At 35.2% G+C, this 288358-nt stretch overlaps 1 protein-coding gene across 1 annotated transcript; it reads right to left on the bottom strand.

Moving 5' to 3' along the window:
- Positions 1–94435: 94435 nt before the first annotated feature.
- On the bottom strand, positions 94436–229963 carry TECRL (trans-2,3-enoyl-CoA reductase like). Its single transcript, XM_070458009.1, has 12 exons — positions 229709–229963; positions 187174–187225; positions 149581–149625; positions 144747–144850; positions 134218–134333; positions 129048–129153; positions 127741–127813; positions 121351–121394; positions 108242–108299; positions 97249–97334; positions 96658–96703; positions 94436–95592 (listed from the first exon to the last, which is right to left on the bottom strand). Exons 1-12 carry the CDS (start codon positions 229931–229933, stop codon positions 95465–95467), a joined length of 1083 nt encoding a protein of 360 aa, XP_070314110.1. The 5' UTR covers positions 229934–229963; the 3' UTR covers positions 94436–95464.
- Positions 229964–288358: the final 58395 nt, after the last annotated feature.

Below are 288358 nucleotides of genomic sequence, written 5' to 3'. Positions count from 1 at the left end.
AAACTAAGATCATGGCATCTGGTCCCATCACTTCATAGCCAATAGATGGGGATACAGTGGAAACAGTGGCTGACTATTTTTGTGGGCTCCACAATCACTGCAGATGGTGACTATAGCCATGAAATTGATCTGACATAAAATACCCTAACAACACTGATAAATTTGCCATAGTCAATCACAAAGTGTTTCTTTATTATTATGGATTCTTAGAGAGAAATTATGATCTGGATTTTTGTTCTGAGTACAAATGAATGATACAAATTTAAAGACTTGTTGGAATCTATGTTCCTTACATTGTGTATCACAGTAGCATAGGAATGATATTTATATATGGGAAAAGTAATAATTTCCAAGTAGCTCAGTGGTTAAGAACCCTCCTGCAATGCTGGAGAAACAGGTTCAATCCCTGGGTTGATAAGATCCCTTGGAGAAGGAAATGGCAACCCACTCTAGTATTATCGCTTGGAAAATGCCATGGACAAAGGAGCCTGGTGGGTTGCAGTCCATGGGGCCCCAAAGAGTTAGACATGACTGAGAACACATCATCCCATGGGGAAAGTAAAGAAACACATTTACAGAAAAGAACTGAAGAAATGGAAAGGTCCCCAGATCATGCAAGTTTTCATTTCTAGTTGTTAATGGGATCCAGCCACATATGTGTATTTTGTTGTGTAAGACATCTACATCATCATAATAATGGTTCCTTTCTCCTTATGTCAACATAAATTACATTTCAGATCCAAAGACATCTCAATTAAAAGAGAGCTACATAAATTGTATGCAGTGTAGTATTTTCAAAGGCACTTTTGAATTGTGCAGAGTCTTGAGTCATCATTAATCTATACTTTGAAATAGCATGTACTCAAAACATCCAGGTACTAAAACTTGTTAAAAAGCTTATTTTTTTCATAAATTTATTTTTCACATTTTACCATTTTATATTATACCACTTTCTTAGTACTGACACATAGGCTGTTCTGCAACTTTACATGCTCTCTTTCCATACTTTCCCCGTGTTTGCACTATGAGAACTTTTTAGTACATATATATGCACCACCACACACACCTCTGTATGGATATCTTATATACACACAGTAGGTTAGAAAAGGATAGGAAAAACTGTCATCACTACTCTTCAATGTTCTTGGTTTTCAAAGTGATGCATTATGTTTCTTTCATTCTCTTTTTTGATTTTTAATTTTTACAGTGTTGTGTTAGTTTCTACCTTATGACAATACATATCAGTTATAGTTATATATACATCCCCACCCTCCTAAGCTTCCTTCTCCTCACCCTATCCTGTCCCTCGAGATAATCATGGAGCACCAGACTGGGCTCCCTCTGCTATACAGCACCTTCTCACCAGCTATCCATCTTACCCCTGATAGTGTATATGTGCTGGTGTTACTTTCTTCATTTGTCCCACTCTCTCCCTTCGGCACTATGTCCACAAGTCTATTCTTTACATCTATATCTCTGTTCCTCTGCAAATAGGTTCATCAATATCACTTTCTGGATTCCATATATATGTCTTTTTGACATACTTCAATCTGTATAACAGGCTTTAGGCTATCCACCTCACTAGAACTAACTTAAATCCATCATTTTTTTTGTGGCTGAATAATATTCCATTGTATATATGTACCACATCTTCTTTATGCATTCATCTGTCAAAAGATATCTATGCTTCCATGTCCTTGCTATAGGAAATAGTGCTGCTGTGAACACTGGAGTGTAAGAGTGAATGTGTTAGTCACTCAGTTGTGTCCAACTCTCTGCAACCCCATGGACTGTAGCCCACTAGTCTCCTCCATCCATGGAGTTCTCTAGAGTGGGTAGCCACTCCCCTCTCCAGGGGATCTACCTGACCCAGGGATAAACCTGGGTCTCCTGCATTGCAAGCAGATTCTTTGATATCTAAGCCACCAGGGAGCCCAAAACACTAGGGTACATGTGTCTTTTTCAGTTTTGGTTTTCTCAGGGTATGTGCTTAGTAGTTGGGTTGTTAAGTCATACGATAATTGTATCACTAGTTTTTTTTTTTTAAGAAATTTCCATAATGTTTTCCATAATGATCATATCAGTTTACATTCCAACCAACAGTGTGTAAGGGTTCCCTTTACTCCACATCCTCTCCAGCATTTATTTATTTATTTTGTATATTTTGATGATGTCCATTCTGAATTATATGAGGTGATACCTCTCTGTAGTTTTGATTTGCATTTCTCTAATAATTAGTGATGTTGAACATCTTTTCTTTTTTTTTTTAATTTGCAATCTGTTTTATTTCTTTGGGAGGAATTACTTTACATCGTTGCCAATTTTGTTAATTGAACTGTGTGTTTTTTCCCCATAATACCTATCTTACACCCGATCCTTGTTCTTACATAGAAAATATTTTTGTGAAAATTTATTCAATATAAAGGGCTTAGAAATATTAAAAGTGATAAAATGTTTATAAAAATGCCAGAAAAAATCAAATGAGTTAAAACTATTGTTTTTCAATATGAACATGCTTGACACAGTTCAGTCTTCATAGAAACTCATTTTGTCCGAAAATCTTATTCATAAAGCTTGAAATATAAAAGGAACAAGCTGTATACATCAACAAAACTCCTGAAGTCAAAGTCATTATCCATTGAGTCATATATGATAACTCAGTTTTCACTCTTTGTGTTCCTTCTCCTTCTGCCATCAATCTTTACACATAGGCTTTACATATTAGAGTCAATTTTAATAATAAAGTATTATTTCACTTAAGCATCGTCTTTCTTAAGTAATGATTCAGATGTTACCTGAAAGGAGTTGGATGGTTGATTTTCAGTCAAGATCTCAAGATTTTCTCAGCACCACAGTTCAAATCATTTTTATTCTTTCTTGCTCAGTTCTTCATACTCCAGCTTCCAATCTTACATATAATTACTGGCACATCACCAATAGCCGTTCGACAATGATCCTTTAGTTGACAAAGCAATCGTCCTCAGTTTTCTTATTGCACTTTGCTAGGGGTTTTCAATGAGCTTTCTTCATCAAGGCAAGTAAATGGTTTTTTAATTTAAGGCTACAGATGCAGGTTGGGTCTTTGGAGGTGGCCCCCAAACAGTAAAATCACCAACTGTTGCTCAGCTTTTCATATCGCTCACCCATCTAATTTGCCATAGTTGATGGATTGTGCAACAATGTCTTAGTTTTTAATATTGTTGGAAACTTTTCAAGGAAAATTTTTTCACTACTCGTTTTTGCACCCTCAAATAAAGTAGGCTGTATTTTTAGTTTCTTCTTCAACTTTTTCTCTGCCGTTAAGAGGTTATGCTAGGTGGTGTCATCTGCACATCTGAGGTTATTGATATTTCTCCCAGCAATCTTGATTCCAGCTTGTGCTTCTTCCAGCCCAGGGTTTCTCATGATGTACTCTGCATATAAGTTAAATATGCAGAATCACAATATACATCCTTGACATACTCCTTTTCCTATTTGGAACCAGTCTGTTGTTCCATTTCCAGTTCTAACTGTTGCTTCCTGACCTGTATACAGGTTTCTTAAGAGGCAGGTCAGGTGGTCTGACATTCCCATCTCTAAGAATTTTGCACAGTTTGTGGTGATCCACACAGGCAAAGGCTTTGGCATAGTCAATAAAGCAGAAATAGATATTTTTCTGGAACTCTGTTGCTTTTTTGATGATCCAGCAGAGAGCAATTTGATCTCTGGTTCCTCTGCCTTTTCTAAAACCAGCTTGAACATCTGGAAGTTCACAGTTCACATACTGTTGAAGCCTGGCTTGGAGAATTTTGAGCATTACTTTACTAGTGTTTGAGATGAGTGCAATTGTGTGGTAGTTTGAGCATTGTTTGGCATTGCTTTTCTTTGGGATTGGAATGAAAACTGACCTTTTCCAGTATTCTTAACTATGGTGATTCATTAAAATCATTCAGAAATCTTTAAAAAAATGCTCACATCCAAGGCCAATTCCAGACCAATTGAACATTTATTTATTATTTAAAAGTCTTGCAAGTTTTTTCTAATGTTAAATAAGAGTCCCTAAAATCAATCCGTGAAAAACAATATGAGATGAGAAATGATGTTAACTGAAGAAGACTAAATTTTCCCCTTGCCATTGATATCTGTGAATATTTTTCAATATCCTCCTCCTTCTCCCTCCTCTCTTTTCCATTCTTCATGTGAAGTGTAGTTTAAAGACATAATAGCAGAAACTAAGCAATAGGTGAAGAAATGCAAAACCAGGATAAAATAACATAGTTTTCTTTGGTTTTAGTTGGCTTTCTCTCCTGTTGCATGTTTGCTTTTCAGCTGACTCTCATCCTAGAACTGAAGTGGAATCCAGCAAAGAAAGTCAATTCCATTTACTGAGTAAATGCTAATAGATGAAGGCTGAACAAAGAAATAAGAACACTGGAAGATTTCCAAGTAGACAGATGAGAAATGCTCGTTGAGTAATGTAGAGATTCACAGGCTATAGTCAATATTCATCATTCTAATTGATATAAAAGTGCAATTGAATTTTCTGGCATTCAAACTTCTTAGCATATCCTGTGCTACTATTTAACTTATTTGCAGAGTACATCATGTGAAATGCCAGGCTGGATGAAGCACAAGCTGGAATCAAGATTTCCAGGAAAAATATCAATAACCTCAGATAGACAGATGACACCACCCTTATGGCAGAAAGGAAAGAGGAGCTAAACAGCCTGTTGGTAAAAGTGAAATAGGAGAGTGAAAAAGTTGGCTTAAAACTCAGCTTTCAAAAAACTAAGATCATGGCATCCAGTCCCATCAGTTCATGGCAAATAGATGGGGAAACAATGGAAACAGTGACAGACTTTATTTTCTTGGGCTCCAAAATCACTCTAGATGGTGACTGCAGCCATGAAATCAAAAGACACTTGCTCTTTGGAAGAAAAGCTATGACCAACCTAGACAACATATTAAAAAGAAGAGCTATTACTTTCCTGGCAAAGGTCTGTCTAGTCAAAGCTCTGATTTTTTTCAGTAGTCATGTATAAATGTTAGATTTGGACTATAAAGAAACCTGAGCAAAGAATTGATGCTTTTAAACTGTGGTGTTGAAGAAGACTCTTGAGATCCATGGACTACAAGGAGATCCAACCAGACAATCCAAAAGGAAATCAGTCCTGATTATTCATTGGAAGGACTGATGCTGAAGCTCCAATACTTTGGTCACCTGATGTGAAGAACTGACTCATTGGCAAAGACTGATGCTGGGAAAGATGGAAGGCAGGAGAAGGGGATGACAGAGGATGAGATGGTTGGATAGCATCACTGACTCAGTGGACATGAGTTTGAGCAAGCTCCGGGCGTTGGTGATGGACAGGGAAATCTGGTGTGCTTCAGTCCATGAGGTTGCAGAGTCAGACAAGACTGAGTAACTGAACTGAACTGAATGCTTATTTCAATAACAAAAATTTAATATAAAAGTGTCACATCATTTTTGAATGAAACTGCTGATATCTAAACATTATGGTGATTTGATATCCACTGTCTTCCAAGTAAAAATAAAATTTATTAATAAGCCTTAATTTATTTCAATTAAACTTTGCTAATGGAAATAATAAGTATAATAATAGCACATTTAAAATATTGAATCATTTCACATTCTTAAATATTTACATTACTGCTGCTGCTAAGTCACTTCAGTCCTACTATATATATAAATTTTAATATATATGTTTAGAGCTTTTCATTTAATAAAATTTATCTTGGCTTAGCCTTATTATTAGCAGCAATTTAACCAAAACAATACAAAGATAGTTTAGGATGCTTATAAATATTTTAAAATAGCAATTTTCAATGAGATACATAAATCTTAATGGGATTTTGGTAACTCCTCTAAATTAGTTTCTGTGTTCAGGATTCAGTATCACTTATGCTTTTACAAAGAAGCAGAACTCATTTATATATATTTTTTTTTTGGTCTTCATTTTTATAGTCGTAATTAACTGTTGGTAAGTTTTTATATACATACTTAGGGATAGATTAAATGTTTAAAGCAAAAAAATTTCAGTTTTTAATTGCTTTAAAGTTATATGATCCAATATCATATCACTTTATGATGAAGATAAGAGCATGTATGCTCTGTTCTAGAAACGTGGTTATTCTCTGTATTATTTGGGTACAGGAGTTTAAAGGTAAAAGACTAGTACATAGAATTTTCCCCATCATAATATAAATATTTTTACGAAGATCCAAGTAGTAAATTTTTTAAGTACTTGATTTATCAGATATTTAATGAACAAATCTGACAAACTATTGTTTACTAAGTGCTCAGAGTCTATGGGTCAAGGATTTTGGTGGAAATAATTTGTCTTCTTCTGCCCTGGTGCCACTGAGCATGAATATAATGCCTGGAGGGTATAATCATCTAGCCATTTCTTCACAAATATGTGCCTGAGTTGTGATGAATCAAAAGCTGTACTCACCTGGAGCTGTCAACTAGCATGGCTGCACTTTGCCTCTTCATATATCAATGTGACTTGAGCTTCCTCATGCCATGGAAGCTTCAGAGTAACTGAACTTCTTGCATGGTGACTCAAGGGTTAAAGTGAACAAGACAAAACAGGACAGAAACTGCAGGGCCTTTTATGACTCAGTCTTAGAAGTCACAAAGTATTATTTTTACATTATTGGGGATAACAGTAAGGATAGGGTACACAGACCCCACTTTTCTATATGCAGCATGTCAAAGAATTGTTAGCTATGTATTTAACATTATGGTCACATATTTGAAGTGTTATATATGTAAACAAAAGCGTGCTAACTGAACAGCATATTTTAGAGTATAAATTCCATAAAATTCTGCACTTCAGCTTTGGAAAACTGCAGTGCTACATTATCCTAAATGTGAAGGAAAATCGTTAAGACCTGATATCTTATGTAGCTGACATTATTTGTCATGTTCAACAACCTTGCCTGTGTCTTTTTTTTTTTTTTTTTTGTATTGGCAAGGATCATGAAGTAGTTATAGTCATAGAACTTATGAATAAATTTCCTCCTAATTTAGGTGAGAATGAGTTCTTTCTCAATTTAGGTAAACATTTCTCAGTAGCTGAACACATTAATAACATTCTGGAGTATCAAAACTAAGACAATCTTATTAGATTGTAATGATCTTATTAGATAGTAATGATTATAAACTGATTTCTATTTCTATATTATGTAACTTTCATCAAGTCTAGTTTACATTATAGGGATGCTTTAATTTGAGATTACTAAAAAATGTCAAGGAAAGCTGCAATAATGTACTCAATTCAGAAATATCAATTTTGGAGTATATGTATGAAAATCATGGGCATTACTATTCTAACAATAATACATTGGGTTAAAAAAATATGAACTGTGTGTGACTTTAGATTGTTTCAATAATGAAATAGCATTATTGTTTTAATTTTGTTGATTGCAAAATTCCTCTTCCTGCAGGGGATATTGGAAAAATTTATAGTTTCAACCTTTAGTTTAGAATTAATGTTACTGCTGAGCTGTGGGATTACAAATAGCTGTCTATTCCCAATATAACACCAGACAACCTTTATAAAAGTCATTTAATAAATACTGCCTGTGTTTGGGGAAAAAAAAAAAAAGTTTATTGTGTGAGAGCTATTAGCAAAGAGCAGATAATGATATAAAGGAGAAATGTTATAAAATTAGCATAGAGAAAAAAAAGTACTTCTATTGATATGTTCTACTTGGCAAAATAAAATTTTGCAAAAATTTTCCAGCATAGACAATCTTTTAATACTTCTAAGCAATTATGGTAACCCACTCCAGTATTCTTGCCTGGATAATCCCATGGACAGAGGAGCCTGGCAGGCTACAGTCCATGGGGTTTCAAGAGTTGGACATGACTTAGTGACTAAACCACCACCACCAGACAATTATAGGCTCTTTATGCATTTTCTTCTGAAAGTTATAAATCATTTATATATTTAAAAATAGCAATAATTGCCAATGTCTATGTTAATTTGAGGCTTTTTTAAAAAAACTTCCCTATTAGTTATAGTATTTTGCATATGAAAACATTGCAATAATGTTAAGGAAATTTGTCTTCAGTGCTTTTAATGATATAGGTTGAAGTTTTGAAATGAGGCATGAAATTAGAATTTGGGATAAAAAATGTTATTCAGTCATTCATTATGCTATGCAGTTCTCTGATTAGTGTATTTTCTTTACTCTCAGATACATCTATAATGTGTACGTGTGCTCATCACTCAGTCCTGTCCAACTCTTTGTGACCCCGTGGACTGTAGTCCACCAGGTTCCATTCATGGGATTCTCCAGATAAGAATTCTGGAGTGGGTTGCCATTTGTTCCTCCAAGGGATCTTCCTGACCCAGGGATCAAACCCCACTGTCTCCTGCATTGGCAGGCAGGTTCTTTACCACCAGCACCACCTGGAAAGCCCACATCTATAATTAAAGCCTAAAGCCTGTTTGGGTGTTTATTTTAGAGGGCTAAAATACATGACAAAGTAACTGTTGTCTGTATATATGTAGTTTTCACCTTGTAACTGAATGCAAATTTTGTAAAATTAGATTAACAGGAAGTGCTTTGCATATTTCATTAGGCAGTCTCTTAACTTAATAGTGCACAAATAGTAGTGCCTGAGTTCAAGGATTAAGTATGTAGTCCTTAGTATAGAAACAATTAGCTCACTGATTGTGTGATTACTCAAGGTACAGTTTATGAAAAGTGACACCAGGGTTCTAAATATGAAGCAGGAGGCAGAGTGTGAATGTCCTTTAATAAGGCTGAGGTGATGTGTTTAAGGATGGCATGATTATCTGGGTTGTTTATTTATAATGAAAGGAAACTTGCAAATAATTCTATAAAATGTACTATTCACAACAAAGTACAGGAATGAGTATGTGGAAAAATGTCCTAGGGCTTTGTATTTGTCATGTTCTATTTTACAGAAAATTTTATTACTGTGTAAAGTAGCTCAGTGAGTGACAGTATTTCAAAATATATATTAAGACTATGATATATGATAAATATAGTAACAATGTTTTAAGAGCAAGAATTGCCATAAATAATCCTATAAAATAATTTACATTTAGAAGAATGATTTTTTAGGTAACTCTTAATTAATATAAACAAACTAAAATTAACATTCAACTTTACTTTTAATTGTGGTTGTTTCAGCATGAGCACAATCTGCTATCCTTTCTATTTGTTTAAGTGTATTATATCTATTAGTTTTAATTTTACTAAGAAAGACTATATACAAGAAAGAGTATACAGTCTCTGTCCCTCACTTATGTCTGCTAATTCAAATCCAGCAAATATGTGTATGATTAATACACTTGGTCCCATGCACAATCTAGAGAAATCTGAGCTACAGGGATTCTAGAGTCTAGATGTTCAGAGAAATTAAGTAAAACTAGAAGCATGTAATAGAAATAGTGACAAAAATAAGTGCCAACATAAAAAATAGGTGGCAAACTATTTCATTGCATTATAATTGGAATGTGTGTGTATACTTAGTCACTCAGTCATGTCCAACTCTTTGAGACCCCATGAACTGTAGCTCACCAGGCTCCTCTGTCCATGGAATTTTGCAGGCAAGATACTGGAGTGGGTTGCCATTTCCTCCTCCAGGGAATATTTTCTACCCAGTAATCGTAATTGCCAGTTACAATCATAATTGCTTAAATGATCAGAGTAAGGAGCGGAATTTCAAATAATTTTTGAAGACCTTAAGAATGGCAACACTTGAAATAGTTCTTAAGTATAAAATTATAATAATTTCAGAATGTGGAAATGTGTGCTGGGGAAACCCAAGGCCTAGGGAGGAGATAGAAATATATAAAGTATAAAGGAGCAGAGAGATCTAAAATTAAGAGTTTATGCAAATTCAGTTCTATAAACAACCCCTAAAGGGAGATTGGAAATGAAATTGAAATGGAAATGAGTATGAAACTCAGTTTAGGAGAGATTAAGTGATTTGTCAGAGAATACCATTAATAGGTGAAGTTAACAGGTCTAGAACCACATTCCAGAGGATGAGTAAAGAAAAGACTGAAAATGTAGTTTAGAGCCACACTGAAAGTGTAGTTTAGCATTTATTAAAGTATTTCTTAAGATGTGCTTGCAGAAATCCTTGATATACATTTCAAAAAGTAGTTTCTGGTGTATAGCAGTTTATATGTTTACATTTTTAAGCAACAGACAACTCAATCTAAATGGACTTAAGTTAAAACACTGTTAAGTGCAACCTGCAGAACAACCTTTTTTTTTTTTTTCACTAATCTAACCAATAAGCTCAAATGATATCATCTACATGGATAGACATTTCCAAATACCATTATCGACCCATGAGCATATGATTCCTTGTAAAACATTTACAGAATTTTATTAAAATCTTCTCTTGAAGCCTCTCACTTAGCATGCCTTAATATTGAAAATTCAGTTCAGTACAGTTCAGTTGCTCAGTTGTCTCTGACTCTTTAGGACCCTAAGAACTGCAGCAGGCCAGGCTTCCCTCTCCATCACCAACTCCTGGAGCTTACTGAAACTCATGTCCATCCAGCTGGTGATGCCATCCAATCATCTCATCTTCTGTCATCCACTTCTCCTCCTGACCTCAATCTTTCCCAGAATCAGGGTATTTACTAGTGAGTCAGTTCTTCCCATTGGATGGCCAAAGTATTGGAGTTTCAGCTTCAGATTCAGCCCTTCCAATGAATATTTATGACTTGTCGAGACCCACTGGAGAAGCAGGGTTTCTGAAAGTGCGATACAGTGGGAAAATGAGAAACAAGACACAAGAATTCAGAGAAAAGCGAGGATCAGGGGACCAACCCTGCTCCAAGGTGAAGGCCAGCTTTATTAACTTTTGCCCATGAAGGAAGAATATGTGGGGGGTTAAGGTATAACTCATGTGGCCTTCAGGGCCAAAGAACAAAGTGATCATTAACCATTGAGTAACTAAGGAATGGTAATCAGTACCAAATCAATAACTAAGACTAATATTCTTATCTATAGATTTTCCACCAGATACATAAAGCATGTGACTCTGAAACACCAGTCGGGAAACAGTCCAGGGGAAGTTTTCCGACCCCAGGATCATATCTTATTTTCAATATTATGAAATGTTCCCTCTGGACATGTTCCAAGAGTCTCATACCTTAGCGCATCCTGTTTATCAATAATAAAAATTTCTTTTGGGGCACTTGCCAGAGCCTGTTTTTCTTTTACTCTTCCTGTCTCCTACATTGACTGATTTCCTTAATATGGATTGGTTGTATCTCCTTTCAGTCCAAGGTACTCTCTTCTCCAACACCACAGTTCAAAAGCATCAATTGTTTGGAACTCAGCTTTCTTAATAGTCCACTCTCAAATCCGTGCATGACTACTGGAAAAACCATAACTTTGACTAGACAGACCTTTGTTGGCAAAATAATGTCTCTGCTTTTTAACTTGCTGTCTAGATTGGTCATGTTTTTTCCTCCAAGAAGAAACATCTTTTAATTTCACAGTTGGAGTAACCATCTATAGTGATTTTGGACCCAAGAAAATAAAGTAGGTCACTGCTTCCATTGTTTCCTCAACTATATGCCAAGAACTGATGGGACCAGATGCCATAATCTTTGTTTTCTGAATTCTGAGTTCTAAGCTAACTTCTCTCTCCTCTCCACTTTCATCAAGAGGCTCTTTAGTTCTTCCTCACTTTCTGCCAGTAGGGTGGTGTCATCTGCATATCTGAAGTTACTGATATTTTTCCCAGCAATCTTGATTCCAGCTTGTGCTTCATCCAGCCTGGCATTTCACATGATGTACTCTTCATATAAGTTAAATAAGCAGGGTGACAGTATACAGCCTTGACATACTCCATTCCCAATTTGGAAGCAGTCTGTTGTTCCATGTCCAGTTATAACTGTTGCTTCTTGACCTGTATATAGATTTCTCAGGAGGCAGGTCAGGTGCTCTGGTATTCCCATCTCTTTCAGAATTTTCCAGTTTGCTGTGATCCACATAGTCAAAGGCTTTGGCATAGTCAATAAATCAGTAATAGATATTTTTCTGGAACTCCCATGCTTTTTGGTTGATCAAACAGATGTTGGCAATTTGATCTCTGGTTCCTCTGCCTTTTCTAAAACTAGCTTGAACATCTGGGTGTTCACAATTTATGTACTGTTGAAGCCTGGCTTGGGGAATTTTGAGCATTACTTTGCTACTGTGTGATATGAGTGCAATTGTGTGGTATTTTGAACATTCTTTGTAATTGCCTTTCTTTGGGATTGGAATGGAAACTGACATTTTCCAGTTCTGTGGCCACTGCTGAGTTTCCCAAATTAGCTGGCATATTGAGTGAAGCACTTTCAAAAGAATCATCATCTTTTAGGGTTTGAAATAGCTCCACTGGAATTCCATCATCTCCACTAGCTTTGTTCATAGTGATGCTTCCTAAGGCTCACTTGACTTCCCATTCCAGGATGTCTGGCTCTAGGTAAGTGGTCACACCATCATGTTTATCTGGGTCATGAAGATCTTTTTTGTACATACCTTCTGTGTATTCTTGCCACCTCTTCTTAATATCTTCTGCTTCTGTTAGGTCCCTACCATTTCTGTCCTTTGTTGTGCCCATCTTTGTGTGAAATTTCAATAAGTTTCTTAAAGAGATCTCTGGTCATTCTCATTCTGTTGTTTTCCTCTATTTCTTTGCACTGATCACTGAGGAAGGCTTTCCTATCTCTCCTTGCTATTCTTTGGAACTCTGCATTTAAATGGATATATCTTCTTTTTTTCTTTGCCTTTAACTTTTCTTCTTTTCTCAGCTATTGTCAGGCATCTTCAAGCAACTATTTTGAATTTTTGCATTTCTTTTTCTTGGGGATGATCTTGATCACTGCTTATTGTACAATATCATGAACCTCTGTCCATAATGCTTAAGGCATCTTGTCTATCAGATCCAATTCCTTCAATATATTTGTCACTTTCACTGTATAGTCATAAGGGATTTGATTTTGGTCATACCTGAATGGTCTCATGGTTTTCCCTACTTTCTTCAATTTAAGCTTGAATTTGGCAATTAGGAGTTCATGACCTGACCCACAGTCAGCTCCTGGTCTTGCTTCTGCTGACTGTATAGAACTTCTCCATCTTTGGCTGAAAATAATGTAATTAGTCTGATTTCAGTATTGACACCTAGTGATGTCCATGTGTAGAGTCTTCTCTTGTGTTGTTGGAAGAGGGTGTTTGCTATGACTAGTGCCTTCTCTTGGCAAAACTCTATTAACCTTTGCCCTGCTTCAATCTGTACTCCAAGGCCAAATTTGCCACTCCAGGTATCTCTTGACTTCCTACTTTTGTATTCCAATCCCCTATAATGAAAAGGACATCTTTTTTGGGTGTTAATTCTAGAAAAATTTGTAGGTCTTCATAGAACCGTTCAGCTTCAGCTTCTAGAGCATTACTAGTCTGGGCATAGACTTCGATTACTCTGGTATTGAATGGTTTGCCTTGGAAATGAACAGAGATCATTCTGTTGTTTTTGAGATTGCATCCAAGCACTTCATTTAGGACTCTTTAGTTGACTATGATGGATACTTCATTTTGTCTAAGGGATTCTTGCCTATGGTAGTAGATACAATGGTTATCTGAGTTAAATTCACCCAATCCTGTCCATTTTAGTTCACTGATTCCTCAAATGTGGATGTTCACTCTTTCCATCTCCTGTTTGACCACTTCCAATTTGCCTTGATTCATGGACCTAACATTCCAGGTCCCAATGCAATATTGCTCTTTATAGCATTGGACTTTACTTCCATCATCAGTCACATCCACAACTGGGCATTGTTTTTGCTTTGGCCCTGTCTCTTCATTCTTTCTGGAGTTATTCCTTTAATGATCTCCTGCAACATATTGGACACCTACCGACATGGGGAGTTCATCTTTCAGTGTCCTATCTTTTGCCTTTTCATACTGTTCATGTTGTTCTCAAGGCAAGAATACTGAAGTGGTTTTCCATTCCCTTCTCAGGAGACCTTATTTTGTCAGAACTCTCCACCATGACCTGTCCATTTTGGGTGGCCCTACACAGCGTGGCTCGTAATTTCATTGAGTTAGAGAAGGCTGTGGTCCATGTGATCAGTTTGTTAGTGTTCTGTGATGGGCTTTTATTCTATCTGCTTTCTGATAGATAAGGATAAGGATAAGAGATTTATGAAAGCTTCCTGATGGGACAGACTGACTGAGGGGGAAACTGGGTATTGTTCTGATTGGCGGGGCCATGCTCAGTAAATCTATATTCCAATTTTCTGTTGATGGTGTTCCCTCCCTGTTTTTTGACCTGAGGCCAAACTATGGTGCAGGTAAGGAAGATAATAATGACCTTCACAAGGTGCCAGGCATGCATTGTGGCACTCAGTGCCCCTGACCCTTCAGCATGCCACTGTCAACTCATGCCTCCACCGGAGGCTCCCGGACATGCACGGTCAAGTCTGGGTTAGTCTCTTGTGGGGCCACTCCTCCTTTCTCCTGGGTCCTGGTGGGCACAATATTCTGTCTGTGCCCTCCAAGAGTCTGTTTTCCCAGTCCTGCATAAGTTCTGGTGGCTCTATGGTGGGTTTTCTGGCACTCTCCACCAAGAGGGCTTATGCCATACCCAGGTCTGCTGCACCCAGAGCCCCCATCCCTGTGGCAGGCCACTGCTGACCCATACTTTCACAGCAGACACTCAAACATTGAAGATTAATCACATCTAAGTGAAGTTTTGTAGAAGCTCCTTAGTTGCACAGTGGAATAGTTTTTGAAATACAGCCATTTCCTTTGGACTTGCATTGAGGTCTAAAACATGCTTCTAGAACAGTAGGGAGTTCACAAGGTAGACCTGCTCCAAATTAGTTGGGAGATGGGGAACTTGGTTTTTGTTTTAAATTGGAGAGCATGGAAAGTATATAAAGCAACTTGACTTTACCTCTGATTCTAGAAATGTGAGTTGTCCCGATGATTTTACTACAGTGTCAGTTTCACATGTGTGTGCTATTTTGCTTTGTAATATCAAATTGGCAGCAAAAGCATTTCCAAAGCAACTTAGTATACACCATTGATGGTTGAGGGTGGTTCTCTTTCAAGAAAAAGCAAAAACACTCTTAACACAAGTAAGATTACCTAGCTTTAGTTTTGGCAAAATAACCATGGAATTAATGAAGTGTGAGTCTATCAGAGCGGTTGAACTTTTTTCACTGACAGTCAATTTCACATGATAGATTCAAATATTTTTCACACAATATCTACTCCAGAATAATGAAGGAATAACTATAAGCAGATGCAGGTCTGATCCCTGGGTAAGGGATATTCCCTGGAGTAGGAAATGGCAACCCACTCCAATATTCTGCCTGGAAAATGACATGGAGAGAGAAGCCTGGAAGGTTTCAATCCATGGGTTATCAAAGAGTCAAACATAACTGAGTGACTGAGCATGCATGCCCACGTAAACTTTTACTTTACTTTTTGAAAAAGTTTGAGAATTTTTTCAAATATACTTTTTTTATACATATTTTCCCCACAATCAGCTGTAATGCATCGTAGCAGACTTCCCTTGAAGTTATCTTGCATTATACTTTTTTCAATATCTTTGAAAATATTCTCGCTTGTAGTGATTCCACATTTCTCTGACTTTTGCAATCAAATACCATTTAAATAACTAATCAGCAAGCATATTCCTTTAGCAGAAATGACCTGATCATAAAATTGCTTTGTTTTAGGCTTCATTTTCATTTTTTAAAATGTTCTGTGGATAAATTCAAATATGATGAAATATCTCATTGAATATTTAAAAATTTTTTCACACTACTGTTTTCCAGTGATCTGGAAATAATGTGAGGACTAGTATAGTGTCCAGTTTCATTATACAATAAGCACAATAGTTTGCCATCTAATTTTATGACAAAATAATCTACCATTCCCTGTTCTTAAAAGTGTGACATTCAAAGTCTGCTTTTATCTTCTTTTCTTATTTTGACATGATGAGTATGCTCTGGTAATATGAAGAAAGTAGATGTTCTGTTGAGTTACAACTTTGACATTGAACTTTGTATCCATCACAGGTACTGAGATCTACCATTATGGAACTCAGACAGTCATATAAAATAGTAAATGAGTGAAGATTACTGTGTTGCAGTAAAATATTCTGGAAATTGGAATTTTAATTTCTTATAATTCTCATTTCCATAATATATCATTCTTATTTTATTATTCTTATTCAGTCATTTAAACTTTTTCTTTTTTAATTTAGTACATTTGTCACACACAATTGGTAGCCAACTAGTTTTGGTCTCTAATCCATAGATTGCTGACCCTTCTCCAACAATATATACACAACATGCTTTAACACAAAAAGTTAACAAATCATTGATGTTTCCTATGTGGTTAAGATACATTTGCTTTTCTTTATTTATACAAACTATAAGACAATGAAAACCAAATGTATTAAAAAAATAAAATAAGTACAAATTATGAGGACACAAAGACAATAAAGTTAGAAAGTTTTCCAAAGTCCAATAAAGTAGTATAAGAAGAAAACCTTGAAATAAAGCCAAATAATCTTGGATTCCTATAAGTAAAAATAGAGCAAACAAATAAAGAAGAATGCACAATTACAATTTCAAATCCTATGATGCTTCCCAGGAAACAGTGATGACTAATGTTTGATCTGATGTCATGTTAGGTAATCATTGTATATATCAGCATAAATCATTTTCATTCAAGTTGCAATAAATATATTTTGCTTCTTTAGAAACTAACAAACCCAAGTTCAGTTCAATTCACTTGCTCAGTCGTGTCCCATTCTTTGTGACCCCAAGGACTGGAGCATATCAGACTTCCCTGCCCACCACCAACTTCTGGAGCTTGCTCAAACTCACATCCATTGAGTCAGTGATGTCATTCAGCAATCTCATCCTCTGTTGTTCCCTTCTCCTGGAGCCTGCAATCTTGCCCAGCATCAGGGTATTTTCCAAGGAGTCAGTTCTTTATATCTGGTGGCCAAAGTATTGGAGTTTCAGCTTCAACATCAGTCCTTCCAATGAATATTCCAGACCAACTTCCTTTAGGATGGACTGATTGGATCTCCTTGCAGTCCAAGGGACTCTCAAGAGTTTTCTCCAACACCACAGTTCAAAAGCATCAGTTCTTCAGTGCTCAGCTTTCTTGTGGTCCAAATCTCACATACATACATAACTACTAGAAAAACCATAGCTTTGACTAGATGAACCTTTTTCAGCAAAGTAATATCTCTGCTTTTTAATACGCTGTCTAGGTTGGTCATAGTTTTCTTCCAAGGAGTAAGTATCTTTTAATGTCATGGTTGCAATCAGCATCTGCAGTGATTTTGGAGCCCAAGAAAATAATCTTTTATTGTTTCCATTGTTTTCCCATCTATTTCCTTTGAAGTGATGGGACCAGATGCCATGAAGTTAGTTTTTTGAATGTTGAGTTTTAAGCCAATTTTTTTCACTCTCAATTTTCATTTTCATTAAGAGGCTCTTGAGTTCTCAGCTTTCTGCCATAAGTGTAGTGTCATCTGCATATCTGAGGTCATTGATATTTCTCCAAGCAGTCTCCATTCTAGCTTGTGTTTCATCCAGCCCAGCATTTTGCATGATGCACTATGCATATAAGTTAAATAAACAGGAAGACAATATACAGCCTTGACATACTCATTTCCCAATTTGGAGATAATTTAATTAGTCCCACAATAGTTTGGTCTCAGATCAAATGAGAGGAAAGGAATACAGCCCAACCCATCCACGCACACACACAAAAAAGGATTAAAGATTTACTGATCACTCACCTAGAGACACACATTCTGGAATGGGAAGCTGAGTGGGCCTTAGGGAGCATCACTACGAACAAAGCTAGTGGAGGTGATGGAACTCCAGTTGAGCTATTTCAAATCCTAAATAATGATGATTTGAAAGTGCTTCATTCAATACGCCGGCAAATTTGGAAGACTCAGCAGTGGCCACAGGCCTAGAAAAGGTCAGTTTTCATTCCAATCCCAAAGAAAGGCAGTGCCAAAGAATCCTCAAATTACCACACAATTGCACACATCTCACACGCCAGTAAAGTAATGCTCAAAATTCTCCAAGCTAGGCTTCAACAATATGTGAACTGTGAACTTACAGATGTTCAAGCTTGTTTTAGAAAAGGCAGAGGAACAAGAGATCAGATTACCAATATCTGCTGGATCATGGAAAAAGCAAGAGAGTTCCACAAAAACATCTATTTTGCTTTATTGACTATGCCAAAGCCTTTGATTGTGTGGATCACAAGAAACTGTGGAAAATTCTGAAAGAGATGGGAATTCCAGACCACCTGACCTGCCTCTTGAGAAACTTGTATGCAGGTCAGGAAGCAACAGTTAGAACTGGACATGGAACAATGGACTGGTTTCAAAGAGGGGGAAAAAAATAGTGTATGTCAGTGTTATATATCGCCACCCTGCTTATTTAACTTATATGCAGAGTACGTCATGAGAAACGCTGGGCTGGATGAAGCACAAGTTGGAATCAAGATTGCTGGGAGAAATATCAATAACCTCAGATATGCAGATGACACTACCTTTTATGGCAGAAATTGAAGAACTAAAGACCCTCTTGATGAAAGTGAAGGAGGAGAGTGAGAAAGTTGGCTTAAAGTTCCACATTCAGAAAACTAAGATCATGGCATCCAGTCTCATCACTTCATGAAAAATAAATGGAGAGACAGTGGAAACAGTGGCAGACTTTATTTTCTGGGCTCCATAATCACTGCAGATGGGGACTGCAGCCATGAAATTAAAAGATGCTTACTCCTTGGAAGGAAAGTTATGACCAACCTAGACAGCATATTAAAAAAACAGAGACATTACTTTGCCAACAAAAGTCCATCTCATCAAGTCTATGGTTTTTCCAGTAGTCATGTATGGATGTGAGAGTTGGACTATAAAGAAAGCTAAGCACTGAAGAATTGATGCTTTTGAACTATGGTGTTGGAGAAAACTCTTGACAGTATCTTGGACTGCAAGTAGACCCAACCAGCCCATCCTAAAGGAAATCAGTCCTGAGTGTTCAATGGAAGGACTGATGTTGAAGCTGTAACTCCAATACTTTGGCCACCGGATGTGAAGAGCTGACTCATTTAAAGACCCCGATGCTGGGAAACATTGAAGGCGGGAGGAGAAGGGGAAGGCAGAGGATGAGATGGTTGGGTGGTATCACCAACTCAATGGACATGAGTTTGGGTAAACTCCAGGGGTTAGTGATGGACAGGGAAGTCAGGCATGCTGCTTTCCACGGGGTTGCAAAGACTCGGACATGACTAAGTGATTGAACTGAACTGAATTGAGTATGGCCCCCACCCATCAGTACTAGACCCGGTTTCCCCCCCACAGTCAGTCTCTCCCATCAGGAAGCTTCGATAAGTTTCTTATGCTTATCCTTATCCCTCAGTGCACAAACAGAATGAAAACCATAATCACAAAAAACTAAACAAATTGATCACATGGACCACAGCCTTCTCTAACTCAATGAAACTATGAATCATGCAGTGTAGGGCACCCCAACATGGACGGGTCATGGTGGCGAGTTCTGACAAAATATGTTCCCCTGGAGAAGGGAATGGAAGACTGCTTCAGTATTCTTGCCTTGAGAACTTCATGAACTGTATTAAAAGGCACAAAGTAGGACACTGAAAGATGAACTCCCCATGCTGGTAGGTACCCAATATGCTATGGGAGATCAGTAAAGGAATACTCCAGAAAGAATGAAGAGATGGAGCCAAAGTGAAAACAACTCCCAGTTGTGGATGTGACTGGTGATAGAATAACCAGCCTATTTTTCACTTTTTAGTGCCAATTTATTTTTTCACATCTGTGAACTCCACAATATGTCATTAGAATTACACAATGTATCGTTAATTATTAATGAAGAGTGCAAGCTCTGCAATCAAGTGGTTTGACTTGTCTTCATTCATTAATATGTAAATTTAGTCAATAACTGTAATTTATCATGCTTATTTTCCTTTGGTCTGGTTCTCCAAAAGAATCAGATGAGAATTAGAATACAGGTAACTTATTAATAAAGTTTACCTAGGAGAATATGATAAGGAAATTAGGGAACTAAAGCAGGGAAATCGAATAAACCAAGTAAGGATGAATTTAAGACAAAGACTCAATCATAATGAGATTAATTTGGGAGCTGTGGAGTATGCCCAGAACCTGAAAGTTAGCCCCACTTAAAGAAAAGGTATCTGAGCTGTCCTACTTTTTCTATCACTTAGTCATTGGTCGTATCACCAGTGAAATGTAAACTCCTAGCACTCAGCCAGGATCTCCAGTAGCAGAGTTTCAATCAATATACAGCCTTGATGTACTCCTTTCCCAATTTGGAACCAGTCCTTCATTCCCTGTCCAGTTCTAGCTGTTGCTTCCTGACTTGTATACAGATTTCTCACGAGGCAGGTCAGGTGATCTGGTATTAGCATCCCTTTAAGAATTTTTCAGTTTGTTGTGATCCACACATTGAAAGGCTTTGGTGTAGTCAATAAAACAAACAGATATTTTCATGAAAAATATATATTGCTTTTTTGATGATTCAACAGATGTTGGCAATTTGATCTCTGGTTCTTCTGCCTTTTTTTAAATACAGCTTGAACATCTGGAAGTTCACAGTTCAAGTACTGTTGAAGCCTGGCTTGGAGAATTTTGAGCATTACTTTGCTAGCATGTGAGATGAGTGCAATTGTGCGGTATTTTGAATATTATTTGGCATTGTCTTTCTTTGGGATAGGAATGGAAACTGACCTTTTCCAGCCCTGTGGCCACTGTTGAGTTTTCCAAATTTGTGGCATATTGGGTGCAGCACGTTGGCAGAATCATCTTTTAGGATTTGAAGTAGCGCGATTGGAATTCCATCACCTCCAGTAGTTTTGTTTGTAGTGATGTTTCCTAAGGCCTACTTGACTTCCCATTCCAGGATACCTGTCTCTATGTGAGTGATCACACCACCATGGTTATCTGGGTTATGAAGATCCCTTTTATGTAATTATTATATACAGAAGAGATGGCAATTAATGTCTGTTTCATGTATTATTATAATTGAACTTGGAGGATCCCCATGACAATAGCAGTTAAATTCCTAGTAATTAAGTTGGAGAATAAACAGGTATCCTGTGTAGAGAATTCTATACAAGTTTGTCTCATTTTCCTTTTTGACTGTAGTATTTGCCATATATGTGGTATTTTTTTAACTCTACAAGGAAGAAACTAGGTGAGAATTACAGTAGTTGAAAATTCATTCTATCTGGCTTCCTGATGTCTTAAACTTCATGTCACAACTCTTTTTCTTTTAGTATATACACATTTTCCTTTCATTTTGTACTTCTGGGAATAGTATATTAAGTTATCAATTGTAAATGTAAATATATAGTGTGTGTGTATCAAAGATGTTTTCTTATTCTTAATAGAGTAACATTAAATAATGTGTCTCTAACTCTGGCATGTTTTATATAGCTGCTATATCACAGAAATTTTAGCTCAGTTTTTCCATTAAATTCATCTTATTATTTATACATATGATTGCCTCTATTCAAATGTGAAAAATTTAGTGATTGTACGTGTATATTTTGCTAATTAGAAGTTTACATATAAATATTTTAATGAGTTTAATTATATTTTCGTAACTATTACAACTTCTCTGCATAGTAACTACTATGCTGATTGATGTCTCTTCTCTCGCTTGACCTGTAGAAACTGACAAATATATGTTTAGATATTTTAATTAATTTGCCCTACATTGCTTTTAGCACATTAGCTTTCTCAAGCAGAAAAGGAAAATCTTGTTCTTCAACCTTTTCTTTTTAAACACAGAATGTCTGTTAAACATAAATATATAACTTCATGATTATGTAATTGCATCCTTTTTTTTTTTGCACAAAGATATGAGATACTGGGCATAATAATGGGGATAATCTATCCACTGAAACTAGCAGCATACAGAATTTAAATGGACAATATAACATTATTATAAAAATACATTATCTTATTTCTCTAAAATGATGATAATTTAAGAATTCTATATCTGTGGAATGACTAGAAATATTGGTGTATTTCTTAAATAGAGTGATTTTCTATTATTACACTGAAATGATAGTGTTAAATCATCTATTTGTTACTAAAATGATATCTTTTATTTGAATGGTGCTTTACAATTTTCAAACAACCCTTTCATACATCATTCCTTCTGTTCTTCAAAATAATTCTGTAAAGGAGGCAGATAACTCTATTCACTTTTAATATAAATGAAGAAATAATGTCTTAAAGAGTATTTCTAGTGTGGCTGCAGCAATTTAATAGCAGACCTGATCTTGAATCCATGTCACTTAACTCTCAGTACAATATTCTTGCCACTAAATTACATGGAAGTCAAATGTTATGAGAATTGCAAAATCATGTCAGCAAGCATCATAAATTATACTGTATTAGATGACAACAATTATCTTGATAAAAATGGGCAGATTTTGTTATAATTTGGATATTAACAAATATCTGATGTTTCAAATCATATGGTTCCAACTCAGTGTCATCCTTTAGGAAACTATCAGGATAATAAAGACAGTCCACATAATTAGAACCCAAATGTCATTTGCCTGAATTTAGTTTACAGTGAGTCAAATGTGACACATAATTATCTTTGATTCAGATGACCACGTTTCCAAAATAGAATTCACTAATGATTTAGTCTGTCTTCTGGAAAATCCATATTTTTCCTAATGATCCTTAGAGCTACTGTCTATATATACTGATTTTGCATCTCAAGTAACTTTCAAGGTAGAGGCAAAATTTTCAGGAAAATGGGACATGTTTCAGGCATGATGAATGTTTGTGCTGTCCTTAGTCACTCAGTTGCATCCGACTCTATGACGCTGGACTGTAGCCCGCCAGACTCCTCTGTCCATGAGGATTTTCGCAGCAAGAATACTGGAGTGGGTTGCCATGCCCTCCTCCAGCAATGAATGTTTAGGTGCAGTGAAAAAGTCCTGCTCCTGGTCGACGCTTTAGTAGGAGGAATCTCATGCCGTACCTACTCTATTTATTTTTTTTAAGAAAAGTCAGTCTTGTCTGGTCTCACTCATCTCTTGCTTTTTTGAAGATGCTTAGGAGTTTGTGTGTCATGAATGCATACTTGATTTGCCTTCTGTCTGGAACACTCTTCCCCTTTATATGTCCTCATAGCATATGTTCTTTTTTTCATTTAAATTAATTTCCTGCTCAAGTTTCACTTTTGTCAATAATATATGTTAAACAACTGTATTTAAAATAGAAGCCTCAGTTTATTGTGAAACCTTACCTTTTTTTTTTATTATCCCTATAAGCATTTATCCCATCTTGAAACCACATTATCTATGTAAATATTTGTTTTTTTTTTCCCCTTTCTGTCATGCCTGTATAACATATGCAGGGTAAAGCAGGGACTGGGCCTTTCTTGTTTATTTGTTTACCACAATATCAGCAACACTTAAAAGAGCAGCTTGCACATATCAGGAGATCCGAATGGTTGATTCATACTATTCTCACTTTGCTCATGGAGACTTAATATTCTGTTAATGCTACTTACTGCACCATTAAGATTCATGCTCTATGAAATCAAAGAATAAGTATTCTCAGATTCACTTGGTTAAATAAAGGCTACATCTTGTTGTTGTCATCTGCTCTGCAGTGTGCTAACTTTATCTTATCCTGAATTATTCAGATGAATTTAGTTGGTTAAAGTTATTTTAGAAAATGGTTGGTGGGAATTGAAAGAATCAAAGAAAGTTGAATTCAAGGATTTTTTCAAAAAAAAAAAAAGAGAGAGAGAAATTTTAATGCAATGCTAGTTTTAAACAATGAGATGTCAGTGATTAAAATAGACTTTAAAATTTTTTTACAATCTCCATTGAAGACAGCAACTGGCAGTTCTTTGGATTTATTCTAAATATTAATTTAAACATAAAAGTTTCCCCTGTGAATTAAGGTTATTTGGTTACTCCTAAGCAATATTCAGAAATATAAAAACTCCCTGTGGACTGACAGACTTTATGCAATTTGCTCTAATTTTTCAGTCTTGCTCCCTTCTATTTTTCTGTTTTTCTATTTAACTGTTAAATACAAATTATGTCCAATGCCCTGGGACCTCCTTTTGTTTGCACTGAATTTTTCATATTTGAATAAATCTGCTCAAGTTAAAATCACTAGGTTTCTTTGATCTCTGTTATTATTTTCCTCTCCACTGTTCAACATTTTATATTTCAACGATTTTCCCCTTCTCAATTACCATTTGCCCTCAATCTCCAACAAACAAAATTTTGTTATTTTAATATATTTCCTAATGTTTGTTATATCTGTATAGTTAACATTATGTACTTTTTTATTAAAAAATGATCTAAATCATATATTGATTACAATAAAAATACAAAAGAATGTATGACATGTATTTGTTATGAAGGCCAATTTCATTCTGCTTTCTGCACAACAGATGAATAAATCCAAGAGACAAGGTATTGAGGCAAAGAATACAACTTTATTCAGAGAGCCAGCTGGCCAAAAAAATGGCAGACTTCATTGGTATAAATCTCAAAATAACCATCTTGTCCAAGTCTGGAACTCAAATTCTTTCATGGATCAGAGATGGGGGCAGGTGAGGAAACAAAGTAAAAAATTCTTTAATTCTTGCAAATATCTCCTAAAACAGCAAGCGTCAGGTACTTCCTTACATTTATTTCCTCAGTAGTATGAAATGGAATATCTTCTTTCATATGAATAAACAAGGAAACCACATATATCTGTGATTACAGCCCACAGTATATGAATTTCTGAGCCACACCTGAGGGATACCTTTTCCCACACAAAGAACTCAAGAATGTAGCAGTCCTTCACAGGTAAGCAGGGTCAGGTTTTCTCCCTGTCAGCAAAACAAAAGCATCTTAAGTGTTAGACAGACGGGGACAGGCAAGGTTCCCTGAGATAGGCCATTATGTGTGCCTACAATAACAAAAGTGGCAAAACAAGTCACAGAAGCAGATCCAGTATGAAGTCAAAATTAATCCTTCCTGGTTATATATTTATATATGTATTTCTTTATGAATTGATTTATAAGAAACAAATTTTTAAAATAAGCACATCAAATAGCAAGTAATTAATATGTCTACAGTTACTTAACAGCAAAGCATATCATTGGTTGACAACATAAAAATATTTAAAAATAAATTATTTAAATTGCTCCATTAAACTAGTATCGGTTACAGTATAGTAACCTTCAGAAATTAGGATGGTATTATAAGTACTAAAAACTCCATTAAAATTTGGGATTATGTTAATTTAATGGCAGAAAGTGAAGATGACCTCAAGAGCTTATTGATGAAAGTGAAAGAGGAAAAAGCTTGCTTAAAACTCAACATTCAGAAAACAAAGATCATGGTATCCAGCCCCATCACTTCATGGCAAATAGATGGGGAAACAATGGAAACAGTGACAGGCTTTATTTTCTTGGGCTCCAAAATCACTGTAGATGGTGAGTGCACCATGAAATTAAAGGACACTTGCTCTTTGGAAGAAAAGCTATGACCAACTTAGACAGCAAGTTAAAAAGCAGAGACATTACTTTGCTGAGAAAGACCCATCTAGTCAAAGCTATGGTTTTTCCAGTAGTCATGTGTGGATATGAGAGTTGGACCATAAAGATAGCTGAAAGACAAAGAATTGATGCTTTTGAACTGAGGTGTTGGAGAAGACTGTTGAGAGTTGCTTGGACTGAAAGGAGATGCAACCAGTCATCCTAAAGGAAATCAGTCCTGAATATTCATTGGAAGGACTGAGGCTGAGGCTGAAGTTCCAATATTTTAGCTACCTGATGTGAAGAACTGACTCATTGGAAAAGACCCTGTTGCTAGAAAAGATTAAAAAGAAAGAAACAACAGAGGATGAGATGGTTGGATGGCATCACAGACTCAATAGACATGAGTTTGAGCAAGCTTCAGGAGGTGGTAATGAACAGGGAAGCCTGGCATACTGCAGTCCACGGGGTCAAAAAGATGACTGAGCAACTGAACTGAACTGAACTCACTTACCAATTCATCAATTGACTAAAATAAATATTTAGCAGGAGTATTCATCATTTTTTTTGATTTATTGACAAAGTTGGTCAAGTCAAGAATTATTTATATTAATAAAGAAGAAAAGGAAAGATATACCCATTTGAATGCAGAGTTCCAAAGAATAGCAAGAAGAGATAAGAAAGCCTTCCTCAGAGATCAATGGAAACAAATAGAAGAAAACAATATAATAGGAAAGACTAGAGATATCTTCAAGAAAATCAGGTATAATAATTTTGTAGTATCCAAAGTAATGCAAAATGAGCACAATAAAGGACAAAAGTGGTATGGACATAACAGAAGCAGAAGATATTAAGAAAAGGTGGCAAGAAAACACACAATACATGGAAGGACTATACAAAAAAGATCTTAATGACCCAAATAACGATGATAGTGTGATCACTCACCTAGAACCAGATATCCTGTAATGGGAAGCCAAGTGGGTCATAGTAACCATCACTACAAAAAAAGCTAGTGGATGTGATGGAATTCCTGTTGAGCTATTTCAAATCCTAAAAGATGATGCTATGAAAGTGCTGCACTGAAAATGCCAGCAAATCTGGAAAACTCAGCAGTGGCCACAGGACTGGAAAATGTCAGTTTTCATTCTAATCCCAAAGAAAGGCAATGCCATGGAATGTTCAAGATACCGCATAGTTGCACTTACATCACATGCTAGCAAAGTAATGCTCTAAATTCTCTAAGCCAAGCTTCAAGAGTATGTGAACCTTGAACTTACAGATGCTCAAGCTGGATTTAAAAAAGGAAGTGGAACCAGAGATCAAATTGCCAACAAACACTGAATCATCAAAAAAGCAAGGGAGTTCCAGGAAAACATCTACTTTTAATTTATTGACTAGCCAAAGACTTTGACTGTGTGGGTCAAAACAAACTGTGGAAAATTCTTAAACATATGGGAATACCAGACCACTTGACCTGCACCCTGAGAAATCTGTATGCAGGTCAAGAAGCAACAGTTAGAACTGGACATAGAACAACAGACTGGTTCCAAATTGGGAGAGGAGTACATCAAGGCTGTATATTTTCACCCTGCTTATTTAACTTATATGCAGAGTCAGCTCAGTCACACAGTCATGTTGGACACTTTGTGAGACCATGGTTGCAGCACACCAGTCCTCCCTGTCCAAGACAAATTCTCGAAGTTTACTCAAACTCATATCCATTGATGCCATTTAACCATCTCATCCTCTGTCACCCCCCTCTTCTCAAAAGAAGGATTCTTGTCAAAATTGAAGGAATGAATAAACTATTCAATGATAATAGCTGGAAAACTTCTTCTTCCCACTTACCATTCAGCTCTGTTCAGTCGCTCAGTCATGTCCCACTCTTTGCGAACCCATGAACGGCAGCACGCCAGGCCTCCCTGTCCATCACCAACTCCCAGAAAACACCCAAACCCATGTCCATTGAGACGGTGATGCATCCAACCATCTCATCCTCTGTCATCCCCTTATCCTCCTGCCAGCAATCTTTCCAGGCATCAGGGTTTTTTGTTTGTTTGTTTGTTTGTTTGTTTTTAATGAGTCAGCTCTTAGCGTCAGGTGGCCAAGTATTGGAGTTTCAACTTCAACATCAGTCCTTCCAGTGAACACCAAGGACTGAGCTTTAGGATGGACTAGTTGGATCTCCTTGCAGTCTATGGGACTCTCAGGAGTCTTCTCCAATACCACAGTTCAAAAGCATCAGCCCTTTGGCACTCAGAGTTCTTTATAGTCCAACTCTCACATCCATACATGACTACTGGAAAAAGCATAGCCTTGACTAGACAGACTTTGTTGACAAAGTAATGTCTCTGCTTTTTAATATGCTGTCTAGGTTGGTCATAACTTTCCTTCCAAGTAGTAAATGTCTTTTAATTTCATGGCTGCAGTCACCATCTGCAGTGATTTTAGAGTCCCCCAAATAAAGTCAGCCACTGTTTCCACTGTTTCCCCATCTATTTGCTGTGAAGTGATGGGACTGGATTCCATGATCTTAGTTTTCTAAATGTGGAACTTAAAGCCCACTTTTTCACTCTCTTTCACTTTCATCAAGAGTCTGCTTAGTTCTTCTTCAGTTTATGCCATAAGGGTGGTGTCATCTGCTTATCTGAGGTTACTGATATTTCTCCCAGTAAACTTGATTCCAGCTTGTGCTTCTTCCAGACCAGCATTTCTCACGAGGTATTCTGCATATAAGTTAACTAAGCAAGGTGACAATAGACAGCCTTGACATGCTCCTTTTCCTGTTTGGAACCAGTTTGTTGTTCCATGTCCAGTTCTAATTATTGCTTCCTGAACTGCATACAGGTTTCTCAAGAAGCAGGTCAGGTGGTCTGGTATTCCCATCTCTTTCAGAATTTTCCACAGTTTATTGTGATCCACACTGTCAAAGGATTTGGCATTGTCAAATAAGGAAAATAGATGTTTTTCTGAAACTCTCTTGCTTTTTCGATAATCCAGTGGATGTTGGCAATTTGATTTCTGGTTCCTCGCCTTTTTAAAACCAGCATGAACATCTGAACTTTCATGGTTCACATACTTCTGAAGCCTGACTTGGAGAATTTTGAGCATTATTTTGCTACCGTATGAAATGAGTGCAATTGTGTTCTAGTTTGCACATTCTTTGGCGTTACCTTTCTTTGAGGTTGCAATGAAAACTGATCTTTTCCAGTCCTGTGGCCACTGCTCAGTTTTCCTTATTTGCTGACACATTGAGTGCAGCCCTTTCACATCATTAACTTTTAGGATTTGAAATAGCTCAACTGGAATTTCATCACCTCCACTTGCTTTGTTTGTATTAATGCTTCCTAAGGCCCACTTGACTGCCCATTTCAGGATATCTGTCTTTACGTGAGTGATCACATCATCATGATGATCTGGGTGGTGAAGATCTTTTTTGTACAGTTCTGTGCATTCTTGCCACCTCACCTTAATGTATTCTGCTTCTGTTAGGTCCATACCATTTCTGTCCTTTATTGAGCCCATCTTTGCATTAAATTTTCCCTTGGTATCTCTAATTTTCTTGACACGATCTCTAGTCTTTCCCATTCTATTGTTTTCCTCTATTTCTTTGCATTGATCACTGAGCAAGGCTTTCTTATCTCTCCTTGCTATTCTTTGGAACTCTGCATTCAAATGGGTATATCTTTCCTTTTCTCCTTAGCTTTTCACTTGTTTTCTTTTCACAGATATTTGTAAGGCCTCCTCAGACAGCCATTTTGCTTTTTTCCCATTTCTTTTTATTGGGGATGGTCTTGATTCCTGTCTTCTGTACAATGTCATGGACCTCCATTCATAGTTCATCATGCACTCTGTCTATCAGATCTAGTCCCTTAAATCTTTTTCTCACTTCTACACTATAGTCATAAGGGATTTCATTTAGCTCAAATTTGATTTAGGTCATTTAGTTAATTTGTGATCACACGGACCACAGCCTTTTCTAACTCAATGAAACTAAGCCATGCAGTGTAGGGCCACCCAAGATGGATGGGTAATGTTGGAGAAGTCTGACAGAATGTGGTCTACTGGAGAACGGAATGGCAAATGACTCCAGTATTCTTAACTTGAGAACCCAATGAGCAGTATGAAAAGCCAAAAATAGAGGACACTGAAAGATGAACTCCACAGGTCAGTAGCTGCCCAATAAGTCACTGGATATCAGTGGAGAAATAACTCCAGAAAGAATGAAGGGATGGAGCAAAAGCAAAAACAACACTCAGTCGTGGATGGGACTGGTGATAGAAGCAAGGTCCAGTGCTATAGAAAGCAATATTGCATTGGAACCTGGAATGTTAGGTCCATGAATCAAGGCAAATTGGAAGTGGTCAAGTAGAAGATGGTAAGAGTGAACATCAACATTCTAGGAATCAGAGAACTAAGAGGGATTGGAATGGGTGAATTTGACTCAGATGGCCATTATATCTACTACTGTGGACAGGAATCCCTTGGAAGAAATGGAGTAGCCATCATAGTCATCAAAAAAGTCCGAAATGCAGTACTTGGATGTGATCTCATAAATGACAGAATGATCTCTGTTTGTTTCCAAGGCAAACCTTTCAATATAGTGGTAATATAAGTCTATGTCCCTACCAGTAATGCTGAAGAAGCTGAGGTTGAACGGTTCTATGAAGACCTACAAGACCTTCTAAAACTAACACCCCAGAAAGATGTCCTTTTCATTATAGGGGACTGGAATGCAAAAGTAGGAAGTCCGGAAACACCTGGAGTAACAGACAAATTTGGCCTTGGAGTACAGAATGAAGCAGAGCAAAGGCTAATAGAGTTCTCCCAAGAGAATGCAGTGGTCATAGCAAACACCCTCTTACATCAGCACAAGTGAAGACTCTACACATGGGCATTACCAGATAGTTGACACTGAAATCAGATTGATTATGTTCTTTGCAGCCAAAGATGGAGAAACTCTATAGAGTCAGAAAAAAACAAGATCGAGAGCTGACTGTGGCTCAGATCCTGAACTCCTTATTGCCAGATTCAGATGTAACTTGAAGAAAGTGGGGAAAACCCATTCAGGTATGACCTAAATCAAATCCTTTGTAAGTTGGGTATTTATTTTAAATATTTCTAATGAATTCCTTTTTATCACTCTTGTTTAATTTCTCTTTTGCCTAAATCAAGTGCTTATAAATGAAAATGAGTAAGATACACAAATATTAAATTTTTATTAACATAAATGCTAGATTTTTAGTGACAAAAAAAGTATTACATAGTTTATTTTATGCTGTGGACTTGTGGCATCCTCAAAGTTTAAATGTTTTATACTTTAAGATTTTATGTCTGTATCATCAAAAAAAAAGTGAGGATGGGGTAAATATATATCTCCATCAAATCCATAGATAATAGCAGCAATCATAAATACTGAATTTTGTACTCTGACTTTAAAAGCTGCCCAAATGCATAAGACAGTGGTTAAGGTTCCCTGTGTGACTTGCTATACTTTAGAAACTAATTTAAACTTCAAGATTCCATTTTTAACTTACCCTACTAGAATCCACTGCTTTATATATACTTCTTAAGAATAAGAAATATTACATGCTAGGTTATGCTTTACTTAAAAAAAATTCCTCCTATCAGCAATAAAGTAAAATAATCTAAATTCACAATTAGATATTTTATGATGATACCAATATTTTCAATTTTGTTCTCCTTGTTCTTTGTAAAATATTCAGTGGGTTCATATGAAATTCAATAAATTCAAAAAAATTTGAATTCATATTCAAATTCAATAATTCAAAAACTCAATAATAGAAGTATTTTAGAATTACCTAATCCATATAGGGAGATGGGAAACCAGAGCATCTCACCTGCCTCCTGAGAAATCTGTATACCCGTTAAGCAGCAACAGTTAGAACTGGACATGGAACATCAGACTTGTTCCAAATTGGGAAAGGAGTACATCAAGTCTAAATATCTTCACCCTGCTTATTTAAGTTATATGAAGTACATCATGTGAAATGCCAGGCTGGATGAAGCACTAACTGGAGTCAAGATGCTGGGAGAAATATCAGTAACCTCAGATATGCAGGTGATACCACCTTTATACCAGAAAGTGAAGAAGAACTAAAGAGCCTCTTGATGAGAGTGCAAAAGTTGGCTTAAAACTCAACATTCAGAAAAGGAAAATCATGGCATCTGGTCCCATCAGTTTAGTTCAGTTCAGTCGCTCAGTCCCGTGACGCCATGGAGTGCAGCACGCCAGACCTCCCTGTTCAACACCAACTCCCGGAGTTTACCCAAACTCATGTCCATTGATTCGGTGATGCCATCCCCTTTTCTTCCTGCCCTCAATGTTTCCCAGCATCAGGGTCTTTTTATTTATTTATTTTTTCCATTTATTTTTATTAGTTGGAGGCTAATTACTTTACAATATTGTAGTGTTTTTTGCCATACATTGACATAATCAGCCACGGATTTACATGTGTTCCCCAGCCTGATACCCCCTCCCACCTCCCTCTCCATCCCATCCCTCTGGGTCTTCCCAGTGCACCAGCCCTGAGCACTTGTCTCATGCATCCAACCTGGGCTGGTGATCAGTTTCACCTTTGATAGTACACTTGTTTCAATGTTATTCTCCCAGAACTTCCCATCCTCGCCTTCTCCCACAGAGTCTAAAAGTCTGTTCTGTACATCTGTGTCTCTTTTTCTGTTTTACATATAGAGTTATTGTTACCATCTTTTTAAATTCCATATGTGTGCGTTAGTATACTATATTGGAGATTACCACCAGCAGCTCTATGCCAATAAAATGGACAACTTGGAAGAAATGGACAAATTCTTAGAAGAGTATAACTTTCCAAAACTGAACCAGGAAGAAATAGAAGATCTTAACAGACCCATCACAAGCACAGAAATCAAAACTGTAATCAGAAATCTTCCAGCAAACAAAAGCCCAGGACCAGATGGCTTCACAGCTGAATTCTACCAAAAATTTAGAGAAGAGCTAACACCTATTTTACTCAAATTCTTCCAGAAAATTGCAGAAGGTAAACTTCCAAACTCATTCTATGAGGCCACCATCACTCTAATTCCAAAACCAGACAAAGATGCCACAAAAAAAGAAAACTACAGGCCAATATCACTGATGAACATAGATGCAAAAATCCTTAACAAAATTCTAGCAAACAGAATCCAACAACATATTAAAAAGACCATACATCATGACCAAGTGGGCTTTATCCCAGGAATGCAAGGATTCTTTAATATCTACAAATCAATCAATGTAATACACCACATTAACAAATTGAAAGATAAAAACCATAGGATTATCTCAATAGATTCAGAGAAAGGCTTTGACAAAATTCAACATCAATTTATGATAAAAACTCTACAGAAAGCAGGAATATAAGGAACATACCTCAACATAATAAAAGCTATATATGACAAACCCACAGCAAGCATTACCCTCAATGGTGAAAAATTGAAAGTGTTTCCCCTAAAATCAGGAACAAGACAAGGGTGCCCACTCTCACCACTACTATTCAACATAGTTTTGGAAGTTTTGGCCACAGCAATCAGAGAAGAAAAATAAATTAAAGAATCCAGATAGGAAAAGAAGATGTGGAACTCTCACTGTTTGCAGATGACATGATCTTCTACATAGAAAACCCTAAAGACTCTACCAGAAAATTACTAGAGCTAATCAATGAATATAGTAAAGTTGCAGGATATAAAATTAACACACAGAAATCCCTGGCATTCCTATACACTAACAATGGGGAAACAGAGAAATTAAGGAAACAATACCATTCACCATTGCAACAAAAAGAATAAAATACTTAGGAGTATATCTACCTAAAGAAACAAAAGACCTATACATAGAAAACTGTAAAACACTGATGAAAGAAATCAAAGAGGACACCAACAGATGGAGAAATATACCATGTTCATGGGTTGGAAGAATCAATACAGTGAAAATGCGTATACTACAGAGAGCAATCTATAGATTCAATACAATCCCTATCAAGCTACCAACGGGATTCTTCACAGAACTAGAACAAATAATTTCACAATTTGTATGGAAATACAAAAAACCTCAATAGCCAAAGCAATCTTAAGAAGGAAGAGTGGAACTGGAGGAATCAACCTGCCTGACTTCAGGCTCTACTACAAAGCCACAGTCATCAAGACAGTATGGTACTGGCACAAAGACAGAAATATAGATCAATGGAACAAAACAGAAAGCCTAGAGATAAATCCACATACCTACAGACACCTTATCTTCGACAAAGGAGGCAAGGATATACAATGGAAAAAAGACAACCTCTTTAACAAGTGGTGCTGGGAAAACTGGTCAACCACTTGTAAAGAATGAAACTAGAACACTTTCTAATACCATACACAAAAATCAGGGTCTTTTTAAATGAGTCAGCTCTTCGCATCAGGTGGCCAAAGTATTGGCTGCTTCTCCTGCTAAGTCATTTTAGTCATGTTTGACCCCATAGATGGCAGCCTTCCAGGCTCCCCATTCCCTGGGATTCTCAAGGCAAGAATACTGGAGTGGGTTGCCATTTCCTTCTTCAATGCATGAAAGTGAAAAGTAAAAGTGAAGTCACTCAGTCATGTCCAACTCTTAGAGACCCCATGGACTGCAGCCCACCAGGCTCCTCTGGCCATGAGATTTTCCAGGCAAGAGTACTGGAGTGGTTTGCCATTGCCTTCTCTGCAAAGTATTGGAGTTTCAGCTTTAACATCAGTCCTTCCAATGAACACACAGGACTGATCTCCTTTAGGATGGACTGGTTGGATCTCCTCTCAGTCCAAGGGACTCTCAAGAGTCTTCTCCAACACCACAGTTCAAAAGCATCCATTCTTTGAAACTCAGCTTTCTTTATAGTCCAACACTCACCATCACTTCATGGCAAATAGATGGGGAAACAATAAACAGTGAGAGACTTTATTTTCTTGGGCTCCAAAATCACTGCAAGTGGTGACTACAGCCATGAAATTAAAATATGCTTGCTCCTTTGAAGAAAGTCTATGACCAATATAGACAGCATATTAAAATGCAGAGACATTACTTTGCCAGCAAAGGTCCATCTAGTCAAAGCTATATTTTTTTTCTAGTAGTTGCATATGAATGTGAGAGTTGCACTATTAAGAAAGCTGAGAAGAATTGATGCTTTTGATCTATGGTGTTGGAGAAGACTCTTGAGAATCCCTTGGACTGCAGCGAGATCCAGCCAGTCAATCCTGAAAGGAAATCAGTGCTGAATCGTTCATTGGAAGGATTGATACTGAAGCTGAAACTCCAATGCTTTGGCTACCTGATGCAGAGAACTGATACATTGATTGGAAAAGACCCTGATGCTAGGAAAGATTGAAGTCAAGAGAAGGGGACGACAGAGGAAAAGATGGTTAGATGGCATCACCGACTCGAAGTACATGAGTTTAAATAAGCTCTGGATGTATGCCTGGCATGCTGCAGTCCATGGAGTCACAAAGAGTTGGACAAGACTGAGTAACTGAAATGAATCCATATAGACTATAAACAATAGGCAAATTGTATGGTAATGTGAGATTTCTCTACCTGCTTTTGATACCTTAAAGTATTTTTGAAGTTCCATAATATGTCATTTGTGAAAAAGTATCAAATGTGCACTTTGTATTCATAGCTATGGATTTGTTCCATTCCTATGTCTCAATAATAATGTATCCTCTGTGTAAGTAATTGTGTAGTAAAAATCAGTTTAGAATAAAAGCTGTAAATCATTAAGTTCTGTATCAATTTCATATCAATATTGAGAGAAACATTGGGTAGGATTTTTGCTTTAGATACACAGAATGCATTAATTAATAGTAGTCTATGCTTTCATGGATAATGTCTTCTTTCATAGATACATTTTTACTTTGATATTTGCTGATGATATTATAGATATGTTAACTACTTAACCTTTTGTCACTTGTATCACCTTTTCTTTCAGTCTAATACTTATATAGTTGTAAATGTGCAGTATGTCAAGTTGAATTCCATCATGGCACCTAGAATAATGCTAACTTCCTTGTTCAGTACAGGCTGTCCCCCCCTGCCCCAACCCAAAGAAAATGGTCAGCAAGAACAGACCAAAAAAGAAAAAGTTTAACCTTTTTCAGATATCATTTAATGTTTTCCCTCAGAAGAATTTTACTATATGTTTTACAAATTTTTTCCTAATCCAAATAAAAAACTTTTCCAATGAGTGATTTTTTAAAAAAATAACAATAATAGAATTATGAGAAGTTGATAGTGCTTATATGTCGATCACTGTTGTCTGATGTTACCTTCTGCTTGTGTGCTGCTCTTTACATTTTTGGCTGCTGCATGTTATTTAGTCCCTCCTTTCCTTGGTTTTTCATTACATTGAGGGGGGAGAAATGGGTATATCATTCATTTGCCTGTGTGGTAGTGTCAGTTATTGGCAAGACTGGAATCACACATCAGTAAATTATAACAATGAAGATGGTCATCTGCCTTCTCTTCACTGCTGCTTGTTAGCTGCAAACATCCATTTGTTTAGCACAGTGAGTTCTTTTTCTTCCATAACATTTTTTTAAGAAGAATTTCAATAACTATAGTACACATAATGTTCTCCAGGCAAAAGTGAAGTCTTTCAGTCACTCTGAGTCTGACTCTATATGACCACACGGACTATAGCCTGCCAGGCTCCTCCATCCATGGGATTTTCCAGGCAAGAGTACTGGAGTGTGTTGCCATTTCCTTCTCCAGGAGGTCTTCCCAATCCAGGGATCGAACCCAGGTCTCCCACACTGCAGGCAGACTCTTTATCATCTGAGCCATCAGGGAAACCCCAATAATTCAGGACAGTGAACCTGGTAATTCAAGACAGTGTCAAATGGGCTCATCCCAACATTTATTTTCAAATAGAGGTTTGCGTTTTTTTCTCGTTGAAAATTTCTAAATTAGAAAGTAAAATTTTAACCAGTTGTCAAGTTTTGCAATATAAGTTGCTGTTAATTTGGATTGAGTTACTATTTGCAGAAGCAGACTGGGGTTGAATAGTAGTTGATTAACTTAATGCATCCTTTAATCTATGTCTTATTGCTCATGATTAATTTATCAAGTAATATGTTAAGATCCTACTTTTTAATATAAATAAGTCATTTCAAACATGTGAAATTACTTTTCCTCTTTTATTCTAACAATAAGCATTATTATAGCATAGCTAATCACTCTAAGGCCTACAGTTTATTTATCTTTCCTGTTTTGATATTATGAAGATAAATTATTTTTTGTTATTTATATAACATGAGACAAATACCATAATTGTTTGCACAGCATTGGTTTATTTTTCTCTGCATTCAATCTTTGCTTATAAAGAAAGGCAAAGAGAGCTCCCAGGACCGGTCCTTAGGGAAGGGAAGTTGGAGACTGGGTGGGTCCCCACTGCAAAACGCCCCGGACCAGGGAGCAGCACAGACACGAATATGTATACCTAGGAGTGAAACTGCTGGATCATGAAGTCTTGTCCCATATATGTCTGAGGACATCCCTAGAAGTTCATGTGGGCATCATCCCCAGTGTGCAGGTGGGGACACCAACAGGCTTTGAGAGACAAGGACTCATGCAGGGTGGAGAACAGGCACCCACCTTCTAGCAACAGCACCACAGCCAGTTGGGGCTCACTTGGCTGGAGAGTCTTCATCCAGAAGGATGTTCTCCAGCTGTGTCTCGACTGGCCAGGGCTTCTGCTTCAGGAAACCCTGGAGGGAGAGGTTTTTCAGATGTTTCAGGTGGTTCAGCGCTCAACATGAATGCCTCTGGTCCTTTTCCAGGAGGTCACCTAAGCTCTAGCCACATCATGAGAAATGCTGGGCTGGATGAAACACAAGCTGGAATCAAGATTGCTGGGAGAAATATCAATAACCTCAGACATGCAGATGACACCATACCTATGGCGGAAAGAGAAGAACTAAAGAGCCTCTTGATGAAAGTAAAAGAGGAGAGTGAAAAAGTGGCTTAAAACTCAACATTCAGGAGACTAAGATCACGGCATCTGGTCCCATCACTTCATGGCAAATAGATGGGGAAACAGTGACACACTATATTTTGGGCACCAAAAATCCCTGCAGATGGTGACTGCAGCCATGAAATTAAAAGACGCTTGCTCCTTTGGAAAAGTTATGACCAACCTAGACAGCATATTAAAAAGCAGAGACATTACTTTGCCAACAAAGGTCCATCTAGTCAAAGCTGTGGTTTTTCCAGTAGTCATGTGTGGATGTGAGAGTTGGACTATAAAGAAAGCTGAGCACCAGAGAATTGATGCTTTTGAACTGTGGTGTTGAATACGACTTTTGAGAGTCCCTTGGACTGCAAGGAGATCCAACCAGTCCATCCTAAAGGCAATCAGTTCTGAATATTTGTTGGAAGGACTGATGCCGAAGCTGAAACTCCAATACTTTGGCCACCTGATGTGGAGAGCTGACTCATTTGAAAAGACCCTGATGCTGGGAAAGATTGAAGATGGGAGGAGAAGGGATCAACAGAGGGTGAGACGGTTAGATGGCATCACCAACTCAATGGACATGAGTTTGAGTAAACTCCGGGAGGTGGTGATGAACAGGAAGGCCTGGCATGCTGCAGTCCATGGAGTCGCAAAGAGTCGGACACGACTGAGTGACTGAGCTGAACTGAGCCTCATTCCTTGGCATGTCGATGTCAAGTTCTCCCAGCACCGTTTTGGGGAATACTGCCTTTCCCCCATTGAATGATCTTACCACTTTTGTCAAAAATCATTTGACCATATGTGTGAAGGATTTGCTGGGCTCTGAATTCCTTTCCATTGATTTATAATTTTATCTTTATGACAGTACCAGACTGTTGTGATTACTGTAACTTTGTGATAATGTTGAAATCAAGGAATGTGTGTCCTCCCACATTGTTTCTCTTGCTCAAAATTGGTTGGCAGCTTGGGCATTAATTAGGTATTATTTAGTGAATGTTAATTAGTTCAGTAGTGAATTTTAGGATAGGTTTTTTATTTTGGATGGGTTTTTTTATTTCTGTGGGGTTTTGATAGGGATTGAATTGCAATTGTATATTACAGAGGCTGATATGGAAATCTTAACAGTGGTAAATCTTCTAATCCATGAAAAAAAAAAAAGAAAGGCAAATCATGATTCATATTGTGTCAAATGTTAATGATATATAAATTGACTTAATGTCAAAATATAAAAAAAATATAGGAAAAAATTGCATTTTAGAACATATATGCTTAATGTGCAAAAATAATAAGAAAGAAATATTAAAGATGCACATATATGCAATATTAAAAATTCTAATAATTAATATAGTCAGTGAAGTAAATTATCATGCATGCATTAGCATTTTATTTAATATCATTTAGGCCATCAGAAATGTATTCCTATATTCACTTAGCAATTGATGTATCTTCATACACTCTATATAAAACAAGCACCATGGGGAACATAGCATTTGTACCTGAAGTTAAATATAAAGTAAATCATGAGCTATAAACTTAATTATGCTCACTTATTATTAAAAGAAGTCTCCTAACTAAGATCACATGTTTAACAGGTTTAGAATATAGATTGCCTGAGATGGATACAGAGAGGTTTCAAAAGATTTTTCCTTAAGCTTTATTTATATGCATGTGTGTGTATTCTCGATAGTTTTATCACATGTGCAGTTCCATGTACCCATCATCAGAGACAAGATCATGTCATCAGCATCAGTATTCAGGAACCTATCTATTGCTCTATTAGAAACACAACTTCCTCCTTTCCCCTAACTCTTATATACCCTTTTCTACAAAAATGTTATCTTTTAAAAGTAATAAACTAATTCATATAATATGTAACATTTTGGGATTTTTTTTTTTCTTTCTTTAACTCAGATAAATCCCTGGAGGTTCAACTTTTCATTTATATTGATAGTTTGTTCTTTTAATGGCTGAGTAATATTCCATGGTATATAAGTATAGCTCAGTTGGTAAAGAAATCACCTGCAATGTGGGAGACCTGGATTCCATCCCCGGGTAGGGAATATCCCCTGGAGAAGGGAAAGGCTACACACTCCAGTGTCCTGGCATGGAGAATTCTATGGACTGTATGGTCCGTGAGGTTACAAAGAGTCAGACTCAACTGAGCAACTTTCACTTTCACACTTCTTTAACTGTTTACCCATTTAAGGGTATCTGTGCATTTTCCAGTTTTGGGTAATGAGAAAATTTGTACAGGTTTTTATATGAACATAAGTTTCCACTTTTATGGAATAATGTTGAGTGCAGTTTCTGGGTCTTGTGCTTGTGTTTAGGTGTTTTAAAAAAAATTTCCAGTTTTTGAAATTGATAGTAATATTGGATATTCTCATCAGCAGTGCTTGCATGATCTAGTCTCTTTACATCCTCGCCAAGATTTTATAGTACCTTTATTCTTTAGCTATCTGATAGGACTGTAATGTCATCTCATTGTGGTATTAATTTTTATTTCTATAGTAATGAATTATTTTGGAAAATTTTCATTTGACTTTTTAAAAAACTACATTTATGCATTTTTCCATTTTTTAAAATGGAGTAATTTTTTTTTATTATTGACTTCCTATATTCTAGAAGTATAGTTTAAAACATAGTATAAAATTTGTGTTAAATCTTGGAATGTTTATTAGAATTATAATGTGTTTGAGATTTTAAGCTATAAAATTAAGCTATTTAATGGTAATTGAAATGGAGATAATCTATTTTATCTTAGTTGTGTTTTGTTTAACCTGGCATTCGGGAATTGTATCTAAGTTATTAAATTTGAGTGGAAAGTTTTGTAGTGTTTATTTCTTTAATGGCTGTAGCATTTTTAGTGATACACTGTCTTTCATTTCTGATATCAGTGATTTGTCTCTTCTTCCTTTTTATTTTCAACTCTTACTAGGAGTTTATCAATTTTATTGATAGTTTTAAGAGCCAGGTTTTATTCATTGATATTCTCTGTGTAACTATTTTTAATTTTGTTAATTTATGTCCTTATCTACTTTCATGCTTTGGTTTCATTTTTTCTTTTCTCATTCCTAGAGATAGAAACTTTGGTTATTTCTATGATACCTGTTATTTTCCCTATTTAAGTATTTTGTGCTATAAAATATTTTCAGTATTACTTCAGAAACATCCTATATATTTCAGATATTGTACTTGTCTTTTTATTTCTATATTATTTTCTTCCCTTTGAAAATCTCTATTGTATCTGTTATTTAGAAATAGAAAATTTCCAAGTGTTTTGAGATTTCCCTTTTGTCTTTCTTATGTTTTCACATTTAATTCTCATATACTTGATGTGAATTATATTATTTAAAATATGTGGATGTTTATTTTATGATTATGATTTAGATCCTGTTGTTTGGTTGGAATCAGCCAGTTCAATTCAGTCGCTCAGTCATGTATGACTTTTTGCGACCCCATGGACTGCAGCACGCCAGGTTTCCCTGTCCATCATCAACTCCTGGAGCTTGCTCAAACTCATATCCATTGAGTCGGTGATGCCATCCAACCATCTCATCCTGTCATCCCCTTCTCCTGCCTTCAATCTTTCCCAGCATCAGGGTCTTTTCAGATGAGTCACTTCTTTGTATCAGGTGGCCAAAGTATTGGATCTTCAGCTTCAGCATCAGTCCTTCCAATGAACACCCAGGACTGATCTCCTTTAGGATGGTCTGGTTGGATCTCCTTGCAGTCCAAGGGCCTCTCAAGAGTCTTCTCCAACACCACAGTTCAGAAGCATCAGTTCTTCAGAGCTCAGCTTTCTTCACAGTCCAACTCTCACATCTATACGTGACTACTAGAAAAACTGTAGCCCTAACTAGACAGACCTTTGTCAGCAAAGTAAAGTCTCTGTTTTTTAATATGCTGTCTAGGTTAGTCATATCTTCCAAGGAGCAAGTGTCTTAATTTCATGACTGCATTCACCATCTTCAGTGATCTTCGAGCCCAAGCTAATAAAGTCTGTCATTGTTTCCATTGTTTCCCCATCTAATTGCCATGAAGTGATGGGACCAGATGCCATATTCTTCATTTTTTGAATACTGAGTTTTAAGGCAGCTTTTTCACTCTCCTCTTTCACCTTCATCAAGAGGCTGTTTAGTTCTTCGCTTTCTGCCATAAGAGTGGTGTCATCTGCATATCTGAGATTATTGATATTTCTCCCGGCAATCTTGATTTCAGCTTGTTCATCATCCAGCCCTGCATTTCACATGATGTACTCTGTATGTAAGTTGGAGTGAGATATTGTATATTCTTGCTGATTTTTTATGTCTAATAGTTTTTTTTTTTTTTCAGTTGCTAAGAGGAAGGAGGGTGATGTAGTCCCTAACACCAGTTGAGAATAGTTTTATTTTTTCTTTCAATTCTATGTCTCGCTTCATGAATTTTGAGATTCTGTTGTTTGAAACATATCTATTTAAGATTATTATACTTTTTCTTGTGGAATGACCTCATCAGTATGAAATGTTCCTCTTTGTCTCTAGTCATTTCCTTTACCCTATAATCTAATTTATGGTTATGTTATTGTAAAGTAATGTTTGAATAGTAAATGATACTTTTTCCATTCTTTTACTTTGAACTTGCCTATATACTGAATTTGTGGTACATTTTTCTCATAGTTTCATATCATTAAAGAATTCTACTCTGCCAATATTTATCTTTTGGTATATTTTACCATTTATATTTTTACACTATGTCCTTACAAAGAAACAAACATACATGTATATATTTATAGAAGCTTTATCCATAATCACAAAAAAACTAGAATTAGTCAAAATCCCCTTCAGTATGTGAATGGATGAGGAAATGGTAGCACATGTATAAAATGCAATACCATTCAACCATTAAAAGGAAAAAGCTATCATGCAATCAAATGCATCAATGAGTTTTTAATGCATATTGCTAAGTATTATAAAAGGTGGTGATCTGATAAGGCAGCATAATTTATGATTCCATTTATATGATATTCTGAAGAGCCAAAATTACAGGAATTGTAAAAACAATCATTGCATGCTAGGGCTTGGGGATCAAGGTTTTGAATACATGAATCACTGGGAATCTTTAAAGCACTGAAAGTTTTGCATTGTATAGAATTCTTTAATGTCATTATGTGACACTATGATGTGGTAAAGCTGTACTTTACAACACAGAAAGTGGGACCCTAAGAATTAAAATTTTGAAAAAGTCATTAAAGAATGCAAAATGGTACAGCACTTTGCAAGATATAGTTTAGCAGTTTCTTACAAAATTAATCATACTCTACCATAAGATCTAGAAGTTGTACTTCTTGATATTTCTCAAATGAGCAACACTTCTGTCCATACAAAAACCTGAACACAGTTGTTCCTACCAGCTTTATTCATATTGCCAAAACTTGGAGACAACCAAGACATCCTTCTGTAAGTGAAGAGACAAATAACTGTGTTATATTTAAACAAATGAATATTATTCAGTGCTAAAGAACTGTTGAATATATGACATTATATAGTTGTCAAACATTCCATGTATAAGAATCTTAATGTAAACTTTGAATATTAAGTGATAATGACATGTGACTGTAAGTTCATTCTTTGAAATAAATGCACAGTTCTTGTGCTTACTGTTGACAGTGAGGATGACTGTGTATGTGTGAGGGCAAGGGGTGTTAGGAACACTGTGATTCTCCTCAGTCTTCCTGTGAATCTAAAACTGCTCTAATATCTCTTTAAAAATTCATCCAGAGGTTTAAGGAATGCCAGGTGAGAGTCAGCATGTGTCAACAAAATTTAACTGTATTACAAATATGTAAAACAACTTCCCTGAAGGGGATGGGGAAAGGTGCTGATCTAAGAAATTTGGCAAATGAGTAGAGTCTGAGAGACTAAATGCAAGAGGAACTACACAGAAGCTTTGTACCATGGTTAATAAACTTTTTGCCCCCTAGGATAGCAATTCTGATGTTGCTGTATGTGCATACCACAGTTAAACAATTAAGTAAAAAAAAAAAAAAAAAATGGCAGATGGTGGAAGGCAGAATTTTTACTCCTAGAGTGGGAGTTTATAAATAAGCTGGGGGGAAGGGCTAGAATTATCCACACGGCAATGAATTAACTTGGAAACATCAGTGTAAACTCATGTTTAGCTTAATACATATACAAATGGTTGCATATAGAAATACTTACAGATATGCAGCTACATACTGGTTCACATACTGGTTGTTAGTATTAGTTACTCAGTCATGTGCATTTCTTTGTGACCCCATGGACTGTAGCCTGCCAGGCTCCTCTGCCCATGAAATTCTCCAGACAAGAATACTGGAGTGGGTTGCCATTCCCTTCTCCAGGGTATCTTCCTGACCCATGGATTGAACTGTGTCTCCTGCATTGCAGGCAGATTCTTTACTGTCTGTCACCAGAGAAGCCACCATATACTAGTTGGTAATGGACATATATTTCAATATTTCCTTCCTCTCTCAGCTTAGAGGTCCTTGAAGCACTGGGAATGGAAGCAGCAAGGGAAACCCAGCAAGGAACACACCTGTTTTCCAAATCGTGTTTTTTAGTACATTCTCATAAAAGGAATCAGTTGGTAATAAACATCCTTGATATGCTGTGATGAAAACAACCCTCTTTCTTTGGTCTTCCTCCAATCACACACATACACTCAGTCTATGAGAAAAGTTTAGATAAACTCCAACTAAGAAACTCTACAAAATAGCTGACTAGTACTCCTAAAATCTATCAAGGCCATCAAAAACAAGAAAAGTTGAAAATCATCACAACTAAGGAGACATGATGAATAAATATATTTTGGTAACCAAAATGAAATCCTGGAAGAGAAAAACAACAATAAGCAACAAATAAGGAAACCAAAATAAACTATAGATTTTAGTTAAAAATAATGGATGAATAAATGTTAATAAATCACACAATAATAATTAAGATGCCTATACTTTGTGTAACTGAGTGATGAATATATGAGAACTTAGTATCATCTTCAAAATATTTCCATAAATATAAAAATATTTTGAAAACTACATATCCAAAAATTTGGAGAATGATTTAGAGTACAGATTGAAAAGAAACAGAAGTCAAGAGTCTGTTATAATAATCCATGTATCAGGTCATAGTGGTCTGTCTAGGAAAATAAAAATAAGGATGGAAAATTGTAAACATCTTCCAGAAGTATTCAGGAATTAGAGTAAAAGTGATTAGCTATTTACTGGGATATAGGATACAGTGTCAAGGAGTCAAAGACTGCATGCAGATTTTGGTGACTAAGTGAATATTAGCAAGTGAATCTTGAGCAATGATTTAAAACTAAATGCATTCAAATAGTTGCCTTAATGTTAAGTTAAATGAAATAGCAGATGAGCGTTTGGCCATGGTCTTTGGTTTTTGTGGTGGGTTTACATGTACTTACATCATCAACGTATGCACAAATGATAAGTAAATTTTTCAAAACTACTTACCCTCATTGAGATGGTTAACATATTTTGAAATTGTTTCCCCATTTAGATATTCATACATGGTTTCCCTGTTCATGTGTGAGTGCATGTGTTATTTGTTCAGTCATGTCCGACTCTTTGCGGCCCTATATACTGTAGCTCGCCAGACTCCTCTGTCCATGTAATTCTCTAGGGAAGAATATTGGAGTGGTTTACATTTCCTTCTCCAGGGGATCTTCCTGACCCAGGGATCAAACCTGGGTCTCCTGCATTGTAGGCAGGTTCTTTACCATCTGAGCTGCAAGGGAAGTCCTGTAGCTTCACTGTTTATAACTCTGAGATAAAAAGAAATAAAAATTTTTATCCTGCTCTTGTGTGAAAATTGTATAAACCTTAATTATGTTGAATTGATTCATAGTACTTTTTAGGTCTACTATGTCTTTCTCTTTTCCTGTCTATTCATTCTGTTAATTTTTGAGAGTTTGATATTGTAACTCCAACTAAAAATCTTAATTTATCTGCTTAAAAATAATAGTAGTATATAGTGGAACTATATATAACTATGTTCTGTATTTTCCAAATCTCCTGTAAAAGTGTTATCATACTTTTATTCTTTAAAAAAAAATTAAAAAAGAAAGAACAACAAAAAAATGATATTCAATGGAATATAAAAATTTTTAAATGAGTACTGGAAACTCTGAGTATTCTTTCTGAACTTTATATGAGAGTATATAATAAGTGATTGAAATGTTATGTGCATTTTACTTCTGCTCTAGTGTAAGTTGAGTTAAAACTATTTCCACTCTGCAAGGAAATGTGCCCTTTGCTACAGATTTAAGAGCAATTATTATTAGAGCAAAATATCTTGAATATTGTTCAATTTCATAGATGTAAGGTACATTTTCTGACCCAAACAAAAACATCAAAACCTAATGACTTTATTATAAAATAAATTATTCATGCAGTTCATCATTTGAATCTCAACCAATTCCTCTGAAGTAGATTTTGTCATTAGACATCTCTGGCACAGCTAGTGCCAGAACTATTGAAAATATACTAAGGTTATAATGGAAAAAATAAAGTGAAAGTATCTCAGTCACATCTGATTCTTTGTGAACCCATGGACTGTAGCCTGATAGGCTCTTCTGTCCATGGGATTTTCCTAGGCTAGAATACTGGAGTGGGCTGCCGTTTCCTTCTCCTGGGGATCATCCCTACCCTGGGATCAAATCCAGGTCTCCTGCCTCAGAGGCAGGTTCTTTACCATCTGAGCCACCAGGGAGGCCCCAGAAGAAAATAAAACTTCCCTTCAATTACAAAAAAAAAAAAAAAAGAAAAAAGCTATAAAGCTGACTATCATAAAAACATGGGTCTCATTCCTTGATTTTAAACTTTTTGGTTACCATTTTTAGTGAGACAGATGCATCAACAATATGACATAGATAATTTATATGACAAAATTCTCTGACAGTACCTGGACTTGCAGATGTTACTTGATAATACTTTTTTTTTTTTTTTTTTTGCTTTGGGGAGTGATAAGTTCTCAGTTGTAAAGCTGATGTCAGCAAACTCTATGACTTTGATCTTCATAAGGTTATGCCTTGAAAATTAATGGGACAGCTACATATGAAATCAAAATCAATGTACTATTTTCTACAGTGAGGCAAAAATGAATTATCAATATAAAAGTGTGGAACACTATAAAGGCTGCAGTCTCACCTCACTTTTCTTGTTTTCTTTTAATAAACTGTTCATGCCTTTTTCGTACAGTTTATGATATCAAAAGGACACTTCTGTAAAATTACAGCAATAAATTTCACCTTATGCTGGACAGATTTTATTTCTTTTCTATCTGGCATCCTGTTTTGCAAATAATCAAGACATGACAAAATTGATTAAAGATTTATCTTGCCTTCATGAAATCCAATAACTGCCTTGCTTAGTTAAAAAATGGCAGTGTAAAAGCAGAGCTAAGTTTAGATCATGTTGCTACTGTTTACTACCACCCAGAGATAAGTATATTAAGGTAAACCAAAATAGTTGCCTTTATTATCACTGAATATTTAATTCCTTGTATTTCAAGATAAAATGGATTTCTTTATTACTACTAGCATTTGGCAAAAGTTGTTAATCAGTTATAAAAAAAATGCATTATTTACTACCATCTGCCATCACATCTGTTTTACAAATCCATGGCTCCAAAGAGATTATATATAGTTTTTGAACACAGAACATATAGTTTTCAATGTATTTTGAAATGCTAATGATTTTTTTAATATGTAACACCTGAATTTTCAGGATTTTTGTTATAACACCAAAAATTACTGAACTATGTCTTACTTCTTGAATAAACTTTCTTATATATGTTCTGATTTTATTTTTTATAATTTGTTGACTTTGTACTCAGACCAAAATAACAAACCCTCATTTATCCCCCCCTAACTATTTGATCATTAAATACTATTACTAAACTTTGGTCATTAGTACCAGTAAAAGTCCATCCATTGTTGCTCATTGTTTCTTATTTTCGATAATACTGCTCCCATTTTTTTTGGAGTTTTACATGCCTCCTACCTGGTTTCTCTGTCTTTGGTTAATTCAGTAATTACCACAGTCATACTGATTTTACACTCTTCTGTTTCAAAACTCCCAATAAAAAACCTCAAACTTCTTATTTCATTGAAAGTTATTCATATTATTACTATACCATTTATTTACTCCCAATTCTCACTCTTTAACTATAATGACAAGATATAAACTCTGTACATAATTTCAATTTCTCTGTACTTCTTTCTTGTAAAAATATTTAATTCCTTATTCTGCAAGCATTCCATTCTCACCCTAACTGTTCACCACATAGACACTGCCTACTTCCCTTTCTTCTACACTCAGCATATTTTATACCTGTTATGCCCACTTTCCTGAAAAGCCTTGTTTTATGTATCATAGAATTCACCACTAAAGGGAGACTTATTAGGTACCCACACTCATCCATCACTCAGCATAGCTTACAATCCTTGCTTTACACATGTGAAAAATACACCAGCTTTTTTTAACCTTAACTGTTTTACCTGATATTATTTTCAATCAACACTCTATGTATCATAATGCTGAGACACAGAACTGTAGTTCTCTGTAATTTAGTCTGCCATGAAAAAGTATGATATTAAAGGCCATGGAATAACACATGAACTAGCAAAGAACTTGTTATGTTATGCATACTCACTAAGGAGATCTATTTCAAAACAAAACATTTTGTTTTATAAGTGGGATAAATTTCCCCCAGGATTTAAGTGAAGGCCACCCAGTTCTGAGATCTCTAGATAATGGTGCCTAATCTCCCACATTAAGGACACTTCCATCCATAATCTATAATGTTGGCCCACAAACTCTTATATTTTATAAAGATCCCAATTTTTCCCCCACTGTGTCCACAAACCACACCTTCTCTCAAAAACTTCTGACAAATTCATATCCCTGCTAAACTTGACTACTTTATCATTCAGATTCACCCAAGCATCCCCTCATAGCCTAAATCTCTTCTCTACATGTTCCCTTTACCGATTTTGCTCTTTGTCTCTGACTAGTTTCTCCTGGCTCAATACCTACCAGTAAGTCCCGAAGATTGAGTGTGGGCCTCTTTACTTCTCATTGCTATTTTCACGACCTTCGTTATAGGTGAAAAGATAAGAACTAAGGTTACAGTTGTCTAATATAGAATACTAACTATGTAGAAATTAATAATTGTGTCTCTGTGAATTAGTATTGCACAAAACTAGTGACAGAATAATTAAAACATTATCAAATACTAATATGTCCTTAAAAAGAAGTCTTAAATATAAAAACAGAGCTTTAATTGACTGTCTATGGAAGTTCTTTGCAATATCTCTGCCTGTCCGTCAAGTCTGCAGAATAAGAAATATTCATGTACTCTATTTGGAGCTTTCAGTGCCTTCAAGAATTGTTATTGAAATTAATCATTATGTAAAATAGTGAAGTTATTTTTTTCCCTTCCTAATTAAAATGTTTCAGTGAACCTGCTGCTTCAACAGAAATGGCAAAGGAATTTAAAACTATCTTTTTATAATCTAAATATTCACAACCCCTCAAATTAAGAACCAATTTAAGATATGTAGTTTTCTTCAGTATTTTAGTAGCAGACAAATTTGATAGAATATGGAATGTGAATTGAAAAAAAAAAAAAAAACAGATAAGAACTATGTGTCAGTAAAGCTTATTACAGAAATAGTCTCAGAGTGTTCCATTAAGAGGCAACACCTGCTTTTGTTTAAGTTCAGGTTTGCCAGTGTAAATTTAATATAGTGAGCAACTAATCCAGTAACATGCATTTATATAAAACATGATCCATGAAAACCAATTATGGAAAACGTTGAGTCTGAAATATGCATGTCTCTGTAAAGCTTTGTTTTTCATTTTGAAACTCATTTTTCTTGGCAAGACTGTTCTATGATTTTATTTAAAGGGAAAACCTTACAGATGTTATGTATCCTCATTTTCATCTTATTCTAAATTTTGGTTTTAAAATAAGATGATGACTTTCTAAAGAAAATTGCCATAATTGCATACCACTTTAAAAATGGATAGAAAAAAAAAAAAAAAAACTTAAAAGAAACTTGCATTTCTAGATCATTCCTGAATAATAGTTATTATTTCACTCCAAATAAAAATGAGCAAGTGTAGCTATTTTTAAACATAGCTCTGCTCTGTACATGAATCTGAGTCTTTAGAAAAAAGAAATATAATGATTAAATGAGACACCTTAAGCAATTTAGCACACACGAGGAGCATATTTAATACTTAAACATCCACTTTGACTTCATATGTGCTCTGCAGAGAGCTGCAGTTTTGATCCAGCCTGTTGTGTCGGGATCCTGCTCCCAGGATTCTGTAGGCCAAGGGCAGAGTCACTAGTGGCTTTAGGCAGACGTTAGCTGGCCTACAGGAAGGAAGTAAAGTGTGGCTCTCCTTTCGAAGCTAAGGAGGCAGTTCTGACAATCTTAGAGTTGCCTTTAGGGTTTGTTCTTTCTTTTGTCTAGAAGAATGATCTTTACAGCCAAGTAAACCTATGGTCCCATCTTGTAAAATCCAAAATGTCTGACAGCTTTCCTTTTTTCCTTCTGATCTTTTCATGCAATCAAACTAGCAGTTTTCCTGCTTTCTTTATCTGATAGTTAGTTGGCTGCATTCCTAATAGTCTCTTCTGAGTGTGCTTGCTCATTTTCTGCAATATGGATAGTCTGAGAATTTCTCAATTTTTGTTCTAGTTCCTTTTTTTGTTAACAATTTGGTCTTCAGGTTACTTCTCTTTTCTCACATTTTACTGTAAGCAGACAGGAGGAAACATGTTATTCCTTCAACGCTTTACTTTGAAATCTACTCAGCTAAATATCCAATTGAGTTTCTCACAAATGCTACCTTTCACAAAGTTCTATAACAGAAACACATTTCAGTGAATTTTTTTTTGTCACTTTATAATACGCATTGCCGTTCTTCCAGTTTTCAGTAACATACTCCTCATTTCCATCTAAGACCTCTGCAGAATCTCCTTAATATACATATTCACAACCATTCTGGGCATGATTATTTATGTATTCTCTAGGAAGGTGGAATCTTTAGAGCTTTCTCCTATGCTTTGAGTTCTAACCAGAATTGCTTTTCAAATTCCCTTCACAGCAGTATTAGCTTTTTGTAGCTTACATATCAGTATGCTTCCAGCTTCTCCACATTACCCAGTTCCAAAGTTGCTTCCAGATTTAGGGATATTTATTATAATAGCACTCTACTTCATGATATCAATTTCTATCTTAGTTCAGGATGCTATAATAAATTACCATAGACTGGCTTAAGAACAAACATTCATTTCTCACAGTTCTGGAGGCTGGCAAATCCAAGATCAAGGTACCAGCATATCTGATGTTTGAAATAGAAAGATCCCAATTTCTATTTTGACTGCCAATTCTCCTTCTAGCCTCATGGAAAGAATGGTTCTCTGTATTTTTATGTAACCACTAGTTTCATTCATGAAGACTCTATTCTCATGGTCTAATTACATCCCAAATTCTCACCTCCAGATACGATCACACTGGGGATCAAATTGTAACACATGGATTTGAAAGAGTCTAACAATCCCCAGATCTCACTCATAAGTCAATTTATATACTTTGACTATGTCCCAAGTGTTATTTATTATGTGAATAAGTACACTAAGGAATCCAATTTCTGTTTCATTTGTGAAGCAGAAGAAATGTGCATGGCATATATTCTCTCTACTAAAATAATTTCAGTATAAATATTTATGGACAATAGAGAGAAATGAAACATTCATCAGTACAGTTCAGTCAATCAGTCATGTACAACTCTTTGTAACCCTTTGGAATGCAGTACACCAGGCCTCACTGTCCATCATAAACACCTGGAGTTTACTCAAACTGATGTCCATTGAATTGGTGATTCCGTCCAACCATCTCATCCTCTGTTGTCCCCTTCTCCTCCTGCCCTCAATCTTTCCCATCATCAGGGTCTCTTCAAATGAGTCAGCTCTTCACATCATGTGGCCAAAGTATTGGAGTTTCAGCTTCAGCATCAATCCTTCCAATGAATATTCAGGGCTGATGTCCTTTAGGATGAACTGGATGGATCTCCTTGCAGTCCAAGAGACTCTCAAGAGACTTCTCAACACAACAGTTCAAAAGCATCAGTTCTTCGGTGCTCAGCTTTCTTTATAGTCCAACTCTCACATCCATATATGACTACTGGAAAAACCATAGCTTCGACTAGACAGAACTCTGTTGGCAAAGAAATGTCTCTGCTTTTTAACATGCTGTCTAGATTGGTCATAAGTTATCTTCCAAGGAGCCAGCATTATCTAATTTCATGGCTGCAGTCACTATCTGCAGTGATTTTGGAGTCCAAAATACAGAGTCTGTCACTTTTTCCACTGTTTCTGATCTAGTTGTCATGAAGTGATGGGACTGGATGCCATGATCTTAGTTTTCTGAATGTTGAGTTTAAGCCAGCTTTTTCACTCTCCTCTTTTATTTTCATCAAGAGCCTCTTTAGTTCTTCTTTCCTTTCTGCCATAAGAGTTGTGTCATCTGTATATCTGAGATTGTTGATATTTCTCCTGGCAGTCTTGATTCCAGCTTGTGTTCACCCAGCCCAGGTTTTCTCATGATGTACTCTGCATATAAGTTAAATAAGCAGGGTGACAATATACATCCTTGACATACTCCTTTTCCTATTTGGAACCAGTCTATTTTTCCATATCCAGTTCTAACCGTTGCTTCCTGACCTTCATACAGATTTTTCAAGAAACAGGTCAGGTGGTCAGGTATTCCCATCTCTTTAAGAATTTTCCAGAGTTATATCTATTACTGTGGGCAAGAATCCCTTAGAAGAAATGGAATAGCCATCATAATCAACAAAAGAGTCTGTAATACAGAACTTGAATGCAATCTCCATAATGACAGAATTATCTCTGTTCATTTCCAAGGCAAACCGTTCAATGTTACACTAATCCAAGTCTATACCCTGACCAGTAATGCTGAAGAAGCTGAATTTGAATTGTTTGATGAAGACCTACAAGACCTTCTAGAACTAGCACCCAAAAAAGATATCCTTTTCATTATAGGGGACCGGAATGCAAAATAGAAGTCAAGTAACACCTGGAATAACAGGAAAATTGGCCTTGGGGTACAGAATGAAGCAGGGCAAAGGTTAATAGAGTTTTGCCAAGAGAACACACTGGTCATAACAAACACTCTCTTCCAACAGCACAAGAGAAGACTCTACACATGGACAACACTAGAGGGTCAATACTGAAATCAGATTGATTATATTCTTTGCAGCCAAAGATGGAGAGCTCTATATTGTCACCAAAAACAAGACCGGGAGCTGACTGTGGCTCAGATCATGAACTCCTTATTTCCAAATTCAGATTTAAATTGAAGAAAGTAGGGAAAACCACTAGACCATTCAGGCATGACCTAAATCAAATCCCTTGAGATTATACAGTGGGAGTCACAAATAGATTCAAGGAATTATATCTATTATCCAAAGTTCCTGAAGAACTATGAACGGAGGTTCGTGACATCATACAGGAGGCAGGGATCAAAACCATCCCCAAGGGGGGAAAAATGCAAAAAGGCAAAATGGTTGTCTGAGGAGGCCTTACAAATAGTTGTGAATAGAAGAGAAGCAAAAGGTAAAGGAGAAAAGAAAAGATACACCCATTTGAATGCAGAGTACCAAAGAATAGCAATGAGAGATAAGAAAGCCTTCCTCAAAGATCAATGCAAAGAAATAGAGGAAAACAATAGAATGGGAAAGACTAGAGATCTCTTCAACAAAATAAGAGATACCAAAGGAACATTTCATGCAAAGATAGGCTCAATAAAGGGCAGGAATGGTATGAACCTAACAGAAGCAGAAGATATTTAAAAGAGGTGAAAATAATACAGAGAAGAACTGTACAAAAAAGATCTTCACGACCTGGATAATCATGATGGTGTGATCACTCACCTAGAACCAGAATGGAATGTGAAGTCAAGTGGGCCTTAGGAAGCATCACTACAAACAAAGCTAGTAGAGGTGATGGAATTCCAGCTGAACCATTTCAAATCCTAATAGTTGATGCTGTGAAAGTGCTGCACTCAATATTGTCAGCAAATTTGGAAAACTCAGCGGTGGCCACAGGACTGGAAAAGGTCAGCTTTCTTTCCAATCCCAAAGAAAGTCAATGCCAATGAATGTTCAAACTACAGCACAATTGCACTCACCTCACACGATAGCAAAGTAATGCTCAAAATTCTCCAAGTCAGGCTTCAGCAATACGTGAACCATGAACTTCCAGATGTTCAAGTTGGATTTAGAAAAGGCAGAGGAATCAGAGATCAAATTGCCAACATCCATTGGATCATCGAAAAAGCAAGTGAGTCAGAAAAACATCTACTTCTGCTTTATTCACTATGCCAAAGCATTCATATATATGTTTAAGTGACTTTAAAAGTTTAAGTCTTCAAATACTAGGAAAGGAAATGAAGAAATATAGTCTAAACTGTATAAACCAAGACATGAATAGAAACAATATTAAATATGCTATTTAGCATATTAAAATATTGTTTAGAAAAGACAGTGTGATAGTTCAAAGGTACTGAGGTGCACAGTCAAAGGTACTGAGGTGCACAATGGAACTGACAGGGTAATGAATGTTGGTGATGGTGGTAAGGGATTGCTGCTTTTAGACACTTGGGCACTACCTTGATAAAAAGAAAAAATACTTTAAAAAGGTTTGGGGCCAAATATAAACTATTACTATAACAGAACTAGTAACTAACAAAACAGAAAATATAGGTATTAATAGAAGAAAAATCACTAATCACCACAGAACCCAAAGACAAATAGTGTTCACATTTGCTGCAGGTTTTGTTTTTGGTTTTCCTGTCTTTTCTCTATGAAAATATTTTTGTTTCTTGTTTTTAAATAGCTGTGTTCTTACAAATGACTATTCTGAATTTATTTATGCATTATCATAGCAAAAATATTTCCCCATGATCATATTAAAATTTAAACATACTTTGAATGGAGTGCATTATAGCTGTATTGAGTAGCTATAACTTTTTAAAAATGAAATGCAGTTGATTTACAATATTAGTTGCAGATTTACAACATAGTGAATCAATATTTTTGTATATTATTTCCACTTAAATTTGTTACAAAATGATATCTTTGTTTGCCTATGCAGTGCAATATGTCCTTATTGCAAGGGCAGGCTCTTAAAGTTTCTTTTGCAAAGTATCAACAGCTCAATTTTAACCTTTTTAGTTTTTCTTGGCTAAACCTTGTAGCTGAAGATGGCTACATCTACCTTAATAGAGTGCAGAAGTATACTCCTCTCTCAGTGAAGCTCTGCACATCACAAGGCAATGTTTGGGATGTAGGAATCTTTTTCCACAGATAGCAGAAAATAATTTATAAGTATATGCATTGTTTTGGGGGACAATTCACTTGTTTTCTGTGATAAATTAACCCCTTCTATCAAAAAGTGTAGTATTTTGAAAATGTTGTTGAAGTCTACTTTGTGTATCTTGGAAGGCTGTCTTATTTACGTTGCCAAAAAAAAAAAAAGTTACATTTAATGTCCAAATAGTTTATCCATGAACTGTTATATTAAATAAGACTTTTTATCATTATGTTTTTAACTTGAACCATTTAAAATGTATTTTTTTTCCAATTTACTCATTAACAAACAAATAGATTTTAAAGATGTCAATCTAGGAGGCAATATAAAATGTGAAAAATAAATAAGAAAGTACCCCTGTTTTTAAACAGCTGCCCATAATATAAGAGATAAAACATACTCAGGTAGTGTCATTTCTAATGAAATTTAACATAATAGGTGGTATATATAAATGGTTTGATTTTATATAAAATGGTTTGATTCTTCCATTGATTGAGCTGAGTAGGTTTAATCCATGTGGTTCTTTACTATTCTCTGAATATATCTCCTGAACCAGAAAATCTCATTCAGTAATATGAACATGCATGTGAAAGATACATTTTCTGCCTAGTGAGTTGTTACTTAACATAGATCTTCTGAGTAAACATACAAGTGGCACCCTAGTAGCTCGTTGGTAAAGAATCCTCCTGCAGTGAGGGAGGCTTGGGTTCGATCCCTGAGTTGGGAAAATCCCCTGGAGAAAGGAATGTCTACCCACTCCAGTATTCTGTCCTGGATAATTCTATGGACTGTATAGTCCATGGGGTCACAAAGAGTCGGAGATGACTGAGCGACTTTCACTCACTCACAGATAAAATATTTCAAAACACATGAAAAAATGATTAATATATTTCTGATTGGCATAAATATTGGTTTAAAACAAAATGTTTTATTTTCAATTTTCTGAAGATAAGCTCTCAATCATGTTAGATGATGGATGCACCAACACTTGAGATCTCAAAAAATTGACACGTGGTTTAAATATTCTTGAGTATAGGTGACTGAGCAAAATTATTACTTTTAAAATCCAAATATATGTTTCATTAGACTAATAGAAGTCTTTAGAACTTGACTTTAGTTTTAATATTTGAGTGTCAAAGAAACTTCTGTCCTTCTGACACCAATAATGCTATTAAATGAATTATTAATGTCAAATATTTTAGGAAGTATTTTACATATATCATCTTATTTAATATTTAATAAAGCTCCTGTGAAACAGGCTAGCTAGTCCATGGTACAGACTAAAGATCTTAGGTTTAGAGAGTTTTTGTAATCAACACAAAGTCAAAAGGCTAGAAGCCAAAGCTTACATGCTGGTCTGTCTCTTCAAAAGTTTTACATGGCCCTGCTCAGTTTTGCTCAGTTGTGTCCCACTCTTTGAGATCCCTAGGCTATAGCCCACCAGACTTCTGTGTCCCTGGGATTTTCCAGGCAAGCATACTGGAGTGGGTTGCCTGCACTGTGCTTCTCCAGGGGATCTTCCTTACTCATGGATCAAATGCACATCTCCTGTGTCTCCTGCAGTGCAGGTAAACTCTTTACCATTAAGCCACTGAGGAAACCCCCAAAGTAGAATACTAAATATTTATTTCACTATGGTTCTTATGTGTATTTTATGTGTTACATAGTTTGGAAGATGAAGAAACTGGAAGTTTGGAAGCTGGCTAGTAAGAGATTATTAATAATAATTAATACCTTTTAAGATCGTGATAGTAACCTTAATTGTACATTTTCAGTACAATATTGATTAAAACTCCAAAATATGTAGCTTTCTGCATAACAAAATGTTAAATACACGTATAGTGCTGTTCAAAATATTCTTTTGGGTTTTTCTGTAACATCTTATGGAAAAGCTCGAATGATAAGTTTTGGCAACCCAATAATAAAGAATTTTAGTACCACTGTTACAAACAGGTATCAAAGAGAAGATAAACAGAGAGTATTATATTATAAAGTTAGAAAATTAGTTAGCAAATTATATAAGATTATAGGAAAAATACATATTTTCAATTTTGCTGTTCATAAATGCTAATAAAATGAAACATTTTATATGGAGTTGATAGGGTTATATTATATAATTAATCTCAAGTGAATTTTGAGATTACATTTTGAATTCTGACTTTCTTTTCTTGAATTTTAAATCATGCCTAACTTGTATACAGGTTTCTGACTTTGCTGGGTTTATAATTGCAAAATAAGTAAATAAAATAAAACTCCAATCGTATATTTGAAAAAATGTAAACAGATTGTCAAAGTTAGAATCCATAGTATAATTTAGTCTTTGAAATAATGTCAAGAAGATTGTCAGTTAAGAACAAAAAGTTAAAATCAGCAGGTGTTACCTGAAGTAAAAAAAAATTATTAAAGTAAGACAAATGTATTAAAATTAATATTGTGTGAAACATTATGGACAAGACATGGCTTAGCATATTTAAAAATAGTCATTTAAAAATTTAATGAGTGATTAATATGCTATATAGCTAATATCACAACCTGATGAACACTATTAAACTAAAAAAGACTAGTAGAAATTAAGAAAAAAAAAATGAAGGCCATACTGGGCACATACATGATTATTTTCCTTATTAACATTTTTCCAACCAATTTTATCTTTGTTTCTCACACTGCACGTGAAATTTCTTTCAGCAGCAATTTCAGTCAACATATTTTATCGATATTCACTTTCAGACACTATTCTGATGGATACTGAGGATATAATAGTTAACAAAATAGGAAAGTGATGTCTAGTCACAGGGCTCTGCCATTTTAATATTATAATTGTGACTCTTGTACTTTTATATTTCACAGACAAAATTTTATTCTATTTCTTCATTTAAATATAAAAAAGTCCCTTCCATTTCATTGTGCTTTCATCTATTATTTTGATACTAAATGAGAAATAGCTGAATAAAAGAGTGTATTCTAGCAAACATCCTTTGAACATGAAGGAAGACCATGCATAGTATGAAGTATAACGTTGCATGTAAGTTAAGGTTAGGTGACATCTATTTTCCTTATGCAACTGCAAAAACAACCTGTAAGACAGGGCCACAGACAGCTAAGTGAGAATAAAAGGGTAGCAGTTTATCAGTCTCTAGTGCCTCTTCACTATCAAGGCATTAATACAAACTGCTGCCATGATCTTTGCAATCTTTTCAAAAAGATTATGCATAAACATAAATATAACATAAAGTTAATGTCTTCTCTTAAAGCAAAACTTAGCTCTACTAGGCTTCCATCTTTTGAATACTTCCTTGATTAACAGGGGGCTTCCCTGATAGCTCAGCTGGTAAAGAACCCACTTTGAGACCCTGGTTTAATTCCTGGGTCTGGAAGATCTGCTGGAGAAGGGAATAGCTATCCATTCCAGTATTCTTGGGCTTCCCTGGTGACTCAGCTGGTAAAGAATCCACCTGCAATGCGGCAGACCTGGGTTCAATCCCTGAGTTGGGAAGATCCCCTGAGAAGGGAATGGCTATCCACTTCAGTGTTCTGACCTGGAGAATTCCATGGACTGTATAGTCCACGGGGATGCAAAGAGTTAGATATGACTGAGTGACTTTCACTTTCGTTTTGATTATCAGGTGACATATGATTTTTTTAATCACAAAATATCAGAGCAGGCAGAGATTGGTCACAAAAGAGCAGGCACAGTTTTCAGCATAGCAATGCCACCCTTGACTGAGGGTCTGCTTTCTTGTTCTTCAGGAAGAAAGAACCCTACTTTTGAATATCAGTTTTTTCCAAGGCCTTGGGCTAAGGCTATTACAATTAAAATTTCTCATGTGCTTTTTACCTTCCTAAGATCCAGTGGAAAATAGGAAAACTTCATCTTTGTGTTACATCTTTATGTTACTTGAAAGAAAATTTAGTGCACATAAAGATAAAGTATTTCTTTACCAAATCCTGATAACCACTTACACTGTCTTGTCATGAATTTTAAATAAAATATTTTAATATGTGCAAGAATAATATAATAGTATTCATAAATGGAATTCGTAGTCAATGAGTGACATCTATTTCACATTTTAACTTTTTCAAAAGTAAACAGTAACTTCAAAATTAAAGAGCAACAGAAAAATTTAAGAAATCTCTTCTAAAACTACTTACTTAGATTTTAAGTTTAAAACTGTTATTAAATAATAGGATGAAACTTGTTAACCTATGTTACAGAGAAAGGATACTTTATAATTTGATGTAAACAATGGGAACATTGTTCTGTTAATATTATAAGTCAACTGTGCAAAATGATGACTTTATCATAAGGTGGAACATGTTGGATTCACATTTAAACTGATGCCAAGTTTGGAAACTTGCCATTAAGATTGCAATAGTGTATAATTATGTTTGCTTTAAAAACTCACCAAAAGAGTAAGTTTTATACTTTTTTTTTTTGCCTTAAAACCTATTATTAAAATCGATTAGTGAAAAATGCTAAAATAAAATAGATGCTTTTGTAATTTGTGAATATTTCATTTAAAATGTTTCAGGAATGAATACTAAGTGATAAGAAAAAGCTGTAAGGATGTATCACTGAGGAAGAAAGAACACGATTAAAAAAAAAAAAAGCAGCTTCTTATCTATACATAAATAATAGCTAAGCTGTTGTATCCTACTGTTCCTGATAAAAGGAGAGGTCATTTTCGTACATATTTTCTGAGAGAATGAGGGCATCTATTTTATCCTTGATTAGCTGAATAATGTCCGGTGGCATTTTCTCCATCAATGCAAGGTAGCAATGACAGCCTCATTTGCTGTTCATCCTGATCTTCTTCCCACCCACCCCTTACTACAGTCCTTCCCTCTAATAGTCTTAAAGAGATCAGTATGTTCCAAAGTCTAACAATAAAATGCAATTTTCTTCTGGCTTACAATACTAAAATGAGATTATTTTCATTAACATTCCCACCTACATTATTCTTTTTAAAGTGTGCTTTTCTAAGAAAGTTATTAAATCTTATAAGAATTCCTCACTAGGTAAAATTTTTGTTTAGATAAGATTTAATTTTAATTATACTTCACCTACATTGTATATTTGTATATATAAACTGTATCTATGTTGCTTTTTTATTTTAAATATATTTACTTAATGTATAAATAGAAAATATGGCTTTGAAGGATATTTGTAAGAGGAAAATATATGAAATTAATTTTCACTTAATGATAAGCTAAATAACCCATTCAAAGCATATCTTTAATTTTCTTTTCACATCATTAAACAAAAAAAGGCAACTTTGAGAATCTTACATATACATAATAAAAGTAAACACATTGTTTTCACCAAAATGAAAAATATTACTATCTTGAGTTATAGTGGAATATAGCCTGCTTTCTTAATAACATCATGTAATAGCCATTTAGAACAATGGGTCTTTCTGTATAGTTTGAGCAACTGCAAGAAATAGACGAAGTGGTCACATTAACAAGGGAAAGATAGCCTAATACATTGCCCAAAATATGTCTCATGGTTCATTAGTTGTATTGAATGTTTCATGTATGGCATCACAGATTGTTTTTGTTCCTGTAGATTTAGAAATTACTGTATGAACAAACTCAAATGCATTTACTTAGTTTTACTTGATTTAGTAGCAGTATTTAATGTGCATTGTGATTCTTTCATACTTCTAAAATCTAATGAACATGAAACATTTTCCCCAGAGGAGCCCATGGAACTAGTTCTCTAACCACATATTCTTTTGGGAAATAATAATTTAATATATCTTAGGATTCTTTAAAATAATAAAGAACAACAAAATAAATGGAAACTCAAGGAAGAGAATTATAGTTAGCACATAACTCAAATAATTAATTTCCGAGGTGGAAACTTCATATACTTGTTTGCTATTGTTAGTTGCCAAGTCATATCCGACTCTTTGCGACCCCATGGATTGCAGTATACCAGGCTCCTCTGTCCTCCACTATTTCCCAGAGTTTGCTCAAATTCATGTCCATTGAATCAGTAATGCTATCTAACCATCTCATCCTCCACTGCTCCTTTCTCCATTTGCTTTCAATCCTGCTCATTATCAGTGTCTTTTCCAACAAGTCTGCTCTTCACACTAGGTGGCCAAAGTATTGGACCTTAGCTTCAGCATCAGTTCTTCCAATGAATATGTGGGGTTGATTTTCTTTTCCAACTGACTGGTTTGATCTTCTTACTATCCAAGGAATCCCAAGAGTCTTCCCCAGCAGCACAATTTGAAAGCATCAGTTCTTCACTGCTCAACCTTCTTTATGGTCTAACTCTCAACTCTGTACATGAATGCTGGAAAAACCCTAGCTTTGATTATGTGGACCTTGTCAGCAAATTGATGTCTCTGCTTTTTAATACACTGCCAAGCTCTCCTTCCAAAGGACTCTCAAGGGTTTTCTCCAGCAACACAGTTGGAAAGCATCTGAGAGTCATTTCTGCTTTAGCCCAGCCACTTCATTCTTTCTGGAGCTATTAGTAATTGCACTCTACTCTTTTCTGGTGGCTCAGTCGGTAAAGAATCTGCCTGAAATGCAGGAGACATGGATTTGATCTCTGGGTTGGAAGATCCCCTCAACAAGGAAATGGCAACCCACTCCAATATTCTTGCCTGGGAAATTCCATGGACGGAGGAGTCTGGCATGCTACAGTCCATGGGGTCACAAGAGGTGGACACAACTTAGGGACCCAACCATCAACACTACTTCCCCAGTAGCATAATGGACACCTTCAGACTTGAGGAGTCAAAAGATTGGGGGCTTATCTTCTGGTGTCATATATTTTGCCTTTTTCATATTGTCCATGCGATTTTTCAAGCAAGGGTACTATAGTGGGTTGCCATTCCCTACTCCAGTGGACCACGTTTTGTTAGAACTCTTCACTATAACCCATCTGTCTTGGGTGGCCCTTCATGACATGGCTCATAGCTTCATTGAGTTATGCAAGCCACTTCACCCTGACAAGGCTTTGATCCATGAAGGAGATATTCTTGTTTACAATGTTTAAAAACAGTATCACCAATATTGGGCAAAAAATAGATGTCAAGGTATAACCATCTGATGGCTGTTGAAACTCCCTTGTACCTGTAAATCTAGCGGCTAAAAGGGAAGGCAAAATGCAAGCAAGCAAAAGTAAATGAGCATTGGAAGAACTGAAGCTGAAACTCCAATACTTTGGTCATCTGATGAGAAGAATGACTCATTTGAAAATACCCTGATGCTGGGAAAGATTGAAGGCAGGAGGAGAAGGGGACAACAGAGGATGAGATGGTTGGATGGCATCACTGACTCAATGGATATGAGTTTGAGCAAGCTCCGGGAGTTGGTGATGGACAGGGAAGCCTGGTGTGCTGCAGTCCATAGGGTGGCAAAGAGTTGGACATGACTGAGCAACTGAACTGAATTGAACTGAAGGAACTCTTCTCAAAACTCACTTCTACCTCACAAACTCAAGTGAGTGCATCTGCTTGCAAGGGCTTCCCAGGTGGCTCAGTGGTAAAGAATCTACCTGCCAATACAGGAGACAGAAGTTCAGTCTCTGGGTCAAGAAGATCCTCTGGAGAAGGAAATAACAACCTACTACAGTATTCTTGCCTGGGAAATCCAATGGACAGAGTAGCCTGGCTGGGCTATAATTCACAGGGTCACAAAAGTTTAGAACACAGCTTATCGACTAAACAACAAGAGGAGTTCGGCCTACAATAGATACTTAAAGCTTTCCAGACTCTGCAGTGAAGGGCACACAGGAGAAAGGAGGGAGTGGATGAGGGAGTCTATCCACCATATGGAACACACCAGTGACAAAGATAGTGGAAGTTCATTATTGAAAGCAAATATAACATAGGAAACAATTATGGGTTTAATTGTCTCTCCAAAACTCACATATTGAAGTCCTAACCTCCAGAATCTCACAATGTGCCTTTTTTTGGATGTAGGGTCTTCACAAATTTCATCTAGTTAAAATGAGTTTATAATCTAATCCAACATGACTAATGTCCTTTTAAAAAGAGGACATTTGAACATAGAGACATTCTTAGCAGGATCATGTTAAAAAGAGGACATTTGAACATAGAGACATTCTTAGCAGGATGTGAAGAAACAAAAGTAAAGGCAGCTGTCTACAAGGAAAGAGGCTTGAAACAAATCCTTCCCTCATTACCTTCAGAGAAACTCAACCTAGCTAACACCTCAATGTTTAGACTCCTGCCTTCCAGCTAAGATAATACATTTTTGTTATAGTACAGAAACTAGTACAAAAACTCACAACCCATGTTTTGCTATTTTATTTAGGTCTACATTGTGAGCAAGCACATATCTAACAGTTAATAACTTTTTTCTTCATCTACCTTAAGTGTTGTAATATTTCATAATACAATTAAATGTTTGAATTATAAACCATTTCCTTTTATTCTATGAGGTTTCTGAAAAGTGAAAGTCGCTCAGTCCTGTCTGACTCTTTGCAACCCCATGAACTATAGAGTCCATGGAATTGTCTAGGCTAGAATACTGGAGTAGGTAGCCTTTCCCTTCTCCATGGGATCTTCCCAACCCAGGGATTGAACCCAGGTCTCTCGCATTGCAGGTGGATTATTTACCAGCTGAGCCACAAGGGAAGCATAGAGTTTCTAGGTAAGTCAGTTAAATCTAATGGTAGAATATCCTTTTTCCTTTGATTATCAGTTTATTCCGTAGCTGTGTGTTTGTTTGCTATGTTCTTTTTAAATTGCTAGGTGATTTGTATGTCACTAAGCTAAAATAAAAATTTTCCCAAATTCCAGGAAACATATGGTCTAATTAAGCTATGTTTTAAGCAAATAACTGAAATACAATTTAAAAAAACATAAATTCAATATGAATAATTAAAAAGAAAAGGGTTAAATTTCCAAAGTAACAAAGATGAACAGAAATTGCATTTATACATATAAAGAACAAAATGTAACCTTTCACTTTTTAAATTTAATCATTGAAAAAGAAATCAATGGTATATCTTAAGATTTATTTTCACTCCCACTGGTATTCTTTTCACATAAAATATGTGTATGTTAATGCATATGAATTAATTCTGACTCAGAGTCTATTAGGCATGTTAGTATTATGGTGATTCATAATATGTATTTCATTTATAACACTGCTGTTAATGATTGATTATAAATAATAAAACAGTTCTTAATTTATAAAAAGCTATAGTAGTAAAAATATTCCATTGAAATGCAACACAGTTGCATTGTAATCTAAAGCCAATCTGAATTACAGATTTAATGTATTAGATTCTTCATTTAAATGCATATATTTTTATCATTTAACACATATGGGGAGATGATACCAAAATAATTAAAATATACTCAAAAGCTTATTCAGATAACTTGCCAACATCCGCTGGATCATCGAAAAAGCAAGAGAGTTCCAGAAAAACATCTATTTCTGCTTTATTTACTATGCCAACACCTTTGTGTGGATCATTATAAACTGTGGAAAATTCTTAAAGAGATGGGAATACCAGACCACCTGACCCACCTCTTGAGAAACCTATATGCAGGTCAGGAAGCAACAGTTAGAACTGGACATGGACTAACAAACTGGTTCCAAATAGCAAAAGGAGTACATCAAGGCTTGGTATTGTCACCCTACTTATTTAACTTATCTGCAGAGTACATCATGAGAAACACTGGGCTGGAAGAAGCACAAGCTGGAATCAAGATTGCCAGGAGAAATATCAATAACCCCAGATATGCAGATGACACCACCCTTATTGCAGAAAGTGAAGAAGAACTAAACAGCCTCTTGATGAAAGTGAAAGAGGAGAGTGAAAAAGTTGGCTTTAAGCTCAACATTCAGAAAACTAAGATCATGGCATCCAGTCCCATCACCTCATGGCAAATAGATGGGGAAACAGTGGCTGACTTTATTTTTCTGGGCTCCACAATCACTGCAGATGGTGATTGCAGCCATGAAATGAAAAGACGCTTACTCCTTGGAAGGAAAGTTATGACCAACCTAGACAGCATATTGGAAAGCAGAGACATTACTTTGCCAGCAAAGTCCATTTAGTCAAGGCTATGGTTTTTCCAGTGGTCATGTATGGATGTGAGAGTTGGACTATAAAGAAAGCTGAGCACAGAAGAATTGGTGCTTTTGAACTGTGGTGTTGGACAAGACTCTTGAAAATCTCTTAGATTGCAAGGAGATCCAACCAGTCCATCCTAAAGGAGATCAGTCCTGCGTGTTCATTGGAAGGACTAATGTTGAAGCTGAAACTCCAATTCTTTGGCCACCTGATTCAAAGAGCTGAGTCATTGGAAAAGACCCTGATGCTTGGAAAGATTAGGGGCAGGAGGAGAAGGGGACGACAGAGGATGAGATGGTTGTATGGCATCACCGACTCAATGGACATGGGTTTGGGTGGACTCCAGGAGTTGGCGATGGACAGGGAGTGCCTGCATTCATGGGGTCGCAAAGAGTCGGACACGACTGAGTGACTGGAATGTAACTGACTGAAACACTGTCATAATTAACACTTGAGTTAAAGTATAGCAAGAAAATTTATAAGTTCTGTAAACTATGCTATAAAAATTACAGTTCTCAATATTTATATTTGTAAATACCTCATGATTCAAAGAAGAAACAATAACCAAAGAAACAATAATTCAAAGAGGAAACAAATTAATTTAATTTAATTTGAGATCTCCCATGAGGAATATTTATTTTGAGTGCTAGTGTCAAAGAATTTATAAGCAATAAAAAATGTATTTTTAAATGGACTTGTAGGAAATTACAAAAAGAATGGAAAAATTTAGAAGTGTGGCAGATTTTATTTTCTAAAGCTGATTGATGAACTATGTGCTCTTCCAAGAATGTAACTGACTATTGGTCTTCATTTGCTTCCCTTGAATCTCAGCAGAAACTTGGGAGTATCCATTTAAGTAGAATATATTGGAATGATGCTAAGTCAATTCTGAGGCTTAGTCTTAAAAAGGATAGAGTTTCCATTTTACTTGTCACTCTCTAATGAGATGCCTTGGGGTCCCTGAGTGGACATGTAAAAAAGTCCAAATACTTTGAAGCTTCTGTGCTAATGAGATCACATGTAGACACCACATAAAGTAAATATTCCAAAAGAACTTAAGCTGTACTGGTCCTTAGCTCTTTGAGTTTTCTCATCATCAATTACCAGACTTGTAAATGAATATATTTTGAGCTGATTCCATCTCCTGGCCTTCAAATCTCAACAGAAGATGCCAAGTAGTACAAAGACATATATTCCCTACTGTGTCCTGTCAAAATTTCTGGCTCACAGAATCTTGAACACAATAGGTATTTGTCAGCTTAGTTAAAACTGGAAACTAGATTTTCTATTTTCCTCTTTCATATATACTCTTTAGAGATGAACAAAACAGGAAATGGATAAGAGTTAAAAGTTCAAAATAAACAAAACTTTTCAAAGGTCTTAGGACCACATCAGAGCTGGACATAGCTAGATTTTGGAGTCCAGAATCCAGGTGATCTTTTGAACTACTGGCCTCAGCAATCAATTATGGACCCAAGTCAGCTGCCAACACTTTCACCAAAATTGCTTTAAAAATAGCTAATTCCACAGATCTCCCCACCAGATTTCCTTTCATGGTTTCACTTTGAAAGCTAGACATGCACAGTTTCTAAGATTTCCCTTAAAACTGAAATCCATGCAACTGTTTCAATGACTCAGACTATTATTGACAATAATTTTACCTTATCTCCCAGGTCTTATTTATCTTATTTCACTTAGCCAGTTCCAGTCACATTCATGTAAGTCTTGATTTCTATCATAAACTCTTTAGCCCTCTAATATTTTAAATAGTTCTGTGCTAATGGCTAAGTCACTTTGTTGTGTCCAACTCTTTACCACCCTATGGACTATAGCCTGCTAGGCTCTTCTGCCCATGGAATTTTCCAGGCAAGAATACTGGAGTGGGTTGCCATTCCCTCCTCCAGGGGAATCTTCTGGACCCAGGGATCAAACCCACATCTCTTATGTCTCATGCATTGGCAGGCGGGTCCTTTACGACTGGCACCACCTCGAAAGCCCCTGTCCTAATTAAGCACTAATATAATAATGAATTTATAACCTACTATATATAAAAATGTCTATGGCAAACTGAATCAGAAAGAGCCCCTGGAGTAGGAAATGGAAAACCATTCCAGTATTCTCATCTGAAAGATTTCATGGACAGAGGAGTCTGGTGGGCTACAGTCCATGGGATTGCAAAGTGGCAGACACACTTAGCAGTTGAACCTGCACAAACACACACACACACAAGGCAAACATAAACCTTTCTCTAGCTTGCATTAGAGGCTACATCACTGGAAAGGAGAGTTTGAACATTAAAAAAAGGAAACAGCTTATACTAGTATTTAAACTTCAAGGATTCCATACATTCATCATGGAGTTGGCAAAATATTTTTGCAAAAGATGAGATAATGAATATTTTAGATTTTATAGGTCTTATAGTCTCCATAACAACTACTCAACTCTGCAGATCAGTGCTAAATCAACCATAGGCAATACATAAATGAATGACTGTCACTGTGTTCCAATAAAATTGTATTTGCAATAAACTTTTAATATGCCAAACTTGGTCCATGGGCCATAGTTTGCTGAACATGGTCTGTAGAATAAGGTTGAAACAAATAAAAAGAAAAGAATCTGAGAATCTGTTCTACTTTGGATTCTACTTTATTTCAACTTACAAAACTGCTATGTGCAAACTCTATTTTATTATATATTTCTGTTGCAGCCATTCACTCCTTTTTAATTTGTATCACACATGCATTTTTCTTCTGACACTAAATATCTTAGATACTTCGCTTTCACTTTTGAAATGCTCAGCCCATTTCCAACTAAAGTCTAACTCCACATATCAGTTGACAAATTACATAGACTCACAATCTCTTGTGTATCAGTTCATTTTATGCTCTGACTATCCTCCCGTATTTATTATGGAAACCTGGTATATGCATGGGATCCCCCATGGTACAATGTCAGGGGAAACAGTGGTACATGAAATTCAAATTGATTGAGCCCCACAATACTGAACTTCAACTTGTCAAGTAAATGTGAGGATTTATTCCCTTTGCTCCATGCTAATAATATAGCACTTAAAGAGTGAAAAATAGAAAGAATAAATGAAGCACTAGTTCAGAGTGCCTGAAGAATTTGTTAACATTCACATCTTGTGGACTTCACCTCTTTTAGGCAATGAAATCTCTGATTTATTTGGTTACCCTTAGAAGAAAACAAATTACTGTGACATTCCTGAAACATTTGTAATTCTGTCCACAGGCAGCTTAGAGCCTCTCCTTCATTAAGACTCTACATTCTGTAGCTGCTGTTGTCCGTTAAAGTCACAGTAAACACTTCTGACAGCCAGCTGTTCCTTTCTTATACCATAACTGAACTGCTTAAAGTAAATCATTATTTGGATTAAATCCACACACATTCTATTTGTCACTCAAATGATAAAAGCATTCATCTGCAAATATCAGTAATGTGGATTTTGAGTAACATAACATACTTCTCTGAGAGAAGAATGTACATTGTACATTTCATGTTACAAAATCTATTCTTAATTGTACACAGACTTCAAATACTACTGAGCATTTATATAGCTATGTTTTGGCTTTGAACAGTGACTGATTAAGATTTGTTTGTTATGTGAAATGATATTATTAGAAATGTTAAAGTGATATCAGTCAAGTGTAGCTGTTGATTGTTCATTTAAATGAAGGTTAAATTTAAGGCTTTTAAAATAAATATCATCCTTTTTCCTAAGTAAAAGATGATATTTTCATCTTTGAATTTAATTCAGGCAGGTATTTTTAACTGAGATAAGTTTATATATTTTTGGCATCCTTAAGTCGCCAGTAATTGTATGTGTACTTGTGTATGTGACTTTTTTTTTTCTGGTAAAAATAAGTCTACAGATAATAGTAGATTAAAAAATGGAACCTTGAACCAAAATTATTATTAAAACAAAAATGATGGCTATGATGTTATGATAAAAAATATAACTTTTACCCCATTTCTTTTCATTTAATAATAAAGCAGCAATATATGTTTTAACTTGATTGTGGAAACTTAGACTCTAAAAATAACTTTGTTTCTGGATTTAAAGCCTTTACATTTAAAGATAATTTTCATGTCACATGCAAAAGGCATTGCATAAGACATTAGAGAAATGACAACAGAATTAATGCCTTTTCTTGAAATCAGTCAATAACTAACATTAGGTGACAAATAAGTATATTGTAAACCAGAATTCTTCATTGTGGTTCTAATAATGACATGTGGCCCTATGATATAGAACAGGTATAAGAGCTTTAATTTTTGAGTTAATCAAACTTGGGTCTGTGCCAGGGCACCAATTATTTCATATCATTTGAAAAGTCCTAGACAAGTGTTTATTGGTAGTTTGATTGACTTTATTATTTAGATGGCTTTCTCCATCAATATGTTTTAAACCACAAAATCAAGACTTTAGAGCATGCTCATCTAGGAAATGGGTCTGAGTTAGGTTAGGAGAACTAGCAAATAGGGCATATTTCTAATTATCCTTAAGAAACATTCATTTAATCAGTTCTACTGAGATGGATGAAACTGGAGCCCATTATACAGAGTGAAGTAAGCCAGAAAGATAAAGACCATTACAGTATACTAAACACATATATATGGAATTTAGAAAGATGGTAATGATAACCCTATATGCAAAACAGAAAAAGAGACACAGATGTACAGAACAGAATTTTGGACTCTGTGGGAGAAGGTGAGGGCGGGATGTTTCAAGAGAACAGCATGAAAACATGTATATTATCTAGGGTGAGACAGATCACCAGCCCAGGTTGGATGCATGAGACAAGTGCTTGGGCCTGGTACACTGGGAAGACCCAGAGGGAGAGAAGGAGGTGGGAGGGGGGATGGGGATGGGGAATACATATAAATCCATGGCTGATTCATGTCAATTATGACAAAAACCACTACAATACTGTAAAGTAATTAGCCTCCAACTAATAAAAATAAATGGAAAAAAAAGAAACATTCAAGTATAAAATGAAGTTTTAGAAGTTTCAAAAGAATGAATGAAATAAAAGACACTTAACCTTCCTGATTCTGTAGTTTTATCATTTGTAAAATCTCTTTGCTTGAAACTGCTGTGATTTCAGTTTAAAAAAAGTCTAGCAAATGAACCATGAAAATAATACAGCATTGATCAGGGTAATGGATTGAAAAGGATGTAATGAGTATTGGCAATTCCTTCTCAGAGGAATGAAGCTACCAAACACCTAAGGGCAATTTCAGTCATCAGCTAGTGAGGTATTTTCACTTCAGTTACTAGGTAAATTTAATTGAGCAGAATCTGGGCCTGTGTACTGGACTTAATAATGTACAATGAAAACTCTAAGGTATAGTATCTGATGTTAATGACGCAAACAACCTACCTATTCCTCCAGGCTTATTGAATTGAGCTAAGAACAATACTTCATGGCAAATAGATGGGGAAACAGTGGAAACAGTGGCTGACTTTATTTTTCTGGGCTCCACAATCACTGCAGATGATGATTGCAGCCATGAAATTAAAAGATGCTTACTCCTTGGAAGGAAAGTTATGACCAACCTAGACTGCATATTAGAAAACAGAGACATTACTTTGTCAACAAACATCCATCTAGTCAAGACTATGGTTTTTCCAGTGGTCATGTATGGATGTGAGAGTTGGACCATAAAGAAAGCTGAGCACCGAAGAATTGATGCTTTTGAACTATGGTGTTGGAGAAGACTCTTGAGAGTCCCTTGGACTGCAAGGAGATCCAACCAGTCATCCTAAAGGAGATCAGTCCTGGATGTTCATTGGAAAGACTGATGCTGAAGCTGAAACTCCAATACTTTGGCCACCTATTACAAAGAGCTGAGTCATTGGAAAAGACCCTGATGCTGGGAAGGATTGAGGGCAGGAGGAGAAGGGGACGACAGAGGATGAGATGGGTGGATGGCATTACCGACTCAATGAACATGGGTTTGGGTGGACTCCGGGAGTTTGTGATGGATATGGAGGCCTGGCGTGCTGTGGTTCATGGGGTCTCAAAGAGTCGGACACGACTGAGCAACTGAACTGAACTGAAGAACAATACTTGTTAAATATTGTAATTGGCCGAATGATCCACACTTCAATGCCATAGAGAAAGAGGAGAAATAGACTCCAGTAGAGGTTTTTCAGAGGCATGAATCTTCTGAATTATAATAAATATATGAATGCATCTGAGATAGTCTACTGAAAACTGAGATAGTCTACTGAAAAACAGCAATACGACTTCTCTTGTTTTTTAACTATAATGAAACACTTGGTTATGTATCTAGTATAGAAGTGTATAGATATTTTATTTCTGAAAGTTTTATCTTTTTGTTTATATAATTTATACCAGAAGAATTGACCCCACCTATCTCAGTGAAATGGTACAAATAGTTGCTTATATATAGAAACATAATATTCAGCTACAACTGTCAATATTTTGAAAGTAAGTTCAAGCATGCTGATGAGGACTTGCCTCTATGTTGTATTTAAAAATAAACATGAACAGTTAATATTAAGAAATGGCAAACAATACAAAGCACCTGGGTGAAAGAATTACCAATGTAAAAGATATAAATAACTACAACTTAATTATCTTTGTAATTATTTATGGTCTGTTAGATTGAGCTTTTAGATCACCTTTACTGGGAAAGCTATATGGATTTTTTTTTTCTCTTAATATTAGTCTTTTTAGAAAGTTTCTAATTATGGTTTAAATTAGTAAGGGAAAAGTTATACACATGAATCATATAAATTAACATAAAAATTGAACATATAAGCAGATTTATGTTTAATATCACATTTATTTGTTAAACAAAAATTTGTTAAAGAAAAATTCATGTAGAATATGAAAAGCAAAGTGAATTAATATTTTTGTGAAGAGGAGCCACTATTATAAATAAGCCTTAAAAATGAATGTGTTAGCTACTTAGGTGCTTTTGCTTTCTATTAAGAGTTACAATTATCTGTTTTGTGCCTTTGCAGGGGAAATGGAGAATATATTAATTAATTTTCAAAAATTTTAAGAAACAAATTTTATGGTTACATATTTTTTTTCAAATTACCAAGAATAGCATAAGATTTGGTTTGGAAAAATGACTTGATGTTTTAAGATAACTGATTTAGTTCAAGAGAAAACAGAGATGTAATTATAAATGTTTTATTGAAGGGCAACATTACTTAACTGAAATAAAATGCTGCTTTCCCTTTGAGGGACTTTTGCTAGGTTCAAGGATTACCTGTGTTTGAAAATCTAATAATTTGATAGGAAGCAGAAAGTGTTTCCTATCAAAAGCACAACAATCTAAAGCACAACTTCCTTCAAATCCTGAATAAATTGCCTTCATTCTTTCCACTTAAGAAAGAACCAGGTTGAAGTACAAAGATTTTTTTTTTTTACTTAAAAGTATTCAATTTCAAGATTTTTCCTGTGTAGACAGCAAAATTTTCTTTCAACTCAGTGCACAGACTTGTGTAGCTTACTATTTTCTCTTGTCAGAAAAATGAAAGAACATGGAAATTGAAAATTTGAGGCTATAGATATATTTATTATGAGCTGCATTTTAGTATAGTTTCCAGAGACTCCATTTGGTTAACTTAATGCATAATCAATCTTTGTACATGTGAATCAATAAATACTTTTCATAACATTAAGTGGACTGTGCTTTCAGGCAGGATTTCAGGATCAAAATAAAATTAATATAAATCATGAATAAAGATGATATTTATAATTACATGATTTAAAACAGCGTGTGAACATTAAGGGAAGAGATTAAAATTTACTTGGCTAAGGCTTTGGAAATGTATCAATTATCAGACTCAAGAATGAATGAATGGGAAAATAGCAGAGAAATAGGACGGGGAGACCACTTTGTCCCCTACAGATTCATCGAAAAAATATTTAAACACTGAGCAAACTTCACAAAACAACTTCTGATCGCTAGCAGAGGACATCAGGTGCCCAGAAAAGCAGCCCATTGTCTTCGAAAGGAGGGCCCCTCCCTCCCCGCAGCAGGACTGAACAAGCGAACCTAAGCAACAGACCACCTCCGCCCGCGTGTGTCAGGGCAGAAATTAGACACTGAAGAGACCTGCAAACAGAAGCCAAATAAACAAAGGGAAACACTTCAGAAGTGACCTGTGCAACAGATTAAAATCCCTGTAGGTAACACTGACTACACCGGAAGGGGCCTATGGATATTGAGAAATGTAAGCTGGAACAAGGAGCTGTCTGAAACTGAACTGAACCCACACTGCCCACAACAGCTCCAGAGAAATTCCTAGATATATTTTTACTTTTTTTTTTTTAATTAAAAAAATGTTTTTTTATTTTCTTTTTTTTATTTTATTTTTTCCTCTCTTATTTTCTTTTAAAATTCCCTATTACTCCTCTATTACCCCTTAACTTTCATTTTCATATGTTTTAGCTATTTTTTTAATTAAAATTTTTTCTTTATTTTTTCTCTTATTTTCTTTTAAACTCTTCTATTACTCCTCAATTTTCATTTTCATTTCATTATAACCTTGCAAAAAAAAAAAAAAGGACCCTATTCTTAAAGCAAACTTCATATATATTTCTTAATTTTTTTGTGTTTTTTTTTGTTTTTAATATTGTATTTTTAAGAGTTTAGCCTCTACTTTAGACTTTTAATCTTTGTTTTTCAGTATTTGATATCAATTTTTGACAATTAAGAATCCAATATTCAGTACCCATTTTTATTCAGGAGTGTGATGATTACTCTCCCCCCCTTTTGATTCCATTTTCTCCCCCAGATCACCTCTATTTCCTCCCTCCCACTTCTCTTCTCAATCCAATTCTGTGAATCTTTGTGGGTGTCTGGGCTACGGAGAACACTTTGGGAACAGAGAAATGTGTAGATCTGTCTCTCCCCTCTTGAGTCCCCCTTTTTCTCCTCCTGCTCACCTCTATCTCCCTCCTCCCTCTCCTCTTCATGTAACTCTGTGAACCTCTCTGGGTGTCCCTCACTGTAGAGAATCTTTTCACCATTAACCTAGAAGTTTTATTATCAGTGCTGTATAGTTGGAGAAGTCTTGAGGCTACTGGAAGAATAAGGCTGAAATCCAGAGGCAAGAGACTTAAGCCCAAAACCTGAGAAAACCAGAGAACTCCTGACTACATGGAACATTAAGTAAGAAGAGACCATCCAAAAGCCTCCATACCTACACTGAAACCAGCCACCACCCAAGAGCCAATAAGTTCCAGAGCAAGACATACCACGCAAATTCTCCAGCAACACAGGAACATAGCCCTGAGCATCAACATACAGGCTGCCCAAAGTCACACCTAACACACAGACCCATCTCAGAATTCACTACTGGACACTCCAATGCACTCCAGAGAGAAGAAATCCAGTTCCATGCACAAGAACACCGATGCAAGCTTCCCTAACCAGGAAACCTTGACAAGCCAATCGTCCAACTCCACCCACTGGGAGAAACCTCCACAATAAAAAGGAACCATAGACCACCAGAATACAGAAAGGCCACTCCAGACACAGCAATCTAAACAAGAGGAAAAGGCAGAGAAATACCGAGCAGGTAAAAGAACATGAAAAATGCTCACCAAGCCAAACAAAAGAGGAGGAGATAGGGAATCTACCTGAAAAAGAATTTATAATAATGATAATAAAAATGATCCAAAATCTTGAAAACAAAATGGAGTTACAGATAAATAGCCTGGAGACAATGATTGAGAAGATGAAAGAAATGTGTAAGAAGAACCTAGAAGAAATAAAAAAGAGTCAATTAAAAATGAATAATGCAGTAAATGAGATCAAAAGCACTGTGGAGGGAACCAAGAGTAGAATAACAGAGAAAGAAGATAGGATAAGTTAGATAGAAGATAAAATGGTGGAAATAAATGAAGCAGAGAGGAAAAAAGAAAAAAGAAATGAAGACAACCTCATGGACCTCTGGGACAATGTGAAACGCCCCAACATTCGAATCATAGGAGTCCCAGAAGAAGAAGACAAAAATAAAGGCCATGAGACAATACTTGAGGAGATAATAGCTGAAAAGCTCCCTAAAATGGGGAAGGAAATAGTCACACAGGTGCAAGAAACCCAGAGAGTCCCAAACAGGATAAACCCAAGGTGAAACACCGCAAGACACATATTAATCAAATTAACAAAGATCAAACACAAATATAAAATATTAAAAGCAGCAAGGGTGAAACAACAAATAACACACAAGGGATTCCCATAAGGATAAGAGCTGATCTATCAATAGAAACCCTCCAGGCCAGAAGGGAATGGAAGGACATACTTAAAGTAATGAAAGAGAATAACCTACAACCCAGATTACTGTATCCAGTAAGGATCTCATTCAGATATGAAGGAGAATTCAAAAGCTTTACAGACAAGTAAAAGCTGAGAGAATTCAGCACCACCAAACCAGATGTTCAACAAATGCTAAAGAATCTTCTCTAGATAGGAAACACAGAAAGGTTGTATGAACACGAACCCAAAGCAACAAAGTAAATGGCAATAGGACCATACCTATTAATAATTACCTTAAATGTAAATGGGTTGAATGCCCCAACCAAAAGACAAAGACTGGCTGAATGGATACAAAAACAAGACCCCTATATATGCTGTCTACAAGAGACCCACCTCAAAACAAGGAACACATACAGACTGAAAGTGAAGGGCTGGAAAAAAATATTTCATGCAAACGGAGACCAAGAGAAAGCAGGAGTTGCAATACTCATATCAGATAAAATAGACTTTAAAATAAAGGTTGTGAAAAGAGACAAAGAAGGACACTACATAATGATCAAAGGATCAATCCAAGGAGAAGATATAGTAATTATAAATATATATGCACCCAACATAGGAGCACCACAATATGTAAGGCAAATGCTAACAAGAACGAAGGGGGAAATTAACAGTAACACAATAAGAGTGGGAGACTTTAATACCTGACTCACACCTATGGGTAGATCAACTAAACAGAAAAGTAGCAAGGAAACCCAAACTTTAAATGACACAATGGATCAGCTAGACCTAATTGATATCTATAGGACATTTCACCCCAAAACAATCAATTTCACCTTTTTCTCAAGTGCACACGGAACCTTCTCCAGAATAGATCACATCCTGGACCATAAATCTAGCCTTGGTAAATTAAAAAAAAATGAAATCATTCCACTCATCTTTTCTGACCACAATGCAGTCAGAATAGATCTCAATTGCAGGGGAAAAAAAAAAAAAAAACTTTTAAAAATTTCAACATATGGAGGCTAAATAACACACTTCTGGACAACCAACAAATCATAGAAGAAATCATACAAGAAATCAAAATATGCATAGAAATGAATGAAAATGAAAACACAACAACCCAAAACCTATGACACACTGTAAAAGCACTGCTAAGGGGAAGGTTCATAGCATTACAGGTTTACCTCAAGAAACAAGAACAAAATCAAATAAATAACCTAGCTCTACACCTAAAGCAACTAGAGCAGGAAGAAATGAAGAGCCCCAGGGTTAGTAGAAGGAAAGAAATATTAAAAATTAGGGCAGAAATAAATGCAAAAGGAGCAAAAGAGACCATAACAAAAATCAACAAAGCTAAAAGCTGGTTTTTTGAAAAAATAAACAAAATTGACAAACCGTTAGCAAGACTCAATAAGAAACAAAGGGCGAGGAACCAAATCAACAAAATTAGAAATGAAAATGGAGAGATCACAACAGACAACCCTGAAATACAAAGGATCATAAGAGACTACTACCAGCAGCTCTATGCCAATAAAATGGACACTTGGAAGAAATGGACAAATTTTTAGAAAAGTATAACTTTCCAAAACTGAATCAGGAAGAAATAGATCTTAACAAACCCATCACAAGCAAGGAAATCAAAACTGCAATCAGAAATCTCCAGCAAACAAAAGCCCAGGACCAGATGGCTTCACAGCTGAATGCTACCAAAAATTTAGAAGAGCTAACACCTATTTTACTCAAACTCTTCCAGAAAATTGCAGAAGAAGGTAATCTTCCAAACTCATTCTATGAGGCCACCGTCACCCTAATATCAAAACCAGACAAAGATGTCACAAAAAAAGAAAACTACAGGTCAATATCACTGATGAACATAGATGCAAAAATCCTTAACAAAATTCTAGCAAACAGAATCCAACAACATATTAAAAACATCATACATCATGACAATTTATCCCAGGAATGCAAGGATTCTTTGATATCTGCAAATCAATCAATGTAATACACCACATTAACAAATTGAAAGATAAAAACCATATGATTATCTCAATAGATGCAGAGAAAGCCTATTGACAAAATTCAACACCCATTTATGATAAAAACTCTCCAGAAAGCAGGAATAGAAGGAACATACCTCAACATAATAAAAGTTATATATAACAAACCCACAGCAAACATTACCCTCAATTGTACAAAAATGAAAGCATTTCCCCGAAAATCAGGAACAAGACAAGCGTGCCCACTCTCACCACTACTATTCAGCATAGTTTTGGAAGTTTTGGCCACAGCAATCAGAGCAGAAAAAAAAGTAAAAGGAATCCAGATAGGAAAAGAAGAAGTGAAACTCTCACTGCTTGCAGATGACATGATCCTCTACATAGAAAATCCTAAAGACTCTACCAGAAAATTACTAGAGCTAATCAATGAATATAGTAAAGTTGTAGGATATAAAATTAACACACAGAAATCCCTTGCATTCCTATACACTAACAATGAGTAAACAGAAAGAGAAATTAAGGAAACAATACCATTCACCATTGCAACAAAAAGAATAAAATATTTAGGAGTATATCCACCTAAAGAAACAAAAGACCTATACATAGAAAACTATAAAACACTGATGAAAGAAATCAAAGAGGACACAAATAGATGGAGAAATATACTGTGTTCATGGATTGGGAGAATCAATATTGTCAAAATGGCTATACTACCCAAAGCAATCTATAGATTCAATACAATCCCTATGAAGCTACCAACAGTATTCTTCACAGAACTAGAAGAAATAATTTCACAATTTATATGGAAATACAGAAAACCTCTAATAGCCAAAGCAATCTTGAGAAAGAAGAATCGAACTGGAGGAATCAACCTGCCTGACTTCAGACTATACTACAAAGCCACTGTCATCAAGACAGTATGGTACTGGCACAAAGACAGAAATATAGATCAATGGAACAGAATAGAAAGTGCAGAGATAAATCCACGTACTTATGGATACCTTATCTTCAACAAAAGATGCAAGGATATACAATGGAAAAATGACAAACTCTTTAACAAGTGGTGCTGGGAAAACTGGTCAACCACCTGTAAAAGAATGAAACTAGAATACTTTCTAACACCATACACAAAAATAAACTCAAAATTGATTAAAGATCTAAATGTAAGACCAGAAACTATAAAACTCCTAGAGGAGAACATAGGCAAAACACTCTCTGACATAAATCACAGCAGGATCCTCTATGACTCACCTCCCAGAATATTGGAAATAAAAGCAAAAATAAGCAAATGGGACCTAATGAAACTTAAAAGCTTTTGCACAACAAAGGAAACTACAAGCAAGGTGAAAAGACAGCCTTCAGATTGTGAGAAAATAATAGCAAACCAACCAAGAGATAAAGGATTAATCTCAAAAATATACAGGCAACTCCTGAAGCTCAATTCCAGAAAAATGAATGACTCAATAAAAAAATAGGCTAAATAACTAAACAGACATTTCTCCAAAGAAGACATACAGATGGCTAACAAAGACATGAAAAGATGCTCAACATAACTCATTATCAGAGAAATGCAAATCAAAACCACAATGAGGTACCATTACACGCCAGGCAGGATGGCTGCTATCCAAAAGTCTACAAGCAATAAATGCTGGAGAGGGTGTGGAGAAAAGGGAACCCTCTTACACTGTTGGTGGGAATGCTAAGTAGTACAGCCGCTATAGAAAACAGTGTGGAGATTCCTTAAAATACCAGAAATAGAACTGCCATATGACCCAGCAATCCCACTGCTGGGCATACACACTGAGGAAACCAGATCAGAAAGAAACACGTGCACCCCGATGTTCATTGCACCACTGTTTATAATAGCCAGTACATGGAAGCAACCTAAATGCCCAAAAGCAGACGAATGGATAAGGAAGCTGTGGTACATATACACACTGGACTATTACTCAGCCATTTAAAAGAATTCATTTGAATCAGTGCTAATGAGACGGATGAAACTGGAGCCCATTATACAGAGTGAAGTAAGCCTGAAAGATAAACACCAATACAGTATGCTAAAACATATATATGGGATTTTAAATGATGGTAACGATAATCCAATATGCAAAACAGAAAAAGAGACACATATGTACAGAACAGACTTTTAGACTCTGTGGGAGAAGGGGAGGGTGGGATGTTCTGAGAGAACAGCATTGAAACAAGTATACTATCAAGAGTGAAACAGATCACCAGCCCAGGTTGGATGCACGAGACAAGTGCTCAGGGCTGGTGCAACTGGGAAGACCCAGAGGGATGGGATGGAGAGGGAGGCGGGAGGAGGGATCGGGATGGGAAACACATGTAAATCCATGGCTGATTCATGTCAATGTATGGCGGAAACCACTGCTGTATTGTGAAGTGATTAGCCTCCAAGTAATAATATTAAATGAGAAAATAAATAAATAAAACATCAGGCAGAGGGATAGAAGTTAAAAAAACAAAAGGAATGAGTGAATGGAATGAATAGAAAAGTAACTAGAATTATTGAGTGCCTATTATATAATAGATACATTATACATGTAGTGTTTCACCTAATCTAATAATTTTACCATAAATTTATTATCTTAATTCTCAGTTTCATAAATAAGAAACCAAAGATGTTTAATTTAAAGATTCTGTCTGCTTAATTAAAGAATGAAGACAGTTTAAATCTCATCTAGAGGTTAGCTTGGAAGGTGTAAAGTTCTTCTGCAATTGAGCATGTTTGGGGAAGGAACAATGACTCCTATATTCCAATATAAGAAAAATATTTAAATAAGTTCTCTTTAAATTCCCAAATACCTTACCTTGGCAGCCCTTCTCTAATTAAAAATCGAATCTGAAACATAAAATCTGTATGAATTAAAGATTCACTCTCCATGCAGTGTTGAAATGTTGAAAATCTAGTGTCATGATATCTTTATTGATTTTAGAAATTTACCTCAAAACTGGAAATGTGCAAAAATACTCTTCTGGTAAAATTATCTCAAAATTAAATAGGACTAGAAAGTACTCCCTGGAAGAGGTCATGGCAACCCTCTGCAGTATTCTTGCCTCCAGAATCCTCCTTATGGACAGAGGAGCCTGGGAGATTGCAGTCCATGGAGTCACAGAGAGTCAGACACAACTGAAGCAACTTAGCAGCAGGAGCAGAAAGTACTCATAAATGTAAGCTTTGAACATAGAGAATCACAAATTCAAAGATATATGTGTGTGTGAAATTATTAATTATGAAAGCATGGATTTTATATGTAGGTCTATGTAGGAAATTGATGGGGCCAACTTTTATATAGCAGGCCCTCCATATTTGCAGACACAGAACTCACAAATAAGGAGGGCCAACTATAAGGGACTTGAGCTTTAGAAAATTTTGATATCCATGGGGAGCTTGAATAAATGAACAAAATTGATGGAGAGTAAACTAAAAGTGTGTGTATTATATATGTAAAACAAAACCAAACCAAAAAAAACACACCAGATTTAGAACAGTGCACTTTAGGAAAGCTGAGTACACATTTACTGCTTGGCAACAGATTCTTCTTCCTTCTTAGGAGAAGCCCTTCCCCTGTCCTGAGTACACAGTGGACTTCTTTGTTCTGCTTGACGGTGTGCATTATATGGCATTTGGCCAGTTCCACCAGTATATCTGTCCCTGCAGGAAGGGAAGAGGATCTTCACCTGCATCATAAAGGGGGGTGCCATGCTATTCATCACCCCAAATCAACTATGGGGAGGGGCCTGCTGGCCATGGGAGACCTGCACATTTTATAGATACTAGTTTTGTTGTACCTCATTTCCTTTCTTATGTAAACCATTGCTCTACCAGTGAATTGTGAGTTGAGTTTTTCTTGAAAACTCCAAACCTGTAAGAGTATGCTCACTTATGTCTGTGAGCAAATACTTCTGATGGTTGGCATTGTGACTTTTGCCATCCTTCATATCATGGGAAACCTCACTTGGGACTGGTAGTTTGGATCTTCCTTCCCAACAGATAGACTATCCTGTATATGTCTGTTTTATCTAGTTGTGTGTTTCAAGTCCTTTATTTGCTTATTTATCTTTAGTCTAGTTGCTCTACTCATTATTAAAATCTGATAATGAAATCTTTATTATTTTAGAAATGTCTATCTCCCTGAATTCTGTAACTGTTTGCTTTGTATAATTTGATGGTTTCTTATTAGGGACATAGATATTTATAATTACTATGCCTTCTTAATATGTTGAAACTTTTATTAATATATTATGTCTTTTGGGATCTTGCAAGCTTTTTTTATTTAAAGTATTTGATTTGTCTTATATTAGTATAGCCCACCCTTGCATGAAACACCTTTTTCCAGTGTTTCCCTACCTATTTATGTCTTTGGATCTAAAGTAAGTCTCTTGGAGGTAGCATATATATGAATCATGTTTTTTTTGTTTGTTTGTTTGTTTTAATTTCATCCTGCCAGTCTCTTTCTTTTGATTGGAAAGTTTGTCCATGTATATTTAAGTTACTTACTGATAAGGAGGGGCTTAATTTTTCTATTTGTTTTCTATTATACATATTTTGTAGCTTTTTTGGTCGATCACTTCCTACATTACTGTCTCTTTTGTGCTCAGCTGGTTTTTTCTAGTGAAACATTTTAATTCCCTTCTGATGTCCTTTTCTATATATTCTGTAACTATTTTTTTGGTTACCATGGGAATTATATTTAACATCCTAACATTAAATATTCTAATTTGAATATATGCCAGCTGGATTTCAATAACATAGAAAAACTGCTCAGTTACACTTCCATCCCCGCTCTTTTCACTTTGAGGCCACCAAATTACATCTTTGCACATTGCGTGTCCAAAATCATAAGAGTAACCATTTTTAATATATTAGTATCAAATTATTTAAAAAACAAAAAAGAGTTACAATCCAAAGTTATAATAATACTAGCTTTTAGACAAATAATTTTATAATGTGTTAGTCTCTTAAATCATATAGAACACGCAAAAAAATGGAGCCATAAACCATTGTTACAATAATGCTAGCTTTCAGGATTGCCCATGTTTTTACCTTTACTGAAATTGTTCTCTCTATATATGGCTTTCTAGTTACTGCCTGATGTTCTTTTATTTCAACCTGCTGGAATCTTGTTAGAACTTCTTTCAGAACAAGCCTAGTGGTAACAGACTTCCTCAGGTTTTGTTTATTTGGGAATATTTCTTCCTCATGTTTGAAGGATATTTCTTACCAGATATGAGATTCTTGCTTGGAAGTTTTGTTTTGTTTTGTGTTTTTCGTATAGCACTTTAAATATATGACTCACTGCCTCTGGCTTTCAATGTTTCTGGTTAGAAAACTACTGATGATATTTTTGAGAATCCTTTGTATGTGATGTCACTTATCTCTTTCAGCTTTCAAGATTCTCTCTTCATCTTTGTCTTTCCACAATTTGATTACAGTATGTCTTGGTTTGAACCTCTTTGAGGTCATACAGCATGAAGTTCATTTAATTTTTGGATGTTCATATTCAGCTTTTTCACCATATTTTGGAATTAATTTCATATGAAATGGTACTGAGTTTTCCAATATATTTCTTTAATAATTCATAAGACCAGAGACATTTCTATTTGTCTCTTATAAATGTTCTCTTGATTTTTAAAATAGCCTCCTATCCTTCAAAGAAACCATGTAATTCAGTGACTAATCAATCTGAGATTATATAATTTCCAATGCATATATTTTGCTAATAAATATGGGTGAATTCTACCTATCATTTATACCATCATCCTTTGGGAGGAAAAATAAAATAATCAGTTAACACTTCCATGTAATGAAAGACTCAAAAAGACTTAGAAAAATACACTATCCAGAAAGGCTCCAAAATTCCACTAGTTTCTCAAGGTAAATATTTAATTGTCAACTGTATTGAAGTTTTTTTGTTTTTTTTTTTTTAATGCTGCCTAGCCTTTTCATTCAACACAAGAAACATTTAACAGTATTTTGGCAAATTTTAGTAATCTTTCTAGTAGTATATCCCCAATACATTAGCTTATTTAATCTCTCCAAACAAATAAATAAATGATTATTCTCCTTTATCTACTTTTGTTTCTTTTTTAGGATATTTGTTTATTTTTTGGCTGTGGTAAGTTGTTCCTACACACAGGCTTTCTCTAGTTGTGGCAATTGGAGTCTCCTTTCTTGAGGTGTGTGGGCCTCTTATTGCGGTGGCTCCTCTTGTTTCGGAGCACAGGCTCTAGGCGTGGGCTTCGGTAGTTGCAATGCCTGGGCTCAGTAGTTAAGGCAGGCAGGCTCTAGAGCACATGCTCAGTAGTTGTGATGTACAGGCTTAGCTGCTCCGAGACATGTGGGATCTTCCCAAACTGGGGATCAAACTGGTGTCCCTTGCAATGCAAGGCAGATTCTTAATCACTGGGCAATCAGGGAAGCTCTACTTTTGTTTATTTTGGTGCTGATTTTTCTCCCCTGTATTATTGTCTGTAGATTGTATATGTCATCAGGATATTTGAATGCTCTGAAAAACAAACTTAAAATTACATACAAAATATTTCTGAAAAATAACATCCTTGGTACTTCTCAGGGGCAAACATCTTGTCATCATGCTTTGTAATGTATTATTCAAAAATAATAGTACAGAAGAGGTGTCTTTACACATTTTAGAAATGTCAAAATTTAAATATTTTCTTACATATTGTATGGTTTTGTAGTCCTCATAACCTAAAACTTTGCTTTGCTTTGCATTGCATTCACCACTACCCTGTTGCACATGATAAGATGTAGTGTTATTACATGAATTGAGTTCAAATAAATATGTGACCATTTTCTCTAAATACTTACAGAATAATAGTTCAGTTGTCCATATTTTAAAACTGGGCTTTTCCTCATGTAGCAGTTGTCAGAAAAAAATAAATCGTCCGAATTATATCTTTGTAGAACAAAAACTGATTTCACATTAGCAATGCTAGATTCAGCATTTCCAGCCAAAAAAAAAAAAAAAGAAAAAAGAAAAAGAAAGGGAAAGAAAGAGCCCTAAAATTGAGCTTTTATGAGTGTTTCATGTTTAGATTGAAATCCCTGTAGCATTCTTGAATAATTACTCTTCACTCCATATACAAGGATGATAAAAGCTTTATTCTTGCCTTCAAGAAAGAGTGCACTATCTATTAATGCAGGGAGATAATAAGTATATAAATATGAGAGATAATAGACAACTTGCTCAAAGAGAGTATATATGAGTATAATAGAGTATGGTAAGCATATTTGGGAGCCCAGAAGAACCAACAACAAGAAATTGCTGGAAGAGAAGAGGAAAAGAAAGGGTCAGGTTATGGAGTTTTAGAGAAAAGCTGTCAATTTGGTTCATCTTTTAAGATGATTTCATAGCTTTATGATTTTACTTCTTTCTGGATAAACACACTTATGTGTGCATGAGTGTATACACACACACACACAGACACACACATGGTTAACTGTAATGGAGATAAGACTGAAAAAAGTCAGATTAGATAAATACCTTCAAGGGGTGTTTTGAGTATTAAAATTTGGTCCTATACTTTTCAGTTGCCTCAGAAGCTAGTACTGCCAGAAGGAAGAATATTATTTTCACTTACATTTAATTTAAACTTAAATCCACATGCTAATTAAGTTGTAAGTGCTTAATAAATAATGACACATAGTTATAATCAGGGCCTCAATGTTTACAAGTATATGTGTACCTATTCTTCTCTAATGGATCACAGGTGTGGAGAATCAACGAGGGAAACAGCTTTTTAAACCAAAATATGTTAAATAGCAAAATAGCTAAAAGAATAAATTGCTTCTATTTTTTCTATTGATGAAACTTTGTTGGGTAGTAATGAGGTTACTTTATTTATGGCATTATATGTTTCAAATGTTAAAGATGTACAAATGAATCAATAAACATCTTCTAGTGAAAAATATAGAAATGTTCCAGTTGATCCAAGGGCTGGGAGTGTGCAGAAATGAGAAGGTACCATTGTAATCAAGATCTTCTGTGTTTGTGGGATGACTTTAGGTACTGGATTTTCAATCTCCAGCACAGAGGGGAAAAAAAAAATCAGTTTAGCAGAATAATCTATTAAAACTGGAAAGTCCTCTGAGAATAACATAGATCATAGATATGTAACATAACTTTTCGCTCATGAAGTGAGAAGCCAAAGTGAAACTGCACAGTTGGTATCAATGTAGAAAGTCACCAAATGCACCAATGTGCCTACTGCTGATGCTTAGATTACATAGTTTGGGTGGATTTTCCAAATGAAAATTTTATGGATATTGATAGCTTTCCCCTCTTGAATCCTAAATACAATTGCATGTTTTTGTTTTTTCATGATCATTAAGTAGTGATAGAAGATTGTTTTAAAGTCTATAAAGATTATGTATTATTTCCTTTTTCTCATATACAGTATAATTAATTTTAGGACAATTTGGACCAGTTTAATAGTTTATAATTTCCAAATTATTATCAATATTTCTTTAATCTCATTGTCTGCTGTTGAGTGGGCTGTGCTCCCTCCCTGTTAGTTGTTTGTCCTGAGGCAGCCCAGTTCTGGGGTCTGCAGACTCTATGGGAGGGCTCCTGGAGATCTCCAAGAAGAGGACTTATGCCAACATGTGACTCCCAGGACTGCTACTGCCCCTGTCCCCATGGCAGGCCACTGATGATCCATGTCTCCACAGGAGACCCTCAAACACTCAGAGGCAGGTTTGGCTCAGTCTATCACAAGAATAGATTTGAAAGTTTTTCTTCTTTCTCCATGCTCCTCTCGTGGTCCCACTGCTTGATGCTGTGCTTCTTTTTGGGGAGAGGTTTTAGTCTGACTGATTCAATCTTTTAAACATTGTGTGGTCAGTTCATGGTTCTTTCCTGGGGCTCCCACCCGTCCTGGCACCAGCCACAGGACAGAGAAGCCTGGCATGCTACCGTTCATGGGGTCACGAAGAGTCAGACATGATTTAGTGACTCAGCAACAGCAATCCTTATTTTGGCTCTACTAATAACTGACAGTGTAATTGTGGACAGGTTATCTATCCTACAGAGCCGAGATTCTCAATGCCAGCACTATTGCCATTTTCAACCAAGTAACACTTTATTGTTCATATTGGGAGCTGTGGAGGAGGTGTATTGTGTGTGCAGAAGGATGTTTAGTAGCACTTCAGGCTTCTATTCTATAGTTTACTGTAGTAACCTCCTAGTCATAGCAATCAAAAGTACCCTAAATATCATAAAATATTTTCTGGGGGACAAAAACACCATTGGTAAACCACTGATGTAGACCCCCTTAAAATCCAGTGTCTTCAGCAATACTATGGATATTTGAAGCTTATTAAATGAAAATATGTAGTTCCTGATTGTTAGTAAATGTTAACTATTCTCATTGTTTTGATTTTGCTACATGTTAATATATAGATGTGTTTTTCTTTTGGAAATATGTGTCTATAAATTATAGAGGTATGTTTCATGAAGTAATATTTTATTATATATAAATTATACATATATGTTTTCTGTGCCTGATAGAAAAATAAATTATGAATAAAGTTGTGACTATATTAGATTTTTATTGGTAATGGAAGGATGAGAAGACATGCCTTACTCAAGTGGGTAGGTACAACTCTGTGCTTTTGAGAAGACAAAGATAGCAAAGTCCCAATAGGAAGCAATAATTATTCTTGTGAAATTTGAAAACCCTGAATATTACTATTAAACAAGGAGATGCTAATTGGGTGAATGGAAATAAGTAGTAAATGTAGATGTGTACTGAATAGATAATTTTGGAAGTAAGAATATAGATGTTGGAGCTGGAAAAGTTTTGCCAAGTAGAGAGGTTGCTATATTTCTCTTTAATATAAGCAATATTCCACATCGTTTTTGTTTTTGCATCTTAGCTAGACTGCAGGTGACCATCAAAAATGGAACCTCAAATTTAGATAAAAGAAACTGTGTTTTAATCTATTCTCATTTGTTACTGAAAGGGATAGCTACATGTAATATGGCTGGGAAATGAGCTCAGTGTCTTCATTATTTTGGACTACTATAACAGAATACCATAGACTGAGTACCTTAGGGGGAGAAATATTTCTCACAGTTCTAAAGGCTGGGGTCAGGGTACTAGTGTGATTGACTTCTGATGCAAATATTGAAAGGGATGAGGGTGTCAAATAAACAACTAGAAAAGTGTGTGCAAAGCTACATGTGATAATGTTTATTAATCTTGTATGTTTTGAATGGAAGAAAAAACAAGAATAGATCACAGCAATTGTACAGTTAATCTATATTATTAGAAGTCATGATCGCTTTACTTTTTGGGAGGTTAGTGTAGTTAACTTGTAGTTAATTTGTAGTTAACTACAAGAAAGCAGAGTGGGTTGCAGGGAGGGGACCTCTGGGATGCTGGAGCATTCTGTTTCTGAAATAATCTGAAAACAGATTAAATATTACTAGAATCTTCTAAATGTACTCATATGTCATCTCTTTAACCCATAACAATTTTTCCAGATAAGATATAGAATATCATATTTCTAAAAGCATATCTAAAAGCATATATCTAAAAGATTGCATTGTAATGCTTGTTACTCTGAATAGAGTTGTTTTTTTTTTTTTCCTTAGTTAGAATTAAGAATAATATACTGTCCTCTTAGAAATTATCTTGATGCAATTTCAAATGTGCTAACTCCTCATTTTCTTATATTCTCTGACAGAATTGAATGTTCTAAAATAATACATCAAAGTAACATTAGATCCAGACTGGCCTAAGAGTCATGTCCTCTCAATATCTATCCAAACCCAGTACAGTTTACTTAGTATGTTCTAACTATAGTGGGTGATTTTTTGGTCCTCAAACACACCAAGGTTTCCCTGTATCAGTGCCTTATATAAATCAGTTTTATTTGTTTAAGACATTCTTCCAGCAATACTTCACCTGGTTAAAATACTCTATAAGTCACAGCTGAAATGTCACCCAATTACAGAGGAAATTCACGGTCTCACCATATGTCTCATCCTGCCCCTCATATTAGTCTTTACTCTGTCGTACACATAATTAATTTCCTTATAACATGATAACAGTCCAAATTTACTTTGCTACTCATTTGATTATCATATTCTCATTTTCTCTCCTAAATGAAGTTCCAAGAAAGCAGAAACCCTGTTTACTTTATTCAGAAGGTATCAGAACTATTTTCTTTTTTTTTTTTTCAGAACTATTTTCTTAGAAACCAAATACCAATAATTATTTTAACAAATTACTTGAAATTATGTTGTATAAAATCTAAAAACCAGTAATATAAATCAAACAAAGATGTTATATAATTTTAGAAGCAATAATAATTGAAAATTATTTGAGTCTATGATCATTTCCTATAAGGGAAAGGATATTATAGGTTGCTTACCTCAAACATCTCATTTTATAAAAAGAAACCACATATCTAAACAGGTTAAAAAACTTAGCCAATGTCTAATATTTTATAATAACAATTCCTAATTTACTTACTTTTTTCTATAAATTTCTTCTTAATGTAACAGTACTTGGATTAAAAAATATTATCAGTATTATATATCCTATTGTATTTTTTATTGAATTAACCAAGCAGTGTTTAAATAAAATATAACAATTCCATCTACTTAGAAATCCTGCCAGGGACTATGAGAGAGCTTTTGGAAAATAAATCATTTGGTAAATGTATAGCAAGTAGAAAAATGAATTGTAAGTAAGAATTCATTATAGAAATAACATTGATTTCGAGGTTAGTAGAATGACAGGATACACAGAAAATTATGCTTTGTGATTGTTGTGAACATATCTTATATTCAATGTAAAAAGTAAAATTTCTAGGTACCAGGCATTTCTCAGTCAAATAATATGAAAATATTACTTCTATATCATCAAGAAAATAAATGTATTATGATTATACATTCATTTAAAAAAATATTCCTGAGTATATTTTTCTTACATATTTTTAACACTATTATCAAGCTACAGTTAAAAAGCAAAATTCCATTTTAGCAAGGAACTTCTGCCTCCAAAAATGATTTGGTACATTTCCATGATCAAACCTCCTCTGAAGGAAAGCTAATTATAGATTTCAGTATGCACCTGGGTGAAAATTAACTTTTAAGCAGCCTTTAAAATAAATGGTTTTTAATTATTATCATTATGCAAAAACTGCATAAATGCCTTTAATTGTATGTATAAAGTAACATTTGCTATAATCACCTCTAATATCCAGGAGCAACTACAATTTTTTTTTCTTTTTTTAAATAAAAATAAAAGTAATCCTCATTATTGATTCACAGGTCATTTTATTTTATGAGCACAAATATTATCATTGAAATACATCAACTGTTAAAATTTAACATGTATTGATAGTTATTCAAAATTGAACTTAAAGTATCCAGAAAATAAGTTTAATTACTGGAAGAAGATTAAAAGTCAGTTTGCAAGATAGTCAACTATAATGTTGAATTTTGTGATTTGATTACCTTTCAATATTAAGCATAATATTTTTCATAGAGAAGTAAAATTGAGGATGCACATTTGAAAAATAAGAACGTTTCATCTATTTAAAAATATTTTATGCTACCATTTTGTATTGTCTCTTTTAAGAAATGATATTGCTAAAAATTACTGTGTCTGCCTGTATATGAGTTAGAGAATAGTGTTTCCACAATATTTTGTGAAGAGAAAAAATGTACTAAAGGTCTATTTTTATTTAAACTTAGAAATTTAAGAAATATGCAATCAAATTAAAAATACCTTTAAAATAGCAACTTGAGGTAGAAATGATGGAAGGGTGGTCAAGAGAGGCAAAGGTCGTGATAATATGAGCTGGTATAGCCGCTGATTCAACTTTAGTTCTCTTGTTTTTCTTTTGATTTCTCTCTCTCTTCAGCTACTTTTTATAAGAAATATGTAAAAGATGAAGATGTGGTATTTTAAAAAAACTTTAAATTTTTTACTTTTGGGTTGAAAAAGTATTATTCCAGACAATTATTTTAAAATTAGCTATCAATGGCTATATTTAACTGTGATGCTTTTTTTAATATTGTATGTAATTACAAATCTAGTGTCTGTCAGAAAATTCTAACTTTAATTCACTAAATCTTGAATACTTATATCATAAAATTTCAGTGAAAGATATTAGCTACCATTCTAATACTTCAAATTGAAGACAGAAACTATAGCTTGCAGGGATTCTAATTGTTACATTAAATGATTTGGAGGTAGAGGTTAAGGTCTGTGAATTGTGATTCTTCTTACTCCTGTTTAAGATTATTTCCAGCATTTGCTTGGAATGGGGCCTTTATTAGTAAAGACATAGTAAGTCCTACTTTGACTTTTTTCCCATTTCTTTTTTTTTTAAATTTTTTTAATTTTTTTACATTTAGGCCATGATGTGTAGCATGTGGTATCTTGATTTCCTGACCAAGATCCAAAAGTGGAATTGTGGATTCTTAGCTTACCGTACTGCCAGGGAAATCCCTAGTAATTCTACTTTAAGAGAGGTAGGTTTATTTGAAAAACTCACTCCCCTGTGGGTCCTGTCTATTTGGGTTGTTTCATCCTCCTGAAAAACCCTTAAATTGATTCACATAGATTTGTGTTAATAGAAGATAGTTACTAAACACCAAGTAAATGAGTGTATAATTCCATCTATGAAAACATTATTGGACAGTAATCATTAGTTCATAGATCTATCTCAGAAGAAACACTCATGGTTTATTTGTATATATCAATCAGTAATGGTTTATTTGTATATATCAATCAGTAATGGTATATTTTTAATTTTTAAACTTTTTAAAAATTTTATTATTAATGGTATGTTCCACAAAAATGATAGAAATGAAGAGCAAATGCATTTTAATATAATATAATGGATAAATGGCCTGAGAGAAAACTGCTCATGTGAACCAGGATATTTAATACAACCACAGTAGATAATTTTTAACAGGAATATACAGGTTGAGGTAATAGCCATTCCTTTGTATCCATGTAGACCAAGGTATAAGACAACCAAAATTGTCTTCATCGCTTCAGTTCAGTTGCTCAGTTGTGTCTGACTCTTTGTGACCCTATGGATTTCTGCATGCCAGGCTTCCCTGTCCATCACTAACTCCCAAAGCTTGCTCAAACTCATGTCCATTGAGTCATTGATGCCATTCAACCATCTCATCCTCTGTTGTCCCCTTCTCCTCCTGTCTTCAATCTTTCCCAGCATCAGGGTCTTTTCCAATGAGTCAGTTCTTCCTATCAGGTGGCCAAAGTATTGGAGTTATCTTCCTATATGTTTTCAATTAAATTAATTCTACTAACTACTTGCTTTATCTTCATGAGTTATATTGGGGTTTCCCTGGTGGCTTAGATGGTAAAGAATCTGCTGGCAATGCAGGAGACATGAGTTAGATCCCTGGGTCAAGAAGATCACTTGGAGAAGGGAATAGTTACCTTCTCCAGCATACTTGCCTGGGACATCCCATTGACAGAGGAGCCTGGCGAGCTACAGTCTGTGGACCACAGAGTCAACAAGATTTAGTGACTAGCAACTACAGCAATAGCAAACATAGTCCAATACTCCATAGGGCTCATTTCCCCAAGAACTGAATGGATAATTGGAATATACATACTTTGCAGTTTGCATAACTTCATTGTGCATTAATTTCTTGGGCTATAGGGCAAGAACTATTGCCTTGGCGAAACCAAATGGAAACCTCTGAAACTGCACTCATTCTTTTGTAAATATAAACAAGCTGCACCCCAATGAATGATTCAGTTCAGTTCAGTTACTGAGTTTCCTCCAACTCTGCGACCCCTGGATTGCAGCACGCCACGCTTCCCTGTCCTTCGCTGTCTCCCAGAATTTGCTCAAACTCACGTCCACCGAGTCGACGATGCCATTGAACCATCTCATTCTCTATCCTCCCTTATCCTCCTTCTTCTCAAACACTGTACTTCAAAAGCACCAGTTCTTTGGTGCTCAACCTTCTTTATGGTCCAACTCTCATAACCATACATGACTGCTGGAAAAACCATAACTCTGACTAGATGGACCTTTGTTGGCAAAATAATGTCTCTGCTTTTTAATATGTTGTTTAGGTAACTCATAGCTTTTCCTACCAAGAGCAAGCATCTTTTAATTTCATGGCTGCAGTCACCATCTACAGTTATTTTGGAGCCCCCCAAAATAAAGTCTGTCACTGTTTCCATTGTTTCCCCATCTACCTGCCGTGAAGTGATGGACCCAATGCCATGACTTTGTTTTCTGAATGTTTTGTTTTATGCCAGCTTTTTCACTATGCTCTTTCACACTCATCAAGAGCCTCTTTAGTTTCTCTTCACTTTTTGCCATAACTGTGGTGTTATCTGCATATCTGAGGTTATTGACATTTCTCCCAGCAATCTTGATTCCAGCTCATCCTTCATCCAGCCCAGCATTTCCCATGCTGTACTCTGCCTGTAAGTTAAATAAGCAAGGTGAAAATAAACAGCCTTAATGTACTCACACTTCTTTCCCAGTTTGAAACCAGTCCATTGTTCCAAGTCCAGTTCTAAGAGTTGCTACTTGACCTACATACAGGTTCCTCAGGTGGTCTAGTAATCCTATTTCATTAAGACTTTTCCACAGTGTTGTGATCCATGCAGTCAAAGGCTTTAGTGTAGTAAATGAAGCAGAAGTAGATGTTTTTTTCTGGAATTTTCTTGCTTTTTCTATGATCCAGTGGATGTTGGCAATTTGATCTCTGGTTCCTCTGCCTTTTCTAAATGAGTGATTAGTGCTACGCCTAAAGAGCCAGACTGGACTAAGCAACTAACACTGTCCTAATACGTGAACTATGTAAAAAGTAGGGGCCATATTATAGCCTTTCCTTCTCTCCTCTACTGTTTGTCTAGAGCTGACATTTAACAAATTCATCAATAAATAGAACATGAAAATTTGAATGTTAAGTGGTCATATGGAGCACTCTTGCCTAGTTGGTATGGTGATGATAGCATCTCACTTGTTCCTTTCTCAATCTGTGCAACTTATTTTTGACCAATCCCATAGTCTTCGATGCTGACATTATGTGTTCAGTTCAGTCACTCAGTTGTGTCCAACTCTTTGTGACCCCATGAACTGCAGCACGCCAGACCTCCCTGTCCATCACCAACTCCTGGAGTCTACCCAAACTCATGTCCATTGAGTCAGTGATACCATCGCACCGTCTCATCCTCCATCGCTCTTTCTCCTCCTGCCCTCAATCTTTCCCAGCATCAGGGTCTTTTCCAATGACTCAGCTCTTTGTAATAGGTGGCCAAAGTATTAGAGTTTCTGCTTCAGCATCAGTCCTTCCAATGAACACCCAGGACTGATCTCCATTAGGATGGACTGGTTGGATGTCCTTGCAGTCCAAGGGACTCTCAAGAGTCTTCTCCAACATACATATATACTTTATTTAAAGTAGAGATGAGTCATATTTGTCTTTCTCTGTTGAAAGCATAGAATTTTTCACTTGCTAATATCTTCATAATCTTTACATTGACATAAAAATCACAATTATTGAAAATATACACACAAGAATTTTAGAATTTGAGAATGTAGTTGCATTTATAAGAGGAAAGTAATCATACATTTGGAAATACAGTAGCATACTTGGAAAATAATATTACATTAAATAAGTGTGGTTTCATTCTCTTTTGCTGAATGACTATTAGTGAATTAAAATATGCTGTCATATTCTTTTGAGATATTTTAATAAGGTGCACTTGGGAGTGGTAAAGCTTTTGAATAGATGATTTTGTTATTTCTTGAATAGTTGGTCACATATCTTAATAAGAAATGATTCATGTCAATGTATGGCAAAAACCACTACAATATTGTAAAGTAATTATCCTCCAACTAATAAAAATAATTGGGAAAAATAAATAAATAAAAATAAAAAGCAAAATAAAATAAAATAAAAATTGCTTCCTTAAAAAAAAAACCTACAAAATTAATTTAGACCTACATTTACCAGGGATATTTTGTCAAATATCTAAATATCTAAGAGCTTTCATAATAATATTTTGATATATGTATGTCTATGTATCCATCTATTTAGATACATTTATATCCAATAACTGGAAAGACTCTAGAAATTAACCAATGTAAAGAGACCCAATTTAAATATGAGTAAAAGTTTCTTTTAAACTTTTAATGAATATGTATTTAATTTTTATAATATAATTCATCTCTGTCAAAGTATATATGTATATTTACACGCACAATCTTAATACACTGGATTTGAGGAGACATAGAAATTTTAAAATGTGAAAATAAAGAAAATATCTTTTCACTCTTAATCTCAACGTTCTAATGCACACTTTCCTCATCATCACATATTGTCCATTTGGAATATATCTATTTCTATATTCACATATAAACATGATCTATATGTAAATATAAATATGTATATAGTTTATAGTTATGTTTAATAAGTAATGCCTAGAAAATATTTTGATTGTTGTATTTCCAGAATGATATACAATGTGTATTATGAATAACTAAGATGCATGGCTAATTACAAATATTTAACTTTTAATATAGGTAAAATTGAACTACTGACATAATAGTTTCAAGACATCTGAAATTTCCCAGTAACATATTGAACTCTCTGCTCAATTACTCTCAAAATAATATGTAAAATTCATTTGAAATATTGCAGTATCCACTTTATAGAATTCAAATATTTTAAATTGTCTTAAGCCAATAGTATTATGAAAGATTTAATGAAGTAAGAACATCTCATTCAAGGATCAGTCCCTTGCAAACACACAGGATGCTATTTTCAATTAGCCATATTTATAATTTCAACTTTTCATTTGCCTCAAGTTTATTACCCTAAATTCAGCTAAATTACTATATTGATATATAAATTTATATATATTTGCTCTTATATATTTTTATATAAGCAAAAATACTATTGTATGTGAATTTCTGGAACATAATAGGCAATTACCCTTGGTCAAATTTCATTTAGTGAGTTAATATACTGCTTTTCTGTACATGAGATAAGATCACTTATTTTTCTTACAGTATAAATGGAATCATTGCTGATTTCCTACGCATATAAGAATTGAATTTCTTCAGATAAATCTTATGTTTCTTTTGTGCCCACAGAGACATCTGGATACTCATCAGAAGTGTAAAAATCCCAACTAGAAGAAAAAAATAAATAATTATTGTTTTTTTTTTATGAACATAATGCTTTGTTTGAAAAAAATAGCTTTTAAAATATTTCAAGGGTCATATAATTCTCTATCAATTTTCCTTATTTATATTGCCTAGCATCATATACATACAATCAATATTGCAGGGTTGATTAAACATAAATATATAGAAATTGAAATAATTCTACATTTTTTACACCCCACTGCCACATAATACTTCCAAAGAAGAAATTATTAAAATCCCTTTGATTTTTTCAATAATAGTTGTTCATATGTGTGTAAAACACTTCTTCTACACACATATATACATATAAGATAAATCACATAAATTCTAATCCACATTTTTGTACAGTGGAACAAAAAGGATGAAATGGAAATAATATATATCCCTTCTAATAAAAGCAGTTTATTGCCATTTAACTTATTTGTGTTTTAAAATGACCAGCATTCAAGATGACACATTCATGCCCCACCTCTTCCCTTCACAGATGGATGTGAACACTTGAAGAAATAGTATGTACAAGTCTGTGGATACACACGAGAGTTTAAAGTGAAGTGTGTTATTACCACTTCCTTTTAACAAAAACTTGTTGCTTAATAAATATATTTGGACTACATTTTCTAGTTTGGATTAACCACAGTTGGGACTCCTTGGTGGTTCAGTCAGTAAAGAATCTGCCTACAGTATGGGAGACCTGGGTTTGATCCCTGGGTTGGGACCATCCCCTGGAGGAGGAAATGGCAACCTGCTCCAGTTTTCTTGCCTGGAGAACCCCATGGCCAGAGGAGCCTGGCCGGCTGCAGTCCATGGGGCTGCAAGAGAGTCGCACACACGGAGTGACTAAGATCAAGCATGCAACCACAATTATACAGACATGCATAGTAAATAATGTTTCAATATAATGTTATACTGATAAAAAATCCAAAATAAAAATAAAGGCAAAAATATCCCATTGTAAACATGCCTAATTTCAGGATTACAGCAGTTTGTTCTCAGAAACCACTTCTCCTAAAGGTGTACCTACTTCTATCATTAGTAAACCAAGGTCTTACCTGGCAATGTTTGTGTCATGATTGTGAAACTAATCCATGATCCAATCTGTTAGATTAAAACATAAATTAACAAATATTGAAGTCAATCTAGAAATTTGTTTACTTGTGAACAATTAAATAGGCATTGATTAGGTATTTTAAAAGTTTAAAACAGTGGGAAATTTTAAGTAGAAATATAGTTCCCAAAGTTATAATTTCATTGTTAAATATGATAGTGATTAAAAAACTTTCTTAAAACAGTATCATGTTACTAAGAAAATTAAAGACATTATTCCAGAATTTTGTATAAAATCCAGAGGCTTCTCAAGACATTTAATGTGATGTTTATAAAATTTTCTTTAAATATAGACAGATATATGCACAACTACTGTTTATTCTGCAGGGAAAATTGTGAGTGAAATATTCTAATTCCTATGCTTATAACTTAAATTGAAATCTGTATCATCATCTATATCTCTGTCTATGCCTGTATTTACAGACTAAACATACATACATATCATGCATAATCTATAATACATGTAAGTACATAAACATATGTAGTTCATATATTATCAAATAAAGTTCAGTTATCTGCATGGATATATAACATACCTCATAGGTGTAGTTAGGACATGAAACCAGGAAAAACATCCACGTAAAGGGGTTATAATTTGGACTTGGAAAACAGGCATTATTTCCTTTTAAAAAGTAGAGTACAAAGTCAATGATGTTTCATACTGCAAATGCAATCACATATTTATTATATAGTTCTAAATTCCCTACAATAGCTATGTATCATATGAAAGCTCATCCTATATTTATAGAAACCTGTTTTACAAATTATTCAAAGGAGACCCAGTTTCAAATGTCATAAACTTTTGACTCAAAAAACTGCTTATCATTTTCTGACAATGTCTACAGCTATGTTGCAGTAAAATTATAGGATGTCACCACAATAATCAATTCCCTAAGTTTTAAAATTAAACAATATATAAACATTATTTTGTTTATCATAATAGTTTAGCAGTATTGCCTACTGAGATTCAGAGTATATTTTAATGCTGTTAATGTGTTAATACTGCTAATGTGTTTTAACAATTGCTTGCCTCTTATTTTCTTTTAGTGTCAAAGCATATATTTTTGGTTGAGATTATTAAATACCTGAAAACTCTTTCTGTTAAATTAGTGATGATCCAGAGGGAATTTCATAAGTATGTCATTTATATTAGAAAAGTATGAAAATCTCTCATAAGAGGATTACAGTGACTATCAGAATAGTTCATATTCAGAAATACCACACAAATTATTTCTGCTCAGTAATCAGGATTGTTATTTACAACTCTCATTATACTTAGCATATTGTCCTTTATTTCAGTTACTTTTTGCCTTTCAAATTTTTCAAGAAATATTTTGTATAACAAATTCATAATGATTTTGAGTTGAACTTTGAGCTGTGACATTTGTAAAAGTAAATGTGAATTATAAAATTACTGTGTATTCATAGCAAAACTTAATTAGATAACAGATCAACTAATCTCTTTTATTTAAATCATAAGGTCTTAATGAAATGTCAATATGCTGTTTTCAAAGCTGTAGGGATTGTTGAACTATCAAAGTGAAAAATATATGTGCAAATTTCATGCATTGCTTATTTCAAGATAAGGATAGATATACATGCCACTTAGTAGAGCAGATTCTCTTGGTAACATTTATGTAAACACCTTTGTGTAACATTCATATATTTATCAAAAGAAAGATGATTGAGGAACCTATCCATGTTAACTGACTTTCAGAGGCAGAATGTGAACACAAGGTAATTTGGGTTAAAGCCAGTTTATGACCGTTCAGTTCCTGGAGGTAGTGGAATGATCAGGGTCCACAAATACTATTTCTTCCAGATGTGGTTTATAGATTAGATAACCAATGTGTCTTGTGACACAGAAAAATATGTGTATATAGATATTTTCTTCAGTGTGTTAGTTGCTATTAATATGTAAGTTTAGATGTTAGCAATCTAATACTTGCATTTCTATGATATGTTTCTCAGTGTATAGTTTATAACTAATCTTTTATTATATTAAAAGATTTTTTTTTTTTTACATTAGAGTGCTGCAGCTACCCAGATTCTTCTCCAGGTATAAAGGGTTTATTCCACAGCTATGGGCTTTACTGCTGGCAGGAGACCTTAAACTTTCAGCATCTGTGAAGATAACCTGGCCGAAGGGAGCAAATTCATGCAAGGTCACACTCATGTTTTGGTTTACCCTTAATCCATTATTGGATCAATGTGGCAAATTGATGTCTTAATTCAAAACAACATTGCTTGTTCAGCCCAGCTTTAGAAGGCCCCTAGGTTCATCTGATACTCTCACTGAAACTGTGTTACTCTCGACTTCCTACCCAGACATGATTTCTTTCTTTCCATCTATCAAATCACCCTAACACAACTCCTGAATGCAAATCTCTGTTTCAGAGTCTATATCACAGAAAACTGAACCCACTGTATTTGCCATAAGGAATGGCCCCAAAAGCAGATAGTGGGATGGCATTTAAGAGTTGAATGACCTGCCGACCAGCCTGCGCTGAGTGCCCCATTGTTGCTGGCAGGGGCCAAAGAACTGCTGTTACAAGGTAGCCTTTCAAACATAAAGGCTTTTATCTGTGGTCTACTGGTATTTTATGCTGTTGAAAAGGATTGCTTTATTTGGTCCAGTAGAATTTAGTGGTGACACTATCAATGTTCTTGGTAAAGATAGCTAAAACTGAAATGGATAATTAGCACTTAAAAGCCAACTGTGAAAACTGGAAGGCCTCCTTGGTAGTATATTGGGTTGGCCAAAAAGTTCATTTGGATTTTCTATAAGATGTTATGGAAAACAGAAATTAACTTTTTGGCCAACCCAATATGAAGACGCTCTAATCTGCAATGAGAGAAACGAAGAGTTAGTGAAGACCAGCCTGAGGACTTAATTGCGAGAGTAATCAAGCACCAAAGAACATACAACTCTAATCCAAACCAGATCTGTTAAGCTAGGTCATCATTCATAGAATATTAGGCTGTGCAGATTTTCATGAACTACCTGAGCTTTTAGAAGTATACTGCTCTTCCCTGTTCAAAATTAGCACACTCCCTTAGAGGAGCTAGTGATCCTATCTATAATGCATCTGACTACAAATCAGAAAAATTAACACTCTCCTTTCCTTAAAATTAATACAGAGGCTACTAAATTGTAATAAAATCCCTATCTTCTTCATACCCTCTCTTAACTTGTATGCTATAGCTAGTGTGACAATACCAAATAACCTACCAGAGGTTATTGTGACCAAATAAGGGAAGGAAAAGGTTATTCCCCAAGGGAGCTACAAAATCCAACCAGTGTGAACTGGCACATAAAAGGAGAATATAGCTGTAATTGGATTCTGTTGATGCTGGATAACAGAGAAAGTGAAGTCACTCAGTCCTGTCCAACTCTTTGAGACCCCATGGACTATAGCCTATCAGGCTGCTCCGTCCATGGGGTTTTCCAGGCAAGAATACTGGAGTGGGTTGCCATTTTGTTCTCTAGGAGATCTTCCTGACCCAGGATTGAACCTGGGTCTACTGCAGTGTAGGAGGCAAGATATAAAAATGGATAAGGGGTTTCTGTTATTGGAACACTCTTACGGGATATAGGAGTTCAGCTCAGTCACTCAGTAGTGTCCAACTCTTTGCGACCCCATGGACTGCAGCACACCAGGCTTCCCTGTCTATTACCAACTCCTGTAACCTACTCAAACTCATGTCCATTGAGTTAGTGATGCCATCCAACTATCTCATCCTCTGTCATCCCCTTCTCCTCCCACCATCAATGTTTCCCAGCATCAGGGTCTTTTCAAATGAGTCAATCCTTCACATCAGGTGGCCAAAGCATTGGAGTTTCAGTTTCCACATCAGTCCTTCCAATGAATATTCAGGATTGATGTCCTTTAGGATGGACTGATTGTATCTCCTTGCTGTACAAGGCACTCTCAAGAGTCTAACACTACAGTTCAAAAGCATCAACTCTTCAGCACTCAGCTATCTTTATAGTCCAACTCTCACATCCATACATGACTGCTGGAAAAAACATAGCTTTGACTAGACAGACCTTTGTTGGGAAAGTAATGTCTCTGCTTTTTAATATGCTGTGTTGGCCATAGCTTTTCTTCCAAGGAGTTAATGTTCAGTTAAGCTAGTACAAATGCATTAACATACACCTAAAGCCATGAACAAAGCTACAGTCCTCAGTAAAGGAGGGAAAAAAAGTGTTGTGATCTCACTGGCAAACAGAAAAAGGTGTTAAATTGCTTAGAAAAGTGGAGGTCCTGGGGTAGATAGTCTAAATAAGGCCAAAAGGGAAGATTCATTTCCATGGGAGGACAAAAAAAATGTTCCCCATTTTTCATATTCCCATAGTATTCCCCATACTTCATTGGAAAACCTAGAGGACACACCATTCTCCAAAGCTATAAGAAATGTGTTAGTGCAAGGGCATCACCATTACTAAGATCAAGGTCGGCTCTCTGACATCCCAGACTGAATATAAGTAATGTCATCTTAGAATGGAATAACTTGTAGTAACTGGGATTAAAGGATTCTTCCCCCTCTCCCAAATCAAATCCATTTCTATTTGTGGTGCTTGTTATAAGTCAAAATGAGTGAGAAGTTCAGAAGTTACTTGATCCACAGAAAGCGAGGCTGGATATAAGAACACAGTGTTCCAAAAGGTTAGAATTGATGGATACCCCAAAATGAATTTCTGAATTTAGACAAAATAAATTTGAGATGAATAATCCAGAGACATGGGAAAGCTAGTTCAATACAAAATTCCCTATTTCTTGCCTAGATTTTAGACTTAAACCAGTTGCAAGACACTAAACTCATTGATGAAAGAACAGTCTGGGACCCCAAGGAGAAAGATTGTAATATGGAAACAACTGTACATATATAAGGATTCTCATAATCATTCATTAAAAGAACTTCACTAAATGATGTACTGGCATCTGTTCATGGAACTGTGTACTAGTGAGAATAGACTATCCCTACATTTTAAAGACTGCTACAAGCTCAATATTCAGAAAACTAAGATCATGCATCCGTTCCCATCACTTCATGGCAAATAGACGGGGAAACAGTGGATGGCTTTATTTTTCTGGGTTCCAAAATCACTGCAGATGGTGACTGCAGCCATGAAATTAAAAGATGCTTACTCCTTGGAAGGAAGGTTGTGACCAACTTAGCATATTAAAAAGCAGAGACATTAAAAAAAAATAAAAATAAAGAGCAGAGACATTACTTTGTCAACAAAGATCTCTCCAGTCAAGGCTATGGTTTTTCCAGTGGTCATTTATGGATGTGAGAGTTGGACTACAAAGAAAGCTGAGCACAGAAGAATTGGTGCTTTTGAAGTGTGGTGTTGGAGAACTCTTGAGGGTCCCTTGGACTGCAAGGAAATCCAACCAGTCCATCCTAAAGGAAATCAGTCCTGGATATTCATTGGAAGGACTGATGTTGAAGCTGAAACTCCAGTGCTTTGGCCACCTGATGCAAAAAGCTAACTCATTTGGAAAGATCCTGATGCTGGGAAAGATTGAGGGCAGGAGGAGAAGGGGACAACAGAGGATGAGATGGTTGGATGGCATCACTGACTTAAGGGACATCAGTTTGGGTAAACTCTGGGAGTTGGTGATGGACAGGGAGGCTCTGCGTGCTACAGTTCATGGGGTTGCAAAGAGTAGGACACGACTGAATGACTGAACTGACAACCTGGTGGCTCAGTGGTATATAGTCTGCCTGCCTTTGCAGGAGATATGGGTTTCATCCCTTGATTGGAAAACTTCTCTAGAGAAGGAAATGGTGACCACTTCAGTATTCTTCCCTGGGGAATCCCATAGACAGGGGTCTGGTGGGCTACAGTACATAGGTTGCAAAGAATCAGACATGACTTAGTGACTAAACAGCAACAGCAACAGTAACAACAATCTCAGTCTACTTCATAGGGGTCATTTGCCAGGCACTGAATGCATAATTGGAATAGGCATACTTTGTGGCTTGTATAACCACATTGTGCATTGATTTCTTGGGCTTTAGGGCAAGAGCTATGGCCAGGGGGAAAACCAAGTGGAAGTGTCTGCAATTGTACTCATTCTTTGGTAAATATAAACAATCCGCATCCCAATAAATCATTAGTACTACACTGAAGATCCAACGAATGCTTGTATGATATTCTTCATTATATCATCATTTAATTCACTTCCCCAAACTCTGCAGAAGCCGGATGTATTTTGGAGGGTGACAGTGGAGAACTGCAGACTTATCACATATTATCCACCATTGCAATTGATGCATGCATACTCAGTAGCTAAGTCCTATTACTGCCAGGTCATTTTTTCCCCTTGGTTCTTGTGTCCTCATATCAAAGAATTAGACTGACAGACTAGTTACAGCTCAAGCAGGCAGGATTTATTAAGCCGGCAGTATTCTCTGGAGGTTCTTGTCTCATCATAGCAAAGAGTTGTAAGACACACTAGTTAGAATTCAAACAGGCAGGATTTGTTAAGAAGGAGGCATGCTGTACACTCTCAAGACAGGAGAGTCGACCAACTTCTGGAGAAGTGTTCTCAACTATTTTGGCTTCCCTTTTAATACTTCTTGTCTCTTCCCCTTGGTGGTTCCTGAGGCCTGACTGGCAATTCCCCAAGCAAATTAGGGCTTGTACTGGTGACCAGTCAGGGAAGGGAAAGTAAATAGAGTGTATGTATGTTCAAGGCCAATTTGGGAAGGAAGCCTGTTTGGGTGTGTTTTCATGCCTGAGGTTCTCACTGTGGCTGTGGTTTTTTCAGGCTTTTTCTATTTCTTTGTCCATTTCATGGTTTTTTTTTTTTTTTTTTTCTTTCTTTGTTACTTTCAAGGACTTTTTAAACTGCTGCTTCTTCTGAGTGCCATTTGGAACTCTTTTTTTCTACTCTAACTACCTAATACTACTAAAGTAGATTAACCCAGCCTTGGGTCTATGGATATAGACTCTGAACTTTTTAAAAAAATCTGTTTCTCCATCTCTATTAGAAAGGAAGGTGAGAATACTTTACTTTCCTTTAAAGTGAGCAATAGCACAGAATTTCAGTTTTGTTTTTGTTTTTCCTAGAATTATTACTCCCACCCTTTGCCATAAAACAGACTAAGAAAGTTCAGGCTGGTTGGGTATCTCACTGAAAATCACTGTATCAATAACATTATGCTATTCATACTGAATGAGTAAGTGGCTAGTATGTTGGTGGCCTTTTTAAGACATGTGTGGTCCACAGAAAGTGTGGGAGTTCCTAATAAACACTACAAAGATTTAGGGGCCAAATGGTTGTGGGGCACCCTCTCCAAAACAGACAAAATGTAATGCAGCTTGTACCTCCTATCATTAAGAAGGAAGCAAACTGTCTTACAGGCCTTTTCCAGTTTGGCAGGTAGCATATTACACACCAAGGAAATCTTTGAACTGTACACCATGGAGCACAAAAGCTGTGAAAATTTAGTAGGTTTCCAGGCAGAAAATTGTAGCAGTTTCAAGTTTTAGTGCAAGCACTCCTGCCCTTGGACTTATAATCAGACAGATTCTACATATTAAACTTATCAGTGATGGAAAAAGTTAAGGTGTGGAACTTAAATATAACCTGCTGTTATATAATGATGTACAAAGATGATATTTTGCCTCTAGTATTTGGACATCTCATGATCTTCCCTCCACCCAAGGACAAGGGCCATAACCATGTCCTGATAAGCTCCCTTCAGGTGAGTGTCCACATCATGCCATAGATAATCCTTGAAATGTTAATTGTGCCAGTTGGTGATGGAGAGAATCTAGAAATTTGTGAAGAATAAAACTGGTGCAAATCAGTCGTTAGATGAAGGCCATGTGCAGCAGTGAAAACTGTGTAAATTTCCCACTGATATCTCTCTTTTAAACACAGATGTACAGAACAGACTTTGGGACTCTGTGGGAGAAGGTGAGGGTGGGATGTTTTGAGAGAGCAGCATCGAAACATGTATATTATCTAGGGTGTAACAGATCACCAGCCCAGGTTGGATGCATGAGACAAGTGCTCAGGCCTGGTGCACTGGGAAGACCCAGAGGGATCGGGTGGAGAGGGAGGTGGGAAGGGGGATCAGGATGGGGAATACATGTAAATCCATGGCTGATTCATGTCAATGTATGACAAAAACCACTACAATATTGTAAAGTAATTAGCCTCCAACTAATAAAAATAAATGGAAAAAAAAAATTCTACTGGTAGCAGAAAGCTTTTGAGCAGTATACCGTCTGAAAGGATGGCCTTGACAAAAGAGGGCTGCCTTATCCAAGATAATTTCCTCATTCTCAGGGAACCCTAAATACAATCTATATTTTTTCTAGTCATTCCAACTTAGGCTAATTCAGAAGGATTGCCCTAGTTTCAGATAACCCAACAAAAAGGCTGAGACCATCCTTGAGATAGCTTCCCAGCTCAGTTTCCTACTTGGCATAAATTCTCTCTCTCTCTCTCTCTCTCTCTTTTTTTATTCAGTACTTTGTAATAAGATTTTGAACACTTGTTCTATATGAAATTGTTGTTTCCTGGTGAACATGTTTTGTAGATCTTGCTTAAACAGTCAGTAAAAGATAGTCCCCACCCATTATTCATGCCTACAGCATATCTAAGATATAGAGATATTAGTATAAATTCCAATGAGTGCTTAAGTGGGGAAATAAAAATCTGGAAGCAACAGAGACTCAATTAGAGCTGACACAGGAACAGAGAGTTGGATACACATTTTATGTAAGGAGAAAGAATGCAGTGTGTGTGTGTAGATAGATGTCTATATTTCATGGTCAGAAGAGGTCTTTCTCTCAGAAAAGGTCTGACACTTGATATTTTTGGAACACTAAATATAGAGAAAGAACATACAATGACTTGAGAGTAATGAGTCCAGAGGTCCTCATCTTAAAAGACACTGCTTCCAAGAAAGGAGATTATGCTTGAAGGATTAGAGGGGAAAGAAAGAAGGAAACATTTCCAGGAATTAAGAAATTTAGAAAACAAAAGAGTATATAGAGAATCCAAAGACACAATGAAACATCCCATGTCCTCCAGAACACACTTTATCCTTTAGAGACTTCCCTTCATCACCACATCTCTGAAAACATTTGTTATTTCTGTTCAAGGACAATCCATACACTTAAAATGAACATAATTTGATAAATATTCACATAAAGCTTTTATGTGAATAAAATATAAAGCAAGCATTTTCCCCAAGTGATTAAAAGAATCCTCCCCAAAATAAAAGAGAAACATTTTAACATATAGAAGCATTTGCAGATAACAAAGAATGTAACTGTGATGAAATCCCAGAACTCAAAAAAGATATGTATAAAACAGGAAGGAAAAAGAGTTGATTGTTTTCAATAATTAAATTGTAGAAAAAGAAAAAAACAAAAAAGTTAGTAATATGGGTTGAATATATTTCAGTTTGCCTAAGGGTGGAATGATCAATAGAATAGGGGATATTTAGTAGATGAACAAAAACATTTAAAAAAATGAACAAAAAGCTAAACATTGAAAGTGATTGAAATATAAAATAGAAGCAGATGTAACATGTTCACCCCACCATCTTCTCACCGTCCAAAATGTAACAAAATCAAATTTTAAACTATAATGCAAGAATAATAATACAAGAAAACTTTCTAGAACTTAAACAAGATCATGAGTCAACCATCTAAAAGATTACATGATGTCTCTGGGAAAACTGGGCTTCCCTGGTTTCTCAGATGGTGCAGAATCTGCCTGCAATGTGGGAGAACCATGTTTTATCCCTGGGATGGGGAGATTCCTTTGGAGAAAGAAATAAATGGCTACTTGCTCCACTATTCTTTCTTGGAGAATTCCTTGAACAAAGGAACCTGGTGGGCTACACTTCATGGGATCATAAAGAGTCAGACATGATCTGGAATTATAAGCTCTAAGACACATCCTATGAAATTCTGTACAAAATTAATAGACTTTAGTGATAAAGAAAAGTGTTCTGAGTCTCAAGGCAAAAGACCAAGCCAGTTAACCAAGGAGAGATTACATTTGCTTCTGACTTGGCAACAGCGACATACAAAGCAAGTTAAAGAGTGGAGTAAATACACACACACACAGGTCTTTCTCACATGAACATTTTCAGTTTGAGAATGTGATGGTTTAAAATTTTCAAATAATGACAGCATATTCCAGGTGAGGAAACTTGAGCAAGTCACCATGCTAGAGGCTCAGAGTAAAGAATAAAATTTTTGATATTCATAGGCTTGTCAATGTCAATATTTTTATAAAATTGCATTGTGATCTGCTTCTATGCTTAAAAAAGAAAAAAATCAGACCATCAGAAGGTTTTCATTTGGACTTTACATACTTCCAAAGAGAAACCAGTAGATCTATGTATTTGGGTCAGATGAAAATATAACCTCTTTGTTAAATGTAGGCTTTACTTCAATGCAAATGCAGACAACAAACCACAGTAGTATTTGTATTATTATGTTAAATTTTTTTCTGCAAGAGAAAGTACAGAAAGTTTCAAATCATATTCAGTTGTTTTATATATCCAAATGTATAATTTGCTGTCATCAACTCAAGCAAAAGTTAAAGTTATTAAAATATGTGAATATTATAATAAAACAATTATATACTATATTATAGCTTTTTATATGTTCATATATAGTCTAATATAAATTTCCTTTGTAATTTTATGTATTATGTGAAAAAATATTCTAGAACATACTCATATATCTACTTCTCCAGCCTGCTAGAAACTTTCAAGAAAATGTTAAGAATTTCAGGTCAATGTTAAAACAAACTTGAAGACACAAACACACTTGCAATTAGACAATAAAAACATGAAACCCAAATGTTGACCACAGCTATTTGAAGTTAAAATTAAAGTATGCACACTGTAAAATAAATCATTGTGCTATAATTGAGCCTGAGTGAGAGTATTGATTTACCAAAAATGCCTTTAAATTATATAGATACTCTGTGTGTTCACTCAGTCACGTCCAACTGTTTATGACCCCCGTGGACTCTAGCCCACCTGGTTCCTCTGTCCACGGAACTTTTTAGGCATTGTAAATATTTTCAAATCTTTTAGCAAAGTACTAAATTCAATGATCTCTCAGGTATTGCTATTCTACTGCCACTGAATTTGTCATAGAAGATTCACTTTTATTGAAAAAGCTTATGAACTTTTTTTCAATCCTGCTGGATTGTAACAGATATTGTCCAAACCAGATTAAGATTGAAAGTTAAGCTAAGAAATTTGGATAATCATCAATGGATTTCACACTTATTTACATCTTAATCATTTTTTTTAATATGCTTAAAGAAAGTGTGTGTGTGTGTTTACATGTACACTTCATTTTAGAGAAACCATAATTAGGGACTATAATTTAGTTCAAATATTTTCAAAAATTAGACATAATAGAACAAGAATTGGGGAACACAAACCTTAAGTATTTCCAACCATTGTTTTAAAAAATAATAATTAGCATAATTCACTCTGGAGAAGATTAAAGAAGTGACTAACCTGTGTGACTGGGATGAGCCAGCACTACATTGATGAAATGATTTCCAGCTTCACAAATCTGTAAAACAGTTCAACACTTGGTGTGATATACTTGGGTCTCTTTTAAAAACATATTTTTAAATATGCAAATATCCATGTAATATATTCCAAAGACCCAAAAGTATACAATAAGTGTAAGAAGAAGAGATATTGTATTATAACAGTGAAAGAAGCTGTTGTAGACATATGTAGAATCAAAGGAATGAGTCACATTGAGGTAGAGATTTTGAGGATATCTTCAGCCCCATTTGATAGCTATGCTCAAATTGCCTTGTTAATCAGGTCCTATCGATTATCTACTCTTTATTTGATACAATGGGTAAAATTTTACAGCATCAATAGACAGGTCTTATCACCGAAGGTAGATTTGGCATAGGTTTATGTATTCCAAGTTTGCTAACACAGCAGCCCGTCCGCTGCAAGGGTGGTAATATGGTTCCCAGCTGGTCTCAGCTCACTTTAGAAAACCTAGTGTAAGCAATACTGCCCCACACAGGCGCTTGTGTGTCTGCCAGCTGACCCTTTAGTCATGCATACTTCACTAGTTGTCCCTGTTTAGTGTGCTACTATGACCCGCTAAGAAGTTTAACTTTTCATGTCTCCTGGGTTAAAACTGTTTGAATTTGCAACATGTATCCTCTGAAGATAATCCCTTTGTCTGTCATATACATTTGACATAATTTAATGCAAAGTATGTATTCAGGATATAAATATTATGTTATTTATAGTAGGTTGTGTTATCCAAAATTTGTGTTGTTTAAAGTATCCAACTTTTCATATTAATGTACCCCATAAATTGCACACTTTTTAAACTTAGTGGCTTTAATGCTAAAATCTTTTGCAATATATCTGGGTTTTTTTTTTCTTTTCAACAACTTCTGAATGCATTTCTTCACATATACTTATAGTCCTATAGATTTTATTTTCTAGCTGACTTTAGCATAAATTTTAGGAAAGAAATAGATTGAAAGTGAAAACAAGACTCCATTTATCCTCACCTAGAACGGTTGTACAAAAAGTCATTTGGAATAATCAACTTCAATAGATTAATTCTCATAGAAGATAATATTCACAAATATATCAAATGTATTAACATATTTGAAGAGTTAGAAAATCATGATTGTTAGCAATCATATTTGTGCATAAAATAATTGTAGAAAAGACTTCTAGTTTTTTTTCTTTTTACCACTAGAAAGACAAAGCTAAAAATTGAATTTTCAGATTATTATTTTATATTTGAAATGATTTAAATATGGATGTGATTAAGCTTGTAGGCTTTTTGCTAGATGGACCTGTGTTTGAAACCTGAGTCCTTTGTTTTTCATTGTTAGAGATAAAATGATTTAGATTTATTCTACATTGATCTCACTTTTCTAAGTTTCTGGGTCACACAGTTTCAGCATTACAAAACATAATTACCAAATTTAATGTTATATTTGTCTCAATTTTAGGTAGACTACTAGAGCTGCCTTATAGCACAAGGCCACAGCTTGTCTTTGGGCATCTTTATTCCACCACCACCATGACCACCCCCAAATATATAATATACTAAAACAATAAATATGAGAGAAGAGAATTTTAAAACTGGTAAATAAACCACATTTTTTATTTTGTTATCTACTAATGAAATGTTTTTCTATATATATATATTCTATGGGAAAACTCAACTCTGTATGCTTAAAGATGCTTAGTTTACCATTAATTTATCAACTCTACTGGAATTTAAAGAACAGTTGTAATATTCGCAATTTTTACCTTAAGCACTAGTTTTCAAAGTCTAGGTAATGAGTGACTCCAATACATACAGGTGGCAATGCTAATAGATTGCAATAAAAGTATTTGATTTAATTTCTTCTTGGATAAGTGCTAAGATCAGGAAATCCAGTCAGTGCTATAAAACTTAGTATATAGTTTTATCACAGATTAAAATTTCAGGGCACATTAACTTTGAAACACTGGAATATTTCTCAGCATGATTCACACATTTCTCCTGAGTTGATTCTTTCCTAAATTAAATATCTTCATTTTGTGTATTATATGTTAACACAACAATTTCATAAATATTAGAGCTTGTGGGAGCTTCTAATAGTAGGTTTGATTTAACAGTCCTTAAATTGTAAGTTATTGTAGATAATAAAATATGTGAATACTATCTACTTTGAGCCATTTGTGGCTCCTATGTAGCACATATTATGACGGAAGTTGTAGAGAATCATAAATAGTAAGGAAACACTGTCCAGATATATTTACAGAAGTTATATCCAAATATTATATCCAAAAGAAGCATGGTTTTCTTCACTATAGTAATAGAACAAATAAATATGAAAATATTTGTCATGTTGCTCATATACAAGTTGACAGTTTGCAACAATTTTACTTTTTTTTTCAAAAAGTTTAATATAACTAAAAATAAGTTTATATATTTTAAACAACTTACAGAGAGATAAGCAACTCACAGATATTACCAGAATACTGTAGTTGTGAAGAACAAGATGGCCTAGATTTTAAAATTGTACAACAGTCTGAAAATACTACTGAACTGTACAGTAAAAATAGTTAAGATAGCCAATCTTATGCAATTTTTTTTACCACAATTAAAAGAAATCACTTGGTAGAGTGTTCTGAGTGAGAAAGAACATTAGACTGATAAATGATAAAAATTCAAAAGGACTTACATCTGAATGCTTATGGGTGGCTTAAATTTAAAAATATTCACTTGCTCTTTATTTTATATAAATTTATTGACTGTTGCTCACACTAGCATTCATTTAAAAAATAGCATGTTGTTGAATGATTTAATAGTTCACTCTCTTCTTCAGGATTATCATTATGTAGATAAATATTAAATATGAAATTTCAAGCTAGTAGAAGAGACAAAATCTATTTTTACATAGAAAAATCATCTTTTAAAAAATATTTTCATTCAAAACATTTGTAATGAAAACATTTTTACTTTCTTCAGCACCCTTTGTACTCTCAGTTCACTGAGATTTCCATTTTATTTTTAATCAGCACAGCTAAACATTTAACAATGTACAGTGTGGGGAATGTTAAATTTTATTAAAACACAAAGGACCTTGGTTAATATATCAGAAGTGACATATTGTGCATTACATTGTACTCCATAGATTTTTCTGAAAATGCATGAGTGTGTGTGCATGCTTAGTCATATCTGACTCTTTGTGACTCCATGGACTGTATCCCACAAGGCTCCTCTGTCCATGGGATTTTCCAGGCAAGAATACTGAAGTGGGTTGCTTTTCTCTACTCCAGGGGATATTCCTGACGACCCAGGGGTGATGGAAGGTACATCTGCGGCCCTGGCGGGATCATTTACCACTGAGCCACCTGGGAAGCCCAAACAGGACTATACAAATTAAATCCCATTGTTTTCAGGTTGAAAAATGTGATTGATTCAGAATATACAGCATTTCAATCTTAAGATCCTTATTGTTTACTGCTAGGTGAAGTATCCCTTTGACTGTATCTGCAGTTTCACTCTCTGTGGTTTCAGTTACCCACAGTCAACTGTGGTCCAAAAGTACTGAACAGAAAATTCCAAAATTTAAAAATTCTTAGATTTTATGCTGTCCACCATTCTGAGCAGCATGATAAAATCTCAGGTCATTCTACTCTGTTTGGGCATTCTCTTAGCGTGCTTAATTTATAAATTAAATTTTGCCATAGGTATGTTCAGAAAAAATACAAGATATGTATAGGGTTCTATATCATGATATGTGATGTTCTATATCATGTGTATCTCTGATATATGAGATCTTAAACATTCAATGAGGGCCTTGGGATGTGTAACCTACAGATAAGGGGAGACAACTATATTGCTCCTCAGCATGTTGGCATTGTGGCAAATATGCCAGTGGTCAATGAGCAAAAGGGTCGAGGGAGACCAACTTTCTGGGATATATAGTTTATATATTATTCTCCTAACAACCTTCATCATGTTAAGCATTCTCAGCTTTAAATAGTGAAAGTGACATATCCACAGGGGAAAAAAGAAAACATCATAATACAGAATTTATTGCTATCAGCTAGTCAGGTGTCACATTATGAAAGTAAAAATCCTTTTAGTTTCCACAGTAAAAACAAGCAGTCTTTATTTTATGACTGTATAATATTTTATAGGATAAATATAAACTATCTTATTTCTGCATACATGTTATCTCTACAGTTTTATATGTATTATTAATTATTGGCACCTCTAATATCTTATAACTATCATTTAAGCAATTTGATAGTCATTTTACTAACTGATTTGAAACACAGAATCTGCTAAAATGTTTCTATCACTTACAAGCTTGAGCTTCAGATTTTTTATTTTGTCTATTTATAATGATGATAATAAAATAATTATAATTTTGTTATGTTTATATTTCCTTAATACTTATTTCAAGAATAAAGAAAATTCAGGATAAATAAATAATTAGAAAAAGTTTCACCTATAAAATATATCAATGCTTCTGAACCTGGGAATTTAGTTTCCTTTTTTTGTCCTCTTTGAAGTGTTCATTTCTACTTTAAGGTATAATAAGATATATCACATACACAGTAACACTGCTTGACAATATAAACTAATATTATACTCTTTCAGCATTCATGAAGTCTTTTAACTTATGATAATTTATATTACTGTGATCATAAATTGTAGTACTTTATTCTAATTCCTAATCTCTACTCTTTTATTATGAAACTGACATATATTATTCCATTCATAAAAAGGATAATATGCATGTATTTCAGAAGAAATATATTTGACATATTAATTATTAAAATATTTAAATATATGTATATAGTTGAAAATTATGACTGCCAACCTATGATTTTTTCATTGAGTTCATTTTTTAAAGCACTGTAAAATATACAGCAAAGCTGAGGAGAAGTTACAGAGATTTCTCATATATCTCCTCCCCCTGTATATGCATAACCACCTTCTTTAGCAACACCTCCCACCGGAGTGGTACATTTGTTGCATTTGATGAACCTGCATTGATACATCATTATTACCCAGTGCACACAGTTTACATTACAGTTTGCTTGGTGGTGTACATTCAAATATACATTTAAGATTTAAATATATCAATAAGTTTTTCATGGATTGGTAGCTCATTTCCTTTTAACATTGGATGCTATTTCATTGTCTGGATATACCACAGTTTATTTATCCATTCACCTATTGAAGGCTAACCATTACTGCTTCCAAAATTTGTCAGCTGTCAATAAATCTTTAAACATCCCTGTGCAAGGTTTTGCATAGAGATATGTTTTCAGTGCCTCTGGAGAATACTAAGAAGCATGATTTCTGGATCACATGGTAAAAATAAATTTACTTTTGTAAGAAATACCAGTCTTTTTTAAATGGCTTTACTGTCCTCATCAGCACAAATGATAGTTCCTATTGTTCCACATCCTCTCCAGCCTTTTGTATAATTAATGTTCTGGATTTAGGCTATTCTAATAGGTATATTGTGATATCTTATTTTTTTAAATTTGCATTTCCTTGATGAAAATGATGTGGAGCATCCTTTCACATGCTTGTTTGTCATTGATATATCTTCTTAGATGAAGTGTTGGTTAAAGTCTTGGTCCATTTTTTACTCAAGTCATTTTGTCTTTTGTTAAGTTTTAAGAGGATTTGAAAAAAACATTTTGGATAATCATCTTTCATCAGATGTGTCTTTGCATATCTTTTTTCTAGTCTATGCTTGCTATCTCATTCTCTTGATATTGTCTTTGCAAATCAGTTTTATATTTTAATAAACTAGTTTTTCAGTTATTCCTTTCATGGATTATGTTTTATATAGTTTAGTGTTTCATTGTCAAGTCTGTGATCCATTTTGAGTGAACTGTGTGATAAGTGTAAGTTGCAGGTCTAGATTTTTTTCTTCTTTTTTTCCCTAGCATGTGTACATCTAGTCATTTCAACACCACTTATGACTGTCTTGGCTCCATTGTATTGTTTTGGCTCTAACCAATATACTTTACTTTTGAAAATGAAAAACTAAAGGGTTTTAAATAAAATACCAAACATCATACTTATATTACTGTATAATAAAATGATAACATTTGCTAGTCATTTTATTAATTTTTCCATGACTCTAGTATTTTATTGTATAAAAATGCCTATAACAGATGATATTTAATCTCAGAAAATTGTAACTCAAAGTCTGATTTTAGAATTGATTTAATCTTTAAAAACAGGATATTTTTATATCTCTGACACATCTCATTACCACAATTTTGGTGATATCTGCATTTTTTTAATCTGTAGAGCTTTTATGAAATACTGTACAACATAATAGTATGCACATATACAATAACAATATAGTGTAAGAATAGCACAATAAAGTAAAATTTTAAAAATAAATATATTTTACACATAATAACTATGCAGTTCATTATTGCCAAAAAACTAGTGATGATTATTTTTAGGATTTTTTTATATTAGTTTTGATATTATATATTAATATATGTATACAATTTATAATTATATGTTTTTATAATTATATTTCAAATGACAATTTTATGGTTATAGTAATAGCTGATTTTAATTTAAATCATTATTTTTGCTTAGGTATAAGTCAGTGTAGGTGAAAAAATAAGGACAATTATAATAAATTATGATGAAATGTCAAAATACAATATCTGTTAATTTATGTAATCAATTTCTTAAATTAGTTTTTTTAAAGCAAGTTATTTAGGAAGCAGTGAGTTCAGCCTGATTTAGGTACAACACTTGGTTCCTTTTTATGTTATTATTTATATCAGATATATCAGGGACTTTGAGAAGAAACTAAATGATAAGAAAACATAGAGTCATAGATTTAAATCTCCAATAAAGAATAAATGTATTTTTTTTAATTGATATCTCCCAATAGTCAGAAAAGTATCAGAAAAAAACTGTCACATCCAAGTCTGAGCAAAGTGATAAAAATATTTAAGTTTGGTATATCCTTTTCCTCCCACATTTATCTTATCCACAAATACTAAATATAAGCACATCCCTAGCCTTTCTGTGGTTTCCACAGCAGGATCCCACTCTCCCCCACCTTTATTAAAACCTATCATATATCATTCTCAGAACCTTCTCCCCTAATCAGAAATTGCTATTCTATGCACAATGTTTTTTTTTTATAAGAGCAGCTATAACTTCTTAATAAGAGCCTAATCTATTATTTTTCCAAGAGTATTTGCATTTTAATAATGAGAAAAAAGAAAAAGCTCAACCTAAATGAGTGAATAACAAATGGTGACAAGGAAGACACAGAGGTAAAACCAGGGAGAAAAACTATTTCCATCACTCAAATATGAATTCAAATTTTAGTTTTCAAATTTAAGCTTTATTTGTTATTTAATACTTTATTTTATGCAAAATTGTTTTTTTCAAAATTTAATTTTCACTCAAAATGTAAATTTCACCACATAAAATATAAATAATAGGCTATATGAACTATCAAGTATGATACCTGGGTCAAGAAGATCCTCTGGAGGAGGGTATGGAACTCCACTCCAGTATTCTCCCCTGGAAAATCCCGTGGACAGAGGAGTCTATTGGGCAGTAGTCCATAGGATCACAAATTGTTGAACACGACTGAAGTGACTTAGCACACATGCATATGAACCATAGGCTGTTATGCTCTTAATGATATAGTGTGTGTGCTCTGTCTTGTCCAACTCTGATATGCTAGGAATCTTCAATTTTATGTGATTATTAGAGAGACCCACACTAAAACCATAATCATAGAACACTAGCCAATCTGATCACAGGACCACAGTCTTGTTTAACTCCATGAAACTAAGCCATGCCGCATGGGGCCACCCAAGATGGACAGGTCATGGTGGAGAGATCTGACAGAATGTGGTCCACTGGAGAAGGGAATGACAAACCACTTCAGTATTCTTGCTTTGAGAACCCCATGAAAAGTATGAGAAGGCAAAATGATAGGAAACTGAAAGAGGAACTCCCCAGGTTGGTAGGTGCCAAATATGCTACTGGAGATCAGTAGAGAAATAACTCCAGAAAGAATGAAGGGATGGGGCCAAAGCAAAAACAATACCCAGTGGTGGATGGGACTGGTGATAGAGGCAAGGTCCGATGGTGTAAAGAGCAATATTGCATAGGAACCTGGAATGTTAGGTCCATGAATCAAGGCAAATTGGAAGTGGTCAAACAGGAGATGGCAAGGAATGAATGTCGACATTCTAGGAATCAGCAAACTAAAATGGACTAGAATGGGTGAATTTAACTAGGATGACCATTATATCTACTACTGTGGGCAGGAATCCCTTAGAAGAAATGGAGTAGCCATCACGGTCAGCAAAAGAGTCCGAAATGCAGTACTTGGATACAATCTCAAAAACGACAGAATGATCTCTGTTCATTTCCAAGGCAAACCATTGAATATCACGGTAATCCATGGCTATGCCCCAACCAGTAACGCTGAAGAAGCTGAAGTTGACCGGTTCTATGAAGACCTACAAGATCTTTTAGAACTAAAACCCCAAAAAAAGATGTCCTTTTCATTATAGGGGACTGGAATGCAAAAGTAGGAAGTCAAGAAACACCTGGAGTAACAGGCAAATTTGGCCTTGGAGAATGGACTGAAGCAGGGCAAAGGCTAGTAGAGTTTTGCCAAGAGAATGCACTGGTCATAGCAAACACCCTCTTCCAACAACACAAGAGAAGACTCTACACATGGACAGCACCAGATGGTTAACACCAAAATCAGATTGATTATATTCTTTGCAGCCAAAGATGGAGAAGCTCTATACTGTCAGCAAAAACAAGACCAGGAGCTGACTGTGGCTCAGATCATGAACACTGTGTTGCCAAATTCAGACTTAAACTGAAGAAAGTAGGGAAAACAACTAGATCATTTAGGTGTGACCTAAATCAAATCCCTTATGACTATACAGTGGAAGTGAGAAACAGATTTAAGGGACTAGATCTGATAGACAGATAGCCTGATGAACTATGGATGGAGATTCATAACATTGTACAGGAGACATGGATCAAGACCATCCGCATGCAAAAGAAATGCAAAAAGGCAAAATGATTGTCTGAGGAGGCCTTACAAATAGCTGTGAAAAGAAGAGAAGCAAAAAGAAAAGGAGAAAAGGAAAGATATTCCCATTTGAATGCAGATTTCCAAAGAATAGCCAAGAGAGATAAGAAAGCCTTCCTCAGTGATCAATGCAAAGAAATAGAGGAAAACAACAGAATGGGAAAGACTAGAGATCTCTTCAAGAAAATTAGAGAAATCAAGGGAAAATTTCAGGCAAAGATGGGTTCGATAAAGGAAAGAAATGGTATGGACTTAACAGAAGCAACAGATATTAAGAAGAGGTGGCAAGAATACACAGAAAAAGTGTACAAAAAAATCCTCACTACCCAGATAACCACAATGGTGTGATCACTCACCTAGAGCCAGACATCCTGGAATGTGAAATCAAGTGGGCCTTAGAAAGCATCACTATGAACAAAGCTAGTGGAGGTGATGGAATTCCAGTTGAACTTTTTCGAATCCTGAAAGATGATGCTGTGAAAGTGCTGCACTCAATATGCCAGCAAATTTGGAAAACTCAGCAGTGGCCACAGGACTGGAAAAGGTCAGGTTTCATTCCAATCCCTAAGAAAGGCAATCCCAAAGAACGCTCAAACTACTGCACAATTGCACTCAACTCACATGCTAGTAAAGTAATGTTCAAAATTGTCCAAGCCAGGCTTCAGCAATACATGAATTGTGAACTGCCAGATGTTCAAGCTGGTTTTAGAAAAGGCAGAGGAACCAGAGATCAAATTGCCAATATCCGCTGGATCATTGAAAAAGCAAGAGTTCCAGAAAACATATATTTCTGCTTTATTGACTATGCCAAAGCCTTTGACTGTGTGGATCACAATAAACTGTAGAAAATTCTGAAAGAGATGGGCATACCAGACCACCTGACCTGCCTCTTGCGAAACCCTGTATGCAGGTCAGGAAGAAACAGTTAGAACTGGGCATGGAACAACAGACTGGTTTCAAATAGGAAAAGGAGTATGTCAAGGCTGTATATTGTCACCCTGCTTATTTAACATATGCAGAGTACATCATGAGAAACGCTGGACTGGAAGAAGCACAAGCTGGAATCAAGATGGCCAGAAGAAATATCAATAACCTCATATATGCAGATGACACCTCCCTTATGGCAGAGAGTGAAGAGGAACTAAAAAGGCTTTTGACGAAAGTGAAAGAGGAGAGTGAAAAAGTTGGCTTAAAGCTCAACATTCAGAAAACTAAGATCATGGCATCTGGTCCCATCACCTCATGGGAAATAGATGGGGAGACAGTGGAAACAATGCCAGGCTTTATTTTGGGGGGCTCCCAAATCACTGCAGATGGTGACTGCAGCCATGAAATTAAAGGACGTTTACTCCTTGGAAGGAAAGTTATGACCAACATAGATAGCATTTTGAAAAGCAGAGACATTACTTTGCCAACAAAAGTCTGTCTGGTCAAGGCTATGGTTTTTCCAGTGGTCATGTATGGATGTGAGAGTTGGACTATGAAGAAAGTTGAGTGCCGAAGAATTGATGCTTTTGAACTGTGGTGTTGGAGAAGACTCCTGAGAGTCCCTTGGACAGCAAGGAGATTCAACCAGTCCATCCTAAAGGAGATCAGTCCTGGGTGTTCATTGGAAGGACTGATGCTGAAGCTGAAACTCCAATATTTTGGCCACCTGATGCGAAGAGTTGACTTATTGGAAAAGACCCTGATGCTGGGAGGGATTCGGGGCAGGAGGAGAAGGGGACGACAGAGGATGAGATGGCTGGATGGCATCACCGATTCAATGGGCATGAGTTTGAGTAAACTCTGGGAGTTTGTGATGAACAGTTTTGCCTGGCATGCTGCGATTCATGGGGTCGCAAAGAGTTGGACATGACTGAGCGACTGAACTGAACTGAATAAACACATTAGTTGTTGTATTCTGTTTTAGAATCAATTTCCTAAAATTTATATCTTACTCTCCTATTTGTAAAAGTTAAATGTATCTTACCTACATCATTATTAAGAAGTACTAGGACTAGTGAACCTTTTATTTCATTTTGTTTGTACTTTCCCACTATAGTTTATTATAAGATATTGACTATTGTATATTATAGCTTGGCTTCCCTGGTGGCTCAGACTGTAAAACGTCTACCTGCAATGCGGGAGACCCAGGTCCGATCCCTGGGTTAGGAAGATCCCCTGGAGAAGGAAATGGTAACCCAGTCCAGTATTCTTGTCTGGAAAATCCCATGGATGGAGAAGCCTAGTAAGCTACAGTTCATGTAGTCACAAAGAGTCGGACACAACTGAGCAACTTCACTTCACTTATTGACTATTGTCCCTGTGCTATACAGCAGGTCCGTGTAGTTCATACACAGTTGCTTGCATCTGCAATCCCAAACTAATTTATGTCTTCCCCCACACAACTCTCCCCTTTTGTAATCATAAGTTTGTTTTCTATGCCTGTGAGTCCGTTTCTGCTTTTTATTATATTTTAGATTCAACATATATGATATAATATGATATTTGTCTTTCTCTATCCTACTCCACTCAGTGTGATAATCTCTATGTCCATCCATGTTGCTGCAAATGGCATTGTTTAATTCTTTCTTATGACAGAATAATATCCCATAAATGTATATTTTTATATACCACATGTTCTTTATCCATTCCTCTGTCAGTAGACACTTAGATTGCTTCATGTCTTAGCTATTGTAAATAGTGCTAGTATGAATATTGGGATGCATGTGTATTTTTGAACTAGAGTTTTCTCCAGATGTATGCCCTGGAGTGCAATTGTTGAAGCAAATGGTAACTCTAGTTTCAGTTCTTTAAGAAACCTCCATACTGTTTTCCATAGTGACTGCACCAATTTACATTCCTACCAGCTCTGTAGGATGGTTCCTTTTTCTATTGAGGAATATTTAAAACAGCTTTCATATTAGGTGCTAGAAAGACAGTGGCACAACCTGTCCCTCTCACAGTCAGCACAGTAGTGTGTGTTCTTAACTAAATTATTAATTCTATGTGTATACACACACACATATATATATTTGGATATAGGTATATATAGATCAGTTCATAGATCAACATAAATTAGTTCAGTCACTCAGTTGTGTCTGACTCTTTGTGGGTCGACCCCATGGACTGCAGCATGCCAGGCTTCCTGGTGCTTTATGAACTCCTGGAGCTTATTCACACTCATGTCCATCGAGTCGGTATACACACACACAGAGGTTCATGAGATAGCTTTTTACAAAGGTAAATGTTCAATTTGTGCCTGGATGAAATGGTGGGGTATGTCCAGTAGAAACTTCACAAAGGATTTTGTCATATATGTGAATCATGTGTATTTATCAGTGTATTAGGGACAGGAACAGAGTGAGTTAATCTATCATGGGCAAGAATGAGGGAAAACATGAATGAAGAATAAAAGCATGGAATTAATATATGGCATGCAGAACTAAATATGTACCTAGTACAGTAATTAATGTACTTCAGAAATTATGAAGAATCTTTTGTAATCAGATTGATTCATATCAGATTCAGGTAATGCATATGTGAAGTTAAATAGAACAATCTAAAGACCTGGATAGAGGACAGTTAGTAAAGAGCCCTGTTTCAGTCACAAAATTAGACTTTATTTTCATTCAGAATTACTTAACAATTAAGACAAACTATTTTAGTTGATCATCAGGTAGACTTGTAAAATTTTTTGCTCTTAGCAGTTTGTAAGTTGGTAAATATGAAGACAACAGGAAGAATTGCTAAGTTTAATTTTTCCCAAATTTTATTGTATTTCAAATAATTCTTATCATCCTTTAAGATGAGTAGAACATTTTGAATAAAAGACTTAGAGACTAATGACTTGATTATGGGAAGTTATTTGATTTATTTCATTTAATACCATTGTGTATATGTATAAAAATAAATATTTTCTACATGAAAAATTCTCAAGTGTAGTCTATTTGAATTCTTAATAATGCCATGATTAGAGCATGAATAGGAAATAATATAAATAATACATACCAGAAAATTGATAGCAGATACTGCGACTTGCCTGTATCCAAATGCTAGAAAGCAGAAAAAGATAAACAATACTCATTTTTTGGATTTACATACTGAAGACATAATTCAGGCAAGGTTTATTGGCTATCACTACCCTCTAAACTGAAAGCACTGGGTGATATGTAATTGAGCTTTTGGAATGATACTTTTGCAATCTGCAGAGGTGGTACTATTCTTGCTTTCTACATACACATTTCTTCTAGTGACCTAATGATATTTAGAATATAAATGGAGTCTATTCATAATTTTTATTATTAAACTTTTTTAAAGCAGATTTGCTCTATCTTGTTTGTCACTAATTTTTAATGAATTAATTTAGTTTTGTTTTTGGCTTCATTGAGTCCTCTTTCCTACGCACAGGCTTCTTTCTAGCTGTGGTGTGGGGGCTTCTTACAGGCTCTAGGCACAGTGGCCTCAGCAGTTGTGGCTTCAGGGCCCTAGAGAACAGGCTCAGTCACTCTGGTGCCCAGTCTCTGTTGCTCTGCACCACGTGGGATCGTCCCAGACCAGAGGCCGACCAGTGCCCCCTGCATTGCAAGGTGCATTCTTAACCACTGGACCTCTTGGGAAGCCACTTGTTTCTCACTGTAAAAGCACATTAGCATGACCTAATATGTACATGAAATTAATAATATCTCTTTTTAATGTTCAACAATAAAAAGATAAATGCTAATAATAATGTTTTCATGTCAATGTATGGGAAAAACCACTACAATATTTAAAGTAATTAGCCTCCAATTGAAATAAATAAATTAAATTTAAAAAATAATAATTTTTATTTTTGCATTGATGTTTTGCAACACACAGTATTTTAAGTGTTTTATATATTTTAACATAAAAACAAATACATGGAGCAAATACTATTTTTCTCACTGGTAAAATATATATACATATATATATTTTGTAAAATATATATACATATATATATTTTACATAATTTGTCAAATCTTGAAAAGTAATGGACAAAATGGAATTTGAAGCAGAGTTCTGAATTCACCTTGTTTATAGTGAAGAAGTTGGAATATAGAAAATAATGAAAATGGAGTTTTCTAATAAGCTCATTATCTATATTAATAGTTGCATTTCTTCTAGTTTTATGTATTGGGTTGGCCAAAAAAAAAAAAAAATTCATTCATGTTTTCCTGTAACTTCTTATGGAGAAATTGGAAACTACTTTTGGGCCAACCCAATAAATTGTGTTTACTTTTGTAAACACATCTACAAATACACATTAGTGTAATTACTCATTTTGAATCTTGGATTTTTTTAATATAAGAATATATTTAAAGACTTTTCTGATATTATAAACATTCATTTTCAAAGGTATGATAGAAATTGCATCATATTGTATAATGTAGTTCATAAAATTTAATATGAATATTATATAATATATTTATTAATACAATGTAATTATATTAAATACATTCTAAATATTGCATAGGAGGAGCTATGCAATATTTAATTTTAGAGCTAAAAGGAGGGATTTGTTGTAATCAGGGAGATCAGGGAAGACTTTGAATACATAACTGAACTTTTATCTAAAAAGTGAATAGATGTTAACACATAGAAGAGAGGGGTTCAGAACCATTCATGCATCAAGACTGTGAAGATATGTTTTGTTTTCATTTTCCTGTTTTGTTTTCATTTTTAGTGAGAATAAATAATGATGTGATAAAAAGGTATTAGACCAAAGTGTAATTTTAAAGTATATTTGTATTTATTTCCCAAAATAAGTTGCAGATAATGTAATTCGGAACAAACTTTCTAGAAAAAATATTAGGTATCATTAAAACTGTCTATAGTGTTTCTATAATTTGTATAATGTTTCACATTTAGATCGGTAAAACGTAGGTCATTTTTTCTTGAGTGCTCTTAAACTAAACATTTTTATATATTAAGCTTCCTGTACATATGCATTCTAGTTTGTTGTTAATAGAATGTTCTTGCCATCGGGCAGTTCAATTATGATAATATATTTTTCTTATTTATTTCAAGTATTGGTCAAGTATGTAAAATGATCTTGCTAATGGTATATGTGTTGGAAATACATACCAATAGATTGCTTTTCATTTAAGTTAATGTATGTAAATGTGCAGGTGCCATTTATTTTATGCAGCCAATTTTATTAAGAATAAGGCTATAAAAATGTGGAACTGTTTGTACAGAGAATATAGAAAGAAGTGAAAAAAATAATGGATACAATGGGCAAAGAACAATAATTTAAATTATAACAATATAAAAATAACAGAAAATTTTAATAATCATGTATGTAGTAAATAAAAAATATGCTGAATTAAACACGAGTATGTATTGGGTTGGTTAAAAAGTTCCTTCAAATTTTTAAGTTAAAAATAAAAGACACATTTTTCATTTTCACCAAGAACTTTATTGAACATCGTATTCACCATTTTGTTCCACTACCTTCTGCCATTTTTCAAGAAACTTCATAATCCCATCTTCCCAGACCTTTTTATTTTCTTGAGCAAAGAACTATTCCAGGTGCCTTTTACAGCTTCACAGGGAATAGAATTTTTTTCCATTAAGAGAATTCTGTAAAGATTGAAATAAATGGACACCCAGAGGTACAACGTCTCGTGAATAGGGCAAATGTAAAGCTTTAACAGTTTTCGCCTAGTCATCAAAGAAACATGCAGTCTTACGTTATCCTGATGGAAGATTATGCATTTTCTACTGACTAATTCCGGACACTTTACATCTGGTGCTGCTTTCGGTTGGTCTAATTAGGAGGAATACTTTTAGAATTAATCCTTTGATTTTTCAGAAGGAGCTCATAATAGAACCTTTCAATCCCACCATATACAGGGCATCACATCCTTTGGATGAAGACTGATCTTTGGCGTGGTTGGTGGTGGTTCCTTTCGCTTGCCCCATTGTCGCTTCTGTATCACATGATTGCACAGTATCCACATTTCATTGCCTGTCACAATTTGTTTTAAAAATGGAATGCTTCTCAGCAAGAAATCTCCAGTACAAAACTTTGCAAAACACTTTTGACACATTTGATCAGTCCCAGTATCTTCTCCAGGTTCCTATGCAACACTGATCTTTACAGCATCAGACTTTACTCTCATCACCAGTCACCTCGATAACTGGGTGTTGTGTTTGCTTTGACTCTGTCTCATTATTGTTTTTTGAGTTATTTCTCCACTCTTCTCTAGTAGCATATTGGGCACCTACCAACTTGGGAAGTTCACCTTTCAGTGTCATATATTTTTGCTTTAAGCTTCTCCTACTTAGATCAAAATTTAAGATCAAGTTGATGTGATTTTTTTTTTTTTTCAAAAAATATCTACCAGAATATGTTGGTCTGGCATACTAGGGGCTTACTAGCCTTTTGCTCAGATTACTGCTTTCTGTGCCAAAGTGCCAACAAAGTGCCAATTTTGTTCCAGTTATTTGCTGGTTGTGAGTGAACTAAATAAGCAATGTGCAGTACCAACCACTGTCAGATGTCACTGACCATGATGTGCATCTGTTAGTTATAGAGTGATATGTAGACTGAGAGCTAGCTGCAAAGGTTGTACTTTGTGTAACTGCAATTCACATATGTGGTAACTGAAATCTGAAGTGTGGATTTAGGGGCTGGTATTATTTAACTGAACTATAAGAACTGAAATACATGCATATCAGAGCCATGCAAAGCATGCAGTGCCTGTACATGATATTAACTCTCCACTTGGCATAGTTATTGTCATGCTCTATATATCTTCACAGATTTGAAATCCTACTTACATCATATTTATTATAAAGTCTTAAGCACGGCAAAATTAAGCTTTTAGAACCTTCATTTCTAACATATACTGGGAATATTAACAGTTGCATAATGTTATTTTTTCTCATTTAATTTTTTTTGACTCTTAAATTGAAGGATAATTAGTTTGTAGTGTTTTGTTGGTTTATGCCTTACATCAGTGTGAATCAGCCATAATTATACACACACACACACACACACACACACACACCTTCCTCTTGAGTCTCCAAAACCCTCAAATGTTGTTTCTAATTATAAAACAAATAGCAATTTTACAGCTCTTGCCAAATAATAAATTTTCTGTAAGTATTTTGCACATATTAAGCACAGTTAACCTCTATTATTTTGCATCATATAAATGAATGCAGCAATTTTCTGAGGCGCCTTTTCTTAAATATCATGAATCAAAAATATCTTTTTTTCCCCCTCTGTTCATATTCTAAAGTTGGAAAGTACATTTTCAGATAAAATATTTTAAAATATCAGAGTTTTGTGAGATCAAGATCAGGGAATTTTTTTCCTTTCATATTCATAGTTCATTGGTTAGTATTTTGTTGTTCAGTCACTCAGTTGTATCCAGCTCTTTGCCACCCCATGGACTGCAGCACACCAGGCCTCCCTGTCCTTCACCATCTCCTGGAGCTTGCTCAAACTCATGTCCATTCAGTCAGAGATGCCATCCAACCATCTCATCCTCTGTCACCCCCTTTTTGCCTTCAATCTTTCCCAGCATCAGGATCTTTTCTGATGAGTCAGCTCTTCGCATCAAGTGGTCAAAGTGTTGGAGCTTCAGCTTCATCATTAGTCCTTCCAGTGAATATTCAGGGTTGATTTCCTCTAGGATTGACTAGTTGGATCTCCTTGCAGTCCAAAGGACTTTCAAGAGTCTTCTCCAACACCACAGTTCAAAAGCATCAATTCTTCGGCACTCAGCCTTCTTTATGGTCCAACTCTCACATCCACACATGACTACTGGGAAAACCATAGCCTTGACTAGATGTACCTGTGTCACCAAAATAATCTCTCTGCATTTTAAATGCTCTGGGTTGCTTATAGCTTTTCTTCCAAGGAGCAAGAGTCTTTTAATTTCATGGTTGCAGTTACCAATGACAGTGATTTGGAACCCAAGAAAATAAAGTCTGTCACTGTTTCCATTGTTTCCCCATGTATTTGCCATGAATAAATGGGACCAGATGCCATGATCTTAGTTTTTTGAATGCTGAGTTTTAAGCCAGCCTTTTCACTTTCTTCTTTCGCTTTTATGAAGAGGCTTTTTACTTACTTTTTGTCATGAGGGTGATGTCATCTGCATATCTGAGGTTACTGATATTTTAAATCCCAGCAATCTTTATTCCAGTTTGTGCTTCATCCAGCCTGGCATTTTGCATGATGTACACTGCATAAAAGTTAAATAAGCAGGGTGAAAATATACAGCCTTGCCATACTCCTTTCCCAATTTTGAACCAGTCAATTGTTACATGTCCAGTTCTAATAGTTGCTTCTTGACTTGCATGCAGATTTCTCAGGAGTCAGATGAGGTGGTTTGATATTCCCATCTCTTTAGAAAGAGTTAAAGTTCTCAACACTGAAATCATTTGCTCTGATGGCTGTAGTAGATTTTGGCAAAAACTCTGAATAATATAATTCTCTGTGTCACTACTTCAAGTAAGGATATTAATTTAACATCTTTAAGGTTTATATTGTTTTATAAAATCTAAAATAAGACTTGAATACATCATTTATATTCATTTATTTTCAAACTTATAAGGTAGGAACTGACCACAAAAAATAACTCTCAATTAAGTGTGAAACATCACACACAATACTACGTGTATTATAATACATAATATATAATACTATGTGTATTATAATACACACATAATATATAATGTATGTATATATATTATATACATATAATACACATATTATATATGTATTATATATAGGCTCTGCTATAAGTGTCTTTTCGACTGCAGGAAAAGTTCAGGAAAGGTCCACTGAAGATTTAAAAACTGGAATTCCTCGATAAGGACATGTATGTCTCCCCCAAGAATAGGAAATAAGGGTTTAGGTTTTGTTCCAGTGTGCATTGAACTAAATTGGTTCATCTGCATCAAGGGATAAGACATTTAGTAAAGTTATAGGAAGCAATATGTCACAGGGGCAAAAAAAAAGCCTTTATTTTTGCATTTGAATTATATTTTTTAAAAAAATAATATTTATTTAAAAACTCTTGACAGTTTATTGTACATAATTGTGTGATTATGTGGAATTTTTTTTTCATCTTTACTCTTTCATTTTACTATCTGTCATTTTTGAGATTTATAACCAACTTATATTTTTTTGCTACAGTTTCTATGGAGAGAAAATAAATCAAAATATGTCAGTCAAATTTTACCTTCAAATTGTACATAAAAATTTAATGGAGTATGTGTGAAAGCAATTTAAAATTGATATTTTTTCATTATTTTCTCATTCCTTTATGTGTGCCATGTCATGCATCATTTCTATGTAGTTTAGAACAGAGTTTTGATGTTGGCAATTTAGTATGGGGATAGTTAAGAAGAAATTCTACATACATGGTGGTGTATACCGTGGATGATTAATGTAGTAGGCAATCCAAGAAGTGAATCCCCAATAAAAGGCACAACTCTACAAATAAAACAAAATAAAAGTTAAGGAATATATATACACATAACATCATTTGAATCCACACCATACATTAGTATTCCATATCACAGTATTTGGTATAAAAAGGTTATAAATTTTCTAAGCCTGATAAGTGGAATGCTTCTTCATCCTGTCAGGTAGCTAACATCTTAAAAGCATCTATATGATATCACTAAGAAAATTCTTTGCTCAACCCTTGCTAGTATAAATTAGTATTTAGGATATAGAGAAATGTAGCAATGTGTTTTAGGAAGACTTTTCAAGAATAGCTTTTATCTGTCAAGTAATAAATAGGAGGGAATTAATAAAACTAATAAATTAATCTATTAGATAAGATTTACCAAGAGTCATATCCCCAAAGTAGTTGAATAAATGAATGAGTTACCTAATGTTTCCTGATTGATTATGAAGAGAAATGGACCATTTTGGGTTTACTAGGTTATGATGCTGATCTGATACTAATGTGATGAATGTTAATACCTTCTTTCAAAAGAGAAGCTAGTCTAAATGATTTTTTGAGGTTTCTAAGAGTTCAAGAGTTTACTGTTTCATTTTAATGACAAAAATAGAATAACTCCCTCTTCAAAAATTTTGGAAAGTGAATATTTGCTAAAACCCAGGAAGGTCTTAAAGATATAATTCATTTTGAAACCAAATTTTAAATAGAAAAATAAAATCAATTTAAATTGGAAAACTAAGTTATATATATGTCTAATGTACATTTCCATCTCAATATTCCACAGTGTTTCCTGTTTTCTTGGTAATCATTTGATAGTTAATAGCATTTATACTCATCATTTTTGGGGAGAGCAGAGATCCTGTTATTACACTGACAACAACCACAAATAGAGGATACAGCATCATCATTTTAGTCATACAAATTTATATTTATTAGAGGGTTTATGTATCAGATTCTTCCACTTCAAGTTGTACTTAGTCTGAATTCAGTGCTAAGTATTTTCAAAATTAAAGGTGCCTAAAAGTACCTTGTAACATAAGGTCATGCAAATATTTTATGTAACATTATTTGTTGAGGGCAGCTCTGATGAACCAGATCATTCAGAAAATAGCATTTCAGCAGTTTAAGATATGCTGATACACCTGAACAGAAAATCTAAGCTTGAGAGAAATAAGCATGATTAAATGATGATATAGATGATCCTATACATAAAATTTTTAAAAAATAATTAAAATTACAAAACATATCAGTGCCCACCTTTATCAAATTTCTCAAAGGTGTATGTCCTGCAGAAACCTTGTGAACAAATAAGGTTTCCAAAAGGTATCTGATATAGTGTATACAATGACAGAAGCAGGCCAAGCTAGAAAGAAAATAAAACACAAACCCATTAAATTCCCTTCCAAAAATCTGATTCACCTTATGCATAAGATGTTTTCTTTTCTTTTTTTAGTTTGCTATTATTTCCCTTTCTATTTTTGAAGATAATCTTTTAAAATTAATTTTATTGGAGTATAGTTAATTTACAATGTTGTTAATTTCTGCCTTTCAAAAAAGTGAATCAGTTATACATATCCACTATTTTTTAAATTATATTCCCATATAGATTATTACAGAGTATTGAGTATAGAGTTCCCTGTTCTATATAGTAAGTTCTTATTCATTATCTGTTTTATATTTAGTAGTATACATCAATCCCAGTGTTCCAGTTCATCTTTTCCCCACCTTTCCCTTTTGGTAACTATAAGCTTGTCTTCTACATCTATGAGTCTATTTCTCTTTAGTAAATAGGTTCATCTTTATTAATATATTGCGACTTTCTCTTTATCAGGAAAATACTGGTTTTGATAACTAAAACACAAATGTTAGTTTTCATATTTTTATTTTATTTATTCTAGAAAATTTCTAAATTTAATAATAAAAGTACTGTTACAACAGTTTCTTTAAATTTACTTCTGATGACACTCAAGATATTTTATAATACCAGTCATAAACAGTATGTTCACATCTTTCCAAGGAATATATATATATATATATATATATATATAAAGTACTTATAAATGTGATCCTATCAAAATGGCTTAAATTTGAAGCAGAAAATTTACAACCTATGTAGAATGCATTTGACATATTATAATATTCAACATAGCTTTTTCATTGCCTGATTGTCCTTTAACAAGTACCACAGATTGAAAAAGTTTGAATTTCACTTCCTATGGAGTCAACGCAGCTTTTTTTTTAGTTTGTTTTCTTGCCTAACATATTGCGATATTTTGTGTCTCTTTATATCATTTGTTTTTGTTGCTTTTCTAACCCATCACCTCTTCTTGTCATTTGTATAATTAATATTTAAAAAGTGAATGTCAAATACAGTTTACAGATGTATGTTTCTCTGTTTATACTTAAAATATATTTCCTTCAAATACACACCTATTTTATTATAAATAAACATGTAAAATTTCAATAACTATGTTTGCTATGCAAGAAAATCAATATTTATCAAAGATTATATACTTAAACCAATGAAGGTTAAGCATAGAAATCAGCATTTCATCTATAATATGTAAAATCAAACATTGAATCTACACTGTATGTTTATATTTTGGTGATGAATTGATGATTTCTGGTACTAATGAGTGATTTTGGGAAAAACAGATAAACAAAAACAAAGCAACATACCTAAATCATTAGTTAATATATCACTGTTCATTAATTCATAAAAATAAAACTGCACCTGTTATGGGAGAGATGTTCTATGTGGTGTACAGATCTATGAACAATAGGCAAATTCTGAAAGAAGTGAGACAGTAACGTGTATATGTTTGGGGGCAAAGCTTTCTAGAGAGTAACAGAAACAAAAGCAAAGGTTCTGATATAGAAAGTTGCCTGTGGGTTCAAGGGACTGACAAAATCAGTATCTCTCATAATTTGTTGGTTCATTTGTAGAAGTATTTGTATAAATACCTGAGTAATAGAATTTTACATTTTGTAAGAAAGCAGAAAAATTATCTTTTGCCCAACAATGAAGCAGAGCTCTGAATGAGAAATTTTAGTTTAAGCTATGATTAAGCTAGTTCACTTATTTAATATTTATTATACCATTAGGGCATAGGGATTAGCATAGCAAATAGCAATGCCTTAATATTTGGATACACCACTTTGTACATTATTGATAACTCACCAAGTTTGATTTCATTTCAAAATATTTAATTATGGTTGAAAAAGTGAAAAAGTCACTCAACCCTGTCCAACTCATTTGAGACCCCATGGACTATATAGTCCATGGAATTCTCCAGATCAGAATATTGGAGTGGGTAGCCATTCTCTTCTCCTGGGGATCTTCACAACCCAGGGATCGAACACAGGTCTCCTGCATTGCAGGTGGATTCTTTACCAGCTGAGTCACCAGGGAAGCCCTAGTTATAGCTGACTTTCATTCAAACATAAAATCTTTCTTTTTCCAGTGATAAACTAATAGAATATCCATAAGTAGGTTTGGATCCATTTCTTTTTTCCAGTTGTAATATTTGAGGATTTCTTATGTTTTATCAACTAAGTTTCAAGATATGAGGACTGTTAAGAAATTTTATAAAGCTGCAAGGCAGTCATTGCATCAGGTTTCTTTTGAGGAGGAATATGAAGGCAATGTTCAGATAAAAGATTGCCAGTGTAAGAGATTTTGCTAACGGTGGATACTGAATTGCAGAAGGCACAGTGTAAGAATTCTAGGAATTGAGTGAAGTTCAGTAAAAGCAACAAATAGAAGGTTTTAGAGCATATTTAAATGGAATATGAAATATGAGGGATGATATGAATGTGGGGAGTTCATAAGGTCAGTGACCTAAACAAGGACAAAGTATCCAAATATCAAAAGCTGTTTTGTTCTTTGTGGTTTTTTTGTTTGTTTGTCTGTTTGTTTTGTGTTTGTATTTAAGGCAGATATTCAAACTGTGGATATTCAGCACAGGAAACTTTTCTCTGGCTACTTTTTCATCCCTGATGTTGCAGTTAAAGTCTTAAGGAGATGCACATAAGGCATATGTGCATCTAGTTCACTAGATCCCTCTGCTGGGAGGGACCGTGGCAGTTTTAAGTATGTGTCTGCTCTCTAAAATACTACTGATTGAATAAAGAACATCTGCATTACATCAAGTCATGGGCCACCATTTCCCTACTTGAGAAGCATAGGGATCATGCTGGAGATTTGTCCTTAGTCCTAGTGTACAGAGCTTTGTAAGAGATCCAAAGAATTTGGGGGCAGTTGAGTCACAAAAGGATTGGCACCTAGCAGAAAAATGCTCTGGAATATGATTCAAAGTGACTTGGAAGAAGCAACATTGGATTATATGTCAGGTGGATATAGGATTTGAAATTTTATCTTTTTAACTTTGAGAAAAGACATCATCCGTCCTGAAACTGAATTGCCTTAGAGGCCTTGGGATTATTTTATAGACCTCTACTAGACACTTAAATTTCAAAAGTAGTTTGTGTGTATCTACTCTGAATGATTTCATATAAACTTAACATATTTGTGCTTTAGGAAGAATGTGGCACCGATGCATTTATCACTGAGATGTTACAAAACACACCATGTTTGTGTTTAAGAATAGCAACCATCAGTCAATTCCTTTGAGAATGTTTTTGGGTAAAAGATGAAAAAGGTCTTTTCTCCATGCTGTGCTATGTATCTGGTGCACATTATTATTATACGTCTGATCTAAAAAATGAGGGCAACTACATTCCCCAATAAACTCTCCACCCCAGACTCTTTCTAAATGAATTGGGCATTCTCTTCACTTAAGAAAAAGAAATACTGACTTTCATGTTACCAAAGGACCTGAAAAACTTGTCCTATACTAACTTGACCATGATCCCTGAGATCCAATCTTCCCTTGCCTCCTGTGCACATGCTCCACAAGCTTTCTCTCTACTCCTACAAAGCATCAAACTTCTATGTGCCACAGATAATTTCCATATGAATATTTCTCACTTTTACTAGTTTGACAATCTCACATACCTTCAGAAAACATAGAAAAATATTTAAACATAACTTTCTTTTAAAAGCCCATCTCAGAACACACATCCAGTTCAGGTTCCTCTCTTTTCATACTCTAAAAAGCCCAATGTAAAATAAATTTGTATGTAATTGTTTCATGCCTCTATTCATTCAAAACATTACTACTGGGTGTTTTTTTAAAGATAAAGTAATGTATTAAGTATTAATAGAAAAGATTGAACATCAAAAGACATTCATTATATAACTTAAATTCATAGAGTGAAAGACAAAAATGACTATTTAAATATATAATTTTAAAGTAATAAATTGCATAAAGGGAAATAGTAACATATTTCTCATGGAAGGAATAGAAATGCTAATGCTGATAAGAAATATTGAGCTTTATGTGAAGTTTGAATAAGAGATAAGAAAATGGGAGGCCATGAAGAAAGGTTGGAGGAAAAGGGATAATGTGTGTAGATGCCCTTGTGTGAAAAGGCATAGCAGATTATCAGAACAAGAAGGGTGGGCATTGTGGCTGCAGTCCAGAAGTAAGAGTGAGTGAAAGATTAATTTGAGATGGGACATCCAGGAGTCAAGTTATTCTCTGTTATATAGCATCCCTATGATCTGAATTTTGCTTCTTAATTCACTTAGAGTTTAGGCATTTGCTCAGATTCCTTTTTTGAAAAAATAAATTGGCAACTCTACATATCCAAGTCGCATCTTGAATGATTATTCTCTTTGCTTTTAATTTGATATTTAATATAGGGGACAGAGGTAAAGAACCACCTGCAGTGAGAGACCTGGGTTTGATCCCTGGGTTGGGAAGACCCCCTGGAGAAGGGAAAGACTAGCCACTCCATTACTCTGGCCTAGAGAAAGTCCATGGAATCACAAAGAGTTGGACACAACTGAGCAACTTTCACTTTCACAGAGAAGGAGGTTATTTCCACAGTATGTAAAGAATCATACTTATATATTCATCTTTCATAAGTGTCCTTGGTCTTTTTTTATGTCTTATACCAAAGTTAAATTTGATTTTGGCCTTTGATTTACAAAAAGTAAATTTTAAAAACCTTTTTTTCTTCCAGTTTATTAGTTCAGTTAGTATTGATTTTCTATGCAATTTTGCCCATATTTTTAGAGAATTATTTATATTCTGTGCCCTATACATGACCTCTCAACTTTGTAACATTAAGCATTTCATTAGCTTGTTGATTGTGATAATAACTAACAGAATTTACCTCCACTCTAAGGTATACTTAATATATTAAGTATATTAAGTAATAGGTACTTGTTTATAAACTTACAAAATATATTTCCCTAAAAGTGAATCCATGTTAATTGAGTTTACAATATTTATTAACATAATATCTGTGTATTAGTTTGTCTCCTTCTTAATATATATGCACCATGTGTATTACTTACTGTACCACTGGGTGACATAATCTTCTAGAGCTCTCTTTCATGTCATATATATACGGGATCCTCAAATAAAAGAGGAGATATATTAGCAGAGGTCCTGTGTATTCAGCCAAAAATACCTGAAAAAAGAAAGTGATTTAGTTTAAACAGTACATTTTATACCTGCCCTGGTGGCTCAGAGAGTAAAGAATCTGCCTGCAATGCAGGAGACCCGGGTTCAATCTCTGGGTCTGGAAGATCCCCTGAAGAGGGGAATGGCAATCCACTCTAGTATTCTTGCATGGAAAACTCCATGGACAGAGGATCCTGGTGGATGACAGAACACCTGGGTTCTCAAAGCATCAGACATAACTGATCTGAGCGACTAGCACATAACCATGATAAACATGTCCCCAGACTTACCCTGCTATATGAACTGGTGAAATGGATAGGTGAGCACCTGTTCTCTAAAAATAACTAGACTAAGTGCTGTCACAAATAACAGGAAATCTTCCTTAGAAAAATTAGCCAAGAGTTAAGATAAAGGACAATTGTAAACAGTAAAATAAAAATATTAGACATAAATATAATGATGTCTTCATAAATAGTACACAGGGATTTTTATGTAATCATATGATTTTTATTTAATCATTAAATAATTTCACTTAATCAAATACATAAGTGCATTTCTCACGCCTTTCCAGCCCCATCCTAATTGAATCTTCTATGTTAGCCATCCCTGTCACTAAATGGAATGGGAAAAAGCTTTTCACTGCCATGTCGTTTAGAATTCGATCAATTTGAAAGTGAAAGTGTTAGTCGCTCAGTCCTATCTGACTCTTTGAGACTCCACGGACTGTAGCCCGTCAGGCTCCTCTTTCCATGGAATTCTCCAGACTAGAATACTGGAGTGGGTTGCCATTCTCTTCTCCAGGAGATCTTCCTGACCCAGGGATCGAACCCAGGTCTCCCACATTGCAGGTGGATTCTTTGCCATTTGAACCGTCAAGAAAGATCAATTTGACCCTTGTTCAAATTGAAATAATTTACTTCTCTCTCCTGGAAATTTTAGGTTAATTTTAGTGAGTCTGAGTGAGTAGTTTGAGGGGATTGCTTTCTGAATTTTGGAGCTTCTTTTGGACTTGCCACAAGTATGGCAACCATGTACGTGAGGAGAGATATCCAATCTATAGAGAGACAATCATAATATTTGGAAAGATAATTGGAAATGAGACCACATGATTTCAAAAAGATTTATTGGCTGATTTTCTGATAGCTTTCTGAATCTGGTGAGTGGCCATCATTTGATTTTGTCTTGATGCTAAAAGCAGGTTAAAGTTACATTCTGAAATTTTCAGTCAGAAAAAGAATAATTTCCCTACAAGTTTTCAAAAAGAAAAGCAGAGAAGAGAAAGAATACAAACATGTCAATGATAAATTCAACTGCCACTTCTATTTTGCTTTGCCTTTGCCAATTTTCATCATTTCTAAGGAAGGAAACTTGAAACTGTACATATTTTGCTCAAACAAGCAACTGTGCACATTGACTATTAATTATGCTTTTATCTCTATTGACAATTTTGTGGAGCTACATGGTTAAAGTATATGATATATAGACATATATATATAATCACATGTATATACATACACATGTATAAATATCTATTTATATATGTAACTGTCTTGCTATACATTTTTAAATAATATTTATTATCTCACAAGGTAAGAAATATTTTTATATGAGGATAAGAACAATGCAAGTTTATAAGTTTATAAATCCAATAAATTCAGTACTAAAGCAAACTTTTAATGTATTAATTTATGGCATAAAACATTCCTGATTATTAGATATAAATAAAAATATTTTTTGAATGTCTGATAATAGAATCTAGTTAATATTCTAGAATAATTAGGATAATGATTGTTTTAAAATATTTATTTCAATGTCTCTGACCTAGTCAAATTCTATATTTTGAGCAAATCCTATAGTAAGATGTCAGAAATGAAAAATGTTGTAAACAATAGTTAACATGACCAAATATCACTATTTATTAAGCTGATAAGTATGCTGTCACAAATAGGAAGTTTTTTCGGATCAGAGGAAATTAAACTACAATTTTATCTTCATCATCTCCTAAAACAATTGGAGATCCTGCTATCTTACAGTAATATATTCTAGGAGACCCAATATTTTATCACAAATATTGTTCATTCTGAAACACAGGGTTTAAAAGAATGCTAAAGTATGGAGGATATAGTCTGATTTAAAAGCCCTGGAGGGTTACAAAAAAATAACTTGTGGACAATGCATCTTTCAAGAAAAATGTATATTTGGGTGCCGATAGAATGTTTGATTAAACTTAGAAAGTAATCAGAAAATAGATTTATAATTTAAAAAAAGCCAGATATATAAATGTTAATAAAACAGATTTCTGAAACAGAAATTGCTCTTCTACCAAAAAAGAATAAAAACAAAACTAAAGATGAAATAAATATACAAACAAAATATATATTTATAGGTATACAGCCTATGCAGATGAATTTACAATGATTAGAAACTCCACTTTAATCCAAAATTTATTAGAGATTTTATTTTCAAAATAAGCAGGTGCACTTTCTTTTCCTTTTTACTTTGAAGATATATATTATTTCTAAATTCAATTTTTTGCTAGTATCAAATTATTTTCATACTTCCCTTTTATAGAAAGTTCTCTGTTTTAAACTAATGTTTTCTTTTTAATGTAAAATTTACTATTTTACTAGACAAGCTATGAAACTGGGATTTTTGGAACTTCTCTGGAATATTCAACTTGTATTTCTAAATTGAAAAGGAATAAGACAATAAACTGTTTTAGAAAATACAAATTGTATTCAACTGCAGTTGTAAATTGATTAAGACCCTTGGGCTTAGATTTCATTTAAAGCATTCATCCTTCCTTTAAAAATATTTTTTTAGTCCTATTATTATTAGGGTGATTTTGACTTTACTTGTTCTCTAAAATTGCAATTGACAGTCAAAAGCAAAATGAATTGCTTGTGTCACAGTTGTTGAAAAATTTTTACTTGCTAGGTCATGTCTGACTCTTTTGAGATCCCATAGACTGTAACCTACCAGACTCCTCTGTCCATAGAATTTTACAGGCAGGAACACTGGAGTGCATTTCTATTTCCTACTCAAGGGGTTCTTCCCAGCCCAAGGACTGAACCTATGTCTCCTGCATTTTCAGGAGGATTATTTACCACTGAGCCACTAGAGAAGCCCTGCTGCAAAAAATAAAGTAGTGTCAACAGTAATTTCCTAATGATAGGAATTATGAGAACTAAAATTATGAGAACATTTCCCAATAGTAAAATTACTTTGTACTCCATGAGTACTATTGAAGCTAATGCTATACTAGAAGGTTTTCTTTTTTTTTTTTTCCCAAGGAAAAATAACTGTTATATGAATAACATATAATGGATAATTCTATACTCATGTTATTCAAAGAAACCTTCCTAATGAGGTCACCAAAAAAAATTAATCAAAACATTTTTCGGGCTCCAAAGAGTTACTGAGTCTTTGAAGAATTGGAAGATCAAAATGTTTTATAAGAGACTCCAGAGTAGTAATTAACCTGGGCTATGAAACTTGGTAGCTCAGACGGTAAAGCATCTGCCTACAATTGGGGAGACCTGGGTTGAATCCCTGGGTTGGGAAGATCCCCTGGAGCAGGAAATGGCAACCCACTCCAGTATTCTTGCCTGGAAAATCCCATGGACTGAGGATCTTGGTAGGCTACAGTCCATGGGGTCGCAAAGAGTCGGACACGACTGAGCGACTTCATTTCACTTCACCTCACTTCATGAAACTTGGTAACAGCCTGATGTAAAGACCAGTCTTTCGAGGGTGCTTAAGAATGGAAACACCAAAGTTACCGCTTGTTGTCTTTCAACGAGTAAGGTGGCTATAAAACCCCCAGAATTTGGGTTGGAACTTAGAACAGTTAAAACTTAGCAGTGAGGACGAAACAGACCTGTCTTCATATGTACTTCATAGGTACATATGAAACTAAGCCTGAAGTCATTTCAATCATGGATTGGAATGAGATGACCCAAACTCAGTAGTGCCATTAGTCCACCTGCAGAATGATAAATTATATTTGAAAGGTAAAATCATCCAAGGCTTCTTCAAGTCATCTTTCAATTTATTAATATAATTTTTCTTCAATGTCAGAAATATACAGTTATCCAAGGAGTGAAGATATCATGACCATAACCAAAAGCAGCAGTAGGCATTGAAAATGGGTGAACTAAAGGTTCACATAACAGAATTATCAAGCACATACTTTGAGAAAACAATCTTTTAATGTTCAAAGAAAAATAAAAGGTTGAGATTTTAGTGATATTTGAAAACTTTGGAAAGAAAAATATGAAAATGTAATATGATCCCAAAAGGAAAATATGAAAAGAATCATGGAGCTTCAAAAGATGAAGAGGTTATGCAATTTGGTCAGATTAGATATAGCTATCAAACCACAGACTCAGATAACACAATAAACCCAAAGCAGAATAAATAAAACCACAATCATAACCATGTGCACCATAATCAAATAAAATAAAAAAAATTGAATAAACCAGGGAAAGACTTTAAGGAGTACAGTAAACTTTTCAACAGAAATAATGGGAGTCAGAAATCAAACTAATTGTGTTTTGGAATAAAGACAGAAATAGCTGGCAGTGTGAAATTTTTTCTGAAAAAATATTCTCCAAGAATATAAACTGAATGAATACATTTCAAGATGAACAATAATTGAGAGAACTCATCAAAGACAGAACGATAATACAACATTAAGGTGTTTTTCAGAAAGAAGGATAATGAAACCAGATGTAACTTCAGTATTAGAAGGAAAAACTAAGTTACAGTATAAAAAGAATAAGTTTAAATAAAGATTGACCATATGGAATTATAGTACTGTATTTTGGCTTTGAAATATATAAAGAATTAAAATAATTCACAAGAGGAAACTCAGAAGGAGACCAAATACCTCAAATAAAACTCATTCAATTATTAATACATTATCTTCACATTAGTAAACTTAAACAATTTTTACTAGTGTTCAATAATTTAAATGTGTGGTGTAATCTCTTGGATAATCATTAGAGTTATTGAAACAGGATATAGCTACATCTAATTCTGCTTCATTGACTATGCTAAGGTCTTTGATTATGTGGTTCACAACAAACTGTGGAATATTCTAAAAGAGATGGGAATACCAGACCACCTTACCTACCTCCTGAGAAACCTGTATGCAGGACAAGAAGGAACAGTTAGTACAGGACGTGGAACAATAGACTTGTTCAAAACTGGGAAAGGAGTACATCAAGACTGTATAACCTCACCCTACTTATTTAACATATTTAAAGAGTACATCATAGGAAATGCTGGGCTAGATTCACAAGTTGGAATCAAGTTTGCCAGGAGAAGTATCAACAACATAAGATATGCAGATGATACCACTCTAATGGCAGAAAGTGAAGAGGAACTAAAGAGCCTCTTGAAGCTGAAAGAGGAAAGTGAAAAAAAAGTTGGCTGAAAACTCAGTCAGTCAGTTCAGTTGCTCAGTTTTGTCTGACTCTTTGTGACCCCGTGGACTATAGCACACCAGGCTTCCCTGTCCATCACCAACCCCTGGAGCTTGCTCAAACTCTTGTCCATTGAGTCAGTGATGCCATCCAACCACATCATCCTCTGTCATTTCCCTTCATCTCCTACCTTCAATCTTTCCCAGCATCGGTCTTTTCTAATGAGTCAGTTCTTTGCATCAGGTGGCCGAAATATTGGAGTTTCAACTTCTGCATCAGTCCTTCCAAATGAATATTCAGGACTGATTTCCTTTAGGATTCACTGGTTCGATCGCCTTACAGTCCATGGGATTCTCACAAGTCTTCTCCAACACCACAGTTCAAAAGCATCAATCAAGAACAAGACCCAGGTTCTCCCATTAGGAAGTTCCCACAAGCCTCTTCTCCATCAGAGGGCAGACAGAATGAAAACCACAATCATGGAAAACTAACCACACTGATCACATGGACCACAACCTTGTCTACTCAATGAAACTATGAGCTGTACCATGCAGGGCCATCCAAGATGAACAGGTCATGGTGGAGAGTTCTGACAAAAGGTGGTCCGCTGGAGAAGGGAATGGCAAATCATTTCCGTATCCTTGCCTTATGAACTGCATGAACAGTGTGAAAAGGCTTAAAACTCAGAATTCAAAAAACAAGGATCATGCCATCTGGTCCTATCACTTCATGGAAAATAGATGGGGAAATAGTGGAAACAGTGTCAGATTTCATATTCTCGGGCTCCAAAATCACTGTGGACAGTGACTGCAGCCACACAATTAATAGATGCTTTCTCCTTGGAAGAAAAGCTATGACAAACCTAGACAGTGTATTAGAAAACAGAGACATCACTTTACTGACAAATGCCCATATAGTCAAAGCGATGGTTTTTTCAGTAGTCATGTACGGGTGTGAGAGATGGACCATAAAGAAGGGTGAGTGCCAAAAAATTGATGCTTTCAAACTGTGGTGCTGGAGAAGCCTCTCAGGAGTCCCTTGGACGGCAAGGATATCAAACCAGTCAGTCCTAAAGGAAATCAGTCCTGAATATTCACTGGAAGGACTGGGGTTGAAGCTGAAGCTCCAATACTTTGGCCACTTGCTGTAAAGAGCTGACTCATTGGAAAAGCCCCTGATGCTGGGAAAGCTTGAGGACAAGAGGATAAGTGGGCAACACAGGATCAGATAATTGGATGGCATCACCAACTCAATGGACATGAGTTTGAGCCTACTCAGGGAGATAGTGAAGGACACGGAAGCCTGATGTGCTACAGTTCATGGGGTTGCAAAGAGTCAGACACGACTTAGGAACTGAACAACAACAACCAAAATACCAGAGAAACTAATAGAAAAGAAAGTATGGCAATTAATCCAAATGGGACAAGAAAAAAGAACCAGAAATGGATTATAGGATATGTGAGACAAATTAAAAGAAAACATTAGGCCTGGTGATTAAAAATAGATAATTATTTACAATAAAAAAATATGATTAAAATGTAAAATATAAAAATGTTAAACAATTAGAAAAACTCAGAAGAAGAACTCCTAGGCCTAGGGCTAGGCAAATGTTTCTTACATATGATAGTGAAGACAAGATCCTTTAAAGAAAATATTAATAAATCATGCTACAATAAAACTGAAAACTTTTTGTACAGCAACCAAAATCCTGTTAAAATGATGAATAGACAAGCTAAAACTGAGAGAAAATATTTGCAAACCACGCATTAGACAAAAGACTTGTATGTAGATATGTAGAATATTAAAGGTAAACTTACAACTCAACAGTGATTGCAGAGAATTAAAAACCTATGTTCACACAAACACCAACACACAGGTAGGTTGTTGCTTTATTTGTAACAACAACAATTAAAAAATACTGAAGACCATTCAGATGTCTGTTAGTGGGTGAATAAACAAACCCTGTTACGTACATATAACTAAGTACTACTCACCAATAAAAAGAAGCATAAGTATTGATATACATGCAATAACCAAGATGGATCCCAGAGCCACTATACTAAGAGAAAAATAAACACTAGTCTAAAAAATTATTTGATTCAGTTTATAGAGTAATCACCTCATGGCAAAAATATAGAAATGAAAAACAGATACGTGATTGCCCCAGGATAGAGTTCTCTGTGTAAATACAGAGGAGGAAGATGAGGGAGTTCCTTTTGAAGGATTGAACAATTCTCTATCTGAATTTGGTAGATACATGAATCTATGCAAGAAATAATTTGCCTAGTAGTAGTAGTTTAGTACTAAGTCATGTCTGATTGTTGCGACCCCATGGACTGTAGCCTGCCAGGCTCCTCCTCTGTCCATGGGATTCTCCAGGCAAGAATGCTGGAGTGGGTTGCCATTTCCTTCTCCAGAGAATCCTACCCAGGAATCAAACCTGGGCCTCCTGCATTGCAGGCAGACTTCTTAACCAACTGAGCTAGGAGGGAAGTCCATAATTTGCATATGACTACACATACACATGCTTCCCTAGTGACTCAGATAGTAAAAAAAAAAATCAGCCTGCAATACAGGAGACCTGGGTTTGATCCCTGGGTTGGGAAAATCCCTGGAGAAGGGCATGGCAACCCACTCCAGTATTCTTGGCTGGAGAATCCCCATGGACAGAGGAGCCTGGGGGGCTATAGCCCATGGGATCTCACACAACTGAGCGACTATGCACAGCATATACAAACATATGAATGAAGATAAAAATGATGAAAATGGAATGTGATCTTTAGTTAATAGGATTTGTATGATGGGGATTATTTTTATTATAATTATATTAATTTATAACATTATTTATCCTAAGTCTTCCAATTTATTCTGAGTTCCATGAGACAAGAATTTTCTCAACATTCTGCAGCAAACTCTTTCTTCCTGAAAAAATATTATTAAATTACTAATTTTGACCTTGCTAAATTAAAGAGATTGTTTCTCACAAAAAGAGAAAACTTATAATAATACTTTTATTATAGGAGTGAATTTTAATAGTTTATAAATGTATAAGAATGTTAATTGTGGTAAAATATTGCTTTTATTGTGCAATTTAGTTGATATAAAGTGGGTGTGATTGCAATGTAATGTGTATATTTTTAGCATTTAATAGGACTGACTCATTTGGAGCAAAGAAGTGTGAACCATAGGGTTGATTTAAAAATATCCAGCCTATTTTTGTAATTCTCTTTGTCACCTAAATGACTTTCCTCTCAGATAAGCTATAATTTTCTAGCACAATTGTCACAGAATTCCACCTTAGCACTTTTTTCCTCAGTGCTTATCCCAGTGATGCAGCTGAAATTTATTATGAATCACAGTTATTGCCACTCACTTTGACACGGCTTCTGTAGATATAATTCCTTTTTCATCATAAATGTGGGCAAAGGTTCTTTGAATATTTTAACCTTTGAAGATCAAAATCTGCTTGTCTGCAATCTCTTTTAACAAGGGTCTGTAGATATCACATTTACACTCTAAACCCTTTGTTACAATATGCATTTGTTAGTAGCTTTTCTGTAAACATTGTGATATATTTCACAAAGATTCAGAATACTTTAAACTTCACTTCAGTTCACTTCAATCCAGTCGTTCGTTCCAGTCCAGTGTGACTCTTTGCGACCTCATGGACTGCAGCATGCCAGGCTTCTCTGTCCATCGCCAACATTAAGTTGGTGATGCCACCGAACAATCTCATCCTGTTGTCCCCTTCTCCTTCTGCCCTCAATCTTTCCCAACATCAGGGTCTTTTCCAAAGAGTCATTTCTTCACATCAGGTGGCCAAATAACTCTAAACTTAGTTTTATTTATTTTTTAATGCAACAAATTAGTATTCAAAGGCTCAATAAATCTTGGAAACTAGAACAACCATTTAGCCAAGCACACTAAAAGTAATTATCTAAATACAAGAAGATAATACAGGAAAAATTGGTGGAAAATTAAAGCATGTGACATTTTGATTAATGAATGTAAGCTTGAATTTCTCATTTTGAGACTTAAATAACAATGTATAAATTATCCTCTGTGTCTTTAATAATTTTAAAAATTGATTGTTTAACTATACAGGGAAAACTCAAAACACTATGGTGGCAAAAGAAAGCCATTTGAAGAGAAAATATTAAAAGTAATCACATCACAAAGATGAAATAGAATGTAATCACAAAAACATAAAAAGTCTGAATAATATAAAGAAAATAGATTAAATTTAATTGTAAAATGAATGACTGTACTAATTTGTGTACATCAGTGTCAAAGCTATTCATCAGATTAACTCCTTCACTTCCTGTCACTAAATACCACATAGCTTCTTGCTACTGAAGATATCCCATCTATCAATTCATTACTCATAAATCCTTCAGTACTTGTGAAATAGTATCAAGTATTTTCTGTTTCTTAGTTCTCCTGTTTTTTAATATGGTTTTCATTCCTCTAATGCTATTGTATTCAGTTGCCACCATTTTTGAAAGTACCTCCTTCAAGAAAGTTTAAAGAATGCCCCAACCCCTACAACTCAAATAAGTCTTATTTCTTCACTCTCACTTTTTAAAATGTCCCCTCCACTGTCTTGGGACATTCTATCTTGGGATATTCTATTTCTCCTCTTTCCAATGACAAATGTGTCTTCATCATACTGAGGCTCCTAGAAGGAAAAGATGAAGAAATGCCAAGTAACTGACAAGAAACAGGGGAAATAGAAATGAGGCCATCAGTCATGAGATAGATTGACATTTAAAAAATAACTATCTGTCTTCTTTCAACCATTTTTTCCCCCATTTCTCCAGTTCTTGAATGAAAATTTGGCCACTGATCATAGTAAGAATGGAAAATTTAAAATATCTTTAGTGCAATATTTTGTTTCACTATGAATTTATTTGACAGAAAATATCCTCTCTTAACAAATCATTCACATCAAAATGTGGGACATCTAAATTGCATTTCAAACTGATACTTACTGTAGTCCAACTGACTTGTTGACCTAGGTCTGTAAAATAGAGTGTGACAATGGAGGAAGCTGCAACACTTTGAATGGTTAAGTTGTCCTTCAGAAAGGGCCCACCTTAAACGATAAGGAAATAATATTTTAATACAATTTTGAGGCAAAAAAATGATAAATATTTTTAATGTGAAACCAGTGAAAGCAAAGGATAAATTTTACATAGAAATTGCAATTTATACTGAAACTTTAAAGTAAGATAGCATGTGAATAAATCAATTTTATATAATGTATCTGGCAAATTTTCAGATACACAGTGGTTTTTCTAATGCTATTTAAACAAAGTCCAGATTACCACTAGTTACGATTGGGTTCTGAGAAAGATGTAATATTAGATAATATCATAATCAAATATGATAAAGTACATTTTGAAGTATAATTTTGTGTCAGTAGACATACATATCAACTGTTGTATAACTGATTTTACTGTAAGATAAATTAGTTGGAGTAGAATTTTAAAAGTCACTGCAAAGCACCTGGGGATGGGCATCATTCACCTTTCAAAAAGAACATTATGGTTGCTGTATGGTAACTGGGAAGAAAAGGAAGCAAGATTACTTAGGAGAAAGTAAAAATTCACCAACCAGGGTATGAGGCCTATTTGGATTAAGATGGCACTGGTAGAGATGTTAAAAATTAATCAACCCCAAAAAGTTTGATCTTAGAGAAAGTTTAACCTGTGATATTCAGGCTGAGGTAATTTTTTGCCCTGAGCACTTAATTGCATTATAGTATCATTAATTGACAAAAAGAAGAGTGAGGAAAGAGCAGATTTTGGGGTGAAAATGGAAAATCTCAGTTAGGGTGTATTTAGCCTGTGATATCTATTAGATCTTCAATTGGGAGCTGTCAAGTAGGCAGTTGGGTGGCTGTGTCTGAAGATATTTTCAAAGTCATTAACAGTTAAAGCCATGAGGCATGGTGAGATGATTTATGCATTCAGTTTGAAATGAAGGAATACAAGCTGAAACTGAGCTTCCTAGCACTCCAGGCTTTTGAAGTCAGAAGACAAACATACAGCAAAGATTATTGAGAAGGAGTTTCTCATGAAATAGGAGGAAACAGAAGTGATGACGGGAAGTGTGTGAGAGAAATGTTCTGTTCTTAAAAATGAACACTAGATAAGTTTGCCATTGTGTACTGAAAGATATGTACAAAGATGTCTTTTTTAGTGCTGTTTTTAGTAGCAAAACATTGTAAAAATCTTAAGTACTCATAAATAAGATATGGATAAATATAATTTGTTTTATGCAAACAAAATTATGTTATACAGAAAGAAAAATTAGTAGATTAGAACTATGTATACCAGCATAAATGCATCTCACAAGTACAATGATATTAATGTTATTGCTTTTATTTGTATTATATTTTATGCTAATCTATTTGTGAATTATATTATCTCTACTCATGTACAAACTTCCTTTCATTCTTTATTATTGAAAGGGTAAAATATTAAATTTTGACTATCAGGTGATTTTCAAAATATAATATTTAGATTTATAGTTATACTTACAGGTATTTTGTATAAGATGAAAGTAGGCAATTGTTATATATTAATTTTGATAAATCCAACATGAATATAGTAAACTATGACTTCCTTGCCTAGTTTGTGACATATGGCTTCAAAAGAGGTCATCTTCGTGGGCCAGAGTTAATAACAAATTCTTTAAATCTGAATGGAGTCAGAAATAGGGATACCAAGATTCAATACACTGGGAAGAGTCACTATACTATTGTTGGTTTACAAATGGAGAGGGCTACATGGCAAATAATTAAAGTGACCTCTAGGAACTGATAGCCATCAAGGAAATAGGGATCTCTGTCATAAAAGCTAAAAGGTGGCTTCTGCCAACAAGACTGAAGGTGGAAGTAGATTTTCTCAGAAGTCTATATGAGAAGATGAGAATTTGGCATAGCTGATACCTTATTCTGAACTTGTGGATACTTTGAGTAGAGAATCCAGCCATATTGTATCTTTGGGCTAATAAATGATTGTTGTTTTAAGCTGATAAGTTTGTGGTAATTTTTTGTGGTAATTTGTTGTGGTAATTTGTTGCGCATTGTAAAGACTTTTTGATATCCAGCTGATCAGAATGTCATTGTGACAGTCACTGGTAACAGCAAGAAATATTGATAAGGACTGCTGAAAGCTTCTTTCCAGCGTGTACCTATTGACATCATAGTTTCCCACTGTGACATCAAAGAACAGGATATTGGCATTTTGTTTTTAAAATATGGAAAATCAATATAGTATTTGGGTGAAACAATGTGAGAGAATCCAGACATGTCATTAATCATATCACTGTTAGATACACTAATCAGGAACTCCTTTCCTAGGCATTCTATATCTATGCCCTTTTCCAATGGGAGAGGAACATGTGGGACCAAGAGAATGCACTTAATGGAGCCCGTGCCATTTATATCATAATTTGGCCACTTAAGGCCCCTAAATTTTCTGCCTAAATTTGCTCAAGTAATATATCTTTTGGGGACATTTTCTCCCAAGAATGGGCCAAACAATGAGGTGCATACTTCTAACCCTAGAAGATTATATAAATGGTGGTGGATGGTTGGAGTCGGGAATGGGAAGAGAAAGACCAATTCTACATATGCAATTATTCATCATTACCACGTCAGCATCACTCACAATATGACTTTTAGTCCCTTCTATTAAGAGTTGGTGAAAGTTTCCCCACCCCCTTGAATATAGGGTAGCCTAGTATCTTTCTTTGACAAATAGAATGTGGGACAAGGAATCGCAAGCCAGTTCTAAGCCTGGGCTTCATGAATTCTTGAGTGCTTCTGCTCATTTATTTGCAATTCTGATTGCACTGTGGTAACAAGGCCAGAACTTTCTGATGAATCATGAGACAATATAGAGCAGAAAGGCTACAGTCATGATCATTCTGGCCAGTCTTCAGCAGTCCATTAGCTGAACTTAGCTGTTTGAGTGAAACTAGCCAAGCAAGACCAAGCCCAGCACAGCTAAGCGGAATTCCCAAGCAAAAAAAAAAAAAAAAAAAAAAAAAAAATGTTGGCTATATTTGCCCATAAAAAAGTAAATTGCTTGTTCTTTTATTTGTGTTTTAGCAGTCTTTTGTGTACAGAATCTGTAAAAGGCTCTAAAATAACACGGTATCATTATTCATAGTGCACTCATTCTAGCAAATATACTCTGGCAGCAAATATGTAATATCCGTGTTTGCTTTGTTTTGGTCTTGTCTTTTTCCTTAATATTAATAGTTACAACTATGTTTAATGAAGTATTAACCATGCACAAATTATTATAGTACTTCATAAACATAATCTTACTTACACACTAGCCATCACCTGCAAAAAGCACACACACACACAAACCATAAGTTAGATTCTTTATTAGCTCACTTTACAAAAGACTCTGAATATAAGTAAGTAGAAAGATAGGTTTTAAATTATGTTATTCCAAACAAACTTTGTACCATATCCTGCTTATATTACTAAATTCATAGATTCTTTTTTTCAAATATTTCATCACATTCTCATCAAAGAACACTTGGAGGGTTATACTTTATTCACATCACACACTGGTACACCCAGCCAGGTATATGAGTGAAGGGAAATAAAATGTGACGTTCACCAGAAAGGTTGAAGTAATAGAAATTCTGCAGTCCCTTATAATCTCCTTCAAATTGAAATTACATCTGACACTCATGCTTGTGGTATTCTCAGTTGCTTTTTTTTTAATATGAGAAGTTCATAAAACAATAGCATTATTTCATTTTATGTTATTTTAGCATCCATGTGTTGAAAAGCACATACTATATCCCATAGAAGCAAAAAGAAACAAGACAATGATTCTTCTCTTTAAAACTCTAGCTAGATGAGAATTTGTCTTGAACACTTGAGTTTAGAAAAATGTGAGACCTCAAGAAACTGTGATTTATAAAAATATTCTGGATACCTATGTTTTCAACATAGACATCTCAGAAAAAGGGTGGAATATTTAAGATAGCAATGAAAACAACAAAACATCTTAGAGATCCTGAGAAATCATCATTTGTCCTTAAATGAATATGATATCTAAGAAATGACAGCCTGAATATTAGTAAAGTACCAGAAAAATACAATGCAGGTCAGGATTGTGTAGAAAAATTTAAAGAATGAAATTTCTTAAAATATACCTCTGTAGATTTGTTATCATGGACCTGAACTGAATATTCCTCAGAAATTTCCAATCTACCCAGAGCTTTTATTTAACAAGTTCAAATGTAAGGTCAAGTGATGTGATGTCAATAACAATGATTCTTAGCAGGACTCACTTTTGTGTATTTTTAGCATAACATTTTAAAATTTTATGACAAGAAAATAAGGTTTGAAATTTTGAAACACTTGAGGCTTATTAATGGAAACAATACTTCTCCCTATGATTAATTAATTCTGTTCCTCCTTACCTCCCTTATTCTGCTTTTGAACAGGAATAAAGGCAAAGGGAACTGAGCTGCATCCCTGAGACTATATTAGGAGGCAGTAGACTGAGGGGAGAGAGCAGTAAAAGCTTTTGAGACAGAAAGATATTAGTTCAGATCCTGCCTTCAATACACAATGACAGTGAATGTATGAAATTTATTTATGTAAGAATAAAATTCCTCTACCATAAATGGAACACTAGCTTTTGAAGAGACTCAAATAAAACAATATATTTAAAGTATTTATTATAATATCTGCCATTTGGTAAGTGATAAATAAATATTGCCAATTGATGACAGAAAAGGGATTCTAAATTAAATAAGTAGATGAGTGAAATTATTTCTTACCACGTTCTAGCTGCAGGCCTATTCGAGAAGGATACCACTGTGGACCTAGTCAATGAAAAATGACATTTAATTGTAAGCACAGGTGTAAACATATTTTAAAAGCAATATTTTCCATTAGAATACAGATTAGATCTCAGGAGGTGAATAAAAATGATTATCCAGTGTTAAAATGGAGATAGTAGTTATCCTTTACAGGGTAAGCACTATGGATAATTCTGGAAGAAAGCATGATGGGCAGGTGCTTTAGGCACTGTGATTTTCTGCTTTTTGGTCTAGGAACTTGTTACACAGATGAATTCAATTTGTGGACATGTACTAAAATAAGTGACCTATGTATGGTGGTGGTTTAGTCGCTAAGTTGTGTCCAACTTTTGTGACCCCATGGACTGTAGCCTGCCAGGCTCCTCTGTCCATGGGGTTTCCCAGGCAAGCACACTGGAGTGGGTTGCCATATCCTTCTCCAGGGGATCTTCCTGACCCAGGAACTGAGCTCAGGTCTCCTGCATTGCAGGTAGATTCTCTACTGACTGAGCTATAAGGGAAGCTGACCTATGTATAGCTTGTGCAATTTGAAAATTATTCTTAAAAAAAAAAGTCTTAGATAGCTTCATTTAAAACTGGAGAACCTTGACCTCATTCAAAATTTATTTAAAATTAACATGTGGAAGTGAGATATTTTCTCTATCAGGAATAAGCCACTCTATCAGAATAGTATGCACTGTTGAATTTTAGTATTATGAGCAAATTAATTATAGCAAAAATATCACTTTAATGTCTTCTACATATACTATTAGTAATAAATAGAATACTAAAATTTCTATATGATTAGGAAAATCAAAATACCTTTATTACACTCTGCCATAATAAAAAAGTTGATTCACAATTAAAAGAATATTTTTATTTTCTCTTAAAGTGAATTCTTTATTATTACTTTAAAGCTTTTATTGAAAATTTAATTCTTAACTCTGAGGTACAATTTTAAGCAAATTCAATTCATAAATAATAATTTAAGAGTATGGTCAAAAGAATATTACATAATTGTTATTTCATTTTCAAAACATTACTTTCTAAATTGTCAGTAAAAGTAATGATAATGTAACACAACTGAATTGTAGTCAATTCTTTCTAAATTTACTGTAAAAATTTTGGCAACTTACACATGCAAGTTCTCGTTAATAAATAATTCATAAATCAAAACTTGTAGTCAGAAGTTAAACTTTATTAGGATTACATCTAAACAAAATGTTATAATAGTGTGGCAAATGAGGAATACACAAACATTTAACTCTGACATTTGATTCTTTTTAATTGGAAAACATTCAGGTAAAGACACAATTTTGTGTATGTGTGTGTGTTTACTACTAATTGTATTATTTATATAGCCATTTGTTGTTCTGAAATGTGTGCTAAAATTATTTGTTGTAAAGCATTTTTAAATAGCTGTATTTATTAATCGTACTGAAAATCTGCTGCCAAAGAAGCATGACGGAAACAAATGCAAAGAGATATCTACAGTTTAAAATGAGTTTGCAATTATGGATATAGAAGAAAATATAAAACTTATGAAAATCCACTTATATTTGACAAATAGTCATTGACCACCTATGATTATACATGTTGTCAAGTTCAGTCCATTTTAGTAATATTCATGTAAGACATTATTTTCAATAGCACTTTATTGGGTTTTTGGGCTTCCTTGGTGGCTCAGATGGTAAAGAATCTACCTGCAGGAGATCCAGGTTTGATCCCTGGGTTGGGAATATCCCCTGGAGAAGGAAATGACTACTCATTCTAATATTCTTGCCTGGAAAATTCAATGCATAGAGAAGCCTGGAAGGCTACAGCCATGGGGTTGCAAAGAGTCAGACATGACTGAGTGAATTTCACTTCACTTTTTTTCACATTTATAGCATCTTTTTAATGGTGGGAAATGGCAATGCAAATTAATTCAATCATTCTAGGCAAATAGATCTGTCTGTGACCTACATGAGTTAATACTGGCTGTATCCACAACGATCAATCAGATAATTTAGAAGTTGTTAATGCCTTCAAGGAAAACCATTTCCTTTCAACCCTCTCAGTAAGAATAAACTATAAATTTACTTAGGAAATAAACATGGCATTTAAAGGTTGTGATCTTTGAACACTGTGTCCCAGAGAAAGAGAGTTATTAACTGCTATCTAAACCTTTAGATTAGTTTCAATCATGTTTTCAAAGAGCAAAACATACATTTTCTGATATTCTCTATGCTTGTTGAGCTTAGATGGAATAGGCAGGAAAAACATCAGGAAAAATGGACAGTTTATCAAGGATAAAGGGCATACATTGCATAACGAATTTTAGCATGTGTGAATAGTCCTGAAAATTACTGAGTATACTGAACTTGGACAGCTGGCTCACAGCTGAATTATAACTATGTAGTAGCTCTAATGCATCTGCTACTATCTTAAATTATTTAAGATGTTGAACTAAACTTGTATAACTCCTATTATATTCTACCATGACTTAGAGTTCTATCCTTGATGATTGGAAGAGTTCATAAACTATGAAATAACATCCCAAATAAATAGTGTCTGCATGTGATTCAAATATATTTACTTTACTAAAATAGTTTTTTTCTGAATTGCTGGTTGTTTCCATAATATGTGTAAAGATAGAATTAGTGTTATTATCAGCACTATATAAAGGGCTAGAATAGAGTAGAATAAAGTAGAAATGGATTGTCATGGCACTGGATGCAACATATTAGGATAATTTCTAGATAGACAGGTTCAGTATTGTTTCTTCAAAGTTTTGTCTCAATAGCTTAAATTGTATAGATTCATTTTTATTTTTATATGACTACAGTACATTCTTTATTGGGAATCATAGTCAAAAATTTGGCGGCTAAAATAACAACTCTGTGTGTGTGTGTGTGTGTGTGTGTGTGTGTGTGTGTGTATAAAGACTGCTGCTGCTGCTAAGTCGCTTCAGTCGTGTCCAACTCTGTGCAATCCCATAGACGGCAGTCCACCAGGCTCCCCCGTCCCCGGGATTCTCCAGGTAAGAACACTGGAGTGGGTTGCCATTTCTTTCTCCAATGTGTGAAAGTGAAAAATGAAAGTGAAGTAGCTCAGTCTTGTCCGACTCTTAGCGAACCCATGGACCGCAGCCTGCCAGGCTCCTCCATCCATGGGATTTTCCAGGCAAGAGTATTGGAGTGGGTGCCATTGCCTTCTCCGATATAATGACTGTATTTTATTGTAAAATAAATAAAATTTTTTTTCTAAAGCTCTCTATTATAGAGCTTTTGCACAAAAATTCACATTAGTGGTTGAATTAAATCCTGTAAGATAAAACAGATTTAAAAGGTTTGAATATTTTTTTCCTTCAAAAAGATTTGTTCTTAAATTTTAAAAGATTAAGGAACAGGGTAATGATATAAATTATATTGGATTTCAGTCATCTAAAATATGCAAGAAGTTTTGCAAAGGAGATGAGAGACTTGAAGATGAGCATAGTGGCCAGGCATTGGAAGTTGACAATGACCATTTGAGAGCAATCATCAAAGCTGATCCTTTTACAACTACATGAGAAGTTGCCTAAGAACTCAACGTCAACCATTCTACAATCGTTCAGCATTTGAACAGCTGAAACAGCCCAATAAGTGGGTTCCTCGTGAGCTGACTGAAAATCAAGACTATCATCATTTTGAAGTGTCATCTCTTACTCTAAGCAACAACAATGAAAAATTTATTGATTGGTTTGTGACATGCAACAAAAAGTGGATACAACAACTGGCAATGACCAGCTCATTTGTTGGACCAAGAAGAAGCTCCAAAATACTTCCAAAGCCAAACTTGCACCAAAAAAATGGTCGTAATCACTGTTTGGTGGTCTGCTGCTGGTCTGATCCACTCCAGTTTTCTGAATCCTGGCAAAACCATTACATCTGATAAGTAGGCTCAGCAAATTGATGAGATGCACAGAAAAGTGCAATCTATGCAGCCGGCACTGGTCAACAGAAAGGACCCAATTCTTCCCCATTACAATGCCCGACCTCAGGTCACACAACCAATGCCTCAAAAGTTGAACAAATTGGGCTACAGAGTTTTGACTCATTTGCCAAATTCATCTGACCTCTCACCAACAACTTCTTCAAGTATCTCGACAATTTTTTGCAGAGAAAACATTTCCACTACCAGCAGGAGGCAGAAAATGCTTTCCAAGAGTTCACTGAACCGCAAAGCATGGATTTTTATGCTACAGGAATAAATAAACGTATTTCTTGTTGGCAAAAATGTATTGATTGTAATGGTTCCTATTAATACTTTGATTAATATAGGTGTGTTTGAGCCTAGTTATAATGATTTAAAATTCACAGTCCAAAACCACAAGTACATTCACATCAATCTGATTAGAATTTTTCTTATATAATATTGATCACCAGTATAAATTTTAACTTAAATACTTAAATTCATATTTCCAGATATTCAATATTAAAAATAATAAAAGTCAGCAATAGACTTTTTTTTTAAATAATGAAAGTCAGAAATCTTTCATTATTGACTCATTGATAGCATGTGTTCTGTCTTTGTGTTTATGAGCAGCAGAAACTGTTAGGCACTCAGTCATGTCCAACTCTTTGCAATCCCAGGGACTGAAAACTTAAGAGTCAGTATTAATAGTTAGATCATACAGACTAAAGCTTGCATAGGTTAATATATTTAATGTAGTACAGTTTATAAGGTATTAAAATTATTTTTCATAGATCTTGGTTACAGATGGTATTGAATACCAACTGAAACCTATATTCATAGTAATACCAAAAGAGGAAAAATTTAGGATAAAAAATACTGAAGGAATTTTTCAAAAATAATAGTATCCTTCATGACCTAAAACTTGACTCCCATATTTAAGACTTGCTAAACCTGCCACCTAACCTCTACCCATTTTATTTGATCATTAATCCTACTAGGAAGGCGAGTGCTTCCCAGGTGACACTAGTGGTAAAGATTCTGCCTGCCAATGCGGGAGACGCAAGAGACACGAATTTGTTCCCTGGGTCAGGATCTCCAGGAGTAGGGAACGGCAACCTGCTCCAATATTCTAGCCTGGAAAATTCTATGTAAAAAAGGAGCTTGGCGGGCTACTGTTCATGGGACTGCAAAGAGTTAGATATGATTGAACGATTGAGCACACACATTAGGAGGGAAAAATTTCGAGAACAGTTAAGGATTCATTAAAGAAATCACTTTATTAATGTGGAATGATAATTAATATTAATTAATTTTAATTATTTATTTAAATAAATTATTAAGTAAATAAATAATTAAACTATTAAATAAATTACTGTTTATTTACAATATGTAAAATTTATAAATATAAAAATTATAAATAATTAATAAATTATTATTTAAATATAATTGTCAAATATTAAGTGTAAATAAATTGATAAATGTAATATTGAAATTAAATATAAATTATTATTTAAAACTGTTTCTTTAAAATTAATTAATTAATTAATTAATTAATATTGTGTGTTCTGGTGAACCATGCAGAACATTTGGGGAAAGAAAGCAGTGATCAATTTTTGTTGTCTACATCTTGGGTGCTTTGGGACTGCTGTGATGAGATAGGATGAAGAGTAGAAAGAAACAGAATTCTGTTCTTAAAAGTATGCTATGCAGGACTGGCATCAGTGACATTAATAACCTCAGATATGCATATGACACCACCCTTATGGCAAAAAGCAAAGAGGAACCAAAGACCTTCTTGATGAAGATGAAATAGGAAAGTGAAAAAGCTGGGTTAAAAACTCAACATTCAAAAAACGAAGATCATGGCAAGTGGTCCCATCACTTTATGGCAAATAGATGGGAAACAATGGCAACTGTGACAGATGTTATTTTCTTGGGCTTCAAAATCACTGCAGGTGGTGACTTCAGTCATGAAATTAAAAGATGCTTGCTCCTTGGAAGAAAAGCTATGACCAACCTAGACAGCATACTAAAAAGCAGAAACTTCACTTTGCTAACAGAGGTCCATCTATTCAAGGCTACGATTTTTCTGGTAGTCATGCATGGATAAGAGAATGTATGATAAGAAAGATTGAGCACCAAAGTGCTCATGCTTTTGAACTGTGGTGTTGGAGAAGACTCTTGAGAGTCCCTTGGACTGCAAGGATATCAAACCAGTCAATGCTAAAAGAAATCAATCCTGAATATTCATTGGAAGGACTGATGCTGAAACTCCAATATTTTGGCCACCTGATGGAAAGAGCTGACTCATTAGAAAAGATCCTGATGCTTGGAAAGATTGAAAGCAGGAGAAGAGAATGACAGAGGAAGAGATGGTATCACTGACTCGTTTTACATGAGTTTGAGAAAGCTCTGGGAGATTGTGAATGACAGGGAAGCTTGGCATGCCGTAGTCCATGGGGTCACAAAAAGTCAGACACGACTGAATGACTGGAGGACAATGCAGGCCTGGCTCTGCTGAAAAGTTTGGTAGAAGTAAGAAAATGTTGTACAAGTTCCTATGTGGCTCAGTTGAGTTCCTAAAATTCCAGAACTTCATGTCGGAGAAAAAAGGTGAATTTGTATGGATTGTTCACTGTGATGTGAAACTAGATACAGGTGTTTCAGTCAGAGTTAATATGGAAGATGTTAAGTAATGAGAGGAAGAAGCAAAGAAAGACTATATTTTCTAGAAAATTAATATATACAGACTATTAGAAAATATATTTGAAATGCTCAGAATAATAAATATGCTACATAAACAATCTTTAGTTAGTAAAGACTCAAAAAATGTAACATCATAGATTTAAAGTGTACTAATTATTATTTTCAATAATCCATTTGTAGAAAGCAAATTATATGATTAATGTGTTCATATGTAATATAAATGTGTTGATATTATAAATGTTTATTTTTTTCAAATATATGTATATATACAATGATTACATATATAAAAACAATATAGATTCATTTTAAAGTTAAAAAAGGAAAAAATGGATAAAAATAGTTACATCAATGGATGAATAAAAGGACTTTAATACAAAAGAACCATTTATGTTTCAGAATTCTATCTGTAATGATAAAGTCTGACATAATGTGAATATGCACTAAAGTTATTATAATGCAAAATCTCTTAATGATATTCCTTGTGTGAAAATTAATAAAGGAAGGATATCACCAATAGTTGATTAAGCTGTTTGAGATTTTGGTGCTAAATGTTGAGCATAGAATACTGTATTCACATTCAATGGACTTTTTTCTTACCACAGAAAGTGACATAAGTAATGCAAACACTAAAATAAACATAATTAGAAGGCCATTAAGATCCTACAAGAAAGAAACATTAAAAAATATATCTTTAACTCATGAAACAAACTTGATTTAATCTAAAATGACTTCCTGAAATGAACTAAAATAACAGGAGTTGTAATTGAAAAACAATTGTGAATCCAATAGTTAGCTGCTAGGTGTGTGTCAAATGACATCCCATTTCAAGATAATCTTGTAAGGCAAGCAAATAAAATCAGTGTAATGTGAAATAAATTAAAGAAACCACAATGAGGTACCACTACATGCCAGTAAGGATGGCTGCTATCCAAAAGTCTACAAACAATAAATGCTGGAGAGGGTGTGGAGAAAAGGGAACCCTCTTACACTGTGGGTGGGAATGCAAACTAGTACAGCCACTATGGAAAACAGTGTGGAGATTTCTTAAAAAACTGGAAATAGAGCTGCCATATGACCCAGCAATCCCACTCCTGGGCATACACACCAAGGAAACCAGATCTAAAAGAGACACATGCACCCCAATGTTCATCGCAGCACTGTTTATAATAGCCAGGACATGGAAGCAACCTAGATGTCCATCAGCAGACGAATGGATAAGGAAGCTGTGGTACATATGCACCTTGGAATATTACTCAGCCATTAAAAAGAATTCATTTGAATCGGTTCTAATGAGATGGATGAAACTGGAGCCCATTATACAGAGTGAAGTAAGCCAGAAAGATAAAGACCAATACAGTATACTAACACATATATATGGAATCTAGAAAGATGGTAACAATAACCCTATATGCAAAACAGAAAAAGAGACACAGATGTACAGAACAGGCTTCTGGACTCTGTGGGAGAAGGCGAGGGTGGGATGTTGTGAGAGAATAGCATCGAAACATGTATATTATCAAGGGTGAAATAGATCACCAGCCCAGGTTGGATGCATGAGACAAGTGCTCGGGCCTGGTGCACTGGGAAGACCCAGAGGGATCAGGTAGAGAGGGAGGCGGGAGGGGGGATCAGGATGGGGAATACATGTAAATACATGGCTGATTCATGTCAATGTATGGCAAAAACCATTACAATATTGTAAAGTAATTAGCCTCCAACTAATAAAAATATATGGAAAAAAAGAAAGAAAGAAACTACAAGCACAAAGTAAAATAAAGAACTTAATTTTCCAGAAAAGAGATGGTAGTAGTCTGCTGTGCTTAAATTCTATGAAACCACATCTGAGCTTTGAATATATATCTACATGAAACACATTGAAGAAAACAGGCAAGAGGCAGTTCATAGAAAACATGAAGCATGGTGACTGATCTTGAAATGTTGCTTTTCATGTGATGCTTCTGAAACACTGTATATCTTTTATCTAAAGAAAAAGATTTAGGGGAAAGTGAAAGTAATTTTTAAATCCTGAAAAATTATTAAATAGAATAAAGACAAAGTATTAAAAACATCTTTAAGGTTATTTGGAAGAAGGAATTAACCACTGTTTTCCTCTCATACATGGGTGAGTGCTCAGTCATATCTGACTCTTTACAACCCCATGGACTGTAGCCTGCCAGGCTCCTCTGTCCATGAGATTGATTTCCCAGGCAAGAATACTGGATGGAGTTGCCATTTCCTTCTCCAGGGAATCTTCCCCACTCATGGATGGAACCCATGTCTCTTTCATCTCCTGCATTGGTAGGCGTGTTCTTTACCACTGAACCAACTGGGAAGCCCTGGTTTCTTCTCATAGACAAGTATTAATGTGAATATTTGGAACATAATGTAGCATAAATAGCTGTATTTGGTGGGAAGGCGGACTGAAAAACTTTTAAGCCACGTATCACTTCTCAAAAAAGTATTAAATCAGTTCAGTTCAGTTGCTCAGTCGTGTCCGACTCTTTCCAACCCCATGAATTATTATTAAAAATTGAACACCTGAAACTTTGCATTAGCTTTTGTCAATTAATCTAATAGTATATATTTTTAATCCTTGTTAAAGGTAAATTAAATTAAGAAAAATGATTGGCATAATAAGCATAAACTGCTACACATAGCAAGCATAATACTTATGCTTAATAAACTGATAATTTTTCATCATAGAAATATAACAAATAATTTTCATCACTTTTACATTATTTATGCTATATTGTAAATGTCTTTGAAATATATCTACTATTAATCATATATGTGGCCAAAAAGGTCTTACCGGCTCTTCCATAACATCTTGCTGGAAACTTTTTGGCCAACCCAATATATGAACAATAAAAAAATAAATAAGGCCAAGTATGATTAAATTGTTGGCCTAAATTTAATCAATTTAATGATTTAATTTGACTTGATGTAATGGTTAATCTTGTCTAGCACCTAAGGATCTCAATTCTCAATTTACTAACTTTCTAATGTACCATTTTTTTTTTTTTTTTGTCCTGAGTGTTTTCAGTCAGTTAATATCATGATAAAGAGGAGGAGTAAAATAAAAACAGTAAGTGCACGAAAAGGAAAATGAACATATGTAGCCACTGTTATTCTTCAATTCCTTGATTGTTCTAAGATTTACCTGGGACTTTTATTTTGTTTATTTATTGACATATAGTTGATGAACAACATAATATATGTTAAATATACACAGTATAGTTATTCAGAGTTTAAGGGTTTAACTCCATTTTTAGTTATTATAAAACATTGGCTATATTCCCTATGTTGCAGAGTATATCCTTGTAGTTTTTTTTATATATAATAGTCTGTACCTCTTAATCTCCTATCTTTATGTTGTCCCCTCCCTTTCTGTCTCCCACTTGGTAACCACTGTTTTTTTTCCATATTTATGAGTCTGCTTTGTTGTTGTTGTTATATTCACTAGTTTGTTGTGTTTTTTTAGATCCACATATAAGTAATATCATAGAGCATTTTTCTTTCTGGCTTGTTTTGAGTCTCATAATGCCCTCCAAGTGCATCCATGTTGATACATGTGACAAAATTTCATTTTTTCTTGTGACTGTTATTCCATTTTATATCTCTATATCACATCTTTATCCATTCATTTGTTGGTAGATATTTATGTTGCTTGCATATCTTGGCAGTTGAAGTAAATGTAGCTTTGTAGAAGTTATGTTACTTCTATAAAAATAACAAATTAAAATAGATAAGAAAGCTGATGGACTCTATTCATAATTAGTTTGTGACTCTCCATAGTCAATGATTGTATTTGTTTGGAAATTACATTTCCATTATCATGATTCACTGTATTCACATTGATAATAAATAAACCCTCCAAGGTATGTTTATGATATAAATAGTCAATGATATTCTCAATCATCAGTGCTTCTTAAAAATAAACATTGGGAATGTAGCATACAATGTAATAAATTTTCAAAGCCCAAGATTAATTTCAAAGAGCTTTAAATGCTTAGTGTCTCGTTAACTTTGTCACCTAATTTATTTAAAAATGAGTAAAGATGTAAAATAAAGAATCAAAAACATGAGAAAATGTTGATGGTACTATAAAAATTGTTTCATTTGATAAAGTACCAAATAAAATGTATAGAAATCAAACAATTTTATGACAATAAAAATGTAATGGAATGATGGTATAGCCAATTAGACTAAGCAGAAGAATTTGTCAATTAGAGAATGAACCAGAATAAACTTCTCAGAAAGTAGAAAATTTAAAGGAATAAAGGAATGACAGAATATAAAAAACAAATCAGGTGTGCATGCTAAGTCGCTTCAGTCATGTCTGACTCTTTGCAACCCTATGAACTGTAGCCCATCAGGCTCCTCTGTCCATGGAATTCTCCAGGCAAGAATACTGGAGTGGGTTTCCATGCCCTCCTCCAGAAGATCTTTCCAACCCAAGGATCTCTTATGTCTCTTGCATTGGCAGGCAGGTTCTTTACCATTAGTGCCACCTGGGAAGCCCTCAAAAAAAAAAAAAAAAATGTGTGTGTGTGTGTGTGTGTGTGTGTATAATTGAATGATATTCTATGTATTGGGTATCCTTAAGTATAAACAAAGAGTTCCATCAACTGTAATGGTAAACTATATGTTCTACCCAAAACTTCTTTCCGAGGACAACTAAGAAAGTATGGCAAAATATTTGATCAAAATCTCCATTTTGATAAAAAGAGTTAATAAGAAAGTGTAGTATTAGGAAGCCAATATTTGGGAGGAAGGGGACCCCAGAAAGCCGAGCCCAGATACTGAAGCCACATTCCCCTAGAGACATCTGCTTATATTGGAAGAGACAGTTGAGCAAGGCTTTCCATAGACCCACAACCTGAGCAAACAAAAAAGCAAACTTTATTTCCAGTTAAGAAGGGGAATCCCTAGTAAAAGCCCAAAATTTCACTGGTATCACAAAATAAAGAAGTCAAAAAGAGACCAGTTCTCAGAAGTAAGAAGCTGAATTTTGAATCATCTTACCACTTGTTAGGATTCAAGTGATCTGTAATTTCTAAAGTCCAGCCCTAAAGATAGAGGAAGCAAAAGTAATTCTTCTCTGGAAAAATAAAACTTTATCCAGATTCTTTAATTACCTCTACATTGTTTGATATTGTCAGATTTCATGAAGGGCAATTAGACTAAGAACAGAGTTCTGAATGATGGCAATAAGAGATTTTCTCCAAATAGCTTCTGAATGAAGTATTTTTAAAGAAAATGTAAAGCAATAGCATTATTATTTAGACTAACAAATCTTATACTTGAGACCCTTTTTTTGTCTGTTAATAAATGAACATCCAAAGGATCAACTTTGGAAAAAAGAAATTGATTCCAGAATTGAAATGAGATAAGCTGAACAATACTAAGCAAAAAAAAAAAAAAAAAAAAACTGACACATAAGTAGATGTCTTATACAAAATAGCAGAAAAAATATATATAATATTAATATATTAAATAATAAATTATATTTATATACAAAAACAAATACTGAACAACAATAGTATGTAAAGTGGAAAGTAATCTTTGAATTAAAATATTCTGGATGCCTTATAAAATTTAGGAAGGATTTAGAAATAATCATTAATCTCAGATTTTGATTAAAGATTTCTTAAAATTTTAATAGTATTATTAGTAAAGTTTTACACACCTTCAAAGCCGAACTTTCTTAATAGAAGCCACCTATTTTACTTGTTCTAGCATGCAAAGATGTACACAACTTTCTCCTTTCCTGTCTTAAAAAAACCCTGTTCTAGTGGGAACTTCTCATATGTAGAAAACAAAATTAAGGGCATGGAAAGCTACATAGGAAATGTGGTTGTATCACAGAATGTCCTGTGCACATTGAATTATCACTTTAGTTACACTGTGTTAGTAGTACCATTGTGTTCTTTCCAAACAGTAAAAAACTAAAAGCCTAAACAGAAGGGCATGCACATGAGTTCTGTTTCTTTTTGGTTAGAAATAAACATCAAGTATCATTAAAAAAAAAACAAAAAAACTCTTTCTTGATGTACTGAAATACTTTCTGGTAATTTAATATCATTGGAATCAGTTATTTGTGAGAAATGATTCCTTCATTACAGTAATTCACTCAAACTAAATGAACCATTTTATTTCCTGTATACCATTTCTTTGCAGTCTTATAACTATCACCTACATAATTAAGTGATAAAGCTAAAATGGAATCAAGGAAACCAGTAAAAATATGTGTGATAGTGTTTATGTATCTGAAAAATAAGAGAACTATTTCCTATCTCATACCCTATAACAACAAGTTATAACACTCAAATCAGCACCAACAAATGTGTATAATTTTGCTGACCTTGAAAAGACAAGACATCTGCTAAGGAGTTTGCTATTACAGAGCTCTCAAATAAGAAAGACAAAGTGCTATAATGCTGTATAATCAGCAACCACAAAGCAAATCCTCTGTAGGAAAACAGACATGATTTTAAAAATATTTAAAAGCTGTGTAAACAAGTATTCAGAATTAAAGAATACGAAAACAAGAGACATAAAGTAACAAGACAATTTCACAGTAAAATACAAAGCACAAGGCAAGAAAATATGAAACAGGAAGAAGCACATTCAGAGACTGGCTGAACTATTTATTTGTCTTTTGTTTAAGTTTATAATCAGCTCGTTCACCTAATTACCTACAATACTTCTAAGGAACCACTAGGGTTGATCATTTTGCTTAATTCCCATTTACTTTAGATTACCATTTGACTGTTCAGGAGTCTCAGAACATCCATCACCACAGGAATACTTTTCTCAATTTGGCTTTGTACAACCACTAATCAGACTTTACTATCTAGCTTCTCAGTCTTCTCCAATGTACTTTAGGGCATTTATAGTTTGGCATCAGCAACAATTTTAAATCAACAACTTCTACTCAGAAGACCCTCAGTATTCTTACTTTACTATAAATAAAACTTTTCTGCATATTCTTCAACTGGTGTGTCTTCTTTATGCCAAACTCACCCAATCATGAGCCTAAAAGTGTATTAGGAATTCTTCTTGCGGTTAAAACCAAAACCGGTATTTCTCCATTCTCCTCAGGTAATGCCTATCACCAGGCTTTACTACATAGTATTGTTTTGTTACTGTCATTGCCATCTGTGATGGACTGGCATGTCCATCTAAGTCACTGCAGACTTAACTCAGAGTATCCTCTCCACCATTACTCATTTACCATTATGTGTGATAGTCACTCAGTCATGTCTGACTCTTTGCAACCCCATGGATTGTACCCTGCCAGGCTCTTCTGTCCATGGAATTCTCCAGGCAAGAATGCTGAGTGGGTTGCCATTTCCTTCTCCAATTTACCATTATAGGTAATTTCAATATCACTTAAATTCCTTCCTTGATCTATTCATCCAAATGTTTTCTGCCTCCTGTCTCACTCTTACTCAGAGTCTCACACTTACCAATAAATATTTCACCACCAAAACATATTTCAAATACTGTACTTTCTAATCATCACTACCATTCCTTCCTATTAAGTCAGTATTTCTAGTTCAGATAATTTTTTATTCTCCAAGGACTTCCCAGCAATCATCTTACTATTTTCACTCTGGTAAGTTTTTTATTTCTCTGACTATAACTGTAATCACACCTAATCAATGATCTTAACTACTTTGTGTAACTTTCCTGGCCTCACTACTTGGAAAAATGCTAAGCCTTGTTATATTCAACTATTCCATGCTCTGTGTCTGAATCTGAGTCTTTGCACGGTTTCCCCATGATGTGGTCACTTTTCTGGTTTCCTTGATGCCATCAGATTGAGCAGATCCCAGTACTACTTTCAGTTACTTTCTCTAATTACCTATTTTTGACCTTTCTACCTGAAATTATATTATGGACCTATTAAGATGCTTAGTATACATCTCTCCTTGTTGTTATGAAATATTATGAGAACCAGTAGCTGTAACCACTTTTTTGACCACTATACTACAGTCCATGGCGGGATCGCAAAGAGTTGAACATGTCTGAATGACTAAACACACCACAACTCATTAGAAGACTGCCTGGCACAGAAGAATGTGTGATTATATAATATTTCAATAAACATATAGTCTTTTATTGAAGAAGAATTGGCAGAAAGTTTGAATGTGCCATTATTTTAATAAAATGCAATGTTAGTTGTTTATGATAAATTATTTACCCAATAGTGAGTCAGTGTCTTGTAACTGTTTAATTTCAAAGGCTGTGATATTTGACTAGATTTAAATCCTGGTACTATCTATTAGTTGTCTTTTTTATCTTGAGCAAGTTAACTTTCTGAATCCTATTTTTCTCATATGTTAAGCAAAAGTTTTTTTTTAAAAAAAGAACAATCAATAAAGTTATCTCTTAGGGATGTTTTGATATTTAAATGAAATAGTACATTACAATTACCAAAAACTTTTAAGAACTAATTAAAAGATGTGATGTATGTAGGAAAGATTTGTGACTGCTGAAATTAACAAGGATAAGGGAGAAATAGACCACAAACATTTCTAAGGCAGAGCACATGGGTAAATTGAGCCAAGTAACTAATAAATACTGTCATATAGTTACAGTGTTTATTAGTTCACATCTTCACATGGCCATGCCATGTACTTCACCATCAGTTACTGTTCCTCAGTAGTGCAAAGTAATCATTCTTATAAAAATATATATGAAAAATTGTAAACTTAATATTATTTGAATATAATTTTCCTATTTATCAATCACATATGGATAGATCAGAGTTATAGAAATAGAGCAAATATATAGAGTATGAATAATCTCACAGTCAAAAAAGCTGTTGTTCAATAGGGAAAAAAAAACTAAGAAAACATTCTTCACTTCACACCTCAATGATATATTATATAAATATATTTTTTGCCACCACTGAGATAAACACACATGCACACGGAGTATAAGGACATTATGAGAAACTTCTAAATCATAAAAAGCTTGAAATTGATATTGGAGGTAGTAAGGTAGTAAGGACAATATACTAGAGTGAGTCAATATGTGAGAAAATGCATCCTACTGAAGGTTATTGAAGGCATATATCTAGATTACAAAGACTTAAACTGTAGTGATAAAAATTAGCTATTTTCAGATTTCAAAGATATTAGTGGTAGAGAATGGGTAATTTTTTAGTAGTAGGTATTTATCAATAGTCAGAGATCCCTTTCAGTAATTTGCATTACAATCACTGAATACAATCTAGGAATTTTAATAAATATACGTGTAACAATAATATGGCTGTATATAAATATACCAACATAACCACACTTATATACACAAACACAAATAGTTACTCTTATAATTGAGATATTGCTAGCAGCAATTTCTAAATTGAGATATTCTTGATGAAATAATAAAGAGGAAGCACTAGAAGATAAAGGAAAAATGAGATAAAAGGAATAAAACTTCTAAGAATATGGAGAGAGGATTACATAGTGAGGCTAAGAATTCAATTTGGATCAAGCCAAAAGAAAACAGTTTAGATAAAGTATAAAACAAAATCTTAAGCTAGGTTATAAATGACAAAGACAGGTGGTGTTCTACAGACAGTATCTCTGTGAGTTCCAGAAACTGGTAATCCTGAAGCAAGAAAGAGAAATGTTTAGAATAGTAGATGGTCAAGAGATTGTTCGAGTCATGTTGGCATAGGGGATTAAGTTATTCTGTTGTTCAGAACATGTAGATATAACTAATTGTAATGTGTTAATCATAACATATTTGCATTATATATACAGAGCATCCCAGGTGGAGCAATGGTAAAGAAAGCACCTGCCAATTCAGGAGACACAGGAGATGAGGGTTCTATCCCTGAGTTGGAAAGATCCCCTGGAGGAGGAAATGCCAACCCACTCCAGTATTCTTTTTTCTTTTTTTAATTGACATTTTATTTTATTTTTTTCCATTTATTTTTATTAGTTGGAGGCTAATTACTTTACAATATTGTAGTGGTTTTTGTCATACATTGACATGACTTAGCCATGGATTTGCATGTATTCTCCATCCAGTATTCTTGCCTGAGAAATCCCGTAGACAGAGGAACCTGGTGGGCTACAGTCCATGGGGTCACAAAAAGTGGACATGACTGAGTGACTGAGCACACAATCATTGTTTGGTGTTTCTGAGAATATTTTGTCTATACTAAAAAACACTAGCCATGAAAGATTGCTTAATTCATATAGATGCATTTGATAATTTTCTGAAAAGACTTTAGAGCATCTCTATCCTTCCCCAGCTCTATGATGGAAAAAATAAATGTTTTAATAATCTGTTCATTTTATAGTATGCTCTCAGTCAGTTCAGTCACTCAATCATGTCCAACTCTTTGCGATGCCATGGAATGCAGCAGTCCAGGCTTCACTGCCCATTACCAACTCCCAGAGCATGCTCAAATTCAGGCCCATTGAGTCAGTGATGTCATCCAACCATTTCATCCTCTATCTTTCCCAGTATCAGGGTAGTATCCAATGAGTCAGTTCGTATCAAGTGGCCAAAATATTGGAGTTTCAGCTTCAGTATCAGTCCTTCCAATTAATATTCAGGACTGATTTCTTTTAGGATTGACTGGCTTGATCTCCTTGCTTTCCAAGGGACTATCAAGAGTCTTCTCCAACACCACGGTTCAAAAGCATCAATTCTTTGGCACTCAGCTTTATGGTCCAACTCTCATATTCATTCATGACTACTGGAAAAACCAGAGGTTTGAATATACAGACCTTTGTTGTAAAGTAATGTCTCTGCTTTTTAATATATTGTGTAGGTTTTCATCACTTTTCTTCCAAGGAGCAAGCATTTTTCAATTTCATGGCTGCAGTCACCATCTGCAGTGATTTTGGAACACAAGGAAATAAAGTCTATCACTGTTTGCATTGTTTTCCCTTCTATTTGCCATGAAGTGATGTGACCACATGCTATGATCTTCACTTTTTGAATGCTGAGTTTCAAGTCAGGTTTTTCACTCTCCTCTTTCACTTTCATCGAGAAGCTTTTTAGTTACTCTTCACTTTCGGCCATAAGGGTGGTGTCACATGCATAGCTGAGATTATTATTTCTCCTGGCAGTCTTGATTCCAGCTTGTGCTTCATCCAGCCTGGCATTTCACATAATGTACTGCGGGGAGCCAGCCTGACTGCTCAGGCTCCTTCTTGGCTCTGAGAGAGATCAAGAGGTCCCTCTCTGTTCCGCCACCCCTGATTTATTAAAGCACAGGTTGGCCTTTCTCACCTCCCTCAAGGAAATTGCTGTAGCGATCTTTCACCTGTTGCTGATAAACTCGTCATGATTGAAGCCTGTTATCTATCCAGTTAATGTTCTATTGATCTTAATCATGTTGGGCGCTAGGGTGATGCTTTACTGTCCTTAAGTGGAGGAATTTAAAACATCTGTGCCTGTAGCTCTGCACATATGCAAACCTTTGATCTATTAGTAACTCCTGTTAGCGTATATATAGGTGTGGTATTCTTCAATAAAGTTGGCAGAGTCAGACGCAAGCTGACTCTGTCCCTCTCAACCCCATCTTTCTAAGTCTGTCTAAGTCTTTCTAAGTCTGTCTAAGTCTTATTTTTCTTAGGTACTCTGGTAATTGCGTTCTCGACCAGTTCGTTTGCCGGCAGGCTCCGGCAAGAGTGGCGCCCGAACAGGGACGTGGGCGGATTCCAGCGTACAGCCACCCGAAGACCGAAGGTTCTCCCGCGGGAGGTATTTGCGAGTTCAGGCATTGTGGATGATTGCGGGTGGAGAGGGTATAGTTGAGAGTAAAACTCATGGGGCAAAATAGTAGTAGATAGTTCTTTGTTTCTATGTTAAAAATTATGTTAAAAGCTAGAGGAGTTTTTGGTGTCTAAACGGAAACTGGAAAGATTTCTTGCTTTCATAGAGGAAACTTGTCCTTGGTTCCCGGAAGAAGGAACTATTAACTTGGAAACTTGGGCAAAGGTGAGAGAACAAATTCAAACTGCTTATACTCTCCATGGGCCATATAGGGTTCCTCTTGATGCTTATTCCCTATGGACTTTGTTTGAACCCAGAACACGAAAGCAAGAAACTTGAAACAGCTTTGAAACTTATAACACCCAAATGTTCGAATATTCCCCAGAGGGTAGCAGAGCACATATATGACTCCCCAATAATTCCAGGTCCTAGAAAAAATGATGAGACTCTTGTTCTCGAGCAAGATTCTGATTCAGAACTCTCCCCTGAAGACCGAGATGATTTAGAAGAGCAGGCTTTTGAGTATGAGGGTTTAACAGATTATATAAGAATTTGTGCTGACATTGGCCCTTTCTATCTTCAGGAATTGTCTATGGTTGCTGCTATCCAGGGAAAAACTGTCAAGGAAGTTCTATATCAACAGACTAAGAATAAGGATAGTGTGAAAAAGGGAGGGCCTCCCAGCAGTTGCTTTTCATATGGACAACTGGGACATCATATGGCCCAATGTCCTAAGAAAAATAATTTAGATAGTACAAAGAATCCTGATGTATGCCCCAGATGCAAAAAAAAAAAAAAAAAAAGGAAAACATTGGACTAGGGACTGTAGATCAAAAATGGATATAGAAAGGCAAACCTCTTCCTCCACAGTCGGGAAACTGGGTGAGGGGCCAGCCTCAGACCCCAGAGCAATGTTATGGGGCACTTCAGACCGAGCCTCAGCCAAATCCAATCGACTCGGCATTAAAAGCCTTTTCGGAACCACCCCAGGCAGCACAGGATTGGACTTGTGTGCCACCACCTGCACAATATTAACGCCTGATATGGGAATGCAAGCCATTCCAACTGGAGTTTTTGGGCCGTTACTAAAAGGAACTGTAGGACTAATTATTGGTAGAAGTAGTTGGACTATGAAAGGGGTGATTGACACAGACTACACGGGGGAACTTAAAATTATGGCCCATGCACCTTCAAATATAATTAAGAAATAATCAAGGTATTACCCAACCAGTTATGCCTATTTCTAAACCTTCTAGATCTGGATTAGGTTGTTTTTAATGGGGGCTATTGATTCTCCTGTAATCGATGCAGACCCAATCAGTTGGAAAACTGATAAGCCTGTCTGGGTTGATCAGTGGCCCCTGACTAAAGAAGAAAATTTCTGCAGCTGAGCAATTGATACAGGAGCAGTTGCAATTAGGACATATTGAGCCATCCAGCTCCCCTTGGAATTCCCACATATTTCTTATTAAAAAGAAGTTTGGCAGGTGGAGGTTGTTACAAGACCTTTGCAAAGTTAATGAAACTATGGTGGTTATGGGACCACTCCAGCCCAGCTTGCCCTCACCTGCTGGGATACCACGTGCAACCTATAAAATAATTAAGATTGTTTTTCTGCTTTTGTGGTTAATAATACTTCTTTTTCCTGGCAGACTGGATATACCTTCGCTCAACAAGTCGAACTTTCAGTGGTTCACAAAGTCTGTTTTCAATATCTCTTACAGCCTTTTAATTTGTTAAATCTTGTTCTGTTTGTCCTGAATTTCTTCCAGTCCCTCATCTAGGTGTCAACCCTCATGGACTCTTACCTAATCACCTTTGGCAGATGGATGTATGGAAAGACCCATTAGACAATTCATGGCATGGTCCGGATCCAGTATTAATTTGGGGGAGGGGTTATGTATGTGTTTTTCCACAGGATGCCGAAGCACCACGCTGGCTCCTGGAAAGGCTGGTACGCCAGACGGAGATCACTGAACCAGGAAATGAGTCGGCTGTCTCTACAGCAGAGAAATGCATTCCCGACAGCTCAGCAGATGCATGAGTTCATCTTACAAGAAGGATGGCCGCTGACACTGCTCAACCCAGATCTGCTCTGGCCTATATTGTTCTTACATTAGCATGTGCAGTAATTAATCAAGCTTTCCCCCAGTGCTCCTGATCGATTTGAAGGTGATTATTATCAAGTTTGGGATGAATATTTCTGGATGACCCCTGAAAAAGGACAGCTACTGACCCCTGCTGACATTTGCTGGGAGCAAAAGACTCATATACCAACGTTTGAAGGCTGAACACTCCCAGGAAACCTGATGAAACATATGGGACTGTTACTTTCCTACAAATGTAAAATTGTGATAGATGTGACGTTTGATACTAATAAGTCCTTTGTGTGGCCTGGGTCAGACTGGAACAATAATCCTGGTATAAGATGCGTAGCCCCAAACAACACTTGATGGATTTGTGAATACAACCTTTGGTTGTTGCATTTGTCAATGCCTATCTGAAATGATATATAAAAGATTGTTGATGTTTTCCCATTTGCAAATGCAGCCATTTCCTTTGAGGGAGATATAAAGGCCATTAGTCAAAAAGAAAAGGGGGAGATGCGGGGAGCCAGCCTGACTGCTCAGGCTCCTTCTTGGCTCTGAGAGAGATCAAGAGGTCCCTCTCTGTTCCGCCACCCCTGATTTATTAAAGCACAGGTTGGCCTTTCTCACCTCCCTCAAGGAAATTGCTGTAGCGATCTTTCACCTGTTGCTGATAAACTCGTCATGATTGAAGCCTGTTATCTATCCAGTTAATGTTCTATTGATCTTAATCATGTTGGGCGCTAGGGTGATGCTTTACTGTCCTTAAGTGGAGGAATTTAAAACATCTGTGCCTGTAGCTCTGCACATATGCAAACCTTTGATCTATTAGTAACTCCTGTTAGCGTATATATAGGTGTGGTATTCTTCAATAAAGTTGGCAGAGTCAGACGCAAGCTGACTCTGTCCCTCTCAACCCCATTTTTCTAAGTCTGTCTAAGTCTTTCTAAGTCTGTCTAAGTCTTATTTTTCTCAGGTACTCTGGTAATTGCGTTCTCGACCAGTTCGTTTGCCGGCAGGCTCCGGCAATGTACTCTTCATATAAGTTAAACAAGCAGGGTGACAATATACAGCCTAGACTTACTCCTTTTCCACTTGGAACCAGTCTGTTGTTCCATGTCCAGTTCTGTTTATTCTTGACTTGCATACAGATTTCTCACGAGGCAGATAACATGGTCTGGTAGTATTCCCATCTCTTTAAGAATTTTCCACAGTTCATTCTGACCCACGCAGTCTAAGGATTTAGCATAGTCAATGAAGCAAAAGTAGATGTTTTCCTGGAAGTCTCTTGCTTTTTCTATGATCTAACGGATGTTGGAAGTTTGATCTCTGGTTCCTCTGCCTTTTCTAAATCCAGCTTGAACATCTGAAATTTCACTGTTCACATACTGTTGAAGCCTAACCTGGAGACTTGAGCATTACTTTGCTAGTGTGTGAGATGAGTGCAAATGTGCGGTAGTTTGAACGTTTTTGGCATTGCCTTTCTTTCGGATTGGAATGAAAACTGACATTTTCCAGTCCTGTGGCAATTGCTGAGTTTTCCAAATTTGCTGGCATATTGAGTGTAGCGCTTTCACAGCATCATCTTTTAAGATAGAATAAGCTCAACTGGAATTCCATCACCTCCTCTAGCTTTGCTTGTAGTGATGCTTCCTAAGGCCTGCTTGATTTAGCACTCCAAGATGCTTGGCTCTAGGTGAGTGATCACACCATCCTAGATGTCTGGGTCAAGAGTTTTTGTTTTTGTTTTTTTTTTTGTATAGTTCTCCTGCATATTTTTGCCACCTTTTCTTAATATCTTCTGCTTCTACTAGGTCCAAAATGTTTCTGCCCTTTGTTGTGCCCATTTTTGCATGAAATGTTCCCTTAGTGTCTCTAATTTCCTTGAAAATATCTCTAGTCTCTCCCATTCTATTGTTTTCCTCTATTTGTTTGCATTGTTCATTATGTAGGCTTTCTTATCTCTCCTAACTATTCTTTGAAACTCTGCATTCAGATGGATACATCTTCATCATCATCTAGCATCATCTTTTTAAAAAGATTTCACAGTTCTGTTTTTTAACATATAAGTTGTTGAGCTATTTTGAAATGTGCTTAAGAAAAAGAAAAATGGACACATCCTATCAACTATTTGAGGGTCACGAGAGGCTCTGTGGACAAAGTGCAATATTTATTGATGTTAATACACAGTAAAATTTATATAGTTTTAATGCATTCAGTATTAATCAATTATAGAAGGTTATTCAATCTGTGTATGTGCTTGCACCCATGCATATTTCTAAATGCTGAAAGCCTTGATGGCAAGAATATGAATATTCATCTTTTTAGTAGTAGCATAACATGGTTCCTGATTAACTTGATTAGTGAATATCTGATGAATTAAATTGAATTAGATGACAATTTAATTCAAGTATCAAAAGAAAAAAGTTAAGATAAAACTGAAAATACAGATAATTTCAACTATTTTGTTGTGTGGTAATCATGTGGAAACAAATCATCTTCAGTGAAATATAATTTTGTAAATTAACACATATATTTGCTTCAAAATTATAATGTTTCTTTCTCTAAAACTAAAGTTAGAGTTCAGTCGCTCAGTCGTGTCCAACTCTTTGTGACCCCATGAATGGCAGCACGCCATGCTTCTCTATCCATCACCAACTGCAGGAGTCTACCCAAACCTATGTCCATTGAGTCAGTGACGCCATCCAGCCATCTCATCCTCTGTCATCCCCTTCTCCTCATACCGTCAATCTTTCCCAGCATAAGAGTCTTTTCAAATGAGTCAGCTCTTCGCATCTGGTGGCCAAAGTATTGGAGTTTCAGCTTCAACATCAGTCCCTCCAATGAACACCCAGGACTGATCTCCTTTAGGATGGACTGGTTGGATCTCCTTGCAGTCCAAGGGGCTCTCAAGAGTCTTCTCCAACACCACACTTCAAAAGCATCAATTTTTCGGCGTTCAGCTTTCTTTATAGTCCAACTCTCATATTCATTATATGACTATTGGAAAAATCATAGCCTTGACTAGACAGACCATTGTGGATAAAGTAATGTCTCTGCTTTTTTAATATGCTGTCTAGGTTGGTCACAGCTTTCCTTTCAAGGAGTAAGCGTCTTTTAATTTCATGGCTGCAATCACAATCTGCAGTGATTTTAGAGCCCAGAAAAATAAAGTCAGCCCCTGTTTCCACTGTTTCCCCATCTATTTGCCATGAAGTGATGGCAAAACTAAGATGTCATGATCTTAGTTTTCCAAATGCTGAGCTTTAAGCCGATTTCTCCACTCTCCTCTTTCACTTTCATCAAGAGGCTCTTTAGTTCCTCTTCACTTTCTGCCATAAGGGTGGTGTCATCTGCATAACTGAGATTATTGATATTTCTCCCAGCAATCTTGATTCCAGCTTGTGCTTCATCTAGCCCAGCATTTCTCATGATGTACTCTGCATATAAGTTAAATAAGCAGGGTGGCAATATACAGCCTTGATGTACTCCTTTTCATATTTGGAACCAGTCTGTTTTTCCATGTCCAGTTCTAACTGCTGCTTCCTGACCTGCATATAGATTTCTCAAGAGACAGGTCAGGTGGTCTGGTATGCCCATCTCTTTCAGAATTTTTTACAGTTTATTGTGATCCACACAGTCAAAGGCTTTGGCATAGTCAATAAAGGAGAAATAGATGTTTTTCTGGAACTCTCTTGCTTTTTCGATGATCCAGAGGATGTTGGCAATTTGATCTCTGGTTCTTCTGCCTTTTCTAAAACCAGCTCGAACATCTGGAATTTCACAATTTATGTATTGCTGAAGCCTGGCTTGGAGAATTTTGAGCATTACTTTACTAGCATGTGAGATGAGTGCAACTGTACAGTAGTTGGAGCATTCTTTGGGATTGGAATGAAAACTGACCTTTCCCTGTCCTATGGCCACTGCTGAGTTTTCCAAATTTGCTGGCATATTGCATGCAGCACTTTCACAGCATCATCCTTTAGGATTTGAAATAGCTCAACTGGAATTCTATCACCTCCACTAGCTGTGTTTGTAGTGATGTTTTCTAAGGCCCACTTGACTTCACATTCCAGGATGTCCGGCTCTAGGCGAGTGATCACACCATCGTGATTATCTGGGTTATGAGGATCTTTTTTTGTATAGTTTTTCTGTGTATTCTTGCCACCTCTTCTTAATATCTGCTGCTTCTGTTAGGTCCATACCATTTCTGTCCTTTATTGGGCCCATCTTTACATGAAATATTCCCTTGGTATCTCTAATTTTCTTTAAGAGATCTCTAGACTTTCCCATTCTGTTGTTTTCCTCTACTTCTTTGCATTGATTGCTGAGGAAGGCTTTCTTATCTCTCCTTGCTATTCTTTGGAACTCTACATTCAGATGGGAATATCTTTCCTTTTCTCCTTTTCTTTTTGCTTCTCTTCTTTTCACAGCTATTTGGAAATATTTGCCTCCTCAGACAACCATTTTGCCTTTTTGCATTTCTTTTCCATGGGGATGGTCTTGATCCCTATCTCTTGTACAATGTCACAAACCTCCATCCATAGTTCATCAGGCACTCTGTCTATAAGATCTAGTCCCTTAAATCTATTTCTCACTTCCACTGTAAAGTCATAAGGGATTTGATTTAGGTCATACCTGAATGGTCTAGTGGTTTTCCCTACTTTATTCATTTTAAGTCTGAATTTGGCAACATGGTGTTCATGATCTGAGCCACAGTCAGCTCCCAGTCTTGTTTTCGCTGACTGTATAGAGCTTCTCCATCTTTGACTGCAAAGAATATAATCAATCTGATTTCAGTGTTGAACATCTGGTGATGTCCATGTGTAGAGTCTTCTCTTGTGTTGTTGGAAGAGGGTGTTTGCTATGACCAGTGTGTTCTCTTGGCAAAACTCTATTAGCCTTTGCCCTGCTTCATTCTGTGCCTCTTAATCCATAACTTTCACAAAATGTAACCTTGACTGTTATCAAAGAATAAACAACCTGCCAAATTACTCCATTTCTCCATCTAAGTTATTGACAAGATTCATAATTCCTTTTGCTGTAGCAAGCTATTAGAGAAAGAATATTAGCTGCTTCTTGATTTAGCAGTTGATAAGTTTTGTAAGAGAAGAATTCTGCCACTTCTTTCTTTGGTGGCATTTATCATTTTTCTAGCTTCTTTTGTTGAAGAGATCAGGGAATTCTACAGCCTTGTCAGGGAGGCTCCTTTCAAATTGCCTAGAAAACACTCATTATTCTATCCTATAAATCCTTCTACTGTGTTATCTTTATTTGAGTTACTCTCTTTGAACCTTTCAAAGTTTAGCATTATTTTTATCTCCCTGGCCTTATGGCAAAGATGTATATGCATTTCAACTGTCACAATAGATTATATATTCCTTCCTATGACTTAAACTAAAGTTGGACTGCTAAATCCACTGTTCCTTCTCTTGATTTTTTCCTAGGGCTCTGTTTGGGAGCTGCAGAGATAATGATCCAATAGATTACAAACATCACTGAAACTTCTTATGATTTTGTTAAGTAATTGATAACATGCAAGTGAAAGTGAAAGTGAAGTCACTCAGTTGTGTCCGACTCTTTGCAACCTCATGGACTGTAGCCTTCCAGACTCCTCCGTCTATGGGATTTTCCAGGCAAGAGTACTGGAGTGAGTTGCCATTTCCTTCTCCAGGGGATCTTCCCATCCCAGGAATCAAACCCGGGTTTATCACATTGCAGGCAGATGCTTTACCTTCTAAGCCACAAGGGGAGTAATACAAGTCATGGGCAAACATGATTTTGCTTTTGCTTTCAGAAACTAATTTTATGATAGAGAGCCAGTGTAAAAATTACACTTCAGCTATTTTTCATTCATTTTGTTACCTTAGTTTATATACTACTAACTCTTGTTAGTCACAGAATAGAAAATGTCATTAGCAGTTTCAAGACATAATTTCATTCTTTCCTTTTATTTATATGAATGATTTTTTAAATTTAATTATTTGTTTTATGGTGACATATGGCATTAGACAGAGATTTCAGTTATTGGAACCAATTGAGAACTAGGCTTCGAATGATATCACTATTAATTATTACATAATTTCTAAATAAACTTTCTAGTTAGCTCCCTACTTTCCAATGGGGAGTAACAATAACCTTTACCATGGAAAATAAATTAGTATTATTTTTATTTCTACCTGAAGAAATTAACAAAAATATAACTCAGTAAAACAAAGACAATGGAGATTAGTGGTTAAAGTACAAGGTATAAAATCATATTATATAGATCCCCTAAGTAAATTATATAGTTTGAATTTCAGCTCAGCCATTTATTAGCTCTGTGACCTTGTTCAAGTTATCTAATCTGTTTTAAAAAGACTTTCATCTGTAAAATGAAAATTATAATACCACTAGATGACCATAGAGTTGTATTTATTTTCAATTTGCTATATGGAAATGTCTTAGAGGATTCATGATGCAAAGAGAGTGTTTAACAAATTTGACTATATTTGTTTTATGTTGATACTATAAATGTTAATTCAACTTAGCTAGAGCTTAACACAGAGGTATTATAAGGCACAGTATTTCATAGCAAGTGCTCAATTTTGATGCTGGCTTAATTTTAAAAACCACAGGACAGTTGTTACAATAAAGAGTTTTCCCTTCATTTTTCTTCATGATTCCCTCCAATTTTCTTAAACACAAACTTTTTATCAATTTTGACAAATATATTGCTAGTCCATATAAACACTATAAGAAGGAAAATTCCATAGGATTGCTATTCTAATTTCATGATGATATTATTTCTGATGGTTTTCTTTCTTTAATTTTTGTGTATTTATTTTAAGTTCTGCACCCAGTTACAATAGATGCATGGTAGAGTCTCACCACCACACACACACCAACAAGCAAATCTCAGGACACTATAGTGGCATCCTACAATTTGAATCAATTCTGACACTATGTACCTGGAGAGAGCATCAGGTTCCACAGGTTAAATGTTATATCCTATAAACCTGATCTTCCCCCCCACCCCCTGCCATCTTTCGATGCCAGTTTCAGGTCCAAGTTCTCACCTGCACTTCTAACCAATTGGTCTCAGAGATTCCCATAACCCTTCCCTTGGGTTCAATTAATTTGCTAGTGCAACTAACAGAACGCAAAGAAACATTGTACTTAACTACATGTTTCTTTAAAGAAAAACAAACAAACAAACAGAAAACACCTTTTAATTGGAGTATATTCAATTAAAAATGCGATAGCTTCAGGTGGACTGCAAAGGAACTCAGTCATGCCTATGCAAGTATCCATAATAGGTTTCCTAAAAAGGAATATAATTCAGGAATAGCTAGATGGATGAGATACGAAGGGCAAAGTACAGGGAATAGTCACAGAGCTTCCAGGCCCCCTCTCCAAATCTACACCAGCCTCTCTGAAGCCCCTCCATTGGGATTTTTATGAAAGCTTCATTACTTGGGCATGATTGAATAAATCACAGGTCACTGGAAATTTCCAGTCCCTTTGAAAGTTCCAACCCTCTAATTACAGCTTGATAATCAGCACCGATTTTTCAGCTAGGTCTAGAATTCACCGCATTAACAGGAAAAAAAAAAAAAACCTTTATGCCATTATCACTTTAAAAATTTCAAGGGTTTTAGAAGCTTAGACCAGAAAAAGGGGACAAATAAAATACATATATATTTTATTATAAATCACAATATAATAACATCCTAATACATTTTGATGAATTTAAAAGGAAGCATGAGCTACAAACACTAAAAAACATGTATTGCTTAAAAATTTCTAAATAAAAAAGTAATAAAACTTTTGTTTCAAATAAGTATCCAGAGTATTTATGGTGAATTATCCAGAAAAACTTCATCAAGTGTTTGGTATGTATGCTTACCTCAGTCAGACTCTTATATAGTTAATTTGCCAATTATGTATAAGTGTTGATATAGACTTTGAAAATAAGTTTTGATATAACTTTGAATAGTAAATGTTATATGATCTGTTACTTAAAAAAAGATTGAATTTCATTTAATACTCTTGAAATACTCATTGGAATTTATATGCCATCCACCTTTAAAGCTAGTTTTAATTATAATGATGGTAGAATGTGGTGTACAGAGACATGAGGGTGAAAATCACTGATGTTCTCCAGGAGAGACTTCAAGATACAAACAAAAACAATGATTACAAATGTTAATGGATAGAGAATATGCAGAGAAGTCCCAGAAGAAAAAGTGAAATAGGCAAAAGTATATATTTGTGTGCACATGCATATATATAATTTATAGTTTTATATGTATCTCTTCTTCAGGAAAGTCATTGATCTTTCTCCTTAGTCTTAACAGCTAATATTATAATTGTAGTTTTCTTCCCCCTCATCTTTTCACCAGTCTGATTGTTAATTACAGTGTCACCAGGGTGACCTAAAAGGTGACATATACCAAAGCAGAATTGAAAAACATTAACCTTAGAAGTGGATGATAGTCATTTTATAGAATGAGAAAAACCCCAGTAAAGTAAGTTCTAAAATAGAGCTAAGAAAAATATTAAACTGACACAAGTCAGAGAGATAGGAGGAAGACAAAAATCAAGATCAATTTCCAGTAGTCATGTATGGATGTGAGAGTTGGACTGGGTGCTGGGTGCTGAAGAATTGATGCTTTTAAACTGTGGTGTTAGAAAAGACTCTTGAGTGTCTCTTGAACTGCAAGGAGATCCAACCAGTCCATCCTAAAGGAAATTAGACCTGAATATTCACTAGAAAGACTGATGCTGAAGCTGAAACTCCAATACTTAGGTCACCTGATGAGAAGAACTGATCAATGGAAAATACCCTGATGCTGGGAAAGACTGAAGGTGGGAGGAGAAGGGGATAACAGAGGATAAGATGGTTAGTAAGCTCAGGGCGTTGGTGATGGACAGGAAAACCTGGCGTGTTGCCGTCCATGGGGTCGCAAGAGTTGGACATGACTGAGCAACTGAACTGAACTGAAGAGAACAAATGCTAGAGATAAAAGACATACAAGGGGAAATTTTCCTTTCAAGAAATCTAGTCTTCTGATAATAGTTACAAATATATATAATTTTCTTTACAAAATTAACACACATTCCTATTGTAACTCTAAGACCTAGAAATAACCAACATTTGAAGTATCTTAATAAAAAATCACTTGGTGTCAGAAACATAAGTGACTGGAAAAAATATTATAGTTCTAACACTGTAGTTATAAAACAACTGTATATGTAAAATATATAACCACATGTAATATGTATTTTTACTGTTTAAATAATTTATGAATTTTAATAAATAATGATACTAGCAAATTTTAAAATATGTTAAAAGGATGAAATAGTGAGGTGATCAACAGATCACTCTTTTTTATAATTATGTATACAGTCACTTCCTAAGTCAAGTTGGCCTTAGGAAGAATCACTGCAAACAAAGCTAGTGGAGGTGATGGAATTCCAGCTGAGCTACTTCAAATCCTAAAAGATGATGCTGTGAAAGTGCTGCACTCAATATACCAGCAGATTTGGAAAACTCAGCAGTGGCCACAGGACTGGAAAATGTCAGTTTTCATTCGAATTCCAAAGAAAGGCAATGCCAAAGAATGTTCAAACTACTGCACAAATGCACTCATCTCACATGTTAGCAAACAAATTTCTCCGAGTAAGGTTTCAACACTGTGTGAACAAAGAAATTCCAGATGTTCAAGCTGAATTATGAAAACGCAGAGGAACCAGAGATCAAATTGGCAACATCCAATGGATCATCTAAAAAGCAAGAGAGTTCCAGAAAAACATCTACTTCAGCTTCATTGACTATGCTAAAGCTGTTGACTGTAAGGATCACGAGAAACTGGAAAATTCTTCAAGAGATGAGAATACCAGACCACTTCACCTGACTCCTGAGAAACTTGTATGCAGATGAAGAAGCAACAGTTAGAACTGAGCATGTAACAATGGACTGGCTCCAAAGTCAGAAATGAGTATGTCAAGGCTATATATTTTCACCCTGCTACTTTAAACTATATGCAGAGTACATCACGCGAAATGCCAAACTGGATGAAGCACAAGTTAAAGTCAAGATTTTGGGGAGAAATATCAATAACCTCAAATATGCAGATAACACCTTCCCTATGGCAGAAAGAAAAGAGGAGCTAAAGAGCCTTTTGATGAAAGTGAAAGAGGAGAGTGAAAAACTTGGCTTAAAACTCAGCATTCAAACAACAAAGATCATGGCATCCAGTCCCATCACTTCACGGCAAATAGATGGGGAAACAATGGAAACGATGACAGACTGTTTTCTTGGGCTCCAAATCACTGCAGATGGTGATTGCAGCCATGAAATTAAAAGGCATTTTCTCCTTGGAAGAAAAGCTGTGACCAATCCAGACAGAAAGGCGGAGACATTATAAATGTCTGTATAGTCAAAGCTATCATCTCTCCAGTAGTCATGTATGTGAGAGTTGGACCATAAAGAAAGCTGAGCACCAAAGAATTGATGCTTTTGAACTGTGGTGTTGGAGAAGACTCTTGAGAGTCCCTTGAACTGCAAGGAAATCTAAGTAGTCCATCCTAAAGGAAATCAGTCCTGAATAGTCATTGAAAGGTCTGATGCTGAAGCTGAAGCTTCAATACTTTGGCCACCTGATGAGAAGAACTAACTCATTAGGAAAGACCCTAATGTTGGGAAAGTTTGAAAGTAGGAGGAGAAAGGGATGACAGAGGATGAGATGGTTGGATGGCATCACCAACTCAATGGACGTTAGTTTGAGCAAGCTCTGGGAGTTGGTGATGGAGAGCAAAACCTGGTGTGCTACAGTCCATGGGATTGCAAAAAGTCAGACATGACTGAGTGACTGAACTGAACTGAATACAGTCATATATTGTTGGATTTAGCAATATTTTTTAGTGAATTAAGCATAATTTAATTGACATCTAGATATGTCTCTGTCATGTAATATGGAAAAATGGTTTTGTGTTTCTGTACTTTATAAACTGAAGACTAATATTTTTTTGAAATGCATCCTAATAAATGCAATATTTTATGGAGATTCTTAAAGTGACAGATATACTTTTAAAGGAAAGGTAATTTTGAAAACAGTAGGAAAGTTATAATTTATTTAAAGCTATTAAAGTTTAGAGCTGTTCTTTGAAAAGTAATAAAAATAATAATTTTCAAGAAATCCCTAAGTGTTTATGTCTTACTACCTTCAATATAGATATTAAAACTAATCATATTGTCATATTTTCAACTGTCCAGTCATAAAACTGGTTATTTCTAGAAGTTTTCACAAGGTACTACACCTCACTTTCCTAATTACTAGAAAGAAGTTCTAGACAATGTCAATGTAGTGTGTGCTCAGTTGCTCAATTGTGTCCAACTCTTTGATATCCCATGGGTTGTAGCCCTCCAGGCTCCTCTGTCCAAAGAATCATCCTGGCAAGAATAGTAGAGTAGGTTGCAATTTCTTCCTTCAGGGAATCTTCCCAGTGCATAAATTGAACCTACATCCCCTGAATCTCCTGCATTGGCAGGCAGGTCCTTTACCAGTGAGCCACCTGTGAAGACCACATAAATGTAGTGGTGGTTTAGTCGCTAAACCATGTTCAACTTTTTGTGGCTGCATGGACTGTGTGTGGCCTGCTAGGTTCCTCTGACAGTAGATTTTCCATGCAAGAGTACTGGATTGGGTTGCCATTTCCTTTTCCACAGGATCTTCCCCACCCAGGGATTGAACTAGGGTCTCCTGAATTGCAGATAGAATCTTTACCAACTGAGTCATAAAAGAAGCCCATACATAAATTTAGAACTGGATCTAAAACTTTGTTGACATATAATTATGTCTATATGTAGATACAGACTAACATAAAAACAGTCACAGTATCACACATCAAGCTGACTGCACATTCTTTTTAAATATACATTAGTTTCTGATTAATTTACTTGTTTTCAGACAATAATAGAAATAATAAATTTATACTATCATTATTAAATGAAATATTTTTTCATATCTTTCTACTTTACAGTAAGAAAAGTGTTTCTGGTGTCTTCACACTTATTACTGCAATCTAAACTTTCTGAAACCACTTTACTAGATAAAATTACTAAGTCTTTCCAAGGATGGCAATTCAATTGCTAGCTTAATAAAACAACTGCATTTAGAATCTAAATAAACTGGAGATACTCATGGAAACAACCAGGGCAACATCTTTCACATACACTATGTAAGATATAAATTTGGAGCATCAATAATTTAGAAAATACTGGCATAAATATACAGAGAATTTTTAATTACCAACCTAAAAGAGAATTAATCCATTATAGATCTCTGCACTTCTCTTTCTTTTTTATTTTCCTCTCCACTATATAATTCATTTTGTTTCTTTTTAACATGTCCAAATCTGACATGTCTTTATGGTAAAATATCAGAACTCACCTTCTTCTAGAATTTTAAACTGGTTAAACCTGTTTTCCCCTTCATGGATCACAGCCTTGTTATGGCGAAGGGGCTTGTGTAACTCTGAAGCTATGAAACATGCCATGTAGGGATATCAAGATAGAGGGGTCAAAGTGGAGAGTTCTGACAAAACGTGGTTCACTGAAAGAGGGATGGCAAACCACTCCAGGATTTTTGCTTTGAGAAAACCATAAACAGTATGGGAAGGCAAAAACACGAAACCAGAAGATAAGCCCACCAGGTCAGAAGGTGTCCAGTATGTTACTGGGGAAGGGCAGAGGGTAATTACTAATAGCTCCAGAAAGAATGAAGAGGCTGGGCCGAGGCAAAAATGATACTCAGTTGTTGATGTGTCTGGTGGATAAAGTAAAGTCCAATGCTGTAAATAACAATATTGCATAGGAATCTGGAATGTTAGGTCCATGTAATAAGGTAAATTTGGATGTGATCAAGTGGGAGATGGCAAGAGTGAACATCGACATCTTAGTAATCAGTGAACTAAAATGGATAAGGATAGGCGAATCTAACTCAGATAACCATTATATCTACTACTGTGGACAAGAATCCATTAGAAGAAATGAAGTAATCCTCACAGTGAATAAAAGAGTCCATAATGCAGTACTTGGGTAAAATCTCAAAAACAAACAAAAAATGATCTCCATTTGTTTTCAAGGCAAACCATTCAACATCACAGTAATCTTAGTCTATGCCCCAACGACTGATGCTGAAGAAGCTGAAGTTGATCAGTTCTATGAAGACCTACAAAACCTCTTAGACTAACACACACACACACACACACACACACACACACACACAAGCCCTTTTCCTCACAGAGGGTTGGAATACAAAGATAGGAAGTCAAGAGATTTCTAGAGTAACAGGTAGGTTTGGCCATGGAGTACAAAATGAAGCGGGACAAAGACTAAGAGTTCTGTCAAGAGAACACACTGGTCATAGAAAGCACCCTTTCCCAACAACACAGTAGATATCTCTACATATGGACATCACCAGATAGTCAGTACAAAAATCAGATTGCTTATATTCTTTGCAGCTGAAGATGAAGATGTTCTATACAGTGAGCAAAAACGAGACTTGGAGCTGACTGTGGTTCAGATCATGAGCTTCTTATTGCAACATTCACTCTTAAATTGAAGAAAGTAGGGAAAACCTCTAGGCCATTCAGGTATGACCTAAATCAAATTACTTATGATTATATAGTGGAGGTGACAAATAGATCCAAGAGATTATATCTGATAGACAGAATGCCTGAAGAATTATGGATGGATATCCATTACACTGTACACAAGGCTGAAGCCAAAATCACCCCAAAGAAAAATAAATGCAAGAAGTCAAAGTGGCTGTCTGAGGAAATTTTGCAAATAGCTAAGGAAATAAAAGCAAAAAGCAAGGGAGAAAGGAAAAGATATACACAACAGAATGCCAAATTCCAGAGAATAGCAAGGAGAGGTAAGAAGATCTTCTTGAATGAGCAGAGCAAAGAAGTTGAGGAAAACGATAGAATGGGAAAGACTGGGGGTCTTTTAAACAAAATTGTAGATACCCAGCGAACACTGCAAGCAGGGATGGGCATGATAAAGACAGAAACAGTAAGGAAATAGCATAAGCAAAAGAGATTAAGAAGAGGTGGCAGAAATACACAGAAGTACTATACAAAAAAGCTCTTGATCTGGATAACCCTGATGGTGTGGTCACTCACCTAGAGCTAGACATTCTGGAATGTGAAGAAGAACTAAAGAGCCTCTTGATGAAAGTGAAAGAGGAGAGTGAAAAAGTTGGCTCAAAGCTCAACATTCAGAAAACTAAGATCAGGGCATCCAGTCCCATCACTTCATGGCAAGTAGATAGGAAAACAGTGAAAACAGTGAGATACTTTATCTTTGGGGCTCCAAAATCACTGCAGATGGTGATTGCAGCCATGAAATTAAAAGATGCTTACCCCTTGGAAGGAAAGTTATGACCAGCGACAGCATATTAAAAAGCAGAGACGTTACTTTGTCAACAAAGGTCCATCTAGTCAAAGCTATGGTTTTTCCAGTAGTCATGTATGGATGTGAGAGTTGGACTATAAAGAAAGCTGAGCACCAAAGAATTGATGCTTTTGAAGTGTGGTATTGGAGAAGACTCTTGAGAGTCCCTTGGACTGCAAGGAGATCAAACCAGTCCATCCTGAAGGAGATCGGTCCTGGATATTCTTTGGAAGGACTGATGCTGAACCTGAAACTCAAATATTTTGGCCACCTGAGAACCAACTCATTGGAAAAGACCGTGATGCTGGGAAATATTGAAGGCAGGAGGAGAAGCGGATGACCCAGGATGAGTTGAGTAGCAATCACTGACTCAATGAACATGAGTTTGAGTAAATTCTAAGAGTTGTTGTTGGACAGGGAGGCCTGGGGTGCTGCAGTTCATGTGGTTGCAAAGAGTTTGACATGAATGAGTGACTGAACTAAACTGATTACTTACAAATCCAGTTTTGGTGATGGAATTCCATCTGAGTTAATTAAAATACTAAAATAAGTTCTTGTTAAAGTGTCACACTCAATATGTCAGCAAATTTCGATAACTCAGCAGTGGCCACAGGACTGTAAAAGGTCAGTTTTCATTCCCATCCCAAAGAAGCGTAATGTCAAAGAATGTTCAAACTACAGTACAGTTGTGTTTATTTTACTTGCTACTGAGGTTATGCTCAAAATCCTTCAAGTGAGGTTTCAACAGTACATGAACAGAGAACTTCCAGATGTATAACACAAATTTAGTAAAAGCAGAGGAACCTGAGATCAAACTGCCAACATTTGTTGGATCATAGAGAAATTTTCTAATGATTCCAGTAAAACACCTACTTCTTCTTCACTGACTACACTAAAGCCTTTGACTATGTGGATAACAACAAACTGTGGAAAGTTCTTAAAGAGATGGGAATACCAGACCACCTTACCTGTTTTCTGAGAAACCTGTATTCTTGCCAAGAAGCAACAGTTAAAACTGAACATGGAATAAGTGACTGGTTCCAAACTGGGAAAGGAGAATGTCAAGGTGACAAGTATACTGTCACCCTGTTTGTTTAACTTAAATGCAGAGTAGATCATGCAAATGCCAGGGTGGATGAATCACAAGCTGGAATTAAGATTGCTAGGAGAAATATCAACAAGATATATCTTTATATAGATATATATAACATATATAGTATATATAATATATATTATGAATATAATATAATTGATATAATGTATGTAATATATAATATATATTTATATATATGTATAGAATCTTCTTCATGAGAAAATTTTTGAGGGCTAATGAGAAATTTTCTGTCTTCATTTATTCATTATGCTTATCATAATGTCATATACATAAAGTATTCAGTAAATATACTGCATCTTTCCTGAAAGAAAATAATGAAATAATTTTTCCTAGTTTACTCAAGTATTTTTTTTAATTGGTATATTAAATTATTAGCTTTAAATATTTTCTGAAAAGAAACATTGTTCAAATAAATCTAGAAGTATTGAAAATGCTCCTTTTCAAAAACCTATAGAATGTACAACACCAAAATTAATTCTAATGTAAAGATTGGAACTATGGACTTAGGGCAATAATGATGTGTCATTGTAGGTTCAGGGAGTATAACAAATGTACTCTTCTGAATGTTATGGTGGAGAATGCTGCCCATGGTCTTCTGTGTTTGCCCAGCATAAAAAATCCACTTTCAATGCAGGAGATGAGGGTTTGATCACTGAGTCAGGATGATCCCCTGGAGGAGGAATGACAGCCCACTCCAGTATTCTCGCCTGGAAAAATCCCATGGAGAGAAGGGCCCATGGGATCCCAAAAAGTCAGACACGACTGGGACAGAGCATGCATGCTGTCCATGTGTGGGGCAGGGGAACACTGGAGCTCTATGTACTTTCTGAACAACCTATGGTGAATCTAAAAATGCACTAAAAATGAAGTTCATTAAAAATTGTTAACTAGTAATTATAGGCATCATCACTATGTTAACAATTATAGGTAAACTAATCAAAAAGTTATAACAATAAAAATTAAACAAATTTCATATATATATATATATTTCCCTATAAATAATAATAGTACTTCCCTGTGGCTCAGATGGCAAAGTGTCTGTCTACAATGTGGGAGACCTGGGTTCGATCCCTGGGTTGGGAAGAAATAATAATAGGATATCTATTAATGAGGAAAATCTAGCCACTAATAAAATTAAATAACAATTTAAATGAAATTTTTAAGTATTCCTATGTGATAGATATTTAATCAGTATAAATACATGAAGTAAAAGAAAATGCTCTTTGTTTGCTTAAATATAAAGAAATACCTTATATTGATTAATGACTTTCACATATAGGATGTTTCTTGTTAGAATGGAAAAGTTCAAATAAACTTTGGGTTTTGAAGATTAAAGTGTGAGAAGAGGTAGATATGAAAATGTTCACGATGAAGGGGTGTTTAGCATGGTATTATTTCTGAGTTCCACATAAAAATATGATTTCCACATTCTCTTTCCATCATACTATTGAATTTATTCTTATAGGTAAATCTGAACCAATTTGAGAAAAAGACTGTAATATAAATTCAAAATCATATGTAATACTTACATGCTTTGTGAAATTTCTGCTTAACATCATGAATGGTAGATTTTTGTGTCACCTGAAAAATGGAGAGAATGATTAACAAAAAGTATTCATTTGTTTGCTTCAAATTCATTTAATAAGAAAACATTTGTTTAATATGTTTAAAATATAAAATAAGTACAAAATGCCTAGCTTTTTTGTTTAGCTCTCTAGTCACTACATATCTGATGATTTTGAAACATTCCCTCTTTAAGGGTTTTGCCAAAGTTTTGTATTTACATATAGCAGCAGTAATGTAATGATGAGGTCATCCAAATTTTTATTTCAAAATTTATTTTTATTAATTTTCTCTGCCTGTAATATTCAGTTTCTGACTTCCAAATTGGTGGGATTATCCATTAAAAGTATGAATTAATTCAAAAGAAATAAAGTAAAAGAGTTATCAGAGGAATCCAGAGATATAAAATTTATTTACACAAATAAAAGAGATATTTACTTCAGAATATCATGTAGAAAAATAAAATATTATAAGCCTCATAGTTATGTTTTTAAAATTTTCACCCAAAGGTGCCATGGGACCATCACAAATCTGTTAGATATATTTTTGATTCTTTAAGGATATTATTATTTGGTCCTAATCTACAGAAATTAAATCTTTCCAATCTTAGGAAAGGGCTTCCAGGTGGCACAGTGATAAAGAATCCACCTGCCAATGCAGGAGATGCAAGAGACACAGGCTCTAGTCCTGGGTCAGGAAGAACCTTTGGAGTAGAAAATTCCAACAACAAGAAAAAAGGAGAAAAGTGTGGCAGAGGATGAGATAATTACTTAGCATTACCAACTCAATGGACAAGAATTTGAGCAAACTCAGACAGTGAAGTAGAAGGAAGTCTGGTGTGTTGAAGTCACAAAGAGTTGGACATGACCTAGCAACTAAACAATAAATATAATAAAATGTTAGAAATATAATATAATATAAATATAATAAAATGTTAGAAAAGATAATAAGGGAAGATGTTTCTTCATCTAAATAGGAAAATTCATTATGATAAGAGTTTTATCAAAGCACTTCAAACCATCACAGTACTTTCTGACTTTCGAACTCAGTCCCTAGCCAGCTTGCAAACTGAAATTCCCCTGCATCTAATTTCCCATTGCCTTATGATAAATGCAACAATCCTTCAAGGTCTATGTCAAAGATATTTTCATGTTCATGCAAGTCAAATATATTTCCTTTCTCTAAACAAATATAGAATATTGTGTGCATGGTTTATTTTAGTTTTTGCTACATTAACATCTTCTTATGGCTATTTTGGGAAGATAACATGAAAAAAAAGTGTCCAAAAGGATGGTACATAATAATATTCATATTCTAGACAGTTGTTATTGAAATTATTATATTTAGTATTGTATTATAAATCAAAAGCATAACAAAGAGTAAATTTATTTTACTGTATTCCATTACCTCCTGTAACCAAGTGTGACAAACCATTCAGAATTTTTTATTTCTTCTGTGTTTATAGTTTACTAAACCAGGAAGTTTCAAGCACTGAAGAAGGATAATTTTTTCATTTGTATTATGCTTTAAATTACAAAAGAAACCTAAATGATTCTGTTAGTGTGAAATTTTAAGTTCTTCATATCATTGTCTTTTCTAAATGTTGGAAAATATTTGAAAATTTTAGAGAGGATAGTATATATTTATAAGCTTAAACATATCATGGTTTAATTTTGATTATTAAACTTTGATTTTTGAGTTATATTTTTTTAAAGGTGATGGTTTGTTTTAACAATACTCACTCCATTATTTCGTTGTTATTTAACAACCATAAATAACATTACATAACAAAGCACCATTATATGTTGTGGCTTCTGACAAAGATGCCTAAGATCCATGTACTATTCTCTAGAGTAACAAATATTTGTTCATCAGTCTTTTCAAGAGCCATCTATTTAAAAACATAATAATGTATAATATAGTAATAATTCTCATGATTAACAACTCCTCAGGTAGGGTTCACTGTAGGCTCAGCTCCCGCTATTTGAGGGCACATAATACCCATGTCCGAGGTCAGGGGCAGCGGCTGACATGAACTATCCCACGTCCAAGGTCAGGGGCGGCGGCCGAGAGGAGCAACCCCACATCCAAGGAGCAGCGGCTGCACAGGGGCAGGAGGGCTGAGAGGAGCTACTCCATGTTCAAGGTCAGGAGGGGCGACTTCGTCCAAGGTAAGGATCAGCGACTGCGCTTTAATGGAGCAGCCGTGAAGAGATACCCCAGTCCAATGTAAGAGAAACCCAAGTAAGACAGTAGGTGTTGTGAGAGGGCATCAAAGGGCAGACACCTTAAAACCATAATCACAGAAGCTAGCCAATCAGATCACAGGACCACAGCCTTGTCTAACTCAGTGAAAGTAAGCCATGCCGTGAGGGGACACCCAAGACTGTCAGGTCATGGTGGAGAGGTCTGACAGAATGTGGTCCACTGGAGAAGGGACTGACAAACCACTTCAGTATTCTTGCCTTGAGAACCCCATGAACAGTATGAGAAGGCAAAACGATAGGAAACTGAAAGAGGAACTCCCCAGGTTGGTAGGTGCCCAATATGCTACTGGAGATCAGTGGAGAAATAACTCCAGAAAGAATGAAGGGATGGAGCCAAAGCAAAAACAATACCCAGTTGTGGACGTGACTGGTGATAGAAGCAAGGTCTGATGCTGTAAAGAGCAATATTGCCTAGGAACCTGGAAAATTAGGTCCATGAACCAAGGCAAATTGGAAGTGGTCAAATAGGAGATGGCAAGAATGAATGTCGACATTCTAGGAATCAGCGAACTAAAATGGATTGGAATGGGTGAATTTAACTCAAATGACCATTATATCTACTACTGTGGAAAGGAATCCCGTAGGAGAAATGGAGTAACCATCATTGTCAACAAGAGTACAAAATGCAGTATTGGATGCAATCTCAAAAACGACAGAATGATCTCTGTTCTTTTCCAAGGCAAACCATTCAATATCACGGTAATCCAAACCTATGCCCCAACCAGTAACACTGAAGAAGCTGGGGTTGAACAGTTCTATGAAGACCTACAAGGCCTTCTAGAACTAACACCCAAAAAGGATGTCCTTTTCATTATAGGGGACTAGAATGCAAAAGTAGTAAGTCAAAGGAGTAACAGGCAAATTTGGTCTTGGAATACTGAATGAAGCAGGGCAAAAGCTAATAGAGTTTTGCCAAGAGAACACACTGGTCATAGCAAACACCCTCTTCCAACAACACAAGGGAAGACCCTATGCATGGACATCACCAGATGGTTGACACTGAAATCAGACTGTTTATATTCTTTGTAGCCAAAGATGGAGATGCTCTATACAGTCAGTGAAAACAAGACCGGGAGCTGACTATGGCTCAGATCATGAACTCCTTATTGCCATATTCAGACTTAAATTGAAGAAAGTAGGGAAAACCACTAGATCATTCATGTATGACTTAAATCAAATCCCTTATCAAGGTGGAAGTGAGAAATAGATTTAATGGACTAGATTTAATAGACAGAGTGCCTGATGAACTGTGGATGGAAGTTCATGACATTGTACAGGAGTCAGGGATCAAGGCAATCCCCATGGAAAAGAAATGCAAGAAAGCAAAATGACTGCCTGAGGGGGCCTTAGAAAGAGCTGCCAAAAGAAGAGAAGTGAAAAGCAAAGAAAAGAAGGAAAGATATTCCCATTTGAATGCAGAGTTCCAAAGAATAGCAAGGAGAGATAAGAAAGCTTTCCTCAGCGGTCAATGCAAAGAAATAGAGGAAAACAACAGAATGGGAAAGACCAGAGATCTCTTCAAGAAAATTAGAGATACCAAGGGAACATTTCATGCAAAGATGGGTTCGATAAAGGACAGAAATGGTAACAGAAGCAGACAATATTAAGAAGAGGTGGCAAGAATACACAGAAGAACTGTACAAAAAAAGATCCTCATGACCCAGATAATCACGATGATGTGATCACTCACCTAGAGCCAACATCCTGGAATGTGAAGTCAAGTGGGCCTTAGAAAGCATCACTGTGAACAAAGCTAGTGGAGATGATGGCGTTCCAGTTGAGCTATTTCAAATCCTAAAGGATGATGCTGTGAAAGCGCTGCACTTAATATGCCAGAAAATTTGGAAAACTTAGCAGTGGCCATAGGACTGGAAAAGGTCAGTTTTCATTCCAATCACAAAGAAAGGCAATCCCAAAGAATGCTCAAACTACTGCACAATTGCACTCACCTCACATGCTAGTAAAGTAATGCTCAAAATTCTCCAAACCAGGCTTCAGCAATACGTGAACCACAAACTTTCAGATGTTCAAGCTGGTTTAGAAAAGGCAGAGGAACCAGAGACCGAATTGCCAATATCCTCGGGATCGTTGATAAAGCAAGAGAGTTCCAGAAAAACATCTATTTCTCCTTTATTGACTATGCCAAAGCCTTTGACTGTGTGGATCACAACAAAATGTGGGAAATTCTGAAAGAGACGGAAACACCAGATCATCTGACCTGCCTCTTGAGAAACCTGTATGCAGGTCAGGAAGCAACAGTTAGAGATGAACGTGGACCAACAGACTGGTTCCCAATGGGAAAAGGAGTACATCAAGGCTGTATATTGTCACCCTGCTTATTTAACTTATATGCAGCGTACAACATGAGAAATGCTGGGCTGGAAGAAGCACAAGTTGGAATCAAGTTTGCCAGGAAAAATATCAATAATCTCAGATATGCAGATGACACCACCCTTATGGCAGAGAGTGAAGAATAACTAAAGAGTCTCTTGATGAAAGTGAAAGAGGAGAGTGGAAAAGTTGGCTTAAAGCTCAACATTCAGAAAACTAAGATCATGGCATCTGGTCCCATCACTTCATGGGAAATAGATGGGGAAACAGTGGAAAGTGTCAGACTTTACTCTTTTTGGCTCCAAAATCACTGCAGATGATTTTGCTTGATTGCAGCCATGAAATTAAAAGACTCTTACCCCTTGGAAGGAAAGTTATGACCAACCTAGATAGCATATTAAAAAGTAGAGGCATTACTTTGCCAACAAAGGTCCGTCTAAACAAGGCTATGGTTTTTCCAGTAGTCATGTATGAATGTGAGATTTAGACTATAAAGAAAGCTGAGCACGAAGAATTTGGTGCTTTTGAAGTGTGGTGTTGGAGAAGACTCTTGAGAGTCCCTTGGACTGCAAGGCGATCCAATCAGTCCATCCTAAAGGAAATCAGTCCTGAATGTTCATTGTAATGACTGATCCTGAAGCTGAAACTCCAATATTTTGGCCACCTAATGTGAAAAACTGACTTATTTGAAAAGATCTTGATTCTGGGAAAGATTGAAGACAGGACAGGAAGGGGACTACAGAGGATGAGATAGTTGGATGGCATCACCGACTCAATGGACATGAATTTGAGTAAGCTCCGAGCATTGGTGATGGACTGAGAAACCTGGTGCATAGCAGTCCATGGATTCATAAAACGTCAGATATGAGTGAACTACTGAAATGAAGTGAACTGAATCTTGTGTATACATGCTAGTGGTACTAACAGTCTATGAAATCCTTGAAGACAATTACTTGGTGCATCATAGTTTGTGTTTCAATGTGTAGCATACCATATAGAATAGAATAAAGTATTAAGTCACTTTTGTTGAAGTGTAAAATAAAGCTATCAGCAAAAATTTGCAAACAGATGGAGAAATATACTGTGTTCATGGATTGGAAGAATCAATATTGTCAAAATGGCTATACTATCCAAAGCAATCTATAGATTCAATGCAATCCCTATTAAGCTACCAATGGTATTTTGCACAGAACTAGAACAAATAATTTCACAATTTGTATGGAAATACAAAAAACCTCAAATAGCCAAAGGAATCATGAGAAAGAAGAATGGAACTGAAGGAATCAACCTGCCTGACTTGAGACTATAGTACAAAACCACAATCATCAAGACAGTATGTTTCTGGCACAAAGACAGAAACATAGATCAATGGAACAGAATAGAAAGCCCAGAGATAAATCCACGAACCTATGGACACCTTATCTTCGACAAAGGAGGCAAGGATATACAATGGAAAAAAGACAACTTTTTTAACAAATGGTGCTGGGAAAACTGGTCAACCACTTGTAAAAGAATGAAACTAGAACGCTTTCTAACACCATACACAAAATAAACTCAAAATGGATTAAAGATCTAAATGTAAGACCAGAAACTATAAAACTCCTAGAGGAGAACATAGGCAAAATACTCTCCGACATAAATCACAGCAGAATCCTCTATGACCCACCTCCCAGAATATTGGAAATAAAAGCAAAAATAAACAAATGGGACCTAATGAAACTGAAAAGCTTTTGCACAACAAAGGAAACTATAAGCAAGGTGAAAAGACAGCCCTCAGATTGGGAAAAAAAGAATAGCAAACAAAGCAACAGACAAAGGATTAATCTTAAAAATATACAAGCAACTCCTGCAGCTCAATTCCAGAAAAATAAATGACCCAATCAAAAAATGGGCCAAAGAACTACACAGACATTTCTTCAAAGAAGACATACAGATGGCTAACAAACACCTGAAAAGATGCTCAATATCACTCATTATCAGAGAAATGCAAATCAAAACACAATGAGGTACCATTACATGCCAGTCAGGATGGCTGTTATCCAAAAGTCTACAAGCAATATATGCTGGAGAGGGTGTGGAGAAAAGGGAACCCTCTTACACTGTTGGTGGGAATGCAAACTAGTACAGCTGCTATGGAGAACAGTGTGGAGATTTCTTAAAAAACTGGAAATAGAACTGTTATATGACCCAGCAATCTCATTTCTGGGCATACACGCTGAGGAAACCAGATCTGAAAGAGACACATGCATCCCAATGTTCATCACAGCACTGTTTATAATAGCCAGGACATGGAAGCAACCTAGATGCCCATCAGCAGACGAATGGATAAGGAAGCTGTGGTACATATACACCATGGAATATTACTCAGCCATTAAAAAGAATTCATTTGAATCAGTTCTAATGAGATGGATAAAACTGGAGCCCATTATACAGAGTGAAGTAAGCCAGAAAGATAAAGACCAATACAGTATACTAACACATATATATGGAATTTAGAAAGATGGTAATGATAACCCTATATGCAAAACAGAGAAAGAGACACAGATGTACAGAACAGACTTTTGGACTCTGTGGGAGAAGGCGAGGGTGGGATGTTGTGAGAGAACAGCATCGAACATGTATATTATCAAGGGTGAAATAGATCACCAGCCCAGGTTGGATGCATGAGACAAGTTCTTGGGTCTGGTGCACTGGGAAGACCCAGAGGGATCGGGTGGAGAGGGAGGTGGGAGGGGGGGATCGGGATGGGGAATACATGTAAATCCATGGCTGATTCATGTCAATGTATGGCAAAAACCACTACAATATTGTAAAGTAATTAGCCTGCAACTAATAAAAATAAATGGAAAAAAAATATTTGCATGAAAACAGAAGCCTCTTGATCTGATACAAAAAATCTCTCACAAGTAGATTACTATGGAAAAATTATATGCTTTATTTTTCAACCCAGCATACAATAAATGCCAATCTTCTAACTTGGCATATACACATTTTTGCTCCTGAATTTATAGACTTCCAAGACTACCATTATGCTACCCTCAAATAAACCTTCTTGTGGAAAGCGGGTTATCATTACAAGCTTTTCACAAAGTTTTAATTTTTTTTATTAAGTTACATTTAAATTTTGCTTGTTAAAAAAAAGAAAAAGCTGCTGACTTTGAATAAATCTTTGAGAACTGCCCTTTTCTAGAGCAATTTTAGTCAAATACAGCAGGAAAATATATGATTAACCATGAAATGATTCAGACAGTAAGTGTTGCTCAATTCACCAAAAAATTGTGCTTTGTTGACTCTTTTAGTACTTTAGTTGTATTCAGAGCACAAAAAGAGGAAACTATGGTCATTAATAGAGCATATAAGACTTTCTGATTACTGAATAAATGTCTCTGTAAATTCATTAAGAGTTCTTTTCATAATAATTTCTACTTTAAGCCAGTTTAAACAACAGGGGCCAACTATCTTTGCAATAATACATTCATTTTTGTAAATCACAATTAATTGCCCTGTTGGGATAAAAAAGTATTCTGTCATCTGAAATTCTAAAATTCTCTTCATTAATCTTTCTTTATAATCAGAATGACTTAATCTTAAAATATTAAGTACACAGGTAATTGATGTTTGTTAGTTGAACAAAAAATTTATACCTATATTTCTAGTAATCATAGTTGAGTTTTGCATCATCATTACTGTTTTCAACATTTAAGTTGATGGACTTAGAAAAATATTTTCACATTAAAGTGCAATTTATGGTTTGCTTGAATTTCCCCCTTTTGAAAATACCACAGTATTTCACAAAATAATATTTTTTCACTATTACTACTTTTTGAAACTTTGAAAGTGGCAATTCTTTTACTGTCTGAGCCACCAGGGAAGCTCTTTATATACTACAGTGGGTTATTTTTAAAAAAGGTTTTGCAGTGCCCCCCCCAAAAAATAAACTGTATGTATATATATACGTATTTCAGATTTTTTTATCATAGCAAATGGTTCTTTATATGTTAAAATAGCACATTTTGTCAATTATTTTTAAAACAGAAAAATAAACATTAATACATAAATTATTTAAAATTTTCACCATGGAAAGTTTCAAAAATATATTCTTCCAAATAATTTTCTTTTAAATAAATACTTAGCTCCCAGTAAATTATGTGTAGATATAAATTTTACCTAAGCATAGATATCGCATATTTTCTCATTACATATACAAATATAGCATATGTACTGTAAATATGAAATAAAATTGTGGTTGAAAATATGATTTTGAGTATCTGATTTTATTCTACATAGCTATTATATGATTACAACATTGCAGACATAAATACAGTGTCAATAACCACTCCAAAACTAACATTTAATTTTTGCAATCCTTCAGTAAAGTTAAATGTCCTTTAGTGACTAGAATATTCATTTATAGTGTCCATTACCAAGCCATTTCATTTCTATTTAATATGAAAATAATAGTCTTTATATATTATGTACTGAACAAAGGGCTATTTCTATACATTTTTTTCTGCCTTATAGCTTGATATTCTAACATATGGAAAATATGAAAGAAAATGTAAAATAGCAAGTAGAGTTTGATGCCCCATGAAAATAAAAAAAATAAATAAATAAAAAGAAATGTTTCATTTTATTAAATTAGAAAATAATGTGTTGGATTTTAAAACCACACAGTTTTCCATGGTGAATAGCCTTTTTGGAATATTTTTTAGAATATATATTTTATTACCTAAGTGAGAATATTTTAGGACTAAAGGAAAACATAAAGACAAAAGAATTATAAGCATATTTATAAAATTAATGTTTATGATTATTTCTTGAATAATTGATTATGCTTTCTTATTGCAAGTTTGTGAAGTCAAAATAATCCTTGCATTCAGGGAAGTTTGCACTTAACACTGTATTACTGAAATAAGGAAGCCTAAATAATGTGTAAATGAAGTAGTTTCTTCATATATATTGGAGGACTTTTTCAAATAAAATAGTTATCACCTATGAGAAAATTAAGTAATCATTTAAAACATCTATTATAAAAGCTAGTGATCAAATGACAATTATATTCATTTCCAAATAATCAACGCATATCATTAATGAAAATTAACTCTATGAAGAAAACATTTAGCAAATGATTGATATTCTGTTACTTACTGATTAATTATTCAGCCTCATAATCATAGGGAATAAACTATATATATATAGATAGATAGATTCATTATCCAAATTAATTAATTTATTTCTTTGACAAAGTTATTTTTCCATAAATACAAAAATTTTACATCAATATGCAAAAGAATTGATGTTTTTGAACTGTGGTGTTGGAGAAGACTTTTGAGAGTCCTGTGGACTGCAAGGAGATCTAATCAGTCCATCCTAAGGGAGATCAGTCCTGGGTGTTCATTGGAAGGACTGATGCTGAAGCTGAAACTCCAATACTTTGGCCACCTGATGCAAATAACTGACTCATTTGAAAAGACCCTGATGCTGGGAAAGGTTGAGGGCAGGAGGAGGAGGGGACGGCAGAGGATAAGATAGTTGGATGGCATCACCGACTCAATGGACATGAGTATGGGTAAATTCCGGGAGTTGGTGATGGACAAGGAGGCCTGGTGTGCTGCGATTCATGGGGTCGCATAGAATCGGACATAAATGAGCAACTGAACTGACTTGAACTGAACTACAGTTCATCAAATGTAAATTCAAATAGAACTAAAGGGGAAATAAAATGTCTATATGATATATTTTAAATCTAGTTTGAATTTTCTTTCTTACAATCTGAGATGTTTCAGGGCCACATTTAAGTGATATAATTGCCTAATAATTATCAGAATAAAATTCTTGGAAAAAGTAAGGATTTATGTGCTTAGTCAGTCAGTTGTGTCTGACTCTTTGCGACCCCATGAACTGTAGCCTGCCCGACTCCTCAGTCCATGAGGATTCTCCAGGCAAGAATACTGGAGTGTGTTGCCATGCCCTCTTCCATGGGGCCTTGACAACCCAGGGATCGAACCCAGGTATTCCACATTGCAGGCAGATTTTTTACCTTCTGAGCCACCAGGGAAGCCCAAGGATTTATAGTCTTTTGAAAAAATTTTGATAAAATATAGTTGGTTATCAGTTTTTGATTTGCAGTGACAATGACAAAGACATTTACCAAAGTTGCTTAGCCTTTAGTTGTAAAAGGAAAATATGATGCTTATGAATAAGCATTGTCATGAAATGTGTGTTGAATAAAGTCTTAAATACAGTGAAAATACCAATGGAAGTGATAAGTAATAATGAGTCCAGCATTAGAAGTATCAGTCTACATTGTTTATATGTATATATGCTATTTATTGGTAAGAAAAGTACACATTATTCTCTACTATTGTGCTGTGATACTATTGCAAAATGACAACATTTTGCAAGTCTTCCCATCAAGAAGTAGAATTGTTACCCTCAATGTTAAATTTAAGCTAGCCTTGCTATTTACTTTAACCAAAAGCATGTGTTGAAAGTGAGACTGTGCAAGTCATGAAGCTAAGATTCAAGAGGCCATGTATTTTCTATTCTTTCTGCTAACACCCTGATCAGCACCTTGTAACAGATCCTAAGTTAACTTCCCCAGTGATGACAGACACATGGCCCTGTTGCACCTTTTCCTAGAGCTCAATCCCAGATCAGTCACCTAGCTTCCTGGCAGTGAGCTGCAAGTCTTTGCCAGCCCAGCAGACATCATCAGAACTGTTGAACAGCTGCATGCTAAACTCCCAAACAGAACAATGAGGTAAATAAATGGCTTTTGCATTGCTAAGTTTTACAGTATTTGCTCTCAAGTGTTAAAGAGCTATTAAAAACATTAATCATGTAAGAGGACAAGGAAAAGAAATACATAGCTCAATTATTTCATTGTATAGGTTACAGACATTTAGAAGAGTGATGCTTACTTTTTACAAATTTATATCAGGTTTGTAAATCGACTGAGATATTAACTCTGCTGTATAATTTTTTTTTTGCTTCTTTTCTACTGAAGATGTTAAAGAGACATGTAGATTAATTTTTAAAAATACACTCAACTGTCAAATTCTATATACAAAAAATGAAAGTAATATGGTACCACTGTGAAATATGCCATGTGTTCATTTTTATAATAAGTCCAAAACTATTCTTGACTCACATAAATATTTAACCTTAATATTTAAGATTATTTGCTTTTGAAAGCTGCACAAGACACTAAAACTGAATTTCAGCAAAAGATAAAGCAACATAATACCAGAAGCAATAACAAAAACAAAACAAAAAATGTATAATGCATAATATCTTAAGATGTGAGATATATTACCTTGAGATTCAAGGAAATTCCCATTTTAAGATTAATAGTATCTCTTGGAAAATGAGTCATTATGGGTAACCTTATTTCTGAAAACATAGGAGTTCATCTACTTCTTTAAGCATCAAATATATGAATCTATCCAGTTTGAATACTTTTATTCCTAAATATATTATATTTATTGCTATTTGAAGAGAAGAATAAATGATTCTTGGGAACTGAAAATCTTTGGTAAATTAATTATGTTTAGCAAATATTTGTTGTATTCTTCATTTTCACTTCTTTTGAAAGTGATGTTTGTTGTGTTGGACTTGGCTCTTTGACTTGTTTTGGACAATGGACTGTGGAAGAACTGGACAGTGTCAATTTCAAAGAATAGAAATCACCCCATTTATGTCACTTTTATAGCAATTAAAACTAAGATACCCCCTCTCTGTTCACTCTACTTGGAAATAATGATACAACAGTTGCTTCATCAGCCTGGTTTTGTGGAACGGAGAGCTCAGAGCACAGTCATAGCTCACCCAGGTTGACATGCCATGAGTGAGGATGAAATCTTTATTACTGTCTATTATTGGTTATTTGGAGTCATTGCTTAGTCTGGACTGAAAATTGCTCTATATACATTCAAAAAGTGGCGGGAATGTCTTTTAGATAACTAGATTAAACCTACTGGTATGGAAGGACATTATATCTTATAACCTTGATAGATAGATAGATAGATAGATAGATAGATAGATAGATAGATAGATAGATTCCAAAACATCAAAGGTCACTTCACATTTTGAAGTGATTGTCATAAATGTCTTAATGACTACACCAGTTTTATACTACATTTTTTTAAATATAAAGAATGTGAAATGAGTTTCATGCAAAAATAAACAGGGAGGAAACCTATCTTTAGAAAGTTAATATTAGTAATTAATTGTTTGACATTAAACTACAGAGATAGCTGCTACAAATTTTTCTGCATCATTGGCTTACTATAAATGCAGCTCATAAATGCTACTATACAATGCTGGCCACTGAAAGTAATCACATTACTTTTCAAATTTCACTGTGTGTATTGCATGTTCAAGGACCAATTTATCTTCAACAATTAAACAAATTCATACTTTATTTCATCTTAGAACAATGAAAAATTTATTGTTTAATGTGCCTGAAAATCTTAAAAATGTTTGATGATTAAAGAATCATGAAGTTTCAACACCTTCATTACATCACATTATATTACATCTTGGGTAAAGATAAGACATTCTTTTATCTGGAAAGCTGGTCTAATGCATTCTCATGACTTCTAATGCCAAATATTTTCATAATCCTCAGATATATATCTCCCACATATCTTGGCTCATAGCTGCAAATTTACATATACAATTGAATATATAACACATCTACATGATGTCTGACAGTGATCATAATTTTCAGCATCCAGTACTGAATGCTATGTGGGTTAAGCCAAAAACTATTTCTACTCTAATGACACCAATATTCAAATGGCTTTTAACAAAAATCTTATTATAAACCATGAATTTTCAACTTCATTATCTGAGAAATCACAGAGTTCTATTGATCCAGCCTACTCTATTGATTGTTTAGAATCATCCCCTTCTACTGACTATTACAGTTATTATCATCTACTATAAATATATTCAGTTCTGTCTCTCAGTCATGTCCGACTCTTTGTGACCCCACGAATCGCAGCACACCAGGCCTCCCTGTCCATCACCAACTCCTGGAGTTTATCCAAACTTATGTCCATCGAGTCGATGATGCCATCCAGCCATCTCATCCTCTGTGGTCCCCTTCTCCTCCTGCCCTCAATCTCTCCCAGCATCAGTGTCTTTTCAAATGAGTCAACTCTTTGCATGAGGTGGCCAAAGAATTGGAGTTTCAGCTTCAGCATTAGTCCTTCCAATGAACACCCAGGACTGATCTCCTTTAGGAAGGACTGGTTGGATCTCCTTGCAGTCCAAGGGACTCTCAAGAGCCTTCTCCAACACCACACTTCAAAAGCATCAATTCTTCGGCACTCAGCTTTCTTTACAGTCCAACTCTCACATCCATACATGACCATTGGAAAAACCATAGCCTTGACTAGACAGACCTCTGTTGGCAAAGTAATGTCTTGGCTTTTTAATATGTTATCTAGGTTGGTCATAAGTTTCCTTCCAAGGAGTAAGTGTCTTTTAATTTCATGGCTACGATCACCATCTGCAGTGATTTTGGAGCCCCCAAAAATAAAGTCTGACACTGTTTACACTGTTTCCCCATCTATTTGCCATGAAGTGATGGGACCAGATGCCATGATCTTAGTTTCCTGAATGTTGAGCTTTAAGCCAACTTTTTCACTCTCCTCTTTCATTTTCATCAAGAGGCTTTTAGTTCCTCTTCACTTTCTGCCATAAGGGTGGTGTCATCTGCATATCTGAGGTTATTGATATTTCTCCTGGCAATCTTGATTCCAGCTTGTGCCTCTTCCAGCCCAGTGTTTCTCATGATGTTAATATATTAGGTACTTATTAAACATTCACTGAAGAAATTAATGTCCCATGGAAAGGTTGAATATCAATTTATTGAATTATATGTATAACAAAATATAGTATTTTAAACTTTTTTACAGCTTTGTGAATGTGTTTATTAAAATATTTTATTTAAATTTGTCTTGGGCTTATTGACATATAATTGGCAAGTTAAATAATAAGATATTTAATATGTATAACATGATTTGATATACATATATGTTATTAAAAGATTTCACCCATGAATTAACTAACACATCCATTATCTTACATGCTTACCATTTTGTTTTGTTTTGGGTGAGAACATTTAAATTCTATTCTCAGCAAATTTCAATTATACCATACAATAATATCAGCTATAGTCGTTATGCTATACAATAGATCCTCTGGCCTTATTCCACTTATAACTGAAAGTTCAAACTCTGTTAACAATCTCTCTTTATTTCTCCCAACCCCCAGCCACCAGCAATCACTGTTCTATTCTCTGTTTCTGAGTTCAACTTAGATTTATTTTTTTTAACATATAAGTGATACTATACAACATTTACCTTTCCTATTTGATTTATCTCACTTAGCATTATGATCTTCAGTTTCAACCATGTTGTTACAAATGACACAATTTCCTTCTCTTTAAAGGCTAAATAATATTTCATTGAATATATATAATGTAGATATGTGTGTGTGTGTGTATTCATCTGTCGATAGACACCAGTTATTTCCATATTTCAGCTTTTGTAAATGATGGGAGTACAGATATCTCTGAGAGAATGATTTCACTTCCTTTGTTATATACCAAAAGTTTGATTTTTGTATTATATATTAATTCTCTTTTAAAGTTCTTGAGAAATATTCATATTGTTATCCATAGTGTCTGTATCAATTTACATTACCAACAAATAATTCACAAGGATTCTCCTTTATTCCCATCTTGGCCAACATGTTATGTCATGTTTTTTGATGATGGATACTATAACAGGTATGAGATGATGTCTCATTGTGGTTTTGACTTTCATCTGTCTGATGACTAGTGATTTCAAGAATCATTTCATAGACCTGTTGACCATCTGAGTGTCTTTGGAAAGAAAAGTCCATTTAAGTCTTTCATTATTTTAAAGTTGGGTTATTTATTCTTTTGCTATTGAGGTGCATGAGTTTCATATCTATTTTGGATATTGTTTCCTATTGCATATGTAGTTTGCAAAATTTTCTCCCATCTTATAGGTTGTCATATCATTTGCTGATGGTTTCCTTTACTATGCAGCGAGCTTTAGTTTGATGTAGTCCTGTCTTACTGCAATCTTACTGTTTTAAATAGAAGAGGAAACATTAAACATTTGTTGTTGTTCAGTGACTAAGTTGTGTCACATCCTTTACAACCCCATGAACTGCAACACTCCAGGCACCCCTGTACTTCACAATCTCCTGGAGTTTGCGAAGATTCATGTACATTGAGTTGCTGATGCTGCTGGCCCCCTTCTCTTTTTGCCTTCTGGCTTTCCCAGTGTTAGAGTATTTGTCAATGAGCCAGCTCTTCACATCAGGTTCCCAAAATATTGGAGTTTCAGCTTCAACATCAGTCCTGCCAATGAATATTTAGGGTTGATTTTCTTTAGGATTGAGTGGTTTGATCTTCTTGTGGTCCAAGGGTCTTTCAAAATCTTCTCCAGCACCAAAATTCAAAAGCATTAATTCTTCATCACTCAACCTTCTTCCTGATCCAACTATCAAATCTGTACATAACTACTGGAAAAATTATAGTTTTGACTATATAGAACCTTGTCAGTAAAGTGATGTCTTTGCCTTTTAATATGCTGTTTAGGTTTGTCATAGCTTTCCTTCCAAGGAGCAAGCATCATTTTAATTTCATGGCTGCAGTCACCATTGGCAGTGATTTTTGCAGCTGAGGACAAGAAAATCTGTCACTGCTTCCACTTTTTCCCCTTCAATTTACCATGAAGTGATGGGATCGGATGCCATGATCTTAGTTTTTTATAATGTTGATTTTAAAGCCAGCTTCTTCTTCTTCTCTTTCACCCTCATCAAGAGGCTCTTTAGTTTCTCTTCACTTTCTGCCATCAGAGTGGTATCATCTGCATATGTGAGGTTGTTGATATTTCTCTCAGAACCTTGATTCCAGTCTGTGGTTCATCCAGCATTTGTTGGATGAACAAATGTTCATCCAACAATGAACAAATGAACCAGCAAATGTTGGTTCACCCAACATTTCACATGAAGTATTCTGTATATAAATTAAATAAGCACAGTGACAATATGCAGCCTTGTCATACTTCTTTGCCACTTCCTAAACAGTCCATTGTTCCATGTGTGGTTCTAACTGCTGCTTCTTGACTCGCATACAGGTTTCTCAGGAGACAGGTAAGATGGTCTGGTATTCCCATATCTTAAAATTTTTACACAGTTTGTTGTTATCTGCATACTCAAAGGCTTTCATGTACTCAATGAAGCAGATATTTTTCTATAATCCCCTTGTTTTCTCTATGATCCAACAAATCTTGGCAATTTGATCTTTAGTTCCTCTGTCTTTTCTACATCCAGTTTGTATATCTCTGGAAATTCTCAGTTCACATGCTGCTGAAGCCTATTTTGAAGGATTTTGAGTAGAACTTTACTAGCCTATGAAATAATAGCAATTTTACAGTAATTTGAATTTTATTTGGCTTTGCCCTTCTTTGGGATTGGAACGATAACTGACCTTTTCTAGTCCTGTGGCCACTGTTTTCCTAGTTTGCTAACATATTGAGTGCAGCACTTTAGCAGTGTCATCTTTTAGGAGTTGAAATAGTTCAGCTCTAATTCCATCACCTTCACTAGCTTTGCTCATGGTAAATCTTCCTAAGGCCAGCTTGACTTCACACTGCAGGATGTCTGGCTCTCGGTGGGTAACAACACTGTCCTGGCTATCCAAGTTATTAAGGCCTTTATGTATCATTCTTCTGTGTACTTTTGCCACATGTTCCTAACCTCTTCTTCTCTTAGGCCCTTACTGTTTCTCTCCTTTATTGTACCAATTCTTGAATGAAATATTCCCATGATATCTCCAGTTTTATTAAAGAGATTCAAGTTTAATGGAATACACCTGTCAGAATATTCTAGATTGTGTTGCAGTTTTAAAGCATATACACTGTTTTCACATGCACTACATGTATATCACAGGCTGACTGAAGGAACTACCCTGCATTTTTCTCAATCTAGGCTCTTCATTGACGTAGCAGACATCACATGGAACACTGCTTGTTTCCAAGGCAGAAGTTAGAGGGCAGAAATTGTGTGAAATTAGATTAGGTTCTTAAAGCTTCCCTCAGGAAATAAATATACATTTTCCACTCATTTCACAGCACTGAATACATTATTTCAAAAAGATATGCAAGTTTCATTTTACCATGTCTGTGTGTGAAAACCAGAAAAAATCATAATAAATAACACTAATATTTACCATCTGATCAAATATTTGTTCCCCTAGCCTTTACTCATGCTGTATGTTTTCAAAATATAACACCAGGTCCTCATGAAAGCAGTGAAAAGTTCCTTTCAGTTATGGTATCAATCTCAAAGTGCGAGATGTTTGAATGATGTGAAAGATTGTATACCTATTCTACCCAGAATGCTGTGAACTACATGACAAGGTGTCTAATCTCAAAGAGCCCACTTCCTCCCCATGGGTGTTGAGAAACCAAAAATGATTTTAATACTTTTAAAGTCAATGTCTAAAATGATTACAATTTTATTTTATTATCCATGTACCATTTCTATCATTTCTATGTGTCAGAAATAAGACTACACCTCACATGTTATTTTACTCTCATGATAGATATATAGATAAAATGCTGCAAGATATTTCAAACATTATTTTATACATGTTTGAGAGAGGGGGAGAAATAAAGAGGAACAAAAGAGAGGCTGGGTTTTTTTTTTCAGACTAGAGAGACAGAATGTGAAATATAATTCATTTTCTCTGTTTTACATAAGACATATTCTTTCCATCTTTGATCATGAAAAACATGTTTCCTAGACACATGGTAAAAATAAAATATAGTCAGTTTATCAGGTTTTAAATAAATATAAGATCAACTATTTTATTACATGAATTACAAAGTTACCTCCATCACCAGGGTGGCCTTATATATAGTGTCCATAAAATCATGATTGCAAATAATAATAAAAATTTCTTCCCAACAGCATAAGTCAGGCAGCTTAGTCTCTATTTCTCATGGTCTAGAAGTGGTTAGGCATAACTAAATCATCATTCTTCTCATTATTGTACAGTTAACATTTTTGGGAAACTATTATCGATCTCTTTTGAATATAGAAAAATTAATCTTTTGTACTTGTACAGGCCATAGGTTTATAGAGCACACTCATCTCAGAGGCTGTGTAGAAAAGGCAAACACAGAACTCCTAGTCCTAAGACAGTTTTAAATGTAAAAACTTTGTTTTATTAAACACAGGACAATGTACGAATAAGAACTCTTATATAGGTAAGGAATTCTGCCTCTGGACATATGCTGTCTGATTTCTGTAACTGAACAGACTGTAGGTGACAAAGTGATAATGCAATAACAAAACTATTTCATTTGTAATAACAAATAGCAAATTCTATTTCATCTTGTGATCTTCTGGAAGCTTTATGGCTGTAACTACTCGTATAGTATGGATGTTCCATGAAGACTGATGTAGAATGTAGATCAGTCCATATGTCAGAGATGATGATAATTTAAACTAGGATGGTTACATTCAGTGAGAAGATATATTGTATATAGAATGAAATGATTCACTGATTGATTGGATGTAGTAAAGACAGAGATTCTAGACAGTCAATGGCTTGATAAACGTAAATGGTAAAAGGTGATAAAAGGTAAATGATAAAAGGTAAATGGCTAGCTAAGGTAAAACTTTCTCCCTCAATTAATTAAAGAAGTCTCTTCATAGGTGAAATCTCTGTTGATAGGGATACTTTAATTATGTTGCAGTCACTTTCTGATTGTTGGATTCTTCAACCTCCCAGATAAATAACTTTGAGGTAATGATGTGACCAGATATGAAAAAAATTGCATAGTCACATATGCATTTTGGAACTCCACAAGTTGGACCCCCATTTTAGGACTGATGCAATGGTGAGTGGTGTGTGTAATTAGAAGAGCCATGATTAGGCAAAGAGGTAGTGGGTGTGTTCCTGAAAAGAAACAAAGCTAACCTTACTATCCAGATTTTTTTCTATTACAATACAGTATAGTCTTAATCTCACTTTACTAGAAATTTAGGTATTTTCGCCAAATTGTGCTTACATATTAGATTGGTGCAAAAGTAATTGCAGTTTTGCATTGTTGAAATTTACCATTTGACTTTGGAATGCATTCTTATATAAACGTTGTTATGTTATACATCATTTGAATGTTCATTTCTAGCTTTATGTTTCTTTTTGCAAATGACTTATTACTTGCTATTATTTTACATTTATTATAGGCTATGGAAATACTGTTAGACAAAAAACAAATTCAAGTGATTTTTAAATTTGAGTTCAGAATTGGTCATAAAGCAGCGGAGACAACTCACAACATCAACAATGCGTTTGTCTCAGGAACTGGGAACAAATGTACAGTGCAGTGGTGGTTCAAGAAGTTTTGCAAAGGAGAGGAGAGGCTTGAAGAAGAGGAGCATAGTGGCAGGACATCGTAAGTTGATAACAACTAACTGAAATCAGTCATAGAAACTAATCCTCTTAACAACTACACAAGAGCTTGCTGAAGCACTCAAAGTCAAACATCCAATGGTCATTAGGCATTTGAAGCAAACCAGAAAGGTGAATATACTCTATAGGTGGGCGCCTCATGAGTTGACTGAAAATTTAAAAAAAAAAAAAAATCGTCATTTTGAAGTGTCATCTTCTCTTATACTATGGAACAATAGTGAACCATTTCTCTATCAGATTGTGACTTGCCATGAAAAGTGGATTTTATATGACAACTAGTGACAACTAGCTCAGTGACTGGATCAAAAAGAAGCTCCAAAGCACTTCCCAAAGCCAAACTTGCACCAAAAAAATGTCATGGTCACTGTTTGGTGGTCTGCTGGTTTGATCCACTATAGCTTTTTGAATCCCGGTGAACCCATTATATCTGAGAAGTATGCACAGTAAATCAATGAGATACACCAAAAATTGCAATGCCTGAAGCTGGCATCAGTCAACAAAAAGGGACCACTTCTTCACAGCAGCGCTGAACCGCACATCACACAACCAGAGCTTCAGTATCTGAACAAATTAGGCTACAAAGTTTTGCCTCATCCACCGTATTCACCTGGCTCCTCACCAAACACTACCAGTTCTTCAAGCATCTCGACAACGTTTTGCAGAGAAAATGTTTCCACAACCAGCAGGAGGCAGAAAATGCTTTCCAAGAGTTTGTCAAATTTTAAAGCATGGATTTTTATGCTACAGTAATAAACAAGCTTATTTCTTGTTGCCAAAAATGTGTTGATTGTATGAATTCCTATTTTGATTAATAAAGATGTATTAGAGCCTAGTTATAATGATTTAAAATTCATGCTCTGAAACTGCAATTACATTTTTACCAACTTAATACTTAAACTATGACATATATGTACCATTAAGTTATCTAATTCTATTATCAACAGTGGCCTAGAAAGACATTAGGTCTACACAATGCCAGAAATGCTATTTGAAAAGTGAAAGCAAGTAAGTAAATTTATGGATCTATTTATTTAAAATTATAAAAAACTTATTTGATTTTTTTCTCCCCACTTTGAAGTAAAGCAGGTTTTATTTTAGCAATGAACACCTCAGGGTTTATGGTTTCTCTTGCTATTTATGTTCTTATCATGTCAACAGTTAAAAAACTTCTACATAAAATAGCTTTTCAGATAAAAGTAGTTTCTCAGGAATCTTAGAGTGAAATCTTTTTGAAACTTTTCTATCTATAAAAAAGGTAGTAGTATATATCTATATGATTACCTCAGGATTCTTCATTAAAGTCTGATTGAATTGAATTTAGACTATAACAGGATTTATTAAATGAAGTTTGTGAGAAGCAGATACTATAGGTTTATTTAATGACTCACAGACCAGTATTGACAAATAAAGGATCCAATTAAGCAGGCAGTAATTCATCAAATATTTTACAAAAATAAATTGTTAACTACCTTTTTAATTTTTTTAAAATCAGACAACTAATCAAATCAGAAAACAAATCAGAAACCCTCAACATGAAGTAATGTTACATGGTTATTTGGGAGACAATAAAAATATGTAATGAGAAAACTTGAACTGCAATTTAAAAAAAGGACAGATAATAATTAAATTATTCTTTTTACCATACAATGTTAGAATGATGAGTTGATAAAAAGGCAGAAGTACAACACTCCTCAGTTTAAGAGTAAAATCAATTCTCAAAATATGTGTTTTAGTAGGAAGTTAAAAATAAACCTGTCTTAAAGAGAACTAAATTCTCATAGGAAAATACATGTGTGTGATAGTCCTAAATTTTATGTGGTGACAGACTGATAAGCTCAGATTACCTTGTTGAATCCCAGTTAATTAACAGGGATTGAAAATTACTTGATAATTGTCAATTTAAAAATTCAGTAATAAAATATATTATTACAGTGGTACAGAGCCTGAAAAGTGTGCACATTTTAAACTCTTAAGTAGGTAGGGAATTCATCTTTGCCTTCCTTCCTGAATATTCCAGAGCTGTCTTTAAAACAGTATGCCTTCAGTGAGAGCCTGAAAGTTCAATGATGTAAGGCAATTTAGAGAAGATAATTTCGACTTCAGTAGATTGACCTTTACTGTTACAGCTAGCCCCAGAATGATCCTTCAGTGTGTTGGAACTGTTATTAATGGAAGAGACCTCTGAAGCTGTTTTCTTCAATAGAAGAAAGAGAAAAATCATCCTTTTGTGCCCAGCACCTTGTTCGTACCTCTCCTTTTTTGTTCAGTTGTCAAGTTGTGCCCACTCTTTGTGACTCCATGGACTGCAACATGTCAGGCTTCCCTGTCCTACACTAACTCCTGGAATTTGCTCAAATTTATATTCATTGACTCAGTGGTAATACCTAATCATCTCATTTTCTGCCATCCTCTTCTCCTTTTGCCTTCCACATTTCCCATCATCAGGGTCTTTCAGCTTATATTGTATTGTATTGGACTATTTACACGTTAATATCCATTACAAAGAGGTGAACATCTGAAAAGGAGGAACCACTTTCTGTGGTTTGGTTTGGTGTCTCTACTGTTGTTCCTACTGCCTATTACAAGTCCTACCAACTGGAAGATTGGTATTCTTCAGTGCATATGAAGAAAAACAAATAGGAAAGAAAGGATAGCAGGAGAAAAGTGGAAGGCAGGGAATGTTCTTGAATTATATCTCTGCAAAATATTCTTGGCATTGGAGAAGGGAATGGCAAACCACTTCAATATTCTTGCCTTGAGAGCCCCATGAAAAGTATGAAAAGGCCAAAAGATAGGACACTGAAAGATGAAAGCCCCAGGTCAATAGGTGCCCAATATGCCTCCAGAGATCAGTGGGGAAATAACTCCAGAAAGAATGAAGTGACAGAGCCAAAGCAAAAACAACACCCAGTTGTGGGTGTGACTGGTGATGGAAGTAAAGACTGATGCTGTGAAGAGCAATGTTGTGTAGGAAACTGGAAAGTTAGTTCCATAAATCAAGGCAAATTGAAAGTGGTCAAACAGAATATGACAAGAGAGAACATTGATGTTTTATGAATCAGCGAAATAAAATGGACTGGAATGGGTAAACTTAACTCAGATGACCATTATATCTACTACCATGGGCAAGATTCCCTTAGAAGAAATGGTGTAGCCATCATAGTCAACAAGAGTCCAAAATGCAGTACTTGGATGTAATCTCAAAAATGGAAGAACGATCTCTGTTCATTTCCAAGGCAAATCATTCAGTATCAGAGTAATCCAAGTCTATGCCCCAACCAGTAATGCCAAAGAAGCTGAAGTTGAATGGTTCTATGAAAACCCCCCACAAGACCTTCTAGAACTAACATACATAAAAATATTCTTTTCATTATATGGGACTGGAATGCAAAGGTAGGAAGTCAAGAAACACCTGGAGTAACAGGCAAATTTGGCCAAGAGGTACAGAATGAAGCAAGAAAAAGACTAGTAGAATTTTGACAACAGAATGCATCATTCATAGCAAATACCCACTTCCAACAACACAAGAGAAGACTCTACTCATGGACATCATCAGATGGTCAGTACTGAAATCAGATTGATTATATTATTTTCAGTCAAAGATGGAGAAGCTCTATATAGTCAGCAAAAACAAGACCAGGAGCTGACTGTGGCTCAGATAATGAACTCTTTATTGCCAAATTCAGACTTAAATTGAAGAAAGTAGGGAAAACCACTAGACTATTCATGTATGACATAAATCAAATCCCTTATGATTATTCAGTGGAAGTGAAAAATAGATATAAGGGACTAGATCTGATAGAGAGCCTGATGAACTATGGATGGAGGTTTGTGATACTGTATAGGAGGCAGGGATCAATACCATCCCCAAGAAAAAGAAATGCAAAAATTAAAAATGGTTGTCTGAGGCGGCCTTACAAATAGCTGAGAAAAGAAGAGAAGTGAAAGGCAAAGGAGAAAAGGAAAGATATACCCATTTTAATGAAGAGTTCCAAAGAATAGCAAGGAAAGATAAGAAAGCCTTCCTCAGTGACCAGTGCAAAGAATTAGAGGGGAAAATAGAATGGGGAAGACTAGAGATCTCTTCAAGAAAATTAGAGATGCCAAGGAAAAATTTCATGCAAAGATGGGCACAATAAAGGACAGAGATGTTATGGACCTAACAGAAGCAGAAGATATTAAGAACAGGTGGCAAGAATACATAGAAGAACTATACAAAAGATATCTTCATGACACAGATAATCACAATGAAGAAGAAGTGAAGTCAGTCGTGTCTGACTCTTTGCGATCCCATGGACTGTGGCCTATAAGGTTCCTCTGTCCATAGAATTTTCCAGGCAAGAGTACTGGAGTGGGTTGCAATTTCCTTCTCCAGGGGATCTTCCTGACCCAGGGATCGAGCCCAGGTCTCCCACACTGCAGGCAGATGCTTTACCATCTGAGCCACCAGGGAATCCCATGATGATGTGACCACTAACCTAGAGCCAGGCATCCTGGAATGAGAAGTCAAGTGGGCCTTAGGAAACATCACTAGGAACAAAGCTAGTGGAGGTGATGGAATTCCAGTTAAACTATTTCAAATCCTAAAAGATGATGCTGTGAAAGTGCTGCACTCAATATGCCAGAAAATTTGGAAAACAACAGTGCCACAGGATTGGAAATAGTCAGTTTTCATTCCAATTTCAAGCAAAGGGAATGCCAAAGAATGCTCCGACTACCACACAATTGCACTCATCTCACATACTAGTAAAGTAATGTGCAAAATTCTCCAAGCCAGGCTTTAATAGTATGTGAAGCGTTAACTTCCATATGTTCAAGCTGCATTTAGAAAAGGCAGAGGAACCAGAGATCAAATTGCCAACATCCGTTGGAACATCGAAAAAGCAAGAGTGTTCCAGAAAACATCTACTTCTGCTTCATTCACTGCGCCAAAGCTATTGACTGTGTGGGTCACAACAAACTGTGGGAAATTCTGAAAGAGACGGGAATACCAGACCACCTGACCTGCCTCCTGAGTAATCTGTATGCAGGTCAAGAAGCAACAGTTAGAACTGGACATGGAACAATAGACTGGTTCCAAATTGGAAAAAAGAATACATCAAAGCTGTATATTGTCACTCTGCTTGTTTAACTTCTATGCAGAGTACATCATGAGAAATGCTGGACTGGATGAAGCACAAGCTGGAATCAAGATTGCTGGGAGAAATATCAATAACCTCAATGGACCCAAGTTTGAATAACCCCCAGGAGTTGGTGATGGACAGGGAGGGCTGACGTGCTGCAGTTCATGGGGTCTCAAAGAAGCTGAAGCTGAAACTCCAATACTTGGCCACCTGGTGTGAAGAGGTGACTCATTTGAAAACACCCTGATGCTGGGAAAAATTGAAGTCAGTAGGAGAAGGGGACGACCCAGGATGAGATGGTTGCATGGCATCACTGACTCAATGGACATAAGTTTGAGCATGCTCTGGGAGCTGGTGATAGACAGGGAAGCCTAGTGTGCTGCAGTCCAGTGGTCGCAAAGAGGCAGACATGAGTGAGTGACTGAACTGAACTTAAAGGCTTAAGGTAGAGATGACTGAAGGGACAATATTGCAGGAAGTGAAAACTGATTTTTATATTACATTAAGATTTGTATTATCTTTCTAACACAAGTTTTTGGCACATGTTTGTACTTCCTGGGGGCCTTCATTTTGCATCATAAGAAACAAAGGAGTAATGGAATTTATATTTTTGCTAAAATTTGTATAATGGCAGATTCTAACCTCCACATAGTCCTAAATTATACATGAACATGTGATTTTGATTTATGTATATTTACAGTGCATCTTCCCAGATAGCTCAGTGAGTAAAAAAATCTATGTGCAATGCAGAAGACACAAGAGACTCAGGTTCAATTCCTGGGCAGGGAAGATCCTCTGGAGAAGGGCATGGCAACCCACTCCAGTATTCTTGCCTGAAGAATCCCATGGACAGCAGAGTCTGGCAGACTACAGCCCATAGGATCACAAAGAATCAGACAGGACTGAAGTGACTGGGCCGAGCACAGCACAGCACTTTGTTTCATTTTTTCTGCTCCAAAAATGAAGCTATTTGCATGCCTACATGATAAGAGCTCAAAAGTTTGGAGGCGATCATTATTTGAAGATGATGCTACCCTTAAAATATTTCAGTTGACTACTATTCAGGTACCTACAAGAATATCTTCAGTTCCCTCATTCAGTCATGTCTGCCTCTTTGCGACCCCTGGACTGCAGCACACAAGGCTTCCCTTTCCATCACCAACTCCCAGAGCATGCTCAAACTCATGTGCATCGAGTCAGTGATGTCATGCAAACATCGCATCCCGGGTCATCCCCTTCTCCTTCTGCCTTCAATTTTTCCCAGCATCAGGGTCTTTTCAAATGAGTCACCTCTTTGCACCAAGTGGCCAAAGTATTGGAGTTTCAACTTCAGCATCAGTCCTTCCAAAGAACATTCAGGACTGATTTCCTTTAGGATTCACTGGTTTGATTTCATTGCGGTCCAAGGGACTCTCAAGAGTCTTCTCTAACACCACAGTTCAAAAACATCAATACTTTGGTGCTCAGCTTTCTTATAGCCCAGATTTCACATCCATACATGACTACTGGTAAAACTATAGCTTTGCCTAGACAGACCTTTTTTGGCAAAGTAATGTCTCTGCTTTTTAATATGCTGTCTAGTTTGGTCATAACTTTTCTTCCAAGGAGCAAGCGTCTTTTATTTTCATGGCTGCAGTCACCATCTGCAGTGATTTTGGAGCTCCCCAAAATAAAATCTGTCACTGTTTCCATTGTTTCCCCATCTATTTGCCATGAAATGATGGGACCGGATGCCATGATCATCATTTTTTGAATGTTGCGTTTTAAGCCATCTTTTTCACTCTCCTCTTTAACCTTCTTCAAGAAGTTCTTTACTTCTTCGCTTTCTGCCATAAGGGTGGTGTCCTCTGGGTATCTGAGGTTATTGATATTTCTCCTGGAAATCTTGATTCTAGCTTGTGTTCATCCATCCTGGCATTTCTCATGATGTACTCTGCATATAAGTTAAACAAGCAGGATGGCAATATACAGCATTGGTGTACTCTTTCCCAATGTGGAACCAGTCTGTTCCATGCCTGGTTCTAACTGTTTCTTCTTGACCTGCATACAGATTTTTCAGGAGGCAGGTAAGGTGTTCTGGTATTCCCATCTCTTGAAGAATTTTCCACAGTTTGTTGTGATCCACACAGTCAAAGGCTTTGGCGTAGTCAATAAAACAGAAGCAGATGTTTTTCTGGTATTTTTTTTCTTTTTTGAGGATTCAACAGATGTTGGAAATGTGATCTCTGCTTCTTCTGCCTTTTCTAAATGCAGCTTGAACATCTGAATTTCATGATTCACATACTGTTGAAGCCTTTAGCCTTAATTACCTTAAGCCTTTTGGTAATTTAAAATATATTTTATTTTTCTCATTTACTTTTATTAGTTGGAGGCTAATTACTTTATAAAATTGTAGTGGTTTTTCCCATACACTGACATGAATCAGCCATGGATTTACATGTGTTACCCATCCTGATCCCCCCCTCCTACCTCCCTCCCCCTCCCATCCCTCTGGGTCTTCCCAGTGCACCAGCCCTGAGCACTTGTTTCATGCATCCAACCTGGGCTGGTGATCTGTTTCACCCTTGATAATATACATGTTTTGATGCTGTTCTCTCTAAACATCCCACTTTAATGAGATGGATGAAACTGGAGCCCATTATATAAAGTGAAGTAAGCCAGAAAGATAAAGACCAATACAGTATACTAACGCATATGTATGGAATTTAGAAAGATGGTAACGATAACCCTATATGCAAAACAGAAAAAGAGACACAGATGTAAAATATATTTTAAATTAAGCCTTTAGATAATTTAAAATACCGTTTAAAAATAGGATGCTCATTTCTTAATGTTGCCTTAAATTATCACTCATTTTTAAAATATTTATAGTATAAGAGATAGTTACAGGAAAGAAAGTTGTCCCTAGATAACTTGAGCACTGAGGTCAGTAAAAGAAACAATTAAATCTGTTATATTTAAGTAACATTAAGATCACAGCAACAAGTCAGTTAACGATTTTGACAGTTACTTTTCAAGCTACTAAATAGTGCAATAAAGTGTTCATCTGGACAAGGTACATCCTTAAAATACAATTTCCTGTAATTTCTTTGAAAAAAATAATAAAAGCCTAAAAATATCACACCAAAAAATATTTCCCAGAAATATATTTTGTAAGCACAGGCTTTACCTATTTTTTTTGAACCATTAGAATATGAAAGAACCAAAAAATGCTTCACTGTGAACTTTCTGTTAATTACTACAGCATGCACATTTTCAGATTTTGTTGACTTTAGCTAAGCCACTCCATCATTTTACTGCCTGGTCTTGCGTATTGTTTGACCAAGCAGACTGCAATAACCTTAAACTTACCCATCAGGCATTTGGATGCCCTCAATAACAGCCCTGAAAATCACAAGTAAGTTTTAAGTTTCTGATGGGACTTCCCCACAGTTCCTTTGATCACAGTCTCACCTACCTGCTAAGTCCTCCTCCTTATGTGCTCCTTAGACAAGTTCTCCACAGGTTTTACCAAAGCCCCACTATTTTGGTTTGAATTGACCACTCTGGACCAAATTACTCCATTCATGGACCATAATGAAGACATGAGCCCAGGTCCTGTCTCTCTTTCATTGTACTCTGCACTGTAGTCCCTTGATGCCTGCTGAATTCTTCTTCAAGAGCCTGTGAATACTAAACTCTATTTCAGTTTCCCTCTTGGTCTTTTGAATCTCAACTTACCATCTGGCACCATGTGCTCCACATAACTATTGTTAATTTGACAAATTCATAACGTATTTACATCTAGAGAGATTGCCTTAATTCATTACAAATCCAAACAGTAAAATCCTAGTGAAACAATATTAAACTGAAATAAAATGGCAATAATATATTCCTTTCACTTGTAATATCACATTCTATTCTATTGAAACTGGATGCATATATCTGTCTAACCTATGTGGGCTGTACTACATTTGATAGAAACTACTGTATGTTCTGCTGAAGCTGAAATTCCAGTACTTTTGCCACTTCATGCGAAGAGTTGACTCACTGGAAAAAGCCCTGATGCTGGGAGGGATTGGGGGCAGGAGGAGAAGGGAACGACAGAGGATGAGATGGTTGGATGGCATCACCAACTTGATGGACATGGGTTTGAGTAAACTCAGGGAGTTGGTGATGGACAGGGAGGCCTGGCGTGCTGTGATTCATGGGGGTCGCAAAGAGTCGGACACGACTGAGTGACTGAACTGAACTGAACTGTATGTTCACTGCATAATTATTGTATTCTCTTATATGAATGGTATTTAGTAAAGGTTAACTTAGAAATATAAATGTACATATATATCGCTTAAAGGTTCAAATGTAACCTAAAGATGTGCCCAAAGATTTATATTTATTTGAATTGTTTTATATTTATTCCTCAAACTTGGGGAATACATGTATATGCAAGAAAAAATAATACTTTTCTTACAACATGAACCTGTTGTTAAGCCTTCCTTTATTTTATGGGTTTTAGTATATTCAATTGATTTGAGAATTCTCATAGTACTAAGTTTGTAAATTTGTAAATTTTGTTAGCTATGTCCTACTTTATTCAAGGCAGTGAGCCATAGCCATTTCCTTCTGGTAATACCTCATGGAAGGTGGTATATGTTCAGGTGTCTCCAATCAGATAACTTGTGTCAGTTAAGTATAATGGAAAAGAAACAAGGCCATTGCCCAATATCACAAGTCAGTTACATGTGAGAGGTGGCTGAGTATCCTCAAAGCCTAAGCAGATCCCCTGATGCCAAGTCATCTCTCATGTTGGTCTTGAATAGGCTGAGAAAAGATTTACTTGTCAGTTTTACTGCACTCTTTATTTTCAGTCTTTCTACTATTCATTCTATCTTCCACAAGTTTGCCAGATTTAATTTTCCATTTGGCAGATCTGAAAACATTATCCCTCTGGTTTGAAAGAGAATAAGAAGTCCAGATGCCTTGCAAGGCATAGAGGCCTCCACCCATACCATCAGTCCTACCCACACCATCTACTCTTTGTTTTCTCCGTTCACTCCTTTCTGCAGCATCACACCATGAACTTAAATACATAGGGCCAGAAACCTTGCTTATTACTTTTCTGTCTCTTTGCCTTTGTTATGCTATTCTTCTGAGGGGATGTTCTTTCTACCCTACATGTTGGAATGTATTATACAATGCATATTTTTAAAAAATATCTGTGAGTCCCTCCTTCCAATGAATTCAGTTTTCTCATCCTCACAGCTAAACACCCCTCAGATAAGAAGTATTCTTTTCTCAACTTTCTTAATATAATTTGGGCTAAACTCTCCTATGCTTTTTGCCATACTATAATTCATTTTAACATGTCTAATCTCTCTCATGCATATCAGAGTAAAGAAATGTGTTTAATTTTCAACCCCATGTAACTAACCTAAAATATAGTAGCTACTCATAAAGTAACTTTGTCTAATTTGAATAGCAAAGTAGCTATAATCCTCTCAACTTTACACATCTTGCTAAAATATAGTCATCATTTCACAGCTATGTTCTGTGAAGAAAATGTTGTCTGTCTTATTAAACATATGATTCCAGCTATTAACTTTCTTCATTCAGTCTTGAATTAATAGGAAATAGGTTCTGTTTTAATTGCACAATATAACCTTCCAAATTTTCTTCCTTAAATTGTTAGCATTTCTTTTTTCATCTGATCTTTAATTTTCCAAGAGAAACACGATTCATTTACTTGTATTTGTCTAAAATTTTGTCATGTTGGCCATAAGTTTTGTTCTATATTTACAACACAAACGTTTGAGAGTTATTATTTTACTTTGCCTTTCAAGAAACTGTGATCTTTAGAAAGAAATCCAGGAAGAACCTGAATATGGAATGTTCTAATTTTGCATCCAAGTTAGTACATTGTAAAATAACATTTAGGTCATTTGATCTGCTCGAATGATAGCAATGTTGAAAAGGTCATTTTCATGTTATCTTGTTCAGTGCTTCTTAAACTATGTAAGATAAAGTATCACTTCTGAAAAATTTCTACTTTGTTGTGGACTAATGCATTTGTAAAATACAATGATATTAAGTTGCTATAAAATTAAATACTGATATACCAGATACAATCCTCATTTTAAAAAGATTATTTGATTGAACAAGCACAAAATTAATCTTTCAAATTGTTAAGATAAGTACAAATGCTCCATCCCAACTACTAGCCTATATAATGTACATAATGGAGATTTCAACTAATTATTACTGGAACAAAGAACACATCTGCTTATAGGATATAATACTGGCAAATGAAATGGTTGTTATCTCAATTGGACCATGAAGGATGAATGTGAATTAGACATAAGATTGTGACAGTACACTCCAGGCAGATGAATAAAACTTGATCAAAAGTGAAACAATACAAATTACAAGACTCTTTGGGATAGCTGAGTAGTATAGAATATTGAAACATGGAGTAATAAAGAAATAGGTAGAAGATAATCCCAAGTATGTGAATTGAACTAAGAGTATAAAGTTGAAGAATAGAGTTGGGACAAGTACATTTTTCAAGAGTACAACCCAACCCAACCCACCCCCCCTCCCCTCACAAAGGAAGGGCCTTTCAGGAAACTCAAATTTTTATTCTCCATTGCTTGGCAGTCCCATTCCAGACTAGATTCCCCCCGAATCACTGTATCTATAGTGGTCTCCTTAAATTCAGCAAGTAATGCTACAACCTTTAATATATGGGACACTTACAGTGTCAGTGTCAGTTCAATCGCTCAGTTGTATTCTACTCTTTGCGACCCCATGGACTGCAGCCCAGCAGGCTTCCCTGTCCATCACCAACTCCCAGAGCATGCCCAGGTTCATGTTCATCCAGCCGGTGATGCCATCGAATCATCTCATCCTCTGTCATCCCCTTCTGCTCCTGCCTTCAATCTTTCCCAGCATCAGAGTCTTTTCCAATGAGTCCGTTCTTCACATCAGGTGGCCAAAGTGTTGGAACTTCAGTTGATGAGTCATTATAATGCAAACTGAAGACCTCCAGGAAGTACAAACTGATGAGTCATTCCAGTGAAAACCCAGGACTGATCTCCTTTAGATTTGAATGGTTGGATCTCCTTGCAGTCCAAGGGACTCTCAAGAGTCTTCTCCAACACCACAGTTCAAAGGCATCAATTCTTCAGTGATCAGCTTTTTTATAGTCCAAGTCTCACATCCATACATGGTTACTGGAAAAATTTTAGCTTGGTCTAGAAGGACATTTGCTGGCAATGTCTCTGCTTTTTAATAAGCTGTGTAGGTTGGTCAGAGCTTTTCTTCCAAGGAGCAAGTGACTTTTAATTTCATGGCTGCAGTCACCATCTGCAGTGATTTTGGAGCCCAAGAAAATAAAGTCTGTCACTGTCTCCATTGTTTCTCCATCTATTTGCTATGAAGAGATGAAGCTTGATGCCATGATCTTTGTTTTTTGAAAGTTGAGTTTTAAGCCAGCTTTTTCACTCTCCCCTTTCACTTCATCAAAAGACTCTTTAGTTCCTCTTCACTTTCTGCCAAAAGCATGGTTTCATGTGAATATCTGAGCTTCCCACAATCTTGATTTCAGCTGTGCTTCATCCAGTCCAGCATTTCTCATGATGTACTCTGCATATAAGTTAAATAAGCAGGGTGACACTATACAGCCTTGACGTACTCCTTTCCCTATTTGGAACCAGTCTGTGGTACCATGTCTGATTCTAACTGTTACTTCTTGACCTGCATAGAGATTTCTCAGGAGGCAGGTAAAATGGTCTGCTATTCCCATCTCTTGAAGAATTTTCCACAGTTTGTTTTGATGTACACAGTCAAAGGCTTTGGTGTAATCGATAAAGCAAAGTAGATGTTTTTCTGGAAATTTCTTGCTTTTTCAATGATTCTAGCAGATGTTGGCAATTTGATCTCTGGTTACTCTGCCTCTTCTAAATTCAGCTTGAACTTCTGTAAGGTCTTGGTTCAAGTACTGTTGAAGCGTGGCTTGGAGAATTTTGAGCATTACTTTGTTAGTATGTGAGATGAGTGCTATTGTGTGGTAGTTTGAATATTCTTTGGCATTGCCCTTCTTTGGTATTAGAATAAAAACTGGCCTTTTCCAGTCCTGTGGCCACTGCTGAGTTTTCCAAATTTGCTGGCATATTGAGTGCAGCACTTTCACAGCATCATCTTTTAGGATTTGAAATAGCTCAACCGGAATTCCATCAGCTCTGGCTGCTTTCTTCCTAGTGATGTTTCCTAATGCCCATGTGACTTCAAATTCCAGGATGTCTGGCTCTAGGTGAGTGATCACACCATTGTGATTATCTGGGTCATTAAGATCTTTTTTGTATAGTTCTGTGTATTCTTGCCACCTCTTCATAATATCTTCTGTTTCTGCTAGGTCCATACTGTTTCTGTCTTTTAGTGTGCCCCTCTTTGCATGAAATGTTCCCTTGGTATCTCTAATTTTCATGAAGAGATCTCTAGTCTTTCCTATTCTGTTGTTTCCCTCTATTTCTTTGCATTGATTACTGAGGAAGGCTTTCTTATCTCTCCTTGCTATTCTTTGGAACTCAAAGAATATTCAAATGGGTATGTATTTCTTTTTCTCCTTGCCTCTAGCATCTCTTATTTTCCCAGCTATTTGTAAGGCCTCCTCAGACAACGATTTTGCCTTTTTGCATTTCTTCTTCTTGGGGATGGTCTTGATCACTGCCTTCTCTACAATGTCATGAGCATACATCTATAGTTCTTCAGGCACTCCATCAGATCTAATTCTTTGAATCTATTTGGCTCTTCCACTGTATTATCATAAGGGATTTGCATCTTCAGGATCTTCAGTTGCTCAAACATCTTTTTAACATCATATCTACACCCTTCCTGTCCCTCATTCTTGACAACCAAACAACATGTATTGTTCTTTCTACCCCCTAAGTGTCTGTCTTATCCTCCTACTTCTCCTCATCTTATTCACTATCTGAGACACACATAAACACCATTTCTCCAGGAAGACTTTCCTGTCCAACAGACCAAGCAATCTTGCTATGTTTACCACCCCAAATTACCTTGTTTTTCCTCTCACATTGTTTATATTTTTGCATGTAAAATTACTTTTACAGTGTTTGTCTTCCACAGGAGAGAATTAAATCAATGAAATTAGGAATTGTATCTGTTTGTGTTAATGTATTATCTTGAAACGGTGATAGAACACTAGACAATATATCAATAAATATCTTTTGAATTGATGGGTACTTGATTGTGATACTATAAAATGTCAAAATACAGAGTAAGAGAATGACTGAATCAGGTAAATGTCAACAATTTTATTTCTAGAGGCACCCTCTGAAACCTAGTCATCTATGTTTACTTTCTAAATGGAGTGTAGTGACCTCATGTATTAGATAAAAATGATGTCTTAGCCTTACTGTAAACAGAAATAATTCTCTTAGATGGTGATACAATTGGAAAATTGAAACGTGTAGACAAAAATTATTTAATTATTTACAACAGTGTATATTAGTTTTGTAAATGTCATTCATGAATAGTTTTCTAGAGTACATTAATTTTTTTCTCTACTATAAAAGTGACAGGAAATGCTTGTACATCTATTGGCATCTCTCATGGTATAACATAGTATAAGTAAATATGCATATTATTTGGAGTATGAGAGTGGGATGCAGACTTTAGAAATTGATTCTGCATAGATGGGTCCCTGTGACTATGCTTTCTAATTCTAGTGCTTCTTAATCAGTCGTGTCTGACTCTTTGTAATCCCATGGACTATACAGTCCATGGAATTCTCCAGGCCAGAATACTGGAGTGGGTAGCCTTTCCCTTTCCCAGGGGATCTTCCCAACCCAGGGATCGAACCCAGGTCTCCCACATTGTAGGCGAATTCCTTACCAGCTGAGCCACAATGGAAGCCCAAGAATACTGGATTGAGTAGCCTATCCCTTCTCTCAGATATCTTCCTGACCCAGAAATCCAACTGGGGTCTCCTGCATTGCAGGCAGGTTCTTCATCAACTGAGCTATCAGGGGAGCCCTTACTAATCATTTAAGAAAGGAACAATAATAACTATCATTGAAATGCCTAAATGTTTACTGTCATAATAAAAATGTATGAAGTTATTTTCCCACTTCAGTGGAATAATATTTTAAAATGTATTGCCACTATCTAAAATAATGTTCATTTGCAGACAACTCTGTGACAATCATGGTGCAATATTTTGCATAGAAATATAAAATCCACAGATACTCCTGGAAGATAGATATTTACCCTACTTTGGTTTGATATTTACCCTACTTGGAAAACCAAGAATCAGAATAGTTAAGTAATATGTTAAGGTGATAAGACAATGATTTGCAAAGCTCAAATGCAGGCACAAACATATCTGACTTCAGGGTATAAATCATTGCACTAAATTATCTCTTTAATAACATTATATATTTGGACTACATATCATGAACAAGTATACATGATAGGTCTACCTTTTCTGAGAGAAATATAAGTCAGGGCAGAAAATATTAAACAATGATTATTCTGAAATCAGAACTGCATGCTGCATTATGGAATTCTCAATTAAGAAGACTGGGCACTGGGAATCCCATGGGTTCATACAAAATGATTATGCTAATTACCTCTTTTGGGAGGAACCATTCATCTCAATTTCTTAATTCTGTTTTTTTAACTCATTATACTTTTTTTTTTAACTTAGTGCAAAAAAAAAAAAAAGATATTGCACTAAGTCGATTTCTTAATTTTTAAAAGTAAGAACATTTAAAACATATTTTGTCTTTATTATTAGAGAAAATTTTAAATATTTTTAATTTCTAGGTTTGAATACTAACTAATATTATTTTATGTATATATATCTTTACCATCTGAGCCACCAGGGAAGACCACAAGTATGTTTTAATATGCTTGAGAGTCTTTCTTTATGTTAAGTGGAAAGGCAAGTAGACATCCTTGTAAAATAGATCAAATGGCCTGAAACACATTTACTGGAAGTCAGATGCCTCAATCATGAAATTAAATAGAAAATGAGAATTTTGGCTAATAAAGGTCAATAATTTTCCACATAATAATGTATGATAGTTAAGAGCAAGCCACAGAATGTATATTGGCCAGATTCAAAGTTTGGTTCTAAAACACACTAAGTTCTTCTTTTCAACTCTCTGTGCCAATTTTTCTTTATACAGGGGAAGAAGGTTAATAATATCTAGATATTTTTCTAGAAAAAGATAATAAGGGACAGATATATTGGACTGCATCCAAGGGAAAAGAAAAAAAAAAAAAACAACAACAAATTTATACTGAAATGTGGTATATTTGAGTTCAAAAGTCATAAACTTTCAATTATATGATGCCACATCATAAGAGATAGAATGGAGGGGATGGAAGTGGAGAGGAGAAAAAAGAGAGCAGGGATGTGAAGAAGAGAGTGAAAAAATAGAGGAGAAAAGAGGAATAGCAAACAAGAGAAGGAGAAAGAAGAGGAGGAATGGAAGAACAGGAAGATATTTGTACTTGCATATGCATGAAATTCTGAAAACTGCCATTAGACCATTTTAAGGCAAGTGTCATTCTCATTTTACAGATTAGCAAATTAAGGCACAAATATGCTAAACTACATATCCAAGATAAAATGTTAAAAGTGGCAAAGGCACACATTAAGAATTCTCAAATTTTCTAACTTAAGTATTAAAAGTACAATTTTTATGAAATCTTACTAGCCTATTATTTTCTCCACAGTTTTCTAGTGAACACTGGTATTTTTGTCTTTAAAAGGACTGGTGAATTACTGAGTATTTTATTCATAAGAAGTCTTTAAAAATTTTTGACAGTTTTACATAGATATACAAAATAGGAGATAGACGTCTCTTGAAGTCAAGTTCCTTGGATAAAAGATTAAAGAAAAAAGAATGTGATGATATTGGAAATGTTAATGAGCCTAGCTTTTTAGAGTTCTTTCCATGCTCTTGAATCATTCACTTGTCACCAGATAAGCTTCTGACATTAAAAAAAAAAAATAGAAGTGAAATGAGAATAGTTAGCAACTAGAAACTACTCATTGTTAATTTTAAAAATGTACTTTTCATGTGTATTTTTAAAGTTCCAAAAATACTTAGAATGATACTTAACAATATTTTTAAAATCTTTTCACTTTTATCATTCTTTATAGTCATACTTGGCTTCCCAAGTAGTTTACAATTATGTTAAACAGCCTGCCTCCCAGTGAAGGAGATGTAAAATACACAGGTTCAATCCTTGGGTAGGAAAGATGCCCTGGAGGAGGGCATGGCAACCCACTCCAGTATTCTGGAAAATCCCTTGGATAAAGGAGCCTGTAGAGCTACAGTCCACAGGGTCACAAAGAGTCAGAGACCATTGAAGCGACTGAGAGCACACGCACACACATGGATAGTCATATTGGGCTTTTCCGGTGGCTCAGTGGTAAAGAATATGCCTGCCAGTGCAGAAGACATAGGTTCCATCCCTGAGTCAGGAAGATACCTTGGAGAAGAAAATGGCAACTCAATTCATTATTTTTGTATGGAAAATCTCATGGACAGAGGAGCCTGATGGGCTAAAGCACATGGGGTTGCAAAAAGAGTTGGAAAGGACTTAGCCACTAAAGGACAAAAAGATAGTCAAATTATCTTCAGTTTAAATATTCATAGGAAATAACTATACCAATTAAATATTCCCATATGCATTGCCTTTTTATGAAAGGCTTGTTAACTTCTGTAATCAGAACATGACTATTTGTTAGTAAATTATACACAATACAAAGTTAAATTCTATACATCTTTTTGGGAGCAAGCCAAGAGTAATTTGGGCATTCAGTGAAATGATTTAATTAAATGACTTTCTATAAACATATTTACATTTATTTAATTTGTATTAGATTTAAGTAAGTGTTAGTCACTCAGTCGTGCCCAACTCTTTATGACCCCTTGGACTACAGCTCACCAGGCTCCTCTGTCCATGAGATTTTCCAGGCAAGGGTACTGGAGTGGGTTGCCATTTCCTTCTCCAGGGGATCTTCCCAAACCAGGGATTGAATCTGCATCTCCTGCATTGCAGGCAGATTCTTTACCAACTGAGCTACAAGGGAAGCCCAAATTAGATTGAGAAAATAGTAAAAAACAGTATTTTCAAACATACTCCTCCATCCCAAAACTACTACTGCTAAACATGAGTACATTGTCAAATCCACATATCTCTTGAACAGGCATTGAGTTATTCAATAAATAATTGAATAAAGTTCTTTCTTTGGACCACGCACTGTTTTAAACGTTATAGACACAGGAGTGAAAAACAAACAAACAAACAAAAAACAAATCCTTGACTTTGTGAAGCTAGCATAATAGGGTTAGGCCAGATAATAAACAAAATGAAGAAAGGAAAATAAACAATATGTTAAATAGTACTAGGTTTTACTAAAGAAGTAGAACAGGGAAGGGTAATAGAGAACAATGGCAGATTTTGCAGTTTTAAGTAGGTAGTCAGGAAAGGCCCCAAGGAAAAAGTGACAGGAAGTAAACACCCAAAGGAACACATTGACTAGTTATGAGTGGAGAATGATGTTCTCTGACATGGGTTAACAGTCTCGTTCTGGTTGCTATGTAGAGAATATATTGAATGTGCTAAGGACAGAGCAGAGGAAAGATTTAGGAGTGCTGGTGGGAGAGGCAGTGAAAATTTGTTAGTCTGGATATATTTTAAAGTATCGTGATGAAGATGGATTGTATGTGGACTGTGAGAGGAAAAGGCCAGTCATGATGCCTCTGAATGTTTGGCTTGAGCTATTTGAAGGGTGTAGTTGCTATTTGTTGATTTGGAAAACTCTGTGGAAAAATTTTCAGGGAAGACCAAATGCTCAGTTTTAGATACTTCGGTTTGAAATTCCTAGTAAAGATCCAAATAGCTGGATAGAGAGATGGATGAATACATAGCTACATAGATACATACATACATAGATACATAGATAGGCACAAAGATAAGTGGATTTGCATTTCAGGGGAAAAGATAAGCTGTGATTACATGTTTATGAGTCACCAATAGACAGATGATATTTAAAGCTATAGCAATCCATAGGTAAATGATTAAACATGGAGAAAAGTCCTGATGACTGAGTTGGTAACAGTCCATATCTAATAAGTCAGTTAATAAAGAAGCAGCAAAAGAAAAGGAAGAAGTCAGCGACATTAGTTTTTTAAAACTGCATGTGTTTTCCTGGAACTCAAGTTATCAAACATATTTTATGGAGGACAATGGCAAATGGTATCCATATACTGAGTAAGTAAAGCCTGAGAATTGACCTTTGGATTTAGTGAGGTATTTATCACTGCCTCATGGCAAACATCAGCAAGTTCATATTCTGAGAAGTGATGGAGGCAAATGCCTGAATGCAGTGGGTTTAAAATAGAATGAAAAGAGGAAAATGTAGACAGACATCACGACCACGATGAAAGTAATTAGAAAAAATTAGATAGAAACTGGAGTAGATAATAGAAGAATTTGTGTTTCCTGGGGTGTTTGTGTTTGTGTGTGTGAATAAAAGAATGTGATTCAATGTTTTCTTTAATCCAAAGAATTTTTTTAATATTTTTGTCTTATGAATACCTTGAGCAAATATTTTGCCCATTCCCCAGTTAAAGTTGTAATTTCTAGGTGCAAACAAAATTTCTACTAGAGTTCAGCACATATTACTAAAATACATACATCCTATGCATATTTGAAAATTCATGTATAACATTTTATAACAAATCATGTCAACAGCTAACTTTCAAGTATTTCATCGCTTATTTTTTCTTGGATTTGTAGGCATATTAAATTTCTCCCTCGAAGTGATTATTAAGCTAAAAAACATTGCTTTTGCCTATAATGTTCAAGACACTGTGCTAAATGTGTTACATATCTTATTCTTACTCTTCATCATAGGCTTATAAAATAGATTTTATTAACCTATGTTCTAAGTAAGAGTCGTGGTGATCAGCACTTCAATGATTTTCCTGAGTGTTTGATAGATATGACTGATGTAGTAGGTATTTGGTCCCAATATATTTAGTTCCAAAATATATGACCTTTAACTTTTACTACTTTATAACTTTTATTACACTTACTGAAAGACAGAGACCAACTTTAAGTAACACAATTTTTACATACTAGGTAGAGCCAAGTATAGTGAGAGGCAATTAACATGACCTACTATTAACATAGCTGTTAATTTGTTTAAGAAAAAATTGTGTTAGACAGCAAACACTATTTTCCCATGTTTACAATCATAAAGCAAACTAGCAAACTAATCCAGATTTTATTTTCTTTATATGTCTTGCCATCATCATGAGACAATTTACCAAATTGCAAAACAAAAACAAGACAAAACAAAACCCATTGTACTGACAAGTCAAAGATTTGGATGCTGCAAGTTACACATCAGATGGTGTTGATTGTCCGGTAAAGGCTGTGAGGAATCCCAAATTAATCCTGAAGCTAGCCTACTGAGTTCCTCTAAAGATTTGCCATTGGAGATGCAATTACTGGGTCTCTTAGAGTTCAAATGTGAGATGCTGAAAACAAATCCTCATCTGAAAAGAATACTGGTTTTCAGTACGCTTAAATTTTGTACAGTTTAATTAATACCTAAAAATGCAAGCTTTGTTTCTTAAAAATCTAAATAACAGGAAATTTAAATATAGTAGGGAAATACTTAGGAGCTCAACATTTTCTCATTACTTGATAATGAATTTCATGTCAAAGTTTATACACATATCAGAAAAGACACAATAACATCTCATTTTAGAATTATGTTCTTTGGAAATCCTTGGCCAACATAATATCTATTCCATTTATTGTTTTATTCCACCTTAATTTCACTATATTTTCCTTGTAAGTTTTCAATTTTCAGTAGTGAGAACCTACAAACATCAACAACTTCTGGATAGTAATTTTATTTTCAAAATTTATCCTATTACTGTATGATATAAAAAACCAAACATTTTAATGAGATACTTAAATTGTAACATGCCTGAAGACTTTAAGTTAAAAATATATTATACATAATGCATATTTATAATTTATACATGACTCTAGTGGTACTATAGAAAAAGAATATGATTTAGAGTTCTGAACTAAAGGTTTTGAATTTCATACATTCCACAATGACCTGCATGAACTTGTAAAAGTTCTCTCTTTCATTTCCACCTGTAAATAGAAGTATTTTGCAACTAATAGACTGGTCACAGTGTTTAACTACTGAATAAGAAGGTATATATTATCTTCTTGGTGGTTAAAAGCAAGTAAATAGTTTCTCCTCTTTTCCTCTTATCTAGAAACATAGCTAAAAAAAAACCATAGATAAATGCTTAAGCATAAAAAAAAAGCATAGATAAATGGAATCAGTGATTGAATTTTATTTTAGAACAATAGCAAAACACTTGTTCAACATGCCTTTAGAGCAAAATAAATGTTTTATTAAAATATTAGTCTTTCCCATAATAAACTCAAGTACTCATGTTTTTTTTCAAACTGTAGAAAAACTGAAGATGATTGGAAGATTGCACATACACATCTATCTACAATGCACATATATATTTGTGTGTTATTTTTCTAACCTAGGAAGTATATATCTCATCTTTCCTTAGTGAAACATCAGTAATATGAGTGTAGAAGAATGATATATTAAGCAAGACATCCTTCTTAGGAACTCAGAATCTGTAGTTTTAAACAGTAATTTAAGTTTCTAAACACTGTAACACTGTAGGCAATTAAATAAATTCTAAATAATTTTCAAATGGCTGGATTTTATCCCATATGCTAAATATTATTTTAATAACTTTAGTGCCTTTTGCCTGCTGCTTTCTACAAACACTATTAAAACTATGGAAATTTGAATATGCAAGGAAGTGAATGAAGAGAAAAACCTAAGCAAATGTCATGTAGGCTGAGAAGGTGAGCACTGAAATTTTACCTCTTGACAATGCCCCCAATGCTAGGAAAAAAAAAACAGAACCTTATAATTTTTAGCTACCCTTTAAATTGAATATGAAGGATGCAGTGGATATCTTTTACAGAAAAAAACTATGCAAAGCATACTTTAAAGTATATACTAAAGTATCCACCCAACTCATCATAAAATTGGTTTGAAAACCCCCAAATATATTTTGGTATAGGCTTTTTCAGTATCAATCAAGTGATCAATGATCTTTGAGGCAGAAAAGACAAATTCAAATAAATAAAGAAAACTCACCTTGTCCACAATACATATCTGCATTTTGGTTTGAGCATCAAGTATTTCAATCTCAAAGTGAGTAGTTTTTGAATGTTTAACTGCTGACGCTGCTTTTAGAGGGCCTGCTGAGAGTATAAATTGCGATAAAAAATGAAAATTTTTCATGTCATCCTTCAGTATGGACCGTGTAGCTCCTGGAGAAATCCTGCGTTCTGAAGCAAGAGACTTGTACCTTTTGAACATTCTGCGAACTACCAGGAGAAACTGTCTTGTCAACAGGAGACACATGCAAGTGTGTTCCCTTCAAACAAGTTAAATACTGCTGGTGAAACCTGGAAAGGTCAAGTGGCATGGCATTCCAAGAGTTCAGTTTTATTTAGCAGCCTTGAAAACAATGACTGATCTCTTTCTATATATAACACACTATTGTGAATTGCTGCAGTGTAGATTACCAGCATTCAAATTATTTCTTGCTTTCTCCTTTTATCTCAGGTTCTTAATGTGGCCAGTAGTATCTGAAATTCCAAAGCAAGAAAGGAATAGAGAAGAGTTTTTATTATCTCTGGATTCTGGATCCACTAATCTGCAAACACATGAATTATTCCTGCATTCATATGTAGATGTACTAAAATTATCATACTGCTATCTTATCTTATATCTTATACTGCTGTTAGTAATGTACTAATAGTACATTATTACATAAACACTTTTTTTTTTTGGTAAATACTTCCTAGACTAAAGATCTGTGCCATATTTTTAATACTCACATATACATCTGATAGAAAATGGATAAATTCTTCATTCCATATGGAGAACAGAAAAACAACAAGTCATCTATATGATTGGGATATGTAGAGAAGAACTTTATACTTTAAGGAAAAGGAAGAAAACCTTATTTTAACACTTTTACACACATTATATGACAGGGAAATAATTAAATGTATATGCAAAATCAGTACTAAACATCTCAAGTATCACAAATTATGACAAATTCAAATAAGCTCAGAATGAACAATGAAAAATAAAAAAACAGCCTCAAAAGAGGGGTTTGCGAAAGACTCCAAGTACTCTCTGAGACCTGTAAAGCGGGTGAAGGAATAACAAAAATCCAAATTATAGTGCTACTGATTCAAAGGAATGTTACAGGAAAACATTCTAGGATATTATTTTCAATAAAAACATGAAAAAGAAAACAGTTACAATAGTAGAGGGGAAATCTATATATCTATATTAGGGAACTAATCTTTAATTTTGTAAATAAAATAATGCAATTAAAACATTTTGGACTACTCATTGTGTGCCAGAGATTCACGTACACATTGTTCAGTAATCATTTTCATACTCTAGACCACAATTCCACTCAATATTTATTATTAAACACTAGAAGTCAGGGATGTATGTGCATATATGTTTTTGCACACACACACACTGTCAGTTTTATCACCTAGTTGTTCAGCACTTTAAATTTAGGATTATCCTTAACATTTCCCTTTCTCCCACACCTCAGATCTAATTCATCAAAAATCCAGAACACAGTCTTACCACCATCCCACAGTTAATTTCAGAATATCATTTCACCTGTAATGCTTTTCCAAACTGGTCTCCCTGTGTGCAAATTGGTCGATCAATGGTCTTTAATACAGCTGCTGAAATGATCGGTCTTTATATTAAAACAAGCAATGTAATTAACTGCTCAACACACTCCTTGATGATTCATATTTTATTCATATATAATTAAAAAGCTAAAGTTTCCTGAAGAGGTCTACAATGCTCTGCATCATCAGCATTTTGTCATATTTTGGATGTCCTGCCCTAAGCTACCCAGAGTGCTCAGAGGAGTGTCTAGCATACAGTAGGTGCCCCATACACATGTATTAAAGAATCAACTAATAAATAATTGATCAATAAGTGTATCTTGAAGCTGTAGGCAGAAGGATGTGAATTAACTACATAGTGAGGTGAACTATTAGTGCATTATACCAAAGTAACATAACTCTGCAACCCACATAATATAATCTTCAGAGATGGCTTCTATTAAAAACAAAAAGAAAGGAATAGTCAAAGAACACAGGTGCCAAACTGAAAGCGCTCCCATTGCCAACACTGAAATAATTCAAAAACATAAATACTGATGATAATATATTCTGACTCAAAGAACTTTGTAAATATCTGTGAGTCCATACTGATATAAATAAGTGATAGAATAAGTAATAAATAAATAAATAAATGGGGACAAGGAATGAAATTTTCCTACATAAGAAATTCCAAATTGTATATGCAGATATCTCTGAATGAGTGTAAGTTTCACTTAAGTAACACAATGAATGGAAGCAGAAAATAGAAGCTTTACAGTGAGTAAAGAAACTGGCAGGGAGACATATTTTAACCTAGAGATCAAGTCTAATATCACCATGAAGAGTCATGTTGATATTACATACTGACGGATATCATGAGATGAGGGCACATCAGCTCTGTGGTATTCTTCCAAAAGTTCGTTACTTAAGTTTAACCCTGAGAAAACAGCAAACAAACACAAATTGAGGGACATCCTACAAAAATACCTAATAGTCATTGATACTGTTAGAAATATGAAAAACAAGGAAAAAATTGAGATAAAGTGACATATCAAGAGAGAATATAAAGACACAAATAGAAAATGCAATGTAGTATATTGATTGTTTTCTAAAAGAGAAAATAAATGAGAATAGCATCTGAAATTTAACTAGCTGTATAGTACCAATATCTGAGTTTTGATAAATATGATTATGAAAGATGTTGAAATTAGGGGAACTAGGTAAAAAAATACACGCAAAAATTTATTCTCAATGATTTTCTAAAGTTATTCTAAAATAAAAAGTATCAGCTAAAACATACCCACACATGCAAAAAAAAAAAAAAATTGAAGAAAGAAAAAATGGGTGTAAATGGCAATATTTATAAGGGAGAAAATTGCAGATTTTTGTCTATGTCAGTCACCTATATTAAAAGTTTTCAAAGAAAAAAATAATTTTGTATATTAGGCTATTTATTATTTCATTAGTATTTTGAAGTAACTTTAAAAATAAAGTATTTTCTGTTTGCTAAATTTTTTTAAGATTATTGCTAAATAGATCATAATGAAACTAATATCATTAATTAATACTGGTTTAATACTAGACCTGGGATACCACTCTAAAATAGATAGCAGTTTGAAAATGTTTTTAGTGGAAAACTATTATGAAATGATGCATGTGAAACAGGAATCTTTATTCCAATTGAATTTACTTATAGTAAAATGTGAAGGGAGGCCTTATTGTATCATTGTTCTTTACCCTCATATTTTTCATTTCTTTTTGACAGAAAGCATATCATTTAAATTTATTTTCCATTTGAAGTGCTACTTCTTAAGAGATCATTTTAAATAATAAGTAGAGTTATTCTATATGGCAGTTTTAGTTCACACAAAATTGAGTAAATATATTCATCCCATTCCCTCCTGATATACTATATACCTTATAATTAATATCTTGCATTAGTGTGAAACTTTGTTATAATTAATGAACCAATATTGATAAATATTTATGAATTAAAGACAATATTTTAGGATTTAGACTTTGTGTTTTATAGTTCTGTGAGTTTTGACAAATAAATTCATTCACCCACCATAATAACATCATACAAAAAAGTTTCACTGACCTGAGACTGTCCTGTGCTCTACATGTCCATTCAACTCTGTACTCCTGAATTCCTGGCAACCACTAATCTGTTTTACTGTCTTCACAGTTTTATCTTTTCCAGAATATCACAGTTGAAATTATACAGTATGTAGTTTTTCCAGACAGGCTTTTAAAAATTAATAATACACATATAAAATTAAAGGTGCTTTTTTTAATCATTGAATAATATCTCACTATATGTTGTACCATAGTTTACTTATTCATTCATCTATTGAAGGACATCTTTGTTGTTGCTTTGAGCATTTGTGTTTTAGGTTTATGTGTGAGTATAATTTTAAATTTCTTTCATTAAAGAACTAAGAATGTGATTGCTTAATTGAATAGTAGGTCTTTGTTTGCTTTGTAACAGTCAGACTGCATTTCAAAATGTACCATTTGGTATTCCCACCAGCAATGAATGAAAGTTCTGGTTGCTCCACATCCTCCACAGGTTTGGTGTTATAACTGTTCTGGAATTTGGCCATCCTAATAAGTGTGATGTAGTATTTCATGTTTAAATATGTAATTCTCTAATGACAAATGATGTAGAGTATCTTTTCTTATGCTTATTTGCCATCTGTACATCTCTGCTGAAGTGCCTGCCCAGATCTCTTGTCCATTTTGTAATTGCTCTTTTATCCCCTACTGTAGAGTTTAGAGAGTTCCTTTTATATCTTGGATATAAGTTCTTTATCATATATGTGTTTTCCAAATACTTTCTTACTGTTTGGTTTGTCTTCTAATTCTCTGAAGAGTATTTTTTGTAAAGCAAAAGTTTTAAAATTTAATGAATTCCAATTTATCTCTTCATCATTCATGGATTGTGCTTTTCTGATGTTATTTTCTATAAATTGTATGATTTTGTATTTTACATGTATGTCCATGATCCATTTTGAGTTAATTTATGTGAAAGGTATAAGGTCTGTAAATAGATGTTCTTTTTGCATGTGGGTATCTAGCTGCTTCAGTACCATTTGGTAGAAAGACTATCTTTTCTCCAGTGGTCTGCCTATAATTGCTTGATTATATTTATGTGGATCTATTTCTAGACTGTCTGTTCTGTTCCATTGATCTATCTGTCTATTCTTTTTGCCAAAACCACATTGTCCTTATTATGGTAGCTTCATAATAAGACTTGATGTCTGGTAATCTCAGCCATCTAGCTTTGTTTTTCTTCTTCAGTACTGCAAGGGATATTCTGAGTCTTTTGCCTCTTAGTTCAGGTTTTATGATAGACACTCCATGTATTGACGCTTCCCTAGTTGTTCAGTGGTGAAGAATCCAATTGCCAATGCCAGGAGCTGCGGGAGACGGGGATTCAATTCCTGGCTCGGGAAGAACCTTTGAGGAGGAAGTGGCAGCCCGCTCCAGTATTCTTGCCTGGAGAATCCCGTGAACTGAGGAGCCTGGCAGGCTACAGTCCACAGGGTGGGAAAAGTCGACACGACTGAGTGACTGAGCACACAAATACGCATTCCATGTGTTTCCACAATTGCATTGTGGATTCAATAAATCATGGTGGGTTTTCTAAATTTGAACATCTGCATGTTAACAATGAATATTTTCATAAGATTATAATAGTAGGAATTTCCAGAATTGATGCACTTTCACTCTAAATCAAAGGCAAAAATGCAAAAAGAAAGGACGTTATTCCCATCATAGGAAAAAATATTCTTGGCCATTTTTCTGGAGAATAGCTTATTTGACTGTATTTACATTTTCGCTGATACTTTATCGAGTAATGGAAATGATAATCATCCATACATGTACAACTTCCCTGATGGCTCAGATGGTAAAGCATTTGCCTACAGCGCAGGAGACCTGGGTTTGATCCCTGGGTTGGGAAGATCCCTGGGAAAATAAAATGGCAACCCACTCCAGTACCCTTGCCTGGAAAACCCCATGGACAGAGGAGCCTGGTAGGCTACAGTCCATGGTGTAGCAAAGAGTCGGACACGACTGAGCATCTTCACTTTTTTCACTTTCATACTTGTTTGTGATATTTAGCCACCAGATAATAAAATTCATGAGGCAAAGATTAGATCTAATTTTGTCCATCACTCTACTTTCAAGGCATAGTATAATTACTGGCATATAGTAAGTACTCAACACTGTTTTTTGAATGAACAAATCATCATGTGAATATTTTTTTTCTCTTTAAGTTGAGATTCTAATCAACGATATCACAATAAGGTAGTCACTTTTTTTTTTCCCCTAGTGTAATCATTTTATTAACAAACAGAAACTATGTGTTCAGGCAAGAGTACAAATTACAATATTTTTCCCATGGGTTAAATTGCTACATTTTTATAGTAAAAATAAAAAGTTTTCATAGTTAATTTATCAAAACATAAAGCCTGCCTATTGAGTTTCGTAGTGCACAAAGGAAATACATGAAAGTAAAGTTGTGCCTGTGAAAGTTTTGTCCTAGAAATAGACCCACACAAGTATAACAGAAAGGACTTCATGATAAGAATTATGGTTTTCATCTATACTAAATGTCACCTGAGTAAATCATTGAAGACACTGAACCCAGAGTTAAGTGTGTCAAAGAGAAATAAAGACAAACGCAAACCCACATGTCCTGGATATTTTTGGTCAGTGTTCATGAGAAAATCTTGTATATTAGGCACAAAGAATTAGAGTTTAGGAAGTTAATAAGGGAGCAGAAAATGAAGCATTAAGGCATACTATTATTGGACCTAGGAACATATATAAGCAAGTAATATGTGTCTAGAAAATAACACTTTATTAATGCAAATAGTTTGGGTTCAAGAAGTTCCTTGTTAAATAGGCATGTAATATCATACTTTCCATTATCTGTCCCATTTTGATAACATTATGAATTTTGCAAGACTTATGAAATACAAGACACTATATATAAATCAAATAGAGACATTTCTGAAAAAATTGGAGGGCGTTCAACACACACATTTAATGTATTTTCTCAGTGTTAGTCTCTAAAATCAGATTTATGCCTCCCAAAAATCAGATCTTTAAGTTTTGTTATCCCATCACCCTAAAACTTCATGGCAGATAGATGGGGAAACAGTGGAAACAGTGGTTGACTTTATCTTTCTGGTCTCCAAAAATCACTGCAGATGGTGATTGCAGCCATGAAATTCAAAGACACTAACTCCTTGGAAAGAAAGTTATGACCAACCTAGACAGCATAGTAAAAAGCAGAGACATTACTTCCCCAACAAAGGTCCATCTAGTCAAGGCTATGGTTTTTCCAGTGGTCATGTATGGATGTGAGAGTTGGACTATAAAGAAAGCTGAGCGCAGAAAAATTGATGCTTTTGAGCTGTGGTGTTGAAGACTCTTGAGAGTCCCTTGGACTGCAAGGAGATCCAACCAGTCCATCTGAAAGGAGATCAGTCCTGGGTGTTCATTGGAAGGACTGATGTTGAAGCTGAAACTCTAATACTTTGGCCACCTGATGTGAAGAGCAAACTCATTTGAAAAGACCCTGGTGCTGGGAAAGACTGAGGGCAGGAGGAGAAGGGGACAGCAGAGGATGAGATGTTTGGATGGCATCATTGACTCAATGGACATGGGTCTGAGTGAACTCCTGGAGTTGGTGATGAACAGGGAGGCCTGGCATGCTGTGGTTCATGGGGTTGCAAAGAGTCAGACATGACTGAAAAACTGAACTGAACTGATTACCCTAATTAAACATTCAGATTATTCCTCTTCTTTACTTTTCTAAATCTAGATGGTTACAATCATTGGAAAATGAAATTTACTTATCATTATTACACTGATGTCTGTATAGATTTCTAAGCTAGGTGCTATTGGCTCCATAAAATATTCAAAAGTATATTTATTATCCTTTTCCCCTATAAAGATTATGTAGTCTTATTTTTCTCCACTTTCCTCAATTTTAGTGATACCAATGAGCTATGAAATGGGCTTTGAGTCAGCAGACTAAAGGTAGATAGAAAAGACTTAGCAATATGAAAATAAATTGTTTTCTGAGTCTCCAGAGAATATAAGTTTTCCCAAAAGAGTGTTTTATATTTGTTACACAAGGTTTATAAAGTCCTGAAACTAAGTGGTTGAAACCACGCATGTTAACTTTTGAACTAATACATAATAATTGAAAAATCACATATATTTATTGAGTATTTATTTTGATTACATGAAATAAATTACTTGTAATAGAAAAAAGGATTAAAAAGAGGAAACAGGTGTTCTTACCATGACAAATTTGTTTTACATTTTTAACCAAAAAATAGGGATAGTTGGTAAATTAGAAATAATGAGTAAATAAATCTGTTCAGATAATAAATAAATAGTAGTAGTTCTATTTAAAAATACTATAGCTGAAATGTAGGGGAAAGAACTCTGGAGTTAAATTTCAAGATGCAGACTCTTGGTCTACTCTGACAGCATGTGCTGTATGATACTGGATAAACTGAGTAACCTCTTACTACTAGTTGTATCATTCATGAACACATTCTTAGCATGATATCTAATGATCCTTCTAACTGTAATTTCTGGGTAATATTTATTTTTTTTTCCTATTTAAAGCCAACCATTATAAAAAAAAAAAAGTAGAAATAAGACCTATATAGTTGTCTTTCCCTCACAAAGTTACTGTACCATTATAGCAATGTTAGTAAAAATGAACTGTAAAATTCAATACATTAATTAATAAATTAGACAGGAGTGGGAGTCTCAGTACTGTATTTCATTGACTATGGTGAAATTAAATGATTTCCTGAAAAGCAAACCAATTGAACTGAGATAGGATCATTTTTTTTTAAATTGAGGAAAATATAATATCATTTTGTGTGTATAAGGTTCGAGTGACTTGTAAAATTAAAATATTCATAGGAAAAGAAAAGCAAGAAAGTGGTGACAGAACTTAATTCATATTTAGTTTTGAGCAGACTATATATTTCTATCTGTCTTGTCTTTTTTGAATTTTGAGCTGAATACTTACCAAAATGTTTTCTTTGGACCATTTACAGAAATTACAAAGTCCTCACAAACCATTCAATCCAGTATTTAACTCAGCTCTATATGCTCCATTTTTCCTTGATTGCACTCTGTGTTTTCATTAGAGCAGTTGGCTCTGCCCTCCTCTGAGTTCTCTGATTCCGCCCTGGAGAGTTTCCAGACACTCAGGCTGGCCCTTCCTAAAGCCAGCCACGTGATTGCAGTTGTCCTCTGATGTGTGCTGGCAAGGGCTGTACTTTATTTTGGGAGCTCAGGCCATGCCTGTTTCTCCTCTTTCAGGGATTTCTTGTCATAAATAGAATGGACTATAGAGTTCCTCTCTCAGCTTTGAAAGAAAAATTTGAAAAAAAAAAAATCTGAATATTTTTGGATCTATATATTTAGCAACAAACTCATATACTTTCTTTGCAGTTTTATCTCTTCTCTGGTAAGCTGTGAAGAAATCGTAATGAAACAAAAAATTAAAGTTTCATTTGAGAAGTAAGAACTTAGTGTGTTCATTTTTTTATTATGTACAGCTTCATTTTTTCACTGGGCTTGGGAAATTGAGGCCAGTGCATTTTTTGGTTCATAGATTTTCAAAATAACCTTAAAAACATCAGAGAGATGAGTAAAACAGTACCAACAGAATGAGGATATTAACTCTTCATCTTCATAATTTAAAAATCAATAATATTGCTAATATTTAGGTTTCTCATGCACATTTCAAGTAAGTTAAGTAATATGATCTGAGATGGTTGAGGTACATTTTCATCTGGATAGAAAGATGTTGACTAGCACTATTTGAAATATTATCTTTTCTTGGATTATCTGGAGTTGTAATGTTTTCATTTTTGAACATTTTATGCCACAAGGTTTGCATAGTTTAATCTACTTAGGAAACAGCAGACATTATATCTGTGTGAAGTAATTAGTATTCACAGAGTAATAGTCAGTGACAATGTGAGGCTTATCATGGTTTATGCAATGTACTCAGTGCTTATCCATATAACTGTAAAAGATAGTTTTTATTATAGATGTAGAAACTGAGGCACAGAGAGTTTAAGTAACTTCACCAAAGTGATAAAATCAAAAAGTGGCATAACTAATCACAAATTACTATAAGTTCTTAATAACTTTCCAGCATCACCTTTTATGGCTGCATACACACACATCCAGACCTAAATGCATATGTAGGGATCTATCATTTATCATTACAGAATTAAAATCATACAACACGTATATATGTATATACTATCAAAGTATAATTGTAATTGCAAAATGGTAGCTGCTTATTTTTAAATGGCAAACACACAATACCCTCTGTATGTGAGTATATTTGTGCTTACAAATGAGCATGCACAAACGTGTGTGTGTGTGTGTGTGTGTGTGAGAGAGAGAGAGAGAGAGAGAGAGAAAGAGAGAGAGATGACACAGCAACTGGTGATGCTCTTTGGGGAACGTGTCCTTAATCAAATAACAAACATACTTGTCCCTCTACAGATACATATGCTTATGCTTATCTGACTCCCATTCACTCTAACTTTTCCCTATGAGTCAATTTTCCTGCCATTTCTACATCCTTGACATTCTGGAATTACTTGTGGCATACTGATACCCAGAGTTGCACAATTTTCATAAGGACTGAAATAGGACATCACAGAATCCTTCTGTTTACCCTGTAAGGGCATTAAAGGGCACCATACTAAAAGTCATGTTATTTGTCTTTTGCTGTGGTATGTTATACAGTTTGGGGTGAGTTTTACCAATGATTCAAAGGTAAAGAACTTGCCTGTAGTGCAGGAAACACAGGGGATGGGGGTTCGAACCTTGGGTCAGGAAATTCCTCTGGAGGGGGGCATGCAATGCACTCCCTGAAAAAGTCTTGCCTGAAAAATCCCATGGACAGAGGAGCCTAGTGGGCTACAGTCCAAAGGGCCACAGACTGTACATGACTGAGGGACTGAAAACAGCATAGCATTATGCAGTTTTTCTAAAGGAATTATATTTTCTTTAAATATCAGTATTTATCTTAGATAATCTGTTTCTAAAAGAATATAGCACAATATTTAGTGTAGTATGACTTGTGCTGAATAAAATTTAATGAATGAATAAATGGTAATATAAAAAGTATGCTTGACAGTATAAAACAATGGGTAAAATATGCAGTTTATATTAATAAGTAGAGTGAATATTAGTATTTGGTTAGATTGTATGTGGGGCCAGAATATTTCTTTGATAATATCAATAAATAAAGATCGTGTCAAGTTTAGTCATATTCAAACTCTGAAGTGTCTGTGTCCTGGTAGAATGTACTGACCACAGATGAACTAAAAAATATCAGATATTAGAAAGATATAAAACTCAGGAAATTTTTTTGTATCTTCTCTCTTGTCTATGCAATCACACAAATAGTGAAGAATGGTAATTCTTTGGAGGAATATCAACTAATAAGGAATAAAAGAATCACAAAAAAACTATTTTACTATCATATTAAAACTTTTTTTTTCTGGTAAGAATATTCAATGGTCAATAAAACAGGATACTTACATAGTTTTGACTTATCTACCAAATAATCACAAACTAAAGAAGGAAAGTGGTAGTTTCCAACAATATATGATAAACTGCTGCCTTGTATCTCCTAATATGATACACTTAGAAGGCTGTATTAATTCTACAATATTCCTTTCAAAAATAAACTTTCACTTTATCATAAAGAAATATCAAATAAAATAAACAAGACATCTGAACTAAATTCCTCAAACTTGCATTATAAAATAATTATTAAGTAACCATTCCAGCTAAAGAAAGACTAAAGAAACCTGAACAACAACAACAAGAAGAAACCTGAACAATAACTAATATTTACTTCTCAATTGAGCATGCAGGATAGGGTAGAAATTTGTATAATGCTATAAAAGATAGACGAGATAACAGAAGACACATTAAACTGTATATTCAATAATCTTTGTAAAAATAATGTTTTAAGTTGGATAATTTTTAACACAATTATATGAGAAACTATGTATGATAGCATTCTAATGACTATCATAGTGAAGAAATTGAAGAAGAATTAAAGAGGCTCTTGATGAGTATGAAAGAGGAGAGTGAAAAAACTGGCTTGAAATTTAACATTCAAAAACAAAGATCATGGCATCTGGTCTCATCACATCATGGCAAATAAAAGGAGAAAAAGTAGAGGCAGTGACAGATTTTATTTTCTTGGGCTCCAAAATCACTGTGGACGGTGACTGCAGCCATGAAATTAAAGGGCACTTGCTCCTTGAAAACAGTGACAAGCCTAGATAGTATATTGAAAAGCAGAGACATTACTTTGCCGACAAAGGTCCATGTAGTCAAAACTATGTTTTTTTTCAGCAGTCATGTATGGATGTGAGACTTGGACCATAAAGAAGGCCGGATGCTGAAGAAATGATGCTTTCAAATTGTGGCACTGGAGAAATCTCTTGAGAACCCCTCTGCCAGGATATCCAACTAGTCAATCCTTAAGGAAATCAATCCTGAATATTGATCTGGACTAATGCTGAATTTGAAGCTCCAGAACCTTGGCCACCTGATGTGAAGAGCTGAGTCTTTGGAAAAGACCCTGATGCTGAGAAAGATCGAATGCAGAAGGAGAAGGGAGTGGCAGAGGATGAGATAGTTAGATAGCATCACCAACTCAATGGATGTGGATATGAGCAAACTCCACGAGGTAGTGGAGGGCAGCTGACTTCCTGTGCTTCGGTGGATGAGGTCATAGAGTCGGACTAAGCAACTAAGCAAGGCACGGCACAGCAACCTTGTATAACTACTTAAAATTAAGAAGAAAAAAAAATAAAATTAAGAAGTATTTTTGTTATAAGTGAAAAGTCCCAAACTCTACAACTCAAGAGAGGTGAAAGTTAAAGATATAAAGATACAGCCTTTTAATTTATCATATCTTCTCATTTGCAATGAGATTAAATGGAAAAAAGTAGTTGAAATCAAGAATTTTCTTCCAGGTATCCATGACATCTTGAAACTTTTAATCTCCCAGTAAGTGTATTAGTAGCTTTGTTTTCTGGCTTGTCGTCAGAGTAATGAGTTTCTGTTATGACATTACATCATTTGTATTTTAGTGCATTCTACATAGAGAAGACACTGAAAAAATTATAGAAATGAATAATCACTATAAAATGTACATTATACCAATACCTTATAACAGGAAAAATGATATTTACCATAGACAAATCATTGATTTTCTCTTAATTTTAGAATTATTTCTCTTGACTTTTCTTTGTCTGTAAATATTAATAAACATGCAGGATAATTTTAAACACACCCTAAAATTTGGTTCTAAATATCATATAGGTCATCTGTTAAGGGATGAATATTAATGTGCTTATTATTTAACTCCTAATTGATATAACACAATTGAAGTAAGCCAGAAAGATAAACACCAATACAGTATACTAATGCATATATATGGAATTTAAAAAGATGGTAATGACAACCCTATATGCAAAACAGAAAAAGAGATACCGATGTACAGAATAGACTTTGGGACTCTGTGGGAGAAGGTGAGGGTGGGATGTTCTGAGAAAACAGCATTGAAACAAGTATACTATCAAGGGTGAAACTGATCACCAGTCCAGGTTGGATGCATGAGGTGGGTGCTCAGGGCTGGTGCACTGGGAAGACCCAGAGGGATTGGTTGGGGAGGGAGGCAGGAGGGGGGATCGGGATGGGGAACACATGTAAATCCATGGCTGATTCATGTCAATGTATGGCAAAAACCACTACAATATTGTAAAGTAATTAGCCTCCAACTAATAAAAATAAATGAAAAAAAAAAAACCTTGCAATACACAAATATGTTTCTGTTAATATTATTTTAAATCTATTCAAGTTAATATAACAATTATGTTTATTAACATTAATAACTTTTATTATTATGCCTGTTAACCTTAAAAGCAGTTAAACTAGATAAGATACCAAAATTAAAACTTTTGAGGCTTAAATACTTATGTAAAGAAAAGTAAATATATATATATATTTGCAAAGGTGAATATATATATATATCAAACTATATATTTATGATATATATGAATACATATTCATATATATGAAACTGAATAAATTTGATTTCTTAATAATACAAGTAGGAAAATTATTATGTGTTATAAAATCATAATTCTTCACCACTGAGCAGTGAAGAATTGATGCCTTGAACTGTAGTGATGGAGAAGACTCTTGAGAGTTCTTTGAATAGCAAGGAGATCAAACCATTCTGTCCTAAAGGAAATCAACCCTGAATATTCATTGGAAGGAGTGATGCTGAAGCTGAAGCTCCAATATGTTGGCCACCTGATGCAAACATCTGACTCATTGAAAAATACTCTGATGTTAGGAAAGATGGAAGGCAAAAGGAGTAGAGGGTAAAGAGGAAGAGATATTTGGATGGCATCACCAACTCAACAAACATGAGTTTCAACAAACTCCAGGAGATGTAAAGGACAGGGAAGCCTGGCGTACTGCAGTCCATGGGGTCACAAAGAGTCAGATGCAACTTAGTGACTCAACAACAACAACATAAAATCATTCCTCTCCTGTCCAATATGTACAGAGAGAGACTTTATTTGGAAAAAATAATCCATATGCTCTGCTATTCACTCTCTACACTTCTATACTTAATCATCTGAGTGTCTGGAACCTTCTTTTTTTCTTAACGCCTTCACCCCAAACTTCTCTCTCTCAGCTATTGAATTTTCCTCACATGCCAATAAGACAATATAAGCAGTGGTAAGAGAAGTTCCACATCTGTTAATAAAGCTACCTCTGTCCATACATTCATACTTCTCTGCACTCATAGTGCAAGACTGACCTTCTCCCACTGAAGGACAGAGCCTGCAAATGTAGATTAATTCCCATTTCATTTTGCTGGTTAACAACACTGTTCCAGCACTTACTTCTTTGTTTTCTGTATTATCATTTTAAATTCTTCTTGCATTATCATTAATATTAGCTTAAAATCCCATTGACAAAGGAGACTGATGGCTACAGTCCATGAATTTGCAGAGTCGGACATGACTGAGAAACAATGCACACATACACACACACACACACACAAATGTTCTAAAATCACTTACATTGAAAAATAATCTCTCTTTACCCCATGTCTTCTTCCATCTAGCTACTCCTTATTTGTATCAGTTCAGTTCAGTCGTTCAGTTGTGTCCTACTCTTTGTGACCTCATGAACTGCAGCACACCACACCTCCCTGTCCATCACCAACTCCCGGAGTCCACCCAAACCCATGTCCATTGAGTGGGTGATGTCATCCAACCATCTCACCCTCTATCATCCCCTTGTCCACCTGCCCTCAGTCTTTCCCAGCACCAGGGTCTTTTCAAATGAGTCAGCTCTCACATCAGGTGGCTAAAGTATTGGAGTTTCAGCTTCAACATCAGTCCTTCCAATGAACACCCAGGACTGATTTCCTTTCAGATGGACTGGTTGGATCTCCTTGCAGTCCAAGGGACTCTCAAGAGTCTTCTCCAACTCCACAGTTCAAAAGCATCAATTCTTCTGCACTCAGCGTTCTTTATAGTCCAACTCTCACATCCATACATGACCACTGGAAAAACCATAGCCTTGACTAGATGGACCTTTGTTGGGGAAGTAATGTCTCTGCTTTTTACTATGCTGTCTAGGTTGGTCATAACTTTCCTTTCAAGGAGTAAGCGTCTTATTTGTATGTTCCTCTCTATACAGAAACTCTAACAAATTTTATCTGAAATCCTTGTCCTGTCTATCTTCGTCTCCTTACAAATCAAATTTTCAGTTCTCATTCTTCAGTTTTCAAACCAGCCTGCAGGGTTTAACTGAGTAAATCACAATCTCTATAGCATTTTCAACTTTTGACCTCTGAGAGTTTGTCTCTTCTTGTTCTCTTTTATCACTTGTATTGTCTCCCAAGGATTTTTTTCTAGGATTCTTTCTGAATCCCTAGATGCTGCCTCTCTTCCCTTGAGTTAGTTAAAAAACTTGCTTTCACCACATAAAATCACTCTCTAAATAATATGATCCTGTCTTATGACTTTTCTTTTAATCACAACTATTTAGCACCTGTTCTGTACCAGGTAATAAGATGAATGGCAATGTTGCCTCAAAAGCTTTTTGAATCTTTCTGAGTATTTATTTGAAACTGACCTCTTTATATAGAGGTTAGGGGGAAACTTCAGAAAAAGATAGACCATTCCAGATTGGCAGGGGGCACTTTTATAAAACAAGAGAATTTACTCACAAGGTTTGTCTTGAGTGGCCACAAGTCAAGTAGATTTCTTCATCTGCTTACCAGAACCATAGAAGTTTATTTAAGGGGCTTAACTGTGTTCAGTCGCAGTCACATACCATTCCAGATAGCTTCTACACTACATTTCTATTTCAAGGTTGCATGCTTGGAGCAGCTTTTGGGTGCAGGGAAGGCAAGGTGAAAGCACATTCCAAGGGCTGGGAGAGGATGGGGAACTTCCAATTGCCCAGGTCTTGCTCACAGGTCAACTGTTGATCATGTATTTTTGATGGCCCCCTCCAACAGGTAGACAAATATGAAATGAAGAAAATAAACATGTATCCTGCCTCCTGGGGTGAACGTTCAATTGGGTAGAGAGACCTGTAATATATACCAAGTTATATAGTGTAGTGCATACTAAGTCATTTCATTCGTGTCTGACTTTTTGTGACTCTATGGACAGTAGCCTGCCAGGTCCCTCCATCCATGGGATTTTCCTGGCAAGAATACTGGAGTGGGTTGCAACACCCTCCTCCAGGGGTTTGATCCCCCAGGGATCAAACCTGTGTCTCTTACATCTCCTGCATCTGTAGGCAGTTTCTTTACCATTAGTGCCAGCTGGGAAACTCATATAGTGTAGTAGAAGGCAGTACATATTAAGGAGAAAAATATATCAGTGCCAAGAGGAGTTTTGTAATTTAAAATAAAGATAACATGGAAGATCCTGAAGTGTGGGTGTTATTTGAACAAAGACCTGAAGAAAGTGGAATAGTGAGCAACCAATTCTCAGGAAGTCTTATATTTTAAATGCAGCTTGTGCATGAGGAAAACATCTCAATTTACAGCTCCAGCTCTTCACTATACACAAACAGCACACTCCTGTACCCAGTTACCTACTTATATCTCATGTGGATAAGTAGCCTAAGATACATATCAAGTATGCCATGTCAAAAAACAGAACAAATGTTCAAAATCCTGATTTTCTCCAACAAACATTTTCATTTACATTTCAGTAAATGACATTTCTAATTTTTCTGGACAACATGCATGTATCAACATTTTCTCACAACCTAGCCAGTCCAACAGCAAATGCTGTTTATTTCATTGTTTAAAAGCATCTGGAGTCCAATAGTTTTTATAACAGACAATGCTGTGAAGACATCATATCTCTCAAGACATCATTATCTCTCATTTTGAATAGCCACCAAACTGCTATTTCTTGTTCTAATGTTTCTCAAAAGCCAGTCCCTGCAGAAACCAAATCTGTCTTATCATCTCCCTAAAAGGTAAATGTAAAAATGATACCATACCCTGCAGAGTCTAGTATTGCTAGAGCCCCAATCCAATTTCTTTCCCCACTGTTCTCTTTGCTCATTCTGCTCCATCACCCTGACTCAGCTGTTTCTAGAAAATATCAAGCATTTATCCCCTCAGGTTTGCATCTTGTCTTCACTCTTCTTGGAGTCCAATTACTAAGATATTTGTAAGAGTACTTAAAAATTTTTCCAGGCTTCTGCTTAAATATCATCATTTTAAATAGGACATTCCTAATCACTCTGTCTCTATTGGCCAAAAGTCTGTGTCCTTATCCTCCATTATTTCTTCTGAGCACATATTATCATTTGATACATTAAAAATGCATTTTAAAATTCTCCTCCCACTTCCACTAGAATATAAGCTCCACAGAGTAGGATATAGTCTGTTTTGTTTACCTTTGTATCTCCAATGACAAGAATAATTATCAGGCATATAAGTATGAGAAAAATATTTATTAAATTTAATTGAATAAGTTAAACATGAAACAAAGCAGATAGTTTAAATAGGTTGCAGATCAGTGTAGCTGAATATACTCTTAAGATTTAGTAGTTTTATAGCTCTCAAAACCAAAATGGACAAGAGACACCATAATGTGTGTGTATGTAATTATATTTCTATTTACCTCTACATTAAGAACAATTTTAGACTAGAAGCTCTTCTCAAAAGAGTTTCTAGGCTTTTTGTTTGTTTGTTTCTTCAGGTAGATTACATTATTCAGGAGAATATTATAGAATAAATAATATTTATTGGATGCAAATCTAAATTGGTTTCTTGAATTTTCCATAAAAGTGAGAAAAAGAATAGCTATAGACCATCCCATTTTTTGAGAACAAACACAAACACTGATGAGCTGATATGCTCAGCAACAGTTTAAATTTTTTACAAATGCTTATATGACACAGTGCTTTAGAAAAGTATTTTAGTAATCATGAGATTGCCCTTTCCACTGTTATGTATTAATACATTTTACTTAATGTGCTAACTCACAGCCTCTCAGTTGCCCCCATTCCACATCACAATTATATCCAGTGCATGTGTATGTGCTCAGTCTCTCAGGTGTGTCCAACTCTTTGCGACCCATTGAATTGTAGCCTGCCAGGCTCCTCTGTCCATGGGGTTTTTCAGAGAATACTGGAGTGAGTTTGCATTTTCTATTCTGGGGATCTTCCTAACCCAGGGATTGAACTCGCAGCTCCTGAGTCTCCTGCACTGAAGGTGGATACTTTACCAGTGAGCCATCAGGAAGCACATTATATATGCAGTACTTTTGTCAAATTTCCAGATATTCATTTTTCTCATAAAAATCAACCTCTGCCATTTAGTATTTCACATTCTCTACATTGATGCTTACTGGATTGGCAAAGCTAAATGATTTAGTAATCCAATTACTTTGATAAATAATAATATTCAGTAGAATATTGACATGAACATTTAGAATCAATAGAAAATGGAGAATAAACACTTTACCAGATGTAATAAGCAATGAATGGAGCATGAAACATTTTGCTTGGTATTAAAAAAAAAAATAAAACCTGCTTACCTTTTGCAGAGTATCAGTATATTTTTAGGATAAAAACTAACATGTACTGATGGCTGCTTCAGTAGGTTCACAGATTTAGATCTGGGGTTTTCTCTTAAAAGTTGCTTTCCATTATGGTTTTATGGTCTGTACTAGAATGACATCACATAAAGTATGATATTACATAAAGTGGGTGTTCATTGGAGGGACTAATGTTGAAGCTGAAACTCCAATACTTTGGCTACCTGATGCGGTGAGCTGACTCATTTGAAAAGACCCTGATGCTGGGGAAGATTGCTGGCAGGAGGAGAAGGGGACGACACAGGATGAGATGTTTGGATGGCATCACCGACACAATGGATATGGGTTTGGGTGGACTCCCGGAGTTGGTGATGGACAGGGAGGCCTGGTGTGCTGCGGTTCATGGGATCGCAAAGAGTAGGACACGACTGAGTGACTGAACTGAACTGAAAGTGTTAAAATTTTACATCAGTAAAACAATATATTTATCACATACACACACCTGCTTCTTGGACTCACATGTTCATTCTAGACTACTTTTCAATTTTAGAAACAATCTGGCTAATTTTTAAGGTATGCTTTTTAGACTACTAGAGCAGTTAATATCCACTTATACTGTGTGTTATAAATTTGTAAATTCTCTGTCTGAAATATTTTCAAGAAAGACACTTCAAAATCATAGGATTTTACTCTTTTGATACCAACTTAATTAAGAAAAAACTAAGCTCATTTTAAAATATAATCATCATATTTGATTGCATATTCATTTCACTTAATACATATTTTTTGAAAAACTGAAATACAATTTTGTTTGATTTTCTAATAGTTTCTAATACATTTTCTAATAGTTCTTTAATTGAACATGTTAATGCCAATATGAAACAAATTAACTGATATTTTTAATAAGTTCTCTAGTCTCATCATTAGTCATAATCTTCAACTGTCTGTGGCAGATCATGTTGGATGTTGAAAACTCCATTGTGTGGAATAACTGTTTGCATATTGAGCTATTTTCATTGTATCATCATAAGTTTAGCAAATGACTAAGTCCTATGCTATGAGATAATGTTTGCTTTTATTATAGAAGGACAGAGAATACGTTCTTGCTTCAAAATTAAATTAATACAATTTCAATATGTACTTCCAAAAAGCATGCAGGTTGATTTTTTTTTTTTTTTTGTGGTTGACAGTCATTTTATTTATTTATTTATTTATTTATTTATTTATTTATTTATTTATTTATTTATTTATTTTACATTGCAGTGGTTTTTGTCATACATTGAAATGAATTAGCCATGGATTTACATGTATTCCCCATCTTGGTCCTCCCTCCCACCTCCCTCTCTGCCCGATCCCTCTGGGTCTTCCCAGTGCACCAGCCCTGAGCACCCACCTCATGCATCCAACCTGGGCTGGTGATCTGTTTCACCCTAGATAATATACATGTTTCGATGCTGTTCTCTCAAAACATCCCACCCTCGCCTTCTCCCACAGAGTCCACAAGTCTGTTCTATACATCTGAGTCTCTTTTTCTGTTTTGCATATAGGGTTATCATTATCATCTTTCTAAATTCCATATATATGTGTTAGTATACTGTAATGGTCTTTATCTTTCTGGCTTACTTCGCTCTGTATAATGGGCTCCAGTTTCATCCATCTCATTAGGACTGATTCAAATGAATTCTTTTTAATGGCTGAGTAATATTCCATGGTGTATATGTACCACAGCTTCCTCATCCATTCATCTGCTGATGGGCATCTAGGTTGCTTCCATGTCTGCAGGTTGATTTTGAAAAACAAAGACCAAATAGATCATCACATTTTTTGCACTGTCATATCATACACTCTTACTATCAATCTATCTTTCCATACATATACACAGTATGCACACACACACACTACAAACACACACATACATGTGTACATGCTATTGCGCTGTTTCTCTGGAGAAAAACTGTCTAATAGTATACTATATAATAGGCAAATTCTGAATCATATTTTGAGTTCAACTTACATTCTCCCTCTGACCTAGTCTGCTCCAACTGGACACCTGAAGTGAGTGCAACTGATTTTCTTTCTAATTTTCCCTTATCTTATGCTTCCTTTTCTAACAATATCTCCAACTTGCTAAACATGCTTTATGAGCCTTCCAGTAGTTGGAGTAGTGGCCAGGCCAGGTCTAGCTGACCAATACTGTCATGTCTATCACATGGACAAAGGATAATTGGATAATTTTACCAAATAAAAGTAAATATAAAAGCCATGGAGTTAACCTTAAATTGCATCAATGAGATTAAAAAGAAATAGCTCTATGTGCAAAACTTGTTGTGGGTAATAATTATTTTGCTTAAATCAAGGCTTAAGATAATACAACATAAGAAGGGTAGCAAAATGAAGCAAAATCTTCCTTTCTTTCTTGGCTATTACCAGGAAAGTAATTATTTATATAATTTATTACAAATTTAGAGGGAAAAAAAGTTGATCTCCTTCAGAAAAAAATATCACACTCAATCTAAATTCCATGCAGAGGAGTCTAAAAAATAGTCTATTATAGGTCATGAGAACCAAGTAAACCATATTGCATTTTTATTCTACTCTCTTATTTGTCTTTCTCCAAATTTTTCATCCTTCCAGACTCCAGAATTTCTTCCATATGCAGGTTATCAATATATGGACAAGCTGTCATTTCTTAGTAAAACTAGAAGCAATCAAAAGAGATATTTCACATATTGTTCTAATCATGAATAAATTTTGTTTCCAGGTAAATTGCTTCAGCTACTGTTAAGATGGTTAAACTCTTATGCTACTTTCTAAGGCCAATCTCCTTTCAAACTAGAGCTCATCTCTTGTTGCATAACAAAGACATTGCTCCAGGTATATATCCTTTCTCATCTATCATTATGTTTCTCTACTGTATCATTCTGATAGAGCAAACAGATGCTATGGATATAATAGCAAAACACTCAATAATGTCTCATATTTAAAAACAAACAAATAAAACACACACACACACACACACACACACACATGTGTAATCTTTTCTTGACCTTACATTCCCCTTCGGGCTTCCTTTATGGTTCAGCTGATAGAGAATTCACCTGCAATGTGGGAGACCTAGGTTCAATCCCTGGGTTGGGAAGATCTCCTGGAGAAGGGAAAGCCTACACACTCAAGTATTCTGGCCTAGAGAATTCCATGGACTTTACAGTTCATGGGGCACAAAGAGTCAGACACAACTGAGCAACTTTCACTTTCACTTTACATTGCTCTTCAGTGACTATTTCATTTTTCCTTCACTCTTGAAACCAAACTCCTAAATAAACTTGTCTTATTCACTGGATCCATTTCTTTACCTCCAACTGCTTCATAAATTCACTCTAATGAGACTTTAATGCCTACCAGTTCAAAGAAATGTTTTGTCAGGGTCACAAATGGAGCTTCTTTGACTTCTCTCTTTTTTTGTTCACCCCACAGCAAAATCATGTTAATAGCCAGTAAGTTTTTTTTTTTTTTTTTTAATAAATACACATACATACACACACACAATCAAAGCATGCCCCTCCACTTTAGTACAGTCTAATCTGTATCAGTTTCCATACAACAACCAGGATTTTTTTTAAAAACTATTTTAACAAAACCAAATCAGACCAATAGTCTTCTTAAAGCATTACAATGGCTTCCCATCTTATTCAAAGTGTAAGTCAAAGTTTTTCTAATGATCTACAAAGCTCTTTGTAATCTTCTCCCCACCACATATATGGCTCTCTAATTTCATTTTCAATCTTTATTCTGTAGTTTATTATCTTCCAGTTCTATTTACTTCCTCTATGGGCACCGAACACACCAAGGATGTTCTTATTCCAAGTCCTTGGCACATGCTCTTTCCTCCTCCTGAAATCCACCCTGTGCCTCCATGTGGGAGATGCTCACTCTGGCATTTCTTTCTTTTATCTGCTCTAATGTGACTTTGTCACAGAGTCTCTGTCTCATCACCCTCTGTGAAACAGTTAGATTTAGCCAAGATGCCTATCTCTGTTACCAAACATCATATAACTGTACAGCACACATGATATATGTGCTTATTTCTTATCCCACCTGAATGTGAGACTCAGGATGGTAAGAACTTTATCTGTTTTATGCAATGACATAATACCTGCACCAGGAATATTATCTGACACTCAGTAGATATTCAATAAATATTGCCAAAATAATGAACAGTGATAGCTTATGATGAATGGTATCAGATTCTTGATCTCTGAAGAAGATTTAGCTTCAGGACCAGGGATCAGGATTGATCACTCAAGAACTCCTCCTCCTTAAGAATTCCAGATCCTGCTCTCCTCCGTTGGGACTCCCAAACCTTTTTTCCTTCTTGGGGACCTTTCCTTCTCTAGACTTCTTAGCAACTTGCCTGGGAATTTACCCTCTTATTCCCCTCTTTTCTTGTTGTATAATTACATTGCCAAGGGAAAGGGGTGTCTTTTTCATTCCATAACTACTTCCTGCTGTTAAGGGACATCATCCCTAAATTGTTGAGGCAACATATTCACCTAAACCTCATATTGAGGGTGTATGATCCAGGGGCCCCAAGTAATATTTGGAGCAGGCTGTGGCACTCATAGGAGCCTGGACAACCATTTGTAACATAAAAGCTTTCACATAGTTAGAAACAAATCAGTTACACAGTTACAGGTGTAGGAAGCAAATAGGAAAACAGAACAATTAGAATTATTACGATTAAAATAGTTTTCCACCATGGGGAGCTAGTTAATGTTTCCCAAAATGAAGTTACTGAGGCTTTGGGAGAATCCATAGTCTGAATCATCTTCTTTATGTATTTAGTAAAGTAAGTAACGTTAGCACTCATATCTAGTATATATGTACAACATTGGGTATGTATAATAGCACAAGTTCCTCCTTAGAATATCTAAGGCCAATGTCTTTTGTAAAACCATTTTTGTAATTTGTATTTTTCAGCATAAAGGATTTAACTAGCTTTTTGAGAATCTTGTAAAGCCTGTTGAGTAAAGCTAGTCAGAGCATCAACTTGTAACATAACATTTGTAATTCCCAGAAAGGGAACAAATATTGGAGCCAGATAATCATCCAGTGAAATACAGACCTTGCCCAATGAGTTTTAAGTCGTGACAAATAAGCAGTCTTCTCTGGAAGCTCTGAAAATATGAAACCATGAGTAAAAGTTAGACCTAGGGTGCATCTCCCTATCTAGCCAGGGGGAAACCATGACCATAAAAGAACCACATATCCAGTAGATCCTGTTTGGAGCAAACCAGTGTGACTGAGGGATCCAGTAGCAATCAGTGCCTGGCCAGGCAAAAGGAGGACCTGAACTTCTTATGTGTAGCAAAACAGTCCTTGAACCAAGTTAAAACATAATAAAAATTAAAAGTAACATTATGTCCATAGCTCTATCAGTCCATTTTAGGATTGTTAGAAGGCATCAGATCAAGAAGAGGTGTCACATATGATTGCCATTGGTAAAGATATTCACAGAGTTGAAGAAAGTCCTTTCCTTGAAGCAGAGGACCCACCCAGCAAAGCCTTTCACTGATGAGGAGGTCGAAAAGCTGAAAGCTGAATCAAATAGTGAATTCTAGGGCTTCAGGATCTATGACAATATCTGTGCACAAAGACAGTCTACCATAGAGACAGTCCTTTCTTTTTAGGGGCAGTTTGAGCCCTCATTAAAGATATGGGTACAACTCTAAACCAACTGTCTTGTGTTTCCTGAGTTAACTTATGCAGATGTCGCTTAATAATGTCATTAAGTTTTTCAACTTTTTCTGAAGATTGGTGTCTCCAGAAACAGTCTAAGTGATATTCAACTCCTAGAGATTTTGACATCCCTTGAGTTACAGTAGCTTTAAAGGCAGAGCCATTGTTGCTCTAGAGGATCTGTGAAGCACAAACCTGGAAAAAATTTCATGGATTAAAATTTTTAAAACTTCCTTAGCCTGTTCACTATGGCAGGGAAAGGCTGCAATCCATCCAGTAAAAAGTGTCTACCCAGACCTGTAAGCAAGAAAATCCGTTTCTTTTTGGCATATGAGTAAAAGGAGCCATAGCCTCATTTATTATTCATAAATCTTGGACTAGTCTCCATTTATCATTTGACTTTTTCTACACCAAAATAGGAATGCTGCATGGACTGTTACAGGGAATTAATAACCCTTGTTCCTTTAAATTTTCAATGATGGGCTTTAACTCCTCCTCAACCTCAGGCTTTAGTGGGTACTGCTTTTGATGTGGAAATAGGTGAGGGTCTTTTGAGCTTGATAATGACAGGAACAGCATTTTGTGCTTGACCCAGTTTTTTTCCATCAGCCCACAGTCTAGGACTTACATTTTGTTAAACTAAAAAGAGAGAGTTTCATATTTATGAAAACAGAGGTTTGGGTCTTGTTCAGTATATTCCTCCCCAGAAGGGGTGAGGAAGATTCCAGCGCAATCCGAAATTCACTAGAAAACAGCACAGAGTCCCATTTGCGGCTTGAAGGATAACTGAAATAATAGCATTTGGCTCATTCAGGCAGCCCCATTACAGTAGTGGATCAGGAGGAAAGCAGACCAGGGGTTTCAGTGAGCACAGAGAAAGTTGCCCCATGATCCAAAAGAAAATCAATTGATTGGCCTCCACAGTTATTAATACCCAGACTTCCTCAGGTGTTATTAGAATGGGAGCTTGTTTGGGGATCCACTGGCACCTTCAGTCCTGATTGCCTTGTGAGTCCAACCCCTGGGGACTATGCATCAGAGGGCAATCTCTTCTCCAATGTGATCCTTGCAGAACTGACATGGAGCCAGGGGCGGCTTAGACGCCTGAGGGCAATCCCGTTTGAGATGCCCCTCCTTTCCACAGTAATAACAAGTCCATTCCTTTTCATCTGAGTCCCTCTGGGTATTTCTCCTCAAGCTGTTTCAGAGCAGGTCTAACAGCCATTGTTGGGGCTTCAGTCTTTCCCTGGTCTTTTTTGCCTCTTATTTACCTCCTTTTTTTTTTTTTTTTTTTTTTTACCATAATATGCCATCTGAGCCAGCTGTAACAGCTTTTCTAAAGACTGATTTGGTCCAAATGCCTGTTTTCATAACTTATGGCAGATACCTGGAGCTGATTAAGTAAGAAATCTCTTTTAAAATCGTTCCTCTCTCTGCACTTTCAGGCTCAGTGTCAGTAAACTTTCAGAGAGCCTCCCATAGTCTATCTAATAATTTCCCTGGAGTTTTCTTCTCTCCCTGCTCTATGTCAGCCAACTTAACATAAAGTCTTAGCACATGCTCACTTGAAACCTACAAGAATACATCCAGCAAAGGGGCTCTGTTATGGGAACCATTTGGCTTCTAGTAGGAAGGAGGGCAGTTTTCATTCCAACCCCTAAGAAAGGCAATCCCAAAGAATGCTCAAACTACCGCACAACTGCACTCATCTCACACGCTAGTAAAGTAATGCTCAAAATTCTCCAAGCTAGTCTTCAGCAATACATGAACTGAGAATTTCCAGATGTTCCAGGTGGTTTTAGAAAAGGCAGAGGAACCAGAGATCAAATTGCCAATATCTGCTGGATCATTGAAAAAGCAAGAGAGTTCCAGAAGAAAAAAAAAACACGTCTATTTCTGCTTTATTGACTACGCCAAAGCCTTCGACTGTGTGGACCACAATAAATTGTGGAAAATTCTGAAAGATATGGGAATACCAGACCACCTGACCTGCCTCTTGAGAAACCTGTATACAGGTCAGGAAGCAACAGTTAGAGCTGGACATGGACCAACAGACTGGTTCCAAATAGGAAAAGGAGGACATCAAGGCTGTATTTGTCACCTTGCTTATTTAACTTATATGCAGAGTACATCATGAGAAACGCTGGTCTGGAAGAAGCACAAGCTGGAATCAAGATTGCTGGGAGAAATATCAATAACCTCAGATATGCAGATGACACCACCCTTGTGGCAGAGAGTGAAGAAGAACTAAAAAGCCTCTTGATGAAAGTGAAAGAGGAGAGTGAAAAAGATGGCTTAAAGCTCAATATTCAGAAAACTAAGATCATGGCATCTGGTCCCATCACCTCATGGGAAATAGATGGGGAGACAGTGGAAACGGTGTTGGACTTTATTTTTTTCGGCTCCAAAATCACTGCAGATGGTGATTGCAGCCATGAAATTAAAAGACGCTTACTTGGAAGGAAAGTTATGACCAACTTAGATAGCATATTAAAAAGCAGAGACATTACTTTGCTAATAAAGGTCCGTCTAGTCAAGGCTATGGTGTTTCCAGTGGTCATGTATGGATGTGAGAGTTGGACTATAAAGAAAGCTGAGTGCCTGAAGAATTGATGCTTTTGAAGTGTGGTGTTGGAGAAGACTCTTGAGAGTCCCTTGGATTGCAAGGAGATTCAACCAGTCCATCCTGAAGAAGGTAAGTCCTGGGTGTTCATTGGAAGGACTGATGCTGAAGCTGAAACTTCAATACTTTGGCCACCTCATGCGAAGAGTTGACTCATTGGAAAAGACCCTGATGCTGGGAGGGATTGAGGGCAGGAGGAGAAGTGGACCACCGAGGATGAGATGGTTGGATGGCATCACCGACTCGATGGGCATGGGTTTGAGTGAACTCCGGGAGTTTGTGATGGACAGGGAGGCCTGGCGTACTGCGATTCATGGGGTCGCAAAGAGTCGGACACGACTGAGCGACTGAACTGATTGACTGACTGAGGAAGGAGGGCTATTTCGTGTTACCTCTTTTCCGTTGTCTCACATTCAAGCCATTCATCTCCAAAAGTAGCTTCGACGGAAACTTGAACTCTCAAGTCAACAGTCAGCGTCTGTCTCAAGACATGTATTATATCTCTCCAAGCAAGGTCATAAAGTAAAATAAGCCCTTTAAAGGTTTCTATGTACTTTTTGGATCCTAAAAATAGTCTCGATCACAATTGGGACTGTTTGAATTTCTACCTGGACTGAGGCAACCCCTTCTGGAAGGATACCCTGATTCTAAGCCTGTTCAGTTGGGAGCCCCAGATACAGGGGCAAAGTAAGAGGACAGGAGGGAGCTGGAAGTTTCACACCCAAAACTGTACCCTTAGGACATAAGTCTGGCATGTCTCACAGAGAGATAAAGAGAAACACATATGTCATTTCTACCTATTTCCCTTTTTTGCTACAGAACCGCTCTAGTGGTAAAAGAGCAATAATTGAGAATTTCCAACTAGGCAGTGTTCGCCATCTTCCAGAGGATATTATTTCCATTCAGTATCACAGAAGATCGGGCGTGTCTTTTTTTTTTTTTTTTTTTCAATTATGGAGATCAAACTAGTCCCAACTTTTTAAAAATACATTTTAAAAGAGTGGCTCTGGAACTGCCAACTCCCATCTGTAAAAGAGAAGAAAGCGGCATCCATGGCCGTGGCTCCTTTCCTCTGGGGGTGTCCCTCCCTGCTCTAGATGAGGGTGTAGATAGACTTTCCACCGAAGCTTTCCTTCCCTGGTCAGACTTTGCCGCTTACTGATGCAGGAACCTTCCCCATCCCTCCCACTGTCCTATCATGGAAGTGGGGCGGAGATGCACCAAGAGTAGTTTTCCAAGCTAGTACTACAAGGGGAAGCATCCGTCTTCTATGTACCCATTCACTTTCCTGAGTACGGTCCTGAATGCCATAGAAGCAATGAATCATTGCCACGTCAACAATCCACTTGAGACCTTTATCTTGTCTGCTAAGAGCTAGTACTGCCAAAGGAAGAGGCCCACTGTATTCCCGAACTGCTATTACTGACCTGTGTTCTCAGAGACCTCATGCTCACTAACAATGTTTCCATCCATATAGTTTGGAGGCACAACTGTATAAAAGTGCCTCATATAGTGAGGCTCAAGGACTCACTAGATCCACTTAGTTCTTAAACACACTCCTAGCAAGTCTGGGTTCCCATGACTACAAGCTTGGGGTCTAAGTAAAAGTACATAGTAATGGCATGAATCACAAGACCATTGATATTCTATGATCCAATAGATTAGATTAGTAGTTCTAATTTCCCACTCAGTTATGAAATGGTCAAAGAGACTAAGAAAAGCTGACCAAGAAAGGAAAGTTCGGCCCACACACTTTGCCCATTTCTGATCGTCGCCCTCGCAGGGACCTTGGGTGTCTCTCGGCATTGGCAGGTCGGTATAAACCCCCAACAAGACTCCACTTTTGGGGGCTGCTTTCAGTCATTATGAGGCACTGTGAAACCACAGAGCAGGGCTCATCACTTGCACGCAAGGTGTGTCATTCATTTATACAAGCGCACTGAAGAGTTAGTAAACGGGGTATACTAAGAAAGCAGAGAGGCTAGAGCTCTGAGTGTCCTTACCTTTTCCTGAAGATCCTGGACAAGCCCTCAAGATGATAGCTTACAGTGAACGGTGTCAATTTATTGATCTCTGAAGAAGATTTAGCTTCGGGACCAGGAACCAGGCTTGATCACTCAAGAGCTTTTGTGTAGCAGAGTTTTATTAAGGCATGAAAAGGGACAGAGAAAACTTCTGACATAGACATTAGAAAGGGGGCAGAGAGTGCCCCCCTTGCTAGTGTTAGCAAGGGAATTATATACTTTTTTATATTGGTTATTACAGTTAATCAAAAGAATGTCTCAAGCTTGTACAAATTTTACCAGACCCACTCCCACAATATGCATTTTAAGATAACAGGATTAGTCAGAAGGTCTTCAAGAAGGAGAAAATGTCCTCAAGCAGGATATGTTGTTGTTATATAATCCTTAGTACAGAGTTCAAACTGAGTTATTTGTTGTGTAATCATCAGTTCTGGACTTGAAGAAAAAAAATTTTTATGTGAGTAAGACTAAGGAATGTAGAGAAAAAAGAAGTTTGTCCTTTCCTCCTTGAGAATTCCAGACCCCTATCTCCTCTGCAGGAGCCCCAGACCCCTCTCTCCTCCTCCCAGGCTTCTTATCAACCTGCCTGGGAATTGACTCTCCCAGCTAGATGGGTGCATGGGAAAATTAGTCAGATTGTGGTATCAGAAATTGCAAACATTATGCTCTTTCATAGACCAAACTTAAAGGCATAATTAAAGCATCTAGAAACACATGTGCATTTGAATCAGAGGATATTATCCCAATTACAAGATAACCTTCAACAATAAAGCAAGATTCCAAATAAAAGTTGGTTTACTATGAATTTATGCAGACAGTGTCTCACAGGTTTACTAGTGCTGGGCCAGGAGAAATATATTTTTAAATTTGAAGGTAGTTAGCACAGGTGGCACTAGTAGTAAAGAATCTGCCTGCTGTCACAGGAGACACAAGAGACATGGGTTCAATCCTTGTTTTGAAAGATTCCCTGGAGTAGAAAATGGCAACCCATTCCAGTTTTTTTTTTCCTGGAAAATTCCCTGGGCAGAGAAGCCTGGCAGGCTACAGTCCATGGGGTTGCAGAGTTGGACGTGACTGAATAGATTCAGTACACACACAGAAGTAGCAAAGACAGTTAGTGGGAATGGAGTGGATAGAAAGGTGCTCTTCTATAAATTAGCAGAATCCCAATGAGATCTTCATGTATAGATGATGGAGGTGAAGGAGTGGAGTACATGAGGTGATGGATTTCTCAGAGAATCTCCTCAGGTGTTAATGGTATTAAGTATTGCTGAGACACTTTTTCTTCCAGCTTTTGGCCCAATTTAACAACTTTTTCCAAGATATAGCATGAAATGCATGATGATTGATTACATTATTGTCTCTTACTGTTAATTTTCTGAACTCTTCAGAATATAGAGGGCTGGTTTGTGGGGATGTCTCTAATTGGCTTAATAAGTCTCAAAAATGTGTTTATAGACAAAGTATTAATAGATTTTATAAAGATCATAATTTTATAAATTATAAAATTTATAAATATATATAATTATAATCCATTTAATATTACTATTGACATTTTATCTCATGATGACTAACATTTCTCTACTATCTGCTCAACTTGCTTTTTGATAGAGCTAGACTAAGTTAAAAATATTACCTTCCATATTGTGGAATGATTTGTTATTTTCCTATTTGTCCCCTTTCTAAATCCAGTGATTTTTTTTTTAGTAATAAATTTAGAATACAAATATATATGTATACTGTTGTTTGTTGTTGTTTAGTCACTAAGTCATGTCCAACTCTGTATCCCACCAGACTCCACTATTTAGAGATTTCCCAGACAAGAATACTGAAATGGGTTGCCATTTCCCTTTCCACAGGATCTACCTGACCCAAGGATCAAACCCATGTCTCCTTCATTGGCAGGTGGATTCTTTACCACTTGGCCACCAGGGAGGCTTATATATGTATCAGTTCAGTTCATTTCAGTCTCTCAGTTGTGTCCAACTCTTTGTGACCACATGGACTGCAGTACGCCAGGCTTCCCTGTCCATCACCAACTCCCGGAGCTTATTCAACCTCATGTCCATTGAACTGGTGATACCTTCCAACTATCTCATCTTCTGCCCTCCCCTTCTCCTGCCTTCAATCATTCGCATAATCAGGGTCTTTTCAAATGAGTCAGTTCTTTGCATCAGGTGGCCAAAGTATTGGAGTTTCAGCTTCAGTCTTTCCAATGAATATTCAGGACTGATTTCCTTTAGGATGTACTGGTTGGATCTTCTTGTTGTCCAAGGGAGTCTCAAGAGTCTTTACTAACACCACATCAGATATATATATACATGTCATTTAATTATTTTCATAGAGTATTGAACTTACACAATCAGGCATAGAATCTTCTACAGATTTGAATGGGAGACATTTGATCAGGTCATCCAAAAGATGAAGAAAAAAAAATATATATATATATTCAGAAGTTTAGAAGACAATCAACCATACAGATATTATATCTTCCCACAAAAATAAAATGGCTAGGTAGGGTTTTTAGCTAAAAAGCTATTTTACATAGGCATATGGAATTGATTGAATAGGAAATATAATTTTCACCAGATAGATTTCAATATAATTAAATATATGAAGTAATATGTCTTCTTCACCTTTATTAATAGTATTTTTTCAATGATACTGAAAACAACGGAGTTATAAACATATCACAGCATCCTAGGCATTCTTTAGGGATAACAAGTCTGTCATCTTGAAAGCTAAACAAGAATTTATATAGACTAGTTTGATTTCATAACAGCAGAGACGAATGGAACAGATTAATGAATGAAGTCTGTCTAAATAAATGAGCTTCTTCATCTTCAAATCTACACAAAAGTTTCAACCCATATCAGACAAAAATTAAAATTGTGTATAGACGGTAGGAAAGCTTATGATTCATTCTATTTTCATTGATTAATGGATTTCTCATTTTTGCCAGGAGATAGCTTCAAAATTGCAATCCATGTGAGTAATTAATCGGAGAGTCTTGTTATTTTTCTATCTAACAGGAATGAGCAAGTGACACCTAAAGTTTAGGTAGGATAAATAGGTTTCCTTTTATCATCTTGGTAACATTTTCCCACTATTTTCTTTTCAATTAACATGTAAATGAAAGTGCTAGTGCTGCAGAACAGATATTATAACAGAAAAGAGATTTAGCACATATCTGGTGTGCATTAGAAACACCATAATTTTTATAACTTGGAGAAAAATAGAAGCAATATTATATATTTCCCATTTTATCATAGAAATCTAAAAGCAGACCAATGAAAGTAAGTTATACTATATTCATTTATGAACATTATAATACAGAAATATTCTGTTATCTGTCATTTAATAGAATTATATAGGGCTTTTTAATATAAAATATTTCTTGAGAAATTTATTGAAGTGTTGATAGAAAATTGCTCTTACAATATACAATCAGAATTTGCTGGCTTAATTTATACAGGACACTATAAAAATACTTGTAGAAGAGACACTGTAGAAAATCAACAAAATCAACTAATATTTAATCATTTCTTATGTTTAATCTTTTTCTATTATACAATGTATCTGTAAATAATTATACAGACACACAAACACATATATATCTCACACATGTGCAAATGTATTTTCTCATAAACACCTTTGCCAGTTTCTCATTTTTTTGTTGTTCAGTCACTAAGTCAAATCTGACTCTTTGAGATCCCACAGACTGCGACCTAATTTCTCATATAAAATATATATGGAAGACATAACATTGTGTTTTGGGTCAATTATACTTAAAATACAAGCACATAAACTCATGGGAAAAGAGGTAGGATTTATGGTCATCAGAAGGGTGGGGGTAGGGGAAGGGAGTATTGGGTGAAAGTGGTCAAAAGGCCAAATTTCCAATTATAAGACAAACAAGCACTAGAGATGTAATTTGCATGATAAATATAATTACTGCTGCATGTTATATACAATGAAAGTTGTTAAGAGATTAAATCCTGAATTTTCTTTACAAGGAAAACTTTTATTTTTCTTTCATTTTGTCTCTATATGATATGATAGATGTTCACTAAACTTATTGTGGTAATCATTTCATGATGTATGGAAATCAAATCACTAACTGTACACCTTAAACCTGTATAATATCAATTATATCTCAATAAAGCAGGAAGAAAAATTATATACATACTATAGATTTATTGTTAGTGTGTATGTTCCTTGTTATAATTACCAGTATTCTAGGGTTATTTGGCTAAACACAATTGAAAATCATTTGTCAAGATTAAGGTGAATCATTAAATGGAAACTTTAAAAACAATATCTTTTTGAAATATTCACAATAAACATATGTTTATAGTAAATATTTCTATTAGTGAAATGTATCCAACAGAGAAAATAGAATCAATGACGCTTGATGTTCTTGAGAATGAATGAGATCTATTTTTTTATTTTTAATATTTTCCAGGTTTTGCATGACCTGAACATATATGCATTGATATGTGTAGAAACTGGAAAACAACTTTGGGCTCTATGGGAAGGACTGATGCTGAAGCTGAAGCTCCAATACTTTGGCCACCTGATGTGAAGAGCTGCTTCATTTGAAAAGACCCTGATGTTGAGAAAGATTGAAAGTGGAGGAGAAGCGGACAACAGAGGATGAGATGGTTGGATGGCATCACCCACTCGATGGACATGAGTTTTGAGTAAACTCCGGGAGTTGGTGATGGACAGGGAGGCCTGACGTGCTGCAGTCCATGGGGTCACAACAAGTGGGACACGAGTGAGCAACTGAACTGAATTGAACTGAACTGAGGTGCCAAGGGATGAATATTTATTGTAATACAACTGAATCACGAGAACTTTAGGCCAAAATATTAAAACAAATTGTGGCTATAATTGAAGTAGTGGATGTTCTGAAATTAGAGATCTAGGTTAAAAATTGGAACAATGGGCCTCTGGTTTTATTTTACTCCTGATCCACGTGAGCAAATAGCAGACTCTAAATAAACGTGCTTCAAACGTGAATGGATAAAGGTTTGTAGATTTATTTTCTCACATATTAACATAAAATAAAATTCCAAAATCATTTTTCACCTGCTATTTTTTCCTGTTAATAGTTGTGGGAACAAATAAAATATGCATAAGATACATTTCTAAATGTTAAAAATATATATTTTATTCATAAAGCATTTTTATTACTTGTCAAAGAAAATTCAAGTTAACATGTTGAACTTGATATGTGCAGCAGATTTACCATAAGGATTGTATTGTATGACAGGTGGGCTATATATAATTATAAAAAGAAATAAGAAAATTTTTATCATTTACTAGAGAGTCACTAAGGCAATATTAGGGCTGAGGATAGATGCTCTGGAATGAATATTCTCAAGCACAAACATAACAAAAAAGAGGTCTACACAGTACTTGACTATAAAGCATTCTGAGCATTCTGAGATTTCTCATTTAGACAAGCAAAGAAGAGGAAACATTCAAAAATAGAAAGAACTGAGGTTTGGGGAACTTAACCAAATCTCGGACTGGCCTTTAAGCTGTGTAAAGCTTAATTCAATTTTTTCACCTTTTGATTTGGTACTTTTGATTGATTTTTTTGTGCTTGATTTGCATCCAGTAGGTTTAATACAGTAGAGAATAATGAACATTATGGCTAGCAGGCAATATGAGAAGTAGGATGTGTGGCAGCACAATTCACTGTGGTGATAAAAAAAAAAAATAACTGAGATAAGGCTCCAACATAAAATGAAAATAATTTGAGCACATGGGGCATGAGGCAAAAGATAAGGGAAAACCAAGCAGGATTCCAGGATCATATAAAGAAGGCCAGGTTCAGGGTAAGCCTCTATTATCAAGATAAAGTAAAGCATAAATCAGAAAATACAAGCATCAGCATTTTGTTAAAAACAAATGCAAAATGAAGAGCAGGCAAAAAAACTTCCAGACAAAACCATTTAGTCCATATTAGAAAACCTAAGTTTAGTTTATTTCATAAAGGTTAAATGAAATGGGTTATTTCTTGTTAATACCTCTGAAAATAATAAAGTTAAGCTGTTCCTTCAAATTAGCATGAGGTAACCATGTTTAACTAATTCCTTATCAGTAGGAAAACTTTTATGCTACAGCCCATAATTGGAAAGAATAAACAGCCTCTGCATTTTCATTGTCTTGTAAAGCATACCTCTGAGCCTCATCCTACTATTGACTTGGGAACTCCCAGTTCACAAAATGTTCATACATGCATAATAAACTCCTGTCGAATGCTATTTTATTGATCTGGTAGCTTTAACTTTGCAATTTATAGAGTTTCAACAGCATGGACTGGGACTAGATGAGTAGGCTTCAGACCCATCACTTCCCTGTGGTCACCATAGCACTCTGAATGCCAGAATTGCTACAGGGAGGCCAATCCCACATGAAAACTAAACTCACATTAAAAAAAACAAAAACAAACAAAAAAAAAAAAACAGAAAGAAAGAGTCCCCAAACATTCCTTGTCTGATTAGAATTGTTTAAGGAACTTGGAATATTTGAACTGAGTAGACATTTTCCTGTTTTCCATAAATCAAACAGATATTCCACAAGTGCCATGCTAAGTCTCACAGATGTGTCTGACTCTGAGACCCTATGGACTATATATAGTCCACCAAGCTCCTCTGCCCATGGGATTCTCCATTCATGAATACTGGAGTGGATTACTATGTCCTCCTCTAGGGGATCTTCCTGATCCAGGGATCAAAACTGCATCTCAATTCATCTCCTGCATTAGCAGGTAAGTTCTTTACCACTAGCACCATCCAAGAAGGCCATAATTCACAAAACAAATAATTTATTCACTTTACAGTAGATCAGCATCCAGAGGTCAGAGCTTGTCTCTCTGTGATCTGTTATATTTTGGAGTTTAGTTGATTTTTCTATCTTCAGTCTCTTAGAAATAGCTTGAAGTAATTTTTGGCATAATTTTTTGAATTTATCATTAAAAATAAGTGGATCAATACTATCTGCCTCAGGAACAAAATCATCAATGTCAATATGAGTACAAGTCTTGTAAAATCCCATTGTAAATGGGTAATTTTCCATCTAAATAAGAAAAAAAATATTTTAGAGTTTCTCTCAGTTGCCAAATATTTGAACATTATTTATGTTTTATTTTATCCTACCTGTTTTAGTTTATTTATTTTTCTCATTCTCAGATAACATTTTTTTCTTTCATTTATTTTTATTAGTTGGAGGCTAATTACTTAAAATAGTGTAGTGGTTTTTGCCATACATTGACATGAATCAGCCATGGATTTACATGTGTTCTCCGTCCTGAACCCCCCTCCCACCGCCCTCCTCGTCCCATCCCTCTGGGTCATCCCAGTGCACCAGCCCCAAGCACTTGTCTCATGCATCCAACTTGGACTGGCGATCTGTTTCACACTTGGTAATATACATGTTTCGATGCTATTCTCTCAGATCATCCCACCCTCGCCTTCTCCCATAGAGTCCAAAAGTCTGTTCTCTACATCTGTGTCTCTTTTTCTGTCTTGCATATAGGGTTATCGTTACCATCTTTCTAAATTCCATATATATGCGTTAGTATACTGTATTGGTATCTTTCTGGCTTACTTCACCCTGTATAATGGGCTCCAGTTTTATTCTGTTTTAAAACTTATAAGAACCAAGTGAGAAATGTTTCAAGAGTCGTACTTTACATAACTTAGTAAGAAAATGTAAACTTGTTTTCATGGGGGCCATATCTTTTTTCTCTTCATTGCCAACTGACAATGGAGAAGAGTGATTACATTCTTGCGTTAATTTCTGTGTGATAGCACTCTGAGAATACTGGCACTAAAAGACAAAAGTAATGACAGACAGTTGCCATAGGGTGCGTAAAGAAACCTGGACAAGACCAATATGTAAGCAGACACTGCCAAAAGGAAGCCCTTGACACTCATTATGCAAGAATAGTAGCATGTCTGTCAGTACTCCTCAATTCTGGGAGTCGAAATATGAAACCTTCTAATTAGACATTAGATCAGTTTCATTCAGCTGCAGGGTGACAACAGCAGCCTCTGAATCTCATCTGGAAAATAACACACACAAAAATTGGTGACATTTATTTATTTCCTATGCTAAAAAAAACTGTTCAAGATGGTAATGTAAACATGCATATCTTCTCCTTTCTCCTCTGAAATTTTTGCAGAGAAAATAATAAAAAGGTACTTTAAAATGCTATGATTAAAAATCATGTATAGAATTGAGGAGATTTTGCCTTTTTGAAATACAATGAGAAAACAAATGTGAAATGTCTTTTAGTGTCTACTTTATATTATTAAAAGGATTCAAAGCAACTATAAGCAAAAAGAATCCACAAGTGCTTGTGTGTAGATTACTGGTATGTTTCTTGTGTATCTATTCTTAACTCTCAGTAGTTTTATTTCATTTTATTTTAACTTCATTGACTAATCTTATTGTAATAGTGTCCTCTTACAATCCTAGTATCTTTTATATGTATTTTAACATCTAGTAAGAACACACATGTACACACATACATGCAAACACAAATATCCAGATTTTATTCATAACAGTGAAGATAGTATATATATATAACAAATATGAAAACAGTGCATAGAAGATAGAAAATAGGATCAAAATTTCTAAACATTCTGAAACTTAAGAGAAAAATTAAATAACTAATTTCAATTTACCTAAAAAGCTTTTGTGAGAGAGACCCTTATTCTATATATTGCTTATATCATAAAGCCCAAACCTAGTAAAACTACAATATTAATTTTAAATGTGTCCCTATATCAAAATTTTATATACTAAAATATCTTAGAATCAGTTAAACACAGTAAATGAGGAGATATACCAGTTTATAGAATAGAGTGGCATCACTGAAATTATATCAGCTACTCCCACACTTTATATATACGAATGTATTTATTGACATGTGAGTCAAATTAAAACTCCAGGTATTTTTTGACCTTAGAGAAATTCTTATGGAAAAGCAAATCATATAATAAAAAGAAAATGAGCTCTTATACATAACAACAATTAAAGCAGGTCTTTCTTACTAGATGTTAAAATACATATAAAAGATACTAGGATTGTAAGAGGACACTATTACAATAAGATTAGTCAATGGAAATTAAAATGAAATAAAAACTACTGGGAGTTAAAAATAGATACACAAGAAACATACCAGTACCCTACAGGATGAAGATGAGTCATTTAAAAAATGTGTAAAAAAGAACTTCATCCAGAATTTTAAAGATATAATGGACAGTGTAGGATGTTGGAGTCAAATCTGCTCCTTGAAATATGCCTCTGAGTTTGGTTTCCAATATTATCTATAGTAACAAACATTTTTTTTATCCTGTATTTCATTACTCATAAAGTAAGGATATTATGAAGTAATCTGTACTTATCTTAGTATTTCCCTTTGTACCTTCCTCCATATTATTAATAGTAGTTTCCAAACTCTTTCTTGCATGACTTCCTCTGTGGTGAGTGTAGGGCCAGATTCAATCCCTGGGTCAGGAAGATGCCCTTCCCAGAGAGAAGTAAAGAGAAGGAAAGTCTACCCAATCCAGTATTCTTGCCTGGAGAATCCCATTAACAGAGGAGCCTGGCAGGCTATAGTTCATGGCGTCATAAAGAGTTGGATATGACTGAGCAACTAAACATGCATACACATGATGAGCCTGTGTCACCTCTGGGAGTAAGGCCAGGGTCAGCTGAGCAGAACTCTAGACAGCTAGTCATCTACTTTACTCAGAGAAGACCTGCATTTACCTGTTTAGCATCCTGGCCTAAGAAAAATAAAGGAATGCACCTGCCCATGAAGATTGAAGCATTGTTATTTGACAAGGCAGAATATCTGAATTCAGGATATGTTCAGTGACGACAATTCACAGTAGTATTCTTATTTTAACTTAACAGTTGTCAGAAATTTCCTAAGACTGTAAGAATGTTAGTTCAGAATCAAGAAAGAAATTTTGTTCAATGAATACATTTAATGGGACAAGAAGAGAAAAAGAAAATACTTTGTTTTAAATGACAGCCAATAAATCTTGTCTGTGTTAGTATAAAGCTATATTACCTTAGATTATTTACGTGCCTAAAATCCTTCTCTAAAATTAATGGCAAAAATCCTTAAGTGGCCTAAAATACCCTCATCTATTCCTTGCTTTCTCAATAGCTTGGTCATGTGTTGTATTGACCTTGATATCCATATGCCAGCCATGCGGTCTTCTTTGCTTTTTTAAAAAATGCCATTTTCAAATGTGGCCTCAGAAGTCACCTTGGTGGCTATGTATGGCTCTTGAGACCCTTAGATGTGTGATCATATATGACAACTCCATTTCAGCAGTTTATCCTAGAATACTCAGCAAAAAGGACTTGTCCACACATTATTTTTCTCTTTTATAGACTTTCATGCTACTCTAGATATATTCTTTAATACATGCTTTTAATTGTGCAATTCATTGGCAAGTAAGTATCTCTCAGTTAAATATTGTAGTGTGTATTTTCAAATTTTCTTTTATTCAGCTAAACCTAGAAACAGGTTTAAAGTATACAAATCCAACAGTGTGTCTTTTAACGATAAGAGATTTGGAATTATATTAAATGTATATACCCCGATGTTCATCACAGTACTGTTTACAATAGCCAGGACATACTTTGGCCACCTCATGTGAAGAGTTGACTCATTGGAAAAGACCCTGATGCTGGGAGGGATTGGGGGCAGGAAGAGAAGGGGGTGACAGAGGATGAGATGGCTGGATGGCCTCACTGACTCAATGCACATGAGTTTGGGTGAACTCCAGGAATTGGTGATGGACAGGGAGGCCTGGCGTGCTGTGATTCATGGGGTGGCAAAGAGTCAGACACGACTGAGTAACTGAACTGAACTGAGGACATGGGAGCAACCTAGATATCCATTGGTAGATGAATGGATAAGAAAGCTGTAGTACATATATACAATAGAATATTATTACTCAGCTATTAAAAAGAGCACATTCAAATCAGTTCTAAGAGGTAGATGAAACTGGAGACTATTATACAGAGAGAAATAAGTCATAAAAAATAACAACAAAACACCAATATAGTATATTAACGCATATTTTTGGAATTTAGAAAGATGATAATGGCAATCCTATATGTGAGACAAATAAGAGGCACAGATATAAAGAACAGACTTTTAGACTCTGTGGGAGAAACCGAGGGTGAGATGATTTGAGAGAATGGCATTGAAACATGTATATTACCATCTGTGAAATAAATCACCAGTCCAAGTTTGATGCATGAAACAGGGCACTCAAAATTGGTGCAATGGGACAACCCAGAGGGATGGGATGGAAAGGGAAGTGGGAGGGGGGGTTGGGATGGGGCAAACATGTACAGCCGTGACTGATTCATGTCAGTGTATGAAAAAACCACCACAATATTGTAAAGTTATTACCCTCCAATTAAAATAAATTGATTAATTAAAAAAAATGTATATAAGGTCATATGGGGACTTCCCTCATAGTGCAGTTGGTAAGGAATTTGCCTGCAATGCAGGAGATCTGGGTTCAGTTCCTGGGTTGGGAAGATCCCCTGGAGAAGGAAATGGCAACCCACTCCAGTATTCTTGCCTGGAGAATCCCATGGACAGAGGAGCCTGGCAGGTTATAGTTCATGGTGTTGCAAAGAGTCAGACACGACTTAGTAACTAAACTACCACCACCAAGGTCATATTACTCCTATAAGTATATTTAACCTAAATACAACTATTAAATCGTATTTACTTAAACCACAAAGGTTTTACAGTTTGCATTGCATCGGACAGTGCAAAAATAAATATTTTAAATATAGCACATCCTTGTATGTTTCTATTCATTATATAGTTGCATATATCCCCTAAAGTAGCACAAAATAAACTTAGCAACCATCTAAGAGAACTTTTATATATGAATAATTTCAGTGCTCTTAAAACATTCTATCAATTATGTTCACTTTTGTTATTTGGGGGTGATATAAATAAAGCAAGTACATTTCAGAACTGCTTAATAATACATAACACTTTCAGGGCACTTGACTACTTGCTGCATAAAATCAAGGAGAGAAAGAAATATTTTGAACTAGATAGATACTAATGAATGTATATTATAATCTATAAACTTAAAATTGTAATCTATGATAATATATCCAAATTTTAAGTATTTTTTCCACATTTCTAGCATAATTTTTAGAAAGAAAATTAGGAAGGAAAGTATTTGTAGGAATTCAAACCTTCATCTAATTAACTTGATATCATGGGGAAAGTTACTTGTTTCCAGATGCCAATAGTACAAATGGCACACACACAAACACAGACACATATAATTCTTCTGGGGTTATGATCAAGCTAATGCATCCTAGCAGAGTAATTGACACTTGGCTCCACTTACTTGCTATTTACAGAAAATGAGATTATGGTTTTAGTAAAATATTAAAAAAAAGAAAAAGCCACTATATGGGTTTGTTTTCAAGTGTGCAGTGTGCATGCTCAAAAGATTTTTAGTGGAACTTAAAACCTTCCTGAATTGATTTTGATATAAAAAAGTATGTCAGTTTAAATTGTGGTGGTTAATAAATGATTACACAGATGACATTTGCTATTTCCAAGGGAGAAAATGCCTCTAGAAGAATGGAGATGTGTCTATATCATAAGGAATTCCTAAGGGGGGGGGGAAACAGGAAAGAATTGAACACTATTAGGAATGCAGTCAAAATTAGTGTCCTTCAGGAAAGAAGTATTAGTATCAGTCTATGGCAAAACTAGGAAAGCATGAAAGAAACTCAACATATGTCTCTCAAAGGATATTGAAAGAAGAGATGAAAGTAATGGATGTTACAGCTGTCCAGATGTTACTTAAAACAATCATGTGATAGTCACAGATCATTTCAGTCAATTCAGTTCAGTCCCACAGTCACGTCTGAATCTTTGCGACCCCATAGACTGTAGTACCCCAGGCTTCCCTGTCCATCACTGACTCCCAGAGCTTACTCAAACTCATGTCCATTAAGTCAGTGATGGCATCCAGCCATCTCATCCTCTGTCACCCCCTTCTCCTCCCACCTTCAATCATTCCCAGCATCAGGGTCTTTTCTAATGAGTCAGTTCTTTGGATCAGTTGGCCAAAGTATTGAAGTTTCAGCTTCAGCATCAGTCCTTCCAATGAACATTCAGGACTGTTTTCCTCTTGGATGGACTGGTTGGATCTCCTGCTGCCCAAAAGACTCTCAAGAGTCTTCTCCAACACCACAGTTCAAAAGCATCAATTCTTTGGCGCTCAGCATTCTTTATAGTTCAACTCTCACATCCACACATGACTACTGGAAAAACAAAAGCTTTGACTGGATGGACCTTTGTTGGCGAAGTAATGTCTCTGCTTTTTAATATGCTGTATAAGTTGGTCATAACTTTCCTTCCAAGGAGCAAGTGTCTTTTAATTTCATGGCTGCAGTCACCATCTGCAGTGATTTTGGAGTCCCCCCAAAATAACGTCTGCCACTATTTCCACTGCTTCCCCATCTATTTGCCATGAAGTGATGGGACCAGATGCCATGATCTTAGTTTTCTGAATGTTGCGATTTAAGCCAACTTTTTCACTCTCCTCTTTCACTTTCATCAAGAGGCTCTTTAGTTCTTCTTCACTTTCTGCCATAAGTGTGGTGTCATCTGCATATCTGAGGTGATGGATATTTCTCTGGGCGACCTTGATCATAGCGTGTGCTTCATCCAGTTCAGCATTTCTCATGATATACTTTGCATGTATGTTAAATAAGCAGGATGACAATATACAGCCTTGCCATACTCCTTTCACGATATGGAAGCAGTCTGTTGTTACATGTCCAGATCAGTTAGACTTTGTTATTTAAATAATTGAAAAATATTTAAGAACAGACTTAAAAATGTCTATTGGAATGTTGCCACCAAATCCAATATTTCTCATTCATTTAAATTATCTGTTTATGTTATCCATCCTGGGGTCATACACAACTTAACAAAAATTAATTTGCCCACAGATTTTTTAAATATTTTTTAATCATTTGATATTTATTTTTAATTTATAATGTATTGCTTTCTATATGTCAGCTTTAAAATCATCATCAATAAAACCATATCTTTCACCATTTTCATGATATTTAAAAATTTCTGTTTTGATTGAACTATTATGCCTATAATTAATATACTGTTTCTATTAATGGGTTATTATAAACATTTTGGAAATAGAAGAAAAGTGTTTATGCTGATAATTTTATTAAAGTTTTATATTTAAAAAGATAATAAATGGTGATTATTGTAGACAGGTCATCAATAAGAAAATTACTTAGCTATGTTCATGTTAGTCTTCTATTTTTTTCCTTAAAATGTTCTTATAAAAGTAAATGGACAAATGTCTATCAACCATGAATGAAAAAAGTATGATACCCAGATTTAGGAAATTTAAATTGACTTTGTACAATGCCAGTTAGAAGAAAAAGTTACCAATTATTCTTTCTCTGATAAGTATTAAGAACATATACTAATTATGTGCTATCTTTACAAATGTTAACATAACATACAATCACAATATATGCCTTACCCAGTCACTCCCAATTAATCCCCTACACCACCAAGTTATGATATGACTATTGGAATTTTATAGGGCAATTAAAAACATTAGGTAATAAGAAAAGCAATACTTATAAATATACATCTTTATTACTTAAGGTAACACTACTTGATGAAACATCAGAATAATACCTAAGTAGAAGAAAAATTACATCTTTGTAATGGAATAAAGTCTCCATGTTGACTATCCTGATTTATACAGATTAACTGCAAATAAATGTGAGCTAGAAGTCTTCAGATTAAAAATTAAAAAAGAAAATGCATGGATTAGTAAGCACAATGAGTAAGATTTAACAGAAGTATTAGCAAAGATTAGAAATAGATAACAGAAAAGGTAGCTATTTAGTTATGGCATATTCAAATACCACAATTAACACTTAAATCAAGTTGAAAAGAGATAAGTATAAAAATAAAAGTTGATATTAAAATATGAGCAATGAAAAAAGAAACCTTAAAAATCAACAGGTTACTTTACAGAGAACAAAGTAGAATTCCTAGGCAGTATAACTATATATTTCACAATTAGTAATTTGATCAATGTCTAAAACAGAATAGATAGGGTAGATATAAAAGAACTAAGAATTAAAGTATATATTTAAATCAAGAAATAATCACAAGAAATATACAGTATAGCAATGAAATAAGATAAATAAATATAAGTAAATTTTGAGGAGAAAAAAATCACCTGAAAAGTTATTTGAAAACGTCTGATAAAACAATATGGAAAGGGAAATACTAAGAATTTTTAAAAAAATATGAAGCTATGTTAACATGAAAAGTGTCATAATGAAAAAACATTAAGAAAAAATGGGTACCTAGTTAATATGAAGGACTTTCTAGATGGTGATAGTGGTAAAGAATCCAGCTGCCACACAGGTGATGAAAGAGACTTGGGTTCAATCCCTGGGTAGGAAAGATCCCCTGGAGTAGGAAATGGCAACCAACTCCAGTATTCTTGCCTGGAAAATCCCATGGACAGAGCAGCCTGGTGGGCTATAGTCCACAGAGCTGCAAAGAGTCAAACACAACAGGGCAGACACACACACACACACACACACACACACACAGACTCACTCACTCACAAATAATGTGAAATGCTTAATTTGAAAACATTATTTCCTTTTTCAACAATTCAAAGTTATTAATAATGATAAGAATAATCTTTTTGGTTGTATATAAATATCACAATCCCTTTTTCACTCCCACACTCTACTTATCACATTTTCCAACCCTGTATTATATACTTATCATGCTCATAGAAATATCATGGATTTTAGGGAAAAGTTCTATTTGGTGACAATGAAGTTTAATATAATACCCTTTCTTAGAAAGTTTAACATGGCAAGAATCTCCAGTGAGATGACTAGTACTTTTTGCCTTTTCCTACTGTGCATGGGATTCTCATGGCAAGAATACTCATGTGGTTTGCCATTCCCTTCTCCAGTGGACCACATTTTGTCAGAACTCCTCACTATGACTGGTCCATCTTGGGTGGCCCTGCATGGCATGGCTCATAGCATCATTGAGTTACACACACCCTTTCATCATGACAAGGTTGTGATCCATGAGGAGGCATGGATGATTATTGTTTTACTTTATGAAACATTATGAAATTAATGTACTTTAATATAGTTGGTACATTTTCAGTATAACTAGATGAATCCTCTTGACATTATTATAGTGACTACAGTTTCACTCAAACCTACACATATGATTTTCTAAATACTGGCTATTTATTCAAAAATAATGCCATATAATTAGAACTATGATTCACCTTAAATGCAATAAAAAGATAAATTTCATACTTTAATTGAAAAAGTGAAAACAAGATGGTATGCACTTATAATTTTGAAGAAAAAATACATAAATAAATTTCACACTATTGCTAGTATCACATTATTAAAAAAAAATTACCAGTAATTAAAAGATAATAATTTTAGAGTTTTTTTTCATTTAAATCAGCCATGTCACAGTTTCAAAAATGTTATTAGTCTGTCTCCTGGCAGATTATAAGAGAGAAGGATTTGAATTAAAAATAGGTACTTATTTCTTTAATGACATTCAAAAGTGTGGTTGAGAAATCTGAATAGTTAAGGACTTGCAGAAAATGATTAATATTTATTAAGGGATCATTATATGTCATACACCATTCAAAGCATAGATGTTCTTTATGTAGGGCTACCATCATAATAACCATACAACTTCCTTGTGAGAAACTTGAGACTTTGACATGGATAAACACAAAATTAGTGAACAATAAGCTTTTTTAAATTTCCAACTCCAAATTCTTTGTATAATGTATCATGTATCCTCAAATTATCAAATTTATTAACACTTGCTCTTTGGCACCACATAAGTTTATGGAAAGAACTATATTGCAATATAGGAGCTGCTTTAAAGAGAAATTCATTAGCAAACTTAGAATATATCATTGCTTACAGAATAAACTAAAAATAAAAGCTTACCAAGTTATGAAAATAATTTTAATGCATATTTATATTCATGTTCTCCAATTTTTAAAAAAATTTTAGCAAGATTGGCATCTCTAAAATACCCAGATATACCAAGTTTGGTACTGATGTATGTAATTTAACAATAGAAAACATGTTCTTTCCAGGGGAAAACTTTTTATTTTATTCTCCTCTATAAGACCTGAATGTAGAATGATAATATTAAAGGACACAACATGGAATTTAACACACTAAGCTTTAATTTGGTAATAGAGAATTTGCAGCAGCACATGCTATAAAACTTCTCCTTAATAGTCAATAAAACCAGCAAGAGTCATTGCTTATTACCTGATAGCTAGTCAGTTTTCAAATTATAGAATTCATTTGTCACACTCCACTTAGCGTATCTATAACTTTCCAAAAAGAAATGCCATCTTCAAGCGGTTATTTTAATGAGTGAAGGATTAACTGCTAAAATAGATGGTGATATAAAGGAAATGTGAAAGGGAATTACATCCTGTATCTTAAGGCAAAAATGGGGATCACCTGGAGGTTCATATCTGTTTTCTCAAAGATTTTATTTAGGAAGACATGAAACCATAAGAAAATAAATATCACTGCACTATATTCAAGCATGGTTTCAAATGTATCTGCAAATAAGATATTTGTAGTGGTAGTATTTACTATAAGTAATCCCAAGCAGCATACAAGGACAAAAGAGGTGATTGTTACTATCCAGTGAAGCAAATCTACACCTATATGGAAATGTACCTCTTACTGTTACATGTATCAATACAGTAAAACAAATTTACCAGAACTCTTGTCACATTAAAGCCTACTTTTTTCTTTTTATGCAATAGTATTTAAATAAATGCTTTCATTTATTATTATAAATTTAGTAATTTATTAAAACATTTAATATACACTTGAGTTTATCTAAATTTTCCCAGAACAGTTTTGTCACTCACTGTGTTGCAGGAAGGGGGAAATGTTCCAGGGCCTGAGAGTGGGTTTTTTTCTAACACTTGGAAATTAATTGTCCAAGGAGACACACATGCTGAGAAAGCAAGAGATTTTATTGGGAAGGGCCACCTGGAGAGCAGTAGGGTAAGGGAACCCGGGAGAACTGCTCTGCCAATGTGGCTTACAATCTTGGGTTTCATGGTGATGGGATTAGTTTTCTGGTTGTCTCTGACCAATCATCCTGACTCAGAGTCCCTCCTGGTGGGGGATGCACTGCTTAGCCAAGATGGATGCCAACGAGAGGGATTCTGGGAGGTGGTCGGACACATAGTGCCTCCTTTTGATCTTTCCTGAACTCTTCTGGCAGTTGTGGCTTATTAGTTCCATGTTCCTTACCAGGACCTCCCAGGACCTCGTGTCATAAAAAACTCATGTAAATGATTGCTATGGTGTTTGGCCAGGGTGGGTGGTTTCAGTTCGTGTGCCTCCCCTAACAACTGGACCTAGACTGGGATAGTAATAAGCTACAGTTTAGAGCAGAACAAAGTTGAAAAAAAAAAAAAAAGAAGAAGAAGAAGCTGTTACATATTAATCATACACTTTGTTCTAACTGTCAAGAGAAAATTTTCTGAGTTGCTCTACTGTGACAAAGATGTCATGGAATGATGAAAATAATATGAAAGGGAACAATTTGATGCTATAGTATGCATTAGCAGTGTGTTACAAATTCTTACCATTTTTAGGCTGTGAAAATTGCCTTAAACTGAAGATGGACAGATTACTTACACCGGTTGCTTCTCTGTGATTCTGAAAACTAAGTAGGCTCTTCTTATTGCATATTACAAAAAATAAATAAATAAATAAGTGTGTACTTTGTGTCAAAATATTCTGTTTCCCATAATCACACTCTTTACCTGTATCTCTTGTGAAATGAACTGTTTTCTGCTTTATGCTCTACCAGTAAACAAGCCTTTTCCAAATGTAAATTTCTGACCCCAGGTGAAACAAAGCCAGCTATTTGGAAGCCATAAGCTACTACCTTCCCCTAAGATTGGGGCTTCCCAGGTGGCACTAGTGGTAAAGAACCCACCTGCCAATGCATGATACTTAAGAGACATAGGTTCAATCCTTGAGTCAGGAAGATCCCCTGGAGAAGGAAATGACAACCCACTCCAGCATTCTTGCCTGGAGAATCCCATGGACAGAGAAGCCTGGCAGGCTACAGTCCATAGGGTCACAAAGAGATACAAGGACATGACTGAAGTGACTTAGCAGAGCACAACACAAATGGTGAGGAGCTGGGGTGATGTAAGAGGAGGCCATCTGCCACATTTGCCAAGTCTTACATCTCTTATGGTAAACAAGGAATTACTATGTGAACTGATTGGACTTCTCTGTTGAACTATTGGGCTTCTCTGGTGGCTCATATAGTAAAGAATCCACCTGCAATGTCAGAGACTTGGGTTTGATCCCTGAGTTGAGAAGATCCCCTGGAGGAGGGTATGGTTACCCACTCCAGGATTCTTGCCTAGAGTATCCCCATGGACAGATGAGCCTGGAGGGCTATAGTCCATGGGGTCACGAAGTCAGACATGTCTGAGAGACTAACCAGAGAGAGTATGTGAACTGTAAAGGAAGCAAGATTGGTCTCAGGTAGCTAGATACATATCAAAGAAATTATCTCAGCAAGCCCCAACACTTGCATCTTCCCATACATAGAATATAGCTAAATCTCTTCATGTGAGAGATTCAGTTGTCTCTTAATTAACAGTAATCTTTTAATATTCAGATTACCTGCCCCTTGCTGCAAACTTGTATATAAACTGGCTCCTCCCCTGCCTTCTTGGAGTCAGCTCTCTCGGGGTCACCTGAGATACAGTCTCCTGGGCTCAAGTCCTAACATTCCCAATAAATAAAATCTAACTCTTAACTTTTAGGTAGGGCATTTTTTTTTTTTAGTTGACACTCTATTCATTTGAAAATTTATTTTTCAAAACTATTACTCGTGTTCATATTCTTGCCATCAAATTCCAGTATGCATTGATAGCTATGTGATTAGAGTTCCTCTATGTATTAGGACTTCAGAGGCTATTAAACTGGACTTCTACAATGTCTGAAAAAACTTTGAGAAGATAAAGTCTTTAACTCACAGATAATCATCTAAGGACAAGAGTTTGTTAACAAAGCATGGTTAGTAATGTGTGCTTTTTAAGAACTTTGATCTTTCTTCATCACAGAAATCTTATCTCAGTTACTATATCACAAGGGAAGGAAGACAGTTGAAATAATGAATGAATGTGACTGAAAAGAAAATTCATTATATTATTTTTGTAAGAGATGAATGACATAACAAATTGTCTGAGGACCAGGGAAATAGGCAGAATGTGAACTTGACCATATGGAAAGAAAGTTGGACCTGGTCTGCCCTTTGATACCAAAGAGAGGCACTGGGAATAGATACTGTGTTTTATGTTTACATTGATGAATTTAATCTCATTTTTTCTTGTGATTTTATAGCATAGTTACATTGATAGTCTCATTATTTTAATACAAATTTTGAATACAGGAAAAAAAATGTTCTTCTCACAGAAATTACCACTATCACAACCAAGCAGGAACATTTTCTTCCCACATTTTCTAATTAGCATTTAAAATCTGAAATTCTCAAAAATAACTAAAAGCTAAATGATTCTTTTCAGTTCTTGAAACTTGTTTCTGTATTTTCTTTTCTTTGCCAACAAAGTCCATCTAGTCAAAAAGTTATGATTTTTCCAATAGTCATGTATGGATGTGAGAGTTGGACTATAAAGAAAGTTAAGCACCAAAGAATTGATGCTTTTGAAATGTGCTCTTATAGAAGACTCCTGAGAGTCCCTTGGACTGCAAGGAAATCAAGCCAGTCCATCATAAAGGAAATCAGTCCTGAATAGTAATTGGAAGGACTGAGACTGAAACTGAAACGCCAATACTTTGGCCACCTGATGTTAATAATTGGCTCATTTGAAAAGACCCTGATGCTGGGAAAGATTGAAGGTGGGAGGAGAAGGGGACGACAGAGGATGAGATTGTTGTATGGCATCACCGACTGAATGGATATGAGCTTGAGCATGCTCTGGGAGTTGGTGATGAACATGGAGGCCTGGCATGCTGCAGTCCATGGGGTTGAAAAGAGTTGGACAGGACTGAGTGACTGAACTGAACTGACCTGAAAGGTTCCCTGCTACGTTGATGGGCTTTCAAATCCACACATGTAGCCCCACCTACTGATTATAATCCACATTCTTAATATGGGTAAAAAAGAAATATCTGATTTTCTTTAGATTTTTCACATATTTCTTTGGCAGCAGCTTAAATTTTCTATAAATTTAATATTTAATGAATAAATAAAGATAAAACTTTCATCAGTCATTTTGTGAATAACTGTACCTTTTGGCCAGTTTATCCCATATATGTTTCTTTAAAATAAAACTATGCCACTTGTACTTTGGCTTATATGCTCAAAGCTCTCAATGGAGAAAATGTACCTATAATTAAATAACTTTAAAGATCTCTATAACCAAGAAAATATGATTGTATAGCTTATCATCACATAGCACAAAAGCAAATTACACATTTAATATTAAAATTTAACTCTTAGCTAAATGTATCAGGAATAGACTTGGAAGCAAGGTAAGCTAAAGTGAAACATTCTCATGCAACTTTACATGCAACATCTGACTTATAATAACTTTTACCAGTTATTCATATGCTAAGTTGTAATACGTTGTCAAGTAATATATTCCAAAATATTTAATTCAAGTGAAATTATTTCAATAATTTAATCTGAAATTATTCACAAATAATAAATGTGTTATTACTGAAACTTAAAAGTTAATAAACACTCTGATGGATTACGTTAAGAACCAGTGTGTCAGAGTTCAATTGGAGGAGCTAAATCACTTGGTGATATTTATATTAATAGATATAACATGGAATTTGTCAATTCCTTACACAATTGTAGGAGCCATTCCGGCATTCCCTGTAAGGTTGCTGAGCTCATGTCTGATGCTGGAGCCTAGAGTTGCAGGGCTGGTAGTGAGAGTGTGTATAATAATAGTGGAAAGCAAAGACAAGCAGGACCCCATGAGAATGGACTGAAGCCCATGTCAGCTTTTGCTGTTTCTGGTGTTGATGGTATAGGTATCTTGCAGGAGAAGCTTCTACCATTTCCTTGGGAGCTAAATGCCTGGCCCAGAAGGTGAAAAACTGAGGACTGTTCGGGGGACAGGGAAGAATTTTAGTCCTGGGTCTGTAGCATCATGCTAGAAAGATGAGCCACCAGTTAAGTGACAGCATGTATGAACTACACATACCTGTTCCTTCATTTCAAAGGAACTTCATTCCAAAACTTGCACAAGAACCTCTAATGTGGTCAATCTGAAAAGAAATCATTCAGAGAGTGGGAAGCTGGGAAATGTAGATTTGCATAGCCAAATTGACACATTACAAAGCTACCAGAGACAATAAAATATCTGATTCTACTTCTAGGTCCTAAATTTCAATCCCCAAACCATCACTTTTCTTAGTGTCAATAAATTTCTATTTTGATTCCAAGGACAAATGTAAGAATTAACACATAGGCAGATACTTCCATGTGGTATGTAAAGATGATCATTTTCTTAAACTCTGAAATTATCAAATAGAACTTCTCTAATACTTATTAGGTAAAGATTATTTATGCAATATTTAGATAAGCATAATAAGAGAGCTAATCACAGTTTTCACAGATTAGAGGGAGAGGGAAAGAAAACTATTTTCTTTCTTGTTCAAAGAACAACATTTAAATAAAAACTAATCTGAGCTGTCTGTCCACCATCTTTACTGGGGACATGAAGAAGTCCACAGGTTGAAGGCATGGTGTCCCTGAATTAGTTAACCAGCAGAAGGGAAGCTGGAAGAGATGCCCATCCCCATCTACACTACACTGGCGGAGTCTCCTGCTGAGCCACCTGGGAAGCCCAGCAAAGGAAGAGAACATGGGATTTGATGTTGAAGAGACCCAAGTTCAAATCCTATCTCTTGCATTTGGCTACTGCTGCATGGTGATCTCTTCCAAGTCTTTGTCCAGCTAGAAGACACAGGCTCCAGCTGAGTGAGAGCCCCTGCCCAGGTCCTCCCCTGGACCCAGAGATCAAGCCCTGAGCCTTTGGAGTGGAAGCACTGGCTCCAAGACCCTAGACTACCAGAGAACTAACCCTAGGGTGTATGAAATTGTGAGAACTCACACAAAAGAAACCACTTGAATACAAGACCCAGCATCACCCAACCATCAGCAACACTCTGTGCAAGACACCTCATCTAAAAAACAAGCAAAACAAAAATGCAAACACAATCATTAGCAGGCAGGATTACCACCTCCTTCAGCCTTGCCCACCAGAGGAAAAACAAACAAATGAACAAACAACAACAACAAAAATTTCTCCACAAATCTCACCTTATACCAAGCTTACACAAAACACTGGGCCAACCCTAAGAGGGTAGAAACCAAAAGGAAGAAAGAATTCAACCCTGAAACCTGGGAAAGGAAACCTCAAACAAAGTAAGTTAAAAAAAAAAAAAAAAAAAGGAAAGAAAAGGCAGGGAAATACTACACAAAAGAAGCAACTAACTAGAAACACAGAAATCAAATAAATGAAGAGTAAATAGGCAAACTGCATGAAAATGTAATACAGAATAATGATAATAAAGATGATAAAAAACCTTGAAAGCAAAATGGAGAAAATGCAAGAATCAATTAACAAAGACCTAGAAGAATTAAAGAATAAACATACAGAGACAGACAACACAATTACTGAAATTAAAAATACTCTAGAAGGAATCAATAGCAGAATATCTGAAGCAGAAGAACGAATAAGTGAGCTGGAAGATAAAATGGTGGAAATAAATTCTGAAGAGGAGAATAAAGTAAAAAGAATGAAAATAACTGAAGATCCTCTCAGAGAACTCTGGGACAAAATCAAACACACCAACATTCGAATTATAGAGGTCCCAGACAAAGAAGAGAAAAATAAAGGGTATGAGAATATTTTTGAAGAAATTATAGTTGAAAATTTCCCCAACATGGAAAAGGAAATAGTCAATCAAGTCCAAGAGGCATGAAGAGTCCTATATAGGATAAACCCAAGGAGAAACATGCCAAGGCACATATTAATCAAACTAACAAAGAAAAAACACACACAAAAAAGAATATTAAAAGCAGCAAGGGAAAAGCAACAAGTAACATACAAGGAAAACCCCATATGTTTAACAGCTGATATTTCAGCAGAAACTCTGCAGGCTAGAAGGGAAAGGCAGGATATATGTAAAGTATTGAAAGGGGAATAACCTACAACCAAGATGACTATACCTAGCAAAGATCTCATTTAAAATTGATGGAGAATTCAAAAGCTTTTCAGACAAGCAAAAGTTAAGAGAATTCAATACCACCAAACCAGCTTTACAACAAATATTAATGGGACTTATATAGTCCAGAAATAAAAGAGAAGAAAAAAAAGATCTACAAAATCAACCCCAAACAATTAAGAAAATGGCAATAAGAAGGTATGTGTATATATATATATCTATCTCAATAATTACTTTCATTGGAAACAGATTCAATGCTCCAACCAAAAGAAAGACACAGACTGGCTGAATGGATACAAAAACAAGACCCATATATATGTTGTCTACAAGAAACACACTTAAAACCTAAAGATACATATAGACTGAGAGTGAGAGGATGGAAAAATATACTCCATGCAAATGGGGAGCAAAAGAAAGTTGGAGTAGCAATTCTCATATCAGACAAAATAGACTTTAAAATAAAGATCACGAGATAAGGAAGGACACTACATAATGATCAATGGATTAATCCAAGAGGAAGACATAAAAATTTTAAATATCTATGAACCCAACTTCAAAGCACCTTGATACATAAGACAAACTTAAGACATAAGACAAACATAAGACAAACACTAGCACACATAAAAGGAGAAATTGACAGGAACAATAATAGTAGGAGACTCTAACACCTCACTCACACCATGGACAGATTATGAAAACAGAAAATTAATAAGTAAACACAAGTCATAAATGATACATTAGATGAGATGGATCTCATTGATATCTTCAGGACATTCCAAATGCAGATGAATACACCTTCTTCTCAAGTGCACATGGAACATTCTCCAGGATAGACCATATCTTGGGTCACAAATCAAGCTTCAGTAAATTTAAGAAAACTGAAATCATATCAAATATCTTCCCCAATTACAACACTATGGGACTAGATATAAATTACAAGAAAAAGAACTATAAGAGACACAAACACATTGAGATTAAACAACACATATCTAAATAACAAACAGGATATGGAAGAAATCAATAAGGAAATCAAAAACTGTCTAGCAACAAATAGCAATGCAAACATGACAACTCAAAACCTATGGGATGCAGCAAAAGTAGTTCTAAGAGGGAAGTTTATAGCAATACAATTCCTACCTCAAGAAACAAGAAAATGATTGACTAGACAACCTAACTTTACACCTAAAACAACTGGAAAAAGAAGAAGAACAACAACAGCAACAAAAAACCAAAATTAGTAGAAGGAAAGAAACCATAAATATTTGAGCAGAAATAAATGAAAAAGAGATGAAAGAAACAATAGTAAAGATTAATAAAACTAAAAGCTTATTCTTTGAGAAGATAAACAAAATTGATGAACCTTTAGCCAGACTCATCAAGAAAAAAAGAGAGAGAAGAATCAAATAAAGAAAATTAGAAATGAAAAAGAGAGGTTACAACAGATGGTACAGAAATACAAAGGATTATAACAGACTATTTTGAACAACTATATGGCAATAAAGTTGGTAACCTGGAAGAAATGGACAGATTCTTATAAAAATTCAATCTTCCAAAACTGAACCAGGAAGAAATAGAAGTTATGAAAAACCCAATTACTAGCACTGAAATTGAAGCTGTGATAAAAAAATCTCCCAAAAAACAAAAGCCCAGGACCAGATGTCCTCACAGGAGAATTCTATCAAACATTTACAGAAGAGCTAATGCCTATCCTTCTAAAACACTTTCAAAAAGTGTGGATGAAAGAACACTTCCAAACTCATTCTGTGAGGCCACCATCACCCTGATACCAAAGCCAAACAAAGGCAACACAAAAAAAGGAAGCTACAGGCCAATATCACTGATGAATATAGTTGAAAAATTCCTCAACAAAATTTAGCAAACAGAATTCAGCAACACATCAAAAAGCTCATACACCATGGTCAAATTGGGTTTATTTCAGGGATTCAAGCATTCTTCAATATATGCAAATCAATCAATGAAGTACACCATATTAGTAAATTGAAAGATAGAAACCATATGATCATTTCAATAAATACATAAAAAAACCTTTGACAAAGTTCAGCACCCATTTATGATTAAAACTCTTCAGAAAATGGGCATAGAAGAAGGCTACTTCAACATAGTAAAGGCCAATATGATAAGCCTACAGCAAACATTATTCTCAATGGTGAAGAACTGAAAGCATCCTCCCTAAGATCAGAAACAAGACAAGGGTGTCCACTTTCACCACTATTATTCAACATAGTTCTGGAGTCCTTACTACAGCAATCAGAGAAGAAAAAGAAAATAAAAGGAGTCCAGATAGGAAAAGAAGAAGTAACGCTGTCACCATTTGCAGATGACATGATACTGTACATAGAAAACCCTAAAGATAGTATCAGAAAATTACTAGAGCTAATCAACGACTTTAGCATAGTTGCAGGATACAAAATCAACACACAGAAATCACTTGCATTTCTATATATTATCAAAGAAAAATCAGAAACAGAAATCAAGGAATCAATCCCATTCACCATTTCAACAAAATGAATTAAATATCTAGGAACAAACTTACCTAGAGTGACAAAAGTACTCTATACAGAAAATTATAAGACACTGATGAAAGAAATCAAAGATGACATAAACAGATGGAGAGACATTTCATGTTCCTGGGTAGGAAGAATCAATATTGTGAAAATGGCTATACTACCAAACAAAATATACAGATTCAGTGAGATCCCTATTAAATTACTAAAGGCATGTTTCACAGAACTAGAACATAAAATTTCACAACTCTTATGACCCCGAATAGTCAAAGCTGTCTTGAGATGGAAGAACGCAGTTGAAGGAATCAACCTTCCTGACTTCACGTTATACTACAAAGCTACATTCATCAAGACAATATGGTATTGGCACAAAAATGGAAATATAGACCAATGGAACAAGATAGAAGGCCCAGAAATAAACCCATGCATCTATGGATACCTTATTTTTCACAAAGGTGGCAAGAAAATACAATGGGGCAAAGACAGCCTTCCCAATAAATGGTGCTGGGAAAACTGGACAGCTACATGTAAAAGGATGAAATTAGAACACTTCCTAGCACCATACAAAAAGATAAACCCAAAATGGATTAATGACCTAAATGTAATACCAGAAACTATAAAACTTTTAGAGGAAAACATAGGCAAAACACTTGATGACATAAATCAAAGCAAAACCCTCTATGGCCCACCTCCTAGAGTAATGGGAATAAAAACACAAGTGAGACTTCATTAAACTTAAAAGTTTTGCACAGCAAAGGAAACTAGAAGCAAGGTGAAAAGACAATCCTCAGAATGGGAGAAAATAATAGCAAATAAAACAACTGACAAAGGATTAATTTCCAATACATACAAGCAGCTCATACAACTCAATACCAGTAAAACAGAAAATCCAATCAAAAAATGGGGAAAAGACTTAAACAGACATTTCTCCAAAGACATACAGATGGCTAACAAACACATGAAGAGATGCTCAACATCACTTATTATTCAGTTCAGTTCCGTTCAGTCGCTCAGTCGTGTTCGACTCTTGCGACCCCATGAGTCGGAGCATGACAGGCCTCCCTGTCCATCACCAACTCCCGGAGTCTACCCAAACCCATGCCCATCGAGTCAGTGATGCCATCCAGCCATCTCATCCTCTGTCATCCCCTTCTCCTCTTGGCCCCAATCCCTCTCAGCATCAAGGTCTTTTCCAATGAGTCAACAGTTCGCATGAGGTGGCCAAAGTATTGGAGTTTCAGCTTCAGCATCAGTCCTTCCAATGAATACCCAGGACTGATTTCCTTCAGGATGGACTGGTTGGATCTCCTTGCAGTCCAAGGGGCTCTCAAGAGTCTTTTCCAACACCACAGTTCAAAAGTATCAATTCTTCGGCACTCAGCTTTCTTCACAGTCCAACTCTCACATCCATACATTACCACTGGAAAAACCATAGCCTAGACAAGACGGACCTTTGTTGGCAAAGTAATGTCTCTGCTTTTTAATATGCTATCTAGGTTGGTCATAACTTTCCTTCCAAGGAGTAAGCATCTTTTAATTTCATGGCTTCAGTCACCATCTGAAGTGATTTTGAAGCCCCCAAAAATAAAGTCTGGCACTGTTTCCACTGTCTCCCCATCTATTTCCCATGAGGTGATGGGACCAGATGCCACGATCTTAGTTTTCTGAATGTTGAGCTTAAAACCAACTTTTTCACTCTCCTCTTTCACTTTCATCAAGAGGCTAGGCTTTTTAGTTCCTGTTCACTTTCTGCCATAAGGATGGTGTCATCTGCATATCTGTGGATATTGATATTTCTCCTGGCAATCTTGATTCCAGCTTGTGCTTTGTTTCTCATGATGTACTCTGCATATAAGTTAAATAAACAGGATGACAATATACAGCTTTGATGTACTCCTTTTCCTATTTGGAACCAGTCTGTTGTTCCACGTCCAGTTCTAACTGTTGCTTCCTGACCTGCATACAGGTTTCTCAAGAGACAGGTCAGGTGGTCTGGTATCCCCATCTCCTTCAGAATTTTTCACAGTTTATTGTGATCCACACAGTCGAAGGCTTTGGCATAGTCAATAAAACAGAAATAGATGTTTTTCTGGAACTCTCTTGCTTTTATGATGATCCAGAAGATATTGGCAATTTGATCTCTGGTTCCTCTGCCTTTTCTAAAAGCAGCTTAAACATCTGGAAGTTCACAGTTCATGTATTGCTGAAGCCTGGCTTGGAGAATTAGTAGAGAAGTGCAAATCAAAACTAGAATGAGGTATCACCACACACCAGTCAGAATGGCCATCATAAAAAAGCCTACAAACAATAAATGCTGGAGAGGGTGTGGAGAAAAGGGAACACTCTTGCACTGTTGGTGGGAATGTAAATTGATATAATTATTATGGAACACAGCATGGAGATTCCGTAAAGAACCAGGAATAAAAGCACCACATGACTCAGCCATCGCACTCCTAGGCATATACCCTGAGGGAACCAAAACTGAAAAAAGACACATATATCCCATTGTTCACTGTAACACTATTCACAATTGCTAGAACATGGAAC

This window comes from Odocoileus virginianus, chromosome 29, assembly GCF_023699985.2.
Source record: "Odocoileus virginianus isolate 20LAN1187 ecotype Illinois chromosome 29, Ovbor_1.2, whole genome shotgun sequence".
NCBI classification, from domain to species: Eukaryota; Metazoa; Chordata; class Mammalia; order Artiodactyla; family Cervidae; genus Odocoileus; species Odocoileus virginianus.
The sequence above is the reverse complement of the archived record's forward strand: the minus strand, read 5'-3'. Positions and strand labels throughout refer to the sequence as shown.

Excerpts from the sequence above, each read along its gene's own strand:
- TECRL (XM_070458009.1), bottom strand. The coding sequence starts at position 229,933 with ATGTTCAAAAGGTACAAGTCTCTTGCTTCAGAACGCAGGATTTCTCCA. Across the intron at positions 144,851-149,580 it reads AGGCCTGCAGCTAGAACGTG|GTGGGCCCTTTCTGAAGGAC; the intron begins GTAAGAAATAAT and ends TTATCGTTTAAG. Across the intron at positions 96,704-97,248 it reads GTCCTAACTACACCTATGAG|ATTGGATCATGGATTAGTTT; the intron begins GTATGTTATATA and ends TTAATCTAACAG.